Genomic DNA, 267,662 nt, shown 5'->3' with positions numbered 1-267,662 from the left:
GTCTGTGGGCAGTGCTGAGTCTATGGGGCAGTGGTGAATCTATGGGCAGTGATGAGTCTATGGGGCAGTGTTGAGTCTATGGTGCAGTGATGAGTCTATGGGCAGTGATGAGTCTATGGTGCAGTGTTGAGTCTATGGGGCAGTGGTGAGTCTATGGGCAGTGATGAGTCTATGGGCAGTGGTGAGTCTATGGGCAGTAATGAGTCTATGGGCAATAATGAGTCTATGGTGCAGTGATGAGTCTATGGTGCAGTGTAGAGTATATGGTGCAGTGATGAGTCTATGGTGCAGTGATGAGTCTATGGTGCAGTGTTGAGTCTATGGTGCAGTGATGAATCTATGGTGCAGTGCTGAGTCTATGGGCAGTGTTGAGTCTATGGGCAGTGTTGAGTCTATAGGCAGTGTTGAGTATATGGGCAGTGTAGAGTCTATGGTGCAGTGATGAGTCTATGGTGCAGTGCTGAGTCTATGGGCAGTGTTGAGTCTATGGGCAGTGTTGAGTCTATGGTGCAGTGATAAGTCTATGGGCAGTGGTGAGTCTTTGGGCAGTGGTGAGTCTATGGTGCAGTGTTGAGTCTATGGTGCAGTGATGAGTCTATGGTGCAGTGATGAGTCTATGGTGCAGTGATGAGACTATGGTGCAGTGATGAGACTATGGTGCAGTGATGAGTCTATGGTGCAGTGGTGATTCTATGGTGCAGTGATGAGTCTATAGGCAGTGTTGAGTCTATGGGCAGTGATGAGTCTATGGGCAGTGTTGAGTCTATGGGCAGTGATGAGTCTATGGTTCTGTGATGAGTCTATGGTGCAGTGATGAGTCTATGGTGCAGTGATGAGTCTATGGTGCAGTGATGAGTCTATGGTGCAGTGGTGAGTCTATGGTGCAGTGATGAGTCTATAGGCAGTGTTGAGTTTATGGGCAGTGATGAGTCTATGGTTCAGTGATGAGTCTATGGTGCAGTGTAGAGTCTATGGGTAGTGCTGAGTCTATGGTGCAGTGATGAGTCTATGGGGCAGTGTTGAATCTATTGTCCAGTGTTGAGTCTATGGGGCAGTGTTGAGTCTATGGGTAGTGCTGAATCTATGGTGCAGTGATGAGTCTATGGGCAGTGATGAGTCTATGGTGCAGTGGTAAGTTTATAGGGAAGTGATGATGAGTCTATGGGTGCAGTGATGAGTCTGTGGTGCAGTAATGAGTCTGTGGTGCAGTGCTGAGTCTATGGGCAGTGTTGAGTCTATGGTGCAGTGATGAGTCTGTGGTGCAGTAATGAGTCTGTGGTGCAGTGTTGAGTCTATGGTGCAGTGGTGAGTCTATGGTGCAGTGGTGAGTCTATGGTGCAGTGGTGAGTCTATGGTGCAGTGGTGAGTCTATGGTGCAGTGGTGAGTCTATGGTGCAGTGATGAGTCTATGGTGCAGTGTAGAGTCTATGGGCAGTGGTGAGTCTATGGTGCAGTGATGAGTCTATGGTGCAGTGTAGAGTCTATGGGCAGTGGTGAGTCTATGGTGCAGTGTTGAGTCTATGGTGCAGTGATGAGTCTATGGTGCAGTGCTGAGTCTATGGGTAGTGTTGAGTCTATGGGCAGTGTTGAGTCGATGGTGCAGTGATAAGTCTATGGGCAGTGGTGAGTCTTTGGGCAGTGGTGAGTCTATGGTGCAGTGTTGAGTCTATGGTGCAGTGATGAGTCTATAGTGCAGTGATGAGTCTATGGTGCAGTGATGAGACTATGGTGCAGTGATGAGACTATGGTGCAATGATGAGTCTATGGTGCAGTGGTGAGTCTATGGTGCAGTGATGAGTCTATAGGCAGTGTTGAGTCTATGGGCAGTGATGAGTCTATGGGCAGTGTTGAGTCTATGGGCAGTGATGAGTCTATGGTTCTGTGATGAGTCTATGGTGCAGTGATGAGTCTATGGTGCAGTGATGAGTCTATGGTGCAGTGATGAGTCTATGGTGCAGTGGTGAGTCTATGGTGCAGTGATGAGTCTATAGGCAGTGTTGAGTTTATGGGCAGTGATGAGTCTATGGTTCAGTGATGAGTCTATGGTGCAGTGTAGAGTCTATGGGTAGTGCTGAGTCTATGGTGCAGTGATGAGTCTATGGGGCAGTGTTGAATCTATTGTCCAGTGTTGAGTCTATGGGGCAGTGTTGAGTCTATGGGTAGTGCTGAATCTATGGTGCAGTGATGAGTCTATGGGCAGTGATGAGTCTATGGTGCAGTGGTAAGTTTATAGGGAAGTGATGATGAGTCTATGGGTGCAGTGATGAGTCTGTGGTGCAGTAATGAGTCTGTGGTGCAGTGCTGAGTCTATGGGCAGTGTTGAGTCTATGGTGCAGTGATGAGTCTGTGGTGCAGTAATGAGTCTGTGGTGCAGTGTTGAGTCTATGGTGCAGTGGTGAGTCTATGGTGCAGTGGTGAGTCTATGGTGCAGTGGTGAGTCTATGGTGCAGTGGTGAGTCTATGGTGCAGTGGTGAGTCTATGGTGCAGTGTTGAGTCTATGGTGCAGTGTTGAGTCTATGGTGCAGTGCTGAGTCTATGGGGCAGTGGTGAGTCTATGGTGCAGTGATGAATCTATGGTGCAGTGCTGAGTCTATGGTGCAGTGGTGAGTCTATGGTGCAGTGATGAGTCTATGGTGCAGTGTTGAGTCTATGGTGCAGTGATGAATCTATGGTGCAGTGCTGAGTCTATGGTGCAGTGATGAGTCTATGGTGCAGTGTTGAGTCTATGGTGCAGTGTTGAGTCTATGGTGCAGTGGTGAGTCTATGGTGCAGTGATGAGTCTATGGTGCAGTGGTGAGTCTATGGTGCAGTGATGAATCTATGGTGCAGTGGTGAGTCTATGGTGCAGTGTTGAGTCTATGGTGCAGTGTTGAGTCTATGGTGCAGTGTTGAGTCTATGGTGCAGTGTTGAGTCTATGGTGCAGTGGTGAGTCTATGGTGCAGTGATGAATCTATGGTGCAGTGATGAATCTATGGTGCAGTGTTGAGTCTATGGTGCAGTGTTGAGTCTATGGTGCAGTGGTGAGTCTATGGTGCAGTGGTGAGTCTATGGGCAGTGTTGAGTCTATGGGCAGTGTTGAGTCTATGGTGCAGTGGTGAGTCTATCGTGCAGTGGTGAGTCTATGGGCAGTGTTGAGTCTATGGTGCAGTGTTGAGTCTATGGTGCAGTGTTGAGTCTATGGTGCAGTGGTGAGTCTATGGGCAGTGTTGAGTCTATGGTGCAGTGGTGAGTCTATGGTGCAGTGGTGAGTCTATGGTGCAGTGTTGAGTCTATGGTGCAGTGGTGAGTCTATGGTGCAGTGGTGAGTCTATGGTGCAGTGGTGAGTCTATGGGCAGTGGTGAGTCTATGGTGCAGTGGTGAGTCTATGGTGCAGTGTTGAGTCTATGGTGCAGTGGTGAGTCTATGGTGCAGTGGTGAGTCTATGGTGCAGTGGTGAGTCTATGGTGCAGTGGTGAGTCTATGGTGCAATGGTGAGTCTGTGGGTAGTGTTGAGTCTATGGTGCAGTGGTGAGTCTATGGTGCAGTGGTGAGTCTATGGGTAGTGATGAGTCTATGGTGCAGTGGTGAGTCTATGGGGCAGTGGTGAGTCTGTGGGTAGTGATGCGTCTATGGGGCAGTGGTGGGTAGTGTGGGTGGGGAATGGCTACTTGGGGCGCCTATACTTTTGCTTCGCCACCACCACCACACAAGATTCTATCTTACGCACACAACCTGTAACCTGTTCAACAAAGTATTGTTATCTTCTTGGTTCTTTCGGTAAAGTCACGTAGAATGGAAATAATAAAATAATAAAAATAAAACATAATAAAATAATTCTCACGACGTTTCGGCCACAACGCAAGTAGCCGTCCTCAGGTGGAGAGCAGGTCTGTCGAGTAGACAGAGTCTGACTGTTGTGGCCGAAACGTCGTGAGAATTATTTTTTTATGTTTTTATTTTTAATTTATTTTTATTATTTCCATTCTACGTGACTTTACCGAAAGAACCAAGAAGATGAATCCCTGCAGTCACGAAAGCTTTAAATCGAAAAGTATTGTTATTTTAATTATTTATTTCACATAAACGTGTTTACCCCCCTGTCCCATTCTGTCCCCCTCTGCCCCCCCCCCCCCGCCCTTCCCGCTGCCCCCAAACACCAAAAAAAGGCGGCTCGCTGCGGCGATGTGGCCGGTGATGATGATAATCGATGTGGGGTGGAAGGCGCTGGTCACGGTGAGATGTCGCGTGTGAGACGCAGAGAGAGAGATGCAGAGAGGCGCTGAGGAATGTTATGAAACGCTGTCCGCTTCAGACACTTGGCAGTTCATTGTCAAGAAGTGGGAAATCTTTTTTCGGCTCCGTCTCATTTGTTACGGGAAAGGAAAGTTGCGCAACGGGCACCCTCACCTGGCACCGAATAGATGAACGTCACTGACTCGTTACCCCACAACCAGCACAACCACCACCACTACCGCCACAACCATCACTACCACAACCACTACTACCACTACTACTACCACCACTACTACCACTACTACCACCACAACCACTACTACCACCACTACCATCACTACCCCCACAACTACCACTACCACCACAACCACCACTACGACCACCACAACCACCACTACCACAACTACGACCACCACCAACAAAATAAAGGACAAAGACCCCCCGTATAGCCTGTAACAGGCTGTAGGGGCAAGTGCTGTTAGCGAGCTGCACCTATGAAGGCCGGCACGGCACACGAGGGGGTGGGTGGTCAGCACCACGCCCGGCCGCCTTTGTCTCCCCAGTGGCGATGTTTACTAGACTAACATTGCCCATCGACTAACATTGCCCATCGACTAACATTGCCCATAGACCAACACTGGCCATAAACTAACACTGCCCATAGACTAACGCTGCCCATCGACTAACATTGCCCATAGACTAACACTGCCCATAGACTCACATTGCCCATAGACTAACACTGCCCATAGACTAACGCTGCCCATAGACTAACATTGCCCATAGACTAACATTGCCCTAGACCATGGGTCTGCAACCTTTAAGACATAAAGAGCCACTTGGACCCGTTTCCGAAGGAAAAAATAAACTGGGAGCCGCAAAACCATTGCAACATTTAAAACAAATATAACACTGCATATATTGTTTCTTACCTTATTGCTATATACAGGATCGTGCAGTCAGCTGTCAATCTGAATAAAAAAGGACTTTTTCACTTAACAATGTAAAATATATTTTTGCAAATTAATAGCTAAATTACCTGGTTAATGGGATTTTTGCTCCTGAACCTCAGTGCACAGTGTCTGCACATCAGGGCTGTAAGACGTCACCTTAATTTTCACACAGGCTTGCAAGCTGTCATCTGTGAGGCGTGATCGATGTTTGTTTTTAATATAGTTCATGTTGGAGAAGACCTGCTCACATACATATGTGGAGCCGAAGATCGACAGGACTCCAAATGCATACTTTTTCATGTTTATATAAGTGTTGGGGATGGCATTCCATGTTTCGAATACAAGTTTGTCCTGTTTGGGAAGGTTTTCAATATCACTCCATTTATGATTCTGAGCCAGAATGGCCTTCTGACGGGCAACATCCTCAAGAGTAGCGGTCAAGCATTTGAACTTGGATACCCATATATCTTTGTCGGCTATATCGGCCAGTTCCATCTCAAGATCAGGTTGACTTACACCTGCAAATGCAGTCATATTCAATAGGGATGGATCGATCGCCAGGGGAGTGACAGGGAAGGATAATGTCGTTTTTTCCTCTCTGAACTCACAGAATCGTTTCCCAAACGAACTTTGCATTGTGGTGATTGCAGACTTGAAATATTCCAAATTTATCGTATCATGACTTTGTTTGAACTCTCTCAAAGAGGGAAAGTGAGACAGTGTACCTCTCTGTAAATCTTTGACAAACACTGTCAACTTGCGCTCGAATGCCAAAACCTCCTCCAGCATGTGCAGGGCTGTGCCTCCTTTCCCCTGAAGGGTTGTATTTAGCGTGTTTAGATGTGCTGTCATGTCTACCATAAAATGTAATTTTTCCAGCCACTCTGGCTGTTCCAGCTCAGCAAAGGTGAGCTCTTTGCTGCCCAGGAAGGTTTTTACTTCTTCCAAACATGTGACAAAGCAACGGCAACGTTATTGCCTGTCACCGGGCGGGCAGTGTGGAGCGGAGCGGCGACCTGTCAGCAGCGGCAACGCCAGAGCAGGTGTCACAGTGCGCCTCCTCCCCTCGCTAGCATCCGCCCCGGAGCCGCGGTCAAGGTTCAAAAGAGCCGCATGCGGCTCCGGAGCCGCAGGTTGCCGACCCCTGCCCTAGACTAACATGGCCCATAGACTCACATGGCCCATAGACTAACACTGCCCATAGACTAGCATTGCCCATAGACTAACACTGCCCATAGACTAACACTGCCCATAGACTCACATTGCCCATAGACTCACATTGCCCAATAGACCAGCCCATTGACTCAGGAAGATATTTTTCAAGGCCGGCAGACAACGTCAAAGCATTCCACAATTACAGATTTACCAAACACAAACCGACAATAGAAACACGCAGCAATAACGTTGTCGTGTTCACAACGGTGATGCCAAGGGGCGAAAAGGAGCTTGGGTCAGTCCGAACCGTTTGGGGCACCACGGTGGCTATGAGATGTCAACTACCTCGCCTGGTGTACAGGAGGTCGTGGGTTCCATCCCGACCCTGACGCCTGCTGCTGTATATTTGGAGTTTGCGTGTCTCTCTCCACAAGGTGAGATGTCAACTACCTCGCCCGGTGTACAGGAGGTCGTGGGTTCCTTTCCGACCGTGACGCCTGCTGCTGTATATTTGGAGTTTGCGTGTCTCTCTCCCCATGGTGAGATGTTAACTACCTCGTCTGGTGTACATGAGGCCGTGGGTTCCTTCCCGACCCTGACGCCTGCTGCTGTATATTTGGAGTTTGCGTGTCTCTCTTCCCAAGGTGAGATGTTAACTACCTCGCCTGTTGTACAGGAGGTCGTGGGTTCCTTCCCGACCCTGACGCCTGCTGCTGTATATTTGGAGTTTGCGTGTCTCTCTCTCCCCGTGGTCGCGTGGATTTGTCTCCGGGTTTTCCTTCCATATTCAGAATCAACGTCACGCGTTTAGAGCATTTGGCTGCTATAAATGTCCCCTTGATGATGATGTTGATGATGCTGAGCCACTTTCGTTGAGCTATCATTTGCGATGATAAAACGAGCGATGTCGCATCTCAGTGGGGCCTTACCTGATAAAATAACGTGTTAAACAAACAAAAATGAGTTTAACACTTCGGCTTTCGCGACAAATATCATCCCTAATACAGTTTTTTTGTGATTGATCGAGTAAGTATAAATGTGTCGTTAAACCCGCCACCACCCGACACAGCCAATTCGTAAGGGCTTAAATTCCGATTTAAAGCTTTCGTGACTGCAGGGATTCATCTTCTCGGTTCTTTCGGTAAAGTCACGTAGAATGGAAATAATAAAATAATAAAAATAAAACATCAAACAATTCTCACGACGTTTCGGCCACAACGCAAGCAGGGCTTGTCACTTAGACAAAAGACACCAATTCGTTACTAGTACAGCACACCGGTGTGTTGGAGAGCAAATCCACAACATTCAACAACAGAAACTGCAGTTTAGTTTTAAATTAAATGCTTTTGATCCAAACTGTGTGTGAAACCTGAGGATTGTTAACCGTAACAACAACCACAACAACAACACGAGGTCACACAAGTAACGAGCATAATTGTTTACGGACAAGATCCTTGTAAATAAAGATATCCCTGCGGCGATAAGTTGAAAGTTTAACCCCCAAACTCCTTCCGCCTCCCACCAACAACATTCTCCGTGGCTGATGCTGATGGGAAACCCTTCTACTCAGTTAACCCTCGAAAGGCGATGGACTAGGGCTGAACGATTGATCGATTTCAAATCGAAATTTGAAACAATGCGATTAGCAAATCGCAAAGGCTGCGATTGTTTTGCGATTTGAAAAGTCCAATAACTTTCTTATTGGAATTGTTTGATTTCGTATTATTCTAACTGTATTTATTCAACTTAACGATTGTTATATGTCTTCTTGGTTCTTTCGGTAAAGTCACGTAGAAGGGAAATAATAAAATAATAAAAATAAAACATCAAATAATTCTCACGACGTTTCGGCCACAACGCAAGCAGCCGTCCTCAGGTGAAGAACATTCAGACGCTGTCTTTCCGACAGAACCTGTTCTTCACCTGAGGACGGCTGCTTGCGTTGGGGCCGAAACGTCGTGAGAATTGTTTTATTATGTTTTTTTTATTTTATTTTATAATTTCCCTTCTACGTGACTTTACCGAAAGAACCAAGAAGATGAATCCCTGCAGTCACGAAATCTTTAAATCAAAATTTAATTGTTCTATGTTTCATTGTTCTATTTCCATTAAACATTTGAATAAATACACGTTGGAAGCAATGGATATATTTAAAGTTATCATCCTTGCATTAGCATAGAAAGAGCAGTTCATATCTTGATGGTATCACGTGGTAATGCCCCATCACATATTTTAAAATCTATTACACAGTGAGTATTGAACTGAAGCTTGACTTTAAAAAGATTTAATCGCAAATCAAATCGCAACATCTGTCAGAAAAAAATCCCAATTAGATCAATCCCCCAAATCGTTCAGCCCGACTTTCTCACCTGCACGTGACGTCACGCACCACCCGCCCAGGTGCAACGGAGAAGGAAACAACACGGTTGACGTCATCGTCTCCAGTGGAACAATTTACATTCCACCGTGATGACGTCACCTTCCCCGAAATCTTTATTTAGACCGCAGCAGCAGCAGCAGCAGCAGAAATCCGATTAACTATAAAGCTCTTTTTACAACAGACGTCCAGTTATGGGCACGGGGTCACAGTAAAGTTACAACAGCAAAACAGAATGCAAACGTAGAGAACGTCAACCAATACAAATACGTAATCCAACCATCAATTACATACAAGTCTGATTCACCAACATTGAGGCAAGCCAGCAGAAACAACAACAGCAACAACAGACCACAGCAAGACAACAACAACAGCAGCAGCAGTCTCGCAATAGAATGGAGACGTTGACACTGAATTATCGATAACCGCAGAGCAGGTAAATAAAGTTACAAACCACATTTGTAACAAACAAACAAGAAGTGACGGCTGTATCCCAGCAGGAATCTTCAGCAGATATTCCCTCTTCATCGGCAAGGACGATTTACGATGATAATTGTTTTGTTACCCTTTTATCTGGCAACAAAACTGACACCTTTTTTTTTACAAGGAGTCATGTTTGCATAGACCACAATACCTGCGGTCATAATGCAAACAAAAAACGCAACTCTGATAATGTACGTGCACTGTCCTTGAAGTTGATTGGTCCACACCCGAGACAGCTTTCCTTAGAGCCTAGTCTCACATGGTGTTGGACCAGATGACGCCAAAAGGACAGTGCATACATCAGAGTTGTGTTTTTTGTTTGCATTATGACTGCAGGTATTGTGGTCTATGCAAACATGATTCCTTGTAAAAAAGGTGTCAGTTTTGTTGCCAGATAAAAGGGTAAAAAAACAATTATCATATGTTTTACTGGCAAATGAGGTTCCAATGGTGTAAACGATTTACACAACAAACTAACGACAGAATCTCCGTTTACTTCCGGTGGGGAGAAATCCGATGAGTTGTAAAGCTCTTCACTCAGAAGATGTCCAGTTCGGGGCGCTGCGGCCGTGGGCTGGAGGTGGAGTTGTGTGGTTCAAGTTCATTTATTAGGTGTAGCCCTGTGAGCCATTCGGCTCTTGAATCGGGTGCAACCGCAACAAACAAAAAACTAAAACATGAACAAGAAAACATCTTAAAGTGCAAACAGAAAATCCAAGAAAAGACAGCAAAATATTGCAGAAAAAGCACCGTACACCAACGCTGTGTGCAAAAATCCCAGTGGGATGCAAGTCAAACAACAACAACAACCACTTAGATTAAGGCCATCAGTCTAACTCCGTACTACAACAAACAAACATGGCCAAACCCAAAAAACGTTTTCGAAATCACCAAAATAAAGCCATAAAAGCAATGAAACAGTGATCATAGGAGCTGTGACGGAATTGTCACAATAAACGACATAAACAACATGTACTACCAAAACCCTGCAGCCATAGCTGGCTGCATGAGTCCCTCCACAACAGCAGCAGGAGCATCAGTCGGAGTGTCATAATACTCTGGGCCACGTCTTCGTAAACTTTCCTCTGGAGTGGAACTCGTGACAAGAATAGCCTCATACTCTTTGCTTCCTTCGGTGAAGTCACGTAAGTATAAACAAATCAGGTGGGACAACCCCAGTAAGAAACAAGTGCCGAAGAGGGCGATTTTACCGAAAGAAGAGTATATGGATCACTGCAGTCGCGAAAACTCCAAATCTAAGAATAGCCTCCTGGCCTGCCGAATGCGTCCAAATGTGTAACATTCCGTGCACAGAGGCACGTGCTGCAAGTTGGTGTCGTTGTTGTGTCGTTGTTGGGTCGTTGAACCCGGACCCCCCACCCGTATCCGACGGAGAGGAAAGGGCCCCATCATTGGTCAACATCATTGGAACCTCATTTGCCAGTAAAAAAATATGAGAATTGTTTTTTTACCCTTCTATCTGGCAACAAAACTGACACCTTTTTTTTTACAAGGAGTCATGTTTGCATAGACCACAATACCTGCAGCCATAATGCAAACAAAAACACAACTCTGAAGTTGATTGATCCACACCCGAGTCAACATGTTGCTTAACAATAAGGCGTCTTGCCCTGTCCAGCAATGCAACAGGCGTTCAGATGTTGAAACGAAACGAAAACTAAACAAATTATTTTTGGGTTTCCCAGGTAATGCCCCCACTGGGCTACCTGCACGGCTGCTGTGTGGGGGTTCCAGTGGTCAGGGGCCTGCTCAAGGCGCGGCTCCGGCTGGAGCAACCACCGCCATTCGCCACTAAGTGGCGGTGACGTCACCACGACGCTTGTGCCAGGCCAAGTGCACGTTGAGGCCACGTGAAGTGTCGAACGCCCGCTGGCAGGAGGTCACGGGGCAGACCCAGCAGGTGCCACGGGTCGACTGACTGAGATGACCGAGATGACTGGCTGATGCACCGCCTGTGCCCCCCTACTGTGCCAACTTGCTGTGCTTTATCCACCCGGCGCTCCGCTCGTTGTTGTGAGCGTCGCTCCGGCTGGAGCACGCCATGTACCACACACATGATTTGTCTAAATACAGATTTCCATTCTGATTTGTCTAAATATAGATTTTCATTCTGATTTGTCTAAATACAGATTTCCATTCTGATTTGTCTAAATACAGATTTTCATTCTGATTTGTCTAAATACAGATTTCCATTCTGATTTGTCTAAATACAGATTTTCATTCTGATTTGTCTAAATACAGATTTTCATTCTGATTTGTCTAAATACAGATTTCCATTCTGATTTGTCTAAATACAGATTTCCATTCTGATTTGTCTAAATACAGATTTTCATTCTGATTTGTCTAAATACAGATTTCCATTCTGATTTGTCTAAATATAGATTTTCATTCTGATTTGTCTAAATACAGATTTCCATTCTGATTTGTCTAAATACAGATTTCCATTCTGATTTGTCTAAATACAGATTTCCATTCTGATTTGTCTAAATACAGATTTCCATTCTGATTTGTCTAAATATAGATTTTCATTCTGATTCGTCTAAATATAGATTTTCATTCTGATTTATCTAAATATAGATTTTCATTCTGATTTATCTAAATATAGATTTTCATTCTGATTCGTCTAAATATAGATTTTCATTCTGATTCGTCTAAATATAGATTTTCATTCTGATTTGTCTAAATATAGATTTTCATTCTGATTCGTCTAAATATAGATTTTCATTCTGATTCGTCTAAATATAGATTTTCATTCTGATTCGTCTAAATATAGATTCCGATTTCTTGTTTTCCTACGAATCGATTCCATCCCGCTCAAATAATTTTGTTGAGATAGCGAATCGCGACTAAATGAATCGATAACCCATTAATGTTAAAGTTTCGATTCCGTCAACAGTTTCCCCTCATCTAAATTAATCGATTACATGCCCCCCCCCCTCAATCAACTGGCGTTGCAAAATCGATTCCCGCCTACGACAGCCGAACCGTTCCCAAATCGATTCCGCCGCGCGCGCTCCAACAACCGGCGGATCGAGCCAAGGTTTCGATTCCCTCGCTAAGAAATCCCTTGAATCGATTCGCCGCTTGTGATTTGTCATGGACCGCGACTTCTGTGTGCGCGCGCGGCCGCCGCCGTCCCTCGGTTGCTTCTGTCTGACAGGCCCCGGGCCCTCTCCAATTGTTTCGCAACAACAACAACAACAGCAGCAGCAGCAGTCACGCCGCGGGTAAACAACAACAACAACAATGAAGGCGAGCCCCACGTAACAGCACGTGGCACGGCGCCTTTTGACGAGGTAAGCGGCCTCGCTGTGCGCGTTTCCGGGACGACGTTTCGGCTCGAACCTCACGCAGTCTCGAAACTGTTGACCGGTTTCGATGTTAAAGTGTCTCATCAGCAGTGGAGCCAGACTTTAGTTGAGCCATTGGTACCCACACGGTCACCACTGTGCACCGGTTTCGATGTTAAAGTGTCTCATCAGCGGTGGAGCCAGACTTTAGTTGAGCCATTGGTACCCACACGGTCACCACTGTGCACTGGTTTCGATGTTCAAGTGTCTCATCAGCAGTGGAGCCAGGCTTTAGTTGAGCCATTGGTACCCACACGGTCAACACAGTGAACCTATTTTGACGTTCAGTGCCAATTCGTGTTATTGACTTAATTTTTTAAAGTAATAATCACACATTTTAGTGTAGTGTATAGTGTAGTGTACAGTGTAGTTTACTAGTACAGTACACACCGGTGGTGTATTGGAGAGTGAAACTGTAGGGGTGTCAGGGGAAGGATTCCCACCAATAGATGGGTTAGGGGGAGGGGTGATCGAGGTGATATAAGGGGAGAACGGGCGGGAAAGGGGGCCTTTGGCGGGAACGGGATTGGGACGGCTGGCGACAGGTGTGAATGGAAGGAAAGGAATAAAGGACGAGACCCCTGCAATCTCGTGTCGGCTCCTCTTTACATTTGGTGGCAGCGGTGGGATCCTAATGGCTACAAAGAAGAATCCTCGCGGGAGGGAGCCGAGGGAGGAGGAAGCAGGGGCCGGGGATCCTTCACATCCTGGGCAACAAGGGGGCCTGCTGTCAGAAGCAGCAGAAGGGGGCCCGGATCGCCTGGAGGATCGCATGGAGGACCGCATGGCCCGCGTGGAGAGGGCGCTCCAGGAGCTCTTGCAGAGGCTCCCTATGGGGGGCCCGCCGGCACCGGGACCCCCACCCCCACGCGTACTACGGGAGGAGAGGCCACGGGAACCGGACGCCGACCAGCCGGCCGGGCAGGAGCCGCAACCAACCTCGTCACGCCAGCCGCCGCCGCTCCCGCCAAAACCCCCAGGGCTAAACACCCAACACGGAGAGCAGGTGGCCGGACGGCCGCGTCGGCTGGGGCCCGTCGACAAGTTTGTGGCTGAGGAAGAAGATTGGGAGGAGTTTGTCCGCCGATTCGAGGCTGCCTTCCACGCTCTCGAGTGGACAGACGAAGAGGCCCTACGAGCGCTGCCATCTGTTCTGGGCAAAGAAGCACTCTCCTCTTACACCTCCCTTCCCTCGCACAGCAAGTCCACGCTACAGGCGGCCTACGAGGCTTTGGGGGAGATCTATTGCCCGGCGGAAGGAGCCTTTAAACGGTTCCAGGATCGCCAGCGAGGGGCTAAAGAATCCCCTTTAGCCTACAGGGGGGCGCTGCTCGTGTTGGCGAGGAGAGCTTTCCCTCGCCTGGCTGAAGAAGCGCTCGAGGACCTCGTGGTCGAGCACCTCATCGCCTACGCTTGCCGCGCCGGCGTTGTAATGCCCGTAGTGACGCCGGAAGAACGCACCTCGCTGTGGGCTGCCCGGACCATCCAAGCCCACGAGCAGGTCATGGGCCGGGCGCCACCCGTGGGCCCGGTGGCTGGCGCGGCGGGGGGGAACAGCCCAGCCGTTGCCGCGGCGCTACTTGGTCCAGCGACACTAACCGCCGAACCTGCACCGTCACCACAGGCTGCCGGTGGGGCATCTGGGGACGGACCGCCGACGTCTGAGACGGAGCCATCGCTGCGGGAGGTGTACGCGGCGATCCGGGGACTGGCGGAGCAGAGGGACCAACCGCCGCGTCGCTGGCAGCCGCCTCTACAACATCGCGCCGAGCCCCCCCGACGCAACGCCCCGTGGGTCTGCCACCGTTGTGGTCGCGAGGGGCATGTGGCGAGGGGGTGCCGCACGGAGCCGGAGGCCGCCAACGTCACCTGGAACCTGCCGGGGCCGAACGCCGACAGGAGCCAGGCGAGTGACGCCGTCCCACCCGGCCTCTCGGGCGGGCCGGGTAATTACACTTCCGACGCCGCGAACTCACCGGGAGTCTCCTCGGGGTGGGCGCCGGTGGTGTCGTTTCCCGGTCCCCGCTGTTCTGGTCGGGGGAAGGGGATAGCGCCGGGGCCTGTGGTCGCATCGCGACCCGGAGTGGCGTCGCGAACGGACGTGACGTTGCGTCCGGAAGTGACGTCGCGGTCGGAAGTGGTGTCGCGGATCGCGCCGGGAATTGCGCCGGGGCCGTGGACCGCGCCTGGAATCGCGCCGGGGCCAGGGACCGCGTCGGGGATCGCGCCGAGGCCGGGGACCGCGCCGGGAGTCGCGCCGACGCCGGGAGGGACGTCGCGGACGGAGGTGACGTCGCGGGCGGAGGTGACGTCGCGGGCGGAAGTGACGTCGCGGCCGGCAGCGACGTCGATGCCGGGCGTGACGTCGCGCGCGGGCGGGGTTTCGCGGGCGGGCGTGGGTTCGCGGGCGGGCGTGACGTCGCGGGTGGGCGTGGTTTCGCGGGCGGGCGGGGTTGCGCGGGCGGGCGTGACGTCGCGGGTGGGCGTGGTTTCGCGGGCGGGCGGGGTTGCGCGGGCGGGCGTGACGTCACCAGTTACCTGCAACGCCGGCGAGTTGCCAGGGGCAACGGCCCGGGGGCGGAGGCAGCCCACACGATTGACATTGCGCCCTGGAGCAATTCCACGACCCGCCTCACCACCGCTTTGCGACAGAGCGAGACGGAACCAGGGGGACCACGCCCCCGTGACAAAGGAAAGAGAGGGGCTCACGGGAAGGCCCACCCCCCAGTCCCCACCGCCCCCTGCAATGGGGGGGCCCCCCCACACCACAAGGGGGGCCCATCCTACGTCACCTAGGGGGGGCAATTTGCACTACATAGAGAGCCCAGCCCGCAACCCAGGGGTAAGCCCACACTATGTAACAAGGGCGCGTTCACCCTGCTGGGACGCACTCCAAAGGGAGGAACCCCATCTTCAGTCCATCCACACCCATCCCCCATCATTTCACCATGCACCACAGGATAACGAGACGCCGCCTGGTCAGTGGCCGGACTCAGCCACACAATGGAGGAAGCTGGCAAGGCGGGTGGTAGCGGCCACGTCAGGAACCTCGGTCCTGGTCGGTGAAATCGCGGGAGTGTCGGCACGTATCTTGGTCGATACGGGGGCATCAGCCACGATCATCTCGAGCACCATGCATGAGATGCTGCCGGATAAAATCCGACCTTTAGTCCCCGTCAAGACAACGTTCATTGCAGCAAATGGAGGCAGCATGGGCTTCCTGGGCCAGGTTGAAGCCCCGATACAGATTGGGCAGCTTTCGGTAGCAGGACCCATCCTTGTCTCCGCAACAATGCCCGTACCCTGCCTGTTGGGGACGGACTTTCTGAGGCGGATGCCAATGAAAATCGATCTGGCCAATGGGCGGGTGGAAGTCCAGGGAACGCATCTCCATTTCCTAAAGGCGGAGGGGGCCAGCCGGGGTGTACCCTACGTGCAGGCTCTGGTCAGTAAGTCTGTCTCCATTCCCCCGGCAGCCCAGATGCTGGTTCCGCTGCAATATCGGTCCCCCCTCGTGACAGCCCGACCAGACTCACCCATCCTGGTGTCTCCGGCGTCAGCGGCCATGGATCGTCATGCGCTGGTGGGGGCCGAAACTATTGTACAGAGGAACCAGCATCTGTTCATTCAGGTGCTGAACACCTCCGATAGAACAGCGACGGTGCAGGAGGGAACAGTTCTGGCCCACGTTAGTCCCTTGTCACTAGGAGCCCCAGGGACAGAGCCCGAGCTTGTAGGCAGCATCGGCCAGTCCGAGGACAGAGGGGCCAAATCGTGGATGGACCAGCTGGCGGGGCCTGAGCCGGGATTGCCGCCCGACCAGAAACAGCAGCTGCACTCGTTATTGCAGGAGTTCTCGGACGTGTTCAGCCGGGGACCGTTCGACCTAGGGCGCACAAATCTGTCACAGCACCACATCAACACGGGAGATGCCGCACCCCTGCGCCAAAACACATATAGAATGAGCCCAATGGAAAAAGGGCACATTCAACAAGCGGTGCAGGAGATGCTGCGGGCCGACATAATTTCTCCATCCTCGAGTCCCTGGGGGGCACCGGTGGTCCTAGTCAAGAAGTCAGATGGGTCACTGAGATTCTGTGTGGACTTCCGACGCCTCAATGCCGTCACGCTGGCCGACGCATATCCCCTACCACGTATCGACGACTCATTGGATGCACTGGCGGGAGCAAAATTTTTCAGTACGCTGGATTTGTTGTCCGGGTTCTGGCAGGTCCCACTAGACGCGGACTCCCGGCCTAAAACAGCATTCCGGACACCACAGGGCCTGTTCGAGTTCAACTGCCTGCCTATGGGCCTCCAGACGGCGCCGGCAACGTTCCAACGCATAATGGAGTTGGCCTTGGCAGGCCTCCAATGGGAAACGTGCCTCATCTACCTGGACGACGTCATTGTTTTCAGCCGATCATTCGAGGAACACATTGACCGATTGCGTCAGGTGTTCCTGCGGTTCCGGAACGCGAACTTGAAGCTCAAGCCGTCGAAGTGCCACCTTATGCAGTCGTCGGTACGCTACTTGGGCCACGTCGTCAGTGAGTCGGGAGTGGCTACAGACCCGGAAAAGACGGCCTGCGTGAGGGCCTGGGCTGTTCCCACAACGGTTCCGGAGGTACGCCGGTTTGTGGGTTTCGTTTCTTACTACCGCCGGTTTGTGCCCAACTTCGCAACCATTGCCAAGCCCTTGCACGTGTTGACGGCGAAGAACCAGAGGTTTTATTGGGGCCCTCTGGAGGAAGAGGCATTCCAGCAGCTGCGCTCACGTCTGACAGATGCACCACCATTGGCCTTTCCGGATTTTGGCCTCCCCTTTATCCTGGACACGGACGCCAGCGATGTGGGCATCGGCAGTGTTTTGTCGCAAGTCCAGCAGGGTCGGGAGGTGGTTATCGCCTATGGTAGTCGCGTGCTTTCATCAGCGGAGCAGCGCTACTGCGTCACACGTAGGGAACTCCTGGCAGTCGTTCACTTTGTGCAGCAATTCCGACCCTACCTGTATGGTCGCAAATTTACGGTCCGCACTGACCACGCGGCCTTGCAGTATTCGCTCCGCATCGACCAGCCTTCGGGCCAGCTGGCCAGATGGATAGAACGCCTGCAGGAGTACAGGTACCAAGTAGTGCATCGCAAAGGGACCAGACATGCCAACGCAGACGCATTGTCCCGACTGGTGCCCCAGGGCCCTTGTGCATGCACCACAGGCGGGGCACGCTGCAAGGAGGCGAGGCCGGAGGGGACGGTCATCGCTCCTGTACGCACGGCGGAGGGCGCACAGGGTGAGGTCCAGCTGACCGACCACGACCTGGGGCTGACCTTGGACGATTGGAGACGGCTACAGCTGGAGGAAGCCCCACTGCGAACACTACGCGCCTCAGCAGAGGCAGGGGGGGAGGAGTACATCGTATGGGAGGATCTCCTCATGCGATGGGACCCGACAGGGCGCCGGCGATGCCTGGTAGTTCCGGAGTCGCTGCGTCAACAATTGGTTATGGACGTACACGGCCGCCAGCTGCTGCACCTGGCAGGGCGGAAGACACTGCACACATTACAGGGTCGGTACTTTTGGCCAGGTATGACCGCTGACGTGCATCGATGGGTCGCTACCTGCGTCGAATGTGCGCGGCGAAAGCCGCCACCCCGGGTAAGCCGGGCGCCCCTACAGCCCATCACGGTGACCAGGGTCAACGAATTGGTTGCGTTGGACATCTTGGGACCGCTGCCGGTCACGCCACGGGGAAATAAATACCTGTTGGTCGGAGTCGAGTACTGCACGAGGTGGCCGATGGCGTGGGCCCTCCCGGACCAAACGGCACAGACCATCGCCGATGCCTTCGTGGGAGGCTATGTCCTTGATAAGGGGGCACCGGAGCGGTTGCTCACGGATCAGGGCAGGAATTTCTCCTCACAGCTATTGAAGGACGTCTGCTCTATCCTGGGCACTAAAAAGGTCCGAACATCTCCATATCATCCCCAGACCGATGGGATGGTAGAGCGGCTTAACCGCACCATAGCGGCCATGCTGTCCCAAGTGGTGGACGAAAACCATTCCGACTGGGACCTCCACATTCCATCGGTCTTAGCGGCGTACAGGGTGGCCCCACACGCGGCGACGGGGTTCTCGCCGTTTTTCCTGATGTACGGACGGGATCCCGTTCCGCCTATTGAGGTGCAGCTGACGGACATTCCGGCAAGAGCCGACGCATGGCCGAAGGCACTAAAGACCTCCCTCATTTATTTGAGAGAGGCCCGCCAAGCAGCCGAGGCCGCATCGGCCGCGAGCCAAGAGAGTAATGTACGGATACGGGAGAGGACAGTGACAGCCAAGCCCTTTAAAGTTGGGGACCAGGCATGGCTACACTGTCCTCAGGTGCCGGTTGGCCTCTCACCAAAGCTGCACCGACCCTGGAAAGGGCCGGTCGAGGTCATCAAAGCACTCCGACCGCAGTGCGTCCAGGTCCAACTGGGTAAGCGACGATGGTTTGTACACCCCACCCGCCTTAAGCCATACATCTCTCCACCGTCATCTTCACCAACATCACCACCAACATCACTGCCAACATCATCATCATCCCTACCCAGGCCAAGGTCGCCGACCACCACGCGCCGACCGGCAGGGGGTTCGGTGCCCTGTGTTCCCTTGTCACCTACAGCACCCCATGTGAGGCCTGACGGAGCGGCGGCACGAGCGGGGGCCGGAGAGACAGCGGCGCCAGGCAAGGCGACACCGGCACCACCGAACCAGGGACCGCGACGAGAGGGCCTTCGAAGGAGGGGGCCGCCACGGTCATCTGCTGCCTGTGGATGTCCGGGCTGTTACGGGATGCTGGCTGGAGACCTGGGCAGGCCGCGCAATTGATTTGTTGTGTTATATTGCATTGTAGGGTTGTGGGGGGGGGTAAGGGCTGTCGTCACTGTCAGTGGTGGGAGGCATGGGGAGACTTAAATGGTCCATGGGGGAGGCAGAACCGAGGACGGTTATTTTTTCTCCGGGGGGGGGGGGGTGATGTAGGGGTGTCAGGGGAAGGATTCCCACCAATAGATGGGTTAGGGGGAGGGGTGATCGAGGTGATATAAGGGGAGAACGGGCGGGAAAGGGGGCCTTTGGCGGGAACGGGATTGGGACGGCTGGCGACAGGTGTGAATGGAAGGAAAGGAATAAAGGACGAGACCCCTGCAATCTCGTGTCGGCTCCTCTTTACAAAACCACTGCAACATTTACAATCTGACTGCTGCTTAACACGGAAGCTTTTGGGATTATGGCTGAATACAATGTACACGTTTTTATTTATTGCATAGACGGGGGTTGGCATAGGCAGAGCCATCATTACAAAAATTAGGTAATAAAAAATTACCAAGGTTTTCAATACACGCAATTTAATTTGCACTCTAAAGTACAAAACCAATTATACTGGTAGGAACCTCCTGGTTACACCAGCCCACAGGGGATTATTGTGTCCGTCGTGCAGGGAGGGGCTGGGTGGGGCGGGAGGAAGGGGCTGGGTGGGGAGGGGAGGGTGGTGAGGGGCTGGGTGGGGAGGGTGGGGAGGGGCTGGGGGTGGAGGGTGGGGAGGGGCTGGGTGGGGAGGGGATGGGTGGGGAGGGTGGGGAGGGGCTGGGTGGGGAGGGGCTGGGTGGGGAGGGTGGGGAGGGGCTGGGTGGGGAGGGTGGGGAGGGGCTGGGTGGGGAGGGTGGGGACGGGCTGGGTGGGGAGGGTGGGGAGGGGCTGGGTGGGGAGGGTGGGGAGGGGCTGGGTGGGGAGGGTGGGGAGGGGCTGGGTGAGGAGGGTGGGGATGGGCTGGGTGGGGAGGGTGGGGAGGGGCTGGGTGGGAGGGGTGGGCTGGGTGGGGAGGGGCTGGTCACCCCGTGGTGCCCTTATAAAACGCAACGTTTCACCTACTCACGCCGGCTTGTGCCCGCCCTCACAGTCGGCCATATTTGCGGAATACACCACGCCGCCGTTGACCCTGCAGGCCATTGACCGAGCAACCCAACGTTCCTACCAGCTCCCTCCGCAGCAGGAATGTGTTTTTGACTCCATAATTAATCGCATTTCACGTCCTGAATAAAAGTGGGTTGCTTGCATAAAGAGAAACATTTGGCGAAAGGATGCCACCCACTTTTAATCGGCACATCCAATGCGATTAATTCTGTTGTCAAAATAATAGATGAAAGTGTGTGTGCATTGAAAAACTTTGTTTGACCAACTTTTTTATTTTATTTCTCACCTGAAGACGGTCGCTTGTGTTGCGACGTCGTGTTTTATTTAATTTAATAATTTTTTCTACCCACGTGACTTCCCCGAAAGAACCACAGAGCATGAATTCCTGTAGTCACGAAAGCTTAAAATCAAGTTTTTTTTTAAATTTCTTTAAACCAAAGAGACATATCTTGTCAGGTTTTGTGTGTGTTTTTTTTCTACCCCCCCCCCCCCCCAAATGATCCGAAGTTCGCGCATGTCGATGGGTTTCGGGTCCCTCTCTCGCTCTCTCGCTCCCTGGATTTTTCTCCGGGTCCTCCGGTTTTTCCCCCTCCACATTTAGAATCGGCATCATCACCACGCGTGGAGTTTTAAGAGTATTTTGACAGCTGCTGCTATTCATTTCTACGTGATGATGATGGTGATGATAAGCCGTTTCGTTGAGCCATAATTTTTGGCAGGAAGGTCGCTTCTAAAAAAACTGAGCTTTACAGCTCAGCGAGGCCGTACCTCGTAAAATAAATATAGTTTAGAGTTTAGTTTGCTGCTGTGTAGTTGACACTACCACTCCCCCCACACCCACAGGGATCTTGAGGCATTATCGTTCGGAGTGACATGCGAACTGGAGTGTGACATCGTTCTCGGAGATGGATTATTATTTGAAAAAGACGTTTGTTTTTCTTAGCTGGCACTTGTAATACTGGTTCAGTGGGGTGTGAGTTCTGTGCGCGCGCGTGCGACTGAGTGATTTGCCGGTTCACCAGGCGTACGCGTGTGCATGTGCGTGCCAGTGTGTTCCACTCGCACTCACTCGCTCGTGCAGGGTTCTGTGTAGGCTACGCGGGGGACCTTTGTCTTCGTGCGTGACTCTGCCGCAGGGATGAATGCCCTCCCGATGCGTCTGCTCCGCGGATGGTCCTCGCTTCTCGCCACGGCCGCCGTACTCATCTGGATCACGGTGCGGGTACCGTCCCTCCGTCCGTGTCCGCGTGTCCTTCTGAGTGAGTGTGTGTCCGTGTGGGAGTGTGTGAGAGCAAGTTGGTACAGTAGGGGGCACAGGTGGTGCATCAGCCAGTCATCTCGGTCATCTCGGTCAGTCGACCCGTGGCACCTGCTGGGTCTGCCCCGTGACCTCCTGCCAGCGGGCGTTCGACACTTCACGTGGCCTCAAGGTGCACTTGGCCTGGCACAAGCGTCGTGGTGACGTCACCGCCACTTAGTGGCGAATGGCGGTTGTTGAGTGTGTGTGTGTTTATCCGTCTGTGTGTGTATGTTTGGCCATCTGTGTCCGTCCATGTGGAGAGTGCCACTAAGAGGTGGGGCCTTACCATCAGCCCCACCAAAACTAGGCACCTGCCTGGGTATTTTGTACCATCGGACACTCCACCCCCACAACTTCCAATCGGTGATAGGGCAGTAGTGGAGAGAGTGGAGAGTTTCCCATACCTGGGCAGTGTGCTCATGCCTGGCTCCGGTTTAACAGCAGAGGTCTCACTCCGAATCAGTCGAGCGGCAATATCTTTTCATCGGTTGCGTAACGCTGTGTGGAAGCTACCTGGTCTGTTGCTCCGCACGAAGCTTCAAGTCTTCTCGGCCACAGTCATTCCCTCCCTTCTCTACGCTTGCGAAACGTGGACCCCCGTAATGGAACATCTTCGCCGGTTGGAAACATTTAGGCTGGCTTGCCTACGATCCATCCTGGGTTTAAGCAGGCTGGATTGTGTGAGGAGCTCACAAATCCTTGAAAGATCTGGGCAAAGTCCCATCGGTGAGCTGCTCCGGCAGGCAAGGCTGCGTTGGCTGGGTCATGTAGCACGCATGCCCAGCCACCGCATGCCGAAACAGCTTTTGTTCGGCCGGATCGAGGGGGCTAAACGGGCGCGGCACGGGCTAGAGAAGAGATGGAGTGATGTGGTACAGGAGGACGTGGAGCTGAGTGGACTTGCCGATGACTGGTACCAGCGGTGTCAAGATCGGCCTCTGTGGAGGAGGCTCGTGAAGGACGCTACTGGGCAGTTGGAGGCAGTCGCCCTCCAACAACAACGGGGGGCAGAGGAGCGACGCTCGCAAGAGTGCTGGGCAATTAAAACGCAGCAAGTTGGCACAGTAGGGGGTACAGCTGGTGGTGCATCTACCAGTCATCTCAGTCAGCCAACCCACGGCACCTGCCAGGTCTGTCCCAAGACCTGATGTCAGCGAGCCTTCGACACTTCACGTGACGGCCTCAAAGTGCACATAGCCTGGCACAGGCGCCGTGTTGACGTCACCGCCACTTAGTGGCGAATGGCGCGGCTGTTGGTAATGGTGGGGAGTGGTCGTGTAGCGGTTAGCGCGCTGCGCTACGAACCCGCCAGTGAGCCGAGTTCGATCGCCACTCGCACGGCCACCGCCCACCAGGTCGTGGGCCTACGCTAGGTCGCCTCGGCCTCATGACGAGTACCTGGTGCGACGTGTGGTGGTGCCGGCCACCCACCCATCCTCACGTGTGCCACTTCACGAACAGCACTTGCCCCGACAGCTTCCTACGCGGCGGGGGTGACCTTTGTCTTTGCCTGCGTGCTTGTGTGTGCAGGTGCATTGGAAGCTTCCAGACGAGGCCTGGCGCCGCGCGCAGCCTGGGACTCGCCCGGCGGGTCCCCCGACCCCGAGCCCCCGGGAGCAGGCCGAGGATGAGGCCCTGATGCGGGAGCTACGCTGGCCCTCTCCGCCACGGTGGCCCGTGGCCTACGAGGTTTGGGCTGCCGGGTTAACACCCTCGCCTCTACGCATTCAGAATCAACGTTTGTATCAGAGGTCGCAAACGGGTTTTGATTCCTTACCCGTACCCGGCTGCACCAGGGTCGCAAACGGGTACCCGTACCCTACCCGTATCCGGCCGGGTATTGGGTAGGGTACGGGTATCGGGTACCCGATTGCGACCTCTGGGATGAAGCCATGTTGCAGGCGCGGGTGGGTTGATTCTAGGAACTTGAATTGTGAGAAGAGACAAGACGTTGGGAAATGAGTGACAAACGGTGACTCACCAGTGACTCACGGCCTACCCGTACCCGGCCGCACCAGGGTCGCTAACGGCTAGCCGGGTATCGCAAACGGTAGCCGGGTATCGGGTAGGGTACGGGTATCGGGTACCCGGTTGCGACCTCTGCGGCAGAAGCAGGAGAGGAAGCTGCTTTTACTCGGTTTGGGAAAAGCAAGACCGCCCCCTGCTGGCAGGCTCATGCCCAGTTCTCATCAGAGGGAAAAAACCGGAGGACCCGGAGAAAAGTCCACGTGACCACGGAGAGAGACACGCAAACTCCAAGTATACAGCAGCAGGCATCTTCAGGGTCGCGATCGAACCCACGGCCTCCTGTAGACCAGGCGAGGTAGTCAACATCTCCTAGCCACCGTGATGATGAGAGACAGAGACATGCAGACTCCAAATATACAGCAGCAAGCAGCAGTCGGTATCGAACCCACGACCTCCAGTAGACCGGGCGAAGTAGTTAACATCTCCTAGTCACCGTGATGATGTTGATGAGAGAGAGACACGAAAACTCCAAATATACAGCAGCAGGCGTCAGGGTCGGGATCGAACCCACGACCTCCTGCAAACCAGGCGAGGTAGATGACATCTCCTAGCCACCGTGATGATGATGAGAGAGAGACTTGCAGACTCGAAATATACAGCAGCAACCAGCAGGCATCAGTCGGGATCGAACCCACGACCTCCTGTAGACCAGGCGAGGTAGTTGAGATCTCCTAGCCACCGTGATGATGATGAGAGAGAGAGACACGCAAACTCCAAATATACAGCAGGCAACGTCAGGGTCGCGATCGACCCCACCACCTCCTGTATACCAGGTGAGGTAGTCAACATCTCCGGGCCACCGTGGAAAGAAACCCGAGACAAACCCTTGCATGCAAAGGGGATGGGGGGGGGGTTAACCTTCAAATCCCCAGTGATTGCCCAAGCTCTGCGGTTCTATAATGTGGCGTAAGGCACCCTGGGGGTGCCAAGGCATTTAAGTTAATGTTGACAATCATGTTTGGTGAAATACTACAGGTGTCTTGACACGTAGCAGAACGGTAGCCGACCTGGTAGTCAAAATACGTTTGGATGGTGGGAAACATGCAAACGTGTAAGCAAATGTATGAATGTTTCAGTTTGACCTCGGTTTATGTAGGGTGGGTGGTTGCGTGGGTGGTTGAGTGGGTGGTTGAGTGGGTGGTTGAGTGGGTGGTTGAGTGGGTGGTTGAGTGGGTGGTTGAGTGGGTGGTTGAGTGGGTGGTTGAGTGGGTGATTGAGAGTGTGGGTGGGTGTGTGGTGGCTGTGTGGGAGGGTGCTTGAGTGAGTGGGTGAGTGGATAAGTGAGTGGGTGTGGGTGCGTGTGTGGGTGTTTGGGTGAGTAGGTGGATGTGTGGGTGTGTGGGTGAGTGTGTGAGTGGGTGGTTGAATGAGTGGGATTGTGAGTGAATGATTGGCTTAGTGAGTGAATGAGTGGGTTTACTGAGTGAATGGGTGCATGAGAGGATGTATGGGTGTGTGAGGGGGTGCATGAAAAATTGCGTAAGTGAGTGTGTAAGTGGGCGAGTGCATGAGTGAGGGGGGCGACTGGGTGGGTGAATGGGTGAGTTTGTAAATGAGTGGGTGAGTGGCTGCGTGAGTGAGTGTGTAAGTGGGCGAGTGCATGAATGAATGAGTGGGTGAGTGGATATGTGGGTGAGTGAGTGAGTGGGTGAGTGGACATGTGGGTGAATGGGTGAGTTTGTAAATGAGTGGGTGAGTGGCTGCGTGAGTGAGTGTGTAAGTGGGCGAGTGCATGAATGAGTGAGTGGGTGAGTGGATATGTGGGTGAGTGAGTGAGTGAGTGGGTGAGTGGACATGTGGGTGAATGGGTGAGTTGGTAAATGAGTGGGTGAGTGGCTGCGTGAGTGAGTGTGTAAGTGGGCGAGTGCATGAATGAGTGAGTGGGTGAGTGGATATGTGGGTGAGTGAGTGAGTGAGTGGGTGAGTGAGTGAGTGAGTGGGTGAGTGAGTGAGTGAGTGGGTGAGTGAGTGAGTGAGTGGGTGAGTGGACATGTGGGTGAGTGAGTGAGTGAGTGTGTAAGTGGGCGAGTGCATGAATGAGTGAGTGGGTGAGTGGACATGTGGGTGAGTGAGTGAGTGGGTGAGTGGACATGTGGGTGAGTGAGTGAGTGGGTGAGTGGATATATGGGGGAGTGAGTGAGTGGGTGAGTGGATATATGGGGGAGTGAGTGAGTGGGTGAGTGGATATGTGGGTGAGTGAGTGGGTGAGTGGATATGTGGGTGAGTGAGTGAGTGGGTGAGTGGATATGTGGGTGAGTGGGTGAGTGGACATGTGGGTGAGTGAGTGAGTGGGTGAGTGGATATGTGGGTGAGTGAGTGAGTGGGTGAGTGGACATGTGGGTGAGTGAGTGAGTGAGTGGGTGAGTGGACATGTGGGTGAGTGAGTGGGTGAGTGGACATGTGGGTGAGTGAGTGGGTGAGTGGATATGTGGGTGGGTGAGTGAGTGGGTGAGTGGACATGTGGGTGAGCGAGTGAGTGGGTGAGTGGGCATGTGGGCGAGTGGGTGAAAGTGTGGACCGGAGCGGTGCAAGCGGGACGAAATTAGTTTTCAATATTTATTTTATTTTTAAACGACAGCAGATTTCGAGCCGATGTTTGTTGTGAGCAGGTTAAGAATAAAAAAAAACCTCACGAGATCGGGGGTGGCGGCGTTTGACCCCCCAACGCGTCACCGAATGGATGAAAGAAAGCGACGACGATGATGACGACCGTGGCCACGTACCGTACAACGGGGTCTGTCTGGTAGTGCAGCGAGACGGGAGGAGAGCCAAGGGAGAGTGGGAGGAGACGATCCGTGGGGATGATTGCGGGAAGAGAATTTCCGCTGCACAATACCCAACCAGACCTCCCCCCTCCACCCCCCCCCTCCACCCCCCCCCCCCCCCAGGCCACCACATCCGCAGCGCGCAGCTGGGTGGAGGTGACGTCCCCGGCGGGGCGGCTGGCGGTGGGCGGCACGCTGGAGGTAACGGTGCGGGCGCACGACCACCTGGGCCGCCCCAAGGGCTACGGCGGAGACTTTCTCGAGGTGGGTGCAGACACGCAGCCCCTCCCCCCGTCCCCCCCGTGTCGTCTCCCGCCGAGGTGATGATCGGGCACCAAGCTGCTCATGCGGAAGCAGCAGATTCCGTGGGGAGCCACGGTAACGACGGGGCTTGAGAGCCGTTGTTGGGGTCTCTCATCGTCATCGTCGTCATCATCATCGTCGTCACCATTATTGTCATCATCATCAACGTCACCGTGTCTCCCCCCGTGTCTCCCCCCGCGTGTCTCACCCCGTGTCTCCCCCCGTGTCTCCCCCCATGGCTCCCCGTGTCTCCCCCCACGTCTCCCCCCGTGTTTCCTCCCGCATCTCCCCCCGCGTCTCCCCGCGTGTCTCCCTGCGTCTCCCCACGTCTCTCCCCGCATCTCCCCGCGTGTTTCTCCACATCTCCTCACGTCTCCCGTGTCTTCTCCCGTGTCTCCCCCCATGTCTCCCCGCGTGTGTGTCCACATCCCCCGTGTCTCCCCCCGTGTCTCCCCCCGTGTCTCCCCCCGTGTCTCCCCCCGTGTCTCCCCCCGCGTGTCTCCCCCCGCGTGTCTCCCCCCGCGTCTCCCCCCGCGTCTTCCCCCGCGTCTCCCCCCACGTCTCCCCCCGTGTCTCCCCCCGTGTCTCCCCCCGTGTCTCCCCCCGTGTCTCCCCCCGTGTCTCCCCCCGTGTCTCCCCCCGTGTCTCCCCGTCTCTCCCCCCGTGTCTCCCCCCGTGTCTCCCTCCGTGTCTCCGCCCGTGTCTCCCCCCGTGTCTCCCCCCGTGTCTCCCCCCGTGTCTCCCCGCGTGTGTGTCCACGTCTCCCCCCGTGTCTCCCCCCGTGTCTCCCCCCGTGTCTCCCCCCGTGTCTCCCCCCGTGTCTCCCCCCGTGTCTCCCCCCGTGTCTCCCCCCGTGTCTCCCCCCGTGTCTCCCCCCGTGTCTCCCCCCGTGTCTCCACGCGTCCCCCCCGTTGTCTCCCCCTGTGTCTCCCTGTGTGTGTGTCCACATCTCCCCACGTGTCTCCCCGTGTCTCCACGCGTCCCCCCCAGGCCCGTCTGCTCTCGGTCCCCGTGGGCCGTGCGGCGGTCCCCGCCGTGCGGTACGCGGACCGAGGGGACGGCACCTACGGCGTGGCCTTCCCGCTGGCGTGGGCCGGCGCCGCCACGGTGGCCGTGAGCCTCGTGCACCCCGCCGAGGCCGTGCAGCTGCTGGCGCGCCTGCGGGAGGAGCGGCCCGACAAGGTCTACTTCAGGTCGAGTGCGGGGCCACCACGACGACGACGATGATGATGATGATGACGATGAAGATGATGATGATGACGACGATGATGATGTTGATGACGACGATGATGACAATGACGGCAGTGGTGGTGATGGTGACGGCGACGATGACGACGGCGACGATGATGATGATGATGACGATGATGATGATGACGATGATGACGACGATGATGACGACGACGACAATGACGACGATGATGATGATGACGATGATGATGACGACGACGATGGTGATGATGATGATGATGACGATGATGACGATGATGATGACGACGACGATGATGATGACGACGACGATGGTGATGATGACGACGATGGTGATGATGACGACGATGGTGATGATGACAACAATGATGATGACGACGATGATGATGATGACGACGACGATGATGATGATGACGATGACGACGACGATGATGATGACGACGACGATGATGATGATGACGTTGATGACGACGACGACGATGATGATGACGACGACGACGATGATGATGATGATGATGACGGCGATGATGATGATGATGACGGCGGTGGTGGTGATGGTGATGGTGGTGGTGATGGTGACGATGATGATGATGACGACAACAATGGTGACAACGATGACAACGATGATGATGGCGATGACGGTGGTGATGTTGGTGGTGGTGATGACGTTAGTGGTGATGATGATGATGGTGGTGGCGATGACAACGGTAGTGGTGGTGATGATGATGGTGGTGGTGGTGGTGATGATGATGGTGGTGCCGGTGACTGATCCTGCCTGGACCTATTGGTCAATCTCGTAGTGCAGATGAATGGGTGAGTGTGAGGGTGAGCGAACAAATGAATGGGTGAGTGTGGGGGTGAGTGTGGGGATGAGCGAGCGAATGAATGTGTGTGGGGGGGTGAGTGTGGGGGTGAGTGTGAGGGTGAGCGAGCGAATTAATGGGTGAGTGTGTGGGCGAGCGGGCGAGAAAAAATAACAATGAATCCAACAACAATAACAACGGGCAATATACAATTGTTGTGACAATTGCTCCAATCACTATAACAATTGCCATCGTCATCCCCTCTCCTGGCAGGAGTCTCTTCCGCCTGGGCACCCTCTCCGAAACCACCGAGTGCAACATCCTCCCAGAATACCTCTCCTCGCCCCCATCGCCGCCCCCATCGCCCTCCCCGTGGTGGTGGCGGTGGTGGTGGCGGTGGTGGTGGCGGCGGCCGGTCCGGCCCTCCGGGGGCCGCCGGCCGCTGTGCGACTTGTCGGGCCGGAGGGAGGCGAGCGAGCGCTGGGTGTGCGTGCGCCCGCGGGCGCCGGCGCTGCCCTGCTCCTCGCGCCGCGACCACTCGAAGGGCGGATACCGCAGCGGGTTGCTCACGGCGGGGGACGAGCGGCTCCTGCAGACGTGAGTGGGTGGGGTGGTGGGCGGGTGGGTGGGTGTGGTGTGGGTGGGTTGGTATGGGTGGGTGGTGGGTGAGTGTGGGTTGGTGGGTGAGTGTGGGTGAGTGTGGGTGGGTGGGTTGGTGAGTGTGGGTGGGTTGGGTGGGTGAGTGTGGGTGGGTTGGTGAGTGTGGGTGGGTTGGGTGGGTGGTGGGTGAGTGTGGGTTGGTGGGTGAGTGTGGGTGGGTGAGTGTGGGTGAGTGTGGGTGGGTGGGTTGGTGAGTGTGGGTGGGGTGGTGGGTGAGTGTTTGAGTGTGGGTTTGTGAGTGTGTGGGTGGGTTGGTGGGTGAGTGTGGGTGGGTTGGTGGGTGTGGGTGGGTGGGTTGGTGGGTGAGTGTGGGTGGGTTGGTGGGTGAGTGTGGGTGGGTTGGTGGGTGAGTGTGGGTGGGTTGGTGGGTGAGTGTGGGTGGGTTGGTGAGTGTGGGTGGGTTGGGTGGGTGGTGGGTGAGTGTGGGTGGGTTGGTGGGTGAGTGTGGGTGGGTTGGTGGGTGAGTGTGGGTGGGTTGGTGAGTGTGGGTGGGTTGGGTGGGTGGTGGGTGAGTGTGGGTTGGTGGGTGAGTGTGGGTGGGTGAGTGTGGGTGAGTGTGGGTGGGTGGGTTGGTGAGTGTGGGTGGGTTGGGCGAGTGTGGGTGGGTTGGGTGGGTGAGTGTGGGTGGGTTGGGTGGGTGAGTGTGGGTGGGTTGGTGAGTGTGGGTGGGTTGGTGGGTGGGTGTGGGTGGGTGGTGGGTGAGTGTGGGTTGGTGGGTGAGTGTGGGTGGGTGAGTGTGGGTGAGTGTGGGTGGGTGGGTTGGTGAGTGTGGGTGGGGTGGTGGGTGAGTGTTTGAGTGTGGGTTTGTGAGTGTGTGGGTGGGTTGGTGGGTGAGTGTGGGTGGGTTGGTGGGTGTGGGTGGGTGGGTTGGTGGGTGAGTGTGGGTGGATTGGTGGGTGAGTGTGGGTGGGTTGGTGGGTGAGTGTGGGTGGGTTGGTGGGTGAGTGTGGGTGGGTTGGTGGGTGTGGGTGGGTGGGTTGGTGGGTGTGGGTGGGTTGGTGGGTGAGTGTGGGTGGGTTGGTGGGTGAGTGTGGGTGGGTTGGTGGGTGAGTGTGGGTGGGTGGGTTGGTGGGTGAGTGTGGGTGGGTTGGTGGGTGAGTGTGGGTGGGTGAGTGTGGGTGAGTGTGGGTGGGTGGGTTGGTGGGTGAGTGTGGGTGGGTTGGTGGGTGAGTGTGGGTGGGTTGGTGGGTGAGTGTTGGTGGGTGAGTGTGGGTCGGTTGGTGGGTTGGTGGGTGAGTGTGGGTGGGTTGGTGGGTTGGTGGGTGAGTGTGGGTGGGTTGGTGGGTGAGTGTGGGTGGGTTGGTGGGTGAGTGTTGGTGGGTGAGTGTGGGTCGGTTGGTGGGTTGGTGGGTGAGTGTGGGTGGGTTGGTGGGTGAGTGTGGGTGGGTTGGTGGGTGAGTGTTGGTGGGTGAGTGTGGGTGGGTTGGTGGGTGGGTGAGTGTGGGTGGGTTGGTGGGTGGGTTGGGTGGGTGAGTGTGGGTGGGTTGGTGAGTGTGGGTGGGTTGGTGTGGGTGGGTGGGTGTGGGTGGGTGGTGGGTGAGTGTGGGTTGGTGGGTGAGTGTGGGTGGGTGAGTGTGGGTGAGTGTGGGTGGGTGGGTTGGTGAGTGTGGGTGGGGTGGTGGGTGAGTGTGGGTGGGTGGGTGAGTGTGGGTTGGTGGGTGGATGAGTGTGGGTTGGTAGGTGAGTGTGGGTGGGTTGGTGGGTTAGTGTGGGTGGGTTGGTGGGTGAGTGTGGGTGGGTTGGTGAGTGTGGGTGGGTTGGTAGGTGAGTGTGGGTGGGTTGGTGGGTTAGTGTGGGTGGGTTGGTGGGTGAGTGTGGGTGGGTTGGTGAGTGTGGGTGGGTTGGTGGGTGAGTGTGGGTGGGTTGGTGGGTGAGTGTGGGTGGGTTGGTGGGTGAGTGTGGGTGGGTTGGTGAGTGTGGGTGGGTTGGTGGGTGAGTGTGGGTGGGTTGGTGGATGAGTGTGGGTGGGTTGGTGGGTGAGTGTGGGTGGGTTGGTGGGTGAGTGTGGGTGGGTTGGTGGGTGAGTGTGGGTGGGTTGGTGGGTGAGTGTGGGTGGGTTGGTGAGTGTGGGTGGGTTGGTGAGTGTGGGTGGGTTGGTGGGTGTGGGTGGGTTGGTGGGTGAGTGTGGGTGGGTTGGTGAGTGTGGGTGGGTTGGTGGGTGGGTGTGGTGAGGGGCTGGTCACCCTGTGGTGCCCTTATAAAACTCAACGTTTAACCTACTCACGCCGGCTTGTGCCCGCCCTCACAGTCGGCCATATTTGCGGAATACACCACGCCGCCGTTGACCCTGGCCATTGACCGAGCAACCCGACGTTCCTACCAGCCACGTTCGATGGCCCATCACTCGTGATGGGCCAGGGTCGCTTCTGAAAAATAGCTACGCAGCAGACCCGTAGGGGGCCTTGCAACCTGGTAGAATAAACAAAATAGTTTAAAGTTTGCCCCAACAGTGTGCTAAGGCTACGCGGGGGATCTTTGTCTTTGTGTGCGTGTTAGTGGCGTGAACTTGAGAACTCCAATTCCTGTGCTGGGCTCGGACCGGATCACCGTTCATCTTCGCGCGCCGCACCCTGGTGAGCACACAGGCAAAGGTCCCCCAGGTAGCCTTTCGTGGGTCTGCGTCTCTCGCTCCCTGGTTTTTCCCCCTCGGCATTCGGAATGAAAGCCGCGCTCCTGCAAGTTTGCACGCGACAAAGCCACTCGGTTGAGCCGAATGGCTCACAGGGTGAGACTAGGCTCTTAAGAAAAGCTGTCTCGGGTGTGGACCAATCAACTTCAAGGACAGTGCATATCATTATCATCATCAGAGTTGTTTCTTTTTGTTTGCATTTTGACTGCTTGTGTTGTGGTTATTGCAAACATGATCCCTTGTACAAAGGTGTCAGTTTTTGTACCAGTAGAAAGGCTAAAAACCCATCACTACATTTTGCCGCTGCTAAAGGAGACGTCTCGTAGTGTAAGTGTTACGGCTACACGGGGCGTGGTGTTGGTCTGTGCGTGTGTCCTTGACAGTCACTGACGAACCTCATCACCATCCACCTCCTCCTCCACCTCGTCGTCACCGACTCCCCGTGTGCTCCCCGGGTCCCCCACCTGAGTACGGCTACTTCCTGCGTGGCGATTGGCTGCAGCCGTCGTGCCGCTCCCTGCGGTTCAGGCGCCCGGAGCGGGCGGCCCGCTGCCTGGCGGGGAAACGGGTTCACCTCGTCGGGGACTCGAACGTGCGCCAGTGGTTCGAGCATCTCGTGGACTTTGTGCCCAGTGAGTGGAAACCTCGGCGGGGCCTGGGTTCGAGTCCAGACTGTGGTGTCCTTTCTCTGTCTGAGTGGGGTTGGTGCCTTGTACCCCATAGGCCCCCCTTGTATGTAGAGTGAGTGTGTGAGAGTGTGTGTGAGTGTGTGTGAAAGTGTGTGTGAGTGTGTGTGAGTGAAAGTGAGTGTGTGAGAGTCGGTGCGTGAGCGTGTGTGTGTGTGAGAGTGTGTGTGTGAGAGTGTGTGTGTGAGTGTGTGTGAGTGTGTGAGAGTGAGTGAGAGTGTGTGAGAGTGAGTGTGTGAGAGTGTGTGAGTCGGTGTGTGAGCGTGAGTGTGTGTGAAAGTGTGTGTGTGAGAGTGTGTGAGTGAGAGTGTGTGTGAGAGTGTGTGAGCGTGTGTGTGTGTGTGAGAGTGTGTGTGAGTTAGTGCGTGGGGAGCGGTAGTGTAGCGGTTAGCGAGCTGCGCTATGAACCTGGCGACACGAGTTCGATTCCCGCTCACGGCCAACACCAGTGACGATTATCTGAACCGGTCCCGGGCCTCCCCTAGGTCGACTCAGCCTCAAATGAGTACCTGGTGCGGTGTGTAAACATTGCCACTAGGGAGACAAAGGCGGTCGGGCGTGGTGCTGGCCACCCACCCCCTCGTGTACCGTTCTGGCCTTCATAGGTGCTCGCTAACAGCACTTGCCCCTACAGTCTGTTAAGGCTATACGGGGGATCTTTGAGTTAGTGAGTGTGTGAGAGTGTGTGTGTGAGTGTGTGAGAGTGTGTGTGTGAGTGTGAGTGAAAGTGTGAGAGTGTGTGTGTGAGTGTGTGAGAGTGTGTGTGTGGGTGTGTGTGTGAGTGTGTGAGAGTGTGAGTGAGTGTGTGAGTGAGAGTGACTGTGTGTGTGAGAGTGAGTGACTGTGTGTGCGAGTGAGTGACTGTGTGTGTGAGTGAGTGACTGTGTGTGTGAGTGAGTGAGTGTGTGTGTGAGAGTGAGTGACTGTGTGTGTGAGAGTGAGTGACTGTGTGAGTGAGTGAGTGTGTGTGAGAGTGAGTGACTGTGTGTGTGAGAGTGAGTGAGTGTGTGTGTGTGTGAGTGAGTGAGTGTGTGTGTGAGTGAGTGACTGTGTGTGTGTGAGTGAGTGACTGTGTGTGAGAGTGAGTGACTGTGTGTGTGAGAGTGAGTGACTGTGTGTGTGAGTGAGTGAGTGAGTGAGTGTGTGTGTGAGTGAGTGAGTGTGTGAGAGTGAGTGACTGTGTGTGTGAGTGAGTGACTGTGTGTGTGAGTGAGTGAGTGACTGTGTGTGAGAGTGAGTGACTGTGTGTGTGAGAGTGAGTGAGTGTGTGTGTGAGTGAGTGACTGTGTGTGAGAGTGAGTGACTGTGTGTGTGAGTGAGTGACTGTGTGTGAGAGTGAGTGACTGTGTGTGTGAGAGTGAGTGACTGTGTGTGTGAGAGTGAGTGACTGTGTGTGAGTGAGTGAGTGAGTGTGTGTGAGAGTGAGTGAGTGTGTGAGAGTCGGTGTGAGTGTGTGAGAGTCGGTCTGAGTGTGTGAGTGTGTGCGTGTGTGTGAGAGTGTGTGTGAGAGTGAGTGACTGTGTGTGTGAGAGTGGATGTGTGAGAGTCGGTGTGTGAGAGTCGGTGTGAGTGTGTGAGTGTGTGTGTGAGAGTGAGTGAGTGTGAGTGAGTGCAAGTGTGTGAGTGTGAGTGAGTGTGTGAGAGTGTGTGCGTGTGTGTGAGAGTGTGTGTGAGTGTGTGTGTGAGTGAGTGTGAGTGAGTGCAAGTGTGTGAGTGTGTGAGAGTGTGTGCGTGTGTGTGAGAGTGTGTGAGTGAGTGTGTGAGAGTGTGTGTGAGTGTGAGTGAGTGCAAGTGTGTGAGTGTGTGTGTGAGTGTGTGTGAGTGTGTGTGAGAGTGAGTGAGTGTGAGTGCAAGTGTGTGAGTGTGTGTGAGAGTGTGTGCGTGCAACTGAGTGTGTATGAGAGTGAGTACAGTTTGTAATCTCCCCCTGCTCTGCATGAGCGAACGTCGTCCCATCGTCGCGGCGACGATGCCGAGGTTGCTCCACTGCAGCCGGGACGACGAGGCGGAGAAGAAAGAGTCGGCAAAGGAGAAGGCGTCATGGAGTTCTAGATTTGAAGCTTTCGTGACTGCAAGGATTCATATTCTTAGGTTTTTTCGGTAAAGTCACGTAGGTAAAAATTTTTTATCAACAAAAGTAAAATAAAAATAAAATTAAAAAATTAAAAATCACGACGTTTCGGAGGCAACACAAGCTTCTGTCTTCAGGTGGAACCGCCACAGCACAATAGCTGCATCAAGTAAGAGAAATGCCAAGAAAACAGTCGTTGTATATATATGGAGTCTTAACAACTCCCCCCTCCCGCCCATCACACAGCTCTCCGCCAGGTCCCGACCGGTGCCCCCCCTCAGCACGGGCCCCCTGCTAGCGGTGGACGCGGCGCGCTCCACGTCGCTGCGCTACCACTGCCACGGCCCCCCAATCCGCTTCACTGGGGTGCCCGCCGACACGCTGCGATGGGAGGCGCCGCGGTTAGCGCGCCTGGAGGGCGGCCGCGGCTGCGTGGTGGCGCTGTCGCTGGGCGCGCACTTCACCAGCTTCCCGCTGGGGGTGTTCGTGCGCAGGGCGCGGGCGCTCAGGCGGGCGCTGGGCTCGCTGCTGGCGCGTGAGCCGGGCACCGTCGTGGTGGTGCGCACCGCCAACACGCAGGTGCGTGTACGCGTGCGTGTGTGTGCACGTGTGTGCGTGTGTGTACACGTGTGTGCGTGTGTGTACACGTGTGTGCGTGTGTGTACACGTGTGTGCGTGCGTGTACACGTGTGTGTGTGTTTACACGTGTGCGTGTACTCTCGCGTGCGTGCGTGCGTGCGGGAACTGCCAACACCCAGGGTGTCTCGTCTAAACTCCCCCCCCCCCCCCACCCCCAGGCGCAGTCGTTGCAGCTGGCGCCCTACGGCAGCGACTGGCTGGCGCGGCAGCAGAACGTGGCCCTGCGGCGGCTGCTGTCGGGCCTGCCGCTGGGCTGGGTGGACGCCTGGGCCATGAACGTGGCCCACTCGGGGCCGCCCCGACTCCACCCGGAGGCCGCCATCGTGCACCTGCAGGTGGAGGCGATGCTCTCGTACGCGTGTCCAGACATGGACGACGAGGAGGACGACGAGGAGGAGATGTGGGAGGAGATGTGGGAGGAGGAGGTGGAAGAGGAGGAGGTGGAAGATGGAGAGGGCCGATTGGGAAGGGAATGAAGGGGAGGAGGAGGAGGCGGGTGGGGAGGATGGTGGAGGAGGAGGAGGTGTGCACGTTTAGGCCACGTGAAGTGTCGAACGCCCGCTGACAGGAGGTCACGGGGCAGACCCAGGTACTACTGTGCCAACTTGCTGCGTTTTAGCCGCCCGGTGCTCCGCTCGTTGTTGTGAGCGTCGCTCCTCTGTTTTCCGTTGTTGTTGGAGGGCGACTGCCTCCAACTGCCCAGTAGCAGCGTCCTTCACGAGCCTCCTCCACAGAGGCCGATCTTGACACCGCTGGTACCGGTCATCGGCAAGTCCACTCAGCTCCACGTCCTCCTGTACCACATCACTCCATCTCTTCTCTAGCCCGTGCCGCGCCCGTTTAGCCCCCTCGATCCGGCCGAACAAAAGCTGTTTCGGCATGCGGTGGCTCGGCATGCGGGCTACATGACCCAGCTAACGCAGCCTTTGCACCCCTTTGATTCTCAATTGTTCAAAAAAATGTTCAATGTTAATAAACACATCGCGTTTGATGAAACAAAGTAAGTTGTACTGATAAGAATTGGTTTCACCCCTTCTGGCAATGAAACAGTTTTGTTGGCTCTTTCGGTAAAGTCACGTAGAAGGGAAATAAAAATAAAAAATAACAAAATAATTTTATAATGTTTTATTTTTTTGTTTCGGTAAAGTCACGTAGAAGGGAAATAAAAAAATATAACATAATAAAATAAATGTTTTATGTTTTAAAAATAAAATAAAAAAATAAAACATAATAATATAAATGTTTTATGTTTTATTTTTATTATTTTTCATTTCCCTTCTACATTACTTTACCGAAAGAACCAAGAAGATGAATCCCTGCAGTCACGAAAGCTTTAAATCGAAATTTAATGAAACAGTTGTGTTAAGATGTTCAAACACCAAACAGACACCTCTTTCAAGGAATCCTGTCACTGCATCAACCGCACACACACTTGTGTGCGGTTGATGCTCTGGTCAAATATACATTCTTTATTTCGACACTGGCAAGAAACGTCCTATTATAAGTTGTACTTGCGTGCCCGTTGCTTCATTTGATGATTTACCTTCCAAAAAAAATCTCGCCACGTCTCGCTACCTCCCAGAAAGGGCATTTGGGTTGGTGCGTGATGCAACTCAGGTTAAGAATCACTGTTCTAGAATCATCCAGCAGCATCCCAATGCCTCGTGTGATGACGATGCTGCACCGAGGCAGCCATTACAACCGTTCGCTCGATCGCCTTCTACCTCCAATCGGCATCCACAAAGAAACGCGTTCCCTTAATGCGTTCATCATCGCGTTGTGAAGACAACACGCGGCGTTAGACGGGAGAACAGCCTGTAACCCTGTAGCGTTCGTGTCGGACATCCGATGAGCTCCGTTAGTCTCCGGTCACCTGCCGTGACCACCGTCACGGTCCCTGTTATTGCGAAGGGCTGCCGTTGGTTCGATAAAACGATTAAAAAAGGTTCTGAAGCCTGTGTTGACATCAAGTTTCTCGTCAGCAGTCAGGACGGCTTGAACATTTGGTTCAGTACAAGTGTAGGGCTGTTACGGGAGGGCTGTAAGTGCATACGATCCAATGGGTAACAAACACAGTGGGCGGAGTTACGGGAGTACACGGGGGGGGTGCCCGCAGCGACGTCCGCATCAGGCAGCCTGGGGGGTTGTGATCCTGTTGGGGGGTATAAAGGGGGAGGACAAAGAGAGCTCGGGGCTCAGTCTGGGAACGAAGGAGGAAGAGTGAAGATCCTCTAGCTAGAGCCCTGGACTCCCCTCGACGCCGCCCTTGTCAGGGCTGCAGAGGAGCGAGCCAGAGGCGTGGTTCCGTGAACCAGGGTTAGACCCTGGGACTCCGGAGACCGTAGCCCGACTCACCAGTGTCGGGCCAGTTAGCCTCCCCTAGCTCGTTAGAGGAGGACTTGGGGATAGGTGAGATTAGCTAGGGGGTATCCCCAGTTATCCGGGTGAGGGGGCCGCTACCCCCTCTAGTGTTGTCCTGTACCGATAAGCTGAAATAAATATACGTGTGCCTCAACTTGGGTGTCCAGCGTCTTCACCGGTACTTCATCTGGTGTCAGAAGTACTACGGACATGGAAACACGTCAGACAGCTCGAGCCAGAGTACCGGAGGAGGACACTGCTGAAGTCGTTGAGCCCGAGGCGGCTCACCAAGACATGGCGCAGCCGGGGGCCGACGCGTTCCTACCGGGGCATCGGCATGAAGAGGGGCCGCAGCCAGACGCGCTACGGCTGGCTCACGAGAGACTGGCGGAGCTACTGTACGCCGCTGCCGCCACGCTGGAAAACATCACGCGGCTGGGGGCTGGTGGTCCACCACGGGGCGAGGGGAGTCGTCAACCTGAGCGCCTTCCCGCCATTTCTGAAAACTCAAACTTTGAATTTCCCGCCATCGTCACGGCAGCTGCGGAGGGCGTGGCCGGGCTCAACCTTGGGTCCGACACCGCTCTCGCTGGGACAGCTGCGTCATCTCCAGCGGAGGGAGCGTCATCACATCCGCGACAGGCGATTCCATCTGCCATTCGCGCCGACGCACAGCCGAGTCCCGGGGATAGCAGCCTACAGACGTCCAAGGCGAACGCTGCGCTACAACAACGGCTGCCTCCGCTGAAAGAATTTGTTGGTGCAGAGGGCGACTGGGGCGGCTTCCAGCGACGCTTCATCGCCCACCAAGAAATGGCAAGGTGGTCCGACGATGAAGCCCTCTGCGCGCTGCCGGCGCTCCTCGACGCAGACGCGCTCGCCGCCCTCACATCGGCGCCGAAAGAGAAGCGGTCTACTCTGCCGAAGGCACTACAGCTGCTGGCCGGGGTCTATGGACCTTCAGCGGAATGCAGAGAGCGGTTCTACGAGCGCAAGCGGGGTGAGAAGGAGTCGCCCCTGGCATACAGGACGAGCCTCCTAGCGCTGGCTAAGACGGCTTTTCCCCGTATGGACGACGATGGCGTGGACGCGATGGTCACGGAGAAAATACTCCTCCTGGCAGACGACCTGGACATCGCTGTCGTCGCACAGGAGGACGCCGAGATGACCTCTCTTCAGGCGGCGCGCCTCCTTCACGCCAACCTTCTGTCCCTGCGGCGGAAAGCCAGCAGGGCATCGGCAGGGCGTGCGGTGGCTGCAGCCACCCTTCCGACGGAGGAGCTCTTCGCCGTCGACCATCGACGGCAACAGGCGCAAGAAGTACGGTCGGCCCGGGACGGGTCAAGCCGTTTCAACCGCCCGTCGTCTCCACCGGGGCTCCCGCGGTGTTTCAACTGCGGCGTCCGGGGCCACGTCGCCTCGGGGTGCCGCTCTCCTCGACAGCGCGGGACGACGGCTCGACGGGACGCCGGGCCTCCTCCTCCCAAGCTCCAGCAACATGACCCGGCGAGTCGCGGCACCACACATGTTTGGCCAAAGCACCTACCCGTTGCACGCTCTCGCACCACAACAAACGGGGGGCCGATGTCGCGTTGCGAGGGGCCAGCGCGGATCACTGCGGGGACTCAAATCGAGCCCAAACAGTGGTCCGTGTTGGCCCATCGCGTGGTAGCCGCGTCGTCAGGGTCGTCGGCCGTAGTCGGACACATTGACGGGGTAGAAGTACGCATCTTGGTCGATACGGGGGCATCGGCGACAATCATTTCGGAATTAATTTACAATATTCTGCCCGTACAAAGCCGGCCTTTACTGCCGGTTAACGTCCCATTCTATGCCGCTAACGGGGGCTCTCTCGGCATCATGGGACAGATTCGAGCGCAAATTTCTATTGGGGACATCAAATTGTCGGGGCCGATTTTCGTTTCCTCCTCGCTGGCGGTTCCGTGCCTGCTGGGGACGGATTTCTTAGGTAAAATGCCCATTCGTATTTTGATCGACCAAGGATGCATTGAGCTTCCATCGGGGCGGCGCATGGCGTTCCTGCCATCCCCTGCGGCGGCTCGGTCGGCGTTCGCGACGGTACCGGCGTTCGTCGTTGAAACTGTTCGTGTGCCGCCGGGAGCTCAAATGCTAGTGCCTCTGAAACTTCGTAAGCCCTTCGCTAAGGGCATAGGGGATCAGGGTGTTTTGCTGGGACCGTCTAGGGCCGGGGTTAATGGGCCTCATTTGATTCCGGCCCAGACCGTCGTAAGAGGGGACGGGGACCCTTTCATCGCGGTCCTAAATGTGGGATCGCAGACGGTGGTGGTTCCTCAAGGGACGGTGCTCGCTCACGCGACGCCAGTGCCCTGCGAGGAACCTGTCGCGAACCACGTTGGCACTGCTTCCCGGATGCTCCCACATTCGGACAGCGACGAAGGGTGGATCGACGCGCTTTGTGCGGGATCGACGGACCTGACAAATTCAGAGCGCCAACAGCTTAGAACGCTACTGAGGGAATTTTCCGACGTTTTCAGTCGTGATAAATATGATTTGGGTTGCACTCACCTGCTGCGTCACCATATTGACACGGGTGACAGCGCGCCAATTCGCCAAAATCCGTTTCGGTTAAGTCCCGCCGAAAAGGACCATGTCAAATCGGCTGTTGATGACATGTTAGCCGCCGACATCATTTCTCCCTCCACCAGCCCGTGGGGAGCGCCGATCGTCCTGGTTAAAAAGCAGGACGGCTCGTTGCGGTTTTGCGTGGATTTTCGGCGCCTTAATAAAATTTCGGTTGCCGACGCATACCCGCTCCCACGGATGGACGAATCGCTGGACGCTTTGGCGGGAGCGCGATTCTTCTCCACACTAGATTTACTTTCGGGATTCTGGCAGCTTCCTCTGGACGATGATTCTAAGCCTAAAACTGCTTTCCGTACACCGCACGGCCTGTTCCAATTCAACCGGTTGCCGATGGGCTTACACTCAGCGCCGGCAACTTTCCAGCGATTGATGGAATTGGTTTTGGCTGGATTGCAATGGGAATCGTGCCTGATTTATTTGGATGACGTTATTGTCTTTGGTAAAACTTTTGATGAACATCTCCAGAGGTTGCGGGCGGTTTTCCTAAAGATGCGGGCTGCTAATTTGAAATTTAAGCCCCAAAAATGCCATTTGTTACGCGAGTCGGTGCGTTATTTGGGGCACATCGTAGGGCGCTCGGGTATTGCTACCGATCCCGCCAAAACGCAGTGTGTCAGCTCCTGGCCGACTCCCACCTCGGTGGGAGAGGTCAGGAGTTTTATTGGCTTCGCATCATATTACCGACGCTTCGTCGCTAATTTTGCAACAATTGCCAAACCCCTACACGCGTTAACATCTAAAGGGGTTCGGTTCCACTGGGGTCAGGATGAGGAAGCTGCTTTCTGCTCCCTTCGGGACGCGCTGGTGAAGGCTCCTCCCTTGATTTACCCAGATTTTTCGAGGCCGTTTTTGCTCGACACCGACGCGAGCAACACGGGTATTGGAGGCGTGCTTTCCCAGGTGGTTGACGGCGTGGAACGGGTGGTCGCGTACGGCAGTCGGGTGTTGTCTCCAACGGAGCAAAGATATTGTGTCACCCGTAGGGAACTGTTGGCAATTGTCTATTTCATCCAACAGTATCGCCCATATCTGTACGGTCGGCATTTCACCGTCCGCACAGATCATGCGGCACTGCAGTACGCCCTGAAGGTTCAACAGCCATCGGGACAATTGTCCCGATGGCTGGAGGTCCTCCAGGATTTCAGTTTTGAAACCACTTATCGTAAGGGCGTTCGCCACACCAACGCTGACGCTCTGTCACGGATGCCAACCGCCTCCGAATGCGCATGTCTCCTGGGGTCGGGGCGTTGCAAGCCAGTGGGGGACGTGATGGTTCCGGTCCTGGCGGCGGCCGCCGACGATGAAACGGTAGTCCCCATTGATATCGCCGAACAGGGGAGAGATTCCCTGCTTGGATTGCCCGTTGATGAATGGGGGCGCCTCCAGTTGGAGGATGCCTCCCTCCTCGCGTTGCGTCGTCGCGCCGGGGAGAGGGGGCGTGTGACGGGTCATGCCGACGCATGGGAAACCCATGCGGGCTTGCTTATGCATTGGGACGGGAAATCCCAGCGTCACCGGCTGGTGGTCCCTTCTGGCCTACGAGGTAAGGTGGTGTGGGCTGCTCATGAGCGCCTCCTCCACCTAGGTACCCAGAAAACACTCGCCTTGCTTCAGCTGAATTTTTTTTGGCCGGGTATGACAAGGGATGTCGCTGATCTGTTGGCGGCATGCCCTCAGTGTGCGCAGCGCAAACCACCGGCACGGGAGTCGAACCCGCCCTTACAATCCATCCAGGTCTCCAGAATAAATGAACTGGTCGCACTGGATATTCTGGGGCCATTCCCCGCCACCTCCAGGGGAAATAAATATTTGCTTACTGGGGTCGAATATTTTACGCGCTGGCCTATGGCCTGGCCCCTGGCGAATCAGTCGGCAGCAGCCATCGTCGACGCCTTTGTCCAAGGTTATGTCATGGACAAAGGTGCCCCGGAGCGGTTGTTGACCGACCAGGGTAGAAATTTTTCGGGGAAACTCCTAAAACAAGTCTGTGATCTCCTGGGAACGAAGAAAATTCGAACCTCCCCCTATCACCCGCAAACGGACGGGATGGTCGAGCGTCTGCATCGCACCATCACGTCTATGTTGTCGCAGCAAGTTTCGGACTCACAGGCTGATTGGGACTTACAAATTCAAGGGGTTCTAGCGGCATACAGATTGGCTCCCCATGCTGCGACGGGGTTTTCACCTTTCTTTCTTATGTATGGCCGCGAACCCGACCCACCTGTTCGGGCACAGTTGCAGATCCCCGTGCCGCTGGGCAAATCTAAATTGGACGATCACGTTAAATTTAACCTTGACAAACTGACTGAGGCGCGGGATGCGGCGAGGCTAAATTCTGACAGGCGTCAGAAGGCGAACGAGCGCCTCAGACTGGCTCGCGCGCACGTGCTGCAGTGGAAGCCGGGGGACAGGGCATGGCTGCACTGTCCCCAGGTACCACTCGCGACCTCCTCTAAACTCGTACGCCCGTGGCGGGGCCCCGTCGAGGTTATTGAGGTTTTGAGGCCTCAGTGCGTTCGAATCCAATGGGGGAGGCGCCGGTGGTTTGTACACCCCTCTAGGCTGAAGCCGTTTGTTGCGGTGCGGGGGCCCACGCCACGCACGCGAGGCCAAGCATGTGGGGGGTCGACCGACTCGGAGGGTCCGTCGCTGCTCTCGCCTGATGTGTTGCCGGCTGTCCCACCCACAGGTGCACCGGGAATGACGGGCTCACGCCCTGGAACCCCCACAGGTGATGCCGACAGTCGCGCGACTTCAATCGCGACCTCACCTCGCATGGGACAGCCGCCACCGGATGGTCCGCCGTCCGGGGTTGCCCCGTGTGACGGGCCTGCGGCAAGGACGCGCGCTAAAATGCGCAGACTCTTATAATATACAGCAGGAAGAAAAAGAAAAAAAAAAACTTTTCTTATTTATTTTCCTTCACGTGTCATGGTTACTGTATGCTGCGTCGGTGGTGTGCTCCTTGCACACTGAGTGGGTTGTGTTGTGTGGGCGCGGTGTGTGTGTTGTGGGTGCGTTGTGTGTCGTGGGTGTGCTGTGTGTGATGGGGGAGTTCCTGGCTAGTTGTACATACGTGCTTACGGATTTCGTATTTATGCGGGGGGGGGGTGCGTCGGACATTCCCTTCGGGGGTATGGTTGTTGTTCTTGTTGTTGTTCTTCTATTTGCATTTTGTTGAAAAAATGAGGCACACACGGGGTCGAGGGGTAATTGTTCCTTTATTTGGAATTGTTGCAGCCGGGACGGCTGCGAGCTGTAATGGGGGGGGTGATGTAGGGCTGTTACGGGAGGGCTGTAAGTGCATACGATCCAATGGGTAACAAACACAGTGGGCGGAGTTACGGGAGTACACGGGGGGGGGTGCCCGCAGCGACGTCCGCATCAGGCAGCCTGGGGGGTTGTGATCCTGTTGGGGGGTATAAAGGGGGAGGACAAAGAGAGCTCGGGGCTCAGTCTGGGAACGAAGGAGGAAGAGTGAAGATCCTCTAGCTAGAGCCCTGGACTCCCCTCGACGCCGCCCTTGTCAGGGCTGCAGAGGAGCGAGCCAGAGGCGTGGTTCCGTGAACCAGGGTTAGACCCTGGGACTCCGGAGACCGTAGCCCGACTCACCAGTGTCGGGCCAGTTAGCCTCCCCTAGCTCGTTAGAGGAGGACTTGGGGATAGGTGAGATTAGCTAGGGGGTATCCCCAGTTATCCGGGTGAGGGGGCCGCTACCCCCTCTAGTGTTGTCCTGTACCGATAAGCTGAAATAAATATACGTGTGCCTCAACTTGGGTGTCCAGCGTCTTCACCGGTACTTCACAAGAAAAGTTTGGGCTGGTTTCCACATCCAGTGTCTCGTCAACAGTCAGGACAGCTGGAACATTTGGTTCAGTACAAAAAAAAGTGTGGACTGGTTTCCACATTCAGTGTCTCGTCAGCAGTCAGGACAGCTTGAACATTTGGTTCAGTACAAGAAAAGTGTGGACTGGTTTCCACATTCAGTGTCTCTTCAGCAGTCAGGACGGCTTGAACATTTGGTTCAGTACAATAAAAAGTGCGTGGGCTGGTTTCTAAATTCAGCATCTCATCAGAAGGATCAGGGTTGCTGGCGAACTGCCCAGATGGTCATTGGCAAGGGACACGAGGTTGGCTCTCCGTGAGCTGTGGGTTCCTGCCGGAGTTGGATGTAAAGATCGTCTACCCCCCTCTCCTGGCCACGCCAGGGAAGGCAGAGTTTAGGATCTCACCGACAAAGACAAAGATCCCCCGTATAGCCTGAACAGACCGTAGGGGCAAGTGTTGTTAGCGAGCACCTATGAAGGCCGGCACGGCACACGAAGGGGTCGGTGGCCGGCACCACGCCCGGCCGCCTTTGTCTCCCCAGTGGCGATGTTTACACATCGCACCAGGTACTCATTTGAGGCTGAGTCGACCTAGGGGAGGCCCAGGACCGGTTAAGATCATTGTCACTGATGTTGGCCGTGAGCGGGAATCGCTCACGGCCAACATCGCTACACTAGCACACACACATTAACACACACGCTCACAAAGTTCGCCACGCGACACTCAAGACTAAACCTCGCAATCAATGGGTTTCCAGTTCACCGTTTTATTCGAGTAAGTGCCGTTCATTTTGATAGTTTTTTAGAATAGTTTTATCAACACGATGGTTAAAAATGTACACGTCCTTCCCCCCCCCCAAAAAAAAAAAACGACAACGCATCATCCGCTCGCCAACAACATCGACGGTGTGTGCCATTCAGATTGTTTAGAACAAAAGGCATTTGGTTTAGGAAGCGGCGAATTCGATTCTGTCCAATCGCAGCGATAACCAGAAAGTTACGAGTAAATTGAGCCCCATGTGATCGATTCCGTCCAATCACGGTGACAGCCGGGAAGTTACGAATGAATTGGGCGCCATGTGACTTATTCCGTCCAATCACAGCGATAATTGGGAAGTCACGCATGAACTGAGCGCCATATGACCGATTCGGTCCAATCGCAGCGATAATCGGGAAGCTTCGAATGAATTGAGCACCACGTGACCGACTCCGCCCAATCACAGCAGCAACCTGCAATCGTCGTCACCTTCGTCGTCGTCATCATCATTGCCTGCCACTCGGGCTTCCAAAAAAATCCGAGACGTAACTCCTCGACGGTTAGAAAACAAAAGCTCACGGCCCCCTTTGTTGATCCACGGCGTTTCGGTCCCGAGCGATGTTTGACCATGACGTCACCGTGACGTCACCATGACATCACCGCATTCACACCATTGGAACCTCATTTGCCAGAAGAAAAAATATGATAATTGTTTTTTTACCCTTTTATCTGGCAACAAAACTGGCAACAAAACTGCTTACCCCGAGCTCTCATACTCTGATGGTGCATTGCCTTTGAGTTGTGCGCCTTTTGGCGTCATCTGGTCCAACACCATATGAGACTAGGCTCTAAGGAAAGCTGTCTCGGGTGTGGACCAATCAACTTCAAGGACAGTGCATATCATTATCAGAGTTATGTTTTTTGTTTGCATTACGACTGCAGGTATTGTGGTCTATGTAAACAAACATGACTCCTTGTAAAAAAGGTGTCAGTTTTGTTGCCAGATATAAAGGTTAAAAAACAACTATCACCGCATTCATCGAAGGAAACCATTCTCCAAAACGCGCAAACTCCTGCAGCGGCAAATTGCAGCCCACTTCAATCGGCTGGTGATCGACGTTCAAAGCGGAGGGACCGCAACCCTCAAAAGGGATGCCCCCCCCCACCCTCCTCAACGTGGATCCACGAATGTTATTCGTCGCCAAAGGTTTTGGCATAACGCTTTTTTGGCGACGAACGAATACGTGAAAAATTAAAATGGGTTAGCTGTCCATCGCTGCCACGGCTGGTTTCCCCACGTAACGGTTTGCCATAGCTATTTCGTGATTGTTTTGGAATGACATCGCATTGTGGCTCATTTCGAATTGCGGAGAAAGTTTAAAGTCGCGTGATGAAATCTCAACGTCAACGGCGACGACGCTTAACAAATATAAATGTGGTGTCGCTAAACCCGCCACCACCACCACCACCTCCCGACACGGCCCAATTAGTAAGATTTGGCACGTAAACAAGACGTGCCAATTCACAACTCTGTCTGTCGCCTGATGATGCTGGTGGTGGTTGTTGTTGTAATTACCGGTGAAACGTCACGGCTGCCCGAATGGGTTTTACTCGCCAACACCACAACCGGTTAGTGCTGAACTAGTAACGAATTGACGAGGTTTTGTTTACGTGGCAAACCCTTGCTGATCGGCTGTGTTGGGTGGTGGTGGCGGGTTTAACAACACATTTATATATTTACGCGATCTAAACCAACACAACTTCTTATGGATGATATCGGTCGCGAAAGCTGACTGCTGCTGCTGCTGCTGCGTGTTAATCGACGTGGACAGCTTTGTAGGGGGTTTTAAGGACGCGTAAAAACATTTTTCTGATCCGTCCGCTCGAATTTTCCCCAAAGGTTGTAGTCCCGAATGGAGTGAATGAGCCTTTTTATTTTTGTTTGAATTGGCAATGAAAAGGTGTGAATTGTGAAGAAGACAGAAAGACAGCCCCCAGCGACGTCACCGCGTTTTGCTGTTGCCGCTATAACCACGACGATGTTCGACACCTTGTTCCCCTTATAGTTGAGGCGGTAGGGGAGAGGGGCAGGGCAGGGGCCCCCCAACTGAGATAGACTTAAGATTTAGACTGGAGATCTGGGGGGGTCCGTTACATCATCCACTTCTACCTCCACCCCCCCCCCCCCCCCCCACTGCGGTCACTTATAACAGGGGTTGAGTTGCGAGAACCTGATAGCGTCGTCGAGAAAGGAAAGGGACAATGATGATGGTACCGCGATGGAGCTCTCACGCCGTACGTTGTCGCGACCGCCTGTCCGTGCGAGCGACGGTGTTTTTGTGCGGTCGGGCAACTGCGTTCAATCAACTGAGCGGGTCGGACTGCAAAGGCGCTTCTTATATATATAGAGAGTACAGCACGGTGAGCCCCCTGTTTGATGACGCACCGGTAGTGGTGGTGGTGGTGGAGGTCAGTCAACCCATGGCACTTGCTGGGTCTATCCAGTGACCTCCTGCCAGCGGGCGTTCGACACTTCACGTAGCCTTAACGTGCACATAGCTTGGCACAGGCGTCGTGGTGACATCACCGCCACTGGCGGTTGTTGTTGGTGCTGCTGGTGATGCTGGTGCTGGTGGATGCGTTCCTGAAAAGTGTCACGGCCAACGTGCGAAAAAACGTGCTAAGCGGAGACATCCCCCCGCCACTGTGACTACTACTACACGTGCCATTCGGTGAGACAGCGGGGACAGGTTACTGAGGGTACGCCGCCGCCACCGCGTTACCGTACCACTCTGCGTTACGCAACCCAAGAAAGTAGTCTGCTTGCACAGAATCTGCGTTATAACGGGGGGGGGGGGGGTGGGGGGTGCTCGTTCCACGTTACAACGACGCTCGTTAAGCGAGGACTTTTCCTAACGCACATATCATCTGTCGTCACGGTTGTGACGGATTTTACTTTTTGTTGTTAAACTCTTCGTCCCTTTTTACAGGAAGCGTTGCATCCGAAGCGCCGGGCCTGTGGCGCACATTTCTTTGTCGTGCGTCCAAAACGTTTCGCGAATCCACCGCTCGGCTTTTAAACTAAACGCATGAACTTTATTGGGCAAAGCGGGAATACCAGTTTTTTAGTTTTTAAGAGTTATTTTTAAAATAAATAACCGTTTTAACTTACGCAGTTCATCGCGTTAAAAAGGGTCAAAGTTTCGTGTGCTCGCGGTCCATTTTTTTTAAAGTGAAATGTTGTTGAGATTTAAAAAGAGAAGATACTTCTAAGAAGCGCTCTTCGTTAAAAATGTAAGTTTGCTTTCAGTGCAAACAAAAATAAAAAGCAGAAAAAAACATCGTTTAAAAAACAACTCTCCACCTGAGGTGGAAGATTTCTATGAATATCTATTCTGCATTTGCATAATACAACCCAACAGCCAATCATAAGCTATTTGCATAGTACAACCCAACAGCCAATCACAAGTGCGCAGGTCTGATCACGTTTCCCTCTTTACACCAATCAAACATCTTTGTTTTTGTCCCACTGGCACAAGCGAGCCACGCCGTGGCGCGAGGCCTCAGGATGAACCAGGAAGGTTTTTTTCCACTGCACAAGCCGAGCTGTGCTGAGCCGTGCCGTAGTTGGTGATACTAAAATATAAAAAAAATATTTCACCAGGTAAGGCGCCCACTGAGCTATGTTGCTCTTTTTCAGAAGCGACTTGGCTATCACAAATTACATCTCAACGAAGTGGGCTTCTCATCACGTGGAAATTTATAGCAGCCAAATATACTAAGTGGATGTTTCTAAATGTGGAGGGGAAAAAACCGGAGAGAAAATGCAAACTCCAAATATACAGCAGCAGGCGTCAGGGTCAGGATCGAACCCACGACCCTCCTGTATACCAGGCAAGATAGTTAACATCTCATAACATAGGTTTTTGGGTCAGATCGCGTTATTTATAAATGCGATCTGACCCAAAAACCTATATTATGAATAATATTGGTCGCGAAAGCCTACGGGTTAAATTGATAGTTAACATCTAGCCACCGCTGCTGTTACGTTGGCAGTTGGTGCACGAGCACAGTTAACGACTGAACAGATCTGTCAATGACAACACTGTGTATGAGTGGCCTTAAAAAGTAAAAAAGAATATACATGACAGGTGACATTTCGGCAGTGGCCCTTACATCCCGTGAAGAATGGCCAATGCCAAAATGTCGGCCGTTACGTATTTTTTTTTTGATGGCCACACACACACGCACGTGCGTGCGTGGTGTTGTTCTTGACGGACGTACAGAGCCAGATACCAGACGTCTTGTGAAGCCAGGGTACCACGGATCTGTTTCGCCTCGGCATGACAATTAGCCAGTGGGGAAAAGAAAAGAAACACCCGTGCCGTGGACTGCCCCCCATGTTCGCACGGCGTCGGATGTGCGAGTGGAAAAGGAGGAATCTTCGGAAGACCCCCCCCCCCTCGATATTGAAATTGACAGCAGACATTTTGTTTTCGCTGGGAGACGTCACGTAATCGACAAAAGCCCTCGTTCAAATTGGCCACCCTTACCCCTTACGGCGCGGTTGAAGAAATTTGCCGCAGTTTAGTTTTGCTAAGAAAACATATTCGCGTGGAAGCTAGCTAGTTGTTTTTTACTTACTAAGGTGGCTTACGAAAGTGGAACATGACCCACAAACCCAGGTCTTTGGCATAGTCATGCTATTAAAACAAAGCATCTTTGGCTTACCAGTTGTCCTTTTGGCAGCGAGCATGCACCGATGGCTTAACAACACTAAATGGCTTGCTGAAGTGGACAACACTCTTAACCGACTTACCAATGATGAGCAAATGATTCACCGATATAGATGATACTTGGTTTTGGTTGACACGTTCTTGGCGAGTGCTTGGCAATCTCAACAAACGCTTGGCCATGGCTAACGCCTGCCAATCCCCGAACAGCACGCCGTTTTACTTGATAACGGTCTCTCCGTTGCTTACCAACAAGTTTTGGCTTGCCAATACTAACGTTGAACATTGGCTCAATAGGAAATGGCAACAGCATGACTCACGTGCAGCTGCAGCTCACCAAAGCTTTCCCCGGTGTACGACAATACTTAAAATACATTCCAAAAGCGTTAAGCACTAAATGCTTACTAATGCTCGCTAATGCCTTACAAACATGCACCTTTGGCTCACCGATACCTAAAACCTTTTATGCTTTCTTTTTAAGAAGCTCAAGTAACTTACTGATGCACTAATAGTTTTACTGACATGGTAAACGTCGCCAGTACAAATCGGACTCTGAGGATGTTTTTGTTGATTGGACCATTTTTGCCATTTTGTTCGCTATCAGGCACCGATACGGCAGCAGGTCTGGCATAGCACGTGTGGCTTACCCAACTTTGAGGCCTGGTACAGCATGTTGTGGCCTGCTGCACTGAGGCTTCTTCTAATAGGATGTGATCTACTACTAATGTGAGACAAAGTCTTCTAGGGTTGTGGCCTACTACAATGTGAGGCCTAGTCTAATAGGCCGTTATCCACTGCACTTTGAGGCCCGGTCTAACAGACTGTGGCCTACTGCATTGTGAGGTCTATTCTAACAGGTTTAGATTTACGTGTAGGCCGTAGAGGTCTCCTGTCTAATACGCAGCAGCTGTGGGATGTGGCAGAGGGTAGTTGGCAATGTCTGGTGGTGGCATCAACGGATTTGGCCACGACGACTTCCCGACCTAGCTGTAATAATTGTACAATGGGTGGCAAACCTAACGCGAATGCGTATACACATCACGTATTGACGGACATGGTACTCCACCCTTCATGACACTAGCACGCACAAATACACAACACTCTCATATCCACTCCAGATCGCATACATGCAAGCACCTACAATACTCACACTTTAACCTGCATCTAATACACCTCGCAAAACTCCAAACCTGATATAGCCGCAACGGCTGGTGTGAATTGTGTTAAAAGTGTCACGAGTAGCCCTTTCGAACATCCATTGAGGTTGTAAGTGTGAGGATAGGGTAGGGTCTCAGGCTATTGTTCTTTGCCGGTTTAGAATTTTAGCCATTTGATCGTAAATCTTATTGTTGCGTTGGGATGATGCGATGAAGTTACGGGAAAAAGTTGGCCAGTTAGTCGAATTTGTCTCACAGAGGGTTGCCACGTCTGACGTGTACAACATAATTGGGGCATAGCAAGGGAAGAGGAATAATATCTCACATTATGGGCAGATGGGAGAAGGACAGGTGGTGTATTATTATAAAACTGACAAAAAAACCCCGTGACTTGATGGCACGGGATGACTTAACAGATTTCCCAGCGCCGCTACCTTCTCAACGAAGGGGGATGATCCTGCAAAAACCAGCACCACTGGCAACCCTAGTCTAAGGTCAAATGATCTTTACTGCTTTAGAGTTTACGTATTGGAATCGTAAACCTTAATGGCTTGCCATTACGACGATGCCAAAGTTGTGGGAAAGGCCTGAGCAGGATAACGGAAGCTCGCCTACAGTTGAACAAGTGTGATTGGCGGTTGCGGGAATGTGCAAGCCCGCTCTACCCCTTCCCCCGTGAGCTCTCCGACATTCGTTGCGATCTCGCGGGAAGTTTTCGAGGGAAGTTTTCGAGGGACACATCAACAACATCTCAGAATTAGAACCTCATTTGCCAGTAAAAAATATGATAATTGGTTTTTTACCCTTTTATCTGGCAACAAAACCTGACACCTTTTTTTTTTACGAGGAGTCATGTTTGCATAGACCACAATACCTGCAGTCATAATGCAAACAAAAAACATAACTCTGATAATGTATGCACTGTCTTTGAAGTTGATTGGTCCACACCCGAGACAGCTTTCCCTAGAGCCTAGTCTCATATGGTGTTGGACCAGATGACGGCAAACGGCGCACAACTCAAAGAGAATGCACCATCAGAGTATGAGAGCTCGGGGTAAGCATTTACACCATTAGTACCTCATTGGCCATCTGGTCCAACCCATATGAGACTAGGCTCTAAGGAAAACTGTCTCGGGTGTGGACCAATCAACTTCAAGGACAGTGCATACATTATCAGAGTTATGTTTTTTGTTTGCATCATGACTGCAGGTATTGTGGTCTATGCAAACATGACTCCTCGTAAAAAAAGGTGTCAGTTTTGTTGCCAGATAAAAGGGTATAAAACCAATTATAACATCCCAGAAGGCAAAGAGGTCTTTTGGGGCCCGAAAATCCACTCGAGGTTTGACACACACCCGGTAGGACCTCGTCAAAGGCCCTGCGAGCACAAATACGGGCGGAGAGCTCGCGGGAAAGCTGAGTGGACTTGCGCTTGCAAATTACAACCTACAGGAAGATGAAGAGGTCCGGTAGCAGGTAGGATTTCAGAAGAGTACACTGGCACCGTGAGAATCAGGTTTGTCAGACTAAGAGAACACAGAGCCACTTGAGTTGATAAGATTTTAGCGTCAGGACGGCCGAGTTTCATGATCAGAGTCTACATTGACCGGATTTGAGGAATGAGGCGTCAATTGAGATTGGGTTCCAGCAGAATATATAATTAAGGATTCGTGTCTGGACTATTTACTCAGTTCCTCATTCATCTCGGAGACTGGATATTGGGATTTGGAGTCTCGATTAAGACTGGATTCTGGAAGACTGGGATTCAGATGAGGACACTCGACAGGAGAAAAATCGAATGTCATGATCGCAGATTTGCTCCAGATCCCGGGTTTATGGATTGGCACCTTTAACTGAGACTTGGCTCGAGGAGATTGTGTTTCATGATCAGAGTGCCGAGTGAGCTTTGGTTGCAGGAGACTTTGTTTATCGATCGGCGTTTCAAGTCGCCATTTTGGTGTCTGACAAAAAAAGAAAGTAGCCCTGTGCTCTCTTAACTCTTAGACGTTGAGGTCATCAGACCGCGCTCGAGAGCTCGTTCTGCTCGGAGATCTCCGATCCGAGATGTCCGCCCCCTCGATCTCCTTGGGAGAACTGCTTAAGCTTCTGCTGCCACCACCACCTCCGCTCCCTCCTCCTCCGCTCCCTCCTCCTCCGCTCCCTCCTCCTCCCCCGAAATGTCTCCCGGAATTGCCTCCGGCGTCTGCCGCGAGGCTCGGCTTCTCAGCGGCCTCCTTGCTCGTGTGCGAGCCGTAGACGGTCAGGTGGCTCACGGAGAGCGGGCAGAAGGAGGGCAGCGTGTTCTCATTCGCCTTCGCAAATGCTCCCCTGAACGGGGCCGATGGCCTGTGGGGCGCGAAGGCGGCCGCTCCCGGCACGCAGCCGCCCTCAGTCAGCCGCGCCACGGCATCTTCCGCCACCTCCTCGCCCCCCAAGACCACGACTCCTCCTCCGCCGCCTCCGCCGGCTCCTCCTCCTCCGACATAGCGCCGTCGCCGGGCCTTGCCGCTGCTGCCGAGCCTGCTGGTCCGCCAGGCGAGGTGGATGAGCTCGAGGGCGTTGAGCAGCAGCGAGAGGACGGCGACGGCGAGCATGAAGACGACGAAGACCGTCTTCTCGGTGGGGCGCGACACAAAGCAGTCGACCACGTTGGGGCAGGGCCAGCGGCTGCAGCGGTACAGCGTCCGCAGGGAGAAGCCATAGAGGTAGTACTGGAGCAGCACGAAGCCCACCTCGAAGGTGGCCTTGAAGAAGATGTGCACGACGTAGGTGTGCAGGAGCTTACCCTCGAGGCGCACCTTCATCCACCCGGGAACAAAACATCGGGCGCCGTTAGCGGCGTGTCATTAGCGGCGCGTTGGTCTGCGTTCCGCAGGTGGGTGTACCCATCTGCGTCCCACAGATGTCTGTGGGACGCAGATGGTAGGCCCTTGCATGCCGGTGTGGCGGTCCAAATTTGCCGAATTTATAAAAATTACATTGCAAAAAGATAAAAATTATCACTCAATTGGCGGAAAACCACGTGGCGGCCTTGCCGTCTCCGACAAAACCCCTACTTGCAGGTTAGTGTGCTGAGTACCACACGGTCCTCACGGGGTCCCCTCCCCTTGGCTAGACCGCGGGCGTAGGGCGTCTGCCTCTCACACGCGACCATCCGACCTCTCACCTTTCCGCCCTCGGCGTTGATCGCATTCTCGTCGTCGACGTCCTTCTCCACGAGCGGGGCGCCGTCATCGGCCGGCCCCAGGTAGTCCGAGCAGTAGCCACCGCCGCCGGCAACCTTGAGCGGCAGCGGGCCGCCCGATCGCGTTGCCGCGGCCGCCGCCGCCGCGGCCTTTGCGCTGGCGGCGGCGGCCGTGGCGAGCGCGGCCCTCTTGGCGCGACCCCGCAGGTGGTGGACGGCGTGGGCGGCGTAGACGAGCGACGGCGTGGACACGAAGACGATCTGGAGCACCCAGAGGCGCACGTGGGAGATGGGGAAGGCCTCGTCGTAGCAGACGTTCTCGCAGCCCGGCTGCTGAGTGTTGCACACGAAGTCCGACTGCTCGTCCCCCCACACGTACTCGGCGGCCGTGCCCAGCACGAGCATACGGAAGATGAAGAGCACCGTGAGCCACACCTTGCCCAGCACCGTCGAGTGCTCGTTGACCTTCTCGAGGACGTTGCCCAGGAAGCTCCAGTCGCCCATGGCTCAGCGTCGACGCCGCGGAGGGGTCAGCGGGGCCTTGTCGGGGGGTGGGGGGAACGACGGCGTCGGTGTGCGGTGAGGTAGTTGGGAGCGATTGATGCGTTTGGCTGGTTGGACGGACCGATGGAGTGATGGACAGATGGATGGAGCAATGGATGGATGGTTGGATGGAGTGATGGATTAAGGGAAAGATGGATTGTTGTCTGGATAGATGAAGTGATGGATGGAGTGGTGGATGGATGGACGGATAGATGGTTTGTTGAATGGATGGAGTGATGGATGGATTAATCGATGGATGAATGAACGGATGAATAGATAGTTGGATGGTGAGATGGAGATACCGGTTGGATGGAAAGATGCAAATACGCATACGGACACCCATATAGACTCGGGGTCCAAATTTGAAAATGAATCGCGGCAGCAATCACCCCCCTCCCACTACTGGCAGATGAACGCCCGCCCGCAGGCCCAGGTGCTGAGTCACCTTGTGTCACATAGGGACAGATGCCACTGCCCTAATCACCGCTTCCTACTCTCACTACCGCTATGACCTAGATAAGAGGGCGCAGCGGTGGCCGAGATGTTAACTCCCGGCCAGGTACGGGTAGCCGGGTATCGGGTTGGGTACGGGTACGATTACCCGTTTGCGACCCTGGTGCGGCCGAGTACGGGTACGGGTAAGGAATCAAAACCCGTTTGCGACCTCTGGGGGAGGGACAAAGGAAGCGGTTCAAGGATACCCTCGAGTCCTCCCTGAAGCGCCGACAAATCAACCTTCGAGACTGAGAAACGCAGCAGGCTTGCCGATCGGCTCGGGGTAGCGATGCTGGATCCACCAGGCCGCGGCTCCACTTCGAGACCCGACGTCTCGATGCCGAAGCGGATCGCCGCCAATAAGGGAAAGGAAGCCGACCCGGCACTGCAGATTTACACTTCCACCTGGGACCGCGTGGTGCCCTCAATGCCCACAGATCTGCGGATTCAGAATTGGGCTCCTCAGCAACCTCAAGAGCCACCACTTAACCTGATGGGCGTCATCTTTGAATCCCGAGGGACTTCCGATGTGTGGATTGATGAGTGAGTGTAGGGATGGGTGGGTGCGTGAGTGTGTGAGTGAGAGTGTGGATGGATGAGTGAGTGTAAGGGTGAGTGTGTTGGTGGGTGACTGTATGGATCGGTGGGTGAGTGAGTGTGTGGATGGATGAGTGAGTGTAAGGGTGAGTGTGTAGGTGAGTGAGTGTGTGGGAGGGCAAGTAGGTGTGTGGATGGGCGAGTGAGTAGGTGCGTGAGTGTGTCAGTGGGTGAGTGAGTGTGTGGATGGATGAGTGAGTGAGTGATGGTGGATGTGGGCACCTGGGTTTCTCTCTCTAACATCGACACAACTTCACAACCACAGCACTCTCACTCCATCATCATCATCATCAGATCAACTCTTGCGAGACGGAAAAGCCCAGACCAGCGTGCACTGATCCCCACCACGTCACAGACAGACGGACTGCGCTCGACGGGACTAAAAGCTAAAGCCGAGTCGCGACACGCAGGGCAAGTTGCGAGCGGTGGCGGCTGGCACTCGGTGGGTTCATTCAAACGGAATCAATCGCGGGAGGCTGGGGGGGGGTGGGTGTCCCGTAGCCGCGAATCGCTGAGCGTGCGGTTGTTTTAGGAGCGGCGGAGATTACCGGAGTCGGGAGTCGCGGGGTTTAGGCGCCGCGTTCAACCGAGGGCCCCCATTCATCGGCGCGTTCGCTAATCCACTGGCATCCCCCCTCCCCAGACTGCGAGCGGCGTGACCTCAGCCATGCCCTGGCCCGGAGTGTTGATCTCGTCTGTGTGTCTGTGCGTGTGTCTGTGTGTATGTCTGTGTGTGTGTTTGTGTGTGTTTGTGTGTGTGTGTCTGTGTGTGTGTCTGTGTGTGTGTTTGTGTTTGTGTGTGTATGTGTGTGTGTGTCTGTGTCTGTGTGTATGTCTGTGTGTGTCTGTGCGTGTGTCTGTGTGTATGTCTGTGTGTATGTCTGTGCGTGTGTCTGTGCGTGTGTGTCTGTGTGTGTGTCTGTGTGTGTGTCTGTCTGTGTGTCTGTGTGTATGTCTAGGTGGGAGCGGTGGTGTAGCGGTTAGCGCGCTGCGCTATGAACCCGGCGACCCGGGTTCGATTCCCGTTCACGGCCAACATCGGTGACGATTATCTGAACCGGTCCCAGGCCTCCCCTAGGTCGACTCAGCCTCAAATGAGTAGCTGGTGCGGTGTGTAAACATCGTCACTGGGGAGACAAAGTCGGCCGGGCGTGGTGTTGGCCACCCACCCCCTCGTGTACCGTTCCGGCCTTCATAGGTGCTCGCTAACAGCACTTGCCCCTACAGTCTGTTGAGGCTATAGGGGGATCTTTGTCTTTGTTGTTGTGTGTGATTGTATGTATGTGTGTATGTATGTGTGTCTGTGTGTATGTGTGTGTGTGTCTGGCCAGCCTAAATGTTTCTAACCGGCAAATATGTTCCATTATAGGGGTCCACGTTTCCAAAGTGTAGAGAAGGGAGGGCATGACCATGCCCAAAAAGACCTGAAGCTTCGTGTGGAGTGACAGACCAGGTAGCTTCCACACAGCGTTACTTAGCTGATGAAAAGATAATGCCACTCGACTGATTCGGAGTGAGGCCTCTCCTACCAAATCGGAACTGGTTTTAATCACACTTGCCCAGGTAAGCAACCTCTCCACTCTCTCCACAACTGCCCCATCACTCATGGGGAGTTGAGGGGGTGGAGTGTCTGATGGCACAACATACTCAGGCAGGTGCTTAGTTTGGTGGCGCTGATGGTAAGACCCCACCTCTTAGTAGCGCGCTCCAGGTTCAGCAGCAGTGTCTCCAACTCCTCCTCTGAGTGAGCAGCAATCACCAGATCATCAGCATACATAGAAATCCTCTCTCATCAGGATGATCATACATCGGGCTAAGAAAGTGTCAGATGCTGATAGTCTGAGAAGTGAAATTAAACATGTTAAAGAAACGCTGCAATTGAACAGTTACAATGATGCACAAATCAAACCAAATGACCGTTGAAACTGTCCAGGTAATTTAAACTATTAAAATACCGTAGTACATTGCTGGAGTAACTTAGAAGCTACGTCACTGGGGATTACCTGTGAAGAGACAATAGTAGGTACGTGAACAATGTGCATGCATAACGTACGTTCATTACCATATAAATAACCAAATGGGTAATGGCTTTGTAATTTAGATGCATTCATTAATCCTCCCCCCACGTCATAACATCTATCCCTCTATTTGTTGAACGAAACAGGAGGATTTTTCCACGAATCTGGCTGCCGCCTGATGAAGATGGTTGTAATTACTGGGGAAACGTCGTACTCAGGTTGTAAATGTTGTGGATTTGCTCTCCGATACACAACCGGTTAGTGCTGTACTAGTAACGAATTGTCACGTTCTGTTTACGCGACAAACATTACTAATTGGCTGTGTCGGGTGGTGTCGGGTTTAACTACATATCTATATTTACATGATTTTACTAAAAAAAAAAATCTGTATTATAGACACGCAACATGGTTGACCAATAGAGAGCCATCGCTTGACCACACCCGGGCATCGCTCAGCCTCCCATGTTATCTGATGTACAAGATGGAAATTTCTCCAGCACAGCCATGGAAAGCTTTCATCGAACTACGTGGTCAAAACATGTTCAATAATGTGGGAGCCAGAGGACATCCTTGTCACACCCCAAGGTGAACAGGGAATGGCTCTGACTCCCAGCCACGTAGTTTTACCCGGGCCTGTCGACCATCCTGAAGGCCCTTAATGATCGTGAACAGAGTCGGTGACTTCGAAAGGACAAAGAACAACCCAGAGTCTTGGGCTATTAATGGGATCATAGGCCTTGGCCAGGTCAATAAAGCAAAGTTGTAGGTCCTGTTGAAATTCCCTACACCTCTGCTGTAGCAGACGGACAGAGAATATGGCATCTGTGCAGGACCGCCCTTTCCTGAAACCAGATTGGGGCTCCGCAAGCCTCTCCTCAGTGTGCCTGGCAGGAGGGCGTTATCAAAACTATAAACGATTTAAAAAAAACGTTTGAACTATTCCTTTTTTACTTGACCAGGTAAGACCCACTGACCTATTTAGTTCCTTTCCAGAAGCAACCTGGCTATCAAAAATGATAGCTCAACGAAGTGGCTGATCACGTGGAAATTTATAGCAGCCAAATTATAAATGTGGAGGGAAAACCCGGAGGACACGGAGAAAAATCCACGCGACCACGGGGAGAACACGCAAACTTTAAATGTACAGCAGGCGTGACGGCCCGGATCGAAGCCACGACCTCCTGTATACCAGGCGAGGGAGTTAACATCTCCTGGCCACCGTGATGATGATGAGAGAGAGAGAGCCGCAAACTCCAAATATACAGCAGCAGGCGCCAAGGTCGGGATCGAACCCACGACCTCCTGTATATCAGGCGAGGTAGTTAACATCTCCTAGTCAGTGTGATGATGATGAGAGAGAGACCCAAACTCCAAATATACAGCAGCAGGCGCCAAGGTCGGGATCGAACCCACGACCTCCTGTATACCGGGCGAGGGAGTTAACATCTCCTGGCCACCGTGTCCAATAATATCATTCATTGGCAGGACTTTTCTCGGCTTCACCCTGAGGAGGAGGAGGGAGATGCCCCGGTAGTTGTTGCAATCAGAAACAAAAGACAAAGATTCCCCGTATATCATTAACAGATTGCTGGGGCAAGTTTTGTTAGTGAGTAGCACCTATGAAGGCCGGCACCGCTCATGATGGGGTGGGTGGCCAGCACCACGCCCGGCCGCCTTTATCTCACCAGTGGCGATGTTTACACACCGCACCAGGTACTCATTTGAGCCTGAATCGACCTAGGGGAGGGCCAGGACTGGTTCAGATAATCTGTCACACATTGACACACACACTTATGTTGATTATGATCTTGGCAATGGTGATGATATTGGTAATTATGGAATCGATGATAATGATGTTGGTAATGATATTGGTGGTGATTATGCTGATGGTATTGGTGATGGTAATGATGATGATGATTGTGATGATGATACTGTTGGTAGTGATGATGATGATGCTGCTGCTGACGATATGAGTGGAGGTGATGGTGTTGGTGGCCATGGTTGATGGTGGTGATGATGATCATCTCGGTGATGGTGATGATGGTATTGGTGCGTTAGTGCTGGTGGTATTGATGACACTGTTGGTAGTGATGATGATGATGGTGGTATTATTGAAAATAATGCTGATGATGGTGCTGATGGTATTGGTGATGGTGATGTTGATGATGATGATTTTGATGATGATACTCTTGTTAATGATGATGGTGCCGATGGTAATAGTGATGGTGATGTTGTTGATGATGATACTGTAAGTAATGCTGATATTGATGGGGCTGAAAGTGTTGCTGGTGCTGATGATGATCTTACGAATTATGCTGCTGATGGTGGCGATGCTATTGGTTGTGTTGCTGATGATATCCACGTGAACGGTGATACTGATGCTGATGACACTACTGCAGCTGATCATGCTGCTGTTGATGTTACTGCTGCTGATGGCACTTATGCTACCACTGACGATACTGATATTGATAATGCTGCTGGTGATACTGATGTTGCTGATCCTAATGTTGCTGAACATGATCATGTTATAGGTACTGATGGCGACGATACAGATGCTGCTGATGATGATGATGCTGATGATGCTGATCATGAGTTTCCTGGTGATGTTGCTGCTGATGATGTTGATGCTGCTGATGATGATGTTGATGATGCTGATGATGATGTTGCTGATGATGATGTTGATGATGCTGATGATGATGTTGATGATGAGTTTCCTGATGATGTTGCTGATGATGATGTTGATGATGCTGATGATGTTGCTGATGATGATGTTGATGATGCTGCTGCTGATGATGTTGATGATGCTGCTGATGATGATGCTGCTGCTGATGATGATGTTACTGCTTATGATGAGTTTCCTGATAATGTTGCTGCTGATGATGTTGATGATGCTGATGTTGATCATGCTGATGATGTTGATGATTCTGATGATGAGTTTCTTAATGATGTTGCTGCTGATGATGTTGATGGTGTTACTGCTTATGATGAGTTTCCTGATGATGATGTTGCTGCTGATGATGTTGATGCTGCTGATGATGCTGATGGTGATCCCGGTGTCCCTACCTCGAGAAGGGAAGAGCAGAGTGAGCCCCTGTGATGGACAGCGTGATCTCATAGCAGCATCGGACTCGACCACTTGCCCAGGTGGGCAGGGGTGGCGGGCTAAACCAAGAGGGGACACGGGGACGAAATTGGGGTGGGGGGGGGGTGGAGTCAAAACACCTCTGGCGATGAGTTCCCAAGTGTTGAGGTTGACGTTTGTGTAACGGTGATGAGAAGTCGAGAGACCGCGATAGGAGTGGCGTGTCCACGAGTGAGTGAGACGGTGAGTGAGTGGGTGAGTGAGTGGGTCAATGAGTGAGACGGTGAGTGAGTGGGTGAGTGAGTGAATGAGTGAGATGGTGAGTGAGTGAATGAGTGAGATGGTGAGTGAGATGGTGAGTGAGTGGGTGGATGAGTGAGATGACGAGTGAGTGGGTGAGTGAGTGAGTGGGTGAATGAGTGAGATGGTGAGCGAGTGAATGAGTGAGATGGTGAGTGAGTGGGTGAGTGAGTGGGTGAATGGGTGAGTGAATGAGTGAGTGGGTGAATGAGTGAGAGAATGAGTGAGATGGTGAGTGAGTGAGCGAATGAGTGGGAGAGTGAGTGGGAGAGTGAATGAGTGAGAGAATGAGTGAGTGAGCGAATGAGTGGGTGAATGAGTGAGTGGGTGAATGAGTGGGCGAGTGAGTGAGTGAATGAGTGAGATGGTGAGTGAGATGGTGAGTGAGTGGGTGAATGAGTGAGATGGTGAGTGAGTGGGTGAATGAGTGGGCGAGTGAGTGAGTGAATGAGTGAGATGGTGAGTGAGATGGTGAGTGAGTGGATGAGTGAGTGAGTGAGTGGATGAGTGAGTGAGTGAATGAGTGAGATGGTGAGTGAGTGGGTGAATGAGTGGGTGAGTGAGTGAATGAGTGAGATGGTGAGTGAGTGGATGAGTGAGTGAGTGAATGAGTGAGATGGTGAGTGGGTGAATGAGTGAGACGGTCAGTGAGTAATGTAAGCCTCTTGGCAATGTTAGTCTATGGGCAATGTTAGTCTATGGGCAGTGTTAGTCTATGGGTAGTGTTAGTCTATGGGCAATGTTAGTCTATGGGCAATGTTAGTCTATGGGCAGTGTTAGTCTATGGGCAGTGTTAGTCTATGGGAAGTGTTAGTCTATGGGCATTGTTAGTCTATGGGAAGTGTTAGTTAGGGGCAGTGTTAGTCTATGGGCAGTGTTAGTCTATGGGCAATGTGAGTCTATGGGCAATGTTAGTCTAGGGAAATGTTAGTTTATGGGCAATGTTAGTCTATGGGCAATGTTAGTCTATGGGTAGTGTTAGTCTATGGGCATTGTGAGTCTATGGGCAATGTTAGTCAATGGGCAATGTTAGTCTATGGGTAGTGTTAGTCTATGGGTAATGTTAGTCTATGGGCAATGTTAGTATACGGGCAGTGTTAGTCTATGGCAATGTAAGTCTATGGGCAATGTTAGTCTATAGGCAGTGTTAGTCTATGGGCAATGTTAGTCTATGGGCAATGTTAGTCTATGGGCAATGCTAGTCTATGGGCAATGTGAGTCTATGGCAATGTTAGTCTATGGGCAATGTTAGTCTATGGGCAGTGTGAGTCTATGGGCAATGTTAGTCTATGGGCAATGTTAGTCTATGGGCAGTGTTAGTCTATGGGCAATGTTAGACTATGGGCAATGTTAGTCTATGGGCAATGTTAGTCTATGGGCAATGCTAGTCTATGGGCAATGTTAGTCTATGGGCAGTGTTAGTCTATGGGCAATGTTAGTCTATGGGCAATGTTAGTCTATGGGCAATGTTAGTCTATGGGCAATGCTAGTCTATGGGCAATGTTAGTCGACCTGGTGACTATTGCACTAACACAGGGTGTCCGAAAATGAATACACCAAAACGAACGCTCATCACATTGCCCATCCACGCAATCGTTTCCATGTGTAGTAGGGTAGTGATAGGGGTAGTGACAGGGGTAGTGACAGGGGTAGTGGTAGGGGTAGTTATAGGGGTAGTGACAGGGGTAGTGATAGGGGTAGTGATAGGGGTAGTGATAGGGGTAGTGACAGGGGTAGTGACAGGGGTAGTGGTAGGGGTAGTTATAGGGGTAGTGACAGGGGTAGTGATAGTGGTAGGGGTAGTGATAGGGGTAGTGGTAGTGGTAGGGGTAGTGATAGGGGTAGTGGTAGGGGTAGTGATAGGGGTAGTGGTAGGGGTAGTGATAGGGGTAGTGATAGGGTTAGTTATAGCAGTAGTTGTAGAGGTAGTGAGACCCATAGACACCCATAGAATCACAGAAACCCATAGACTTACAGAGACACCTATAGACTTACAGAGACACCTATACAACCACAGATACCCATAGACTTACACCTATATAACGACCTAGACAGTATTCAAGTATAAAATAGGTGATTATTAAGCAGGGTCATTGCCCAAAATGTGACCCATTATATAAATCTTATTTCTAGACACCGCACTTGTACTCACTTTATGGCTGAGTCGACCTAGGGGAGGACGCCCATGGAACGGTTCAAACATTCGCTGACACTGCTGTTAGCCGTGAGCGGGAATCGAACTCGGGTGGAGCGGTGCGCTAACCGCTGCGCCACCGCTCCCCGTGACATCGTCACCCAATATGAAACAAAGAACAAAGATCCCCCGTGTAGCCTTAACAGACTGTAGGGGCAAGTGCTGTTAGCGAGTAGCACCTATGAAGGCCGGCACGGCACACGAGGGGGTGGTTGACCAGCACCACGCCCGGCCGCCTTTGTCTCCCCAGTGACGATGTTTACACATCTCACCAGGTACTCATTTGAGACTGAGTCGACCTAGGGGAGGCCCAGGACCGGTTCTGATAATCGCAATTGGTGTCTGGCCGTGAGCGGGAATCGAACCCGGGTGGCCAGGTTAATAGCGCAGCGTAGCGCTAACCACTACCCCACCGCTCCCCACAGGGGTAGTAGTAGGGGTAGCACACACACACACATACACACACACCTGTGCACACACACACCTGTGCACACACATACATACACACAACAACAACCGCTATTCGCCACTAAGTGGCGGTGACGTCACCACGACGCTTGTGCCAGGCCAAGTGCACCTTGAGGCCACGTGAAGTGTCGAACGCCCGCTGGCAGGAGGTCACGGGGCAGACCCAGCAGGTGCCACGGGTCGACTGACCGAGATGACCGAGATGACTGGCTGATGCACCACCTGTGCCCCCTACTGTACCAACTTGCTGTGCTTTAGCCACCCGGCGCTCCGCTCGTTGTTGTGAGCGTCGCTCCTCCGCCCTCCGTTGTTGTTGGAGGGCGACTGCCTCCAACTGCCCAGTAGCGTCCTTCACGAGCCTCCTCCACAGAGGCCGATCTTGACACCGCTGGTACCAGTCATCGGCAAGTCCACTCGGCAAGCACATACACACACACACCTGTGCACACCTATACACACCTATACACACCGCCGCACACACCTCTATAACAACAACAACGACCGCCATTCAGCCAATCAGTGGCGGTGACGTGCCAGGCTAGGTGCACTTTGAGGCTGTGGCGTGAAGTGTGGAAGCTGCTCACTCGCTGCTTATGCTGCTGCTGATGATGTTGGCAGGAGGAGGTCACGGGACAGACCCCAGGTGGTGCCATGGGTTGACGGAGATTAGACGCAGACGAAAGACAAAGATCCCCCATGTAGCATTGACGGACCGTTGGGGCAAGTGCTGTTAGCGAGTAGCAGCAGCAGCTATGGAAGACCTCCACGGCCGATGGCTGGCACCGTGCTCATCCGTCTTTGTCTCCCCCCGTACTGAATATTATCATATTTAAACACCGCTCCGGGCCACTTGACATGCTGAGGCTGAACCGACCTGGGGGAGTCGTCGTATTTCAACCTCGCCCCGAGACGGAATCGAACTCGGGCGGAGATAGAGCGCGCTAACCGCAGCACCACCGCTCCCCCTCCCTGCCACGCATTATAACCCCACAGCAAACGACACCACACACCTACTAAGAGGCACCACCATCATCACCACCACCACCACAGCTGTGTGCCAGGATAGGTGCACACGCACGCACGCGCACGCGCGCGTACCCTTACCATCCCTGCCGCGCCCGGTAGAATCCCGGAACGTCGCGTCGTCGTCTCCCCATGCCCCCCGAAAGAAATCGGCGCAGCCGTGCGCCACTGCGGGGCTGATTGAGATAAGGCGTTTTAATTTTAACCGCGCTGAGAATAGCCTCAGCAATGTGGGCCCAGAGTGAGCACATTAATGACAGAGTGCGAGCGTGTGTGTGTGTCTCTGTGTGTGTCTCTGTCTGTGTGTGTGTCTGTGTGTGTGTCTGTGTGTGTGTGTCTGTGTGTGTCTCTGTGTGTGTGTCTGTCTGTGTGTGTCTGTGTGTCTCTGTGTGTGTCTCTGTGTGTCTCTGTGTGTGTGTGTCTCTGTGTGTGTGTCTCTGTGTGTGTCTCTGTGTGTGTCTCTCTGTGTGTGTCTCTGTGTGTGTCTGTGTGTGTGTCTCTCTGTGTGTGTCTCTCTCTGTGTGTGTGTCTCTGTGTGTCTCTGTGTGTGTCTGTGTCTCTGTGTGTGTCTCTCTGTGTGTGTCTGTGTGTGTGTCTCTGTGTGTGTGTCTGTGTGTGTGTCTCTGTGTGTGTCTCTGTGTGTGTGTGTGTGTCTCTGTGTGTGTGTCTCTGTGTGTGTCTCTGTGTGTCTCTCTGTGTGTGTCTGTGTGTGTGTGTCTCTGTGTGTGTGTCTGTGTGTGTGTGTCTCTGTGTGTGTCTCTGTGTGTCTCTCTGTGTGTGTCTGTGTGTGTGTGTCTCTCTGTGTGTGTCTGTGTGTGTGTATCTCTGTGTGTGTGTGTCTCTGTGTGTGTCTCTGTGTGTCTCTGTGTGTGTGTCTGTGTGTCTCTGTGCATGTCTCTGTGTGTGTGTCTCTGTGTGTGTGTCTCTGTGTGTGTCTGTGTGTGTCTCTGTGTGTGTGTCTGTGTGTGTCTCTCTGTGTGTGTGTCTGTGTGTGTGGCTGTGTGTGTGTCTGTGTGTGTGTCTCTGTGTGTGTCTCTGTGTGTGTGTGTCTGTGTGTGTGTCTGTGTGTGTGCCTGTGTGTGTGTCTGTGTGTGTGTCTCTGTGTGTGTGTCTGTGTGTCTCTGTGTGTGTGTCTCTGTGTGTGTGTCTCTGTGTGTGTGTCTCTGTGCGTGTGTGTGGGGAGCGGTGGTGTAGCGGTCAGCGCTACGCTACGAACCTGGCGACCCGAGTTCGATTCCCGCTCACGGCCAACACCGGTGACGATAATCTGAGCCGGTTCTGGGCCTCCCCTAGGTTGACTCGGCCTCAAATGACTACCTGGTGCGGCGTGTAGTAAACATCGCCACTGGGGAGACAAAGGCGGTCGGGCTTGGTGCTGGCCACCCACCCCCTCGTGTGCCGTGCCGGCCTTCATAGGCGCTGCCACTCGCCAACAGCGACTTGCCCCAAATCTGCGTCAGGTGTTCCATGTTTGGTTCACGTCACGTCATGATGGAGAGGGTCCACGGTTGCCAAGAATATCGGGAGGGCAAAACGGTGGCCGCGAAGCCCGAGAGATGCACGGAAGGCCCGACATAGACTCACACAGAGACCAATAGACTCACAGAGATCCATAGACTCACACAGAGACTCATAGACTCACACAGAGACCCATCGACTCACATAGAGACCCATAGACTCACACAGAGACCAATAGACTCACAGAGATCCATAGACTCACACAGAGACTCATAGACTCACACAGAGACTCATAGACTCACATAGAGACCCATAGACTCACATTGAGACCCATAGACTCACAAGAGACTAATAGACTCACACAGAGACCAATAGACTCACAGAGATCCATAGACTCACACAGAGACCCATAGACTCACACAGAGACCCATAGACTCACACAGAGACCCATAGACTCACACAGAGACCCAGAGACTCACACACAGACCCATAGCCTCACATAGAGACCACAAAGCCTGACACAGCTGACCTAGTACAGGGCGAGTTGCCAGACATCATCCGCTCGGTAACGAGGCCCCCTGGTTGGACACAGAACATCTGGAAACAATGCAGGGGGCGTGAACAATGAAGGTCACGTGTGGTGGGTGGGTAGGTGGGTGGGGGCTGGGTGAGCGGGGAGGGGAGCTTCGATTGGCTCTGTAAGGGACCCAGGGCACGTGACTCACGGAGCGATAACGCGTCGTGACACCTCGAGGTGTCTGCCCGTCAAACATCCGCGGAAGTTCCACCACACCGATTTAAAGCTTTCGTGACTGCAGGGATTCATCTTCTTGGTTCTTTCGGTAAAGTCACGTAGAAGGGAAGTAATAAAATAATAAAAATAAAACATAATAAAATAATAAAAATAAAACTTTATAAAGTAATAAAAATAAAACATAATAAAATAATAAAAATAAAACAATAAAATAATAAAAATAAAACTTCATAAAATAATAAACATAAAACTTTATAAAATAATAAAAATTTTACTTTATAAAATAATAAAAATAAAACTTAATAAAATTTCGATTTCAAGCTTTCGTGACTGCAGGGATTAATCTTCTTGGTTCTTTTGGTAAAGTCACGTAGAAGGGAAGTAATACAATAATAAAAATAAAACATAATAAAATAATTCTCACGACGTTTCGGCCACAACGCAAGCAGCCGTCCTCAGGTGAAGAACAGGTCTGTCGGGAAGACAGTGTCTGAATGAACACCACCAAGCTTGGCAGCGTATATTTAAGCTGGGTTGGAGGGGGAATTATTTTGTCAAGGCGCTCTTCCCCCTCGAACCCAGCTTAAATATACGCTGCCAAGCCTGGTGGTGTTTCATTCAGACGCTGTCTTTCCGACAGCCCTGTTCTTCACCTGAGGACGGCTGCTTGCGTTGTGGCCGAAACGTCGTGAGAATTATTTAATACTGTTTAATTTTTATTATTTTATTATTTCCCTTCTACGTGACTTTACCGAAAGAACCAAGAAGATTCCTCCTCACTGCAATGTGTTGGTGGTAGGTGGTGGGGTAGGGGGTAGGGGCGTGTGCCTTGCCTGGCTCTGTATGGACCCAGGGCACGCGACTCACGGGGACGTCGAGTGATAACTTCAAACATCCGCGGAAGTTCCTCCACCCTCCCCAATGTGGCGTGTGGCAAGGGGAGGAAGGGAGGGAGGTGGTGGAGGCAGCTTTGCTTGGCTCTGTGAGTCCAGGGGCACGCGGAGCTGTCGAAAGATAACGAGTCGAGACACCCAGAGGTGTGGGTTCTTTAAACATCCGCGGAAGTGACTGCATCTCTCTCTCCCCCCCTCTCTCCACTCTTCCATGTCCACACTCCCCCCCCCTCACTCCCACGTCCCGATGACATTAAAATCCTGAAGCCAGAACTTAATTTCTCACTCACTCGATTATTACCGGCACGCCGCTGCTGGTATAGAGCCGGCTGGGGGAGACATGGGATTTTCGGCGTAAGGCACTACCACTAGATTACCAGGTATGCCAATGTCTAATAATCCTCTTGTTATTGCACCGTTTTTTCCCCTCTTTTTTTGGAGTTCAAATTCTGGTTTGGGAGGCGTGGGGTTGACTCAGCCCATCATCATCATCATCATCCCTTCGGGGTTGATAAAATAGGTACCACTAGGAGGGGAGGTCAACAACAACGGTCAACAATTCCACGGGGCGCAAGTCTCTCCAAAAGGACAGGACATTTTGACTCTTGCCACAAAGTGGTATCATTTTAACGACGCTAGATTACTGATGATGATGATGGGCTGAGCCAACCTCCATCTACCCCAACCAGGATTTGAACTCAGTGCTCTACAGCTGAGGGGCTCCTGGTCCGCGTGATGCTGATGTTGATGGTTACGATGCAGTGTTTTGATTAGTGATACACATCGTGTGTTTATAAATACAGAGTGTACCGATAATTAAAGGTAGATATGGTTATTATACAGCGTGGCCTAAAAGTCAGGAATAGGGTTATTGTACAGAGTGATTCAAAAGTCACTGGACGTTTAACTGGACGGCTCAGGATCGGTGGCTCAGAGGCAGATGAGCTGGGTTCCACAGAGAACCACAGACTCACACAGAGAGCCACAGACTCACACAGAGAATCACACACACACACAAAGAGCCAGAGACTCACACAGAGAGCCATAGACTCACACAGAGAGCCACAGACTCACACAGAAAGCCACAGACTCACACAGAGAGCCACAGGCTTGTACAGAGAGCCATAGACTCACACAGAGAGCCACAGACTCACACAGAGAGCCACAGGCTTGTACAAGAGCCACAGACTCACACAGAGAGCCACAGACTCACACAGAGAGCCACAGACTCACACAGAGAGACACAGACTCACACAGAGAATCACACACACACACAAAGAGCCAGAGACTCACACAGAGAGCCATAGACTCACACAGAGAGCCACAGACTCACACAGAGAGCCACAGACTCACACAGAGAGCCACAGGCTTGTACAGAGAGCCATAGACTCACACAGAGAGCCACAGACTCACACAGAGAGCCACAGGCTTGTACAAGAGCCACAGACTCACACAGAGAGCCACAGACTCACACAGAGAGCCACAGACTCACACAGAGAGACACATAGTCAGACAGAGAGCCATAGACTCACACAGAGGGCCACAGACTCACACAGAGAGCCACAGACTCACACAGAGAGCCATATATTCACACAGAGAGCCACAGACTCACACAGAGGGCCACAGACTCACATATAGACCCACAGACTCATACAGAGAGCCACAGACTCACACAGAGACCCATACTCATAGAGACACACAGACTCACACAGAGAGCCATAGACTTACACAGAGAGCCACAGACTCACACAGAGAGCCATAGACTCACACAGAGAGCCACAGACTTAAACAGAGAGCCACAGACTCACACAGAGAGCGAGAGACTCACACAGAGAGCCACAGACTCACATATAGACCCACAGACTCACACAGAGAGCCATAGACTCACACAGAGAGCGAGAGACTCACACAGAGACACCCATAGGCTCCCATAGAGAGCGGTAGAGAGACACGGGGAGAGAGTGGGACACCCACAGAGGTTTCATATTCTTGACGCGTGCGTGCACGCGTGGAATGTGCTGCTAATCCAGGCGAGATTCAAATATAACGCGTTTACAGACACACACACACACAAGACAAAGTTCTCCCGTATAGCCTGTAACAGCCTTTTGGGGCAAGTGCTGATAGCGAGCACCTATGAAGGCCGGAACAGCACACGAGGGGGTGGGTGGCCGGAACCACGCCCGGCCGCCTTTGTCTCCCCAGTGGCGGAGGCCAAGGACCGGTTCAGACGATCATCGCCGATGTTGGCGGCTTTGAGCCGGGAATCGAACTCGGGTTGCCGGGTTCGTAGCGCGGTAGCGCTAACCGCTAGTCAACCGCTCCCCACCAAACAAAAATCACTCAATGACATACACACACAGAAATACACATACAGACACACAGACACACACAGACACACACACAGACATACACACACACACAGACACACACATGCACACACACAGACACGCAGAGACATACACACACACAAAGACATACACAGAGACATACACACACAGACATACACACAGACATACACACACAGACACACACAGAAACATACACACACAGACATACACACACACAAACACACACACACAGACACACACACAGACACACACACAGACACACACACACAGACACACACAGAGAGACATACATACACACACAGACATACACACAGACATACACACAGACATACACACACAGACACACACAGACACACACACAGACACACACACATACATACACACACAGACATACACACACAATGACATACACACACACAGACATACACACAGACATACACACACACAGACACACACACGCAGACATACACACACACAGACATACACACACACACCCACTCGCCTGGACACCCACCAACTCATCCACTCCGAATCACGCACACACGCGCGGACCTCTGACGTTAGCGTGCGGCTCGGCGTGGAAGAGTAGGCCAATGTAGCCCCCCCCCCCACCCCTTCATTTCTCTCGAGCTCTCCCCGAGTGGAGGAGGAGGCGGCGTGGTGCTGTCCGCCAGCAGGGGGCTGTAGCGAGCGCTTGCAGTTGCTGCGCCTTTAGCGTCACTGCCTTCTCTACACCCACGCATACAGACACACACAGAGACACACACACAGACACAATCAGACACACACAGACACACACACAGACACACACACAGACACACACATACACAGACACACACACAGACACACAGACACACACAGGCACACAGACACACAAAGAGACATACACAGACACACACACACAGACACACGCATACACAGACACACGCATACACAGACACATACACAGACACACGCATACACAGACACACATACAAGCAGACACACACATACACAGACACACACACAGACACACGCATACACAGACACACATACAAGCAGACACACACATACACAGACACACACACAGACACACACAGACACACACACATACAAGCAGACACACACACAAACACACAGACACACATACACACACCGACATACACACACAGACACACAGACACACACACATAAAGACAAGGACCATCCACCACGCCCGGTCGCCTTTGTCTCCCCAGCGGCTCACACGCGGTGCTGTTATCGAGGAACGTTCGATCGGCCCTCGACGTCAGCGTCATTAAGAAGAAGTTCCCCTCCTGGTGCTGGCCAACCACCCCCTCGTGTGCCTGCATGGCTGCTAACACTGGTCAACAACAAAAAAAACATTTTTTTCTGGCCTGGACTTTTGCAGCTGTTCTAGACTAATTTCAGGTGCCGATTCCAAATCTGATCTCAGATTTGCTCCATCACATCTCATTTTTATGCTATCGGCATACCCCATTTCCATTGATTTTACCCGAAATTAACTCTGTCACTTATGATTGCAAGTTGTTGCGAGTCAGTGACTGCTTTAGTGTTAAAATATGGTGCTGTATTTTTAGGATGGTGTGTTTATAATATAATTTCATGTAGATATCCGCATTTATTTAATATTTTTCTTCTGCAGTTTTTATTGGAAATGGAATATTTGATATCTCAAAAACCTAATGTGATAGACAAAAACTGATGCCAGATTTGGAATCAGCACCCCAAAATTACCTAAAAACCGTTGTTATACCTCATGCCAGGAAAAGTGTGTTGACCAGTGTAATACTCGCTAGCAGCACTTGCCCCAAAACGTCGGCGAAGGCTATACGGGGGACCTTTGTCTGTATCTCTATGCCCAAAAAGTCGGCGAAGGCTATACGGGGGGGCTTTGTCTGTATCTCTATGCGTGTGTGTATGGTGTGCCTCCCCTAGGTCGACTCAGCCTAAAATGAGCACGTGGTGCGGCGTGTAAACATTATCCACTCGTTCATAGTCAACGTTTTTGTGGGTGAGATCGCGTTATTATTTATAAATGTGTCGTAACCCTCCACCACCCGACACGGCCAATCGGCAAAAAAAAGTGTCACGTTGACAAAAGACAAAATACTCTGTCTTCTCGACAGACCTGTTCTTCACCTGAGGACGGCTGCTTGCGTTGTGGCCGAAACGTCGTGAGAATTGTATTTTATTTTGTTTAATTTGTATTATTTTATTATTTCCCTTCTACGTGACTTTACCGAAAAACCAATGAGATGAATCCCTGCAGTCACGAAAGCTTTAAATCGAAAATTAAAAGACAAAATAGTTAACTGCTTTAGCTCCCACCGGTGTGTTGAAGCGTGAAACCACAACGTTTGCAATGTTATCCACTCGGTCGGGAAGACAAAGGCGGCCGGGCGTGGTGCTGACCGCCCACTCCCCTTCCGTGTGCCCCTCCGGCCTTCATCGGTGCCGCTCGCTGACGGCACTTGCCCCCGAGGCTACACGGGGGACCTTTGTCTGTGTGCTGCATATTTTTAACGCAGACCAAACATTGGCACTTCGGGGATTGAGCGACATCCGCGTTTGGATTCCTCGCGCGCCTCGCTCCGTCTCCTCGAGCCGCGGGAATTCACTCGGAACTCTGAAATTCCTCCCGTGCGTCTTAATTTGGCTCAATGAGGCTGATGCCCCCCACCCCCCAAACTCGCCCCCCACCCCCCCAACTCACCGCGCCCCCCCCCCCCATCTACGTCACGTTTCCAAACATTTTGCGTTTGATGATTTATGGGTCTCCGTATCATTCTATTTTTGTCTCTGTAAGTCTATGGGTCTCTGTGATTTTATAGGTGTCTATGTAAGTCTATGGGTCTCTGTGAGTCTGTAGGTGTCTGTATGTCTATGGGTCTCTGTGATTCTATAGGTGTGATCCTATAGGTTTCTCTGAAGGTCTATGGGTCTCTGTGAGTCTATAGGTGTTTCTGTAAGTCTATGGGTCTCTGTGTTTCTATATGTTTCTCTGTAAGTCTATGGGTCTCTATGATTCTATAGGTGTCTCTGAAGGTCTATGGGTCTTTGTGATTCTATAGGTGTGATCCTATAGGTGTCTCTGAAGGTCTATGGGTCTCTGCCATTCTGTAGGTGTCTCGCCGGGTTCGTAGTGCAGTGCGCTAACCACTGCGCCACCGCTCCCACTGTTGTTGTTGTGTTCCGATTGTCGTTCTGCCTCTTCGATTAGCACGGTTCGCTACGTACGGTGCGAAGGAGATTCCACGTACACACACACGTACACGTACGTGCCGTGCCAGGCTAGGTGCACTTTGAGGCCACGCATATAAAAAAAAAAATATTTCCAAAGACAAAGATCCCCCGTGTAGCCTCAACATGCTGTTGGGGCAAGTGCTGTTAGCGAGCAGCACCTACGAAGGCCGGAACGGCACACGAGGGAGTGGGTGGCCAGCACCACGCCCGGCCGCCTTTGTCTCCCCAGTGGCGATGTTTACTACACAAAGGTACCAGTGCCGGATTATCCTAGTAGCACAAGTAGCTGCATGTGTAGTAGCTACATGTGTAGTAGCTACATATGTAGTAGTAGCTACACATGTGTAGTAGCTACATGTGTAGTAGTAGCTACTTATGTAGAAGTAGCTACACGTGTAGTAGTAGCTACTTATGTAGTAGTAGCTACACGTGTAGTAGTAGCTACTACGTACATATGAAGTAGCTACGGGCCCCGCACTTTCAAGGGCCCCGCGCTAAATGCTTTCAAGCGATCAATTCCGGTTCAGTGATTCTGCACTTGCTCTATTACTATAGTACTACACCGCCTTCAACTTTTACGAACGACCGTCTGTTTAAGGTTATCGATTTGTCGTATTATCTGGCCGTATAGCAAATGCAAAAATACAATTACTTTACTGTGCAAGTTAAGCAAGTGTGTTTTAATATTTACGTGTTTTATTTTTTATTTAGGGCCCATTTATAACACCATATTCTACAGGCACCGCACTCATTTGAAGTCGAGTCTAACTCGGGGTGGCTCAGGACCGGTTCAGATAATCGTCACTGGTGTTGGTCGCCGTGAGCGGGAATCGAACTCGGGTCCCCTACGGCCTGAAGAGACTGTTGGGGCAAGTGCTGTTAGCGAGGACCTATCGTAACCACTCACACACACGCAGCACACACACACACACCACACTAATACACACACAACACTAATACACACCCCACACACACCGCTCACACCACTCACACCACACCACACACACCACATACACACACCACTCACACACCACTCACACCACTCACACACCACACACCCACACACACACCACTCACACACACCACTCACACACAGCACACACACACCACACACACATCACACACACACACCACTCACACACCACATACACACACCACTCACACACCACTCACACACCACTCACACACACACTCCACACACACACCACTCACACACACCACTCACAAACCACACACCACTCACTCACACACCCCACACACACCACTCACACCACTCACACCACTCACACACCACTCACACACACCACTCACACACCACTCACACACACCACTCACACACCACTCACACACCACTCACCACTCACTCACACACCCCACACACACCACTCACACACACCACCCACACACCACTCACACACCACTCACACACCACTCACACACACACACACCACTCACTCACACACCCCCCCCACACACACACACACACCACTCACTCACCACTCACACACCACACTACACATCCCACACACACCACTCACACACACAACACTCACTCACACCCACACCACTCACACACCACTCACACACCCCACACACACCACACTACACACCCCACACACACACCACTCACACACACACGCCCCCCACACACACACACACCACTCACTCACCACTCACACACCACCCTACACATCCCACACACACCACTGACACACACAACACTCACTCACACACCCCCCCCCACACACACACACCACTCACTCACCACTCACACACCACACTACACATCCCACACACACCACTCACACACACAACACTCACTCACACCCACACCATACACACACCACTCACTCACCACGCACACACCCCCCACACACACAACACTCACACCACTCACACCATACACACACCACTCACACACCACACACCACACTACACACCACACTCACACCACACACTCACTCACACCACACACACACACCACTCACACACACACCACTCACACACCACACACACCACACACTCACTCACACCACACACACCACACACACCACACACACAAACCACACACACACCACGCCCACACCACTCACACACCACACACACCACACTACACACCACTCACACACCAACACCACTCACACCACACTACACACCCCACTCACACACACACAACACTCACTCACACACCACACGCACCACTCACACACCACTCACACACCCCACTCACACACACAACACTCACTCACACACCACACTACACACCACTCACACACCACTCACCCACACCACCTAAAAAACACACAACACTCACTCACACACCACACACCCCACACACCACACTACACACGCCACACACGTGCACCGTTCTAATGTTAGCCAGTTCAACCCCCCCCCCCCGCTCCCAACCACGCACCGACACCACGCTACGGCAGGCCACGTTACCGCAGGTCACGCTCTTTTTAAAGGCACGGCAGAGACCCAGCGAAGCGAGCGAGAAGAGGTGACAGCGCAGAGGCGACGCGAGTTGGGGGGATGGGGACATCATTGTCTTCCACCCCCTCCCATCACCTCCCACAAATACACAGAGGCAGCAGCAGCAGCAGCGGCATCTATTTAAGAAGAAGTCGCACCTGCTGTTCGCAACAGAGGAATCAGCACGGACACTTTTTTGTGTGTGTGTGTCTGTGGGCGTGGTGGTGGAGGGGTGGTGGTGGTGGTGGAGGGGTGGGGTGGAAGCCACGGGTTTGTCACGGCCAAAAACCGAGCAGAACCACAACCAACCACCAACCACAACCACCACCACCAACCACCACCAACCAAACCACAATATGTGGGACTCTCCTATAGGATAACAACGCCTTCCCCACCCCGCCCGCCCGCCATCCTCACTTAAATAAGTGCGTTGTCAATTTGTATTTGTATCTCTCTCTCTGTGTGTGTGTCAAACGTCTCTCTGTGTGGTTTGTGAACAAAAATACTTTTTATTTTTTCAAAACAAAACCAACAAAAATGTCCCAGGATTCGTGACCGGACGCGATTGGCAATGGGAGGAAGATTTGTGGCGTTGGCAGAGAGTAGATCCGTGGTGGTGGTGGTGGTCCTGCTAAGAGATTTACGTGCCCTGAAGCTGGCGTAGTTACCAGTGAAGGGGGGCTACGATTTTGGGAGTCGAGGAGACGGACGAGCGGACAGGTAAGTCGGGAGAGGCTCCCACACACCGCCAAGTGAGTTGGTAGTTTGTCGAGAAAGACCGTGGCCTGTTCGTCGTGTTGGATGAGTTTCTCTCTTTTCTATCTCTCCCCTCTCTCCCATCTCCTCTGTCTGTTTTATCATCAGAGGAATCAAGAAGATGCTCCGTTTAGTCGGCACTTTGCTTCGTTCATCATTTCGTTTTTTTGGTTTTTTTCCCGATGCTTTGCTTTATGTTTAAACGAAAGAGTTTACGTGTTTTCCCGTTGTTCAACAAAATCAATCTGTGCTACTTTCTTCGTAGACACAAAACTCATCTCTCTCTCTCCTCTCTCTCGATGTGTCGATTCCGACGAGGGGTTTCAAAACGTGTGGAGGTTTCGCTGCGAGGATTTCCCGCAGCCTCCCTCCACTCCACTCACCCCACTCACTCACTCACTCACCCACTCCACTCACTCACTCACTCACCCCACTCACTCACTCACTCACTCACCCACTCCACTCACTCACTCACCCACTCCACTCACTCACTCACTCCACTCACTCATCTCACTCACTCATCCCACTCACTCATCCCACTCACTCATCCCACTCACTCATCCCACTCACTCATCCCACTCACTCATCCCACTCACTCATCCCACTCACTCATCCCACTCACTCATCCCACTCACTCATCCCACTCACTCATCCCACTCACTCATCCCACTAACTCATCCCACTCACTCATCCCACTCACTCATCCCACTCACTCATCCCACTCACTCATCCCACTCACTCATCCCACTCACTCATCCCACTCACTCCACTCACTCACTCCACTCACTCACTCCACTCACCCCACTCACTCACTCCACTCACTCACTCACTCACTCCACTCACTCACTCACTCACTCCACTCACTCACTCACTCATCCCACTTACTCACCCCACTCACCCCACTCACTCACTCCACTCACTCACTCACTCACCCCACTTACTCACCCCACTCACCCCACTCACTCACTCCACTCCACTCACTCACCCCACTCCACTCAATCACCCCACTCACTCCACTCACTCACTCACTCACTCACTCACCAACTCACTCACCCCACTCCACTCACTCACCCCACTCACTCCACTCACTAACCCCACTCACTCCACTCACTCACTCCACTCACCTCAACTCACTCACCCCACTCACTCCACTCACCCCACTCACTCCACTCACCCCACTCACTCACTCCACTCACTCCACTCACTCACTCACTCACCCCACTCACTCACCCCACTCACTCCACTCCACTCACTCCACTCACTCACTCACTCACCCCACTCACTGACCCAACTCACTCACCCCACTCACTCACCCAACTCACTCACCCCACTCCACTCACTCACCCCACTCACTCCACTCACTCCACTCACTCACTCCACTCACCTCAACTCACTCACCCCACTCACTCCACTCACCCCACTCACTCCACTCACCCCACCCACTCACCCCACTCACTCACTCACTCACCCCACTCCACTCACCCCACTCACTCACTCCACTCACTCCACTCACTCCACTCACTCCACTCACTCACCCCACTCACTCACTCACTCACTCACCCCACTCCACTCACTCCACTCACTCACTCACTCACTCCACTCCACTCACTCCACTCACTCACTCACTCACTCACTCACCCCACTCATTCATTCCACTCACTCACCCCACTCACTCACTCCACTCACTCACCCCACTCACTCACCCCACTCACTCACTCCACTCACTACACTCACTCACTCCACTCACTACACTCACTCACCCCACTCACTCACCACACTCACTCCACTCACTCCACTCACTCACTCACTCCACTCACTCACTCCACTCACTCACTCACTCCACTCACCCCACTCACTAACTCCACTCACTCACTCACCCCACTCTACTCCCTCCACTCACCCCACTCACTCACTCACTCACCCCACTCACTCACCCCACTCACCCACCCCACTCACTCCACTCACCCACCCCACTCACTCCACTCACTCACCCCACTCACTCACCCCACTCACTCCACCCCACTCACTCCACTCACTCACCCCACTCACTCACCCCACTCACTCATTCCACTCACTCACCCCACTCACTCACCCCACTCACTCACTCACTCACTCACTCACCCCACTCTACTCCCTCCACTCACCCCACTCACTCACTCACCCCACTCACTCACCCCACTCACCCACCCCACTCACTCCACTCACCCACCCCACTCACTCACCCCACTCACCCACCCCACTCACTCCACTCACTCACCCCACTCACTCACCCCACTCACTCCACTCCACTCACTCCACTCACTCACTCACTCACCCCACTCACTCATTCCACTCACTCACCCCACTCACTCACCCCACTCACTCACTCACTCACCCCACTCTACTCCCTCCACTCACTCACCCCACTCACTAACCCCACTCACTCCACTCACTCACTCCACTCACCCCACTCACTCACTCCAATCACTCCACTCACCCCACTCACTCCACTCACTCACTCCACCCACTCACTCCACTCAAGAGATGACTTCTCAGTTACATTTGTTGAGTCGGCTGGCCGGGGCCTCGGGGCGAACTTAGCCCGCAGGTCGCTGTTGTCAAAGAAGCCAGTTGGCTCAGTCGGCATCACCCTCGTAACATACAAAAGTAAATCTAGAGTTTAGTTTTATATGTGTTTTTAAAGTGATGTCTTTACCTTGCCTATAATTTATCGTGTCTGGTTTTTGTACTGTTTGATTTTGTGACGTTCTGATCTGCCGTCTGTGACAGAGATTTATAGCTCATCGGATTCCTCCAGTATAAATATTCGGAATCTGATCTATATTAGTCCCGATGAGTCTCTATGTATCTTTATGTATCTCTATGTATGTCTATATCTCAGATGTAGATGCCACTGGTTTTTCATGTTCTGCAGATGTAGATGCCACTGGCTCTTCACGTTCTGCAGATGTAGATGCCACTGGCTCTTCACGTTCTGCAGATGTAGATGCCACTGGTTCTTCACGTTCTGCAGATGTAGATGCCACTGGTTCTTCACGTTCTGCAGATGTAGATGCCACTGGCTCTTCACGTTCTGCAGATGTAGATGCCACTGGTTTTTCATGTTCTGCAGATGTAGATGCCACTGGTTTTTCATGTTCTGCAGATGTAGATGCCACTGGTTTTTCATGCTCTGCAGATGTAGATGCCACTGGTTTTTCACGTTCTGCAGATGTAGATGCCATTGGTTCTTCACGTTCTGCAGATGTAGATGCCACTGGTTTTTCATGCTCTGCAGATGTAGATGCCACTGGTTCTTCACGTTCTGCAGATGTAGATGCCATTGGTTCTTCACGTTCTGCAGATGTAGATGCCACTGGTTTTTCACGTTCTGCAGATGTAGATCCCATTGGTTCTTCACGTTCTGCAGATGTAGATGCCACTGGTTTTTCATGTTCTGCAGATGTAGATGCCACTGGTTCTTCACGTTCTGCAGATGTAGATGCCACTGGTTCTTCATGTTCTGCAGATGTAGATGCCACTGGTTCTTCACGTTCTGCAGATGTAGATGCCACTGGTTTTTCACGTTCTGCAGATGTAGATGCCATTGGTTCTTCACGTTCTGCAGATGTAGATGCCACTGGTTTTTCATGTTCTGCAGATGTAGATGCCACTGGTTCTTCACGTTCTGCAGATGTAGATGCCATTGGTTCTTCACGTTCTGCAGATGTAGATGCCACTGGTTTTTCATGTTCTGCAGATGTAGATGCCACTGGTTCTTCACGTTCTGCAGATGTAGATGCCACTGGTTTTTCACGTTCTGCAGATGTAGATGCCACTGGTTCTTCACGTTCTGCAGATGTAGATGCCATTGGTTCTTCACGTTCTGCAGATGTAGATGCCACTGGTTCTTCACGTTCTGCAGATGTAGATGCCACTGGTTTTTCACGTTCTGCAGATGTAGATGCCATTGGTTCTTCACGTTCTGCAGATGTAGATGCCACTGGTTCTTCATGTTCTGCAGATGTAGATGCCACTGGTTCTTCACGTTCTGCAGATGTAGATGCCACTGGTTTTTCACGTTCTGCAGATGTAGATGCCATTGGTTCTTCACGTTCTGTAGATGTAGATGCCACTGGTTCTTCACGTTCTGCAGATGTAGATGCCACTGGCTCTTCACGTTCTGCAGATGTAGATGCCACTGGTTCTTCACGTTCTGTAGATGTAGATGCCACTGGCTCTTCACGTTCTGCAGATGTAGATGCCACTGGTTCTTCACGTTCTGTAGATGTAGATGCCACTGGCTCTTCATGTTCTGCAGATGTAGATGGCACTGGCTCTTCATGTTCTGCAGATGTAGATGCCACTGGTTCTTCATGTTCTGCAGATGTAGATGGCACTGGCTCTTCATGTTCTGCAGATGTAGATGCCACTGGTTCTTCACGTTCTGCAGATGTAGATGCCACTGGTTCTTCATGTTCTGCAGATGTAGATGCCACTGGTTCTTCATGTTCTGCAGATGTAGATGGCACTGGCTCTTCATGTTCTGCAGATGTAGATGCCACTGGTTCTTCATGTTCTGCAGATGTAGATGCCACTGGTTCTTCATGTTCTGCAGATGTAGATGCCACTGGTTCTTCATGTTCTGCAGATGTAGATGCCACTGGTTCTTCACGTTCTGCAGATGTAGATGGCACTGGCTCTTCATGTTCTGCAGATGTAGATGCCACTGGTTCTTCATGTTCTGCAGATGTAGATGCCACTGGCTCTTCATGTTCTGCAGATGTAGATGCCACTGGTTCTTCACGTTCTGCAGATGTAGATGCCACTGGTTCTTCACGTTCTGCAGATGTAGATGCCACCACCGCCATCTATTGCGCGGTGGTTGAACTTACGACTCTTGTTCCGAACAGACAACTGGACATACGGGGACAGGTTTGTTCGAATCTCTGTAAGTTCGTAAGTCGAATGTTCTTAAGTAGAAGAGTCCCTGTAACAACAACAACGACGCTGTGTGTATAGCCTTAGCATACAAAAGCGACGTATCGGGCAATAGCCCAATGCACGATACAAGTAGATAATCGTGAGTGGTGTCTACAATGCAGCATTCAAAGTTGTTGTTTTACTACGGAGCTCACACGCTGATTGCAAGTCATTCAAGAATCCCACTCATTCACCCGTCCACTCATTCATTCTCGTGTAGAGGAGCGCACTCAATCATTCACATTCTCAGCCACTCATTCTGTGAAGGGCAGCACTCAATTCAAGTTACTCACTCAACTCGTGGATAGCCTCGCAACTACCCTATACAATCGCTCGCACACTCACTCATCCACTCATCCACTCACCCACTCACTCATCCACTCATCTACTCACCCACCGAATCACGTGCCCACTCACTCACCCACTCACTCATCCACCCACCCACTCACCCACCCACCCACCCACTCACCCACACACTCACCCACTCACCCACACACTCACCCACACACTCATCTACACACTCATCCACCCACTCACTCACCCACTCACTCACCCACCCACCCACCCACTCGCCCACCCACCCACTCACCCATACACTCACCCACCCACACACTCATCCACCCACCCACACACCCACTCACCTACCCACCCACCCACTCACCCCACCACTTGCTTACCAATTCACTCTGTAATTACTATGGAATTCACATACTCACTGGCTCGCGTACTCACACATACACTCGCCCACACACTCGATCTCGACGTGTAGCGTTCACAGATTGTTGGGGCAAGTGCTGTTAGGGAAACGTAGGAGCACCTATGAATGCCGGCACGGCACACGAGGGGGTGGGTGGCCAGCAACACGCCCGACCGCCTTTGTATCCCCAGTGGCGATGTTTATGCACCGCAGCAGGTACTCATTTCAGGCTCAGTCGACCTAGAGGAGGACCAGGACCGGTTCAGATAATCGTCATTGGTGTTGGCCGTAAGTGGGAATCGAACCCGCGCCACTGGGTTCGTAACGCAGCGTAGCGCTAACTGTTGCACCACCACTCCCCAAACATCCACACACGCAATCTGACATCCATCCACTCACTCAACCACCCACCGACCCACCCAATCATCCCTCCACCCAATCGTCCACCCATCTAACCACCCACCCAATCGTCCACTCACCCAGCTACTCATCCACTCATCCACCCAACCACCCACCGACCCACCCAATCATCCATCCACCCAATCGTCAACCCATCTAGCCACCCACCCAATCGTCCACTCACCCAGCCACTCATCCACTCATCCACCCAACCACCCACCGACCCACCCCATCATCCACCCATCTAACCACCCACCCAATCGTCCATTCACCCACCCACTCATCCACCCACCCACCCACCCAACCACCCACCGACCCACCCAATCATCCACCCACCCCATCGTCCACCCATCTAACCACCTACCCAATCGTCCACTCACCCAGCCACTCATACACCCACCCACCCAACCACCCACCGACCCACCCAATCATCCACCCACCCCATCGTCCACCCATCTAACCACCCACCCAATCGTCCACTCACCCAGCCACTCATCCACTCATCCACCCAACCACCCACCGACCCACCCAATCATCCACCCACCCAATCGTCCACCCATCTAACCACTCACCCAATCGTCCACTCACCCAGCCACTCATCCACCCACCCAACCACCCACCGACCCACCCAATCATCCACCCACCCCATCGTCCACCCATCTAACCACCCACCCAATCGTCCACTCACCCAGCCACTCATCCTCCCAACCACCCACCGAACCACCCAATCATCCACCCACCTAATCGTCCACCCATCTAACCACCCACCCAATCGTCCACTCACCCAGCCACTCATCCACCCACCCAACCACCCACCGACCCATCTGCTTCATCTGAACTCTCTCTCCTCTCTCCCTCCCGTGGTCTCCACGTCCCCCTCCTCCCTCTCTCCTGCTGCTACTGCCCTTCCCCTTACAAATCCCCTCGAATCCTCACCACCTCCCATTATCATCTCTCCCATGAACATTCTTCCCATTATCATCTATTTCATCTTCTCATTACCATCTCTCTATATCATCTTCCCATTAACATCTATTCAATCTTCACATTATCATCTATTTCATCTTCTCATTACCATCTATTCAATCTTCCCATTATCATCTGTCTATTTCATCTTCCCATTGTGGTGCTCATTCAGACGCTGTCTTTCCGACATACCTGTTCTTCACCTGAGGACGGCTGCTTGCGTTGTGGCCGAAACTTCGTGAGAATTGTATAGAATTAATGTATTATTTTATTATTTCCCTTCTACGTGACTTTACCGAAAGAACCAAGAAGATCATCTCTTTGTTTATCATTTCCCCATTACCATCTCCCCATTACCATTTCCCCCATGAACATCTCCCCATCTCTCCACGCCCATCTCCCACCCGCTACCTCCCCATCCGTCTACCCCAGTCCCCTTTAGCCCGCCCCTGCCCCTGCCTCTGACGTCACAATGGGCGACTGGAGCATGCTGGGAGGCGTGCTGGAGCAGGCGCACGAGCACTCGACGGCGCTGGGCAAGGTGTGGCTCACGGTGCTGTTCGTCTTCCGCATGCTCGTGCTGGGCACGGCCGCCGAGAGCGTGTGGGGCGACGAGCAGTCCGACTTCCACTGCAACACGCTGCAGCCGGGCTGCGAGAACGTCTGCTACGACGCCGCCTTCCCCGTGTCCCACGTGCGCCTCTGGGTGCTCCAGATCGTCTTCGTGTCGACGCCGTCGCTCGCATACCTCGGCCACGTGCTGCACGGCGCGCGGGCGGTCGCGCGCAGGAGGGAGAAGCGAGCGAGGGCCGCCGCCGCCGCCGCCGCCGAGGGGAGGACGAGAGGGGCCGCCGAGGGGAGGGCCGCGGACTCGGCAGGGGCGGCGGTCGAAGGCGGAGAGGACGGCAAGGACGAGGGAAGGGGAGAGGAGGTGGGGGTGGTGATGGTGGTGGTGGTGATGATGTTATTATGTTGCGTGTGTTGAACTTCTATGGCACCATCGTACGTAGCCAACCGTGCTCATCGGAGGTGTGGGGGAAGGACAGCAACAAACAGTCTATGGTGCAGTGTTGAGTCTTCACAATAGACTCATCACTGCACCATAGACTCAACACTGCACCATAGACTCAACACTGCACCATAGACTCATCACTGCACCATAGACTCAACACTGCACCATAGACTCATCACTGCACCATAGACTCATCACTGCACCATAGACTCAACACTGCACAATAGACTCATCACTGCACCATAGACTCAACACTGCACCATAGACTCAACACTGCACCATAGACTCATCACTGCACCATAGACTCAACACTGCACCATAGACTCATCACTGCACCATAGATTCATCACTGCACCATAGACTCAACACTGCACCATAGACTCAACACTGCACCATAGACTCAACACTGCACCATAGACTCATCACTGCACCATAGATTCATCACTGCACCATAGACTCAACACTGCACCATAGACTCAACACTGCACCATAGACTCAACACTGCACCATAGACTCATCACTGTACCATAGACTCATCACTGCACCATAGACTCATCACTGCACCATAGACTCATCACTGCACCATAGACTCAACACTGTACCATAGACTCATCACTGCACCATAGACTCATCACTGCACCATAGACTCAACACTGTACCATAGACTCATCACTGCACCATAGACTCATCACTGCACCATAGACTCATCACTGCACCATAGACTCAACACTGCACCATAGACTCAACACTGCACCATAGACTCATCACTGCACCATAGACTCATCACTGCACCATAGACTCATCACTGCACCATAGACTCAACACTGTACCATAGACTCATCACTGCACCATAGACTCAACACTGCACCATAGACTCAACACTGCACCATAGACTCATCACCGCACCATAGACTCAACACTGCACCATGGACTCATCACTGCACCATAGACTCAACACTGCACCATAGACTCATCACTGCACCATAGACTCATCACTGCACCATAGACTCAACACTGCACCATAGACTCATCACTGCACCATAGACTCATCACTGCACCATAGACTCATCACTGCACCATAGACTCAACACTGCACCATAGACTCAACACTGCACCATAGACTCAACACTGCACCATAGACTCATCACTGTACCATAGACTCATCACTGCACCATAGACTCATCACTGCACCATAGACTCATCACTGCACCATAGACTCAACACTGTACCATAGACTCATCACTGCACCATAGACTCATCACTGCACCATAGACTCAACACTGTACCATAGACTCATCACTGCACCATAGACTCATCACTGCACCATAGACTCATCACTGCACCATAGACTCAACACTGCACCATAGACTCAACACTGCACCATAGACTCATCACTGCACCATAGACTCATCACTGCACCATAGACTCATCACTGCACCATAGACTCAACACTGTACCATAGACTCATCACTGCACCATAGACTCAACACTGCACCATAGACTCAACACTGCACCATAGACTCATCACCGCACCATAGACTCAACACTGCACCATAGACTCAACACTGCACCATAGATTCAACACTGCACCATAGACTCATCACTGCACCATAGACTCAACACTGCACCATAGACTCAACACTGCACCATAGACTCATCACTGCACCATAGACTCAACACTGTACCATAGACTCATCACTGCACCATAGACTCATCACTGCACCATAGACTCATCACTGCACCATAGACTCATCACTGCACCATAGACTCATCACTGCACCATAGACTCATCACTGCACCATAGACTCATCACTGCACCATAGACTCATCACTGCACCATAGACTCAACACTGCACCATAGACTCATCACTGCACCATAGACTCAACACTGTACCATAGACTCATCACTGCACCATAGACTCAACACTGCACCATAGACTCAACACTGCACCATAGACTCATCACCGCACCATAGACTCAACACTGCACCATAGACTCAACACTGCACCATAGATTCAACACTGCACCATAGACTCATCAATGCACCATAGACTCATCACTGCACCATAGACTCATCACTGCACAGGGGAGGGGAGAGGAGGTGGGGGAAAACCTATTCTCCGTAGGCTAAACTAAAATTTGACTCTTTTTGGTTCTTTCGGTAAAGTCACGTAGAATGGAAATAATAAAATAATAAAAATAAAACATAATAAATTACAATTCTCACGACGTTTCGGCCACACCCCAGACTTCATTCAGACGCTGTCTTCTCGACAGACCTGTTATTCACCTGAGGACGGCTGTTTGCGTTGTGGCCGAAACGTCGTGAGAATTATTGTATTATGTTTTATTTTTATTATTTGATTATTTCCCTTCTACGTGACTTTACCGAAAGAACCAAGAAGATGAATCCCTGCAGTCACAAAAGCTTTAAATCGAAATCGTTAACACCTGTTGTGTTGCCATAAAAAGGGGAAACCTATTCTCCGTAGGCTAAACTAAAATGTTACTATTTTATTTACTAGGTAAGGCCCCACAGAACTGTATAGCTCGTTTTCAAAAGCGACCTGACTATGCCAAATGATAGCTCAACGAAGTGGCTTACCGTCGCCACGTGGTACTGTATAGCAGCCAACTACTCACACCGCGAGATGTCTCCTCTAAATGTGGAGGGGAAAAACGGGGGATCCGGAGAAAAATCCACGCGACCACGGGGAGAGAGACACGCAAACTCCAACAATACAGCAGGCGTCAGGGTCGGGATCGAACCCACGACCTCCTGTATACCATGCGAGGTAGTTAACATCTCCTAGCCACCGTGATGATGATGGGAGAGAGAGAGAGACACACAGATTCCAACAATACCGCAGGCGTCAGGGTCGGGATCGAACCCACGACCTCCTATATACCAGGCGAGGTAGTTAACATCTCATAGCCACCGTGATAATAATGGGAGAGAGAGACACGCAAACTCCAAATATACAACAGGCGTCAAGGTCGGGATCGATCCCACGACCTCCTGTATACCAGGCGAGGTAGTTAACATCTCCTAGCCACCGTGATGATGGGAGAGAGAGAGAGACACGCAAACTCCAAATATATAGCAGCAGGTGTCAGGGTCGGGATCGATCCCACGACCTCTTGTACACCAGGCGAGGTAGTTAACATCTCATAGCCACAATGGCGGCCAAAAACACTTGCCGTGGTAGCGTGGGGAGTACATCTCTCGTCCATTCTCTTCCCTCCCCTCGCCCCTCCAATCCTTCCCGTCCCTTCCCTAGAGCACCCCCTGGGTGGCTGCGGCGACTCACTCCTCAATACCGCCCCAGTCGACTGCATCGTTCCATTCTGTCATCATTGAGTCGGCAATGTCAAGCGCCTTGCGCGAAGGCGATCTCTATAAATATACAATTAGATTAGATTATGTGCAACATCCATTGACTTGCGCGGCGTGCTGTTGCGATTATTGAGATCGTTACGCAGCGGACAATAACCAGAGCTCATAAAGTTCCTCGAAAGATGATTCACAGATTTACCAGGACAGCGGATGCCTCGTGACAGAGGGAAGACCACGATAAGTGGTCACCCGCGGTGCAAATCGATAATTCAGAGGTCACTGATGTTGGCGTAGCTGATCCATCTCCGTCTCTCTCTCTCCTGGCGAAGACAAAGATTGCCCCGTTTAGCATTAGCAGACTGCTGGGGCATGTGACGATATTTTACACACCGCATCAGGTACTCATTTGAGGCTTAGTCGACCTAGGGGGGGAGGCCCAGGACCGGTTCAGATAATCGTCACCGGCGTTGGTGGCCGTGAGCGGGAATCGAACCCGGGTTCGCAGTGCGGCGTAGCGCTAACCGCTGCGCCACCGCTCCCCAGTCCAGATGGCCCTCCGCTATCCTCATCTTCATTACCGCCACACTCTCGTCGTTTAAAAATACACGACGCGAATTTGTGCTGTTGTACGCTGAACTTCTTTGACACCTCGCGTAGCGTAACCGTGCTAATCGGAGATGCGGTGGGACACGTAGCAGCAGCAGGACTGTCGCCACCAATCTGATCCACAGTAGAGGTTCTTTGGGTTAGATCGCGTAAAATGTACAAATGTGTCTGTCGGTGAAGCCGCCAACACCGGGCACAGCCAATTAGTGAAAGGTTCGTCTTCTTGGTTCTTTCGGTAAAGTCACGTAGAAGGGAAATAAAAATAAATAAATAAATAAAATAAAACATTAAAAAATAATTCTCACGACGTTTCGGCCACAACGCAAGCAGCCGTCCTCAGGTGAAGAACAGGTCTGTCGGAAAGACAGCGTCTGAATGAAACACCACTAGGCTTGGAGCGTATATTTAAGCTGGGTTGGAGGGGGAAGAGCGCCTTGACAAAAGAATTTGCATATCAAGAGGAATTTAGCATATTTATGGGAAATGCAGATATGGGATTAGTCACTACTTGTGGAATGCGTAGGAGGTGGGCGGGGGGGTTTCAAAGTCATAATATGGCCGTGCATTATGCAGGATTAGCAGCATCAAAGGGAGGGAGTAGGGTTAGCATGCGTTGTGGCAGAAACGTCGTGATAATTATTTTATTATGTTTTATTTTTATTATTTTATTATTTCCCTTCTACGTGACTTTTCCGAAAGAACCAAGAAGATGAATCCCTGCAGTCACGAAAGCTTTAAATCGATAGTGAAAGGTTGTCACGTCAAGAAAATGTGACAATTCGCTATGAGTACAGCACTAACCGGTGGTGTGTTGGAGGGTAAACCCACTACAACATTTACAATTCACATCATTGAAACCTCATTTGCCAGTAGAACAATATGATAATTGTTTTTTTTTTAAAACATAACTCAAGGACAGTGCATACATGATCAGAGTCATGTTTTTTTTGTTTGCATTATGACTGCAGGTATTGTGGTCTATGCAAACATGATTCCTCGTAAAAAAAGGTGTCAGTTTTGTTGCCAGATAAAAGGGTAAAAAACCAATTATCAACATTTACAATTGTTATGGGATTGTAAATGTTGTGGGTTTGACTCTCCGACACATCGGTGTGCTGCATTAGCAGCGAATTAGCGCTGTTCTGTTTCCGTGACACATCTCACTAATTGGTTGTGTCGGGTGGTGGCGGGTTTAGCGACACATTTATATATTTACACGATCTAACCTATTAAAAAACCCTGTTATGGATAAGCACAAGAAGCAGTTCTAATGACATTAGTTTTCAGTCGGCTGACAGGTCTGTAGACTATGTCCGTCACTCTGTACTTGCCTTAACAACCAACAACAACCAACAACAACAAACAACAACAACAACAAACAACAACAAACAACAACAACAACAACAGTGGAATCTCTGCTCCCCCCCCTCATGAGTGATGCACTGTGAGAGCGCACAGGACGAGAGGAGGAAGACCACCCACGCACCACCCCTTCACCACCCACGCACCACCCCTTCACCACTCACGCACCACCCCTTCACCACCCACGCACCACCCCTTCACCACTCACGCACCACCCCTTCACCACCCACGCACCACCCCTTCACCACCCACGCACCACCCCTTCACCACCCACGCACCACCCCTTCACCACTCACGCACCACCCCTTCACCACTCACGCACCACCCCTTCACCACCCACACACCACCCCTTCACCACCCACGCACCACCCACGCACCACCCCTTCACCACCCACGCACCACGCACCCCCCACGCACCCCCACGCACCACCCACGCACCACTCACCACCCCTTCACCACCCACGCACCACCCACGCACCACCCACCCACGCACCACCCACGCACCCCTTCACCACCCACGCACCCCCTTCACCACCCACGCACCCCCCTTCACCACCCACGCACCACCCTTCACCACCAACGCACCCCCCTTCACCACCCACGCACCACCCATTCACCACTCACGCACCACCCCTTCACCACCCACGCACCACCCCTTCACCACCCACGCACCACCCACGCACCACCCCTTCACCACCCACGCACCACGCACCCCCACGCACCACCCACGCACCACTCACCACCCCTTCACCACCCACGCACCACCCACGCACCACCCACCCACGCACCACCCACGAACCCCTTCACCACCCACGCACCCCCTTCACCACCCACGCACCCCCCTTCACCACCCACGTACCACCCTTCACCACCAACGCACCCCCCTTCACCACCCACGCACCCCCTTCACCACCCACGCACCCCCCTTCACCACCCACGCACCATCCTTCACCACCCACGCACCCCCCTTCACCACCCACGCACCACCCACCCATCTCCCCCCCACTCTGCCCCCGCCGTCCCCCCTCGCACGCAGGAGGCTCCTCCCGTCCGCCTCCGCGGAGCGCTGCTCAGGACCTACGTGATGTGCGTGTCTCTGCGCTGCGCCCTGGAGCTGTGCTTCTCGCTGGGCCAGTACGGCCTCTACGGCCTCCTGCTGCGGCCCCTCTACCGCTGCGAGCGCTGGCCCTGCCCCAACGCCGTCGACTGCTTCCTGTCGCGTCCCACCGAGAAGAACATCTTCATCGTCTTCATGATGGCCGTGTCGGCGATCTCGCTGGCGCTCAACTTGGCCGAGGCGAGGAGCGGTGATGGGTGGTGGTGGTGGTGGCGGTGGTGGTGGTGGCGGTGGCGGCGGTGGTGGCGGCGGTGGTGGTGGTGGCGGTGGTGGCAGTGGTGGTGGTGGTGGTGGCGGTGGTGGATAGGAGATGTTAACTACCTCGCCTGGTCTGCAGGAGGTCGTGGGTTCGATCCCGACCCTGACGCCTGCTGCTGTATATTTGGAGTTTGCGTCTCTCTCTCATCATCACGGTAGCTAGGAGATGTTAACTACCTCGCCTGGTGTGCAGGAGGTCGTGGGTTCGATCCCGACCCTGATGCCTGCTGCTGTGTTGCCTCCGAAACGTCGTGATTTTGATTTAACTTTTATTATTTTTATTTTTTACCTACGTGACTTTACCGAAAAAAACTAAAATTATAATAAAATAAAAATTCGCTGCTAAAGTCACGTAGGGAAAACAAATGAAAACAACTTCTTGGTTCTTTCGGTAAAGTCACGTAGAAGGGAAGTAATAAAATAAGAAAAATAAAACATAATAAAATAATTATTTTATTATATTTTATTATGTTTTATTTTTATTATTTTATTACTTCCCTTCTACGTGACTTTACCGAAAGAAACAAGAAGATTAATCCCTGCAGTCACGAAAGCTTTAAATCGAAAACTCAATTAAATCACGACGTTTCAGAAGCCACACAAGCCTCCGTCTTCAGGTGGAACAGCCACAGCACAATTGCTGGAGTGAATAAATGACGGGATTTGTAAATAACTTTTTACACCTGATGAGGGAGGCTTGTGTTGCCTCCGAAACGTTGTGATTCAATTTAGTTGTTTTCATTTATTTATTTTATTGTTTTCACCCACGTGACTTTACCGAAAAAACCCAAAGAGTTTGAATCCTTGCAGTCACGAAAGCTTCAAATCTAGAATTAATAACGGAGACTTGTGTTGCCTCCGAAACGTCGTGATTTATTATTTTATTTCTATTATTATTTCTATAATTTTTATTTTCACCCACGTGACTTTACCGAAAAAACACAACAAGTATGGATCCTTGCAGTCACGAAAACTTCAAATCTCGAATCGCTGCTAAACTTCAGCGCCTTGTTATCAAGGTGGCCGAGCGTGGGGCACTGGCCACTCGCCTTCACGTGTTGACATGACCGAGACAGCATCTTGCCCCAGCAGTCTGTTGAAGGCTACACACGGATAGTGGTGGTGGGTGGGGGACACCTTTTCTCTCGTGTGTCGACTTGCACAGGTGTACCACCTCGGCTGGAAAGCGTTCACGCGCAGCATCAACTACCGAGAACCCACCTATGAGGTCCCCGATTATTCCGAGCAGCACAAGACTCCTCCGCCACCTCCGCCCGCAAAGAACCACCGCTCCCAGCAACCGGGAGTCGAACCCAGGCCCCCGCAGGCTCCGGGCCTTCCGTGGGCGAGCGCTCGCGAAGGAGACGAGACGGCTGAACGAGGAGGAGGAGGTGGACAAGATGAGGCCTACCTCACCGCGGCGGCTCCACCGTACCGCCGGCAGGACTGGCCAACAATGTTTGCGTCCGAATTCGGTGAGACGAACGACGGCTCACACGCGTCACAGGCGTTACCCACGCGGAGTCGCCGCCTCCTATAGCGCCGTTGACTCGTTATAACGCTCTTCGTCCTCGGGAGAGAACATTGGTAACAGTTAGCGTGGAGGTGGCGGGGTAGGCGTGGCCTTGCACGTAGGGGTCGCGTCTTTGGCGACGTCACAATGGCCTCCTGCGGACATTGTTCACACTTAATTTGGAGCTTTCGTGACTGCAGGAATTACTCTTTGGTTCTTTCGGTAAAGTGACGTATAAAGAGAAAATAATAAATTAAATATTAGCATACGACGTACCACTCACCATGCTACTCATTGACATGCTAATTTCTCTAACCCCTCCCTCTCTCTCCGCCCCCGCCCTCTATTTAAGGCCTCGACACAGAGGCGTGGTTTCTCTGTGTGCCTATGTTTGTTCTCTCTCTATGTATCTCTGTGATATATGTCTGCTTATATGTCTGTCTATATGTCTCTGGTTCTGTGTTTTATCTCTCTCTCAAATTTAGCATTCTCAGGAAGAACGTAATCAACCAGGTAGGGTGTTGACTGTTATGTTACCCGACTCTCTGTTGTATTGCATTACATTTCTAAGTATACTAGATTTGTGTTTCTATTCCATTCATACCTGATGATGATTGCTTGTGTTGCAATCGAAACGTCGTATGCTAGTATTTAATTTATTATTTTATCTTTATACGTCACTTTACCGAAAGAACCAAAGAGACATTGTTCACGTACAGTGCTCCCTTTACTACCCAGAATGCATCTGGAGCGCCGTCGTATAGGAGGTTTGGCTGTCACATGATGAGCTGTTGCTGCTCGTTCACAGCTCTTCTTGGTTCTTTCGGTAAAGTCACGTAGAAGGGAAATAATAAAATAATAAAAATAAAACATAATAAAATATTCTCACGACGGCTGCTTGCGTTGTGGCCGAAACGTCGTGAGAATTGTATTTTATTATGTTTTATTTTTATTATTTTATTATTTCCCTTCTACGTGACTTTACCGAAAGAACCAAGAAGATGAATCCCTGCAGTCGCAAAAGCTTTAAATCGAAACATAATAAAATAATTATCACGACGTTTCTGCCACAACGCAAGCAGCCGTCCTCAGGCGAAGAACAGGTCTGTCGGAAAGACAGCGTCTGAGGTGTTTGTCCTACCGTGTTTCAGGTCTGCCTTATGTTCAAGATGAATCCCTGCAGTCACGAAAGCTTTAAATCGAAATTTCGTTCACAGCTCGTCGCGTTATTTGCGAGTGCTCGACGTTTCAGGCGATCCGTGTACACCCTATGGCAGAGCCAGGATTTTCTCGGTAGTGGGGGGCAACCCCTCCAGCAATGAAACATGATAGAGGAGTTGTTGCTAAGTAAGCAGTTGTTGCTAAGTAAGGACTTGTCCCTTGCTTTTTATTCGACGCATGTGCGGCGATGGCGCAGCCATCGATCGAGGGTCGAATTCGAACCGCGTTGTGCGATCGGCATCGCGCTCGCTGGAGGTGTTGATGCCTTCAGGGAAGTCGTGTTCTGGAAATGCAACTGCGCACAATTCTGTGAGTCACCTATAACCGCTTTGCCGTTACTTATTGCCAATTATGGACTCAGACTATTGTCCTATCATCTCATAGAGTCCTTGGCAGGTAATAATATGCTACACAGTGGCAATGGGGGTCGCAAAATGCCCAATTATTACTAATAAACCCCAATGATCCGATCGAAAATAGGGATTTCGATCGGATCATTGGGGGGGGGGGCACGTGCCACCCCCCCCCCCCCACTGGCTCCACCAGTGTAGACACCGCCTGGTGTATTCTGTTCAGTTAAAATGTGCCCAGCGGTGAAACTATCGGCACGCTGAACTGGGAAGCCAGAGAGAGCCACTCCGATTCCATCTCTCCTGGGCGCCTCCGTCCATCGAGCAGCGTCGATGGGCCCACCTCGCTCACTCGATCGGCAGGTCCGCGTGCGGCGGGATAAAGTGCGGGTCCTGACACCTCATCCAAGACGTGTGGCCCGGTGTGGATGAGTAGGCCAACGCGCCCTCTAGCGCACCACGTATCACCCTCGCACCACCCACGCACCACCCCTTCACCACCCACGCACCCACGCACCACCCACGCACCACCCCTTCACCACCCACGCACCCACGCACCACCCACGCACCACCCCTTCACCACCCACCCACGCACCACCCATGCACCACCCACGCACCACCCACGCACCATCCACCACCCCCCTTCACCACCCACGCACCACCCACGCACCACCCCTTCACCACCCACGCACCCCCCTTCACCACCCACGCACCACTCACGCACCACCCACGCACCACCCACGCACCACTCACGCACCACCCACGCACCACTCACGCACCACCCCTTCACCACCCACGCACCCCCCTTCACCACCCACGCACCACCCACGCACCACTCACGCACCACCCCTTCACCACCCACGCACCCCCCTTCACCACCCACGCACCACCCACGCACCACTCACGCACCACCCACGCACCACCCACGCACCACTCACGCACCACCCCTTCACCACCCACCACCCCCCTTCACCACCCACGCACCACCCACGCACCACCCCTTCACCACCCACGCACCCCCCTTCACCACCCACGCACCACTCACGCACCACCCACGCACCACCCACGCACCACTCACGCACCACCCACGCACCACCCACGCACCACTCACGCACCACCCCTTCACCACCCACGCCCCCCCTTCACCACCCACGCACCACCCACGCACCACCCACGCACCACTCACGCACCACCCACGCACCACCCACACACCACTCACGCACCACCCCTTCACCACCCACGCACCACCCCTTCACCACCCACGCACCATGCACCACCCACACACCACCCACGCACCACCCACGCACCACTCACGCACCACCCCTTCACTACCCACGCACCACCCCTTCACAACCCACGCTCCACCCACGCACCACTCACGCACCACCCCTTCACCACCCACGCACCATCCACCCACGCACCACCCACCCACGCACCACCCACCCACGCACCACCCACGCACCACCCACGCACAACCCACGCACCCACGCACCACCCACGGGCGCTGAGTAGGCCAGCGCGCCCTCTAGCGGTGACTCGAGTGGAGCCCATTCTGCCGGCAGCGGCGTGGGCGGATACAATTCGCAGGGAAAAGCATTTAGCGGAGCGGCCCCAAACTGTTTGGAACCGCCTCGATTTTGTCTCTTGGCATCTCCATTCTGGGTCCGTTCGCGAGTCTGTGGGGCTATGTGCGTTCTGTGGGGCGCTGCGTGGGTCTGTGGGTCTGTGTGCGTCTGTGGGTCTCTGTGCGGGTCTGTGGATCTTTGTGTCTGTGGGTCTCTGCGCGGGTCTGTGTGTCTGTCTGTGGGTCTGTGTGTGTCTGTGTGTGTCTGTGGGTCTGTGTGGGTCTGTGTGTGTCTGTGGGTCTCTGCGTGGGTCTGTGTGTGTCTGTGGGTCTGTGTGGGTCTGTGTGTGTCTGTGGGTCTGTGTGGGTCTGTGTGTGTCTGTGGGTCTCTGTGGGTCTGTGTGTGTCTGTGGGTCTCTGCGTGGGTCTGTGTGTGTCTGTGGGTCTGTGTGTGTCTGTGTGTGTCTGTGGGTCTGTGTGGGTCTGTGTGTGTCTGTGGGTCTCTGCGTGGGTCTGTGTGTGTCTGTGGGTCTGTGCGAGTGTGAGTTTTTTGTGTCTGTGGGTCTCTGCGCGGGTCTGTGGGTCTTTGTGGGTCTGTGTGTGTCTGTGGGTGTGTGTCTGTGGGTCTCTGCGTGGGTCTGTGTGTTTGTGAGTCTTTGTGTCTGTGGGTCTCTGCGCGGGTCTGTGGGTCTTTGTGTGTCTGTGGGTCTGTGTCTGTGGGCCTTTGTGTGTCTGTGGGTCTGTGTGCGTCTGTGGGTCTCTGCGTGGGTCTGTGGGTCTCTGCGCGTCTGTGGGTCTTTGTGCGTCTGTGGGTCTTTGCGTAGGTCTGTGTGGTTCTCTGCGTGGGTCTGTGTGTGTCTGTGCGAGTCTGTGGGTCTGTGGATCTCTGGTAAACCAGAGGTCGCTAACGGGTTTTGATTCCTTACCCGTACCCGGTACGGGTAGCCGGGTATTGGGTAGGGTACGGGTATCGGATACCTGATTGCGACCTCTGGGATGAAGCTATGTTGCAGGCGCGGGTGGGTTGATTCTAGGAACTTGAATTGTGAGAAGAGACAAGACGTTGGGAAATGAGTGACAAACGGTTACTCACCAGTGACTCACGGCCCACCCGTACCCGGACCCGGCCGGGTACGGGTAGCCGGGTATCGGGTAGGGTATGGGTATCGGGTACCCGGTTGCGACCTCTGTGGTAAACTCAATTAGCTTGGTTCAGTGTAGCTCCTACTGATGACCTGCCGACCCCTGACCCCCTCCCAACAGACACTGGCCGCTCCACGTTCGACACCCTGTGGGACGAGCCCTCCGCTTCCACGGGGATGACGATGTCTCAGCAAGCGACGAGGAGCTCCCCCGCCGGGCAGCTGCCCCCAGCCACGGCGCCTGGCTTCCCCCGGCTGCCCTTGCCCCCCACGATGCCCCTGCCCCTGCCCCCCTTCCCCCTGCACATGCACATTCAGGAGCCCCCCCACAGCCGCAGCAGCGGCGGTGGCAGCAGCAACGGCAGGAGCCGCTTGGATGACCTCGCCGTTTGAAGGACCGGCGCAAGTTTCACGATGGCCCCGTGTCGCCGAGATGCCTAGGTTCGAGACCCGGGTGTGGGTTTTTGTTGTTGTCTCGTCGAGTGGGACTGAGTTGAGTTGAATCGGCACCGGCCTGAGACATCGGTTTGAGCCCTGGGTATCTGTGTGCCTGTGTTTCTCTCTCTCTCTGTCTCAGGTGGTCCATAATGGCTGGGGTTGGACAGCCTGCGATTGAGCAATCGGCTTTCAAGAAGGGGTCCCCCCGTCCAGTGGCCGTGTCGGAGACACAGCCAGCACCGCTGAGCTTCTGGCTTAGAGACCTCTGAGGCTGGCTGCCTGTTTGTTTCTCAGTGGGTTCACAATGGCCGCGTCGAGCACTGCCCAGACGCCGGGTTTGAATCCTGGGCGTGGGGCAGAGGTCGCAAACGGGTTTTGATTCCTTACCCGTACTCGTACCCGGCCGCACCAGGGTCGCAAACGGGTACCCGTTCCCTACCTGTACCCTACCCGAAATGAGTGACAAACGGTTACTCACCAATGACTCACGGCCTACCCACCAGTGACTCACGGCCTACCCGTACTCGGCCGCACCAGGGTCGCAAACGGGTACCCGTACCCGGCCGGGTACGGGTAGCCGTGTATCGCGTAGGGTACGGGTATCGGGTACCCGGTTGCGACCTCTGGCGTGGGGGCCCGCCGCCCCTCCCCCCCCTCTCTCGGGAGGTTCATAATGTCTGGTTTAGAGCTAATTAAGTGCTTGGGTTTCAAGTTCCGGTACTGGGTGCGTCTCTCTCTCTCTGTCCGGAGGTTCACAGTGGCCATGTCGGAGGTTGCAAAAAAACCCCCAAGTTCAATTCGCACGCGTTTGTCCAAGCAACTCCAGGAGAGGAGATTTGCCCCGTGACTCGATTCGATGGCTGTCCCTCAAGGGCCACTCGGCCGGTCGGTATCCTCAGGCACGAGCTCACGTCCTTGGCACCTGCGGAGTCATCCTCCTGTCGAGACGTTGGCGAAAAGAAGCTTCGTAGCGCATCGGATTCCTCCAGGACGAAGAATCCGATTCCGGGTGGCAGCTGCTCCGGTCCAACGTTTGACGTTTCCCCAACTAGGCCTCTGTTTTTTGGGTCCTTCCATTGCTTTCTTTTCTCCTTCGCTTTGTCGTTTTCCTTCGTGTACTCCCCGAAATGGAGTGAGGCAAGTCCTCGCTTCACGCGTGGCTGGTGTTCACTCTGCAACGCGCCGTTTCTTGTGAACGTGGTTCACTCTGATGCATCGATCGTTATGAGTGCAGTTCAATCTGTAACGCGTCGTTCCTTGTGAACGTGGTTCACTCTAATGCATCGATCACGATGAGTGCAGTTCAATCTGTAACGCGTCGTTCTAACCACGACACGTCCTGCCGAAGCTCTGCTTACTTTTTTGCTGTAAAACGTTATCTGCCATTAAAATGTTGGTGTGGTTACTTGTGCAAAAAAAAATCAGTTTGATAGCTCCAATTCGTCAATAAATCCACGAGGTTTTTTTGAGTTAGATTTCGTCGCGGAAACGGAAGGTGCCAATTTGTTACTAGTACAGCACCACCGGGTGTGTTGGAGAGTAAACCCACGACATTTACAATCCGGGTACGATGTTTCGCAAGTAATTATAACGTAAATGCCAATCTCAACAAAGCAAATATCAACGACACATTCTGCGTTCTGTCTGTCGTCAAGTAAAACAATAAAATCATTGCAACTTGTAACACGCCACGATATTCTCCCACGCTTCAAGAGAGAGAACGACCGAGGAGTGGATGAACCAGACGACCTGGAAAGGAGCCAGGCAGCGGGCGAGCCTGCACCAATTGCCCACGCTCTGCGATCCTCTATTCATTAAGATGTTTTCAGCAAGTAATGGGGGCGTTTGTATATGCGTGGAAGGAAAAATGGTCAAGGGGGATTGTGGTGGCGCAAACAGCCGTTTGCGTCGCCATTTCGTTTCATTGTCGCGTTGTCAAACGTTTCTCCATCGGCTTGGCGAAACGTTTAAATCCATATCGTTAGAATAAATCAACCCACAATTGTGAAGTGTTATTCCCTAAAAGCACACAAAAGCACGCTGAACAGGCTCATCAGGCATGAGGCTCTGTGAATGGCACATCTTTAAATATCGTGCACTCCCAAAAAAAAAGACAATCCGACTTTTTCGATGTTTAAAGCCATTTACTAGCAATACATGATGATAGTTTGAGTGCTTTGAAAATGTTTTTTTCGCAACTTGTCACACGTGTGCATTCAGAAAACTTGCCCTCGACACACCGGTTCACTACTGGTGTATCCATTTTCTTAAGCGTAGCCTGCAACCTGACCGAGTGATCCATCAATTCCATCCTTGATTAATACCCAACTCTTCAACTTCAAAACTTTTTCGTCATGGGACCTCCTTTGCCAGTACTAAAATATACTAATAGGGGGTTTCCCCTTTTTCTGGCAACAAAACTGATACCTTTTGCAAGGAATCATGCTTACATTAACCACAATACTTGTAGTGAAATGCAAACAAAAAATAAAAAAACAATACTCTGATAGTAAAGTCACGTAGAAGGGAAGTAATAAAATAATAAAAATAAAACATAATAAAACAATTCTCACGACGTTTCGGCCACAACGCAAGCAGCCATCCTCAGGCGAAGAATGAGGATGGCTGCTTGCGTTGTGGCCGAAACGTCGTGAGAATTGTTTTATTATGTTTTATTTTTATTATTTTATTACTTCCCTTCTACGTGACTTTACCGAAAGAACCAAGAAGATGAATCCCTGCAGTCACGAAAGCTTTAAATCGAAATTTAATACTCTGATAATTGTATTGTTTGCATTTGACTGGTTAATGTAAGCATGATTCCTTGCAAAAGGTATCAGTTTTGCTGCCAGAAAAAAGGGGAAAACCCCTATTAGTTCAAAACTTTTGGTTCATATTTTCATAAGTACCCCCCTCCCCCCACCTAATTTTATCCATCAGCGGTTACATCGTCACGAGACGGAAACATTTTTTTCTCTCGCTCTCGAAAACTCTCACCAAACGGTACGACCCATTCGCGTTTGAAGAAGGACATGCTGAAGCGGATATTACAGAGCTACTCTCTAGAGGTTCCCCTTCCCTCCTTCAGGTGACGCACCGGTCCACGCCACACAGTAGCGGGCGGCGCCGTCTCGCTCAATCGACCGCGTGAAATGTTCATCGCAAGACGGCCGTGCAAATCTTTTTTTGGGGATTTTCGTAAGCCTGACATATGATATCAGCTCCAATTGACCGTCTCTCTGCGATCACCAGAGTAAAGCCTCACGAAAACAGTCTTGGGAAGGCATGAATATGGGGTATAAAAGCCAGAATGCAATCGGGAGTTGGGGGGGGGGGGATTTTTTATTTTATTTTAAATCAAAACCACAAGGGAGATTGTGTGCACCGACACATTCTCAAGCGACTTATCAAATAAAAAGCGAACCCTTTCATTTGGACTACACAAGTTGTCATTGTATTTTTTTTTACATGTGTAATGACCAAGGCCACAGACCGCTTGCCAAACACAAGCGTACAATGCGAACTGACAGCCGGGAAGTCAAGCAAGGCCTCCGATTGGCGCAGGAAAGTCTAAAGGGCGATTTGGTCAGGAGGCGAGATTTCAACGTAAAAGATGGGAAGCGAGGGTTGACAATCGTCGGAGGATGAGGATTGGCCGAAGGGAGTGGGGGGGGTGAGCGAAGCTTACAGAAAGGGGGCTTTGGAGGATATTGCTGAGAGCCAAAGCCAGGGCCTTGAAAGAGTGCCGTGTCCGAATCAAGTACGAACGTTTACACCATTGGAACCTCATTTGGCAGTAAAACACATGATAATTGTTTTTTTACCCTTCTATCTATTGCCAGATAGAAGGGTAAAAAAACAATTATCATATTTTTTACTGGCAAATCAGGTTCCAATGGTGTAAATGCTTACCCCGAGCTCTCATACTCTGATGGTGCATTGTCTTTGAGTTGTGCGCCTTTTGGCGTCATCTGGTCCAACCCATGTGAGACTAGGCTCTAAGGAAAGCTGTCTCGGGTGTGGACCAATCAACTTCAAGGACAATGCATATACAGTGATACCTCGGTTCACGAACGCTTCGGTTCACGAACAACTCGGTTCACGAACAGAAAATTTCATAAAAATCTGCTCCGGTTCACGAACTCCGCTTCGGTTCACGCACAGGAGCCACGCCCATTTTTATGCTAATTCCAGGCCGTCACGTGGTCGTGACTTCCTGTAGGAAGATCGTGGAGAGAAGCAGAGACACAGAAAGTACTGTGAGTACTGTGAAGACACTTTCAGTGACTTTTTGATTTTTGGTGTGCTTTTTAGCACATACAGTACTGTACTACTGTACTGTACAATACTGTACTTACTGTATTGTACAGTTCACCCGTTTGAGTGCTTACTGTCTCCCACCCGCCTCCCACCTGCCTTCCTCCATGCCAGAAGTCATCTCAAGCAAGGTTAGTGTTCTCTCTTTGTACATTACTATACTGTACAGTACTACAGTAATGTGTATTGTCATTTGTTTCATATTTTTGTGCTTCAAAAACCAAAAAAAAGGGTCAGAACGGATTAACCGGATTTACATTGAACCCTATGGGAAAATGTGCCTCGGTTCACGACCAATTCGGTTCACGACCAGAGTCAGTTCACGAATTAAGTTCGTGAACCGAGGTATCACTGTATTATCAGCGTTATGTTTTTTGTTTGCATTATGGCTGCAGGTATTGTGGTCTATGCAAACATGACTCCTTGTAAAAAGGTGTCAGTTTTGTTGCCAGATAAAAGGGTAAAAAAACAATTATCAAGTACGAACGTGTTGTTGGCGTCACTACACATGGCAAAGAAAATCTGAGCAACTCTTCAGCGTTCCACATGAATCGCAGCCATTTGAAAATGAATTGCAGCCATTGAGAGAAAAAGTTAAATGTTAAATTATGAATACTTGATTAATTGTTAGTAAGCGGTAATTAAATGTATTTTCTTTAAGGTAAAAGTATCCCTGAAAGTATATATATGTTTTAAAGTAAGTATCATCCATTTCATACGCATTTGCAATTATCATATTGAGGCATGCCAGAACCATTTCACGGCAGAAGGGTTCCCACCCCCAAAAAAAAATTCAGAATCCAGAGATTTCACAGCATCACTAATTGCGACTGACATCAAATGGACTATGTATTTATGCTTATTTTGACGTATAGCATCTCTAACGATCGCCGAGGAACGAGATGAAGAGCTGAAGGGAGCAGCCAGGCGGCTGAGCTGCTTCTACGAACGATAGCCCAAGCTCTGCAGTTCCTCTGTATATTAAGGCATTTCCAGCCAATTGATGAGTGTTCATACGTGGGAGCTCGGAGAAAAGCCAACGCGTGCCAAGGAAGGCAACACTTTCCCACACAGAAGGGTCAGATGCAGAGGTTGCAACCGGGTACCCGATACCCGTACCCTACCCGATACCCGGCTACCCGTACCCAGCCGGGTACGGGTAGCCGTGCGACCCGGGTGCGGCTGGGTACGGGTAGGCCGTGAGTCACTGGTGAGTCACCGTTTGTCACTCATTTCGGGTAGGGTACGGATCGGGTACCCGTACCCGGCCCATTTGCGACCCTGGTGCGGCCGGGTACGGGTAAGGAATCAAAACCCGTTTGCGACCTCTGGTCAGATGATAAGAGTCCACAGTTTTCTGCACCATCTGGCCCTGGGAAGGCAGAGTTATGGCTTTTCATCGACGCGCACGGGAAGGGCGTTTCGCAACGTTTGTGCGTGCGATTCACCAACCCCTCGCACACACCTTCAGTGCTGGCTTACAACCCCACGTGCCAGAGCCACTAGCACTAAGCTGTGTCCTGAATTAATCGTGTTAAAAAGTTCCGTTATCTAATTGACGAGTACATATCGAATAAAACGCTCTACTGCACCGTACGCAGAAGCGGAGACTGACGGTAGCTATACTGCATTAAAATCTTACATTGTTAAGCGACGCTAACAGCAATGCTGTGCAGGAGTTTACGATAACTGCACTGCTGCTGCTGCTACTACGCAAGCTTTCGCGACTATGTTCTACACAGCTCTCCGACGCGAGCCAATGAAGCTGCCAGCACGGGTAGAGAAACGTCCAAACGACATGCTGAACCACACGCGCTAACAAAGACACATCGATAGAGCACGCCGATTTAAATAATGATCCAGCGACATGCGAACACCACGCCGCCGTCTTTCTATGCGTAGCCCAAAGCAGGCTTTGCGTTTGCCCCGATGGAACCGGCTCATGACGCAAGTGCACATCACGTGCGCCCGTTGCAATTTCCCATCGGCGCGCAAGCACCGATAGCAAAACTCGCATTGGCCGCCAGCAACGCCTAGGCGGTGTCAATTTTCGTTCGTGAAGTTGGTGAGGGAAATATTGGTCCATTGTTTTAGTTGATTGAACGATGACAATGAATGGGGGAAAAAAACCCCATCAAATGTGACTTAGATACTTACAAGTGCCGGCATTAGAAACTGCAGTGCACTGAGGAAGACCTAAAGTTGTCACCACGTGATCATATTTGCACAGAGTTTTAACTATATGTAGCAGTTTAACACGGAGGCTTTCGTGACCAATATAATCCATGATACAGGTTTTATGGGTTCGGTCGCGTAAATAAAAGTGTCGTTAAACCCGCCATCACCCGACACAGCCAATTAGTAAGATTTGTCACGTAAACAGAACTTGCCAATTCGTCACTAGTACAGCACACCGCTTGTGTGTTGGAGATCAAAGTCACAACATTTACAATCTGGGTACGATGTTTCACCAGTAACACAACTAGCATCATCAGGTGACAACCAAACTTGCGGAGAAATCAGATACCATATATATACTCAGCATTATTTTACTCAGTGGGGTCATCATCGTCATCGGTTGGAAATTTCTAGCGGCAAAATACTTTATAAACCACGTGAGGCCATCAGAGGACACTGCCCATTGAACACACCCCGTAACCTCTGCCTTACAATAGCGCCTTACAATAGCGCCATATTTGGGGGGGGGGGGGAGGTGGCGAGTGGGAATTTTAGGGCTCCCTTCACGCCAATTTTGAATACAAGCGCTTGAAAAAAAATTGTCCAGGCTCCGTTAGCCGACTAATGGAACGACTACAAAAATCCAGGCTTAGCGACTTCACTAATATTCCACAGGCTGTCGTCAAAAGAGATACGATATAAAAAAAATAACGGCAAATACATTAATAACACGGCTGCCGAACAGCAAAGGTAATAACATCAGGCAACCCGTTTCAAAGACGCTTCTTCACAGCGCTGGACAGAGATTGACCGACTGCAGAGTCTGAGATAGCAATTTACGCTGTGGCATTCTGGACGAAAGTGTGAAATGTTGAGAACTCACCGACAAGACAAAGACATTCTAGAGTTGACACACCTACCTCTTAGGTTTTTTCGGTAAAGTCACGTAGATAAAAAATAAAATTAATAAAAGTAATAATAGAAATAAAAGAAAAAATCACGACGTTTCGGAGGCAACACTAGTCTCCGTCATCAGGTGGGACCGTCACGGCTAGATTTACTGTATCAATGATGTATCAATGATACTGATTTACAGATTAACTGTATCAATGATGTATCAATGATACAGTGAATCTGTGATACAGTAAATCTAGCTGTGACGGTCCCACCTGATGACGGAGACTTGTGTTGCCTCCGAAACGTCGTGAGAATTATTTTATTATGTTTTATTTTTATTATTTTATTATATCCCTTCTACGTGACTTTACCGAAAGAACCAAGAAGATATTTTATTTCTATTATTACTTTTATTAATTTTTATTTTATTTTTTACCTACGTGACTTTACCAAAAAAACCTAAGAGTATGAATCTTGCAGCCACGAAAGCTTCACATCTAGAATTGACACACCTGCCTGCACAGTTGCCATTAACAACGGTCTACTGCACAGTCTGCGAACATTTTCAGTTTGGACATTCATAGTAGCCAAAAGATTTCGAAACGCGCGATGCCGATTCTAAATGTGTTAGGGAAACACCGAAAGACCCGGAGAAAAATCGACGTGACCACAACTTACTGCGGCGGAGGCGTTCTAAGAAGCTGGCAGTGTATTATGATCATCATCGAATTGAATCTGCAAGCCGAGACCGAGACTTTAATAAAAAAGACACACCACCCACAGATTTGAACGAACACGGATCCCCTGTAGCGGCACAACATGGCTCGATGGGCAACCTTGACACAAGAGTAACAAAAAAACTATGAAATATGTTAAAGCGCGTTAAGTTTTTAGGCTATTGTAAAGTAATCAACGAAGAACGTATGAAAATTTGAAAAAAGTGGAGTTTTTTTCTTCTTCAAATTTTCTTGCCGTGGATTTCACACCTGATGATTGCTTGTGTTCCAGTCGAAACGTCGTGTGAATTTTTATTGTTTTATATTTATATTATTTCATTATTTCCCTTCTACGTGACTTTACCGAAAGAACCAAGAATATGAATCCCTGCAGTCACGAAAGCTTTAAATCAAAACGTATGAAGTAACAACTTGAATATTGTAATCACAAGCGAAAGGCAATTTTGTATCCTCATGACAACACAGTCCCCGGGTTGCGGAAGAACCGACGTACGGAAATCCGACCTTACCTAAAAGCTCGCCATGAAACACGTGAAAAAAATGTCAACATGCGGAAATGTTTTGCGTTAGTTGCGTACGTGAAAGTAGTGTGGCGCGGTGAGGTTGCGGATGAATACCGCGGAGAGGAGGCGTAAAAAGGCAGAGCTGTGGCTCCCTCTGCAGCCCTGCCTTTATAGAGCTTATGACCACTGTTGTTGACCCCGATGATTCAATTCCCATCTCTCCTTCTTCCTCATGTAGCAAGCAAGTCCTTCGTCATTCACAACTATTTCCGGCTACGGGATTTTATCTTGATTTTATCTTGATTTTATCTTGTTTTTATCTTGATTTTATCATGATTTGGGGGGAAAATTGTTCAGTTTCGGACGTGCAGAAAACTTGGTGTTGCGAATAGTTCTCGGGAGCCTAACCCCCCCTCCGTAACCCGGGGACTGTCTGTATAAAACATGTAAAGATGACACAAATAAATTAGCTTTCTCATGATAAGAGCCGATTGAGCTTTGGACACGATCACAATTATGATTCGAGAACTCGGGGGGGGGTCTCTTGACGGAACGGCTGAAGCAAGACTGATTCTGAAAACCAGTCTCGCAAAATCTAAAGTATTAAAAGACCACAAGTGGCATGGAGGCTCACAGGTTTACCGGTAGGGCAGAGTTTGTTGGAAACAAGACATATACACACGTAGACCACGACATGCGTATTTGTCCATGGCCTGGTTGCGACAAACGAAGATTCAGCCAAAAGCAGCAACGACCCAGGTTTCAGCGGGGTGGTTTATGCAGTCTGGTGGCCACGCTGGGAAAAAATAAAACACAAGAGGAACACAGAGTTACACTCCATCATACATTTGACATTTCCTTGGTCACTCAGAAAAGCCGGATGCTCACAAATCTTTTTCAGGAGGATCCCGACAGGTTTTCGCAACGGTTGGTGGTGGGGGTGACGATGGCCGTGTAAAGTCCAATCGCTACGCAATTTGACGGTAAATTTTACCAAACGCGGCACATTTGCACCGCCGCCACCACCACGCAATGGCCTCAACCTCCTCCTCTTGCGAACGACATCACGGGATCTTTAACGTCCGCCGTGAACCAAAGCAAGACAAGGTCAAGTTCAAGTATTAGGTATAGCCCTGTGAGCCATTCGGCTCTTGAATCGGGTGCAACCGCAACAAACAAAAAACAAAAACATGAACAAGAAAACATCTTAAAGTGAATATGTCACTAAGTGCAAACAGAAAATCCAAGAAAAGACTGCAAAATATTGCAGAAAAAGCACCGTACACCAACGCTGTGTGCAAAAATCCCAGTGGGATGCAAGTCAAACAACAACAACCACAAGACAACTTAGATTAAGGCCATCAGTCTTACTCCGTACTACAACAAACAAACATGGCTAAACCAATAAACTTTTCGAAATCACCAAAATAAAGCCATGAAAGCAATTAAACAGTGATCATAGGAACTGTGACGACATTTTCACAATAAACAACATAAACAACATGTACTACCAAAACCCTGCAGCCATAGCTGGCTGCACGAGTCACTCCACAACAGCAGCAGGAGCATCAAGACGACGCACAGTAGATTTTTTTTGTTCCACTGCAATGCACCCGCGGTATTGATCGGCGCGGCCACTGGGTTAGAGGCACGAGCCTTTTGAAACGGGCGGCGAGGGCGCCACCGCCAACAGCAAACGTCGCCGCTATTATCTGCGCCACCACTTGATATTCGTTCAGCGCCTCTCACGCAGTACAACAAGGCGCGCTGTGGTAGTCCAGCCTAGGGGGGTAGCGTACAGCGGGTTCCGCGGATGAAAATCCGGTCACCATCTTCCCTCCAGAGCGTCACTCGTGTGGTCTCACTCCACACGATAAAGCGGCGTCCCGTGCATTGATAACACTGGTCAACACACTTTTTCTGCCCTAAGGCATTCCAACGGTCTTAAGGTAATTTTGGGGTGCTGATTCCAAATCTGGCATCCGTTTTTGTCTATCACATCAGGTTTTAAAGATATCAAATTTTACATTTTCAATAAAAACTGCAGAAGAAAAATATTAAATAACTGTGGATATCTACGTAAAATTATATCATAAACACACTATCCTAAAAATACAGCACCGTATTTTAACACTAAAGCAGTCACTGACTCGCAACAACTTACAATCATAAGTGACAGAGTTAATTTCGGGTAAAATCAATGAAAATGGGGTATGCCGATAGCATAAAAATGAGATGTGATAGAGAAAATCTGAGATCAGATTTGGAATTAGCACTCTGAAATAAGTCTAAAACAGCTGCAAAAGTCCAGGCCAGAAATTTTTTTTTTTGTTGACCAGTGTAATCTTGTGACTGTGATTTGTTCTCAGTGCCCTTGAGACAATTTATTTACCGAAAAGTTTTTATTTTTGTTTCACCAGCTAAGGCCTCACTGAGCAATGTAGCTCTTTTTGAGAAACGAACGGACTATAAATTATCGCTCCACCAAAGTGACTTATCACGTGGAAATTCATAGCAGCCAAATACCCTAAAGGCACGTTCAGAAATGTGGAGGGAAAAACCGGAGGACCCGGAGAAAAATCCACACGACCACGGGGAGACATTCAAACTGTAAATATACAGCAGGCATCAGGGTAGGGATCGAATCCACACCCTCCTGCATACCAGGCGAGGGAACTAACATCCCCGCACACCATGGAGCCCAACCACCGTCTTTCAGCTCCTGCAGAGGTGCCGCATGACCTATGCGGGGGCCAGCAGAGTACGGCCCTGGCATGGCTTGGATGTTGCAGTGGGAAAAAATAGTGATATTAGTGTCGTGGGAGAGGAGAGGGAGGTTAGAAAGAGTTTACTTACAAGAGGTTGATTATTGTCTTCCGCCCTTCTCCCACTGGCAGTTGGGAAACACAAAACGTGACGTTAATAACACTGGTCAACAAAAAACCTTTTTTGCTGGCCTGGACTTTTGCAGCTGTTTTAGACTAATTTCAGATTTGCTCTATCACATCTCATTTTTATGCTATCGGCATACCCCATTTTCATTGATTTTACCCTAAATTAATTCTGTCACTTTTGATTGCAAGTTGTTGCGAGTCAGTGACTGCTTTAGTGTTAAAATACGGTGCTGTATTTTTAGGATAGTGTGTTTATAATATCATTTTATGTAGATATCCACATTTATTTAATATTTTTCTTCTGCAGTTTTTATTGAAAATGCAATATTTGATAGCTCAAAAACCTGATGTGATATACAAAAACTGATGCCAGATTTGGAATCAGCACCGCAAAATTACCTTGAAACCGTTGGAATACCTTATGCCAGAAAAAGTGTATTGACCAGTGAAATCAGTCAAGCCCTGGTGTTTGCTGCCAAGATTATAAGAATAAAACTGCTATTTACAGGAAATTTTATCCTTCTCTTGCGATTGCCCCCCCCCCGCCCCCCCGTATCTACGAAGGTAAAAAAACTCATCCCTGCGATCGCTTGCTCGAGATAATTCGTGGCAAAGGCGCCTTACCCTGGTAAAATAAAAAAAAGTTTTAGTTTAGTCTTGGAAGTGGGGGGAAATATCCACGCTTTACCCCGCCACACGCAACCTGCCCATCAACGGAACTATTAAGTACGGTAATGCCTCGTTTATTGCGGTTAATGGGGACCGGAACCCCTCGCGATAGGTGAAAATCCGCGAAGTAGGATTGGCCCCCCTAGGAATTTCGTGCTCTCATTCGTCGATCTCACGCCGGGAACCAATCACGTGCCTTGTCCGAGTGCCCGTGGGTATGTACAAAGCATCCTGGGAAACCGTTTCTCTCGCACATCACGATGAAACAACGCTGCTTTCCGCAATACGGCTGCCGATATGGCGGTATTTTTGAATTTTTATTTTTCGATGAATATTTTTGAAAAATCAGCGATGCACTGAGGCTGCGAAACTTGAACCGCGAAGTGGCGAGGGATTACTGTATTTCTATTTTACCAGGTAAGGAACACTGAGCTATGAGATTTTTTTTCAGAAGTAACCTAGCCAGAAATGATTGCCCAATGAAGTGGCTCATCACATGGCAATGCATTGGAGCAAAATGCTCTTAACGCATGTTTCTAAATCTGGAGGTAATAAAATATTTCAAAATACTTAAAAAAAAAAACACGATTTAATGAATCTCCCCCTGCATCGTCAGGGTCGGGATCGAACCCACGACCCTCCTGCATACCAATGCAAGGTAGTTAACATCTCCTAGCCACCTTGATGATGATGAGAAACACGCAAACTCTAAATATGCAGCAGCAGGCATCGTCAGGATCGGGATCGAACCCACAACCTCCTGCAGACCAGGCGAGGTAGTTAACATCTCCCAGCCACCACGGCGCGCCCTAATCCGTCCGTGCCAGCGCACACGACACAAGACGTGCACTGAAAGTTCTCTACTTACTTTTTTCCTTTCTGTATCCAAAGGTAGGCAAACACTACTGCGGCGATTGCCGCAAATACAAAAAGAACCCCCAAAATGATGCTGCTCCAATTTGGTGTCGGCGGCGGCGGCGGCGGCGGCGGCGGTTGAGGAGCTGTGAGAAAAGGCGGAGGAATATTGAGCTTGACAACAATTTCCGCCGTGATTCTCTTACTATGTTGTCCCAAAATATAAGTGTATCAAATGCTAAGGTTGAGTACAGAAGAACTCCTCTCAGCGACGGTAATTGGTTCGACGAAACCGGTCGTAGATTTGGTCGCCAAGCGAGGAGAGGAAATAAAGGAAATAAACGTTAAAGGTTTAATTAGTTCCGATAGTATTGAAAGTTAAACATTCTCACCCAAAAAAGGTACTTTATAATATGTAAACAATGGATGTTAATAGGTAAAGATACTAACAACACCATAAACATATCATATTAAAATAAACACAGTTAATCAATGCATTAATTAATATCTACTGTACCTACAACAGCCCGTTGTTAACAGGGGAATGGTCAGTAACAAAACACATTGGGTTCTATGGAGGCACTACACTACTATACACTACACTATACACTATAACACCACTATACACTACACATTGGGCTCTATGGAGGCACTACACTACTATACACTACACTATACACTACACTATACACTATAACACCACTATACACTACACATTGGGCTCTATGGAGGCACTACACTACTATACACTACACTATACACTACACTATAACACTACACTACTATACACTACACGAGACACTACTATACACTACACTACTATACACTACACTATACACTATAACACCACTATACACTACACATTGGGCTCTATGGAGGCACTACACTACTATACACTACACTATAACACTACACTACTATACACTACACGAGACACTACTATACACTACACTACTATACACTACACTATACACTACTAAACACTACTATACACTGCACTACTATACACTACAATATACACTACTATACACTACACTATAACACTACTATACACTACACATTGGGCTCTATGGAGGCACTACACTACTATACACTACACTACTATACACTACACTATAACACTACTATACACTACACAATGGTCTCTATGGAGGCACATCGTTAAGCGATTAGTCGTTAAAGAGCGGTTCTACTGTACGTGTTGTAATCCGGAGAATATGTCGCAGGTCTTCCAGAAGATGCGTTGTTTTTTAAATCCCGCTGTTGAGGGTTCACCTTCAAGAAGACGCCTCCAACCAACCCATTATAAAACACATTCCTGCTGCGGAGGGAGCTAGCTGGTAGGAACGTTGGGTTGCTCGGTCAATGGCCAGGGTCAACGGCGGCGTGGCGTATTCCGCAAATATGCCCGACTGTGAGGGCGGGCACAAGCCGGCGTGAGTAGGTTAAACGTTGAGTTTTATAAGGGCACCACGGGGTGACCAGCCACTCCCCACCCAGCCCCACCCCCCACCCAGCCCCTCTCCACCCTTCCCACCCAGCCCCTCTCCACCCTCCCCACCCAGCCCCTCTCCACCCTCCCCAACCAGCCCCTCTCCACCCTCCCCACCCAGCCCCTCCCTATCCTCCCCACCCAGCCCCTCCCTATCCTCCCCACCCAGCCCCACTCACCATTGACCTTGAGAGTGAAATGTATTTCTCTGGCTGCGGGCGGGAAGGTAGTCACCGAACACTTGTAATCGCCCTCGTCCGCTGGGGTGACGTTGCTGATTACAATTTCAGAAGCCTCGTCGTGCAGAACGCCCATGGTCACACGACCCAAGTAGTCATCCTGGGCAAAACAAGGGGCGACGGGGGGGTGGGGTATTGAGAGGTGGCCGGGAGACTCAGGAAGGTCCAAATACGCCGGGGCCGGCACCGTTGAGTGAATGATTGTGGAATGGTTGAAAAGGGAATTGTTGTATTCTAGCCTTCTTCCATCATTGATATATAATGAATGAAAACACACCAAAGCGCAGCAAACTGCAAAACACCAGGTGTTGTAGTAATGAACGGGAGGAGGGCTAGGATGGCAGAATTACAACCTTGCTTCGAGGAGAGATAAGGGCAGTGTCGACTCGAAGCAGAGGCGCCTTTGTCTGGATCACGGCCACAGAAGGCCGGGGGGGTCATCACTGATTGTGTGTCAGGGATTTCGAGCTAATTGGAACACGTGCACACAGAGAGGAGAAACACGCCTTGTTCTCTGCAGCTGAAAGAGCCAAGATAAACTCAGCTCAAGGTTGTGTACACAGGAGAGGGGGCTGATTAACAACCACTGCACGTCTGAACGTGAGGGGGCCTTGTCCTGGAATTAATCACCCTCCCAGGACAGAAGGTTGGATGACCACAGTGAGACGAGAATAAGGGTGTTGCGTCACTCTCAAGGTTGCAGGCTCAGCTGAACAGCGAGGCTGCGGGGGCCGCCGGGAGTTCATGTTTGCCTAGTTAAGTCAAAAAGCTCAATTATTCTGTATTGCTATTAAAGTCACGTTAAAGTCGGAATTTCACAACAGGGTAGGCTAAAGTTATTGATACAACTCGACCCGAAGCATAACGGGATAAATCACCACCAGGTCGAAATAAAATACATAATAAAAGAGCGATGTTAAATCCAGGGTCGGAGAGAAAGGGAGATCCCGGCCGTCTTTGTATCCCCGCAGCGCGGGATGGGAGTGTGTATGTGCTCGGGGAGGCACCGCCACTTGAGTCAAGCACCACGATGGGAAATGACAGACCTTAGGCTACATACAGAATCATAACTGGAAATGGTAAGGGACAAATGTTAAAACTTTTAATCATTTCTTCATGCGTCAGCGAGGGTCGGGGGGAGTGTGCCCCTCCCTCCAGGTCGTGCAACACGGACAGAGGCGCCTGTGAGACGATTTGTAACGTCTGTGTTTTGGTTCATGAAGAAGGCCAGACAAGAGATAATATTGCACCCAGACAGAGAGACGACTTCGAGGCAATTTGTAACATCTGATTGTTTGCTCATGGATTTTATGGAGGGAGTATGACAACGGAAAATACCGTGGGTGATGCACACAAGGACACACGGACGTACGGACACACACATGAACACACCTACACACGGACAGATCCTGACACAGTAAATCAAAAGAAAACCCCGCCTTGTGGGCAGGGTCCAAAGGGATTTTTCGGCATAAAAGAAAGGACTCTGAGCATTGGAAACCAGTTCGACCAGGAGAGTCAACTCATCACGAGTGCGACCAACGGGTCGACTCAGGAGCGAGCTCGACCGGGAGGGTCGGCTCGACTCATCTTGAGTTCGACCAGAAGGGTCAACTCACCAGCCGAGCTCGACCAGTGGGTCGGCTCAGGAGTTGACCGAGCGGGTCGACTCAAGGGCGAGCTGCGACTAACGGGTCGGCTCGACTCTTCAGCTTCTGGGACTCAGCCGAGTTCAGCCGGCTCTCGGGGCTCGACTCAAGCGGCTCCCCATCTCCTCTGCAGGCGGGCAAGACCCGCTTGACAGCTCAACCTCTGCCGAGTCGGAGGTTCCTCTGCTGGCCGCCAGCGTCGCGGTTTGGCGACGAGGTGACGACCCAACACTGCACGCCAGGAGCGAGCTGTGGGCGCCACCTACCGACCGAGCATCCAAACCAAATTCCCCACGGCGACAGAGGAGCGACTAATACGTATGACGCGCACCGCCCCCTCACCACACGACCACCAGGCGTCTGTTTGACATAAAGAACCGACTCCGAACACTGACTATTGAAGACCACTCTTACCACTCAAACCCACTCGAACCCATAAGCCGCCCGTGGCTGTGAAGAAACACTCGAGACCGAGTGATGGTCATCCGTCGTTTATAAGAGTATTCGTAATTTTTATCTTTAATATTTAGTGGGCTGTACTCTTAATCGCATAAATTCCCAACAGATCCATCAATACGAATTGATTATTGGCACCTCCTTCCGCCGAGCCACGCTCACGTGGGGAGTGGTGGCCCACCAGATCCTTATCAGGTGATCTGGTCCCCAATTAGTAAACTTGATAAGATAACGATCTTCGGAAAAGGAGAGCCGTCGCAGGCCTTTACTCCGAGCCATTCTGCTGTCAGATAACCTGCCGATGTATCTGTTGAGATTGGTGCCTTTAAGAATAATAACTGTTTTGATTGTGTTTTTTTTATCGCCGTATAATCTTTCAAGTATCTTTCAGTCATAATCGCCGCACGTACTAACTGTCCCGTGACCCAAGGGGTTAACAACGTGATAAGGGTTGCGTATGATCGATAAGGAGTGCGGTACTGCGTGAACAATATTGATTATAATCATTCATTAACGTTAAGGTTTTCTTAGCATAGTATTTGCATGTTTCAACGACTCTCTCTCACTAACAACCATCGCGTTATGCGGGATCCATGTGCCGTTGTCAAAGTGAAATCAGACAATCGTTGATGATACTGTATTGATGCCGTATTGACGTTCCGGGATTGAGAGTTCGCATACTATATCATAGTTGAGGTTGAATTAGTAATAAATTGATTAATACAGAAGTGGTTGTGTGATTCTTTCCTGAAGTCTATGCATAAGATCTGCTTCTGCGTTGAGATCTGAACTTGGTGACCTTAATAAACACACTAAACATACTCAATAAATGTTAAAGCGATAACGGGGTGAACCGGGGACCTAAAGATAAGCGAGAATGAGACGAACCTAGACAACGATGCCGAGTTAATCTAAGTTAATCTTGCATACTTACACCACACCTGCATAACTGCATACGATTAATTGCCTTATTCCGATCGATAACCCACCCTCGTCACCGAGGCGGGGTCTGGTTATCATAACGACTTGCATCATCATAATTACACCCACTCGCATAATTACTACAATTACCTCTCGAATTGGCATAATTAAATGTGCATAATTACATCAATTAACATATTTCCGGATAATTACACATTTGGCCAAATTTCATTTGATTATTATTATTTTCACTGAATATTCATAACCCACATATACAACATAATAATTTCACCCACGCACGCATACAACACATCAAAATTTTCCTACCCAACATATACAACAGAATAATATAAAATTTCGTTTTTTTCTTTCAGGAGATGTAATGTGAGGTTATATCCGGGTCGTTGACGGATTAGAACTCGTCACGATGATTGGCTCTGCCGGTCCTGGTCCATAGCCAATGGGGGGAAGCCTAGGGGCGTGGCCCTGACGTAATGGGAAGGTGACAGCTGTAAGTAGGGGATTGGTTCTGCTGGCTTTAGCCACAGCCAATGGGGAGATGAGTCAGGGGCGTGGTCCCGGGAGCCTACGATGGAGTCTGGAATATTCCATAGAGGCTAACCGGGATTGGTGGAAACGTACCACGTGACCCGGATATTAAATAGGGGTGGAGACGAACGACATGTGGTCAGAACGGGAATGAACGGAGGAGGAGGCCACGCGAGAGCGGGGCTCCAAGTTGCCACGTGGCTGCGCGTCTCTCTCTCTCTATCCCTCTCACGCTGTCGGTCAGCAGCGTGAAGGAAAGCTGTAATGAAAAGTGAATAAAAGACCGGATTCCAGAAGTCGCCTCAACGACCTTTATTACAGATGTGCAATCTTGTAAATCTGTAACAGTGGTGGTTACAGATTTACAAGAGGGGTAGAGTAGCTGGAATGTTATTTAAACTTCTGATGAGCTGAGATCTCAGGGACAAACCCGGGAGGTTGCAGCTGGCACCGGCCCAGTAACGAATAACTGCACAATAAATCGATACTCGGGTATACATTTGCTTGAGCAAATAATTTGATCAAATTCCATCTCTGAGAATGATTGGCCCACACCCGAGACAGCTTTCCTTAGAGCCTAGTCTCACATGGGTTGGACCAGATGACGCCAAAAGGCGCACAACTCAAAGACAATGCACCATCAGAGTATGAGAGCTCGGGGTAAGCATTTACACCATTGGTACCTCATTTGCCAGTAAAAAATATGATAATTGTTTTTTTTACCCCGAGCTCTCATACTCTGATGGTGCATTGTCTTTGAGTTGTGCGCCTTGTGGCGTCATCTGGTCCATCCCATGTGAGACGAGGCTCTAAGGAAAGCTGTCTCGGGTGTGGACCAATAAACTTCAAGGACAGTGCATACATTATCAGAGTTATGTTTTTTGTTTGCATTGTGGCTGCAGGTATTGTGGTCTATGCAAACATGACTCCTCGTAAAAAAAGGTGTTAGTTTTGTTGCCAGATAAAAAGGGTAAAAAAACAATTATCATTTTAAATCTTATCGTGACCAATTACATCGCGGCAATAACTTGGAACAGTCACTACTTACCGGGATGTATATCATGTTGTTCGGGTTGAGAATCGCCACTGTATTGTCTTTAGTCTTTGTCCACTCCATCTGCGTGAAAGTAACGTTTGCCGCTGCTGCAAAGAGCATGCCACAGACAACCACGGCAAGTTATGGACTTGTCGCTCACAAGAAGATATCAATATCTGCCGCATGTTTTCTATGGATCACTGTGAGAGTATATGGGTCACTGTGCATGAGTGACTCATGCAGCCAGCTATGGCTGCAGGGTTTTGGTAGTACATGTTGTTTATGTCATTTATTGTGAAAACTCCGTCACAGTCCCTATGATCACTGTTACATTGCTTTCATGGCTTTATTTTGGCGATTTCGAAAAGTGTATTCGTTTTGCCATGTTTGTTTGTTGTAGTACGGAGTAAGACTGATGGCCTTAATCTAAGTTGTCTTGTGGTTGTTGTTGTTGTTTGACTTGCATCCCACTGGGATTTTTGCACACAGCGTTGGTGTACGGTGTTTTTTCAGCAATATTTTGCTGTCTTTTCTTGGATTTTCTGTTTGCACTTAGTCACATAGTCACTTTAAGATGTTTTCTTGTTCATGTTTTTGTTTGTTGCGGTTGCACCCGATTCAAGAGCCGAATGGCTCACAGGGCTACACCTAATACATTAACTTGGACTTGTGTGTGAACCCATGGGTCTCTGTGCGAGTCCAAGGGTCAATTGTGCGAGTCTATGAGCCTCCAACCCATGGGTCACTTTGCGAGCTCGTGGATTTCCTGGCGAGACTCTGGGTCCCCGTGTGAGGCTATGGATCTCTACTGCGAGTCCATAGTTGTCCAAGTTGATGGATAACTTTGCAAGTCTGAGTGTGTACATTATGGGTGTCTGTGAGTCGACGGGTCACAAACGTTAATAAAGTTACATGAATCTGGGCTCGCACACAATCATTAAAATGTGCCAAATTCCAATTTTTTTTTTAATTGGTAAACGAATAATACTTGTGGTCCAGAATGTGACAGAAAACTTAGCAAAGATTCTCCTGAAACAGTATTGTGAGACCCGGTGAGGCTTTTCCATGTAAACAAATGTATTAATAATACTGGATTACAAGACACACTTCCAACTTTTGATTTAAACGCACACAAATGAAAACATATTATCGGGAGAAAATCGAGCGATTACGCACACGTACCAACATAGCTGCACACCATCTTTGCGGAATCTCCACTGGTGACGTTGATCATTGTCTTCGCATTGGCTGTTGAAAAACAGAAAATGTAATCGGTTTTATAAAGAGGCGTTGAATTCAAACCCTATCACCAATCCCACTGTCACCACTCGCACTAGAAGAGGTCTCCCCGGGGAATTCCGCGAATGCCCTTGGCACCTCATCATTGCTGGCCTGCTTCTGCTACATCACCACCACCAACTCCAGCTTTGGTCTTCTCATTTGTCTCGGTTGACCCCTCCTTCAAGGAAAGCTCTTACAGTCTCACCACCACCACCACTTGGCATGATTACACTGGTCAACAAAAAAACTAATTTTTTTCTGGCCTGGACTTTTGCAGCTGTTTTAGACTAATTTCATGGTGCTAATTCCAAATCTGATCTCAGATTTGCTCTATCACATCTCATTTTTATGCTATCGGCATACCCCATTTTCATTGATTTTACCCGAAATAACTCTGTCACTTATGATTGCAAGTTGTTGCGAGTCAGTGACTGTTTTAGTGTTAAAATATGGTGCTGTATTCTTAAGATAGTGTGTTTATAATATCATTTTATGTAGATATCCACATTTAATTAATATTTTTCTTCTGCAGTTTTTATTGAAAATGCAATATTTGATGCCAGATTTGGAATCAGTACCCCAAAATTACCTTAAAACCGTTCGAATACCTTATGCCAGAAAAAGTGTGTTGACCAGTGTCATTTTTGTATTGTTGGTTGTTGTTACTTTCTGACCCGTCCCTTCGGGACATCTGTGATAAAGAGCTTCATTAGCTCATCGGATGTCTCCAGAACAAATACAGATTCCGATTCTTAACCAGCTGATGGCGACACCAAGAGCAGATTTTAAACACAGAATCTCCGCAGTGCTGCCATGATGAACCCTTTTGAGAGACAAGAGACACGCACTGCGTGGTGTTCCTGCATAGCCAATACAAACCTCCAGGGTCCATTCAAACATGCCTCCACACAACACATTTGACAAGGATTAAAGCCACTTTTTCAGTCTGTAATAAAAAAAAGGGAAATCTCTACGAGCCAGACATCCGGTCACTGGTCTACGCCCCCCCACCCCCCCGATGTGTGCCAGAAGAATTAGTCCATCACACATTTACAGGAAGCTCCTGCCAAGGCAACCATTGTCAACTCGGCGCTATCTTCACGGGAAAAAGAAGTCGCAGATGCCGAGCAGGACGGTTTGGAAACAATTCTCTCGGCCCTCCCAAGGGTGCCACGGCACACCAACGTGCCGACATGGCATATCGAACTCCTAGTGAAATGGCCAATTTGAGTTTTACAGAAGTCAGATCGCAACATGAGTAAAATGGTAATCTTCTTGGTTCTTTCGGTAAAGTCACGTAGAAGGGAAATAATAAAATAATAAAAATAAAACATAATAAAATAATTCTCACGACGTTTCGGCCACAACGCAAGCAGCCGTCCTCAGGTGAAGAACAGGTCTGTCGGAAAGACAGCGTCTGAATGAAACACCACCAGGCTTGGCAGCGTATATTTAAGCTGGGTTGGAGGGGGAAGAGCGCCTTGACAAAATAATTTGCATATCAAGAGGAATTGTGCATATTTATGGAAAATGCAGATATGGGATTAGTCACTACTTGTGGAATGCGTAGGAGGTGGGCGGGGGGTTTCAAAGTCATATTATGCCCGTGCATTATGCAGGATTAGCAGCATCAAAGGGAGAGAGTAGGGTTAGCATGCATTGTGGCAGAAACGTCGTGAGAATTATTTATTATGTTTTATTTTTATTATTTTATTATTTCCCTTCTACGTGACTTTACCGAAAGAACCAAGAAGATGAATCCCTGCAGTCACAAACGCTTTAAATCGAATTAAAATGGTAATGTTGTGTCGTGCACCCTCCTTTACCCATTGGCAATGAAAATAAGGTAGTCACGCGAACAAAGCGCACGCATTTTGAATGCTTCGGCACACCCAGTTGGTTGGAGAGTAACCCGCACAGAATTAACAAGTAGGTGTCCACGTTTTATTGGGAGTTGCAACCAGCATCATCCAACCTGCATCATCAGGCGATGGCCAGAACAGTGAAAGATCACCCATCATCCTGGGGCCTTAAATAAGTGACGTAATTCGAGCAACTCCATCACCATAAAGTAACATTTCTTATCATTACCATCAGCACCTTTCGCCAAGAGGCTTGACAATACTTTCCGACCATGGTACAAAATGTAAAAATAAGGGAAGGATGGGTGGGGTAGTATGGCCGTTAGTAACCGTGTTTGTAAAAGGAATGAGATGTGGCAGCAGGGGAAGGATGCGATGGTGCCAGGGGGATTGAAGGAGGAATGGGTTGAGTGTGATAGTGGATGAGGCTGGTAGAAGGGGGTAGCGTATCAACACATCTGGATCAAAACAAATGACTTTCGTGGCCACCGGACGAGGTAACATGAAAACACAACACGTATGCCGTTAACACATCTCTCGTTCATAAGCGAACGAGAGATGGCCAGTTGCTGGCATGCAACCCAAACCGTGGGCTATATAGTAAACCAATGCAGCCCGCGCTAATGCAATGGAGGAAAAATAAAACTGCACGGACTCTCTCCTCCTGTGGCTCGCAGAGCTCGACAAAGGCATTTATAGCTCCTGAACATTTTACAACGCAGAAGAAGACCGAAAAATATTCATCAACACCACCCACGGCCGATAGACTCCGTGTCTGACAACGGACATTGCGAACCTCCTGATCAAGAGAACGGGGCAGACAGAAATCCTGCTGCTTGAACACAACACTTCAGCAGTTGGTGGCAGGCCTTTAGTGCGGCCCCTGACGTGTAGCCCCCGCCCCGACAATAAACAAATGTGATCACACCCCTTGTAGGCGGTGTTATTGAACTATTTTTACTTTACCAGGTGAGGCCCTTTTTGAGAAGCGACCTGGCCACAAATGGTAACTCAACGAATTTGCTTATCATGTGGAAAATTATAACAGCCAAATTTTGTTAATAAATGGGGAGGGAAAACCCGGAGGACCCGGAGAAAAATCCACGTGCCCACGGGGAGAACATGCACATTCCAAATATACAGCAGGCGTCAGGGTCGGGATTGAGCACACGACCTCCTGCATACTAGGCGAGGTAGTTAACATCTCTTAGCCACCGTGTGTTAAAACATTATGGCTATAAAAATAAACACTGCTCTAGGCCATCATGAACCCTTCCAATGAACCGCCCAGCTGGAAGTTGCCTTAATTTTACCATTCAATTTTCACCACCATCCCCAATTCTGAAAGGGAACTTTTGCAGTTATTTTTATACGCTAATTTTTATCTTACAACCGCAAGAATTGAGGAAGAAAGACTGCTAGGGTACGCTCACCTCAGAAAGAATGCCACCAAAAAGCAATAGAAATGGCATCGCAAGCAAAAGTTAATGGAGAAAGAGGTCGAAAAATACATTGACGCGTCTACAGTACACGTATGGCAGTGGGCGAGTGTGTGCAGCTGTGGCATTGTGAATAGCACGCTGCGCTACGAACCCCGAGTCCAATTCCCGCTCACGGCCAACATTAATCATGAATATCTGAGGTTCTGGGCTCCCCCTAGGTCGCCTCAGCCTTAACCGAGTAGCCTTGCGCAGTGTTAATACACTAGCATTGGGGAGGCAAAGTTGGCCGTGTGTGGCGCTGTTCAAATCACCTGCTCATGCATCATGCCGGCCTTCACTAGCTGCTCACTAAGAGCACATGCCCCTAACAGTATGTTAAAGGCTATCCGGAGAGGGGGGGGGCACAACAACAGTGGAAAGATTTGGAAATATCAACAAAATACGGTATACGGAGGAGCACAACAAACTCCAAGGACAGGAGGTTATTCTTTGGGTGTGTCCCTTCCTTTGGCTGACCACTGGAAATGGTTATGACCACTGGACATGGTCTCTTTAAGCCATGGCAGGTCCTGCCCAAGCTCGCTTATTTCTTCTCTCACTTGATACAGCTACCGTGCTGTGACGTTCCACCTGAAGACGGAAGCTTGTGTTGCCTCCAAAACGTCGTGATTTTTATTTTATTTTTATTTTACTTTTATTAATTAAAATTTTTTACCTACGTGACTTTACCGAAAAAAACCTAAGAATATTTAAGATTGCATTCAATCAGACCTGCTATTGTTTATTTTGGTGCTGCTGTAAATATCCATGTGGTGATGAGGCCACTTCGTTAAGCTATCGTTTGTGGCCAAGACGCTTCTGAAAAATAAGCTAATATCTCAGTGGGGCTTTACCTGCTAAGATAAAAAAAGGTTTAATTTTATATATAAAGTGATTTGTTTACCTTTCCTATAGTGTACTTTGCACTCATTGTGTGTTTGTATTGCTTGCTGTAACATTCTGACCTGCGCCTACAGCCCACCTGTGAAAAAGAGCTTTTTAGCTCGCCTTTGAATATCTTTGTCGCAAGATTTGTCGAACAAATGAACAAGTCCAGAGCTGAAGAGATGGTTGCCGCCCAATGACCAGATTCTGAGGACAGCGACTCGTACATTTTACACGGAAGCCTTCACGACAAATATTTTGATACGCGAGTTTATTTTGGGGTTAGATCGTAAAATGTGATGTTTTTTGTTAAAACTACGGTATCACCCTCAACCAATCCGACCAGAGCCAATCGAATCCATTCGTGCGGTAAATGACGCAATGCCCGTTGAGTTTGTTATCAGGGAAGTTGGAAAAGCAGGCCAACATTTTTAAATTACGCTTCTACAGGTTTCGCTGGAGATTACAAGCAGCATCATTGTGTGCTTATCACACGAAAAAAAAAACCCTCGGCTCTCACGCTAAGACACCATCCTTATGGTTTGGCTTGCTGGTGCGGCTTTACAGTCTCTCTCATTACATTGACGTGGCCTATAAATACTTAAATAACGACCGTAGCCCCCCAGAGTCATTGCTTAACAAGCTCTTGCGAAATCCGCAATCGTCGTCTGTGGCGGTTGCTTTTTTAAAAACGTGGAAATTCACGCAAATATCATTCCTACCCCCCCCCCCCAACGTGTAGCAGAGGTCGCAACTGGGTACCCGATACCCGTACCCTACCCGATGCCCGGCTACCCGTACCCGGCCGGGTACGGGTACTAGTACGTGAGTCACTGGTGAGTAACCGTTTGTCACTCATTTCCCAACGTCTTGTCTCTTCTCACAATTCAAGTTCCTAGAATCAACCCACCCGCGCCTGCAACATGGCTTCATCCCAGAGGTCGCAATCGGGTACCCGATACCCGTACGGGTACGGCCGGGTACAGGTACCCGTTTGCGACCCTGGTGCGGCCGGGTACGGGTACGGGTAAGGAATCAAAACCCGTTTGCGACCTCTGACGTGTAGTGCGCCAGTAACCCATCGGCAGGGTGATCAACACACCGTGGGTCGTGGAGTTGTGGTGGGAACGCTACGCTACGAACCCGGCGACCCTAGTTCAATTCTCCGCTCACGGCCAACAGCAGTGACGACTATCTGAACGGGTCCTGGGCCTCCCCTAGGTCGACTCGGCCTCAAATGAGTACCTAGTGTGGTGTGTAGTAAACATCGCCACTGGGGAGACAAAGGCGGTCGGGCGTGGTGCTGGCCACCCGCCCCCTCGTGTGCCGTTCCGGCCTTCATAGGTTCTCCTCGCTAACAGCACTTGCCCCGCCAGCCTGTTAAAGGCTACACGGGGGATCTTTGTCTTTGTTTAACACCAACAACAGGTCAACTGCCAGAGGACTTTGCGGTTACAGGAAACAAAGTTAGACGATAAACGTGAACTGGATTCAAGCGCTTTGTGTGTGTGGCCTGTGCGAATCTCGCTTGTGTTGCGATCGAAATGTCGTGTAATATTTTAATATTTTGTTTTATTTTTCTACCTAACGTGACTTTACCGAAAGAACCAAAGAGTATGGATTCCTGCAGTCACGAAAGCTTCAAATCAAGATCGAATCACAAGTGTTCAATTTGGAAGCTACGCAGTGGCTAAGAGATGTTAACTACCTCACCAGGTATACAGGAAATCGTGGCTTCGATCCTGACCAGACGCCTGCTATATATTTGAATTAATGCGTAGTAGGGTTTTCGCGACCAATATTATCCAAAAACTAGAGGTTTTTTTTGGAGTTAGATCGCGTAAATATATAAATGTGTCGTCATAAATGACGTCATGCGATTTCGGACGATTTTTGATCCCCCCCCTCGTCACAAAAAGTCAGACCTCCCCCTCAAATATGACGTCACAAAGCTCTGCCCCCCCCCAAATAAAAGATGCTTCAAATCGCTTTAAACTATTGTCATTTTAGTGCGTATTTAATATGGCGCTGCACTTTGATGTTGTAGGAGAAACATTTATTAAAAGGTCTATTTAATTAATATGTATTTAAAGTTGCGCATTTTGATGTGACGTCACATTTCTCAAACCCCCCCCCCCCGTTGTCACAAATGTCTGCCCCCCCCCCCTAAGTGCGTGACGTCATTTATGGACGGCCCCTTACTTTGTAAAATGTGTTATTCCTTTGTTACCAGTGTCAGAATAAGAATAATGTACAGGTAAATCCTAAATCCTTTGCTGGATGGAAGCCTTTCAACCCCCCCCCTCTGACACTGTAGAGGCAATTCGTGTGGCTGACTTGACCATAATTCTAGATTTTAATCTTTCGTGACTGCAAGGATTCATACTCTTTGAGGTTTTTTTCGGTAAAGTTACGTAGGTAAAAATAAAGATAAATAATCAAAATAATAGAAATAATAATAGAAATAAAATAATAAATCACGCCGTTTCGGAGGCAACACAAGTCTCCGTTATTAATTCTAGATTTGAAGCTTCCGTGACTGCAAGGATTCAAACTCTTTGGGGTTTTTTTCGGTAATGTCACGTAGGTAAAACAATAAAATAAATGAAAACAACTAAATTTAATCACGTTTCGGAGCCTCCTTCATCAGGTATAAAAAGTTATTTTTGTGACTTTTTACACCTGATGAGGGAGGCTTTGTTATGCCTCCGAAACGTCGTGATTTAATTGAGTTGTTTTCATTTATTTTATTTATTGTTTTAACTGCGTGACTTTATTGACCATACTTCAACCACGCTGGTCAAATGTGGGGTTGGGTTATTTTAGGACTGCCAACATTGCCATCGAGGGAAAAAACCCATCATAAATCAACGCTTAATGTAGGCGTTACACTCGTCGTAAAGGCGACAAATATGTTATACTAAAATACGTGATAGTTACAGCAATAAATACACAAATCTAGACTTTAAAAACATCTATTGTCGGTTTTAACTTCCTGTTCGGGGGTTTTCCATATTTTTATTCACGTACGCCGCGTCCGATTTTCGTTCATCCCATCTCATTCCACGCGGAACCCCTTCCTATTTTGTGTAAATTATAGTTACAGCCATAAATACACAAATATTAACTTTTAAAAATCTACTTTCGGTTTTAACTTCCTGTTCGGGGGTTTTCCATTTTTTCATTCACGTACGCCGCGTCCGATTTTCGTTCATCCCATCTCATTTCACGCGGAACCCCTTCCTATTTTGTGTAAATTAATGTCATATTTTTATCACAACGCGTTAAAACTTCATCATCGTCTACGGCTCACGGACGACGCCCAAAACACGCAGGCGAGCGCGCCGTCTCATACAGCACGCAATTCCTTCGCTTTAATAGCAAACAAACGACACCGCCCGTAACGACGACGACGCGAACACGTCACCTTTCGTGAGGACGACGATCGCCGCCACCACGGCGATGAATCTGACCGACATTGTCGCCTTCTTTGCCGCTTTTTGTTCAAGAGGCGAAACGCGCGCGGGACCCTCGGAGCTTGCGGCCTTGCATCTGAGAAGCCTCACTAGGCGCTTGGCCGCTTCATTGAGCCGCCCACCGATTCGTGATGACGCTCCAACAAAAAAGTTGTCGGATCGTTCGCACACCCACACCGCCATTGACCCCTCCCCCCCCCCTTTCAAGCCAAACCACGTCGAATCAGCAACGGGTGGAGCAATAATAATGATAATACTGGTAAGAACCTTCGATTTAAAGCTTTCGTGACTGCAGGGATTCATCTTCTTCGTTCTTTCGATTAAGTAACGTAGAAGGGAAATAATAAAATAATAAAAATATTAAATAATTCTCACGACGTTTCGGCCTCAGGTGAAAAACAGGTCTGTCGGAAAGACAGCGTCTGAAATAAAGATATTCAGGCTCGCTCGTCTCGTCATGACACTGCAATGAAAAAGCACCAGGTGAGGCAGCTGTCACATCTGCCTCACTGAGGGGGACGTGTCTAACACGCCCCCCTCAGTGAGGACACGCCCCCCTCAGTGTGTGAATCTGGCTCTGGCACTCGCCAGTGCCTCCCCAGCCATTGAACTCAAGTTTCAAGTTTAATTTATTAGGTTTTGCCCTGTGAGCCATTCGGCTCTTGAATCTGGTGCAACCGCAACAAACAAAAAAACAAAAACATGAACAAGAAAACATCTTAAAGTGACTATGTGCAAACAGAAAATCCAAGAAAAGACAGCAAAATATTGCAGAAAAAGCACCGTACACCAACACTGTGTGCAAAAATCCCAACTTACCGCACGTCACTGGACCAATGACACTTTCGCGGACCGTGCGATTGCATCGGGTTCACCAACCACCAGAGCAGAAGCCGTTGTATGCGGCACGGGCGGAGGGAGGTGCACTGCTCCACGTTGTGTTGTGTTTTGTAATGCTCATGGGTTCATCGCTGTGTTGGGTTATACACAAAGCAAGTCAGAAAAGCGCACACAAATCCACAGACACAACAATTGATCGGTCATCGCACGCCTTTATCGAGAATACGCTGTGGCCAGCTTCGAAATGTGAAGAGCAGGTATGGCTATGTTTTTGTGGAAGGGCGAGGGAGGTGAGGAAGTCAGACACATACTCTTAGTTCTTTCGGTAAAGTCACGTAGGTAAAAAATGTAATAAAAATTAATGAAAATAAAATAAAGACTTGTATTTAAGAGCTTGCATCTTGAATCCCTGCCTCACTTGATGCAGCACATCTGGCTGTGACGGTCCCACCTGATGACGGAGACTTGTGTTGCCTCCGAAACGTCGTGATTTTTATTTTATTTTATTAATTTTAATTTCATTTTTTACCTACATGGTGACTTTACCGAAAGAACTAAGAGCATGAATCCTTGCAGTCACGAAAGCTTCAAATCTAGAAGTGTTGAAGAGTAAAACCCACTACAACGTGAACAATTGGAGTACGACGTTTCGCGGGTAATTACAACAACCAGCATCATCAGCCGGAGTTGCAGAGAAATCATCCTGCTGATACAGTATCCGTCCCCCCCCGCCCACTTAAATATGTCAGGCACAAAGTGCACCTAGCCTGGCACGGGCGTTGTGGTGAATGTTGTTGGTAACAACATGGGGCATTTCTTGCCAGTGTCAAAGTATAAGAATAGGTTTTACCCTTTCTTGGCAATAAAACACATTCCTGTGGAGGGAGCTGGTAGGAACGTTGGGTTGCTAGGTCAATGGGCAGGGTCAACGGCGGCGTGGTGTATTCCGCAAATATGCCCGACTGTGAGGGCGGGCACAAGCCGGCGTGAGTAGGTGAAACGTTGAGTTTTATAAGGGCACCACGGGGTGACCAGCCCCTCCCCACCCAGCCCCATTCCACCCAGCCCCACCCTCCCCACCCAGCCCCTCGCTCCCCTCCCCACCCAGCTCCTCCCCACCCTCCCCACCCAGCCCCACCCAGCCCCACCTCCCTACCCAGCCCCTCCCTCCCCTCCCCACCCAGCCCATCCCCACCCTCTCAACCCAGCCCCTCCCCACCATCTCCACCCAGCCCCACCCCTCCCATTTTTGGATGCACGACGGACGAACACAATCATCCCCTGTGGGCTGGTGTAACCAGGAGGTTCCTACCAGTAACATTTGTGTTAAGATGTGAAAACACCAAACATAAACCTTTTGCAAGAAATCAAGTCTGCAGTAACCACCCTTACTTGTAGTGAGCATGCAAACAAACGCAATGCTCTGGTAAAAAGTGGCATTGTCTTCGTTCCTTGCATAAAAGGTGTCTGTTTGGTGTTTGAACAGCTTAACACAACGGTTTCATTGCCAGAATGGGTAAAACCTATTATTATTATACTGTTGTTGTTTGTTTGCTTTAAAAGTCGACAGTTTAAATATTGCACGGGTCTAGACTTTACGATGATATCACGATTTGTATTAAAGCGAGGTTTGACCACAAAATGCGAATTCATTTCCGGCCATAAATGGAGTGGCTGTTAAAACGGATTTATTATTTACCAGCAGGAAGTACCCGGCTTTACCCGGGGGGAAATATTAATTTTAAAACTTGTCTTCTCTTGAAAAACATGACATATCCATACACAAATACTAAGCTATTATGAAAGCCCGGCGTTCCGTTTGTCTGTCCATTTGTCCGTCAACAGAGTGATGAGAGCCTTTCATAAGACCTGAATCAAAAAGCTGTAGAAAGTGGGAGCAAAAAGTTGATCTAAAAGGTTTACAAATATTGTCGAGCCCCCCCCTCTCCCAATTTATTTTATTTTGTAGGCATATACACCTACACACCCTACATACAATAGAATAAGTAGTATCTACTGACTCTAAAGTATCTACTGATCCTACAGTAGTATCTACTGACTCTTCAGTAGTATCTACTGACTCTATAGTAGTATCTACTGACACTACAGTAGTATCTACTGACTACAGTAGTAACTACTAACACTATAGTAGTATCTACTGACACTACAGTAGTATCTGCTGACTACAGTAGTAACTACTAACACTATAGTAGTATCTACTGACTCTACAGTGATATCTACTGGCCCTACAGTAGTTTCTACTGACACTACAGTAGTATCTACTGCCTCTATAGTAGTATCTACTGACTCTACAGTAGTATCTACTCTACAGTAGTATCTACTGACTCTACAGTAGCATCTGCTGACTCTACAGTAGTATCTACTGACTCTACAGTAGTATCTACTGGCCCTACAAAGTGTGATTTTCTTAGTTTACATTGGACAAAGGGCAAAAACCCATAGCAAGTGTTCACCCGGGGGTTTAGTTTGTTGTATCTGTGTACTTTGTTATGGCGTAAACCCAATAGTTTGTCGGTGAAAAGCGTTACAAGGAAGGAATGAACACACAGACAGACAAAACATGACGTTTATAGGTAAGATATATTCATAATGCAGGTTTTTGGGTTATGTTTCGTTGTGTATAGTGTAGTATACTAGTACAGCACTAACCGGTTGTGTGTTGGAGAGCAAAGCCACAACATTTACAATTTGAGTACGACGTTCGGACAGTAATTACCAGAGGTGGGACAAAGTCATTGTTATGCAAGTCACAAGTAAGTCTCAAGTCTTTGCTCTCGAGTCCCGAGTCAAGTCGAGTCAAAGATGAGGCAAGTCCAAGTCGAGTCTGAAGTCATCAAAATCATGACTCGAGTCAGACTCGAGTCCAAGTCGCATGACTCGAGTCCACACCTCTGAGGTGGGACAAAGTCATTGTTGTGCAAGTCACAAGTAAGTATCAAGTCTTTGCTCTCGAGTCCCGAGTCAAGTCGAGTCAAAGATGAGGCAAGTCCAAGTCGAGTCTGAAGTCATCAAAATCATGACTCGAGTCTGACTCGAGTCCAAGTCGCATGACTCGAGTCCACACCTCTGGTACTAATTACAACCAGCTTCATCAGGCAACAGCCAGATATGTGGAGACATCATCTCCATATATAGACGCGGCATTATTTTATTCGGTGCAATATCGTGATTGTTGTTATTACTGCGACTTGAAATTTGATGTTTCTCAGGGAAACTATTTTACCATTTGCGTTATTCCTTTTTTTCCATAAATCATTCAATCATAATCATCACTTTACTTAAATATTTAAAAGATAATATTGTAATATACTCTACATTGTGTGATTTGTAGCCATTTTTTAAATCCTTTATACTAAGTTCGCTTGCTTGCTTAGGACCGTGCAAATTTTTCGGTCGTTTTTTAACCCACTTCTCGTGATCCAATCGAGCTGACATTTTGCACACATACTCGTTGTGCGTGACAATTAATGTTCGTGAAAATTTTGTTCCAAAATTTTACACTGTTAAGGGAATTTTTTAAAAATATTTATTTACCAATTGGTTAATGCTGGCACACAATCATCTGACCCATAGGTGGCAGCCATCTCAAGCCAGAGGACGAGAGGACTCTAGCCGCCCCGATGCCACGCATATAAAGGATTTATAGTGAAAAACTTTGTTTTTACGGGTTAATTTTTTTAAAATCCTTTATATTAAGTTCGCTTGCTTGCTTAGGACCGTGCAAATCTTTCGGTCGTTTTTTAACCCACTTCCCGTGATCCAATCGAGCTGACATTTTCCACACAGACTCGTTGTGCGGGACAATTAATGTTCGTGAAAAAAATTCCTAAATTTTACACTTTTTAGGACAAAAATATTATGTTTAATTACCAATTGCTTAATGGTGCAATGCAATCATCTGACCCATAGGTGGCAGCCATCTCAAGCCAGAGGACGAGAGGACTCTAGCCGCCACGCATATAAAGGATTTATAGTGAAAAACTTTGTTTTTACGGGTTATACTTATTTCCCTTCATTTTGCATTTCTTTCTATTCTTCTTGCGAGCTGTTTGTTGTGCACGCTACGTTTGCCCGGGAACCGACGATGCTTTTGTTGGTGATACCTCGATTCAAGAGCTTCTTATCTCACAGGGTACTTCAACATCAACTCAAATAAACTGAACCATACGCTCACGTGTACGTACACGCGTCGCTTTTTCTTCTACATGGCTGCTGATGCAACCAAGGGTGGCACAGTCGGGTTTTTTACAATCGGGTTTAATTGTCTTTTTATATTAAACCCGATCATCTGAGATTGGGAGAAATCCGGTTTAATTGGTTCTAATTGCAGAACCGCACTTCGCCAACTTCTCAACGATGAGCGTCATCCATTCCAAGCTAAGGAACTCACTGGCGCCCACGATTGTGGATGAAAAGCTCGTGTTCATCAAGACCAACCTGCCCGCCGCATTCTACGACTACCCCGTGCCCGACGCCCCCCCCCCCCCCCCCGAGTACGATAGCAGCACCGACGAGGAAGCATCCTAAGCCTTGGATCAGAGGTTCGTATTCATTAAACCAGGTTTTAATTCCCCGAAATCGGGTTTAATTGTATTACATGTTTTTGTTTTTTGTTTGTTGCGGTTGCACCCGATTCAAGAGCCGAATGGCTCACAGGGCTATACCTAATAAATGAACTTGAACTAAAGAAAAAACCCGATGTCTGCCGCTGGAAAAATCGGGTTTTTTTCACCTATGAGAGCAACGACTAAAATTTCACGTTCAAACCCGGACAACAACCGCGTCAGGCGGAGCGAATGTCAAAGAATGTTTACAAACTCGTTTTATTGACACAATGCACTTGACGTTGTTGTTTCGATACATACATAGATACATACTTAAAGTGGATACAATGCAAAGCTTTCTAAAGCGACATTCGGGAAAGGCTGTGACCCCCCTCCCCACACACACACAGTCAAATATAAATTGTACGAACAAAAATATTACACATCTTCCTTTCGTTGTTAATTTGAAATGAACGAAACCTCTAACCCCATATTGTTTAGAAAATTATACAATTTGGCGTTGGCTCATCACCGGGTGGCGAGATGGAGAATCGACTTGCAGGGCGGGAGCGCACGCCTCCGTGTTAAAGAAGTCGCCTCAAGGGGAAGTGGCTTATGCAGAACTACTTCTGAATTCCCTTTCCTCTTTTTATTTAAGTGATCGCACCCACCACCTCGCCTCGTCCACGCAATTGGAGGGGATGGACAAGACGTTTTTAAAACTCTCAAAAGCCGGCGTTCACCCACATCAGGTTAGTTCGCAATGAAGTTCAGAACACACTTAAAGTATCGCGCAATGGCGACCATTACAAACTTGACAAGTACACAGGCGATAAACTCATTGACAATAGTACTCTTTGTTTTTTTCGGTAGAATCATTGACAAGAGGTTAATAAAATGCAATTTATACATGTAAAAACAATTATACAAAAATATATGTTAGAACTGATAGCATATTATCTGGACAATGAGAGCCACGTTTGTTTTACTCTAGTACGTTCAAGCATCTTATATGGGAGGTGTCTGTGTGTGTGCGGGTGTCTGTGTGCCGTGCCAGCCTTTATAAGTGCTACTCGCTAACAGCATTTTCCCCAACAGTCTGTTAAGGCTCACCCTGAGCTATAAATGCTCTGATAGTGCATTGTCCTGTTGGCGTTGTTCTCTAGTTTGACACTTGTAGTGAGACTAGGCCCAAAAGAAGGCGTCTGTCTCTGGTGTAGGCCAATCAGTTTCAAAGACAATGGAGACATTATTATTACACTGGTCAACACACTTTTTCTGGCACAAGGTATTCCAACGAGTTTAAGGTAATTTTGGGGTGCTGATTCCAAATCTGGCATCAGTTTTTGTCTATCACATCAGATTTTTGAGATATCAAATATTGCATTTTCAATAAAAACTTCAGAGGAAAAATATTAAATAAATGTGAATATCTACATAAAATGATATTATAAACACACTATCCTAAAAATACAGCACCATATTTTAACACTAAAGCAGTCACTGACTCGCAACAACTTACAATCATAAGTGACAGAGTTAATTTCGGGTAAAATCAATGAAAATGGAGTATGCCGATAGCATAAAAATGAGATGTGATAGAGCAAATCTGAGATCAGATTTGGAATCAGCACCCTGAAATTAGTCTAGAACAGCAGCAAAAGTCCAGGCCAGAAAAAAATGCTTTTGTTGTTGTTGACCAGTGTTATCAGAGCATGTTTGTTTGCACGTTTACCACAGTACGTGTGGTTAGACTTGATTCCTTGCAAAAGGTATCCATTTTGTGTTTGAACGTCTTAACACAACTCCTGTTTTATTGCCAGAAAGGGGTAAAACCTGTCCTTATTGTTCGTCTGGGGATCTTTGTCTCGTCTTGCGTGAAACCAGATATTTTTTTTATATTTTGTGAACACGGGGAACACACACGTCTGGGATGCGTCTTACTTCCCGAAGTGTCTTATAACCCAGAGGAAATGGTAACATGCTCTCGTTGAGGTCGCACTTACGATACATCATACTTTTTTTAAAATAATTTTAGCTTTCTTAATTCTTACATATTTTTATGGGTAGCTACCAACAGCGGTGTAATCTCGAGCTGCAAGCTTTCAGAAATTGGTCCCGTGGAAGCTACCTCTGAGATCCCCTGTCCATTTAGTGACGCTAATGGTCAAACACAGAACAGCCCGCGGAAGTGGTTTTCACAGAGTTACCTTTGAGATCCCTTCTTCGTCTAATGATGCTAGTAGTCAAACAGAACGGCCCACGTAAATGGATATCACGGAGCTAAATCTGAGATCTCTTCTGAAAGTTGACAGCACTAACCAGTATGTTGGAGAGCAAATCCACAATATTTACAATCTGAGTACGACGTTTTGCTAGTAATTACAACTTGTGTGCTCTGCTAGTAACGAATCGGCATGTTTTGTTTACGCGACAAACCTTACTAATTGGCTGTGTCGAGTGGTGGCGGCTTTAATGACACGTTTATATTTACGCGATCTAACCCAAAAAACCTCTCTTATGAACTATAATGTCCGTCTAACACGTAGGCTTTCGCGAACAATATAATAACGTCAGCTTGTAACGCGCACGGTGCCCGTTCATCGCTCGCGTAGAGAGTCGGGGGGGGGGGGGGGTTCGACTCGGAGGAGCCAGGAGGAGGAGGAACCACAGGCAAGGAGCGGCGGAGGCAGCAGCAGCAGCCACGCGGTTGCGAGTAGCTGCCACTACTAACCATTGCCCAAGCTCTGCCATCCTCTGCATATTTACACGTGGCTAATGTGTTGCTCGAATTATGACCGATGACTTGCAAGATTTGCCGCGTTTACGCAGACATTGTTATTTGGTGTGTATGTACGAATGTTGAAATTCTCTCGCACCATACGCTAGCCGAGCGCGCCAAATCGGAGGTGGCCAATGTGCCGATCAGACTCTGACGGGTGAATCTCAAAACAGTTGGCCCGCACCTCCGATAGTTAGCAACCGCGCGAAAGAGGATCAACACACACGTACATATATATGAAATGTGTTATCAGACAATTACTGAGTCTTTAAAGTCGGGGTGTATTCCTCATTTTCAAACTTAATCCCAAAATCGAGCCATAACATGGAATTTTTGGACGATCTGTAAAATATTAAAACATACCAATAGGATTTACCCTTTCTGGCAATAAAACAGGAGTTGTGTTAAGATGTTCAAACACCAAATAGAAACCTTTTGCAAGGAATAATGTCTGCATTAACCACACGTACTTGTGGTGAACATGCAAACAAGCTCTGATAACACATTCATGCGGAGGGAGCTGGTAGGAACGTTGGGTTGCTCGGTCAATGGCCTGCAGGGTCAACGGCGGCGTGGTGTATTCCGCAAATATGCCCGACTGTGAGGGCGGGCACAAGCCGGCGTGAGTAGGTTAAACGTTGAGTTTTATAAGGGCACCACGGGGTGACCAGCCCCTCCCCACCCAGCCCCTCTCCACCCTTCCCACCCAGCCCCTCTCCACCCTCCCCACCCAGCCCCTCTCCACCCTCCCCAACCAGCACCTCTCCACCCTCCCCACCCAGCCCCACCCTCCCCTCCCCACCCAGCCCCTCCCTCCCCACCAAGCCCCCACCCAGCCCCACCCTCCCCACTTAGCCCCTCCCCACCCTCCTCAACCAGCCCCTCCTCACCCTCCCCTCCCCACCCAGCCCCACCCTCCCCACCCTCCCCTCCCCACCCTCCCCAACCAGCCCCTCCTCACCCTCCCCTCCCCACCCAGCCCCACCCTCCCCACCCTCCCCTCCCCACCCAGCCCCTCCCTCCCCACCCAGCCCCTCCCTGCACGACAGACGGACACAATCATCCCCTGTGGGCTGGTGTAACCAGGAGGTTCCTACCAGCATAATAATATTTGCATTGTCTTTTTACTGTTCGCCTTTTGGCATTCTCTGGTCTGACACTGGTGGTGAGACTCGGCCATGAAGAAAGCTGCCTCTGGTGTAGGCCAATCAGTTTCAAAGACAATGCATCATGTATTATCAGAACATTTTTGTTTGCATATTTACAAGTGCCGTGTGTGGTTAATGCGGTAACTGGATTCCTTGCAAAAAGGTTCCTATTTGGTGTTTGAACATCTTAACACAACTCCTGTTTTTAATTGGCTGAAGTGGTAAAACCTGTTCTTATTTTTCATACTCTAAAGTGGCATTCGGAAAACCTTGCCGTCGCAGGAAGTGACGTCACGCCCGTGACCTCACGTCCGCTGATTTATCACGGAGTGCAAACGATTCGAAAAAAAACGTGTGTCCCTTAAAAAAATGAAAAAATCAACAAGCGGAGAATTCGCCCGTCCCAAAACTCGTCGGTCGGCCCACTTCATCGCACCTCGACATCATCATAATCCTCTGGATCTGTCTTCGTCGAAGACTGCAAACAACAGACGGGGTACAAACGTGACGATTTGAAGCTTTCGTGACTGCAATGATTCATACTCTTAGGTTTTTTTCGGTAAAGTCATGTAGGTAAAAATAAATAATAATAAAAATATTATATAAATAATAATATAAATAAAATAATACATCCCGATGTTTCGGAGGCAACACAAGTCTTCGTCATCAGGTGGGACCGTCACACCCCCCTCTCCCTCCCCCCCTTAATTTGTATTTAAGGGCTTGCTTCTTGGATTTTTTCCTCACTTAATACAGTGAATTCAGCTGTGACGGTCCCACCTGATGACGGAGACTTGTGTTGCCTCCGAAACGTCGTTATTTCTTATTTTATTTCTATTATTATTTCTATAATATTTTTATTATTTATTTTTACCTACGTGACTTTACCGAAAAAACCCTAAGAGTATGGTTAACCAACTCGCCTGGTATGCAGGAGGTCGCGGGTTCGATCCCGATCCTCTGATGCCCATTGTGTATTTGGAGCTTGGGTTCGCCACAGTGGAGGAGGCCGTTACTACCAGCAGTGGCGTGAGCAAGCACTTTCAGGGCTGCTCCTTTATCTTGTTAGTAAATATTTTAACTGAACATTTATTTTATTTTACCAGGTAAGGCCCCACTGAGCTATTAGCTTCTTATTCTTGGTTCTTTCGGTAAAGTCAAGTAGAAGGGAAATAATAAAATAGTACAAATATAAAACAATAAAAATTATCACGACGTTTCGACTGCAACACAAGCAATCATCATCAGGTGTGAAATCCACGGCAAGAAAATTTTTAAGAAAAATAAAATAATAAAAATATTAAACAAAAATTCTCACGACGTTTCTACTGCAACACAAGCAATCATCATCAGGTGTGAAATCCACAGCAGAAAAAAATTCTTGCTGTGGAAGAAAATTTTCTTGCTGTGAATTTCACACGTGATTATGATTGCGTGTGTTGCAGTCGAAACGTCGTGAGCATTTTTTAAATATTATTTTATTATTTCCCTTCTACGTGACCTTACCGAAAGAACCAAGAATATGAATCCCTGCAGTCACGAAAGCTTTAAATCAATATTAGCTTCTTTTTTAGAAGCGACCTGGCCATCACGAATGATAGGTCAAGGGAGTGGTAGCTTTTCATCATCATCATCACGTGGACTTAAATGGGTACAGCAGCCAAATACTGTAAACGCGTGACGTTGATTCTCAATGTGAAAGGAAAAACCAGAGGACCCGGAGAAAAACAATCCACGCGACCACAGGGAGAGAGAGAGAGACCCGCAGACTCCAAAGACACAGCAGGCATCAGGGTCGGGATCGAACCCACGACCTCCCGCATACTAGGCGAGGGAGATAACATCTCCTAGCCACCGATGTGCCTCTTAATAAATCAAGTATCACCGTCGCAACATCACCGTCACAGGTTCGCGGACGCAGTGGCTAGCCAGGGCTCAAAGCAGGGTGTTGAGGGAGCGATGACTCACGATGTTGTCGGCATCTACGTTGTGAGCCTCCAGGTACGAGAAGGCGAGCGGATTTCTCAGCTGCGGCCTCTGCAAAAAGACCAACGGCGCGACCAGCTGTGACAACGCTGGAGAAAAGTCGTGCACCCACAATCCCAAAGATGACATCACACCCAACACTGCATGTCTCCGTACAACGTCCCTTCGATCGACTGTCATCCGATACAGAACCCCCATCTCTTCCGAAACAGAACCCTCGTCTCATCCGGTACAGAACCCTCCACTCATCCACTGAGCTATTAGCTTCTTTTTCAGAAATGAGCTGGCCACAAATGATAGCTGAACGGAGTGGCTTATCGTCACGTTGAAGTTCATCGCAGCCGAATATTTTAAAGCACGTGACGTTGATTCTAAATGTGGAGGGAAAAACTGGAGGATGCGGAGAAAAAAATCCACACGACCACGGGGAGAGAGATAGACAGAGACACGCAAACTCCAAATATACAGCAGCAGGCATCGTCAGGGTCCGGGATCGAACCCACGACCTCCTGTATACCAGACGAGGTAGTTAACATCTCATAGCCACCATAGTTCTGTGATATCCGCTTCTGCGGTGGGGGGGATCGTGGCTCCGCTCTGTTCCCAATGGATTCCTTGGTGGCGATCACGAATCAGGAATCAAAAATGACGAAAATAAACCGAACATTTTGTCTTTTTTGCCAAACTCACCGGCGATCTTCCATGCGGATGAGGTTGGGGCAACGGGCCGGAATAGAGCACCTTGCAACAAACACGTAAACAACACAACGGGAATCAACAGTCAACAAATCATGAAGTACATTGTTTTCGTTTGCATTTTATTTCTCATCCACTCACTCGTCCACTCACTCATTCACCCACCCACTCACTCGTCCATCCACGCACCCACTCACTCATCCATCCATCCACCCACCCACTCACTCATCCACCCATCCACTCGTCCACTCACTCATTCACCCACCCACTCACTCGTCTATCCACCCACCCACTCACTCATCCATCCACTCACCCACCCAATCACTCATCCACCCATCCACTCACTCGTCCACCGACTCATTCACCCACCCACTCACTCGTCCATCCACGCACCCACTCATCCATCCACCCACCCACCCACCCAATCACTCATCCACCCATCCAATCACTCGTCCACTGACTCATTCACCCACCCACTCACTCGTCCACCCACCCACTCACTCATCCATCCACCCACCCACCTACCCACCCACCCAATCACTCATCCACCCATCCACTCACTCATCCACCGACTCATTCACCCACCCACTCACTCGTCCACCCACTAATCCACCCACCCACTCACGTATCCGCTCACTCATCCACCCACCCACCCACTCACTCATCCACCCATCCACTCACTCGTCCACTCACTCATTCACCCACCCACTCATCCATCCATCCACCCACTCATCCACCCATCCACTCACTCGTCCACTCACTCATCCATCCACCCACTCACTCATCCATCCACCCACTCACTCGGGGGATGGGAGGTGGGGATGTGGCGGGGCAGGAGGAGGGGGGGGTGGTGACGCTCTCGAGTCCGCACGGATGGGTTCACGCACGAGACGTGGGTGACGCGTGCATGCCTCCTTCCTTACCCCCACCTCGAGGTTCTCGTCATCGCCAGCGTTGGGCAGTCTCCGGGGTGGTGCGGGCTTGTGGATCGGGGTGCTGTCTCTTCTGTTGGAACAACAACAACAACAAATCGTCGATAAGAGAGCACAGAGCAATCCGGGGGGTGGAATTCGCGTTCTAAACTTTGTGCCCACGAAGGAAGCCCCTGAATAGAATCGTGCGATGGAAAAAAAACAATAGGCATTTTACTAATTCCCAGCGATCATATAGTACGTTACTATTTTAATTTTAGCAGGTAAGGGGCCGTCCATAAATGACGTCACGCACCTGGGGGGGGGGGAGGGTCAGACATTTGTGACGATGTGTGACGAGGGGTGGGGGGGGTTTCAGAAATGTGACGTCACATCAAAATGCGCAACTTTTAATAAATATAGACAACACGTTCTACTTAATTAAATAGACTTTTTGATCAATATTTTCTCCTACAACATCAGAGTGCAGCGCCACATTAAATATGCGCAACAATGCCAATAGTTTAAAGCGATTTGAAGCATGTTTTATTTTCAAAATGGAAATATGGTTTTGGGGGGGAGGGGGGGGGGGCAGAGCTTTGTGACGTCATATGTGAGGGGGGGTCTGACTTATTGTGACGCCGTGTGACGAGGGGGTGGGGGGGTCAAAAATCATCCAAAATCGCGTGATGTCATTTATGGACGGCCCTTAAAGCCCCGCTGAGCTCTGAGCTTATTATTCAGAAGCGACGTGGCCATCGCAAATGATAGCTCAACGAAGTGGCGGCTTCATCATCGTCGTGACGTGGATAATTTTCTATAGCAGCAGCTTCCTGTATACCAGGCGAGGTAGTTAACATCTCCTAGCCACAGTGGCGCCCAACATAGATACGGCCAATGGACCGTATCTATACTGAACTTCTTTATTACGGTATGCTACGATACATTGGCTGCTGCTGTAGTACCACCTGGCACTCGTGTCAACGTACTCGTCCAGGTACGGGTTCGTGGGCCGCTTGTGCCGACACACGAACACCACCACCACGATCAGCAACATCAGCGCGCCGCCCGCCAGGCAGCCCAGGTAGATGATGAGTTCATCCCAGGACCCTGGCGTGCACGCAACACGGTCACACAAAGACCCCCCGTGGTAGCCTTTAACAAAGTGTAGGGGCAAGTGCTGTTAGCGAGCAACAACAACAACAACAACCGCCATTCGCCACTAAGTGGCGGTGACGTCACCACGACGCTTGTGCCAGGCTAGGTGCACCTTGAGGCCACGTGAAGTGTCGAACGCCCGCTGGCAAGAGGTCACGGGGCAGACCCAGCAGGTGCCACGGGTTGACTGACTGAGATGACTGAGATGACTGAGATGACTGGCTGATGCACCACCTGTGCCCCCTACTGTGCCAACTTGCTGTGCTTTAGCCACCCGGCGCTCCGCTCGTAGTTGTGAGCGTCGCTCCTCCCCCCTCCGTTGTTGTTGGAGGGCGACTGCTTCCAACTGTCCAGTAGTGTCTTTCACGAGCCTCCTCCACAGAGGCCGATCTTGACACCGTTGGTACCAGTAATCGGCAAGTCAACTCAGCTCCACGTCCTCCTGTACCACATCGCTCCATCTCTTCTCTAGCCCGTGCCGCGCCCGTTTAGCCCCCTCTGTCCAAACAAACAAAAGCTGTTTGGGCATGCGGTGACTGGGCATGCGGCCTACACTACCCAGCCAACACAGCCTTACTCACCGATGGGACTTTGTCCAGATTTTTCAAGGATTTGTGAGCTCCTCACACAATCCAGCCTGGTTAAACCCAGGATGGATCGTAGGCAGGCCAGCCTGAATGTTTCCAACCGGCCAAGATGCTCCATTAGGGGGGGTCCACGTTTCGCAAGCGTAGAGAAGGGAGGGAATGACCGTGGCCGAGAAGACCTGAAGCTTCGTGCGGAGCGACAGACCAGGTAGCTTCCACACAGCATTACGCAACCAATGAAAAGATAATGCCGCTCGACTGATTCGGAGTGAGACCTCTGTTGTAAAACCGGAGCCGGTCATGAGTACACTGCCCAGGTATGGGAAACTCTCCACTTTCTCCACAACTGCCCCATCACCAATTGGTAGTTGTGGGGGTGGAGTGTCCAATGGTACAAAATACCCAGGCAGGTGCTTAGTTTTGGTGGGGCTGATGGTAAGGCCCCACCTCTTAGTGGCTCGCTCCAGGTTCAGCAGCAGCGCCTCCAACTTCTCCTCTGAGTGAGCGGCAATTACCAGATCATTGGCATACATAACGTGGTTGAGCGCACCCGGGCATCGATCAGCCTCCCATTGTACCAGATGGAAATTCCTCCGGTACAGCCATCAAAGGCTTCACGAACTACGTGGTCGAAATATATGTTAAATAATGTGGGAGGCAGAGGACATCCCTGTCGCACCCCAAGGTGTACAGAGAATGGCTCCAACTCCCGGCCAAGTAGTTTTACCTGGGCCCGCTCACCATCATGAAGGTTCTTAATGTTTATGAGCAGTGGGTCAGGGACTCCAAAAGCACAAAGAACAACCCAGAGCCCAGGCCTACTGCTGGTATAATAGGCCTTGACCAGGTCAATAAAGCAGAGATATAGGTCTTGTTGAAATTCCCTATACCTCTGCTGTAGCAGACGGACAGAAAATATGGCATCTGTGCAGGACCACCCTTTTCTGAAACCACATTGCGGATCCGCAAGATTTTCCTCAGCGTGCCTGGCAAGGAGGGCAAGTGCTGTTAGCGAGCAGCACACACACACAATTACACCGCACACACACACACCGCACACAAACATCAACAAAGCCAAAGATCCCCCGTGTAGCCTTTAACAGACTGCTGGAGCGAGTGCTGTTTGCGAGTAGCGCCTAAGAAAGCTGGCACGGCACGCGAGGGAGTGGGTGGCCAGCACCACGCCCGACCGCCTTTGTCTCCCCAGTGACGATGTTTACACACTGCACCGAGGACTAATTTTGAGGCTGAGTCAACCTAGGGGCCCTCGTCCACACACCTTCATCGACGTCGGGCACGAGCACGAGGTGGTAGGGCGGCGACGAGGCGCTCACGAATCCGTTGGTGGCGCTACAGCGGTAGTGGCCTGTCTCGTTGCTCGAGATGGCGTCCTCGAACACGATGGTCATCCCGGCCTTCGTCTTCTCCCAGACCCTCGAGGAATTCGGCCTGAGATGACAACGACGACGATTAGAATGAATAATGATTTATTACAATGATTCATTGGGATCACCGCAGCTCAGTGTTGATATATGGTGTTTTTTCTGGAAGAATTTGCTGTTTTTTCCTGGATTTTTCTGTTGCACGTAGTCACTTTAAGATGTTTCTTTGTTCATGTTTTTGTTTGTTGCGGTTGCATCCAAGTCAAGAGCCACATGGCTCACGGGGCTATACCTAATAAATAAACTGAAAACTGAAAAGTGAATCAAGTCTCTCCCTACAATGATTATTGTTTGATTTCACAGCACGCCTTTTAAGGGCGACTGATTGTTTGAGCTGCAGTGAACCCCATGATGACCACGATGATGATGATTATAACGAATAATAAATGAATTCTCTAATAATAAAGGGGTTAATCTAAATCGGCATGTGATCATTGGAGATCACCCGCAGCTCAATTGACTCGGTCCCTCCTTGCAAGGCGCGTGCGGTGATGTTCGATGTCCCTTTCTTTAAAAGCTTTCTTTAAAAGCTGTCTCTGGTGTGGACCAATCGGTTTCAAGGACAATGCATAAATGATCAGAGTTGTGGTTTTTGTTTGCATTTGACTGCAAGTATTGTGGTTAACGTAAGCATGATTCCTTGCAAAAGGTATCAGTTTTGTTGCCAGAAAAAACAAGAGGAAAAAACCCTATTAGTATATTTTGGTACTGGCAAAGGAGGTCCCATGATAGGGCTGTGACTGTCTTTAATGCACGTGTGGTAGTGTTGTAAAGATGAAACTGCGTGTACTGTGCTAACCCGGTGAAATGTGTTGACTTGAGAATGAGGTTCGATCCACAAAGACTTCCTTTGATTCATTACGGGGAAAATTATGGGAAGCTTACGAGGTTTTGAGTGACGCGCAGTTTTTTCAAGAATACAACTCACACCGCACTTCCCCCCACCCGTGTAAAACGAGAGATAAACTGTACTCAATTGTAACGATGTTAGACATCCCTTGGGTATGTCTAACATATTTGAGAAGAAAACAGGAGGATTTCTCCACGAATCTGGCTGTCGCCTGATGATGCTGGTTGTAATTACTGGCAAAACGTCGTACTCAGATTGTAAATGTTGTAGTGGATTTGCTCTCCAACACACAACCGGTGGGTGGTTGTGTCAGTAACGAATTGGCACATTTGGTTTACGTGAAAAACCTTACTAATTTGCTGTTGGGTGGTGGCGGGTTTAACGGCCCATTTACAGTGATACCTCGGTTCACGAACGCTTCTGTTCACGAACAATTCGGTTCACGAACAGAAAAGTTCATAAAAATATGCTCCGGTTCACGAACTCCGCTTCGGTTCACGAGCAGGAGCCGCGGCCATTTTAATGCTATTTCCAGGCTGTCACATGGTCGTGACTTCCTGTAGGCAGATCGTGGAGAGAAGAAGAGACACAGAAATAAGTACTGTGACTACTGTGAAGACACTTTCAGTGACTTTTTGCTTTTTGGTGTGCTTTTTAGCACATACAGTACTGTACTGTACTACTGTACTGTACTGTACAATACTGTACTTACTGTATTGTACAGTTCACCCGTTTGAGTGCTTACTGAAGTCATCTCAAGCAAGGTTAGTGTTCTCTCTTTATACATTACTATACTGTACAGTACTAATGTGTATTGTAATTTGTTTCATATTTTTGTGCTTCAAAAACCAAAAAAAAAGGTCAGAACGGATTAACCGGATTTACATTGAACCCTATGGGAAAATGTGCCTCGGTTCCCGACCAATTCGGTTCGCGACCAGAGTCAGTTCACGAATTAAGTTCGTGAACCGAGGTATCACTGTATATTTACGCGCTCTAACCAATAAAACCCCTCTTATTATGGATGATATTGGTTGCGTTAGGCCTTCTACTACGTGTTAAATTAGTTACTAGTTCAACCCACAACATTTACAATCTATAGTACTGAGGACATTTACAATGAGTAAATGTTGTGGATTTGCTCTCCAACACACCGGTTAGTGCTGTACGAGTAACGAATTGGCCACGTTCCGTTTACGAAACAAACCATTACTAGTTGGCTGTGTCGGGTGGTGGCGGGTTTAACGACACATTTATATATTTACATGATCTAACCCCCCCCCGCCCCTCTTATTATGGCCTAGCTTTACTACCCGGCTTCGTCCGGGACTTAATTCACCACGCCCGGCCGCCTTTGTCTCCCCAGTGGCGATGTTCACACCACAGCAGTTAATTGTTTGAGGCTTAGTCGACCTAGGGGAGGCCCAGGACCGGTTCAAATTATCGTCACCGGTGGTGGCCGTGAGTGGGAATCGAACTCGGGTCGCCGGGTTCGTAGCGCAGCGCGCTAACCGCTACACTACAACGCGTTACGTTTCCACGTGCGCGGGTCACGTGACAGATGTGACGTCACAGCTCACTTGCCGTGCAAAAACTCTATGCATTATTAAGCCCCCCCCCAAAAAGTGTATTTTTATAATTTGTGCATGGTGTACAGTCTGGAAAGTACCCACATGGCAAATTTGCAGTTTGTTGCATGTCGGGAAGTACGCTAAACATTTTGAACTGGCACACATTCACAACTTTGCCTTTTATATATATGGAGATAAACACCTTGACCGCCACCAGGGGGCGCTGTGCCAACAAAGCGAACTGGACTTACATATCTTGATATTAGCCAATCAAATGAAGGGGTGGGGGTCGGGGTTCACGTCATTAGTCGATCCAAATATACAGCAGGCATCGTCAGGGTCGGGATCGAACCCACGACCTCCTGTATACCAGGCGAGGTAGTTAACATCTAACCATCGTGATGATGATGAGAGAGAGAGATCCAAACTCCAAATATACAGCAGGCATCGTCAGAGTCAGGATCGCGCCCACGACCTCCTGCATACCGGGCAAGGGAGTTAACATCTTAGTCTCTGTGTCTGCGTGGCTCACGTTGTCCAGGAGTAGCTCGTGGCCATGGGGTTGCCCTCGGCTTTGCAAGTGAGATTGACACTCTGTTGACCTTCGCGATGGGGGCCGCCACCGTCCACGATCGTCAAAGTCAGGTCTAAGCAAAAAAAAAGGGGGGGGAGGAAGAAAAATCATTCGTAAATAGAGAGTTTTTTTTTTTACATGAAGCAGTAGTAGTACGGTTTTCGCGACCAATATTATCCTTATTCTTAAGTTTTTTCGGTAAAGTCACGTAGGTAAAAAATGTTAATTAATAAAAGTTAAATAAAAATCAAATAAAATCACTTGATACAGCTATCGTGCTGTGACTGTTCCACCTGAAGACGGAAGCTTGTGTTGCCTCCGAAACGTCGCGATTTTATTTTATTTTTATTTTACTTTTATTAATTTTAATTTTTTACCTACGTGATTTTACCGAAAAAACCTACGAATATGAATCTTTGCAGTCACGAAAGCTTCAAATCTAGAAATATTATCCTTAATAGAGGTTTTTTTAGGGGTTAGATCGCGTAAATCTATATGTGGTGTGCGTTAAACCCGCCACCACCCGACACCAGAGGTGTGGACTCGAGTCATGTGACTTGGACTCGAGTCAGACTCGAGTCATGAATTTGATGACTTGCGACTCGACTTGGACTTGCATAACAATGACTTTGTCCCACCTATGAGATGTGGACTCGAGTCATGTGACTTGGACTCGAGTCAGACTCGAGTCATGAATTTGATGACTTGCGACTCGACTTGGACTTGCATAACAATGACTTTGTCCCACCTCTGCCCGACACAGCCAATCAGTAAAGGTTCGTCACGAAAAAAAATGTAGCCAATTGAGACAAATTTAGCTCTGGCCTGATGATGCTGGTTAGTGCGATTACTGGCGAAACGTCACGGTACTTGAATTGTAAATGTCGTAGTGGGTTAACTCTCCAACACACAACTGGCGAGTGCTCTACTAGTATATACACTATACACTGCACTATACATTACACTATATACTACACTTTACACTACACTTTACACTACACTACAATGGTAAATGTTGCAGTAGGTTTACTCTCCAACACACAACCGGTTAGTGTACTGGTATACTACACTATACACTACACTATACACTACTGTACACTACACTATATACTACTATACACTACACTATACACTACACTATACACTACTATACACTACACTATACACTACAATATGCACTTCTACACTATACACTACTATGCACTACATTATACACTACACTAATATACACTACACTATACACTACATTACTATACACTTCTATACTATACACTACACTATAAACTACTATACACTACATTCTAAGAAGAATAGGTTTTACCATTCCTGGTGTTAAGGTGTTAAAACACCAAACAGAAACCTTTTGCAAGGAATCATGTCACTGCATTGACCACACTTACTTGTGGTGAACAGCAGCTGTCTCCGGTATGGACCAATCAGTTTCAAAGACAATGCATCATAAACTGCCAACTCGCTTCATTTGTGCCACCCGGCGCTCCGCTCGTCGTTGTTGTTGCGAGCGTCGCACCGCTTCTCCGTTGTTGCCCGAGGATTGACGCATCTCCCGAACTGGCCAGCAGTAATGTGCACCCCCCCCCCCTGCCACCGACCCCCCTGCCCCCCACTTTCCCCAGTCTCAAAACTCACACTTGACGTTGAGCACGACCGACTGCTCCACTTTCCCCACGCCGTCGGAGAATTCGACGAAGCACGTCAAGGTCTGCCCGTGCATCTCCCGCGTCGGCTTGAGAAAGACCGTTTTGTTCGGGTAGTTTATCTGCTGCCTCATTGTTCCGTTGGACAGCTTCCACGACATGCTTGTTAAGCGGACGTCCTTCGGTGTCTGGCAGGCGACGGAGGCTTCATCGGAGCCGTCCAAGAGGGTGTTGGGTAGAATGATCTTGGGGGATGCTGGGTAAAGGGAGAAGAAGGAGAGAAGGGGGGATTCATCTTCTTGGTTCTTTCGGTAAAGTCACGTTCAAGTTCAAGTTCATGTATTAGGTATAGCCCTGTGAGCCATTCGGCTCTTGAATCGGGTGCAACCGCAACAAACAAAAAAACAAAAACATGAACAAGAACACATCTTATAGTGACTATGTGCAAACAGAAAATCCAAAAAAAGACAGAAAAATATTGCAGAAAAAGCACCGTACACCAACACTGTGTGCAAAAATCCCACGTAGAAGGGAAATAATGAAAGAATAAAAATTTAACAATAATTATTATTTCCCTTCTACGTGACTTTACCGAAAGAACCAAGAAGATGAATCCCTGCAGTCACGAAAGCTTTAAATCGAAATAGAAGGGGGGATGTTAAAAATTATTATCGTGGTGGGAGTAATCCCGTGAGCCGTGAAGCTCTTCATGCACACAGATGCTCCAGCTAAGGGGGAGCCCACGGGGTCAGGGGGTTGCAACGCCAACAAACGATACAGAAACACGATAGGAGTGAAAGGTATAGGAAAGGTAAACAAATCACTTTAAAAAAAGAATATACAAATAAAACTAAACTATTTTTTTTTAATTTTACTAGGTAAAGGCCCACTGAGATATACAGCACTTTTTCAGAAGTGCTTTGGGCACAAATTATAGCTCAACGAAGTGGCTTATCATCATCACGTGGACATTTACATAGCAGCCAAATAAGTATAAATGCGTGGTGACGTCCATTCTAAACGTAGAGGGAAAAAGCGGAGGAGCCGCAGGCATCGTAACGGTCGGGATTGAACCCACGACTTCCTGCCTACCAGGCGAGGGAGTTAACATCTCCTAGTCACCGTGATGAACAATGAGAGAGAGAGAGAGACACGCAAACTCCATATATATAATAGGCATCGTCAGGGTCGGGTTCGAACCCACGACCTCCTTGCATACCAAGCGAGGTAGTTAATATCTCATAGCCACCGTGATGATGATGAGAGAGAGAGACGCAAACTCCAAATATACAGCAGGCGTCAGGGTCGGGATCGAAGCCACGACCTCCTGCATACCAAGCGAGGTAGTCAACATCTCCTAGTCACAACCTCAGGGTGGCACTCACCATGCACAACCAGTTTGACGATTGCTATTTCTGGCTCCTTGTTGGTGTTGAGCTTGCATTCGTAAGTTCCACTATTGCTCATCGTCACGTTCTTCAGCCGGAGGGAGTTTAGCATCCCTCCGGAGGTACTGTTCATAAACTCCATATTCGTATCTTTGTTATCGATGCTTGTGCCCAATCTCGAGGCGATGATCTCTGTACAAAAGGAGAGGAAGAAAAAAAACATTTGCAAAGCGTGCGCCCCCTTTCGTAGCGCGCCCGACGGCGGAGCGTGCGATCCACGATTCGTCGGAATCGCAGACTTCTATTGACGCTGCGGGAGGAGAAATCCGATGAGCCGTGAAGCTCTTTTGTTTCACAGATGTCCAGTCGGGGAGGCACGCGGTCAGGACGATACAACAGCAACGAACATGACTTGCTCAATAAAGACTTTAGTTCTCTATATTTTCTATAAAAGATGTTTTTAATACACCCCTGTTAACGACTAATCACTTCTTCTTGGTTCTTTCGGTAAAGTCACGTAGAATGGAAATAATAAAATAAAATAAATAAAACATAATAAAATAATTCTCACGACGTTTCGGCCACAACGCAAGCAGCCGTCCTCAGGTGAAGAACAGGTCTGTCGATAAGACAGAGTCTGTCTTACAGAGTCTGTAAGACAAACCTGTTCTTCACCTGAGGATGGCTGCTTGCGTTGTGGCCGAAACGTCGTGAGAATTATTTTATTATGTTTTATTTTTATTATTTTATTATTTCCATTCTACGTGACTTTACCGAAAGAACCAAGAAGATGAATCCCTGCAGTCACGAAAGCTTTAAATCGAGACTAATCACTTATCGACGGGCCTCCATAGCGTCCAATGTGTAGTGTATAGTGTAGTGTATAGTAGCCTAGCGTATAGTAGCGTAGTCTATCGTAGTATACAGTGTAGTGTATAGTAGTGTAGTGTATAGTAGCGTAGTGTATAGTAGTATATAGTGAAGTGTATAGTAGTGTAGTGTATAGTAGCGTAGGGTATAGGGAAGTGTATAGTAGTGTAGTGTATAGGGAAGTGTATAGTAGTGTAGTGTATAGGGTAGTGTATAGTAGTGTATAAGGAAGTGTATAGTAGTGTAGTGTATAGGGTAGTGTATAGTAGTGTATAGGGAAGTGTATAGTAGTGTAGTGTATAGGGTAGTGTATAGTAGTGTATAGGGAAGTGTATAGCAGTGTAGTGTATAGGGTAGTGTATAGTAGTGTATAGGGAAGTGTATAGTAGTGTAGTGTATAGGGTAGTGTATAGTAGTGTATAGGGAAGTGTATAGTAGTGTAGTGTATAGGGTAGTGTATAGTAGTGTATAGGGAAGTGTATAGTAGTGTAGTGTATAGGGTAGTGTATAGTAGTGTATAGGGTAGTGTATAGTAGTGTATAGGGTAGTGTATAGTAGTGTATAGGGAAGTGTATAGTAGTGTAGTGTATAGGGTAGTGTATAGTAGTGTATAGGGTAGTGTATAGTAGTGTAGTGTATAGGGTAGTGTATAGTAGTGTAATGCCTCCATAGAGCCCAATGTGTCCGCTTACTGTTAACGACGGGCTGTAGTAAGTACAGTAAATACAATGAATGCATTGATTAACCACGTTTCTTTTAAAATTACATGTTTATAATTTCGTAAGTATTTTTTCGTATTAATATCCATCGTGCTCTTTAGTTCTTTCGGTAAAGTCAAACTCGAAACGTCGTGATCTATTGTTTTTTCTACCTACGTGACTTTACCGAAAGAACTAAAGAGTATGAATTCCTGCGGTGATGAAAGCTTCAACTCAAGAATATCCATCGTGTCAACATTATCAAGTTTTTTGGGAGCTGTAAAGGGGTTACCTTCGATGCTATCGGTACAAATTAAGGTGCATTTCCTCGACTCGCTTATCGATCCATTCTCTTTACGACCAGTTTCTAGGAACCAATAACCGTGGCTAAGAGGGTTTCTACTTGATAACGTGTCTACTACTCTATCACGTGTCGGTCTACTCTATCACGTGTCTGTCTACTCTATCACGTGACTGTCTACTCTATCACGTGTCTACTCCTTTATCAAGTGTCTACTACTCTATCACGTGTCTACTACTCTATCAAGTGTCTACTACTCTATCACGTGTCTACTACTCTATCAAGTGTCTACTACTCTATCACGTGTCCACTACTCTATCACGTGTCCACTACTCTATCACGTGTCCACTACTCTATCACGTGTCCACTACTCTATCACGTGTCTGTCTACTCTATCACGTGTCCACTACTTTATCACGTGTCTGTCTACTCTATCACGTGTCTGTCTACTCTATTACGTGTCTGTCTACTCGATCACGTGTCTACTACTCTATCACGTGTCTGTCTACTCTATCACGTGTCCACTACTCTATCACGTGTCTGTCTACTCTATCACGTGTCTACTACTCTATCACGTGTCTGTCTACTCTATCACGTGTCTGTCTACTCGATCACGTGTCTACTCCTTTACCACGTGTCTACTCTATAATGTATCTACTCTATAATGTGTCTACGACTGTGAGTCGCCCCTTTTTGCAGACGCTGCTCTGGAGTGCAAATCTCCCTCTCGCTCTTTACCGCCCCAAAAGTGTGCCAGGCAGAAATGAGAACCGTTATTTGGACTCCAGGAGGAGGAATCCGATGATCTATGAAGTTCTTTGTTTCACAGATGTCCAGCAGCTGGGCACGGAGTCATGGCGTTACATACAATAAAACAAGTACAAAATAATAAACAAGACAGGAGTGAAAATTTAAGGGAACGGCAAACAGATCACTTACAAAAATCTATAAATAAAACTAAACTATGTTATTTTTAATCTTACCAGGTAAAATCCACTGGCCGCAAATTATACTTTAGCACGGTTGGCAACTTACGGTGCGAAAGAAATCCAACACACACACACAACAGGCAGCCACTGGAAGATACGATGCACTTTGACATCTGCACAAAGATTCCGCGCGACTCTCACTTCTGTCTTTAGTCCACGTGATTTGCGTGCCCGTGTTGGATGAGTCACAGGGCAGCGTGATGCCGTGACCCACAAAGCCGTGCAGCGTGACGTCCTTGCTTGAGATACCTGCGCGTGCCAGTGTGCGTGTGTGTCAGTGTATCGGTGTGTGTGTGTGTCAGTGTATTGGTGTGTGTGTACGTGTGTGTTGGTGTGTGTGTGTGTCAGTGTATTGGGGTGTGTGTGTGTGTCAGTGTATTGGTGTGTGTGTGTGAGTGTATTGGTGTGTGGTGTGTCAGTGTTTTGGCGTGTGTGTCAGTGTATTGGTGTGTGTGTGTGTGAGTGTATTGGTGTGTGTGTGTGTGTCAGTGTATTGGTGTGTGTGTGTGTGTCAGTGTATTGGTGTGTGTGTGTATTGGTGAGTGTGTGTGAGTGTATTGGTGTGTGTGTGTCAGTGTATCGGTGTGTGTGTGTCAGTGTATTGGTGTGTGTGTGTCAGTGTATTGGTGTGTATGTGTCAGTGTATTGGTGTTTGTGTGTATTGGTGAGTGTGTGTGAGTGTATTGGTGTGTGTGTCAGTGTATCGGTGTGTGTGTGTCAGTGTATTGGTGTGTGTGTACGTGTGTGTTGGTAAACACGCACACATACACGTGTGTGTTGGTAAACACACACACATACACATAGGAGCACACATGAACACATGCCAACACACATTGACGTGCTCGTGTGGACCCTCCACATTTAAAATCAACATCACGCGTTTTGTGCAATTTTGGCTGCTGTAAAGTTTCACTTCGTTCAGCTGTCATTTGTGATAGCCAGAGTTAAATATTTTCAAATAGTTTAGTTTAATTAAGGCTGAGTTGACCTAAGCGGAGGTACAGAGGCGATGGGGGAACCAGTTCAGATAATCGCCACTCCGTGGGAGAGTAGATACAACTGGTGGCTAGGAGATGTTAACTCCATCGCCTGGTATACAGGAGGTCGTGGGTTCGATCTCGGACCCTGACGATGCCTGCTGCTGTATATTTGGAGTGTGTGTGTCTCTCTCTCATCATCATCATCACGGTTGCTAGGATATGTTAACTACCTCGCCTGGTATACAGGACGTCGTGGGTTCGATCGCGGACCCTGACGATGCCTGCTGCGGTATATTTGGAGTCTGTGTGTCTCTCTCTCATCATCATCACGGTGGCTAGGAGATGTTAACTACCTCACCTAGTCTGCAGGAGGTCGTGGGTTCGATCCCGGACCCTGACGCCTGCCTGCTGTTGTATATATGGAGTCTGCGTCTCTCTCCCCGTGGTCGCGTGGATTTTTCTCCGGGTCCTCTGGTTTTTTCCCCTCCAACATTTAGAATCGATATCACCACCACGCGTTTAGAGGCTTTTTGGCTGCTGCCGCACATTTCCACACGACGATATATGGCAATTCGTCGAGCTATAATTTGTGATGGGACAGGTCGCTTCTGAAATAAGAGCTACTAAGCTAAGTCGGGGCCCTTCACCTTATAAAATAAAAATCATACACTATGAGACCTCCTTTACCAGTGGCAAAACATAGTAATAGGTTTTTACCCTTTCAACTGGTACAAAAACTGACACCTTTATACAAGGCAAGCAGTCAAAATGCAAACAAAAAGAAACAACTCTGATAATGATAATGATATGCACTGTCCTTGAAGTTGATTGGTCCACACCCGAGACAGCTTTTCTTAGAGCCTAGTCTCCATTGGTGTCTGACTGCGTGTGTTGTGGTTATTGCAAACATGATGCCTTGTATAAAGGTGTCAGTTTTTGTACCAGTTGAAAGGGTAAAAACCTATTACTATAAAAATCATAGTTGTACTTTAATCTCCACGCGGCATCTCCCCCCACCTCCAACCCCCCCCCAGCACGCAAAAAAAACATCGATGGTAACGATCTTCCGTTGTTGAGTAGAGGGGAAACATTCGGTCAAACTCTCGAAGTTTTATCTGAAAAGTGCAGTGCCCCGGCCACAAAACCCACTCACGCCTCTCACAGCGCGTGAAGAGTGACCAACACGGCTCACATAAACTTCCCATCGACGTACAAACACAAAAACGGTGTTCTTCCTTTGTTTGTCGTTCTGTGTGTGTGTGCATTGTTGTACCGTACGTAGCCAACGGAGCCGAACGCACAACGATGCTTCATCGTGATCGTGAAGACAGAATCGTTCGTATCGTTGGGCAATAAATAGAAATAACAGGATCATAGAGTATTATTAGTCTTGGTTCTTTCGGTAAAGTCACGTAGAACTGAAATAAAAAAATAAAAAAAATAAAACATAATAAAATACAATCCTCACGACGTTTCGGCCACAACGCAAGCAGCCGTCCTCAGGTGAAGAACAGGGCTGTCGGAAAGACGGCGTCCGAAGGCGGACGCCGTCTTTCCGACAGAAGGGAAATAATAAAATAATACAAATATAAAACAATAAAATTCTCACGACGTTTCGAAAATTCTCACGACGTGAGAATTTTTCAGGTGTGATGATTGCGTGTGTTGCAGTCGAAACGTCGTAAGAATTTTATTGTTTGATATTTTTATTATTTTATTATTTCCCTTCTACGTGACTTTACCGAAAGAACCAAGAATATGAATCCCTGCAGTCACGAAAGCTTTAAATCAAAATGTAGGATCATAGCGCTTTTTTATAGTGTCAGATCGTGTAAATGTATTGAATGCGGTGTCGTTAAATCCGCCACCACCCGACAGCCAATGAGTAAGGGGTTGTCACGTTAACAAAACGTGGCCAATTCGTTACTGGTACAGCCACACACAACGGCTGTGTGTTGGAGAGTAAACCCACTACAACATTTACAATTGTAGTGTAGTGTATAGTGTAGTATATAGTAGTGTAGTGTATAGCAGAGGTGTGGACTCGAGTCATGTGACTTGGACTCGAGTCAGACTCGAGTCATGAATTTGATGACTTGCGACTCGACTTGGACTTGCATAACAATGACTTTGTCCCACCTCTGGTGTATAGTGTAGTGTATAGTAGTGTAGTGTATTGTAGTGTAGTGTATAGTAGTGTAGTGTATAGTGTAGTGTATAGTAGTGTAGTGTGTAGTGTATAGTAGTGTAGTGTGTAGTGTATAGTAGTGTATAGTGTAGTGTATAGTAGTGTAGTATATAGTGTAGTGTATAGTAGTGTAGTGTGTAGTGTATAGTAGTGTATAGTGTAGTGTATAGTAGTGTAGTGTATAGTGTAGTGTATAGTAGTGTATAGTGTAGTGTATAGTAGTGAATAGTGTAGTGTACGAGTACAGCTACACACCGGTTGTGTGTTGGAGAGTAATATGTGTGGCTGTCACCTGATGCTGATTGTAATTACTGTCGAACCATAACAAATTGCCATGTTCCGTTCACGTGACAAACCTCACTGATTGAACCTTATGGCGGTACCCCGGGGTTACATAGTACCCCTGCTCTCGCAGTTATTTTTACTCTGTTGATGGTCCGCGATGCGATTCATCTCGACACGAGCTGGACACGATGCACCACCACTACGGTGCGTGCGAGCGTTCAGGGTTTCGGCGCAATCGTCCCCGCTGCGTTTCGACAACGCGGAGTGGCACCGATGTCGGATTGATTGGTACCCCAGTCGCGGAGTGAAGTAACACCCCTGGAAAAAAAAGTGTCCCAGAAATAAAATATTGAATTGCCTCGGTAGTTTAGTATTATTTAGTACCCCGGGGTACCGCCAAAAGGATCAATTGGCCGTGTCGGGTGGTGGCGGGTTTAACGACACGTTTATATTTCGATTTAAAGCTTTCGTGACTGCAGGGATTCGTCTTCTTGGTTCTTTCGGTAAAGTCACGTAGAATGGAAATAATAATTATATTATTTTATTTTATTATGTTTTATTTGTATTATTTTATTAATTCCATTCTACGTGACTTTACCGAAAGAAACAAGAAGACACGTTTATAATTACGCGATCTAGCCCAAAAAATGTGTGGATCATATTGGTCGCGAAAGCCTGCTACTGCATTTCCCCTTCTCGTGTCCGTGTCGTGTGCCACGATGTAATGTTGCGTCTAGCGGACACGCACCCCCGCCATCGAGGGAGAGCGGAGAGTGAGCGGATACAGAGCGGGGCCATTCCATCATAGAGTCGTTTGCGGTGTCTCACTCTATCTCTCCCCGTGGTCGCGTGGATTTTACTCCGGGTCCTCCGGTTTTCCCCTCCACATTTAGAATCAACACCGCCACGCGTTTTAGAGAGTCATTTGCCTGCTGCTGTAAATTTCCCCGTGGTGAAAAGCCGCGGTGGCTATGAGATGTTAACTACCTCGCCTGGTGTACAGGAGGTCGTGGGTTCTATCGCGACCCTAACGCCTGCTGCTGTATATTTCGAGTCTGCGTGTCTCTCTCTCATTATCATCATCATCACGGTGGCTAGGAGATGTTAGCTACCTCGCCTGGTCTACAGGAGGTCGTGGGTTCGATCGCAACCCTAACGCCTGCTGCTGTATATTTCGAGTCTGCGTGTCTCTCTCCCATCATCATCATCATCACTGTGGCTAGGAGATGTTAACTACCTCGCCTGGTGTACAGGAGGTCGTGGGTTCGATCGCGACCCTAACGCCTGCTGCTGTGTATTTCGAGTCTGCGTGTGTGCCTCTCTCTCTTCGTGGTCGCGTGGATTTTTCCCCGGGTCCTCCGGATTTTCCCCTCCACATTTCGAATCAACATCATCACGCGTTCGTAGAGTATGTCTGCTGTTATAAATGTCTACGTGGTGATGATGAAGATGATGAGCGACCACTTTGTCGAGCTATCATTTGTGATTGCCAGGTCGATTTTGAAAAAGAGCTACAGAGCTCAATGGGCCCTTACCTGGCAATTTGTATTTTATTTAACCCGTGGACCAAATCTGCCGTTCTACACATCCATGTGTGACTGGAGTTATTTCGCAGCGATGATGATGGTGGCGATGGTGATACACGACTACTCCGCTACTGCTCCTGCTCACACGGTTGTTGTCTGGGCTTGACCACCTGAATGATGTGAGATTGTAGTCGTTGAAAAATAACATTTTTGTGACAATAAAACAGGAGGATAATAGGTTTATCCCCTTTTTTCTAGCAACAAAACAGGTGTTAAGATGTTAAAACACCAAACTGAAAACTTTTACAAGGAATCATGTGTGCATTAACCACAATGCTTGTGGTCAGATTGCAAACAAAAAACATGCTCTCATAAGATATGCATTGTTTCGATTTAAAGCTTTCGTGACTGCAGGGATTCATCTTCTTGGTTCTTTCGGTAAAGTCACGTAGAAGGGAAATAATAAAATAATAAAATAAAACATAATAAAATACAATTCTCACGACGATCATTCAGACGCTGTCTTTCCGACAGACCTGTTCTTCACCTGATGACGGCTGCTTGCGTTGTGGCCGAAACGTCGTGAGAATTGTATTTTATCATGTTTTATTTTAATTATGTTATTATTTCCCTTCTACGTGACTTTACCGAAAAAAACAAAAAGATTGTTCTTGAAACTGATTGGCCCACACTCGTGACAGCCTTCTTCACGGCCTCATCTCACGAGTGTCAGACCAGAGAACGTCAAAAGGCGAACTGCACGAAGACGATGGACGTAGCAGAGGTTTTATATCTCTGTTTGAGCAGCGATATCATGGGATGCCTTTGTGTGCCAGTATTAACGGATGAAAAATAAGAAGAATCAGTTGTACCCTTTCTGGCAATGAAGCAGGAGTTGTGTTAAGATTGGCTCACAAGTGACGACACCACATCCAACCCTCGATTTAAGACCGGAACACGAGGAATTATCCACAACTCTGGCTCTCGCCTGATGATGCTCGTTGTTGTAATTGCTGGCGAAGCGTCACGGCGCTTGAATTGTCGGAAAGACACCGTCTGAATTCAGACGCTGTCTTTCCGACAGACCTGTTCTTCACCTGAGGACGGCTGCTTGCGTTGTGGCCGAAACGTCGTGAGAATTATTTTATTATGTTTTATTTTTATTATTTCCCTTCTACGTGACTTTACCGAAAGAACCAAGAAGATGAAAAGTCAAGATCGTAATGAATTAATTTTTGGTGACTCCGTCCCACCGGGCACACGAACGCCGCGTGGCGCGGATCGTTCCGTTTTCGTGTCCAAGCGCAGCAGCAGCGCGGACGAATTCCGTCGTCATGAACAAAACTTTGAAACTTGGATGAGCGCGTCGTGTAGAGCTCGTCGAGAGGAACAAATCGCCGCGTCGTTCGCCTTCAACAGACATTCAACGACGTCGCAACGCAGTTAATGCGAGAGCCGGGGGCTTACGGGACCCTGCGAATCCCGCCATGAGCTTCACCTGCATGACCCTGCGGCATTGACAAAGCAAGCCCCCCAGAATAATGATAACAAGAAGAGACAACGTAGAAGCGCACTGACCGTGGAGATGACTTAGAACGAGGAAGAGAACCGTTCCGACGACACCCGTGGCCATGGCGAAACGACGAGCTTCCCGTGTCGCTGTCTGCCCGTGGTGGTGCTGTCGGCTGGCTCGCTCGCCTATTCTGAGAGGGGTCAGGCAGTTTCAACGTGGGGGTGGGGGGGTCCTCTTCCTACTCCTCCTCCTTCTGTGCTATTCCTCCTCCTTATTCTTCTAAATGCGTCATTACACCCTTGAACAAACCCACCACCACCACCCACACATCACGTGTACAGCAGAATGCAATCCGCACATTTATTCCTAAGCATCTCGACTCGAAGCTTTCGTGAATGCAGGGATTCGGTAAAAGTCAAGCGATCGCATTGCGTTGCGATCGAAACGTCGTCGTTTTTTGTGTGACTTTCTTTCGACCCATCTACGTGAAAGACTCAAAGAAATTACGTACGCACTTTGGCACGAAGACAAACATTCCCCCCCATAATGCGAACGTTTTTTTGTTTGGGTTTAATCGCGTAAAGATAAACGTGTATGTCGTGGAGAGTTTTTAACGTTCAATCCGCCACCACCAAGGTTTGTCACGGAAACCAAAACGTGGCAATTAGTTACGAGTTGAGCACTAACCGGTTGTGTGTTGAAGAGTAGACCCACACAACCAACGCATTTAAAATTCCAGTATTAGTCGCGAAAAGCCTATGTGTTAAACAAAGATCCCCCGTGTAGCCTCAATAGCCTGTTGGGGCAAGTGCTGTAAGCGAGTAGCAGCAGCACCTATTGAAGGCCGGCACGGCACACGAGGGTGTGGGTGGCCAGCCCCACGCCCGGCCGCCTTTGTCTCCCTCGTGGCGATGATCAGACACCGCAAACAGGGTGGTGTTATTGACACGGGATGTAGAGAGTTGATTTTGTTTTAATTAACAAAAATTCCTCTGAGAAGTGATAAAACGGTGGCTATGATATGTTAACTACCTCGCCTGGTCTACAGGAGGTCGTGGGTTTTGGGGCTGGGTGGGGAGGGTGGGGCTGGGTGGGGTGGGGAGGGTGGGGAGAGGCTGGGTGGGGAGGGTGGGGAGGGGCTGGGTGGGGAGGGGCTGGGTGGGGAGGGTGGGGGGTGGGAGGGGAGGGGCTGGTCACCCCGTGGTGTTCTTATAAAACTCAACGTTTAACCTACTCACGCCGGCTTGTGCCCGCCCTCACAGTCGGGCATATTTGTGGAATACACCACGCCGCCGTTGACCCTGGCCATTGACCGAGCAACCCAACGTTCCTACCAGCTCCCTCCGCAGGAATGTGTTTATAATAATGATATATGATGCATTGTCTTTGATGGTGTTTGAACATATTCCTGTTTTATTGCCAGAAAGGGTAAACAAAAAAACTGTTCTTATTTTTCATACTTGATTCTGACAAAAACGTCACGTAGATATCAGAGAGTCGCAGAACGTTTATCTTCTCCACACATATATACATGGAAAATGTGTGATTATGTTTGTCTGTTCAAAATGTTTAGCGTACTTCCCGACATGCAACAAACTTGAAATTTGCCATGTGGGTACTTTCCAGACTGTATACCATGCAAAAATTGTAAAAAATATGTTTTTGTATTTGGGGGGGTGGGGGGGCTCAATAATGCATTTTTCTTTGCACGGCGAGTGAGCTGTGACGTCACATCTGTCATGTGACCCGCGCGTGTAGAAGCGTAACGCATTGTAGTGTAGTGATTAGCGCTGCGCTGCGCTACGAACCCGGCGACTCGAGTTCGATTCCCGCTCACGGCCACCACCGGTGACGATTATTTGAACCGGTCCTGGGCCTCCCCTAGGTCGACTCAGCCTCAAACGAGTAATTGGTGTGGTGTGTGAACATCGCGTGGTGAATCCAAGTCCCGAGCGAAGCCGGGTAGCAAAGCTAGTATACGGTATATAAATAAGAAATAAAGTACAAAAGTACTAATTGCTCGGAGGGGCGAAGAACGCGCTCACAATGGCATCTCGCTGGTGTCAAGCGGCCGCGTACACACTCTGATGCAGGCTCGCGAACAAACCAAGACCGCAGAAACCTGGTTAAATAAAAAAACCCTAAAAGATAAAGATCCCCCGTTCAGCCTGGAACAGACTGTAGGGGCAAGTGCTGTTAGCGAGTAGCACCTATGAAGGCCGGCACGGCGCACGAGGGGGTGGGTGGCCAACACCACGCCCGGCCGCCTTTGTCTCCCCAGTGGTGATGTTGACACACCGCACCAGGTACTCATTTCAGGCTGAGTAGACTTATATAAAAACAACAAAGACAAAGAGCCCCCGTATAGCCTCAACAGGTTGGTGGGGGCAAGTGCTGGCACGGCACACGAGGGGGTGGGTAGCCAACACCACGCCCGGCCGCCTTTGTCTTCCTAAGTGGCGATGTTTACAATACACTGCACCAGGTACTGATTTGAGGCTAAGTCGACCTAGGGCAGGCCCTGGACCGGTTCAGATAATCGTCACCGGTGTTGGCCGTGAGCGGGAATCAGACTCGGGACGCCGGGTTCGTAGCGCAGCGTAGCGCTGACCACTACACTACCGCTCCCCACACAAAAACAAATACACACACACAAACCCGACTGAAAGTAGCGACAAACAGGGGGTGGTTGGGCTCGTGAGTTTCTCTGGTTTGGTCTCAGCAGTAGCAAAAAAAGAATTGGTAAAAAAAAAGTAGTTTTTCAATGCACACACTTTTTTGCACTCAAAAGTAGAAAATAAATTATTTTGACCCCAGAATTGATCAAACGTTATTGCTGAATACAAGCGGGTGGCTTGCTTTCGATGTTTACTTTTCTTTATGCAAGCCACCCACTGTTATTGAGCACGTAAATTTTGATTAATTCTGGGGTCAAAATAAATAATTTTCTACTTTTGCGTGCAAACAAAAGTGTGTGCATTGAAAAACGAGGTTTTTTTTAACCAAATTTTATTTTTCCGTGAAAACTATTGCAACAATTTTGCTGCTATTTTATTTCCCCAAGGTAAGGCCCACTAGAGCTATACATCACTTTTTTCAGAAGCGACGTGGCCAATGAAGTGGCTTATGATGTGGAATTTTGTAGTGCGCCAAATACTCGAAGCGCACGTTTGTAAATGTGGAGGGAAAAACCAGAGAGACTCAACAAAACATCCACACGAACACGGTGAGATCATGCAAACTCCAAATATACAACAGGCGTCAGGATGGAATCCACGACCCCCTGTACACCAGGCGAAATAGTTAGCGTCTATCAACATTTGAGAATCGATCGAAATTGAGAGAATTAAAAAATAATTGTTCACTTAGTGCTGCTTGGAAGGGAATCGTCAAATAATACGGCCATGATAGAGGGTTTATTTGGGTTAGATCGCATAAATATATAAATGTGTCGTTAAAACCTGCCAAGGGTTGTCACGTAAACAGAACGTGGCCAATTCGTCACTAGCGCAGCACTAATGTGTAGTGTAGTGTATAGTGTAGTGTATAGTAGTGTATAGTGTAGTGTATAGTGTAGTATACTAGTACAGCACACCGGTGTGTTGGAGAGCCAAGCCACAACATCACAAAATGCGCATGCATAATGTATGTTGGTCACCACATCCACGCCTCTATATAAGAAACGAATCAGGTCGTACTCAGATTGTAAATGTTGTGTCTTGGCTCTCCAACACACCGGTGTGCTGTACTAGTATACTACACTATGTACTACTATACACGACACTATACACTACACTATTATACACAATACACTACACTATACACTAGTGCTGTACTAGTATACTACACTATACACTACTATACACTATACTACTATACACTACACTACACACTAGTGCTGTACTAGTAACGAATTGGCCACGTTCTGTTTACCTGACAACCCTTACTAGTTGGCTGTGTCGGGTGGTGGCGGGTTTAACGACACCACATTGATATATTTACGCGATTTAACTCTAAATATTGGTCGCGAAAGTCTACATGTTAAAAATAATACGTTGTTTAAATGCATGCCTATACAATTGTAATGCGAGCATAAATGGGGTTGCTGCTGGGCTCTGGCCCAATCACACGGCCCGGTATGGGGGGCGTGTGGGAGGGGCCGCCGTTCACCTCGGCTCCAATGGGAAGCGAGGTGAATGGAGGTGGAGCCAGCAGGGCAGTGTGGGAAGGCCGGATCTGACGATCCGGAAGGGGAGGAGTCAGGGTCACGTGGGAGAGACGATATAGAGGGGAGCCCGGAAGAGATCAGGGCCAGTTGATGGAGTGAAGAAGCGGGACCACGCTTGGTGGCCGCCGCGCCATCAGCCACGTGGCTGATGGGGCTGTACGTACACAATGACAGGTACTGTTATTTTACTGGTAGGAACCACCTGGTTCCACTAGCCCACAGGGGATTATTGTGTCCGTCCGTCCGTCGTGCATCCAAAAATGGGAGGGGTGGGGTTGGGTGGAGAGGGGAGGGTGGGGAGGGGCTGGGTGGGGAGGGGAGGGTGGGGAGGGGCTGGGTGGGGAGGGTGAGGCTGGGTGGGAGGGGTGGGGCTGGATGGGGAGGGGCTGGTCACCCCGTGGTGCCCTTATAAAACTCAACGTTTAACCTACTCACGCCGGCTTGTGCCCGCCCTCAGTCGGGCATATTTGCGGAATACACTACGCCGCCGTTGACCCTGGCCATTGACCGAGCAACCCAACGTTCCTACCAGCTCCTTCCGCAGGAATGTGTTGGTGCATGCAAACGACAGGAGGTACAACATTACACGTGAACATTGTGCACCTATAATGTACGTTGATTACCACATGAATAACCCAACCGCTAATGGAAAAAAACAATTGTAATTTAAATGCATTCATGAGGAGGATTTCTCCACAAGCCTGCCTGCTGTCCGCCTGATGATGCCAGTTGTAATTGCTGACGAAACGTCACGGTGCTCAGGTTTCCTTTGGTTATTTCGGTAAAGTCACGTAGTTAGAAATAAAATAAAACAAATCAACACAAGCGGTCGTCAACACAAGCGGTCGTCATCAGGCCTGATCAGAATCTATCGATCAGAATCTATCGATCAGGCCTGATTGACGACCGCTTGTGTTGCGATCGAAACGTCGTGATTTGTTTTATTTGATTTGATTTCTACCTACGTGACTTTACCGAAAGAACCAAACAGTATGGATTCCTGCAGTCACGAAAGCTTCAAATCAAGATTGGTGCTCAGATTGTAAATAGTGGATTTGCTCGCCAACACAGCGGTTAGTACTGTACCAGTAACGAATTGGCACGTTCTGTTTACGTAACAAACCTTACTAGTTGGCTGTGTTGTGTGGTGACGGGTTTAACGACACATTTATATTTACGTTATCTAACCCCAACAAAACTCCCTATGAGCGTGTCATAATAATGCAAAATCCATAATACAGTTTTTTTTGGGTTAGATCGCGTCAATACATATTCATGCATATTATGGTTGTTTTATGGATATTGGTTGCGAAAGCCTACATGTTAATAGTGTGAAATCGTGTAATATAATGGTGTGTATTAATAATAATATAAAAGCGTATAATAATAAAATAGAGAGTGAAAAAAAACCCACGCACAGGAAATGGAACAAGAAACCAGAATTTAAACCCCACGAGGTGCAGCGGGGAGGCGTTGGGCAGATTTCACAGCCCAGCAAAAAAAATTTTGTTCACAGACTCAGCAGTTTGAAAAATAAAAATTATGAAAACCCCGCCGCCTCAAACTGCTCCAACAAAACAACAAAGCCGAGTTCCACAGATCGGCAAGAATTAAAAAACAACAAGACGCGTTCATTTGTTATTTTTTTAAAACAAATTTACGACAATACGCTCACAAGAATTGACAAAATGACACGCTAAACTAACAACACGATAAACTAACAACACTATACACTAACAACACGATAAATTAACAACACGATAAACTAATAACACCATAAACTAACAACACGCTAAACTAACAACACTATAAACTAACAACACGCTAAACAAATTTACAAAGCAACATGCTTTGATTATCCGTAACAGAGGTTGTTTTGCTGGTAATATCGCGAAAATATAAATGTGTCGTTAAACCCGCCACCACCCGACACAGAACGTGCTGACTAGTTACTAGTTCAGCACTAACCGAGTTGTGGGTTCGAGAGTAAACCCACGACAACTTTGAACATTGCAATACAACAACCAGCATCATCAGGCGACGGCTGGGTGGTGGCAGGTTTGACGATATTTATTTTAACGCGATCTAACCCCACAAAAAGACCTCGAGAATGGATAACATCGGTCGCAAAAGCCCCGATCACCACCACTACTGCTGCCCCGTGTTTAAGCGCTTTGATTAGCGCGATCACGCTGCAACGGCAGAATTGGATGAAGAAGTAGAAAATAGTCTTTTGTCGTTTCGGTTTCTCTGTCGTCTTTGGCCAAAAATAGTTCGTGGAGCAGTCTGGGTTGACAAACTCGTTTCTTGAGAACTGGTTTAATGGGCGTTAATTTTTTGCTGGGATTCCCCCGAACCCCGCACCTTCGATTGGCACGGTTGGCTACGAACGGCGCGAAAGAAGTTAATGTACACAGAGACCCACAAACTGACATAGAGACCCATAGACTCACATAGTGATGTGATACAATGTGCGACGGCGTGACGAGACGTGTATTTACGCAGCACGCACCCCACTACCCCGACCACCCCACTACCCCGCTCCACCTCACTACCCTATGCAACACCCCACTACCCTGCTCCACCCCGCTACCCCCATGCACCACCCCACTACCCCACACCACCCCACTACCCCGCACCACCCCACTACCCCGCACCACCACACTACCCCGTACCACCCCACTACCCCGCTCCACCCCACTACCCCATGCACCACCCCACTACCCCGCACCACCCCACTACCCCGCTCCACCCCACTACCCCATGCACCACCCCACACTACCCCACTACCCCCCACTACCCCACCCCACTACCCCACTACCCCACACCTCCCCACTACCCCACACCTCCCCACTATCCCACACCACTCCACTACCCCATGCGCCACACCACTACCCCACACCACCCCACTGCCCCGCATCCCATACCCAGACCCCACACCCCATTACCCACACCCCGTACTCCGCGTTTTTTTGCGTGTTGGACGGATTTTCGCTTCTCAAGCAGCCCTTTTCGACCGCGACCGTACGCGCTGGTCAGTCGGATGCCACTGGGAGCTTTGGCACCTTTAAATCATCATCGAGATTAAAAATGTGTTTCTTTAAAACTGCTTTTGTGTTTTAGTTTGTTGCCCTTAACCCCCCCCCCGCCCCCCCGCGTTTCCGATTAGCATGGTTGGCTGCGTATAGTGCGAAACAAGTTCAACATACATAGAGAGGCTCAGACTCACGTAGATCCACAAACTCACACTGAGACCCATAGACCCATATCGACCCACAGACTAACACAGAGACCCACAGACTCACACAGAGACCCACAGACTCACACAGAGACCCACAGACTCACACAGATGCCCATAGACTCACACAGACACTCACATACTCATAGAAGCCCTGACTCCCACAGAGACCCACAGACTCACACAGAGACCCATAGGCTCAGACAGACACTCACACCAAGACCCACAGACTCACATTGAGACTCATAGACTCACACACACCCACAGACTCATAGAAGCCCTGACTCACACAGAAGCCGACAGACTCACAAATAGACCCACAGACACTCACAGACTCACATATACCTACTGACTCACACATAGAGACGCACAGACTCACACAGAGATCCAGACTCACAAGGGCTGTGCCTTTACATGTTTTTGTCGTTTACTGTGACGGAAAGAGCGATGGAAGCGGCTGGGGGGGGGGGAAGTCGGGGACTGGGTTAGGGGGTGAATGGGCGTCTGGGTCCCGCGCCGTCTTAACTCACCGCAGCATCTGCGCCCAACTTTGTCCCCGGCGCAAGGTTCTAGATGAAGGATTAGACCGAAGGTTACGGAGATATGAAACACCTGGTCAGTTTCGTTTCTCGAATGGCCCAAACGACATTTTAGTTCGAGATGCATGAATTGTATCGTGCCCGTAATGTCCTCCTCGTGGCTTCGTATGGCGATTGAAAAAAAAGCAACGGGGCATAATTTGACGTGTAATTGTTGTGCAGAGACTCCTCTACTTACGCACATTCGACTTACGAACTTTCAGAGATACGAACAAACCTGTCCGTGAGTCCAGTTGCCCGTTCGGACTGAGAGTCAGAAGTTCAAACGCCGCGCAATAGATGGCGGTGGTGGCATCTGCATCTACCGGAGATTAAACAGCTTTTGAAGCCATTCCCTGTGTTTAGTGTACATGCCGTACAACGTTTGGAATCGACAGTACAGTTGGACTTATAAACAAATAGACTTACGAACAGACCTCTGGAACCTAACTCGTAAAGGAATCCCTGTATAAGCCATTCCACAGCATTCACGTTAGTAGCTTAAACGACCCCCATCTCTTCTCCCCATCCCATTATCCTGCTGCTGTTGGTATTCCCTGCCCCCACCTCCCAGCTACGACCAGGCCTAGTCCAACTCCTATCATTACCCTGATCACTACTGCAACTCCTATCACTACATCTATAAATAATGTAATAATATCACAATAAACTTGGTTTTATACAGCACTATAACTTAAGCTTCACACCGAAGCTAACGTTATAGCGAAAGCTTTTTGGAAATACAGGTTGAGTTTTAATACGTGATTAAAAAAAAGTGTAACAAACTCAATATTCCATCATGGACCGAGGAGGAAGGGAATTCCACAATCGCGGAGCCTGGCTGGAAAAAATAGCCTCCGTTTCCCATCGAACGTCTAGTATTTGTAATTATAATGAGTTGAGCAGAATTAGCATCTCTAAGTTTTCGCAGTGGAAGACAAAACTTAAGCAGATCGGTGAGATGTTTAGGGAGAAAGTGAGCCACTCCATTCAATTCCTGAGCAAGCTCCCACGGACGTGGGAGTGAAACATCAGACATCGTTCCAAAGCAACATGCGGTACAACTCAACGACATGTTAGAGTTAATGTTTAAACAACACAAAAAAACACTTGATACATAAGACGCATACAAAAATACGTTTAAAAAATATTTTATTTGTAGTTTCTCCAACATCAATACAATTGTTCTGCGGCGTAAAATTATTATTAATAATATAAAACAGAAATGAAATTCCATTTTCAGTAACTTGTCAAACTCATAAAAAACAAAATGGCGGCCCTTGGTTGGGATCAAACAAAAATGGTGGCTATTTCAGAGGTGAGCGAATGAAGAAAATGGCGGCTGACCAATTTTACATACCAATTATTGAGGAGTTTGGTTTCATGGGAGGCAAAAATAGTACAAAAAAATCAAGGCAATAATTGTTTTTAAAAGGCCACTTTTTCTTTTAAACAACTTGTTAATAGTACTGGGCAGTATGTTTTGTTACAAACGATACCCAAGTTAAATTATCGGCCGCGGCTAACGTCATGCAAATACATGGCGGTTTGTTCAGGATGCCTATCCTACTGGACTGACCAACAACTGAGCAGTGCAGTGAAGTATGACAAAGCAAACACCGCACGACTGACGTGGCAAAGGGGGAGGGGTCCTCATCCAGCAGTGGAGTAACAACGGGTGTCAAATAATCGATGTAACCGTATAGAAACACCATCATCGTAATGTTCCCACACCCCAAAGACGTGTAGTTTGTTAATTTCTGTTGTGAGTCGTGTGCCATTGGTGAAAGTGGGGGTTACCCACACTTTACACCTCCGCACATGGTGGAGATATGTTAACTACCTCACCTGGTTTGCAGGAGGATGTGGGTTCGATCCACAACCCTGACTTCTGTATATTTGAAGTTTGCATATTCTCCCCATGGTCGTGTTCATTTTTCTCCGGAGTTTCCCTCCACATTTTGAATCAACGTGTGTTTAGAGTATTTTGCTGAAATGCATTTCCACGTGAGTTGAGGTATCATTTGTGATAGCCAGGTCGCTTCTGAAAAAGAGCTGTATAGGAGCTCAGTGGGCCTTACCTGGTTAAAGTGAAGTAATTGTTTACAGTTTAACTGCTGTGCCAGGGGAAGATAGAATCGAACCCGAGGTGGTTACTCATTTGACCAACACCAGAAGGATATGGTGGTGTATGTTTGGATTTCAGCTCACCACTTTTGTGATCCACTCAAGTGTACTGCCAATGAAAAAAAAAACCTCGTCAGATGTTTTTCCCACTTCAAAAGGCAGAACAGCAAATAGGTTGACCTATGTATATTATTAGTGTTATCCCTTCCGCGCGCACGATTCTCCGCAGGTAACTAAAAAAAACGCTCATCGCAAAAGGAATTGTGCCAAACGTCACAATTGACCAGGACCTATTCTATCGAGACTCAGCAAGTCCCAGGACACAAGGAATCGGTGGGGCCAACGGTACCAACCACATACCAACGTTGGTCCAACGTTGCCGTTGACGGTGCAACTGGTAAACGTTGCCGACGTGGGTTGCGGCTTTCCCGACTTTCGGGACATTATTCTAAACGTTGGTAATTGTTGCAAAGCACTGCTTAATACTGTAACGTGGGCGTTTTTGTCGATACCAGCTCCAAGTCAACTCTCCGTTATCTCGAGGTGGGGAGGGTAATGCGGAAGCGATGACCCAGATAAAAATAAAACAGAGAAGATGAACAAAAAATGTTAGGCTATAATAACGCAATTAACCTGCGTTGGAACGGGATTAACGTGCATTAGAACATGAATAACCTGCGTTTGAACATGATTGACCTGTGTTTAAACATGATTAACCCGAGTCGGAACGGGACGTGGAGCCTGCATCTTTTTGCTCCGGGGTCACCGGCAGTGTCCCGCCGGGATCAGCGATCGATGCGCGATGGCCGAGGATGGAGGAGCAGCGACTGCTCGAAGCAAAGCGGTGGATGACTCCGTGCGATTCACACGCGCTTTGATGTCGATAAATAACAGCGCACAGGTGAAACGGGCACGGGGAAGCGGGTGGTGGTGGTGGGGGGTGTACGGTTGGAAAGGGGCGCTCACCCTCAGGGCGAGCTTCCAGTCGGTCACCGAAAGCTACCGCGGGGTGTTGGATGACAACGCGACAGAAGACGATTACTCTCTAGTTCTTTCGGTAAAGTCACGTCGAAAGAAATTAAATAATAATAATAAATATAATGCAATACAACACAGAGAGTCGGCCAACATAACAGTTGATTACGTTCTTCCAAAGATGTCTAAATTTGAGTGACAAAACACAGACACGGAGACACAGACAGACACAAACAGAGAGACAACACAGAGACAAACAGAGAGAGACAGACACATAGGCACACAGAAACTTCTGTGTGCCTATGTGTGTGTCTCTGTGTGAGCCTCTCTTTGCTTATGTGTCTGCCTGTGTGTCTCCGTGTCTGTGTTTTGTCACGTTCTCAAATTTAGCAATCTTTGGAAGAACGTAATTAACCAGGTGGGGTGTTGACTGTTGTGTTGGCCGACTCTCTGTGTTGTATTGCATTATATTTATTATTTAATTTCTGTCGCGTACCGAAAGAACCAAAGAGTAATTCCTGCAGTCACGAAAGCTTCGAATCTAAAAGACGCGTAGCCTGTTACGCCAGGATAGTCACCAGCCCTATTGCTCTCTTTTAGTGTTCCAGATAATCTGCGCGCAAACACAAGAATAAAACTTGTTCCGGTAAAAAAAAACATCGAGAAAATATGTAACGGAGGCATGTATACATATAATTCTACGTGTGTGCGTGCTTCCAACAGTAATAAAGTTTTTACATACCTCAAGCGCTAAAGTTTACTGCTAGCACGCGTGTGTTCTTTGTTGGGTCGTGTGTTCCGACTGTGAGGTAAGGTTAAAAGTTGCAGTCATTGCAATATTGACCACGGCTTTATGCCGCACCGGCTCTCTAAAACAACCACACCATCACCCACGTTTTCCCCCCAGAGTTGCAGTGGTGGGTGCCAGAAACTGCTGTTGGGCCAAAACGAGAACGAGGTCACGTCGTGGAGACAGAAGGGCCCCACGACTTAAGAGTATATTTTTTTGGGCGTATTCTTTCACACTCTCGCAAAAAAATTCCTTCGAATGAGGTGGGAGCGCCGCACACTTTAGCCCGCACCCATGCGACCCTTGCAATCGACGTAACTGTGCAGGACCCATTTACACTGCTCGATGGTGGACAGATGGAGTAAGGGAGGGGGGGGGGATTTAAACAAAATTCACCGTTGTTTTTCAGCTGTCGTGGCGGGAGGAATCGAACTGGCAGGTCCAGCGGTACTGCCGACCGTTACACCACCACCACCAAGGCGATGGCATCGCAAGAAAAAAACTAAAAATTAAGTTGGATTGCTTTAAATTTGTGGAAAAAAACCCAACACCCATCATGTATTTGAGTCAGTCTTTCCATGCATTTAAACTGACTGTGGTTTGTCAAACTTTAGTTCTACCTAACACTGTGTCCGATTTTCGGGTGCATTGATGGCGCGGAATTTTAGCGCTCTGCGCTACAAACCCACTTCCCGGGTTCGATTTGCGACAACGGCGAACAAAAGTGGCGGGCGATATGTGAATCTGCGTCTCAGACTCACACCCCGTTGGCCAAACTGCGCGGTGAAGTATGGTCAAACCCCCCCCCTCCCCATAACCAAAAGGGCATGGGGTGGACTTCATCCAACAGTGGATTGAGAGGTCTGTGAATGTATAATTATTTTGTCACCGATTTTGGTATATTCACAATTGCTGTGTCCTGCCTATTGTTGATCGCGGGTGAATGCCCAATATGGACGCACAATAAAATTCAAGATGGCCGCAGCAAAAATTCATAATTCCTACAAGTTTCTAAAAAGAAAACAAATATATAAACGTATTGTAGTGATATAAAATTCATGAACGTCGAGCTATAATTGTGTATATGATTGATAATATTGGAGCGTACGGGAATATAAAGTTTACGATATGAATTCCAATGTTTTCGTATATCGTGTCAAAGATGGCCGATACAGCAACGGACTGCGGAAGAGAGTTGAACAAATCCTTTGGCGGAGGAAATCCAGAGGTGTTGCTAAAAATATAAAAATGAGTTCAAGGTGGAGAATCAGTGGTTTCCAAGACATCAGGACTTCAAATTGGCAGTAGCGCAACGCAGGATGGTGAAAAAAGCAAACTGGAGCAGAAATGAGATTGTGGAGTTGCAAAATCCTTGACGAATCGATCAAGATGGCGGCTGTAGAAAACAAAGATGGTGGAAACGCCAAATTCAAAATTTCCTAGTACGGCGATCCGGTGTCGCGCCGTCGCAGGGCTGAAGATGGTGGCATCCAACAGCTTCCGGTGGCAGCGCTGGCGGGTACTGAAGAACCCAAAGTGGCGGCGCTGCAAAATCCACGATGGCGGCGTTGAGAGGGGGATGCGCAAATAAGATGGCGGAGAGGCGGGATGCGGCTAGTTGAGGAAGAGCGTGTAGCCCTCGGCACCCGTGATGATGACGTCCATCCAGATCCTCATGGCCTCCGGCGACTGGGCCACCATGTAGTAGACACGGTCATGGGTCTTCACGCAGAACGTCAGTGCCGGGTTGGGGCTCTGTTGGAGAAAGGGCAAGGGGAGAAAAAAGGAGCGCCGCGTGGTGGGGAGATGTTAACTTCTTCGCCTGGTAGGCAGGAGGTCGTGGATTCGATCCCGACCCTGACGCCTGCTGCTGTATATTTGGAGTTTGCGTCTCTCTCCCAGTGGTCACGTGCATTTTTCTCTGGGGTCCTGCAGTTTTACCTACCACATTTAGAATCAACGTGCATTTAAAGTATTTGGCTGCTGCTATACATTTCCACTTGTTAAGCTACTTTCGTTGAGCTATCATTTTTGATAGCCAGGTCGCCTCTGAAAAAGAGCCGTATAAGCACAGTGGGCCTTACCTGGTAAAATACAAAATAGTTTAGAAAGAGGGCAAGAGCGAGACATGGGCAATATAAGACGTAATGTATTACAAACATGCTCCTAGGCAGTGCTAATTTTAGCCCGTATTTGTTTCATTTATTTAGTCTCAGCCGAGGACAACCCGAAGGTGAATTTAGTCCAGCCGCAAGTCGGTGGTATTTCATTTCAAGTACGCTTCTCGGTCTGGCTAAAATCAGGTCGGCCAATCGGTGAGCTTGGTGACTCGTCAGCGATACGACGGCCATGTTGGCCTCCGGCGGGCGCCACTGCGTTCTCCGACGGCGTGACTCAACGACCGCGAGGTGAACTCCGTGTCGTCACAGTCGTCGTCACGCCTCAGTCTGGCAGTCGCCACAGTCGTCGTTCACGCTCGACAAATTTAATCGTCGATAAAAAAAACCCATTTAATTTCCCTCGCTAATTTCCTCGAGAGGATTAAGGATAACGTTGATCGATATCTCGCTTTTATTTATTGGTTGTCGCACGCAACCCCTCGCTATATCTTGCCGCTCTATCCCCGCAAAAGATGAACTCCACCAAACATCTCAACGGTATTGGGTTGTATGTATGGTGAACTTCTTTCGTATTGCGTATAGCCAACCATGCTCAATGTTATTGTTATCATGAGCCCACCGATTTGACTTCTCCTCAATACTGAGAAATGCTGGCGAAGATGTTAAATACTTTTTAATCCGTACTTATTTCCACAAGTTTATAAGCTAAACTATTTTTTTCAAAATTGGCAACACAGGTCATTTTCAAAAGCAATCAAGCCAAATGATAGCTCAACGAAGTGGCTCATCACGTGGAAATTTAAATCAGCCAAATACTCTAAACGCATGTTTATAAATGTGGGGGGAAAACTGAAAAATCCACGTGACCACAGGGAGAGAGACATGCAAACTCTAAATATACAGCAGCACGCGTCAGGGTCAAGATTGAACCCACGACCTCCTGTATACCAGGCGAGGTAGTTAACATCTCCTAGCCACCGTGATGATGATGAAAGAGAGAGACACCGCAAACTCCAAATATACAGCAGGCGTCAGGGTTGGGATCGAACCCACGACCTCCTGTATACCAGGTGAGGTAGTTAACATCTGATAGCCACCGTGATGATGAGAGACACACCGCAAACTCCATATATACAGCAGGCGTCAGGGTCGGGATCGAACCTACGACCTCCTGTATACCAGGCGAGGTAGTTAACATCCTAGCCACCAATGATGATGAGAGAGAGAGAGACGCAAACTCCAAATATACAGCAGGCGTCAGGGTCGGCATCGAACCCACGACCTCCTGTATACTAGGCGAGGTAGTTAACATCTCATAGCCACCGTGATGATGAGAGAGACACACCACAAACTCCAAATATACAGCAGCAGGCGTTAGGGTTGGGATCGAACCCACGACCTCCTGTAGACCAGGCGAGGTAGTTAACATCTCCTAGCCACTGTGTGCCATGGTCCACGTCACGGCGGGCGTGAGTCGCAGAATTGCCGCCACGCCGGATGAATGCCGCCCGCTCGTTAAAAAACAAATAAACACGTCAACAAACGTGCCTCTGACGAATACTCTCGTCGCTAATTTTCGCAAATCAACACGCACCAACTGCTGCAGGCATGCACACACGACGCAAACAACACAAAGGGGGGGGGGGTGCGAAACACAGGCGTTGATGAAACACGGAGAAGACGCTGCCAAAAAAAATCTATATATAAGCGCCACGTGATCGGTAGCGTGCCGAACCATCTTGCAGAAGACTGTTGAAAGCGATGATTTAAAACGATTATCATTCTTTGTTTTATTTCTATGCTCGTTTTGGCCAGGAAAGCCTCACTCGAGTCTGCTGCTGCTGCGTCTGATACCAATTGAGTGATTTGCATAAACACCGGTTTTGACATGTGTGATTGTGCTTTTGAGCCCTGGGATTTTACCAGTGAACCCACGGGAAATCCCCGAGTCAGGAGTCAAACCCAGGTCCTTCTAAGTGCAGTGAGGCCACAAGCGTACACCACTGCACCACCGCTCCTGTCGCCAAATTGACAGCGTATTTCGGAAGACAACATTCTCCGGATTTATAGGACACAACGCAAACACTTTTTATTTACAATGTATATACTGTGCGTTGAACTTTCTTTCGCACCGTACGTAGCCAACCGCGCTAATCGTAGGTGCGTGGGAAGGACAACAGACGTGAACACCAAGAGCACATCTCTAAAGAAATGAGTTTGTCAATCTATGTGATGATTTAAAGGTGCAGCAGCGCTCCAATGGCTTCCTAATATCGGAATAAAGAGCGTTCCAGACGGCCGCAAGAAGCGCGCCTGGTGCGGTGACCGCCGCCTTTGTTCGACGGCCAGCCAGAAGCCGCTGCCGCTACCGCCTGGAGTAAATAGGGCACAATGTGTGTGGCTGTGTGTGTGTGGCAGTGTGTGGCTGTGTATGTGTGGCAGTGTGTGTGTGTGTGGCTGTGTGTGTGGCTGTGTGTGTGTGTGGCTGTGTGTGTGTGGCTGTGTGTGTGTGGCTGTGTGTGGCTGTGTATGTGTGTAGCTGTGTGTGTGTGTGGCTGTGTGTGTGGCTGTGTGTGTGGCTGTGTGTGTGTGTGGCTGTGTGTGTGGCTGTGTGTGGCTGTGTATGTGTGTAGCTGTGTGTGTGTGTGTGTGGCTGTGTATGTGGCTGTGTGTGTGTGTGGCTGTGTGTGGCTGTGTGTGTGTATGTAGCCGTGGGGAGCGGTAGTGCAGCGGTGATCGCGCTGCGCTATGAACCTGGCATAGACCCGAGTTCGATTCCCGCTCACGGCCAACGCCAGTGACGATCATCTGAACCGGTCCTGGGCCTCCCCTACGTCTCAAATGAGCGCCTGATGCGGTGTGTGAACATCGCCACTGGGAAGACAAAGATCGGCCGGCCGGGCGCGGTGTTGACCACCCACCCCCTTGTGTGGCGCGCCGGCCTTCGTAGGCGCCGCTACTCGCTAAAGGCACTTGCCCCCAAACGGTTTGTTCGAGCTGTACGGGGAATCTTTGTGTCTGTGGGGGGAGCGACCAGGTGCGAGGGCGTTCCACAGCGAAGCAAAGTCGGCAGCCGCCCGCAAAGCTTCGGGGTCGGGTTAGTAGGAGTGCATTCCCGGGGGGAGAAAAAAAACCACAAACACGGGCGTTGCCACTCGGGGAACACGAAGAAGCCAACGTCCAAGCGTTTACATACTGTGATTTTGGCAAATCTCAATATCCCCCACGGCTGAAAGGAAAGACAACAACAATGGTGATCAGTTTAAACACGTAGCAGGGCTTTTGCAACGAATATGATTAATAATAAAGGTGTTTTTGGGTTAGGTCGCGCTTGAGCCCCCCGAAACTCTGTACTTGACGTGACGACGCTCGAGCTGTGACGAAGACATCATCCTCTCAGGTTTTTTCGGTAAAGTCACGTAGGTAAAAAATAAAATTAATGAAAGTAATAATAGAAATAAGATTAAATAATAAATCACGACGTTTCGGAGGCAACACAAGTCATCACTGATACAATAAATCGTGCTGTGACGGTCCCACCTGATGACGGAGACTTGTGTTGCCTCCGAAACGTCGTGATTTATTATTTTATTTCTATTATTACTTTTAAGAGTATGAATCCTTGCAGTCACGAAAGCTTCAAATCTAGAACGAAGACATCAGTTCGACTCGAGAGCGAAGAATCTCGCTCGTGCGGCAGAGCGAGGCGGGAGGGTGCTGCCCTCTACTGGGTCGCTTGAAGAAGGGGAAGGGATCTCAGCGGTAGCTCTGTGACAGCCACTTTCGCGGGCAGTTCTGTGTAGACCAGGGTGGTCACCTGGAGAAGGGGATCTTAGTGGTAGCTCTGTGACAGCAACTTCCGCGGGTTCTGTTCTGAGTGGAATGGAGCGTCACTTGAAGGAGAAGAAGAGTGGATCTCAGGTAGCGGTAGGAGCAGATCGTTTAATTCTGCAGTGCAGGTTTAAATGCTGCTGCAAATGTGCAGTGGGGACGATGATGATGGCGATGACGAGGATGATGACGATGAATACAATGATGATGATGACAATGATAACGATGATGACAATGATAACGATAATGGTGATGACGATGATGACAACGAACGACGATGATGATGATGATGACGACGATGACAATGATGATGACAATGACGATGATGACGATGACGAAGATGATAATGATGACGACGATGACGACAGTGATGGTGATGTTGTTGACGACGATGATGTCGATGATGATGATGTTGATGACGACGGCGAAGGCTACCACAGAGACACAACGCCCAGCAGTGAGCACCGTCCTTGGAGGGCAAGGAGTCGGGCGAGCGTGAGGAGGTGTGAGTGGCGCTGTGTTCCAGGTGAGTGGGTGAGCCGAGTGGCTCTGCATCACCTTGTTGGCGTTTTTCAGGTGATCGTAGTAAACCTCCTGGATGGCCTGGAAGTAAATGACTCCCTTCAGCTTGGCTTCGTGTTTGTCTGCGTGGACACGGGCGCACAGAGGGGACAGAGGCGGCACAATGAGAGAGATAAAGATCCCCCGTGTAGCCTGTAGCCGACTGTTGGGGCAAGTGCTGTTAGCGAGCGGCATCACCGATGGAGGGCGGCACGGCGCACGAGGAGGTGGTGTGGGAGGAGCCACCGCCTTTGTCAATGGCGACGATAACGACGACAATTTTGGTAATGACGACGATGACAACAACAACAACGGTGATGACAATGACAACGATAACAACAACGATAACGACGACAATAACAAAAACAATGACAACAACGACAACAACCGCGACGACAACAACAACAACCATAACGACAACTGTGATCACGACGATGGCAACAACGATGACAACCACAACGACAACGGTGATAACGACGATGACAACAACGATGACAACAACGATGACAACAACCACAATGACAACAACGATGACAACAACCACAATGACAACAGTGATCACGACGATGACAACAACGATGACAACAACCATAACGACAACGGTGATCATGACGATGACAACAACGGTGATCATGACGATGACAACAACGACGACGACGACAACCATAACGACGACGGTGATAACGACGACGACGACAACGTTTGCCGGCGGCGTCGCCGGCGTGCGCGCCGACCCACCGGCGTAGTAGGCCAGCGTGCGCTTGTTGCGGTCGAAGACGAACCAGCGCTTGCGCCACGTCTTGATCTTGCCGCCCATCTTGGTGAGGAGGCCGCGGCAGGTCTTGGCGGTGAGCGCCACGTGGCGGCAAGTCTCCACGCCGTGGCCCGCCGCTTCCACGTGGCCACGCAGGTCAAAGTCCTCCTTGCGCACCGGCAGGTAGCGAGTCAGCGGGCGGGACTGCTCACGGAGAGACGGGGGGAGGGGTGGGGGTGGGGGGATTGGGGTGGGGGGAGGGAGGGGGGTGGGTGCAGGGGGTGGGTGGGGGTGGTGGGGAGAAGGAGTGAGGTAGGGGGTGCGGAGGGTGGGAGGAGGGTGGGGGAGGTGGGGATGAGAGGGTGGGGGGAGAGGGGTTTGGGAGGAAGGTGGTGGGGAGGGAGTGGGGGCAGGGGGTGGGGGGAGGGGGGTGGGCGGATTGGGTGGGGAAGGGAGTGTGGCAGGGGGTACGGAGGGTGGGGGGATGGAGGGGGGAGGGGTTGGGGAGGGAGGTGGGGGGAAGGGAGGTGGTGGGGAGGGAATGGGGGGGGTGGTAGGGGAGGAGGGGGTGCAGGGAGGGAGGGGGTGAGGGGAGGGAGCACGATAGGGGGGATGGTGGGGGGAGGGAGGGGGATGGTGGGGGGAGGGAGGGAGGTGGGGGGAGGGAGGGGTGGGGGGAGGGAGGGAGGGAGGTGGGTGGTAGGGGGGAGAGAGGAAGGGGGTGGAGGGAATGGAGGGGGGGAGAGGGGTTGGGGAGGGAGGTGGTGGGGAGGGAGTGGGGGTGGTAGGGGAGGAGGGGGGGCAGGGAGTGGAGGGGGTGGGGGAGTGAGGGGTGGGGGGAGGGAGGGTGGTGGGGGGAGGGAGGGAGGAAGGAGTTGGGGGGAGCACGATGGGGGGGGGGTCACAATGGTTATTTAGACTACAGGAGGAGAAACCCGATGGCCTGTGAAGCTCTTTTGTCACCGGTGTCCAGTAGGGGCACGGGCTGCTGATGCTGCTGTTGCTCCAGCAGCAGCATCAGCATCAGCAGCAGCATCATCAGCAGCATCATCATCAGCAGCATCAGCAGCAGCATCAGCAGCAGCATCAGCAGCAGCATCAGCAGCAGCATCAGCAGCTTCTTGCGATTATCGTCGAAGGAGGTGCGGTAGCTGAGTAGCACAGTTTGGTACTGACACCCCATTCTTGTAGCACAGAGGCCACGTGTGTATGTTGATTGTGTATGTGTGTGTGTATGTGTATGTATGTGTGTATGTATGTGTGTGTATGTGTGTGTGTGTATGTGTATGTGTGTATGTATGTGTGTATGTATGTGTGTGTATGTGTGTGTGTGTATGTGTATGTGTGTATGTATGTGTGTATGTGTGTATGTTGATTGTGTACGTATGTGTGTGTGTATATATGTGTGTGTGTGTATGTATGTGTGTATGTGTGTATGTATGTGTGTATGTGTGTGTGTGTATATATGTGTGTGTGTATGTGTGTAGTGCATGATGAACTTCTTTCGCACCGTACGTTGCCAAACGCGCTAATCGGAGGTGCGGGCGGCAGGACAACAAACTTACAAAAACAACAACAACAAGCAGTTGGAAAGAATGTAGTTTGTCTATCCATGCGAGTCTGTGGCTCTCTGTGCGAGCCTGTGGGTCTCTGTGCGAGTCTGTGGGTCTCTGTGCGGGTCTGTGGCTCTCTGTGCGAGTCTGTGGCTCTCTGTGCGAGCCTGTGGGCCTCTGTGCGAGTCTGTGGGCCTCTGTGCGAGTCTGTTCAGGATCCACGCAGGGATCCCCGCACATCTCTCAGTCTCCTCCCGCGCGTCGCCGCGTCTCCCTGCATCTCCCCACGCATCTCCTCTTGTGTGTGTCTGCCTGTCTCCCTGCATCTCCTCTTGTGTGTGTCTGCCTGTGTCCCTGCATCTTCTCTTGTGTGTGCCTCCTGTTACGCCCCCCGAACCCCCCCCCCCACAGCTCCACTCACTCACCTGCTGCACGGCATGCGCGTCCCTGAGCCTCACGTCAGCCCCCCGCGACGACCCCCCACTCGGGCCCCCCCCCTCCCCCCCACGACGGGGGCCCCCCCGCGTCCCCCCCCACCCCGGGGGGGCGGCCCCCCCCCCGCCCCCCGCGCCGGCGAGGAGGCGCCGCTGCCGCTCCGTCTCGTCGCGGAGCTGCGCCTCCACTCGCTCGCGACGTCGCCGCTCGAGATCCAGTGCACGACGGCGCTCCTCCGCCTCGCGCTCCTGCTCGGGGCGGGGGGGGGGGGGCAGCGGCGGCATCAGCGTCGGCGGTGAGTGGTGGGTGGGTGAGTGGGTGGGTGGGTTGGTGGGTGAGTGGGTGGGTGAGTGAGTGAGTGAGTGGGTGAGTGGGTGGGTGGGTGATTGGGTGGGTGGGTGAGAGGGTGGGTGGGTGGGTGGGTGAGAGGGTGGGTGGGTGGGTGGGTGAGAGGGTGGGTGGGTGGGTGAGAGGGTGGGTGGGTGGGTGGGTGAGAGGGTGGGTGAGAGGGTGGGTGGGTGGGTGGGTGAGAGGGTGGGTGGGTGAGAGGGTGGGTGGGTGGGTGAGTGGGTGGGTGAGTGGGTGGGTGGGTGATTGGGTGGGTGGGTGAGAGGGTGGGTGGGTGAGTGAGTGGGTGGGTGAGTGGGTGAGTGGGTGGGTGGGTGAGTGAGTGAGTGAGTGGGTGGGTGGGTGAGTGGGTGGGTGAGTGAGTGGGTGAGTGAGTGGTTCGGTGAGTGGGTGAGAGGGTGGGTGAGTGAGTGAGTGGGTGAGTGGGTGGGTGAGTGGGTGGGTGAGTGGGTGGGTGGATGAGTGGGTGGGTGGGTGAGTGGATGAGTGGATGGGTGGGTGAGTGGGTGAGTGGGTGAGTGAGTGGGTGAGTGAGTGGGTGAGTGGGTGGGTGAGTGGATGGGTGAGTGGATGGGTGGGTGAGTGGATGGGTGGGTGAGTGAGTGGGTGAGTGAGTGGGTGAGTGGGTGAGTGAGTGGGTGGGTGAGTGGATGGGTGGGTGGGTGAGTGGATGGGTGGATGGGTGGGTGAGTGGGTGAGTGGGTGAGTGGGTGGGTGGGTGAGTGGGTGAGTGAGTGGATGAGTGACTTTGTAACTTTTGTGGCCAAACCGTATATATGTTTTGGTTATTTAAAGGCCACACACCACATACACGTACACCACACACACATACACCACACACACCACGCACACGTACATCACACACACCACACATACGTACACCACACGTGCACGCACGCACGCACGCACGCATACATAGCCAACTAATTAGCGCGGTTGAGTTCAGCATCCGACAAAGACAAAGTCACTCTCCGAGTGACTTTAAATTCACCTTCATCTCCAAGAGCCTCGCCTTCTCCACCTGGGCCTCCCTCAACATCCGCTCCATCTCCTCCAGACGCACCGTGTCCATGCCGCTCGCACTGACGCACGCGCACACAGACACAGAACCACCGGTGCAGCCTCAGCAGACTGTTGGGGCAAGCGCTGTTCGCAAGCAGCACTGATGAATGCCGGCACGGTGGCACACGAGGGGGTGGGTGGCCAGCACCACGCCCGGCTGCGTTTGTCTCCTCAGTGGTGATGGTTACACCCCGCAGATACAATGCACCCACCATTGCCACCACCACTCCCACCACCGCCACCACTCCCACCAGCAGCACCACCACCTCCGTTACCGCCACCACCTCTGCCACCACCGCCACTCCAACCTCTCACCGCCACCGCTGCCACCACCACCACCACTACCACCACCGCCGGCACCACCTCCATCATCACCACCACTACCACCACCGCCGGCACCACCACCACCACCACCACCACCACCGCTGGCACCACCACCACCTCTACTACCACCACCACCGCCTCCACCGCCGCCACCACCTCCACCACCACCACCGCTTCCACCACCACCACACCACCGCCACCACCTCCACCACCACCGCCACCGCCGCCACCACCACCGCCACCACCTCCACCACCACCACCACCACCGCCACCACCACCACCACCACCACCACCACCTCTACCACCACCACCGCCTCCACCGCCGCCACCACCTCCACCACCACCGCCACCACCACCACCGCCACCACCACCACCGCCACCACCACCACCGCCACCACCGCCGCCACCACCACCACCGCCACCCGCCACCACCGCCGCCGCCACCACCACCACCTCCACCACCACCACCACCACGGCCACCACCACCACCACCTCTACCACCACCACCGCCGCCTCCACCGCCGCCACCACCTCCACCACCACCGCCGCCAACACCACCGCCACCACCACCACCACCGCTACCTCCACCACCGCCAGCTTCAAACGCGAGGAGCGACCGAGCGTCTGTGCGGCGTTCAGAGTCAACGCCGTCGATCGTCTTCGCCAAGCCGCTGGACCGGTCGTGGCACGCGGAGAACCGCCCTGATGTCGATTGTGTCGTGGGATTGCGTCATCGGATTGTGTCGTCGGGTTGCGTTCGGTTGCGGGGTTATTCGATTGTTTAGACAATGACGACGGTTCTCCTGCTGTACGGGGTACAAAGACAAAGATCCCCCATGTAGTCCTCAACAAACTGCTGGGGCAAGTGCTGTCAGAGAGTCGCGAGCAGCACCAACGAAGGCCGGCACTGTCGCAGATGAGGGGGGGGGGGGGTGGGTGGCCGGCACCACGCCCGGCCGCCTTTGTCTCCCCAGGTGGCGACGTTTACTACACACCGCACCGGGTACTCATTTGAGGCGCTCGTCAGCGGGGTTGGCCGTGAGCGGGAATCGAACTCGGGTCCTCTGGCGGCTTCCCGAGCTATCCGCGGCGCCACCGATACACGAGCCAGTGGCCGGCCGTGCCAGGCTAGGTGCACCACACCTGGACATGGCATCGGGCGAGCACTGCGAGTTGGCGTTGGAGACGCTGGTGTCCATGCTGTCGGAGCTCTCTAGGCTCAGCGTGTCGTAGGCCCCTCCACCGCCGCCCACTCTTCCCCCCGCTCCGCCACCACCGTTCCCCAGAAGCTCCTCCACCACCATCGCGGCAGCCGCCGCCGCCTCCTCCTGGTCCACCTCCTCCTCCTCGGCGCATCCCCTGGACGACGACGAGGTGGGGGACGAGGGCAGCGCGTGGAGGGCTGCCCACTGCGTCTGGGCCTCGGCCGCGGCCCGTAGCCTCAGGTCGGCCAGGCGACGCCGCTGCTCTTCTATCACCTGGTGCCCTGTGGGGGGTGGGAGGGAGGGGGCCCCACGGTGGCGAGGTGTTAACTACCTCGCCTGGTCTACAGGAGGTCGTGGGTTCGATCGCGGAACCTGACGATGCCTGCTGCTGTATATTTGGAGTGTGCGTCTCTCTCTCCCTGTGGTCGCGTAGATTTTATCTCCAGGTCCTCCGGTTTTCTCCCTCCATATTTACAAAGATGATGATAAGCCCACTTCGTTGAGCTATAATTTGTGTTATCCAGGTCGTATTCTTTGGTTCTTTCGGTAAAGTCACGTAGATAGAACAAAAAGCACTACATTTCGATCACAACACAAGCGGTGTGTTGCGGTCACGACCGTTTGTGTTGCGATCGAAAAAAAATATGAATTCCTGCAGTCACGAAAGTTTTAAGTCAAAATATAGCCAGGTCGCTTCTGAAAAAGAGCTACATGGCCCAGTGGGGCCTTACCTGGTAAAATAGAAAATAGTTTGTAGTTTGTGTTGAAGCAATGTTGTTGTAATTATGCACTCCCAAAAGATAGGCCATGCTGTGGCTGAAGGAATGTGTAAAATACACTCTAATGTTTTTTTATGTTCAGGGACAACTGCCACTCGGCCTAGCACCCCAGAAAAGCCTTACCTTTTTCCTGGAAGGTCTGCTGCCGCTTGTTCTCTATCTCCTGCAGGGTGGCCTTCAGGTTACGGGGCAGGCTGTTGGTGCCCAGCTGGGCCAACACAGAGGACTGTTCAACAGAAATGTCCACAAAAAAATCAATTAAGATAATGAGCAGAGTGTTTGGGATTTGCAGATACAACTAAATAGCAAGGTAATACGTCTGATGTGAAGATTATATATGAAGAATTCTAAAAACATTTCAAGAACCTTGTTGTCAAGTTACGTATGTACACTGATCTTCTTCCGCACAGTACGTAGCCAACCGAGCCAATCTGCTCATATGATTTTTTTTATTAATGGGGGAGCGTTAGTTGTGTTATGAAGCACAGATTAATTATTGTGAATAACTATTTACTTCATGTTTTACACAGGAAAGCCTTCACTAGTTCTTTAAAAAAAGCCATTTCAATCCTCTAACCCTGAAAGCAGACACCTCTCGGTTCCAGAGTACAGAAACTTCTTTTAAGATTTGTCCCAAGTCCGATTGCAGTAAAATCACAAATGTCGTCGGAGAAAACGGATTGTAAGTCGAAGTACATACGAGAGTCATAGTGAGACCATCATTCTCGCTCTCCGAGCAGTTGTTGCTAGGGATTGCATCATCACTGCCACTGCACCAGCCAATCAGCTGCGCTGGAAAATAACCCCCCAGGCAACATGGCCGACATGGCGTCTCCCAGGCAACATAGCCGGCATTATTTCACGACTCCATGTGCTTTGGCTGAGGTAATATGATACTATTAAAGTTTGTTAACATTGATATCATAATTAATAATATTGCCATTTTATTATTATTAGCGCTTGAAATCCACTTACAATTTTTCCTGCCCAATCGTGAGATTTCTCATAGCTCAACCGTAACCGCCTTATCTTATCTCAAACTGATCTTACGACACTGCAACGATGTTGTTAATCATTCTGTACTCTGGCCCCTGGATTTAAATCCAGGTTTCTCACTGATGCTGGCTAAGTGTCTCTGGCCAGGTCATTAAGATTCCATGGACCAAGAGACGCCCAGAATGTCAGCGGTACTGGCCCAGCATGTCCCTGACACAGCCATTATGAACCTCCTGAGAGAGAGAGAGATACACACCCACACCCAGGGGTTGAACCCAGGATCTCAGCAGTGCTGGGTTCTAAGTCCCCACCCCCCATCCCCCACAGGGCAAATTTGGCATGACGACACTGGCATGATGCAAAGCTGAACCACTATGCGGACAACTCAGCAGCCTACTTGCTGTACTGCCGCCTCTTACGGTCACCGGCTCACAATCGGGCACTTTGGAAAGAGAAGTTCACGCATGATCTGGCTCACAAGTGACGACATCACATTTACGCCACTCTATTTAAGACCGAAACAGGAGGATGTGTCCACAATTCCGGCTGTCGCCTGATGAGGTTGGTTGTTGTTGCTGTTGTGATTACCGGCGAAACGTCACGGCTACTCGAATTGTAAATTGTGTGGTGGGAGGACCCGGAGAAAAATCCACCCAACCACGGGGAGAAAGAGAGACGCAAACTACAAATATATAGCAGGCGTCAGAGTCGGGATCGAATTCACGACCTCCTGAAAACCAGGCTAGGTGGTTAACATCTCCTAACCACCGTGATGATGATGAGAGAGCGAGACGCAAACTACAAATATACAGCAGCAGGCGTCAGGGTCTGGATCGAACCCACGACCTCCCGTATACCAGGCGAGGTAGTTAACATCTCCTAGCTACCGGGACGCCCACGAACATCTGCAACGAGGGGCGAGCGCGCTCCACCCCTGGCCACGTCAGACGGGCAGGACAGCGGTCGGAGATAGCCGACGCATGAAAAGGCTTTCGATCCCCCAGTTGGGAAAACCCGGGGGGGGGGAGTAGGGAACAGGAGTCGAACCTTGAGGCTGACGTTGCGGCCGAGTGTGGCGCTGCTGTAGGGGGTGCAGGGCGCGGAACTGGGGGCAGCGCGCCGGGATTTTTTCCCTTTTAGCCGGAGCGCTGATTCCCCGCTCACATCCAGCTGCTGGTCGGCGAAACACCAAGCGGACGTGGAGTTGGCAACCGCGGAATTTATTCGAAGAGTTACAAAAAAATATTCCGTTTAACGTCCCCCTCCGGCCGCCGGCGCGAAGGCCCGGCAAAGCGCGAGATAGGAGAGGCGGGATAAGCGGCCGTGAGCCGTGCTTGCTTGTACATTAGCCATGCGGCGTGCTCGTAAAAAGCCTTATACGGCGGCGGAGGGGGTGGGGGGGGAATGGGAAGGCAACGGTCGCAGATCGTTTTGAGACGATGGGGGCCCCCCTAAACCACAACGCGGTTGCATTTTTTCGAGAGTTGGTGGTGGTCTAGACAAGGCTGGCAAGCATCCTGTACGTTACAGTGGGGGGGGGGGGGGGGGGGGTGGTTAACATGGCGTGCACGCAAGGCATGATGGGAACGATGTCTCCCTCTTCCCTGCTGCAAAAGGTTTAGACTTTTTATTTGATATGTTTTCTATGTTTTCAACTGTTTATATTTTTTAAAAGCTGAATATTCTCCAGAGCAGATTTGGGGACCCGTTGCAACTGCAGAGCGATCGTTCCATTTAAGAATCGAGTTCTCGCGGAGGGGTTTAATTTGAAAGCGCCGGGTGCAAGCAAAGGAGGGGAGAGGTTCTTGCATTGGCCGACGTCACGAATTTCTACGCGCGTGAGCCTTTGAGGGTTTCACGGACGTACATTGAACTTATTTTGCACCACCGTACGTAGCCAACCGTAGCTAAGCGGAGGTGCGGGGGCCAATTCGTTTGTCTAGATGATGATTTACAAGTGCCATAGCTCCATGTGGCTTCCTAACACTGGAAGGAAGAACGTTCCAGACGGCCACAGAAGCGCATCCGAAAGCGCCACGTGATGATGCAGTGCGGCCCTCCGAATGCGGTTTTGTGGTTACGCCCCGTGCCGTTCGGCGCGATGTCCGACGTTTCGCTCCCCACGTGCCGGAAGCTGCTTCAGGAAGCTGACGAAAACGAAACTCTTCAGCTCCTGAAGAGGCTCCTCCGGCACGCGTGGCGCAAAACGTCGGACGCCGTGCAGAACGACGCGCGCACGCGCCGCCGGGTGCGTCTGACCATTTTAACGTTTAGACTTGAACAAAAAAAACCACTCAAAAACAAATAAAAGCGCGGTGCAGAACAAAAAATCATGCGCACAGGCAACCGTAAGGCCTTGCAGACTGTGGCTGCCGAACAAGGCCTCAATAGCCATTCGCGTGAAGGAGGCCTTGAAACCGAGACGATATTATCGTCCGTTTATCCTTTGCGAGGCAGCCCGACCCAAGCAATAGACAGGCAGGAAGATGGAAAAAACATTGGAGAATGCCCTTCATGCCAGTGTCGTACACCAAACTCAAAGCCTCTCCCGAGGCACAATTTCCCCACTTTCCAGTACTCGACAGGAAGTCGTGAAAGCCATGCGTTCGGGGGTGCATTCTGGGAAGGGAGAAGAGGTGGTGCATGGTGAGAGCTGGGCAGGCCGTGGTTGAAACTCCGGACGCGAAGTCAGCGACAAAGACGCTGCATGCGACAACTCAACGTCGACTCCACAACGTAGACACCACATCAGCATGTATGCAGTCTGTTCTCCTGCGTAACGCGGCGAATTGTTTTTACAACGTGAATTGGGATGTAACGCGACGAATGTTGCATTAGGAGGCACAATTTTTTTCATAACGCGGATGCCAATTGGATATATAACGTGATCTAGCGAAAGGAACTACGTCGCATGAGTAGTAATAAGCGGTTTTAATGGCTGCCTCGGCCTAGCATCATCATCACACGAGGCATTGCGATGCTGCTGGATGCTTCTAGACGCTACCCACGCACGCCTTGGTCCTTGCTCAGCCTGTGTTACGGATCTCACGCGTTATCGCGGACCGTGCTTTACCTCAATATTATTCATTATAACGTGATTGTTCCACATGACGCGATTGTTCCATAGGAACTTAACGACTACTACCGCCACATTAGAGGAGAACAGGCTGTACTCCGCTCGATTGCCACCACTCACAGCCTAGTCACCATTGTCCTAGCGACGGCTGGGCTCCATGGCGTTGTTGCGTCGTGTTCGTTGTGGCAATGTTCACACTCCGGTGCCCCTTACTGGACATCTGTGCCAAAAGAGCTTCATAGCTCATCGGATTCCTCCTCCAGATTCTGATTCTGACACCCAGGGCTCATTACCGGCTCAAGTTAAGCACGGTGTTGGGCTGGCTCGGTTGAGCAAAAGCCGTGAACAAGAAAAAATCAAGCTAAACCGAACCCATTAGCCGGAGACTCGTGTTCCAAGACGTCTGGAAGTTGCAGGGTGGTGGTTGGGTCGTCCCGTTTACCGCCGAATCTCTCGCGGAACGTGCGAGCAGGTTCAGCCTAGTCGCGCTGTTGTTTTTAAAGACATTGTACTGTACTCACCGCGCAGAACCATAGCGACACGACCACCGCCGCCACTCTACGATAGCCGGCGACAAACTGGGGCCGCACTCCTCCCCTCCCGCCGCATGGCCTTGTGGGGGAACGTCGGTACGTCTACCGACCTGAAGACGTGCCGATGAAGTTATTTTATTGTAGTTGTTATTCCGATTCCATTCCGATCATGTACACGTACGTCATCGGAGCGGATTGTACACATGTGTAGTGACATCGCTGGATGTCACCATGCTGTGGGTGCAGTACCGGCCCTAGAGGGGCAGGGCGTGCAGTGAATAACTGCGCTGGATGGCACCAGGCCTTAAGTGCAGTGCCGACCCTTCAGGACAGGGTGTGTGGGTGCCGACCAAAGGATGAAGTTGCGTGAGGCCATGGCACTCTGGTTGACCCGGGAAGACACGTGACTGGTTAAGTTGACAGAGGGGGCTAGGGGGGGTCACGTGATTAGGACCCAGATCCTTCCCGAGGATTCTGGAAGGTGGGCGTGGCAAAGGGCGGGGACTGGCCACGCCAGAGAGAAGAGAAGCCGGGTCCCGAGAGGGACCAGGGTTGTTGTTCATCCTGGAAGAAACCTTCATCTACGAGTCTCCTACACATAGACCTGGGCCGAAGTCGTTGGTCCCGGTCCGTAGTAGCGGTTACGTTGTGACTAGTGTAGTTAGCCTGGTGGTCACCACCAGGCTAACTAGACCAGTTACGTTGTGAATAGTGTAGTTAGCTGTGTGGTCACCACCTTAGGTTGTTATTCTGTTAAGGGGAAGTTACCCCGTGTGTTGGAACTGAATAAATGTGTTGCCTCCAAAGTTGACGTCTGTGACTCAGTTGAACCCATTACACATGTATACATACATACAGTGTATCCATACACACAAGAGAAAGTGATGATGTACGCGTACGCACACGTATGTATCATCGGAACGGGAAAGATTTAATAAGCGTTTACTTTTTCGCTCGAGTACCTCCGTGATAGGTGGGCCTGACTGCCCGGTCGCAAACGACACCTTGGATGAGACTAAAGTCTTCCCTTCTTGTGGCCTGATGCTGAATTGACGCTCAGTTCGGAATGTCCGTACGTGGCTGAACCGAGCCGATGTCAGGGGCAGCCAATAAGTGCGATGGGCAAGTACGGGGCCACTTTGAGTTTACAGCTGAGAGCCGAGGAGTCGGGCAACCAGGTAAGGCCCATTGAAGGATGATAGACTAAGTTGACCCCCTGGGAGGGATGTTGGACTGAGCCGACCTTCTGGTTCAGACCGCCAATGCGGCCTCCGGACGAGACTGATGCTCTCCCTTGCCCTGCCCCCCCCACCCCTCCTCAGCCCTCCCCCGCCCCCCCCCGAATTGAGTCACCTGATCAGCCGCCCCCCTCGATCCCCCGCGCTGCTTAGCGGGGAGCGGGGGCGGCGGGGGGATGGTTCTGGGGGGTCCAAACCCAGCGACGCAATCGCTGTACCACCGCTCGGAGCCCAGCGGGGGGCACAGGGCCAGCGCACAGTCACGTGGCTGTGTGTGGGTGTTTGAGGGGTGTGTGGCGTGTGAGTGTGTGTCGTGGGGTGTGTGTGTGTGTGAGGGTGTGGGGGGTGTGTGTGTCGTGGGGTGTGTGTGGGGTGGGGTGTGTGAGGTGTGTGTGGGGTGTGTGGTGTGTCATGTGTGCGTGTGTATAGGGTGTGTGTGTGTCGTGTGGGGTGTGTAGTGCAGTGTGTGTGTATAGTGAATGTGTATAGGTTATGTTTGAATGGTGTGTGAGTGTGTGTATAGCGCGGTGTGTATGTGTAGATACAATGTGTATGTGGTGCAGCGTGCGTGGTGCAGCGTGTGCGTTCACAGGGATTTGGCAAGCAAAGTGCCGTGCTCAGTGTTGTTTTGTCGTGGGTGCATAAGGGACACAAAAGGAGAGGAAACAAGAGAAGAACACGTAAGCAGGCAGAATAAACAACACGTAAGCAGGCAGAATAAAGAGAGTTTAGGCGCGGAAGATAAAGTCGCGTTCTGGCGGTGAGAATGCTAAAGGTGCTGCCCTGCAATTATTATGATTATTATTCGCTCACGCCACGAACTACTCTTCCACGCGGGCAGATGTTTTTTTTTTTAAGAGGAAAGAGCACCCACACTTTGCCCCCCACCGCACGAGACTCAGTGAGGCTTATCTTCGTAAACGAGAGGAATCATTGTAATGCTAAGGTTGAATAACTAGGCCTCGAAAAGTCTGCCTTTGCCCGCCCTCCCCTCTTGCCTAGACATCTGAGCCCAGAGAAGTGACTCAAACAGGGCAGGGGGCCTAGGAAATACTTGTGGCCTCCCACGAACTCTACGCATTCGTGAAGAGCACAGGCCCCAAAGGGGAATGCATAGAAGACGTTTCAGAGTTTGAGTGAATAATAGTTGGAGAATGCACAATACATCAACCAAACTAAAATGATAAACTATTTTATTTGTTACCAGGTCAGGGCCCACTAAGCTGCTATGTATTTTTCAGAAGTGACCTGATCACAGGTCAGGTCAATATTGCTTATCATGTGTAAATTTATCGCAGCCAAATAATCTAAACGCACGTTTCTAAACGGGGCCTTCAAGGAATATGAAGATCAAATAGCATAATTTATTAGAGTGCGTCGCCATCATAGTAAGTCGATTTTTTCGTAAGTCCAACTTTACTGCTGATGATTTCAAACACTTTCTACGGCATGTACACTAAATGGGGAATGGCTTTAAAAGTTGTATAATCTCCCTGTAGATGTAGATGCCACCGCCGCGATCTATTGCACAGCGGTTGAATTTACGACTCTCGGTCGGAACAGGCAACTGGACATACGGACAGGTTCGTTCGTATGGCTGAAAGTTTGTAAGTCGAATGTTTGTAAGTAGAGGGGTCTCTGTAGTGTTAAAATTAAGCAGGAAATTATTGAAAAACACGAAAGAGGTGTCAAAGCAACTGCTCTGGTTAATATGGCCTGCCCCAATATGTTCTTAAATCGTGTATTTATTAAATTGCGTGTTTAAACTATATAAACTACCGATCTCCAACTGCTCAGCACTCCCAGGTCTAGGTTGTGCCCTTTTGGCGATCGTGCTTTTGTTAGCGTGGCACCCAAGCTATGGAACGCCGTGCCACTTGAAATCAGGGAGTCGCAGTCGGTAGATATATTTAAGTCCGCTTTGAAATCGCATCTCTTTAAACTGACCTTCACTCTTTAGTTTGTTTCCTGCTTTTCATGCTTTTCAAACATTGATCGCTAGATGGATGCGTATGAGTGTCTTGTACACACAAAGAAAGGGAGCAGAGGACAAACCTCTTCAGCGAGAGGGATGTCAGGAGGGGAAGCCTGGGAGAGATTGACAGCAGAGCGGGCGGTTTCCATGACGGCCGAAGAATGAGTGGGAGGGGCTTGGGTGGGGTGGGCGTGGCCTGACCCAGGCTCCGTTCCCACGTACAGCTGATTGATTTGGCTGAGGGTGAAGTACTCCTGAAGAGAGAGGGCACGTGGGAGGGGTTAACCAAGCGCCTCCACCCCCCAACGTTAGCGACGTGCTCGCTAAAGCCGGAAAGGTCAGGTTAATAATGGGAGCCGGGTTGAGCACGTGAGCGATCGATCGTTAGCGCAACCAAAGTGGTATGGCACAATAGGAATGAGGTGGAGAGTACGAATGATTTACACTGCAGGTGAGATGGCACAAAGGGTCAAAGTGTAGACAAATGAGGCTACTAACCAAATTGTACCAAACAAGACAGAAAACTTCATGTAAAAGAGAGACTAGGAATGAAGACAGACCGAACGAGACTGACGGTCCAAACAAGACAATTTTTGTTAACATATGTAAAGTTCTTTGTATTGAATCGTGACTCCAAATCATAAAGATTAGTCAAACAATTAGGGGTAGGGGGCAGGGGTGGAAGGTTAATAATTCCATGCCAAATTTAAACACATGCACGTTGTCAGTCATGTTTACAAGGTCAAAGGCATGGGGCGGTTTCGCTATTTCATTCATGCAATTCGGTCGCGTTGAGGCGCGGGTAACCGTTCATTTTAATCAGGAAGTTTGGATGAGTTCCCGATTTTTGGTTTAATCCGAAAACATCTGAAAACGTGGCCTAGATACGAAGTTTCGGACGATCGGAAGTCATGCTTTATTTCGGACCGAATTTAGAAGCTACGACGCCACACAGGATGTGAAGCCATTCCCAATGGCGCCGCAGGAAGTGATGTCACTGCCACGATGCCACAGTAAGTAATGCCACTCTTGCAATGCCACAGGAAGTGATGTAATTTCCTTGACAACGCTGTCCGCAAGCAGCTTGTCAACGAAATTAGGACTACGATTCAAATAAAATTCGTCCACTCTCCTTGATAAGGGGAGGCATGCTCATTAATTACAGCGGTGTCGGACTTTGTCATAACCCTAGGCACTACTTTCTCAGACAGCAATAGTGGTCATCTTACAGATGAACTGACCACTGCCATAGGAATGTGGATTTTCCACCCATTTGAACAGGCAGAAGCTGTGACTGTGAATTATCATATTAGCAGCAAACCATACCTGGCGTAGGTTACGGGCGGTTTGAGCAGATGATGATGATGACGAAGACGATAATGACGACGATGATGACGATGATGTTAGTGTGAGTGTGGAGGGGAAGTCAGATGGAGTGTTAATGATGTTGAGTGAGGGTTCGGGTAGAGTTAGGGGTTCCTGTAAATGAAGGGCGGGGAGGAAGGAAGGAAGGAAGGGAGAAAGGAAGAGAGACACACACGGGGCAGGGAGAGAAAGTTGCAAAGAGGTAGAGGTGAGGGGGCAAAGTGACAACAGCGCATCCTCAAAATACCGGGGGCAAAAGGGAAAAGGTGTAGCACCTGCAATTACCCGCTCACGCCACCGCCAGAGGAAGGACCAGCAGCTCTCGCGGGGGGAGGGGACTGTTATAACGTGGAACGCGGCCCCTGTTATAACGTGGCACGAGCGCCGATATAACGCGGAACGCAGCGTTATAACGCGGAACATGCACCTTGTACGTTGATCAGTTTCTCTTATTTCTATCTATGTACACATACGTACAATCCGCTCCGATGACATACCTGTACGTGTACGTCATCGGAACGGAATCGGAAGAAAAAGAATAAAACAACTTCATCGGCACGTCTAGAGCTCGGCAGACGTACCGAGGCTCTCCCACAAGGCCATGCGGCGGGAGGGGAGCGTGCGGCCTCAGTTTGGCTCCGGCTATCGCAGGGCGGTGGCGGTGGTCGTGTCTCTACGGTTCTCCGCGGTGGGCACAGTACAACGTCTTTAAACACAACGGCGCTGCTGCTGCTACGCCCATCTCTCTTCAACAACAACACGAACGCCGAGCAGCTTTGCGCGTTGCTCCCAAGAGATGCGGCGGTCAACGGAACGAGCCACCGCACCACACGACCCCGCGACTTGCAGGCACGTCCGGAAACACGGGAGAGGGGTCGAACAATCGCCCCTAACCCCCCCCCCCCCCAGACAGATCCAGGGTGCCTCACATCATCTAATCTCAGTCGTTCTCTGCAATCTTAGCCCTAGGGAACCACCCCCTCCCCCCCCCACCAGTGGTTGGTCCCTATAAAGCCCAGGAACCGTTAAGACTCTGAAAAGTAGCGGTGGGTTGGGGAATACAGTGTGCTTCAAAAAAATGTTAACACTTCGGAGAATTTGCAACAACGCCACAAGAAAAGTGCTGCCTTCGTGCTCTGGAGACCACCTGGAAAACATTCCAGGCGTGCGTTGACAACGATGGTGAACAAGTGGGAGACTCATTACATTTGTCATCATGTCACAGTGTATTAGCCACTCTTTTCCCATTAAAAAACGACAAGCCCCATGTAAGTGTTAACATTGTTCTGAAGCACCTTGTATTTACGGCTAAGTTTTTGTTGGTGTTTTTCGTTCCTTCCTCCGCCCCGCCGCCCCCCGAATCTGACAGAGCGCGGTTAACGGAACGGTGGTTTGGGGCACGGGGGGGGGGGGGGTGGGTAGGGGGGGGTAGGGGGGGAGAGAAAGTCAACACGGGGGCACCACTGCGGTCACCTCTCTGAGGGTAGGAGACAGGGCGGCTCCGACGTCGACATTCCCCATCATCTCCGCCAGCTCCACCTCCACCAGCGACAGCTCCTCCCTCTCCTACGGGCGGCACAAAGACAAAGATCCCCCCCGGCCGTGTAGCCTTAACAGACTGTGGCGGCAAGTGCTGTTAGCGAGCGGCAGCACTGGTGAAGGGCGGCACTGTGGCACACGAGGGGGTGGGTGGCCAGCACCACGCCCGGCCGCCTTTGTCTCCCCGGCGGTGATGTTTACACACCGTGCCAAGTACTCATTTGAGGCTGAGTCGACCTAGGGGAGATCCAGTGAACCGGTTCAGATAATCGTCACTGGTGTTGGCCGTGAGCGGGAATCGTACTTGGGCCACCGGGTTTTTAGATCAGTGAGCTAACTGCTGCACTACCGCTCCCCACCACACAGACACACACAGACACACATACACAGTCAAAGGTTGATGTTGGTGATGATGTTGGTGATGATGTTGGTGATGATGTTGGTGATGATGTTGGTGATGATGTTGGTGATGATGTTGATGATGACGTTGATGTTGATGATGATGTTGGTGTTGTTGATGACAACGATATTAATGGCGATGATGTTGGTGACAATATTGGTGATGATGACGTTGGTGATGATGTTGGTGATGTTGATGGTGATGTTGATGATGTTGTTGATGATGTCGGTGATGTCTCACCCTTTCGTAGAGGCGCACGAGCGTGCCCCTCTCCCGCTGGAGTCTCTGCCTCTCCACCTCCGACGCCCGCAGCGTCTGGTTGGCCTGACGCTCCAGCGCACACAGACGCTCCTACACAGACAAAGGTCCCCCGTGTAGCCTCAAACAGCGCCTATCAAGGCCGGCATGTTGTCCCCCTCCTCTGGTCCCCGTGGTCCCCGCGTCTCTCCACTTGTCCCTACTTCTCTATCCACGCATCTCTCCGTGTGCCTCTCCCCGTGTGCCTCTCCTTACATGTCCCCGCGCGTCTCTCCCGGCGTGTCGTCTCTCTCCCCACGTGTCTCCCCATTTGCCTCTCCCCCCGCGTCTCTCCCCGTGTGTCTCTCCCCGCGTGTCTCTCCCCGCGTGTCTCTCCCCGCGTGTCTCTCCCCGCGCGTCTCTCCTCCCGCGTGTCTCCCCCCGCGTGTCTCCTCCCGCGTGTCTCCCCCCGCGTGTCTCTCCCCACGTCTCCATGTGTGCCTCTCCCCCCGCGTCTCTCCCCCCGCGTGTCTCTCCCCGCGTGTCTCTCTCTGCGCGCGAGCCACCTTGCGAGACACGATGGTGCGTCTCAGATCCGTCATGTCCTTGAGCACGCTGTGCAGTCCGGCCTCCCTCTCCTCCTCCAGCCGCGACTCCGTCTCCAGCTGCTGGAACTCCAGGTCCTCGAAGCGGCGAGCGCCGCACTCCAGCTGGTCGCTCACCTGGGACATCATCATCATCGTCATCATCATCACCGTCGTCGTCAACATCATCGCCGTCGTCGTCATCATCACCATCATCATCATCATCATCACCACCGTCGTCATCATCACCATCATCATCACCGTCGTCGTCAACATCACCGTCGTCATCATCACCACCATCACCATCATCATCACCACCGTCGTCATCATCATCACCACCACCGTCGTCATCATCATCGTCGTCGTCGTCATTACCATCATCATCACCACCGTCGTCATCATCACCATCATCATCATTATCACTGTCGTCGTCAACATCACCGTCATCACCACCACCATCGTCATCATCACCACCACCATCATCACCACCATCGTCATCATCATCACCACCATCGTCATCATCACCACCATCGTCATCATCACCACCATCGTCATCATCATCACCACCACCACCATCATCATCACCATCGTCATCATCATCACCACCATCGTCATCACCACCGCCATCGTCGTCAACATTTAAGAAAGCCCAAAGTTTCTTCAACTTACAGTTTTCCGCGGCGCCAGGAGATGGAACCTGCGTACCGTGCACCCCCCCCCCCCCGGCAGCGTGAGCGGCGCTGGCGCGGTCTGCGTGGCGTGTGGGGGGTGCGGGGGGGGGGGGGCACGGGGTGGCGTGTGGAGGGTGCGGGGGGGCACGGGGTGTCGACGGGGGGGGTGACGAACCATGCGTAGCTCCTCATCCATCTGCTCCCTGAGAGCCTCAGGGCAGCTATGGAGCTGCGTTTCAACGTCTGCCTTCTTGGCGCGAAGATCGTCCAGATGCTGCCTCTCCTCCACCAGCCGGGCCTTACCCTGGGGTCCACGGCGCGGTGAGGCACGGTCGTTCAAACGGCGGCGGCGGCGGCAGCGGTGGTGTTAGTAGTGGTGGGAGTTATGGTGGTCGTCGTGGTGGTGATGGTGGTAGTAGGGGTGGTGGTGGTGGTGGTGGTAGAGTGGTGGTGAGGTTGTGATACAGGTGGTAGTGATGGTGATGTTGGTGATGGTGGTGTAGGTGGTGATGGCGGTGACGATGATGGTGTTGTAGGTGGTGGTGATGATGATGATGGTGATGATGATGGTGGTGGTGTAGGTGGTGGTGATGATGATGGTGGTGGTGATGATGATGATGGTGGTGTAGGTGGTGGTGGTGGTGGCGATGATGGTTGTGTTGGTGGTGATGATGATGGTGGTGGTGATGATGATGATGATGGTGGTGTAGGTGGTGGTGATGATGATGATGGTGGTGTAGGTGGTGGTGATGATGATGATGGTGGTGATGATGATGGTGGTGTAGGTGGTGGCGATGATGGTGGTGGCGATGATGATGGTGATGATGGTGGTGGTGGCGGCGATGATTTTGGTGGAGCGAGCGAGGTAGAGGGTGCACGTGTGCCCATGCACGCACACAGCGGCGCGTGGATTACACGCACGCACGCGCATGCAGGTAAACACACACACACACACACAAACACACACACACGCAAACACATACAAACACACGCGCGCAAACACACAAACAAACGCACACAAACACACAAATGCACACGCGCAAACACACACACACAATGAAATGTGTTAGCAGGCCATGCAATAGACAGCACAATCCGGGCTTAACTTTGCAAACGGCACGTGCGTTTACCCGCCCGACGCTGCACGGACAACCGGCGATGATGGCAGTGGTGGAGCGATGGGGGGGGGGGGGCGTTAATGCAGCCAGGCCGTTAGCGCGTCTGCTGGCAAGCGGCGTCGTGCCGAGTGGGGGGGGGGGGTTGGTGGATCACGCACGGAGAGATGTTGGGGAAATTCCCTTCCACTCGTGAACTAATCCCCATCCCCATCTGTTCCACCTCACTCCCTTCTACCCGCGTGGGTATCGACTAGGAGCCGTACCTCCTGGTTCTGCCAGGTTAGAAGGCGGCACACAGCAGCAAAGCGCCGACTAATCCACATCTGTTCCATCTGCCCCACAAGATTGCACGCGCGTACACGTGGGTTTCCTCTGGGTGCTCCGGTTTCGGGGGCGGGGTGGGGGGTGGGGGGGTAGGGGAGGGGCGTGCGGCGGTGGCGTCATCATCGTCACCTTGTCTCTTTGGCAGGCGACGCGCGCCTCCAACTCCGACATCTTCCTCTGCAGCGCGGCGATCACCTCCTGGTCCTTGCCGAGGTTCGACTTCTCTGCTGCCTTCTCCCCCTCCAGCAGCGCCCGCTCCATCTCCGCCTGCGGCGTCGTCGCCGTCGTCATCAGCATCGTCGTCATCAGCGACATCATCGGTGGCAGCACCATCATTATCAGCATCATCATTATCATCAGCAGCATCATCGTCATCAGACAACATCGTCATTATCAGCAGCATCATCATTGTTGTCATCATCATCATCAGCGGCATCATCAGCGGCATCAGCAGCAGCAGCATCATCATCATTGTAATCAGCAGCATCGTCATCAGCGGCATCATCATTATCAGCAGCAGCAATGTCACCATCATCACCACCAGCAGCAGCATCAGCAACGTTAGAAGCACTGCTGAAGCCATCATCGTCACCATCATCATCATAAGCAGCGTTCAGTTCTTTTGAGCTGGTGGTCTGGACAAGGCTGAGAGCTTTTACACATGCAACGCTGCCACACCTGTGTGCGTGTGTGCCATCTACATCTGCAGAACATGAACCACGGGGGGAATGGCTGAACCAGCCATTCCCCCTGTGTTTAGTGTACATGGCCGGACAATATATTTGGAATGGACAGGAGTAAAGTTGGACTTACGAACAAATCGACGTACGAACGGACCTCTGGAGCCTAATACGATCGTAAGTAGACGAGTCCCCGTAGTTTAACCGTTTTTAGTTTAGCTTTCTGAAAATGAGCTACATACCTCGCGCGCGCAGTCCTCCAACTGGCTCTGCACATCGTGGATCCGTCGTTTCAGCTCCTCCACCACCGCCACCAGCTGGGCCCTCCTCACGTCCAAGCGCATCACTTCCTGCCGGTGCTCCGCCCCTCGCCGCATCACTTCCTGCTCGAGCCCCACCTCCCGGCGCATCACCTCCTGCTTCCGTTCCGCCAACTTCAACCTCGCCTCCTGTCTGGGCGCCCTGCGGGATTGTTCGGGCGGGCTCGGTGCTCTGTCGTACGACGACATGGTCTGGATGTAGCCCTGAAAAATACGAGAGGAAAAAACGGGGGGTGGAGGGAAATAATAATAATATGCTAAATTCTTCTTGATATGCAAATTCCTTTGTAAAGGCGCTCTTCCCCCTCCCACCCAGCAGCTTAAATATACGCTGCCAAGCCTGGTGGTGTTCATTCAGACGCTGTCTTTCCGACAGACCTGGTTCTTCACCTGAGGACGGCTGCTTGCGTTGTGACCGAAACGTCGTGAGAATTATTTTATTATGTTTTATATTTATTATTTTATTATTTCCCTTCTATGTGACTTTACCGAAAGAACCAATAAGAATAATAAACAACATTAAGATTTGTTTAACATGTAGGCTTTCGCAAGCAATATCATCCACAATAGAGGTTTTTTGGGTTAGATCGCGTAAATATATAAATGTTGTGTCATTAAGCCCACCACCACCCGACACAGCCTACTAGTAAAGGGTTTGTCACGTAAACAGATCTGGCTGTCGCCTGATGATGCCGGTTGTAATTACTGGCGAAACGTTGTACTCAGTTTGTAAATGTTGTGGCTTTGCTCTCCAACACACCGGCTAGTGCTGTACTAGTATACTACACTATACACTACACTTATACACTGCACTATACACTACACTATACACTAGTGTTGTACTGGTAACGAATTGGCACGTTCTGTTTACGGGACAAACCTTACTAGTTGGCTGTGTCGGCCGGTGGTGGGTTTAATGACACATTAGCGCGCTGTGCCAGGAGCCCGCCGGCCTGAGTTCGATTCCCGCTCGCGGCCAACACCATTGGTGATTATCTGAACCGGTCCTTGGCCTCCGCGACGTGGGCTCAACCGCAAATGAGTAGCTGGTGCGGTGTGTGGTCAATGTGATGCCGCAGCCGCGAAGCCACTCTGCGGGCGCCCCACCGACGACCCCACCACCTCCAAGCGACGGGGCCGACGCTGCTTCCCCCTCACCAACCCCCCACAACGAACACACACACACCCACATAGAGCCTCGCCGGGAAGTCACCTGGCCCACAGGTTTTCACCCAGGAGCCCCCCTTGTAGGGGGGGGAACATTCTCCACGGTTTTCCCTGAGGCCAGGGAATTGACCGAGGCTTTCCCCCAGGCTGAATTACACTGCGGCGCCGTGTAATTCAGCCGGTTGCGAGCGAGGGCGTATTTACCCACGTGTTTGCGCGCGCCCATGTGTGTTCACTCAGGGCTTAACACGCATGCCTTATCATCGGTAGCGTACTGTTGCCCTGGGAATTAACGAGCAGGCCCTCTGGTCGCTGATTCCCTATCGCACGTGATGTGCGGGGGGCGGCAGCGCAGCGTCGACGGTACACGCGGCGCGGGTGTCACGCAGTGATACATCGACGAGCGTGTATCCCGCGCCTGCAGCTTGATTAATGAGTTGCGAGCCGGAGCGGTGATGTAATCAGTGTTGATGCAACGGGTTGAAGCCCTGCCAGCAACAAGCGCCGATTAATTAATCGCTCCCGAACGGCTGCGACGGCCAATAAAACAATATTACGTAAAAGGGAAATAATAAAATAATAAAAATAAAACGTAATAAAATACAATTCTCACGACGTTTTGGCCACAACGCAAGCAGCCGTCCTCAGGTGAAGAACAGGTCTGTCTTTCCGACAGACCTGTTCTTCACCTGAGGACGGCTGCAGGGATTCATATTCTTGGTTCTTTCGGTAAAGTCGCGTAGAAGGGAAATAATAAAATAATAAAAAAATAATAAAAGTCCAGGCCAGAATTTTTTTTTGTTGACCAGTGTTATTAATACTGGAGCAGGAATCTGATTACAATAACAAATAACGTAAAAACCATCAGAGGAGTGCAAAGTGTAAGAAGGTTAAACAAATCACTCAAACTAAAATCCATAAATGAAACCAAACTAATTTTTATCTTACCACGCAAAGCCCACTGAGCCATTAGCTTCTTTTTCAGAAGCGACCTGGCCACAAATGAAAGCTGAACAAGAGGTAGGCAGAAGCAGAGGTGGGCTACGGTGGCCCAAAGAGCGGAAAAAGAGAGATGGCGCAAGACGGGGCAGCGTGGAGCAGAGGTCGCAAACGGGTTTTGATTCCTTACCCGTACCCGGCCGCACCAGGGTCGCAAACGGGTACCCGTACCCGGCTGGGGACGGGTAGTCGGGTATCGGGTAGGGTACGGGTATCGGGTACCCGGTTGCGACCTCTGGCGTGGAGAAGGTTGCCAATGGCTGCGGAAGGTCCCCGCATGAGTGGGTCAGACGCGTGGAAGAAGGAGGAGGAGAAATACAGTAAAACCTCGCAATCTGATCATTCGTAATCGGGGATGATTCGCCACGGCTGCGCTCTCGCCATATACGCGGCGCATCAGTAATTCGCCACGAGCCGAATCGTCCAATCTGGGCATGGCGCGTGGAGCGATGTCGCGCGCCACGACCTAAACGACGACCCGGTCTGGTGACGGCGAGCGTGGTGAGCGTGGTAAGCGTGGTGAGCGTGGTGAGCGTGGTGAGCGTGGTGAGCGTGGTGAAGTGTGGTGAAGCGTGGTGAAGTGTGGTGAGCGTGGTGAAGTGTGGTGAGCGTGGTGAGCGTAGTGAGCGTGGTGAGCGTGGTGAAGCGTGGTGAGCGTGGTGAGCGTGGTGAGCGTGGTGAGCGTGGTGAAGTGTGGTGAAGTGTGGTGAGCGTGGTGAAGTGTGGTGAGCGTGGTGAAGTGTGGTGAAGCGTGGTGAAGTGTGGTGAGCGTGGTGAGCGTGGTGAGCGTGGTGAGCGTGGTGAAGCGTGGTGAGCGTAGTAAGCGTGGTGAGCGTGGTGAGCGTGGTGAAGTGTGGTGAAGTGTGGTGAGCGTGGTGAGCGTGGTGAGCGTGGTGAAGTGTGGTGAGCGTGGTGAGCGTGGTGAGCGTGGTGAGCGTGGTGAAGCGTGGTGAGCGTGGTAAGCGTGGTGAGCGTGGTGAGCGTGGTGAAGTGTGGTGAAGCGTGGTGAGCGTGGTGAAGTGTGGTGAAGCGTGGTGAAGTGTGGTGGAGCGTGGTGAGCGTGGTGAGCGTGGTGAGCGTGGTGAAGTGTGGTGAAGCGTGGTGAAGTGTGGTGAAGCGTGGTGAAGCGTGGTGAGCGTGGTGAAGTGTGGTGAACGTGGTGAAGCGTGGTGAAGTGTGGTGAACGTGGTGAAGCGTGGTGAAGCGTGGTGAGCGTGGTGAAGTGTGGTGAAGCGTGGTGAAGCGTGGTGAGCGTGGTGAAGTGTGGTGAAGCGTGGTGAAGCGTGGTGAGCGTGGTGAAGTGTGGTGAACGTGGTGAAGCGTGGTGAGCGTGGTGAGCGTGGTGAGCGTGGTGAAGTGTGGTGAAGTGTGGTGAGCGTGGTGAAGTGTGGTGAGCGTGGTGAAGTGTGGTGAAGCGTGGTGAAGTGTGGTGAGCGTGGTGAGCGTGGTGAGTGTGGTGAAGCGTGGTGAGCGTGGTAAGCGTGGTGAGCGTGGTGAGCGTGGTGAAGTGTGGTGAGCGTGGTGAGCGTGGTGAGCGTGGTGAAGTGTGGTGAGCGTGGTGAGCGTGGTGAGCGTGGTGAGCGTGGTGAAGCGTGGTGAGCGTGGTGAGCGTGGTAAGCGTGGTGAGCGTGGTGAGCGTGGTGAAGTGTGGTGAAGCGTGGTGAGCGTGGTGAAGTGTGGTGAAGCGTGGTGAAGTGTGGTGGAGCGTGGTGAGCGTGGTGAGCGTGGTGAGCGTGGTGAAGTGTGGTGAAGCGTGGTGAAGTGTGGTGAAGCGTGGTGAAGCGTGGTGAGCGTGGTGAAGTGTGGTGAACGTGGTGAAGCGTGGTGAAGTGTGGTGAACGTGGTGAAGCGTGGTGAAGCGTGGTGAGCGTGGTGAAGTGTGGTGAAGCGTGGTGAAGCGTGGTGAGCGTGGTGAAGTGTGGTGAAGCGTGGTGAAGCGTGGTGAGCGTGGTGAAGTGTGGTGAACGTGGTGAAGCGTGGTGAAGCGTGGTGAGCGTGGTGAAGTGTGGTGAAGCGTGGTGAGCGTGGTGAAGTGTGGTGAAGCGTGGTGAAGTGTGGTGAAGCGTGGTAAAGCGTGGTGAGCGTGGTGAAGTGTGGTGAAGCGTGGTGAAGTGTGGTGAAGCGTGGTGAAGCGTGGTGAAGCGTGGTGAAGTGTGGTGAAGCGTGGTGAAGCGTGGTGAGCGTGGTGAAGTGTGGTGAAGTGTGGTGAGCGTGGTGAGCGTGGTGAAGTGTGGTGAACGTGGTGAGCGTGGTGAAGTGTGGTGAAGTGTGGTGAGCGTGGTGAGCGTCAGTGCGGACCCGTCGCTTTTGACTTTACCCTGTTGGTGCACTCGGTGCAAGCCCAACCCTCTCAAGAAATGTCGTCTACACCGAGTTCAAGAAGGGACCAAAGTATAAAATACCTTAATCTGCGAGACAAATCCAAAGTTTTGGATAGAATTGATGCAGGGAGTGTGTGTCGATGGGTACGGTGTGTGAAGAACTTGGAAAACAAATGTGGATTTTATTTTTGTATTGGGTCAGGAGAATCATTGTATATAATTCGGAATATTTGAGAATTCGGCAAGGCCAGACCCCCCCCCATATCTGTCGAATTAACAAGGGTTTAACTATACTCGAAACGTGTGACATTGATTCTAAATTTGGAGAGAAAAGCCGGAGGACCCAGAAAAAAATAGCCACCGTTATGATGATGAGAGAGACAAAGACACCCCAAACTCCAGATACACAGCAGGTATTAGGGTCAGGATCGAATGCACAATCTCCTGTATACCAGGCGAGGTGGTTAACATCTCCTAGCCACCGTGATGATGTTGATAAGAGAGAAAGAGACACCACAAACTCCAGATATACAGCAGGCATCAGGGTCAGGATCCAATGCACGATCTCCTGTATACCAGGCGAGGTAGTTAACATATCATAGCCACCGTGGGATCGGACCCACGACCTCCTGTACACCAGGCGAGGTAGTTAACATATCATAGCCACCGTGGGATCGGACCCACGACCTCCTGTACACCAGGCGAGGTAGTTAACATCTCATAGCCACCGTGGGATCAGACCCACGACCTCCTGTACACCAGGCGAGGTAGTTAACATATCATAGCCACCGTGGGATCGGACCCACGACCTCCTGTACACCAGGCGAGGTAGTTAACATATCATAGCCACCGTGGGATCGGACCCACGACCTCCTGTACACCAGGCGAGGTAGTTAACATCTCATAGCCACCACAGTGCCCCATTTACCTGACTGTCGGGGCAAGTGGCATTAGCGAGCACCTGTTAGGGCTGGCAATACGCACCAGCGAGTGCTGTGGCTCATGCATGTGCACACAGCACCAGGTAGTCGTTTGTGGCCGAGTCGACCTAGGGGAGACCCAGAATCGCTTCAGATAATTGTCGTCACCGGCGTTGGTGGCCATGAGCGGGAATCGAACTTGGGCTCACGGGGGTTGGTGGAGCGGCTGTAACCACTGCGGCACCGCTCCCCACACACACACACGCACGCATCCAGCCACTTTGTAAAACAAACACGCTTCATTAAATAATAAAGTTACATATATATATAAATAACGGTGAGCAGCTGTTGACAAACTGGTCCGGTGACTCGGCAGGTCCCCCACTGTATTCGGAGTCACAGGCCACAGTCCACATCACCTCCCCGCAGCGTTTTCCCTTCGCAGGGGGGCGAGCCGTCGCACCACAGGTAGCACAACAACAACAACCGCCATTCGCCACTAAGTGGCGGTGACGTCACCACGACGCTTGTGCCAGGCCACGTGCACCTTGAGGCTACCACGTGAAGTGTCGAACGCCCGCCGGCAGGAGGTCACGGGGCAGACCCAGGTGCCACGGGTCGACTGACCGAGATGACCGAGACGAGTGGCTGATGCACCACCTGTGCCCCCTACTGTGCCAACTTGCTGTGCTTTAGCCACCCGGCGCTCCGCTCGTTGTTGTGAGCCTGATCAACGGCCCTCACCTCGTCCTGCGCGCTCTCCGTGCTGCTGCTGCATTCATCACGGCACCCTGTCGGTCCCTCTCCGCCTCCGCCTCCTCCTCCCCTCGTCGCCATCGTCACCGCGGTCCCTCCCATCTCCTCGCTGGCGTCGTCATGACGACTGTCATCTCCAGGGCTCTGAGCTGGGTGGGAGTGGAGACACGGCGACACGAAACGTCACGGGGACACGAATCGTCACGTTGACAATCGTCACGGGGACATGAAACGTCACGGCGACAATTGCCATGGCGACAATCGCCACGGCGACACGAATCGTCATGGCGACAATCGTCACGGGGACACGAATTGTCACGGCAACACCACCACTACCACCGCCACCATAAAACAAAGATCCCCGTAAAGCCTGTAACAGACTGTAGGGGCAAGTGCTGTTAGCGAGCAGCAGCAGCAGCACCTACGAAGGCCGGCACGGCACACGAGGGGGTGGGTGGCCAGCACCACGCCAGACCGCCTTTGTCTCCCCGGTGGCGATGTTCGCTACGCACCGCACAAGCTACTCATTTGAGGCTGAGCCCAACTTGCGGAGGCCCAGGACCGGTCCAGATAATCGCCAATGGTGTTTGGCCGCGAGCGGGAATCGAACTCCGGCCGGCGGGCTCCTGGCGCAGCGCGCTAACCGCAGCGCCACCGCTCCCCACAAGCCCTGGGAATGGTTGCTCCTCTCTCACGCTCACGAGGTCCATAACGGCCGCGTCGGTACCTGAGTCCACGGTTGCCATGGAGACCGGCGCCGGTGTAGCCATGGCGACGGGACGGGCCTCCTCACCGCTGCCGCCCCCCTCCGTCTTACCCATAATGCCGCGCAGGTCCGAGATGCTGCCCTTCTCGTGATACTCGGCGCAGAGGCTGAGGATCGTTTCCAGCCGCTGGCGCTCCTGCAGGGGCACAAGCAAGTCGCGAGCCGTGGTCAGTCCACTGCTGGATGACGGACGGATATGACCGATGCCCCTACCGGGAGGCAGAGGTCGCAAACGGGTTTTGATTCCTTACCCCATACCCGTACCCGGCCGCACCAGGGTCGCAAACAAGTACCCGTACCCATACCCGGCCGTACCCGTACTCTACCCGTACTCGGCCGGGTACGGGTAAGGTACGGGTATCGGGTACCTGATTGCGACCTCTGGGATGAAGCCATGTTGCAGGCGCGGGTGGGTTGATTCTAGGAACTTGAATTGTGAGAAGAGACAAGACGTTGAGAAATGAGTGACATACAGTTACTCACCAGTGAGTGAGTGGGTGGGTGAGTGAGAGGATGGGTGGATGAGTGAGTGGGTTCGTGGATGAGTGGGTGGGTGGATGGGTGAGTGAGTGGGTGTGCGAGTGAGTAGGTGGGTGGGTGGATGGGTGAGTGAGTGGGTGGGTGAGTGAGAGGGTGGGTGAGTGAGTGGGTGGCCGACTGGGTGGGTGAGTGGGTGAGTGAATGGGTGGATGAGTGAGTGATTGGCTGCGTGAGTGAGAGGGTGGGTGAGTGAGTGGGTGGGTGAGTGAGTGAATGGGTGGGTGAGTTGGTAACTGTGTGAGTTGGTGACTTGGTGAGTGACTGGGTGAGTAAGTAGGTGGGTGGGTGAGCGAGCGAGCGAGTGGGTGAGTAGGTGGGTGGGTGAGTGAGAAAGCGAGTGGGTGAGTAGGTGGGTGGGTGAGTGAGTGAGCGAGTGGGTGAGTAGGTGGGTGGGTGAGTGAGTGAGCGAGTGGGTGGGTGAGTGAGCGGGTGTGTGGGTGGCTGGGTAAGTGAGTAGGTGGGTGAGCGAGTGAGTGGGTGGGTGAGCGAGTGGGTGGGTGGGTGAGCGAGTGGGTGGGTGAGCGAGCGGGTGAGTGAGCGAGCGAGCGAGCAAGCGAGCGCGCTTGGCAACCGCGATATGCAAAACAACACAAGCACACGGTGATTCTTCGCAGTGGGGTGGTGGTGGCGGCGGTGGTGGTGGCGGTGAAACTATCCAGGAACGGCCGTGTAAACTTTACACAGAGGCCTTTAAAAGGTGGTTTACGCGTCCCCAGCTGGGTAACGTAAACCTTGCCGGAGAGTTCGTCGCATTGCGACCCAGCGGCGTCGTTTCAGCAGGACTCGCTCGGCCCACACCACGAAGGGGCTTGGGTTCGATTCCCGATCTCGGGCGCCTCTGAGTGGAGTTTTCTGTGCGTCTCTACCCCTGTTCTGCAGGAGAGTACGAGTGAGTGGCGTTCGTATGATCCCCCCCCCCCCTGTTCTACAGAGTGAGTGGAGTTTGAATGATCTTCCCCTGTTCTACAGAGTGAGTGGAGTTTGTATGATCTCCCCCTGTTCTACAGAGAGTCAGTAGAGTTTATGTGATATCCCCCTGTTCTACAGAGTGAGTGGAGTTTGTACGATCTTTTCCTGTTCTACAGAGTGAGTGAGTGGCGTTCATATGTTCTCCCCCCTGTTCTACAGATAGTCAGTGGAGGTTGTATGAGTGATTGAGTGAGTGTGGGTGAGTGAGTGAGTGAGTGGAGTTTGTATGATCTCCTCCTGTTCTACAGAGTGAGTGAGTGGTGTTTGTATTATCCCCCCCTGTATGAGTGAGTGTGAATGAGTGAGTGGAGTTTGTATGAGTGAGTGTGGGTGAGTGTGGGTGAGTGGAGTTTGTATGAGTGAGTGAGTGTGGGTGAGTGAGTGGAGTTTGTATAAGTGAATCCGAGTGAGTGTGAATATTATAGGATTAACGACACTACATTTATTTTATGCGACCTCACCCAAAAAAAAACCCCCATTATGGATATTGGTCGCGAGAGCCCTACTTAAGGCGACGCGTCAATATGAGTATGTGCGTCGAACTTCTTTCACACCCTACGTCGCCCACAGCATCAAGCGGTGGCCGTGGCGTGGCGAGCAGCACGCTGCCTTAGCGGTTTCGGCCTGGCGACGATGGCGGGCAGGCGTGCGTACGGTTACGCTGGTTGTGGCTGTACCATGGTGTGGGTTGGGCAGAGATGGAGACCAAAGGTCGCAAACGGGTTTTGATTCCTTACCCGTACCCGGCCGCACCAAGGTCGCAAACGGGTACCCGTACCCGGCCGTACCCGTACCCTACCCGTACCCGGCCGGTACCCTACCCGTACCCGGCCGGGTACGGGTAGGGTACGGGTATCGGGTACCTGATTGCGACCTCTGGGATGAAGCCATGTTGCAGGCGCGGGTGGGTTGATTCTAGGAACTTGAATTGTGAGAAGAGACAAAGACGTTGGGAAACGAGTGACAAACCGTGACTCACCAGTGACTCACGGCCTACCCGTACCCGTACCCGGCCGCACCAGGGTCGCAAACGGGTACCCGTACCCGGCCGCACCAGGGTCGCAAACGGGTACCCGTACCCGGCCGGGTACGGGTAGCCGGCCGGGTACGGGTACGATCACACAGACGTTACTGTCACAACGCAACTGGAAAGTCAACTATTTATCTTTTTCAATGGTACAGGATTTTTGGGTTATATCAGGTAAATATATCAATGTGTCGTTCGACCCGCCGCCACCAATTTAGTGAGGTTTGTCACATAAACAGAACGTGGCAATCTCGATTTGAAGCTTTCGTGACTGCAGGAAACCATACTCTTTGTTTATTTTCGGTAGAGTCACTTAGGTAGAAAATAAAATCAAACAGAACGTGACAATTCGTCGCTAGTTCAGCACTAACTGGCTGTGTGTTGGAGAGCCAAGCCACAACATTTACAATCTGAGTACGACGTTTCGCCAACAATTACCACCACGCGACCACGGGGAGGGAGAGACGCAAACTCAAAATATACAGCAGCAGGCGTCAGTTGGGATCGAACCCACGACCTCCTGTAGATCAGGCGAGGTAGTTAACATCTCCTAGCCACCGTGATGATGATGATGAGAGAGACACGCAAACTGCAAATATACAGCAGCAGCAGGCGTCAGGGTCGGGATCGAACCCACGACCTCCTGTAGACCAGGCGAGGTAGTTAACATCTCCTAGCCACCGTGATGATGATGAGAAAGAGACATGCAAACTCCAAATATACAGCAGCAGCAGGCGTCAAGGTCGGGATCGAACCCACGACCTCCTGTAGACCAGGCGAGGTAGTTAACATCTCCTAGCCACCGTGATGATGACGAGAGAGACGCGAACTCCAAATATACAGCAGCAGGCGTCAGGGTCGGGATCGAACCCACGACCTCCTGTAGACCAGGCGAGGTAGTTAACATCTCATAGCCACCGTGATGATGATGAGAAAGAGACACGCAAACTCCAAATATACAGCAGCAGCAGGCGTCAGAGTTGGGATCGAACCCACGACCTCCTGTAGACCAGGCGAGGTGGTCAACATCTCATAGCCACTGTGGGATGGAACCCACGACCTCCTGTAGACCAGGCGAGGTAGTTAACATCTCATAGCCACTGCAGCTCTCCCGTGTAAACAAAGGTCCCCAGTATAGCCTTAACAAACTGTCAGGGCAAGTGCTGTAAGCGAGCACCTATGAAGACCGGCACGGCACACGAGGGAGTGGGTGGTGAGCAACGCGCCCTGCCGCCTTTGTCTCCCCAGTGGCGATGTTTACTACACACTGCACCAGGCACTAATTTGAGGCCGAGCAGACCTAGGGGAGGCCCACCAGGACCAGTTCAGATTATCGTCACCGGTGTTTGATGGTGGTGGTGGTTCCGTGAGAGGGAATTGAACTCAGCGTGCTAACCACTGCGCCACCGCTCCCAACGTACACACACACCACACATACAATATAGTACACACACACACACCACACATACAATATAGTACACACACACCACACATACAATATAATACACACACACCACACATACTACCATATAGTACACACACACACCACATACAATATAGTACACACACACACCACATACAATATAGCACACACACACCAGACTGCCTTCAAAGGTTTACACAGTACACGTTGGTGAGTGGCGTGGTGAGTAGCGTGGTGAGTGGCATGGTGAGTGGCGTGGTGAGTGAGTGGCGTGGTGAGTGAGGGGTGAGTGGCGTGGTGAGCGGCGTGGTGAGCGGCGTGGTGAGTTCCTTATCTTAGGCATTCCCACCCATTGAGCGTGCCTTGCCCACGTGTGTGTGAATGTGTGTGTGAATGTGTGTGAGTCAGTGTGTGTGTGTGAATGTGTGTGTGTCAGTGTGTGTGTGTCAGTGTGTGTGTGTCGGTGTGTGTGTGTCGGTGTGTGTGTGCCAGTGTGTGTGTGTCGGTGTGAGTGTGTGTCAGACGTGTGTGTGTGTGGTTGACGTGTAATCACCTTTGTGCCAAGAATGAATTCAACATTTTCCCCGTGAGTCACTGTCTGTAGAGTAATGTGTGTGTCTGTCGGTATGTGTGTGTCGGTATGTGTGTATGTCAGTGTGTGTTGGTGTGTGTGTGTCAGTGTGTGTGTCAGTCTATGTGTTCGCGTGTGTGTGTGTCAGTGTGTGTATGTCGGTGTGGGTGGGGAGCGGTGGTGCAGTGGTTAGCGCTACGCTGCGCTACGAACCCGGCGACCCGAGTTCGATTCCCGCTCGCGGCCAACACCGGTGACGATTATCTTAACCGGTCCTGGGCCTCCCCTAGGTCGACTCAGCCTCAACATGAGTACCCGGTGCGGTGTGTAAACATCGCCACTGGGGAGACAAAGGCGGCCGGGCGTGGTGCTGGCCACCCACCCCCTCGTGTGCCGTGCCGGCCTTCATAGGTGCTGCTCGCTTACAGCACTTGCCCCTACAGCCTGTTGAGGCTATAAGGGGACTCTTTATCTTTGTCTTGTGAGTGTAAACGTGTGTATTGTTAATGTACAGAGTGTATTGTCTGTGAGCAATGTGTCTGGTGAGCATCGTGTGTGTATGTATGTGTGTGTGATGTGTGTGTGTATGTGTTTGTGTCTTGGGTGCATGTGTGTGCGTGTGGCTGGTGTCTTTGAAATGTTGTGTGTATGTGTGTGTGTGTCTGATGTGTGTGTCTTTGTATGTATGCATATGGGTGTCTGGTGTATGTCGTCAGTATTTCAAGTATTTGCGTGTTGTGATTGTACAGAGTGTGTTCGTGTGTGTGTGTGCCATGTGTGTATCATGTGTGTCATGTGTGTGTGTGTGCGTGCCATGTGTGTGTGATGTGTGTGATGTGTGTGTGATGTGTGTGTGTGATGTGTGTGATGTGTGTGTGTGTGGTGTGTGTGGTGTGTGTGCTGTGTGGTGTACGTGCGTGCGTGTGTGGTGTGTGTGTGTGATGTGTGTGTATGTGGTGTGAGTGTGTGAGTGTGTGAGTGTGTAGTATGAGTGTGTGTATGTGTGGTATGAGTGTGTGAGTGTGTGTGTGTAAGACCCCTTCAGCAAGACCCCATGATACAGTGCATACCTGTAAGCCCGCAAAGTCTGTAAGGATGGCTATTGCCTTTGTGTGTGTCACACGTGTGTGTGTGTATAACCACAAGCGTGTCACACGTGTGTGTGTGTGTCACACGTGTGTGTGTGTAAAAACACAAGTGTGTCACACGTGTGTGTGTGTATGAGTCTGTGTTCGTGTGTGTGAGTGTGTTAGTGTGTGTGTTAGTGAGTGTGTGTTAGTGTGGGTGTGTGTTAGTGTGTGTTAGTGTGAGTGTGTGTGTATGAGTCGGTGTTCGTGTGTGTGTGTTAGTGTGTGTGTGTTAGTGAGTGTGTATTAGTGAGTGTGTTAGTGAGTGTGTGAGTGTGTTAATGAGTGTGTTAATGAGTGTGTCTGCTAGTGAGTGAGTGTGTGTGTGCTAGTGAGTGTGTGCTAGTGAGTGTGTGTTAGTGTGTGTGTGTTAGTGAGTGTGTTTTAGTGTGTGGGTGTTAGTGAGTGTGTGTTAGTGTGTGTGTGTTAGTGTGTGTGTGCTAGTGAGTGTGTGTTAGTGTGTGTGTGGTAGTGAGTGAGTTAGTGTGTGTGTGCTAGTGAGTGAGTGTGTGTGTTATTGAGTGAGTGTGTGTTAGTGTGTGTGTTAGTGTGTGTGTTAGTGAGTGTGTGTGTGCTAGTGTGTGTGAGTGTGTGTGCTAGTGAGTGTGTTAGTGAGTGTGTGTGTGTGCTAGTTAGTGAGTGTGTGTGTGTTAGTGTGTGTTAGTGTCTGTGTGTTAGTGTGTGTGCTAGTGTGTGTGTGTTAATGTGTGTGTTAGTGTGTGTGTTAGTGAATGTGTGTGCTAGTGAGTGAGTGTGCTAGTGTGTGTTAGTGTGTGTTAGTTAGTGTGTGTGTTAGTATGTGTTAGTGTGTGTGATAGTGTGTGTGTGCTAGTGAGTGTTAGTGTGTGCTAATGTGTGAGTGTGTTAGTTAGTGTGTGTGTGTTAGTTAGTGTGTGTGTTAGTGCTAGTGTGTGAGTGTGTGACTCACCCGGAAGAGCGAGATGCGAGTGTGAAGCGAAGTGGTGGGAGCGGAGATACTTTGAGCAGTGGGCGGGGCCACGCAGACCCATTCACACACTCACACACTCACATTCACACACTCACACACACATTCACACTCTTACACACTCACTAACACACACTTACACACTCACACACTCTTACATACTCACACTAACACACTTACATACACATTAACACACACTCACTCTTACACTAACACACACTCTCACACACACACACTAACACACACATTAACACATTCACACACACACTCACTAACACACACTAACACACACACACACTAACACACACTCACTCACTACCACACACACAGACTAACCCATATACACACTAACACACACTAACACACACACTCAAACACACACACACACTAACACACACACGCACGCACACACACATACACACACACGCACGCACACACGCGTACACGCACGCACACGCACACACAAGCACACTAACACACACGCACACACGCACATACACACACCCTCACACTAACACACACTAACACACACACACTAACACACACACACATTCCACCTCTGAACGCAGCGCTTCTTCACCTTCACTGCAGCCTCGCGGGCTCGATGAGACGAAGTGGAGCTGTCAGTGGAGACAAATAAAATCTGCACCCCCCCCAGAAAGTGCATCTCGCTCCCCCAGGGCATGCGAGATACACCGCAGGTGAAGAATAAGACGAAGACGAACTCACTGCTACAGATTGACGCAACCATTTCGTTTGTGTGCGGAGTGCTGTTGTATTGTCCTTCCACAGCACCTCCCCGATCAGCACGGTTGGCTAAGTACGGTGCGAAAGAAGTTCCACACACTCACACACACACGACAGGAAGCCGCTGGGAGCGACGCTGCACTTTGACATCTGTACACAAATTCCGTCTTTAGTCCACGTGAGCTGCGTGCACTCCAGGTGAAGAAGCACCGACACATCGACGGGATGCGAACTAAGATCACCCCCCACCACCTCCACCCCCCCCAACATCACCCAGATAACACCCCCCCACCATCCCCCCCCCACCACCCCCCCACCATCCCCCCCCCCACCATCCTCCCCCCCCACCATCCTCCCCCCCCACCACCCCCAACATCACCCCGAAACCCACCCCCCCCACCCCCAACATCACCCCGACACTGACCACCCCCCCCCCCACGACCCCCCAGAGAGAGAGGGGGGGTGAGAGAGATAGGGAGGGGGTGAGAGAGTGGAGGGGATGAGAGAGAGGGGTAGGGGGTGAGAGAGAGGGGTGGGGGGTGAGAGAGAGGGTGGGGGGTGAGAGAGAGGGGGGGGGTGAGAGAGGGGGGGGGATGACAGAGAGGGGGATGAGAAAGAAAGGGGGGGTGAGAGATGGGGAGTGAGAGAAAGGGGGGGGGGTGAGAGAGAGAGGGGGGGTGAGAGAGAGGGGGGGTGAGAGAGAGAAAAGGGGGGATGAGGGGGGGTGAGAGAGAGGGGGGGTGATAGAGATGATGACACAGCCGCGCCTCTGCTACGGGCAATTAAAATTGTCCTGAGCTCACCGCCTTGGGCGTCTGTGGTGTCGCTGTCATCATTCATAATTGAGGGGAGGGGGGGCAACTTAACTCACCACGGAAGCAAAGCTTCCACTCAATTAACTCGAGCCACGGGAGGTTGGAGGGTGGGGGGGGGGTCCAGCAACCTGCCCCTGCGAGATAAAAATGTGATACAGGTGTCTTGATGTTATGGGGTGGGAGGGCTACCGTTGGTTAATACTGGTTGGAACCTCCTGGTTACACCAGCCCACAGGGGATTATTGTGTCTGTCCGTCCGTCCGTCGTGTAGGGAGGGGCTGGGTTGGGAGGGGAGGATGGGGAGGGGCTGGGTGTGGAGGGTGGAGCTGGGTGGGGTTGGGCTGGGTGGGGAGGGTGGGGAGGGTAGGGCTGGGTGGGGCTGGGTGGGGGGTGGGAGGGGTGGAGGTGGGGCTGGGTGGGGGGTGGGGAGGGTGGGGCTGGGTGGGGAGTGGGAGGGGTGGGGTTGGGTGTGGAGGGGCTGGTCACCCCGTGGGGCCCTCATAAAACTCAACGTTTCACCTACTCACGCCGGCTTGTGCCCGCCCTCACAGTCGGGCATATTTGCGGAATACACCACGCCGCCGTTGACCCTGCAGGCCATTGACTGAGCAACCCAACGTTCCTACCAGCTCCCTCCGCAGGACAATGTGTTTATACCGCGAAGTATTGCGATGCCCTCTTCCGTGGGGGGCGAGTTTTACAAAAAAAAAAAGCGAATTAAGGAAGACGGAGAGCCATTTGTTGTTGTTCTCTCGTCTCGTTGTTGTTTTTGTTACCAAAATAGATCGCAGAGAGGGCCCGCATCACGCACGCGGAACTACACTTGTACACAGGCTACAGAAATGTCCTCTACTTAAGAACCTTCGACGTATGAACTTCCAGAGATACGGACAAACCTGTGTATCCCGTTGCCTGTTTGGACCGAGAGTCGTAAGTTCAACCGCCACGCAAAAGATGGCGATGGTGGTGGCATCTACATCTACAGAACATGAAGAACCAGTGGCATCTACATCTGCAGAACGTGAAGAACCAGTGGCTAAAACATCTGCAGAACATGACGAACCAATGGCATCTACATCTGCAGAAAGTGAAAAACCAGTGGCATCTACATCTGCAGAACATGAAGAACCAGTGGCATCTACATCTGCAGGAGATTACACAACTTTAAAGCCATTCCCCCCTGAGTGTGCACGCCGTACAACATGTTTTGGAATTGACAGACGCAAAGTTGTACTTACGAACAAATCGACTTAAGAAAATAACTGTAGAACCTGACTAAGTATAGGAGTCCCTGTATACAGCAAGCCGACAACACACACAGAATTTCTGACTTCCATAAAACTAAACATGCCATGGAATAAATCGCGTCAACAGTCGGACTCTCGATTGTGAAAGTTGATCTGATTTGCGAATAAACCCACGGGCACCTGTGAGATTTTGACGCTTTAATAACTCGTGGGGATTTTTTACCCCTTCAGCCCAAATGAATAAACTAACAACAACAAAAGCAGTTATGCATTGTTATTCTTGGAAATGTGTTATTACCAGTCACATGGTGCTTAAACCGAACAAATATGTTGCTCCGGTTAATCCCAAATCCACGCCATCGCCTCTACAGTACAGTAGTTGCAATATCATAACAGTGGGTGGCAGAGTTTAATTGATGTTGATTGGCTGTGGCTCTGCTGTCATCCCAATCAGTGAGCTGAGTTTGATTGATGTTGATTGGCTGTAGCTCTGCCGTCATCCAATCGGTGAGCTGAGTTTGATTGATGTTTATTGGCTGTGGCTCTGCTGCCATCCAATCAGTGAGCTGAGTTTGATTGATGTTGATTGGCTGTAGCTCTGCCGTCATTCAATCGGTGAGCTGAGTTTGATTGATGTTGATTGGCTGTGGCTTCTGCTGTCAGCGAGTGCTGAATTTTTGTTCAGTGATTCATCCAATCGTTTATTTTGTGAGGTTATTTTACGAAACGGTGCCATGGCATCGAAACTGAAACGTAATCTATGCCTCTATGTTGAGCGGTTGTTGGTCTAACGCTGTTCGTGAGACTAGGCTCTAAAGCAGGGGTGGGGAACGTCCAGCCCGCGGGTCGTATGAGGCCCGTGAAATCATTTGGTCTGTTCCTGCCAAAATTCAATAAATCTAGGAGCAAACCTGGAAAAGCAGTTGCGAGTAGCAACTTGAAAAATTCTAGATTTGAAGTTTTCATGACTGCAAGGATCCATACTCTTTGGTTTTTTCGGTAAAGTCACGTAGGTAAAAAAAAAATGAAAACAACTAAATTAAATCACAAATTAAATAAAAAAAAATGAAAACAACTAAATTAAATCACAAATTAAATTAAAAAAAATGAAAACAACTCAATTAAATCACAAATTAAATATAAAAAAATGAAAACAACTAAATTAAATCACAAATTAAAAAAAATGAAAACAACTCAATTAAATCACGACGTTTTGGAAGCAACACAAGCATCCGTCTGTTGTTTTCATTTTTTTTTGTGATTTAACATCATCAACACCAGCTCACATCACACGCCTCGCCAAAGAGAAGCAGTTCCAACCATCGCATTAGGGGCGAGTTAATGAAATGTCTGACCAAATATAACAGGCACATTTTTTTTAGCTCATAATTTTGCATGGCCCCGCGAATGATGTTATAAATATCCAAATGTCCCTTGGCCTAAAAAAAGCTTCTACACCCTGCTCTAAAGAAAGCAGTCTCTGTGGTGTGACCCAATCAGCTTCAAACACAATGCATCTGTAGGGGGCTGTCAGGGGAAGGATTCCCACCAAAAGGAAGGCGAAGTGGGATGGTAACAGTGGAAGGGGGGAGGAGCAGGCGAGGAGATACAAGAGAGAGAACGGGCGTGAAAGAGGTCAATCTAGCACGTGTCGTCATTGCCCACACTCATCCCCGTCTCGACTCACTAGCTCGTCTCCGTGCTCTCAACTGGCTCCCCATCGCCAGTAGGGTCACATACAAGACCGCCTGCCTCTGCCACAACGCCTTCATATCCGCCTGCCCGCCATACCTTTCTTCATTATTGACAACTTGCAGCTCAGCACACGGCAGATGCCTGCGCAGCGCGACTCACGACCTCCTCTTGATACCAAAATCCAGGATGGTCGTCGTGTCTATACGCCGCTTCTCGGTGGCAGCCCCAACAGTCTGGAACGCCATCACCCCTCTGCACATTCGCAGCATCACCTCAATCGCCTCCTTCAAGACACACTTAAAAACTCACCTCTACAACCACGTGCTTTCGAGCGACTCTGAGCTTGGCTCCGCGCCTCTGAGTTGCGGCCACTACGTCTGCAAATTTGCGCGTGTTACAAATATAACTATTATTATTATAATTGGCGGATCGAGAAGGCTGGGGACGAGTGTGGACTGGGGGAAGCAATAAAAGACGACGACCTTGTGTCGGCTCTCCTTTACACATCATATACTAACCAGAGCACGTTTGTGTTTTCATCGCAAGCACGTGTGGTTAACGCAATGACACGATCCCTTGCAAAAAAGGTTTCTGTTTGGGGTTTTATCATCCGAACGCAACTGTTTTATCACGGTCAGCAAGGGTAAAAACTCTTCTTATTTTTCACATCCTAAACTGGAACACACACACACACAAGACAAAGATCCCCCGTGAAGCCTTCACAGACTGTTGGGGCAAGTGCTGTTTGTTTTGCGAGTGGAAGACAGCACCCATGGAAGAGGGGGGGTGGTGGTGGGTGGATAGTACCACGCCCGGCCGCCTTTTTCTTCCCCCCCCCCACCCCAGCACCTCCGATTAGCACGTTTGAACTACGTACGGTGCAAAGGAAGTTCAACAAACTGGACATACAGAGTGGTAAAGGGTTACCACACACACCAGGTACTCATTTGACGCTGAGTCGACCTAGGGGAGGCCCAGGTAATCGTCGCCGGTGTTGTGTGGCCGTGAGCAGGAATCGACAAAGACAAAGGTCCCCCGTGTAGCCTGTAACAGACTGCTTGGGGCAAGTGCTGTTCGCGAGTAGCAGCAACTGTGAAGGGTGTGGGGTGGATAACACTGGTCAACACACTTTTTCTGGCATAAGGTATTCCAACGGCGTTAAGGTAATTTTGGGGTGCTGATTCTAAATCTGGCATCAGTTTTTTTCTATCACATCAGGTTTTTGAGATATAAAATATTGCATTTTCAATAAAAACTGCAGAAGACAAATATTAAATAAATGTGGATATCTACATAAAATGATATTATAAACACACTATCCTAAAAATACAGCACCATATTTAACACTAAAGCAGTCACTGACTCGCAACAACTTGCAATCATAAGTGACGGAGTTAATTTCGGGTAAAATCAATGAAAATGGGGTATGCCGATAGCATAAAAATGAGATGTGATAGAGCAAATCTGAGACCAGATTTGGAATCGGCACCCTGAAATTAGTCTAGAACAGCTGCAAAAGTCCAGGCCAGAAAAAAAAGTTTTTTGTTGTTGACCAGTGTAATATATTAAATTTCGATTTAAAGCTTTCGTGACTGCAGGGATTCATCTTCTTGGTTCTTTCGGTAAAGTCACGTAGAAGGGAAGTAATAAAATAATATGTTTTATTTTTATTATTTTATTACTTCCCTTCTACGTGACTTTACCGAAAGAACCAAGAAGTGTAATATATTATTTGACAATAAAAATCTATCAAATAATCGAAAATTTCAAGAAATTATTGTAATGTAATCATGACTGCGATTCGTTAATAATCATGATACTCCTCACTCCAAAGCGCTTCGTAGATTTTTTTATTTCCTTATATTTTATCTTTGTGTAAGTGAAAAAAAACTAATCCTGGACGACAGAGTGATGTGACGGATCAGATTTGGAATCGGCACCCTTAAATTAATCTAGAACAGCTGCAAAAGTCCAGGCCAGAATTTTTTTTTTTTTGACCAGTGTAATCGTCACCGGTGCTGTTGACCGTGAGCGGGAGTCGAACTCGCGCGCACACGCCAACTCTCAAGCCCTCTCGACGTTGCGGCCCCCACTGTGGGTTGTGGCCGCTCCCGTGGGTTGTGGTCACCCCTGTGAATTGTGGCCGTGAGTTGGCACATCACGGGGTGGTGTGTGGGGCAGAGGTCGCAAACGGGTTTTGATTCCTTACCCGTACCCGTTCCCTACCCGTACCCTACCCGAAATGAGTGACAAACGGCTACTCACCAATGACTCACGGCCTACCCGTACCCGTACCCGACCGCACCAGGGTCGCAAACGGGTACCCGTACCTGGCCGGGTACGGGTAGCCGGGTATCGGGTAGGGTACGGGTATCGGGTACCCGGTTGCGACCTCTGGTGTGGGGTGAGCAAAGGCGGTGGCATCGGGTCAGGAGCCATCTCAGTCGGTCAAGCCCGTGGGCGCCTGCCGGGCGTTCGGATACTTCACGTGGTGGCCTTAACGTGCACCTAGCCTGGCACAGGTTGCTGTTGGTGGTGGTGATGGTGCGCTGCATCCACTCTGCTCCCTGCCCTGCGTTGGGGCCGCACGCGAGTCACAGGGACAGGTGGCCAAACAATGGACAAAGGCAAACACGGCCTCAATTGATACGAGCAGATGTTTGTGTGTGTGTCTTGTGCGTGCGTGTCGATGTGTGTGTGTCCGTGTGTGTGTGCAAGTGTGGGTGTGTCCGCGTGTGCATGTCTGTGTGTCTGTGTGTGTGTATTGTGGGGAGCGGTGGTGTCGTGGTTAGCGCTACGAACCCGGTGACCCGAGTTCGATTCCCGCTCACGGTCAACACCGGTGACGATTATCTGAATCAGTCGTGGGCCTCCCCTAGGTCGACTCAGCCTCAAATAAGTAGCTCGTGCGGTGTGTAAACATCGCCACTGTGGAGACAAAGGCGGTCGGGCGTGGTGCTGGCCACCCACCCCCTCGTGTACCGTGCCGGCCTTCATAGGTGCTCGCTAACAGCACTTGCCCCAGCAGTCTGTTAAGGATACACGGGAGATATTTGCGTACGCGTTGGAGAGTAGTGGTGCAGTGGTTAGCACCCTTGCACCACGATCGTGGCAACCCGAGTTTGATTCCCAGACACGGCCAACATCACATCGGTGGTGAGTGGCAATCTGCCAACCTGTCAACATTCGTACTCTGGATACAAAGGCGGTCGGGCGTGGTTTTCCGACTACACCACCCCGCCGTGTGATGTGCCAACCTTGGCAACACCATAGTTGTCAACTCCTTATCAGCAGTGCCCCCTACCTTATTACGACCCAATTAAGACCGTATTGGTCACCCCGTGCCTCTTATACATCTCAAAGTTCATCCTGTAAAGTCCCATCGCAAGGGAGGAACCCAAACAAATAGACAACAATCTAAAAAAAATGTGCCTGTATGGAAGCGGTTGGATGCCGTATGGACCTGAAAACTAAATTTCCCTGTACAAAAATACATCTAAACCGTATGGGTTTGTCTGCTAGCCATGTGTATATTAGTTTGTAGCATTGTAGTATGTAGTAGTGTAGTGTATAGTGGTGTAGTAGTGTAGTGTATAGTGGTGTAGTGTATAGTAGTAGGACCAATTCAGACCTTACTGGTCATCCCGTGCCCTTATAAATCTCAACGTTCATCCTCACCACTACACTATACACTACTATACACTACACTATATACTACACTATATACTACACTACTACATACCTGTGAACCCCTTATCAGTGCCCTAGTTTATTAGAGACCAATTCTGACCTTATTGGTCACCCCGTGCCCCTATAAATCTCAACGTTCATTCTCACCACTACACTATACACTACTATACACTACACTATATACTACACTACTACATACCTGTGAACCCCTTATCAGTGCCCTAGCTTATTAGAGACCAATTCTGACCTTATTGGTCACCCCGTGCCCCTATAAATCTCAACGTTCATTCTACAAAGTCCCATCGCAAGGGAGAAACACAAACAAATAGACACATTTTTTTGCCCGCATTGAAACCGCTGTACACCATATGGACCTGAAAACTCAATTTCCCTGCACAAGAACACGGGGTAAACCGTGTGGGTTGACAGGTTTGCGACACCGGGTAGCTGACGAGAAATATGCCGTCCGTTAGACCTGTGGTTCTTCTTAGGGGCCGTCCATAAATGACGTCACGCGATTTTTGACGATATTTGACCCCCCCCCCTCGTCACACGGCGTCACAAAAAGTCAGACCCCCCCTCAAATATGACGTCACAAAGTTCTGCCCCCCCCCCCCAAAATAAAACATGCTTCAAATCGCTTTAAACTATTGTCATTGTAGCGCGTATTTAATGTAGCGCTGCACTCTGATGTTGTAGAAGAAAACATTTATTAAAAAGTATATTTAATTAAGTAGAACGTGTTGTCTATATTTATTTAAAGTTGCGCATTTTGATGTGACGTCACATTTCTCAAACCCACACCCCCTTCGTCACACATCGTCACAAATGTCTGACCCCCCCCCCCTAAGGTGTGTGACGTCATTTATGGACGGCCCCTAAACAGAACGTGCCAATTCGTGACTAGGTACAGCACTAACCGGCGCGTTGGATTTGTGGGGGAAATAACTTCACAAATCTGTCTGTCGCCTGATGATGCCGGCTGTAATCACTCTGCAGCACTAACCGGCGGGCACTGTACAAGTTACGAAATTCTCACGCTCCGTTTGACGTGACAAACATCGCCGATTGGCTGCGTCGGGTGGTGGCGGGTTTAACGACACAACGTATTTATATTTACGTGGTGTCGTTAACGATTGCAATCCAAAGGGGCTTCCAAGGAAGAACTACAACTGCGTCCGAGGGTACACGTGTGTGAGACGAATTCAACGTAGAAATGGTGAAAGAAAATATTGTGTAATGGGAGGGGGTGAGATGACAGAGACCTCAGGATTGCTCTGAGGTCTGCCAAAACGTCTCCAGAAAAGAAAAAATTGCAAAGGAAAACGTCCCCACATCTGTAGGGCGATTCCGTAATTCCGCTCACTCAATACTCGCGCACACAGACACAACACAGACACAAAAAGATCAAAGATCCCCCGTATAGCCTCAACAGACTGTAGGGGAAAGTGCTGTTAGCGAGCACCTATGAAGGCCGCAACGGTACACGAGGGGGTGGGTGGCCAGCACCATGCCCGACCGCCTTTGTCAGACACACACACAGACACATAGACACACACACAGACACACAGACACACACACAGACACAGACACCCACACCCACACACAGACACACACACACAGACACCCACACACAGACACACACAGACACACACACACAGACATACACACACAGACTGACACACACACAGACACACACACAGACACAACACACACACTGGCACACACACAGCCACACAGACACAACACATACATACACACTGACACACACACTGACACACACTGACACAACACAGACATAAATACTGACACACACACAGACACACACAGACACAACACAGACATAAATACTGACACACACACAGACACACACAGACATAAATACTGACACAAACACAACACACACACACAGACACAACACACACATAAATAAATACTGACACACACACACAACACATACATAAAAACAAGACAAAAACCCTATATCCCCCTATATCCTGAACAGACTGTAGGGGCAAGTGCTGTTAGCGAGCACCTATGAAGGCCGGCACGGCATACGAGGGGGTGGGTGGCCAGCACCACGCCCGGCCGTTTTTGTTCCCCCAGTTGCGATGTTTACACGATCACACCAGGTTCTCATTTGAGGCGGAGTCGACCTAGGGGAGGCCCAGGACCGGTTCAGATAATCGTCACTGGTGTTGGTCGTGAGCAGGAATTGAACTCGGGTCGCCAGGCTCTTAGCGCAGCGTTCTAACCGCTACACTACCACGCGAGCACACACGCGCACACGCACGCACACACGCGCACGCACACACGCGCACGCACACACGCACACACGCGCACACACGCGCACGCACGCACAGACGCACACGCACGCACGCACACACGCGCACGCACGCGCCACGCTCTCCCCTCCTGCCACTGATCACATCTGGCCACACATCTGCGAGTGAGCGTGCGAGAGAGAGGAAGATGTGAGACCCCACAGCTTTACCAGCCAGCGGATTCATATCCGCTGGAGGGGTTTTCGGTTGGCCCAACCGCAACCATCCGAGAGCCAAACACCAAGGCACCATAAAAGAACCATCACGGATCATCAAAGGCCATCACGGCCCATCACGGAACCATCACAGAACTTCCAAAGACCATCACGGAACCATCACAGAACCATCACAAAACTTCCAAAGACCATGACGGCCCATCACGGAACCATCAAATAATCATCAAGGACCATAATAGATTAATTATCAAAGACCATCACGGAGCCATCACGGAACCATCACGGACCCATCACGGACCCATCACGGACCCATCACGGAACAATCACATAATCATCAAGGACCTTCACGGACCATCACCGAACCATGACGGGACCATCACATAATCATCAAAGACCATCATGGATTATCAAAGACCATCACGGACCACCACAGACCCATCACGGGACCATCACGAAACCATCACAGACCCACCAACACAATCACAGAACCGGCCCCACCAAAGATCATCACGGAACCGGTTGAGGCATCGCTCACCGCGACCGACGTTGGCCGCGGCCAGACAAATCGAACTCGGTGTGCTGGGCTTTGGCGGCACGCCGCGCCAACTGCCGTGCCACCGTTGCGCGCGTTGTCATGAACACAACAAACACAAAAGGTGGCTCTCGAGTGCAGCGACGGTGCGGCGACTCTCACCAGGCGCTCCGTCTCCTGCTCGCGGAGCCGCTCGTCGCGGTGCCTGCGGTGGTACTGGCGCAGCTCCGACTCGTCCCCGCCGCGGATCTCCGAGATGCTGCCCTTGCGCTCCCGCAAGCGCGGCGGAGATTCCGGCACCGCCGTCGCCGCCGCCTTCCCCCCGTCATCCACCTCCTCCTCCTCCGGCGGGAGATCCCGTTCGGAATCCGAACCGGCGGAACGATCGAGGGCCGTCGGTCGTCCCCCGTCCGGCTTTGCCGCGGTTGCGATTGCGGCGGTTGCGGCGGTTGCGGAGGTTGCGGCGGTTGCGGTGGGCGACCTCATCGTCATCGTCAGACTCGACGACAGATTCGGCGAGAGCGGCGCCGGCGGTCGCCTGCGCTGCAGCGCGGGGCTCCGACAGGGAGACCTTGGCACGGGTGGCGTCGTCGTCATTGTTGTTGTTGACGCCGCCGCCGCCGTTGTTGTTGTTGACGCCGGGATCTTCACCTTGGTCGCGACGCTGAAGGAGCCGCCCGGCGTGCCCGAGGGCGACGGCGACGCCGCGGCAGCTTCGTGATCGAAAATAACGAAGCCTTCTCGTGCACCGCCGCCACTATCACCACCACCACCGCCGGACCGCCGTATGAACGCCGGACTGGTGAAGACGCCTCCGAGGCGTTTGCCAACCGAGGGGCACGACTCTGGCCCGGCCAGCGCCGGCGAAGCCGCGGCCTTGCGGCTCGACTTCGGGCTCAGAGGAGGCAGCGTGTCCAGAGGGCGCGGCGGTTGCTGCTGCTGCTGGTGACCGTAATCAGGGCTGAGCGGGGAGCGAGGGGACCCGTCGGGGCCTACGCCCGCAGGCTTCGCCTGAGGCTGACCCCAACGCTGGCTGCTCTGGACGCCCAAAGTCGGAGAGCGGCCTTCCAAGGCTCCGCCACCACCGCCGCCGCGCGCCACGAGTCTTCTTGCCGACGACGGCGAGTGCGGCGGCTGCTGCTGCTGCCACCTCGAGGGACCCTGCGGGGAGGCGAGGGAGATGGGGAAGCAGCCGCGGCGCGAGGCCTCCGGGCTGGCAGGCGGGGTGGTGGCCGATCTCCTCGCCGCCCGTGGGGAGAGCGGCACGGGCCCGGCCGCCGTGGCCGCCCCCCCGCCCCACTCCAGAGAAGCCCTGGGGAGCCTCGGGCTCGGAGGGCTCTCCGGCGAGAAGCCTGGGAAGCAGGCCGCAGCGGCGTTGGCATTGGCGCCGCCGCCACTCTCCGGCGGCACTCCGGCGCCGCCGCCGCCGCCGCCACCGCCCTGGCCGGGTTTGGCGTGCGCCAGGTGAGGCCGCTCCGTGGGCGCATCCCGGATCCGTCGCCTCGGCGCGCGGGGGCTTTCGGCCCTGGCGGCCGTCGCCGCCGGCGTAGCCGTCACCACGGGGGGGGCGGCCGCGGTGGCACGGAAGCCGTTGGCAGAGCGCTGTGAAGTGAAGTTGTAGCTGGAGGAGCGGGCGGGCACGGGCGGCGTGCCGTGGTTGTCGTTGGAACTTGACGACGACGACGGCGACGAGGGCGACGATGAGGCGGACGCCAGGTTGTCGTAGCACGAGCCGGAGAGGGAGACGCGTTCCGGGCTCGAGGGAGGGGAGCACGGCACGCCGCGGGGCGGCTGCTGCTGCTGCTGGTGGTTGTTGTTGCCGTTGTCCGGAGCGGAGGCGACGCTGGTGAAGGAGGCCGGCGTGAGCGGGGCGCCGGAGGCTGTGTTGCTCTCCAGCGTCAGCGAGTCGATGATGTCCTGGGGGTGTGGGAGGGGTGGGTGGTGGCCGGTGGAGGGGGGCGGTGGTGGTGGTGCCAGATTTCGAGTGAGCGGGTACCATGCCAGCAAATGACGGGGCCGCGTGTGCACTCTGCTTCAGCCGGAGTTTAAATAATAACAATGATGATTATGAATTAATAATCGTCAACAACATAATGATCACCACCATCACCGTCAAGTCAACTCGTATCGAATAAAGGTGACTTCCACAATGCTAATTTCGATTTAAAGCTTTCGTGACTGCAGGGATTCATCTTCTTGGTTCTTTCGGTAAAGTCACGTAGAAGGGATAAAACAAAACAAAAAAAACAAAAAACATAATAAAATAATTTTTAAGACGCTGTCTTCCCGACAGACCTTTTCTTCACCTGAGGACGGCTGCTTGCGTTGTGGCCGAAACGTCCTGAGAATTGTATTTTATTATGTTTCTTTTTATTATTTTATTATTTCCCTTCTACGTGACTTTACCGAAATAACCAAGAAGGCAAATTTCTCGTCAGCGACCAGGCGAAAACCTCCTACGGGTTTCACCTGCAGGTCCTGCTCGATGGAGCAGGCGTTGAGGAGTTTGTCTCGAGCGCCGGCCCGTCCTGCCAGCGCACCGTCCCTGCGCCGGGCGTCGTTGCCGTTCACCGAGCTCATGGTGGCGTCTGCTCGCACGCGGCAAAGGTAAAGGTTCCCCCAAAGCCTCAACAGACTGTTGGGACAAGTGCCGCTGGCCAGTAGGAGCTGTGAAGGCCGGCACGGCGCACGAGGGGGGGGTGGCCAGCGCCGCGCCCCGGCCGCCTTTGTCTCCCCCAGTAGCGACGTTTGCTACAAACCGCACTGGGTATTCATTTGAGGCTGAGTCGACCTAGGGGAGGGCCCAGGACCGGTTCAGATAATCGTCACCGGTGTTGGCCGTGAGTGGGAATCGAACTCGGGTCGCAAGGTTCGTAGCACAGCGGGCTAACTGCTACACTACCGCTCCCCACTACACACGCACACACACGCGCGCATGCACAGACACACATAGGCACGCACGCACACACACACGCGAATAGGCACGCACACACGCGAACAGGCATGCACACGCGCACACGCACGCGCATGCACCAACAAACGCACGCGCCCGCACACACACACGCGCGCACGTATGTGCATGCACACACAGACATGCACACTCAACACATGGTGATGATGATGATGACAATGATAGCAATGACGTGAATGGTATTGACTTTGATGATGTTGTTATTGACGTTGTCGTTATTGTTGGTGTTGTTGTTGTTGACGTTGTTGGTGTTATTGTTATTATTGTTGTTTGTGTTATTGTTGCTGTTGACGTTGTTGGTGTCATTGTTGTTGTTGTGATTGGTCTTATTGTTGTTGGTGTGATTGGTGTTATTGTTGCTGTTGTTATTGTTCATGTTATTGTTGTTGTTGACGTACGTGACGGGGCTGCGGGCGGGTTCGCCGACGGGGCCAGCATGCTGCGGATTCTCACCGCCTCGTCCGGATGATTGAAACGGAAGAAGTTCCACTGTCCGAGACAAAGCATGCAGCCTGTGTACACACACACACAGACACACACAGACACAGACACGCAGACACACACACAGACACACACACAAACACACACACACAGACACCCACACACACACAGACACACACACAGACACACACACACATACACACACACAGCCACCCACACACGCAGACACACACAGACACACAGGGGAACAGGGGAAGCAGTTAACGCACAACCAAAGACAAAGATCCCCCGTGTAGCCTTAACAGACTGTTGGGGCAAGTGCTGTTAGCGAGTAGCAGCACGAATGAAGGCCGGCACTCTGGCACACAGGGGGGAGGGGGGTGGCCAACACCACGCCCGGCCGCCTTTGTCTCCCCAATGGCGATGTTGTTTACTACACACCGCACCAGGTACCCATTTGAGGCCGAATTGAACCTAGTCTCAAACAAAGACAAAAATCCCCCGTGTAGCCTTAACAGGCTGTTGGGGCAAGTGCCGTTAGTAGCGAGTAGTGGCACCTACGAAGGCCGGGGGGTTGGGTGGCCAGCACCACGCCCGTCTGGCAGTGATGACGGGCTGTATCAACCCCCCCACTCCCCACCCCCCCACCTCACGCGATCAGGAGGTGAACTCTTGACCCTTCCGACCGCTGCGATCCACTCGATGGCCCGGCCGCACGAACGGCTTCAACACGACCGCTGCACTGACTTCACTCTAACCTCGGCGTCTCTCCCTAACCCTCTTCCTCACCCTCTCCATGACCAACCCAACTGGGAGTTGAACTCTCGACCTCCCGAGCGCCACGAGCCGCTGGCCGTGCCGCCACCGGCGCCGCGGTGGAGATGAAGCCAACAAAGAGTCGGAGGGAAGGGCCGGGAGACCGAATCAGAATAATCGGAATATGTATTCGTGCTGGAGGTTTCAGTTTCAGTGTCATGTATTAGGTATAGCGCTGTGAGCCATGCGGCTCTTGACTCGGGTGCAACCGCAACAAACAAAAACATGAACAAGAAGCATCTTAAAGTGACTACGCGCAACAGAAACATCCGGGGAAAAAAACAGCAAAATCTTCAAGAAAAAAGCACCGTATATCAACGCTGTGTGCAAAAATACCAGGAATCCCTAGCGCTACAAAGCTCTGTGTCAGATGTGCGATAGATGTGGCGCCGCCACCGCCGTTGTCACCGTCACTGGCGTGCGCCTTTTGGCATCATCTGGTCCAACCCATGTGAGACTAGGCTCTAAGGAAAGCTGTCTCGGGTGTGGACCAATCAACTTCAAGGACAGTGCACATTATCAGAGTTATGTTTTTTGTTTGCATTATGACTGCAGGTATTGCGGTCTATGCAAACATGACTCCTTGTAAAAAGGTGTCAGTTTTGTTGCCAGATAGAAGGGTAAAAAAACAATTATCATATTTTTACTGGCAAATGAGGTTCCAATGGTGGCGTGCCGTTGTTTGTGGCCGTCGCGTGGCCCGCTGGAGGCCGCCGGTGGCCGCCATCAGAGGTGTGGACTCGAGTCATGTGACTTGGACTCGAGTCAGACTCGAGTCATGAATTTGATGACTTGCGACTCGACTTGGACTTGCATAACAATGACTTTGTCCCACCTATGAGATGTGGACTCGAGTCATGTGACTTGGACTCGAGTCAGACTCGAGTCATGAATTTGATGACTTGCGACTCGACTTGGACTTGCATAACAATGACTTTGTCCCACCTCTGGCCGCCATGCCTGGCCCGGTTTAAATATAAATGAGAACTCCGTTGGCAGCCAGGGCGGGAGTCGGCCGCTCTGGCGGAGTGCAGGAATGCCGGGGCGTGTGCCGTCATGCCGACAACGGGTATATTTATAATACTCCGCCGCCCTTGGACACTGACTTTTAATTTTATTTTCAGACTTTTTTTTTTATTTTGGCCGCCTGGGTCACCCCCTCCTCCCTTGGAGGTGGTCACGCTCGGCGCTTTGAAGCCATGGCGACGTGAGACCCAATGATGATGATGATGATGATTGTCCTTGTTCTCCTCCTCCTCCTTCCAAGAATGATGTCTTGAGACTTGGACTGGAGAGGAGACTGGGCCTCAGGATCAGAGTCCTGATTGAGACTCAGGGAGACCGGGTCTCAGGGTCAGAGTCTGGGGTGAGACTGGGGGAGACCGGGTCTCAGGATTGGAGTCCAATTACCAGGTCTCACGGTTAGAGTCTGGGTTGAAACTAGGGAGACCGGGTCTCAGGATTGGAGTCCAATTGAGACTTACGGATACAGGGTCTCAGTGTCAGAGTCTGGTTTGAGACTCATGGAGAACGGGTCTCAGGATTGGAGTCCATTTCAGACTTAGGGAGACCGGGTCTCAGGGTCAGAGTCTGGGGTGAGCCTCGGGGAGACCTAACTCAAAATTGGAGTCCAATTGAAACTAAGTGAGACCGGGTCTCAGGGTCAGAGTCTGGGTTGAGTTTCGGGGAGACCGGGTCTCAGGATTGGAGTCCATTTGAGACTCGGGGAGACCGGGTCTCAGGCTCACAGTCTTGAATGAGAGTCAGGGAGACCGGGTCTCATGGTCAGAGTCTGAGTTGAAGACCGGGTTGGGTTCAGAGTCTGTATCTCGTTTGAGTGGCGAGATGTTAACTACCTCGCCTGGTATACAGGAGGTCGTCAGTTCGATCCCAACCCTCACGCCTGCTCTATATTTGGAGTTTGCGGTGTCTCTCTCCCTCCTCGTGGCCGTGTGGATTTTTCTCCGGGTCCTCCGGTTTTTCCTTCCACAGTTAGAACCCACACCACGTGGTTTTTTTTTGGCCGCTACTATAGATGTCCACGTAACGATGATGATGATGATCAGCCCACTTCATTGGGCTATCATATATGACAAGCAGGTCGCTTCTGGAAAAATAACGAGCTACTGCATAGCTCAGCGTGGGGCCTTACCTGGGCAAAATAAATAAATAAAAATAGTTAAATAAGTTTTAGTTTAGAGCGAATGGCGACGTCCATCGACTCAAAACACAGACCCCCCCCCCCAAGCGGTGCAGGGGTCGAGGTGGCATCATCCGTAGCGCAGGAAGAGTGGCTGGCTCCCAGCGGCAGCAGCGGAGGTGGTAGCAGCGGAGGCAGCGGCAGCAGCAGAGGCAGCTGAAGCAGCAGAGGGAGAGGTCCGTGCGGGGTGGATGGCGTGGATGGCACGGATGGCATCGCGCAAATTCCGCGACGGGAGACAAAATAGATCGGAACCACGGAGCGAGCGCCCTGCCACTCTCTCCACTGGCACCGCACGCACACACAAAGACAAAGATCCCCCGTATAGCCTAAACAGACTGTTGGGGCAAGTGCTGTTAGCGAGCACCTATGAACGCTGGCACGGCACACGACGGGGTAGGTGGCCAGCATCACGCCCGGCCGCCTTTGTCTCTCCAGTGGCGATGGTCACACACTGCACCGGGTACTCATTTGAGGCTGAGTCGACCTAGGGGAGGCCCAGGAGCGAACTCGGGTCGCCGGGTTTTGTCGCACAGCGCGCTAACCGCTACACTACTGCTCCCCACACGCATCGCGACTGCGTGTGTGTGTGTGGGTTCGTTCGGTGAACTGGTCGGCATGGATACGCGACGGTCGGATATGCGACGTTGCAAACTGCTGTGATAATACTGCTAACAATTGTTATTGTCCGTTTCATAACCGGTTTGAGATTGCGAGGGTTGTGCGTGTTTGTGAAATTGCTCTGAGATCCACGACCAAAAAGAAAATACGCACACACGCACACACACACACGCACACGCGCGCTTATAGCAACACATAAACACAGCAATCTATATAAACACACGTGCACACACACACACACAAAGATCAGCACCTATGAAGGCCGGCACGGCACACAATGGGGTGGGTGGCCAGCACCACGCCCGGCCGCCTTTGTCTCCCCGGTGGCGATGTTTACTACACACCGCACCGGGGACTCATTTGAGGCTGAGTCGACCTAGGGGAGGCCCATCAGGACCGGTTGAGATCATCGGCACCGGTTGTTGGCGGTGACCGTGAGCGGGGATTGAACCCTGGGCCGCCGGGTTTGCAGCGCCGCGCCGCCCTAACCGCTGCACCACCACTCCCCACTGAATATAAACGCGCACATACGCACACAAGGATACCCCGTGTAGCCTTGAACAGGCTGTTGGGGCAAGGGTGAAGTGGAGTAGAATTTGACAACTATTAAATTCACACGGAAACTATACAAAAAAAACTATAAAACGAAACTATTTTTTGTTACTTGACCAGGTGCAAGGCCCCACTGAGATCGTGTGCAGCTCAGAAGCGACGTGACCCATCACTAATGACAACTCAACGAAGAGGCGGCTTCTCAACATCATCATCATCACGTGGACATTTATAGCAGCCACATACTCCGAACGCGTGATTCTAAAGGTGGAGGGAAAAACCAAAAGACCCGGGGAAAAATCCACGCGACCATGGAGAGAGAGAGACACGCAAACTCCAAATATACAGCAGCAGGCGTCAGGGTCGGGATCGAATACACGACCTCCTGTATACCAGGCGAGGTAGTTAACATCTCCTAGCCACCGTGATGATGATGAGAGAGACACACAAACTCCAAATGTACAGCAGGCGCCAGGGTTGGGATAGAACCCACAACCCTCCTGAATACACGGCGAGGTAGTTAATATCTCCGAGCCACCGTGATGATGATGATGAGAAAGACACCGCAAACTCCAAATATACAGCAGCAGGCATCAGGGTCGGGATCGAACCCACGACCTCCTGCATACCAGGCGAGGTAGTTAACATCTCTCCACAGAGTAACACACACAGACACACAGAGTGACACACACAGAGTAACACACAGTGACACACAGAGTGACACAGAGTGACACACACAGTGACACACAGTAACACACAGACACACAGAGTGACACACAGACACACAGAGTGACACACAGAGTGACACACACAGTGACACACACAGACACACAGAGTGACACACACAGAGTGACACACACAGAGTGACACACAGAGTGACACACACAGTGTCCCACAGAGTGACACACACAGAGTGACACAGAGTGACACACGCACACACAGAGTGACACAGAGTGACACACAGAGTGACACACACAGAGTGACACACACAGTGACACACAGAGTGACACACACGGAGTGACACACGCACCCTCACACTCGCTGTCTGGAGTCCCCCTGTGCTGCTGCTGCTGCTGAGTAACGCCGGCAAAGGTGACAGAGAGATGCTAATTGAAGAGGGATTATAATTAAACACCCGCAGGGCGTTATGGGTACCTGGGTTGCTCCCACAGCGAACTAAATATAAATGCACCAACAGCAAAGACAAAGATCCCCCGTATAGCCTTAACAGTCTTTAGGGGCAAGTGCTGTTAGCGAGCACCTATGAAGGCCGGAACGATACATGAGGGGGTGGGTGGCCAGCACCACGCCCGGCCGCCTTTGTCTTCCCAGTGGCGATGTTTACTACACACCGCACCAGGTACAGTACTCATTTGAGGCTAAGTCGACCTCGGGGAGGCCCAGGACCGCTTCAGATGATCGTCACCGGTGTTGGCCCATGAGCGGGAATCGAACTCGGGTCGCCGGGTTCATAGCGCAGCGTAGCGCTAACCACTACACTGCCGCTCCTCATACACACCCACAGACACACGCATATCCACACAACAACAACAACCGTCATTCGCCACTAAGTGGCGGTGACGTCACCACGACGCTTGTGCCAGGCCACGTGCACCTTGAGGCCACGTGAAGTGTCGAACGCCCGCTGGCAAGAGGTCACGGGGTAGACCCAGATGCCACGGGTCGACTGACTGAGATGACCGAGATGACTGGCTGATGCACCACCTGTGCCCCCTACTGTGCCAACTTGCTCTGCTTTAGCCACCCGACGCTCCGCTCGTTGTTGTGAGCGTCGCTCCTCTGCCCACCGTTGTTGCTGGAGGGCGACTGCCTCCAACTGCCCAGTAGCGTCCTTCACGAGCCTCCTCCACAGAGGCCGATCTTGACACCGCTGGTGCCAGTCATCGGCAAGTCCACTCAGCTCCACGTCCTCCTGTACCACATCACTCTATCTCTTCTCTAGCCCGTGCCGTGCCCGTTAAGCCCCCTCGATCCGGCCGAACAAAAGCTGTTTAGGCATGCGGTGGCTGGGCAAGCGGGCTACACGACCCAGCCAACGCAGCCTTGCCTGCCGGAGGAGCTCACCGATAGGACTTTGCCCAGATCTTTCAAGGATTTGTGAGCTCCTCACACAATCCAGCCTGGTTAAACCCAGGATGGATCGTAGGCAGGCCAGCCTAAATGTTTCTAACTGGCGAAGATGTTCCATTAGGGAACAACAACAACAACAACCGCCATTCGCCACTAAGTGGCGGTGACGTCACCACGACTCTTGTGCCAGGCCATGTGCACCTTGAGGCCACGTGAAATGTCGAACGCCCGCTGGCAGGAGGTCACGGAGCAGAACCAGCAGGTGCCACGGGTCGACTGACCGAGATGACCGAGATTAGGGAACACACACATATACACACACACGTACATACATACACACATATTCACACCCACACGCATATCCACAAACACAAACATACCCACACACACACATACCCACACATCCGCACACATACCCACACAACAACAACAACAACAACCGCCATTCGCCACTAAGTGGCGGTGACGTCACCACGACGCTTGTGCCAGGCCATGTGCACCCTGAGGCCACGTGAAGTGTCGAACGCCCGCTGGCAGGAGGTCACGGGGCAGACCCATGTGCCACGGGTCGACTGACCGAGATGACCGAGATGACTGGCTGATGCACCACCTGTGCCCCCTACTGTGCCAACTTGCTGTGCTTTAGCCACCCGGCGCTCCGCTCGTTGTTGTGAGCGTCGCTCCTCCGCCCTCCGTTGTTGTTGGAGGGCGACTGCCTCCAACTGCCCAGTAGCGTCCTTCACGAGCCTCCTCCACTGAGGCCGATCTTGACACCGCTGGTACCAGTCATCGGCAAGTCCACTCAGCTCCACGTCCTCCTGTACCACATCACTCCATCTCTTCTCTAGCCCGTGCCGCGCCCGTTTAGCCCCCTCGATCCGGTCGAACAAAAGCTGTTTAGGCATGCGGTGGCTGGGCATGCGGGCTACATGACCCAGCCAACGCAGCCTTGCCTGCCGGAGGAGCTCACTGATGGGACTTTGCCCAGATCTTTCAAGGACTTGTGAGCTCCTCACACAATCCAGCCTGGTTAAACCCAGGATGGATCGTAGGCAGGCCAGCCTAAATGTTTCCAACCGGCGAAGATGCTCCACTAGGGGGGTCCACGTTTCGCAAGCGTAGAGAAGGGAGGGAATGACCGTGGCCGAGAAGACCTGAAGCTTCGTGCGGAGCGACAGACCAGGTAGCTTCCACACAGCGTTACGCAACCGATGAAAAGATATTGCCGCTCGACTGATTCGGAGTGAGACCTCTGCTGATAAACTGGAGCCGGTCATAAGCACACTGCCCAGGTATGGGAAACTCTCCACTCTCTCCACAACTGCCCCATCACCGATTGGGAGTTGTGGGGGTGGAGTGCCCGATGGTACAAAATACCCAGGCAGGTGCTTAGTTTTGGTGGGGCTGATGGTAAGGCCCCACCTCTTAGTGGCACGCTCCAGTCTCAGCAGCAGCGTCTCCAACTCCTCTTCCGAATGAGCAGCTATTACCAAATCATCGGCATACATAACGTGGTTGACCAATAGGGAGCCATCCCTTGATCGCACCCGGGCGTCAATCAGCCTCCCATTGTATCTGTACCAAATGGTAATTCCCCCGTTACAGCTATTGAAGGCTTCACGAACTACGCAGTCGAAATAGATGTTAAATAATGTGGGAGCCAGAGGACATCCCTGTCGCACCCCAAGGTGTACAGGGAAAGGCTCCGACTCCCGGCCACGTAGTTTTACCCGGGCCCGCTCACCATCATGAAGGTCCTTAATGATCGTGAGCAGAGGGTCAGGGACTCCGAAAGCACGAAGAACAACCCAGAGCCCAGGCCTACTGATGGTATCATAGGCCTTGACCAGGTCAATAAAGCAGAGATGTAGGTCTTGTTGGAATTCCCTACACCTCTGCTGTAGCAGACGGACAGAAAATATGGCATCTGTGCAGGACCGCCCTTTCCTGAAACCGCATTGGGGCTCCGCAAGCCTCTCCTCAGCGTGCCTAGCAAGGCGATGTTGAATAATCCTTGCCAGGACCTTACCCGGCACACTGAGGAGTGAGATGCCCCTGTAGTTGTTACAGTCGGTACGGTCCCCCTTCTTAAAGAGGGGGACCACCAGGGCATCCTTCCAGTCCTGCGGAACCCGTCCAGTGGTCCAGACTGTTGTTATGATGTCATATAGGGCAGTCTGTGCACAAACTCCACCCTCCCTCAGCATTTCGCTTGGGAGATCATCTCTGCCCGGTGCCTTCCCTGATCTCAGACTCCGGATCGCCCTCAGTACTTCCTCAACAGCTGGTACCTCAGCCAGCCACTCACAGGGGGTGACCTCTTCCAATATTTGAAGCACCGCAGCCTCAGCAGGGTTATCCCCACTTTGTGCCATGATGTTTTCCTGGCTGAGAGATTTTCCCTCCCCCAGGACCTCACAGAAATGCTCAGCAAATCTGCAAACCTGTCCCTGGGGGTCGGAGATTGGATCACCGTTTTTTCCTCTAATGATGGTAATAGGTGTGGCGCTGCAGGTTACTTTTTTGATGGAGTTAAATAGTGATTTGTGATCGCGGGCCACTGAGGCAGACTCCATCTCCTCAGCAACCCGCGACCACCACCCATCCTTACAGCGCCTTACGGCTCTCCGAACCTCCGAGCGAAGGCTGCGGTAAACCTCCTCATTCTCTGACGTGGGATGCTGTAGGCGATGAGAGTGGGCCTGTCGCTTTGTCTCAATTAACCTGAACACCTCCTCCGTCAGCCAGGGTTTCTGGGGAGGTCTGGACCGCGTACCCAAAGCAGCCATTGCAGCTGCATGAGTCACAGTCTTAAACCTCGCCCATTTACCCTCGACATCAGGTGGAGTGGGGGACGATGCCAACCCCAGCTGCAAGCAATGATGAAATTCTCGCTTGCAACTTTCATCAGCTAGCTGAGACCAGGCCACTTTTGGTTGGAATGGGGTCCTGGGTGTACACCCACCACCGGAGTGGAAGAATGGCAGGCGCATCTTACAGATGACTAGTCGATGGTCAGAGGTCAGATCAGCTCCACGGTAGGTCCTGGTGTCAAGGACATGGGCTCGCATCCGCTGGTCCGTCACTATGTAGTCCAGCAGATGTTCTTGCTTGGACCCGGCATGTATCCATGATGTTGTGTGGATGCGCCGATGCCGGAAGAGCGTGTTGGTAATTACAAGCCCATGGGCTGCACAAAAATCTAGCAGCCTCCTACCGTTATTATTGAGCTGATCTGGCCCATGCCTTCCAATCACTCCAGACCAGGTGCCAGCATCATGACCAACTCGGGCATTGAAGTCACCCAACAAGATGACTCTGTCCCGAGTGGCCACTTTAGCCAGCACCTGTGACAGCAGGTCATAGAAAGCGTCTGACTCATCGGCTTTGCCTGCATCCCTCCACGGATGTTCGTCTTCGGTGGGGGCATAAGTAACCACGACCACCACTCCTCGCCTCTGGTTGATGGGAAGGCGAGCCCAAAGTATCCTGGGGCTTACAGCTTCCCACACCTCACCGCCACGCTCCCACGCCCCCTTCATTCTTTTGTTCAGAAGAAGAGCCACACCCTGTTGTTTGGCAGTCTCCTGCCCCGAGTAGAGGACTGTCCACCCCTCATGGTGGCAGGATCCAGAACCGGTCCACCGGACCTCCTGAATGCCACAAAGATCCAGGCGGTACCGGTCCAGCTCCCGACAGAGGAGTGGCAGCCTCTCCTCCGCAGTGAGCGTTCGAACATTCCACGTGGCCATCCGCAATGGTTTTTCGTTGTTTCTGGAGGAGCCCCGAGGGTGAAAATTCAATCTACCCACACACACACACATCCACACACATATCCACACACACACATCCACACACACACATATATCCACACACACACATATACACACACTTATCCACACACATATCCACACACACACATATACACACACACACACACTTATCCACACACAATATCCACACACACACACATATCCACACACACACATATCCACACACACACACATCCACACACCCACACACACATATCCACACACAGACACAGACTCGCACACTCAACCCTCGCGCTATTCATCTGCAGGACACCGACGCAGCTGAGCGCCTCTCCCGCCCCCCCATCCGCTCATTCAGGAGCAGCACCGCCGCACAAAGGGGCGGGCGAGGAGGGCTCGTAAATTGGATCAAGGAACACTGCGCTTCATTCATCCATTCATTCATCCATTCATTCGTTCATTCGCCAGTCCACTCATTCCCCCCACCGCGTTAAGCGCCGCCTGTGTATTTACCGCTTGCGATTGATTTGCGTCCGCTGGGAAGAGACCAGGCAGAGGCAGCGGCGGTGCCATCTGTTGCCATCCGCGCCGACAGATGGACGGGAAAGTTTTGCTCTCTGTACGGACGCCGTCGCTCACTGGGCTTAAGGCGCGGGGGGGGGGGGGGGTAGAGGGGGGACCCCCTCTGCAATTGCCTACTCGGGGGTTAGGTAGGTGGGTGGATAGGTAGGTGGGTGGGTAGGTGGGTAGGTAGGTACGTGGGTGGGTGGGTAGGTGGGTGGGTAGATGGGTAGGTGGGTGGGTTGGTGGGTTGGTGGGTGGGTTGGTGGGTGGGTGGGTTGGTGGGTAGGTTGGTGGGTGGGTTGGTGGGTGGGTTGGTGGGTGGGTAGATGGGTGGGTAGGTGGGTAGATGGGTGGGTGGATAGGTGGGTAGATGGGTGGGTGGGTAGGTGGGTAGATGGGTGGGTGGGTAGGTGGGTGGGTAGGTGGGTAGGTGGGTAGATGGGTGGGTGGATAGGTGGGTAGATGGGTGGGTGGGTAGGTGGGTAGGTGGGTGGGTGGGTAGGTGGGTGGGTAGGTGAGTGGATTTTATCCCTAGTCTTTCGTGCGGGGCCAGTGCATTCTGGGAAAAGGGTGCCACGAACTGCAGCACTTGCCTCGACGATCTCTTAAGGCTACACGGGGCGTCTTTGTCTTTGTGCCATGCCAGCCACGATACTTCTCAGCACAAACAACAGAGTGTGGTCGTGGTGGTGGTGGTCTCTGTGGCTATAATGGGAGGAGGGAGGCTGCGTTAAGATCTTGACAGCTAAACTTAGCTTGGTTTGAAACCACGGGGTCCTGTTACTGCGCATACGCATGCAGTCTCACTCACTCACACTCACTCACTATACAGAGAACACTCACACACTCACTCACTCTCACTCACTCACATTCACTCACTATATACAGAGCACTCACACACGCTCACACACTCTTACTCACACACTCATGCAGTCTCACTCACTATACAGAGAACACTCACACATTCACACTCGCTCACACACTCACACTCACTCACACACTCTTACTCACACACTCATTCAGTCTCACTCACTCACACTCACTCACTATATACAGAGCACTCACACACTCACTCACTCACACACTCACACTCGCTCACACACTCACACTCGCTCACTCACTCACTTTTCTACTATCTAATTTATTTTCTACCTACGTGACTTTACCAGAAAGAACCAAAGAGCATGGATTCCCGCAGTCACCAAATCTCCAAATCAAGTTTAATCTGCACTTCTTACGTGCCCCCTTGCTTCAATTGTGTTGGCGATGGCTGACCTTCGAAAGAATAGATCTGGCCACGTCTCGCACCCCCCCCCCCCCAGAAAAGGCATCTCGCGTCCCCAGGAAGGTGCGCGTGTAGAGTGAACTTCCAGACTAACAACAATAACAACAACAACCTTCGTTTGATCCCCATTGCGCTTTGTGCGCTGCTATCAAACGCCCGCGTTTGCCGGCGCGCCTCCGATGCCAAACCAAAAAAAAACCCAGAGGTGGGCAAATGACCGCACTGCCCAGGTATGGCAACTCCCTCCTCCTGCTCCTCCTCCTCCTGCTGCACCATCCAACCTCTCCTCCAACTCCGCACCGTCACTCGCGACGAGCCGAGAGGATTTCGTGTTCACTGGCGGAGGAGCGTGTCCAGGCAGGTGCTTGCTGGGGCTGTTCCACGCACCTGGCCCATCCACTCACCTACCCACCGACCTAACCATACAGACATCTACTGTCCTATTAATTTACTTACTCACCTGCCCATCCACTCACCTACCCACTCACCTACCCACTCACCTACCGACCGACCTAACCATACATATACCTACTGCCATATAAATTTACTTACTCACCTGCCCATCCACTCATCTACTCACCTACCCACCTACCTAAACATACAGACATCTACTGTCCTATTTATTTACTTACTCACCTGCCCATCCACTCACCTACCCACCTACCTAAACATACAGGCACCTACTGTCCTATTAATTCACTTACTCACCTGCCCATCCACTCACCTACCTACTCACCTACCAACCGACCTAACCATACATATACCTAATGTCCTATTCATTTACTTACTCACCTGCCCATCCACTCACCTACCCACCTACCTAAACATACAGACACCTACTGTCCTATTAATTTACTTACTCACCTGCCCGTCCACTCACCTACCCACCGACCTAACCATACATACACCTACTGTCCTATTAATGTATTTACTCTTCTGCCTACCCACTCACCTACCCACCTACCTAACCATACATCTACCTACCAATCTACTATTAATTAACTTACACACCTGCCCATCCACTCACCTACCCATCTACCCACTCTCCTCTGCACCTACCCATCCACTTAGCTCCTCACTCACCTACTCACCCATGCATGCATACACTGTACCTACCCACCCACCTACCCACACATCTACCTAATCGCCTATGAAGCTACCCACTTTGCGTGTACGTTGAACTTCTTTTGCACCGTACGTAGCCAACCGTGCTAATTAGGAGATGCGGGGGAAAGACAACAAAATAAACACGAAAATCGGTGCCAAAGAAATGAGTTTTCAATCACTTACCTTCCCATCCACTACCCTACCCACCTACATCATCACAGTTCCTATGATCACTGTTACGTTGTTTTTATCGCTTTATTTTGGTGATTTCGAAAACGTTTTGGTCTAGCCATATTTTATTTGTTGTAGTGCAGAGTTAGACTGGTAACTTCAATCTAAATTGTCTTATGGTTGTTATTGCTTGACTTGCATCCCACTGGGGTTTCTGCACACAGCGTTGATATGCGGTGCTTTTTCTGGAAGACTTTGTTGTTTTTTTCCTGCATTTTTCTGAAGATGTTTCTTGTTCATGTTTTTGTTTGTTGCGATTGCACCCGACTCAAGAACCGCATGGCTCACAGGGCTATACCTAATAAATGAAACTGAACTGAACCTAACCATGCACGCACCGACTCTATTACTCTTCTCTTTACCTACTCTATTGTTGTACTTAAATACCTACCCATCGACTCATCTCAACCATACACCTACCCACCCCTGACCTATGCAAACGATGCCCTTAGTGGCACGCTCTAGGTTCAGCAGCAAAGTCTCCATCTCGTTCTCAACATAACTACCAGACCATCAGCGCACATCGCATGGGGTCTGTATAAATCCGCCTGCCGTTGTTATTCTGAATCAGAGGGGGGTATTCCTCTGGTTCTCCAGTCATGGAAAGCTTCTTGAACTACGTGGTTCAAAGAAATGTCCAGTAGTGTAGCGGCCCAGAGGACATGCCGTCGCACCCCAAAGTACGACAGGTGCCATGGGTTGACTGACTGAGATGACCGAGATGACTGGCTGATGCACCACCTGTGCCCCCTACTGTGCCAACTTGCTGTGCTTTAGCCACCCGGCGCTCCGCTCGTTGTTGTGAGCATCGCTCCTCTGCCCTCCGTTGTTGTTGGAGGGCGACTGCCTCCAACTGCCCAGTAGCGTCCTTCACGAGCCTCCTCCACAGAGGCTGATCTTGACACCGCTGGTACGAGTCATCGGCAAGTCCACTCAGCTCCACGTCCTCCTGTACCACATCACTCTATCTCTTCTCTAGCCCGTTTAGCCCCCCTCTATCCAGCCAAAGAGAAGCTGCTTGGGCATGCGGTGGCTGGACATGTGGGCTACATGGCCCAGCCAACGCAGCCTTGCCTGCCTGAAGAGCTCACCGATGGGACTGTGTCCATATCTTTCCAGGATTTGTGAGCTCCTCACACAATCCAGCCTGCAGGTTAAACCCAGGATGGATCGTAGGCAGGCCAGCCTAAATGTTTCTAACCGGCGAAGATGCTCCATTAGGGGGGGGGGCACGTTTCGCAAGCGTAGAGACGTTGACGACATGACCGTGGCCGAGAAGACCAGAAGTTTCGTGCGGAGCGACAGACCAGGTAGCTTCCACACAGCAGCGTTACGCAGCCGATGAAAAGATAATGCCGCTCGACTGATTCGGAGTTGAGACCTCTGCCGTCAAACCGGAGCCGGTCATGAGCGCACTGACCCAGGTATGGGGAAACTCTCCACTCTCTCCACAACCTCCCCATCACACCGGATGGATCGTTTGAGGCAGGCCAGCCTACATGCTTCAAACCGGCGCAGATGTTCCTTCACAGAGGGCTGTTACACATCTCACACGCGCTTGACAATACACCATCGCACGCGGTACACACTCATAACCAGACGGTACGTACCAACACGTTCGATATCAGTTGCGCGCACTCCAACACACTTAGAAGGAACACTTAAAAGACACGCATGAGCGAGTGTGTGTGTGTGCGTGTGTCTGCGCGGAGCGGTGGTGCAGCGGTTAGCGCGCTGCGCTGACCGACCCAGCAGCAACTTGAGCTCACACACGTGACACGCACACACATGACACACGCACACACGGAGATATCGATAACAATAAACATCACCGTGACGCACACGCTGAGAGTACAGCGTGTGAATGCATGTGTATATAATATAATACATATAATACAAAGACAAAGATCCCCCGTATAGCCTTAACAAACTGTTGGGCAAGTGCTGCTAGCGAGTAGCATCTCTGAACGCCTGCACAGTCCACAATATTCGTACGCACACACACACAGTGCGCTAACCGCGGCGCCACCGCTCCCCACATACAGCAGAAAGACGAAAAGCTACACACAAACACCAACACATACTCTCACACACGCCACACACTCACACGTACATACACACACACTCACACACACTCACACACACCACACACTCACTCACACATACATACATACGCACACTCACATACACTCACACTCACATACACACTCTCACACTCACACATCACACACACACTCACACACCACACACTCACACACATCCACACACGATCACACCACGCACACACACACCACACACACATCACACACATCACACACACCATCACACACACACCACATACACACTCACACACATACAGACAACATCACACACCACACGCACACACATCACACACACTCACACATACAGACAACATCACACACCACACGCACACACATTACACACACTCACACACAGACAGACACCACCACACGCCACTCTCACTCACCAAGTCGCTTTCTTAGCACTTGCAGAGTCGGTGCACAGTTTGAGACAAAACCACACACACAACACACACACACCACACACACTACATACACACCACACACTACATACACACACCACACACACACTCACACGGTACACACACACACCACACATACGGTACATACACACTACATACACACACGACACACACTACACACACACACTATACACACACACACACGACATACACACACACACACACGACACACACACGAAACACACACACACAACACACACACACACGACACACACTACATACACACACACTACACTCACTACACACACTACACACACACACACTACACACACACACTTCATACACCATACACACACTACACACACACACTACACACACACTACACACTCACACTCACACACACACACACCACACTACACACACTACACACTCACACTACACACACACACTACACACACACTACACACACACCACACTACACAACACACTACACACACTACACACACACTACACACACTATACACACACTACACACACACACTACACACACACTACACACACACTACACACACTATACACATACACACACACTACACACACACACTACACACACACACCACACACACTCACACGGTACGTACAGAGAATCCTGCCGCGTGGTTTCGTCCAGACGAACGTTGCTCGGACGTTCAGGGGCCTTTCAGCCGCGATCCGCGGGGTGGAAGATCAAACCTCGCCAGGTCTCCACTCACCACTCACCCCTCACCACTCACCACCCACCACTCACCCCTCACCACTCTCTACTCACACCTTCACCACTCTCTCGCTGCCAGACACTGCCCTCAGCCTCCCTCACTCAGCATCCCCCTCATCACTCCTCCTCCTCCTGCTGCCTGCCGCTCTCCCTCCCCACCACTCCTCACGCGCCCCCACTCTCCCTCCCCCCACTAACCCCCCACCACTCTCCCTCCCCCCACTCACTCACCCCCCCACACTCACTCCTCACCCCCCCCCCCCCCCACTTACTCCTCACCCCCCCCCCCACTCCTCACCCCCCCCACACTCACTCCTCACCCCCCCCACACTCACTCCTCACCCCCACCACACTCACTCCTCACCCCCCCCCACTCCTCACCCCCCCCACTCCTCACCCCCCCCACTCCTCACCCCCCCCACTCCTCACCCCCCCCCCCACTCACTCCTCACCCCCCCCCACTCACTCTTCACCCCCCCCCCACTCACTCTTCACCCCCCCCCCTTACTCCTCACCCCCCCCCACTCATTCCTCACCCCCCCCCCCCACTCCTCACCCCCCCCCCCCACTCACTCCTCACCCCCCCCCCACTCACTCCTCACCCCCCCCCACTCCTCACCCCCCCCCCCCACTCACTCCTCACACCCCCCCCCCCCACTCACCACCCCACTTACTGGGGGTGAGTGTGTGGGTGGGTGAGTGTGTGAGTGGGTGGGTGTGTGAGTGGGTGGGTGGGTGTGTGAGTGGGTGGGTGGGTGTGTGAGTGGGTGGGTGGGTGTGTGAGTGGGTGGGTGGGTGTGTGAGTGGGTGGGTGGGTGTGTGTGGGTGGGTGAGTGTGAGGGTGAGTGTGTGGGTGAGTGGGTGTGTGAGTGGGTGGGTGTGTGAGTGGGTGGGTGGGTGTGTGAGTGGGTGGGTGAGTGTGTGAGTGGGTAGGTGAGTGTGTGAGTGTGTGGGTGGGTGGGTGAGTGTGTGGGTGGGTGGGTGAGTGTGTGGGTGGGTGTGATTGGGTGGTGGGTGAGTGGTTGGTGGGTGAGTGGTTGGTGGGTGTGTGTGTGGGTGAGTGTGTGAGTGGGTGGGTGAATATGTGAGTGGGTGGGTGAGTGTGTGGGTTGGTGAGTGTGTGTGGGTGAGTGTGTGTGGGTGAGTGTGTGTGTGGGTTGGTGAGCGTGTGAGTGTGTGTGGGTTGGTGAGTGTGTGGTCGATTCAGCCTCAACATGAGTAGCTGGTGCGATGTGTAAAACATCGCCACTAGGGAGCCAAAGGCCGCTGGGCGTGGTGTTGGCCACCCACCCCCTCGTGTGCCGTTCCGGCCTTCAAAGGTGCTGCTCGCTCACAACACTTGCCCCTACAGCCTGTTAAGGATACACGGGGGATCTTTGTCTTTGTGAGTGTGTGCATGAGTTGGTGAGGGTGTGAGAGAGGAGGGTGAATGAGAGGGTGAGTGAATGGGTGAGTGATTGAAATGGTTGCGTGAATGGGTGAGCTATTACGTCGTTTTAGTAAACATTGTGAGTGAATGGGTGGGTTGGCAAGAGAGTGAATGGATAAGTGAATGAGTGAAAGGATGAGTGGGCGGGTTGGATGAATGAGTTTAGAGGCGAGTGGGTGAACATGGGAGTGGATCCTGCGATTGGATGAACGTGTGAGTGGGTGAACGTGTGTGTAGGTGAACGTGTGTGTGAACGTGTGAGTGGGTGAACGTGTGATTGGATGAACGTGTGATTGGGTGAACGTGTGAGTGGGTGAACGTGTGTGTGGGTGAACATGTGAGTGAACGTGTGTGTGGGTGAACGTGTGATTGGATGAACGTGTGATTGGGTGAACGTGTGATTGGATGGGTGTGTGAGTGGGTGAACGTGTGTGTAGGTGAACGTGTGTATGAACGTGTGAGTGGGTGAACGTGTGATTGGATGGGTGTGTGAGTGGGTGAACGTGTGTGTGAACGTGTGAGTGAACGTGTGTGTGAACGTGTGAGTGGGTGAACATGTGAGTGAACGTGTGAGTGGGTGAACATGTGAGTGAACGTGTGTGTGGGTGAACGTGTGTGTGAACGTGTGAGTGAACGTGTGTGGGTGAACGTGCGAGTGGGTGAACGTGCGTGTGGGTGTGCGTGTGGGTGTGCGTGTGGGTGTGCGTGTGGGTGAACGTGTGAGTGAACGTGTGTGGGTGAACGTGTTAGTGGGTGAACGTGCGTGTGGGTGAACGTGCGTCGTCGTCGTCGTCATCATCATCGTCGTCACCGTCATCATCATCTCCGTCGTCATCATCTCCGTCATCATCATCTCCGTCATCATCATCATCGTCAACGTTGTGATGAGGTCTCCTTCCTAGTAGTTCTGGGTCGGGGCGTTGCGTCGCTACGAGTTGCACGACGGTACCTGTTCTGGGTGGTGGCACTGACGAAGAGGGCAACAAAACGTGGCCCTGGAGTTGGCCCGCTAGGAGGGAGCCGGGATGGATGGCTGAGTGGGTGGATGGAGGGAAGGAGGGAGGGATGGAGGAAAGGAGGGAGGGGTGGAGGGATGACTGAGTGGGTGGAGGGATGGCTGAGTGGGTGGAGGGAGGGAGGGGTGGAGGGATGACTGAGTGGGTGGATGGAGGGGTGGAGGGGTGGAGTGGGGGATGACTGAGTGGGTGGAGGGGTGGAGGGATGGCTGAGTGGGTGGATGGAGGGGTGGAGGGAGTGAGGGGTGGAGGGAGTGATGACTGAGTGGGTGGAGGGAGGGGTGGAGGGATGACTGAGTGGGTGGATGGAGGGAGGGAGGGGTGGAGGGGGGGATGACTGAGTGGGTGGATTAAGGGATGGCTGATTGAGGGATGGGGAGTGGGTGGAGGGATGGAGGGGTGGAGGGAGGGATGGAGGGATGGAGGGAGGGAGGGATGAGTGGGTGGAAGGAGGGGTGGAGGGAGGGATGACTGAGTGGGTGGATTAAGGGATGGCTGATTGAGGGATGGGGAGTGGGTGGAGGGATGGAGGGGTGGAGGGAGGGATGGAGGGATGGAGGGAGGGAGGGATGAGTGGGTGGAAGGAGGGGTGGAGGGAGGGATGACTGAGTGGGTGGAGGGAGGGAGGGGTGGAGGGATGACTGAGTGGGTGGATGGAGGGAGGGAGGGGTGGAGGGGGGGATGACTGAGTGGGTGGATTAAGGGATGGCTGATTGAGGGATGGGGAGTGGGTGGAGGGATGGAGGGGTGGAGGGAGGGATGGAGGGATGGATGGAGGGAGGGAGGGATGAGTGGGTGGGTGGAAGGAGGGGTGGAGGGGGGGATGACTGAGTGGGTGGATTAAGGGATGGCTGATTGAGGGATGGGGAGTGGGTGGAGGGATGGAGGGGTGGAGGGAGGGATGGAGGGAGGGAGGGATGAGTGGGTGGAAGGAGGGGTGGAGGGAGGGATGACTGAGTGAGTGGATTAAGGGATGGCTGATTGAGGGATGGGGAGTGCTGGGAGCCCCCCAAGAAGGAATTCCAAAGCTGGATGGCGACCACGGATCTCCCTCCGTGAGGAATGCCACGCGCATTCCTCCCTTTATCAGATGCACCCCTTCAGCACGGAGGTCGCGCGCGTGTACACAGTGCGTGTGTGTGTACACCGTGTGTGTGTACACCGTGTGTGTGTACACGGTTCGTGTGTGTGTACACGGTGTGTGTGTACACTGTGTGTGTGTGTACACTGTGTGTGTGTGTACACGGTGTGTGTGTGTACACGGTGTGTGTGTGTACACTGTGTGTGTGTACACGGTGTGTGTGTACACGGTGTGTGTGTACACGGTGTGTGTGTACACGGTGTGTGTGTGTGTGTACACGGTGTGTGTGTGTGTGTGTATGTACACAGTGTGTGTATGTACACTGTGTGTGTGTGTACACAGTGTGTGTGTACACGGTGTGTGTGTGTATGTACATAGTGTGTGTGTACACAGTGTGTGTGTACACAGTGTGTGTACACGGTGTGTGTACACGGTGTGTGTGTACACGGTGTGTGTGTGTGTGTACACGGTGTGTGTGTACACAGTGTGTGTGTACACAGTGTGTGTACACGGTGTGTGTACACGGTGTGTGTGTGTACACGGTGTGTGTGTGTGTGTACACGGTGTGTGTGTGTATGTACACAGTGTGTGTATGTACATAGTGTGTGTACACAGTGTGTGTGTACACAGTGTGTGTGTGTACACGGTGTGTGTGTGTGTGTATGTACATAGTGTGTGTGTACACAGTGTGTGTGTACACAGTGTGTGTATGTACATAGTGTGTGTGTACACAGTGTGTGTGTGTACACGGTGTGTGTGTATGTACATAGTGTGTGTGTACACAGTGTGTGTGTACACAGTGTGTGTACACGGTGTGTGTGTACACACGGTGTGTGTGTGTATGTACATAGTGTGTGTGTACACGGTGTGTGTGTGTACACGGTGTGTGTATGTACATGGTGTGTGTGTGTGTGCATGGTGTGTGTGCATGGTGTGTGTGTGTACATGGTGTGTGTGCATGGTGTGTGTGTGTACATGGTGTGTGTGTGTGCATGGTGTGTGTGCATGGTGTGTGTGTGTGCATGGTGTGTGTGCATGGTGTGTGTGTTACGCAGTATTCTTGTTATGTGTCTGGGATGTGTCCGTGTGTATGGAGATGCCAGCAGCTTCTGTTTGGCCGGATAGAATAGCGGGCTTAACGGGCACGGCACGGGCTGGAGATGAGATGGAGCCGATGCAGTACTGGAGGACGTGGAGCTGAGTGGGACCTGCCGATGATTGGCACCAGCGGTGTCAAAATTGGCTGGAGTCATGTAGCCCGCATGCCCAAGCCACCGCGTGCCCAAAGAGCTTTTGGTTTGGCTGGAGAATAGATGGAGCTGATGCAGTACGGGAGGACGTGGATCTGAGTAGACTTGCTGATGACTGATACTAGCGGTGTCAGGATCGACCACTTTGGAGGAGGAGGCTCGTGAAGGACGCTACTGCTGCTGTTACTGGGCAGTTGGAGGCAGTCGCCCTCCAGCAACAGCGGAGAGCAGAGGAGCGACGCTCACAACAACGAGCGAAGCGCCGGGCGGATAAAACGTAGCAGGTTGGCACAGCAGGGGTTAATGCTGGTGTGCATCTACCGGTAATCTTAGCCGGTCAACCCATGGCACCTGCTGGGATCTCTCCCGTGACCTCCTGCCAGCGAACCTTCGACACTTCACGTGGCAGCCTCAAAGTGCACGTGGCCTGGCACAGGCGGATATTGGCATTGGTGTAGGTGCTTGCAAAACAGCACCTGCCCCTATAGTCTTGTAAAGGCTATACGGGGCATCTTTGTATTTGTGCGTACGCGTGGTATGTGGCTGTGTGTATATTTATGAACACAGAGAGAGTGTGTGTGTGGTATGTGCTTGTGCGTGTGTGTGCACATGGTGTATGTGTGGTATGTGTGTACGCGTGTGTGTGTGTAGGGGAGCGGTGGTGTAGCGGTTAGCGGTATGCTGCGCTACGAACCCGGCGACCCGAGTTCGATTCCCGGTGACGATTATCTGAACCGGTCCTGAGCATCACCTAGGTCGAATCGGCCTCAACATGAGTACCCGGTGCGGTGTGTGGTAAACACATCGAGGTGTGTGTGTGGCGTGTGTGGTGTGTGTGTGGTGTGTGTGTGTGGTGTGTGTGTAGTGTGTGTGGTGTGTGTGGGGTGTGTGTGGCATGTGTGTGTGTGTGGTGTGTGTGGGGTGTGTGTGTGGTGAATGCCGTGCATTGAGATGATTCACGATCATGCGACTGCGTATACATTCCCACGGTGATGTTGATAAGTCACTTTGTTGAGTTATACATTTGTGATAGCCAAATCGCTTCTGAAAAATAAGTTGGTAAGATAAATAAAAGTTTCATTTGTATATTTGTAAGCGATTTGTTTACCTTCTCGATACGTTTCACTCCTATCGGATTCCTCCTGCAGTACAAGTTGCAATATTCTGATTCTTAATATCTTTCATTTGGCAGTGGCCAAATTTGGTGAAGTATGGTCAAACAACTCCGATGACCGACGCGGCCTTCATCCAGCAGTGGATCGATTAGAGTGGGATATAATTACATAAACACTATAGTGACTCGTTGATTATAAAAGAGCCTTAGTTTAAGCCGATGTTAAACAATTTAATTTCAGCAATGCAGTGCACATCCAGCGTTTAGCGTAATTTGGTTTAATTAGACCCCCAAGACAAACTGTGTCTAATGAATGGCACTCAGCTAATGTTTAGAACGTCCGATAATTTCTTTGAGGCATAAACATTGGTCGCGCACACACACACACACGTGCGCTGGAATGCACAAATACAAAGATCCCCCGTATACCCTTAACAGACTGTTGGGGCAAGTGCTATCAGCACGTGGCACCTCTGAAGGTGCCGGTTCAGATACAATCGTCAATGGTGTTGACCGTGAGCGGGAATCGAACCCGGGTCGCTGGGTTCGTAGCGCAGCGCGCTAACCACTACACTACCGCTTCTCACTCAGGCATGTACACACAGACACACACGCATACCTATGCACATACCGTTAAATACACTCACACACAGAGCCACTCTCATATATATCCACATTCACTCTTACATACAAAAGACAAAGATCCCCCGTGTAGCCTTAACAGACTGTAGGGGTAAGTGCTGTTAGCGAGCACCTATGCAGGCCGGCACGGCACACGAGGGGGTGGGTGGCCGGCACCACGCCCGGCCGCCTTTGTCTCACCAGTGGCGATGTTTACTACACTGCACCAGGTACTCATTTGAGGCTGAGTCGACCACTCACACAGGCACCATTATCACCCTATCACCAACTCATCCACACACACACCTACCCACCACCTGCTCACACAAAAGCAAAGATCCCCCGTGTACCCTTAACAGACTGTTGGGGCAAGTGCTGTTAGCGAGCACCTATGCAGGCCGGCACGGCACACGAGGGGGTGGGTGGCCAGCACCACGCCCGGCCGCCTTTGTCTCCCCAGTGCTGACAGCTACACACCGCACCGGGAGCCGACCTTGGTTCGATGGTAAGACTCAGAACCAGTCAAGGTTATATTCGCCACTGATGTTATCCGTGAGCGGGAATTAAACTCGGGGGTCTCCGGGTTTGTAACACAGCCTGTGACGATCCACCCCCGTACCCCCTCTCTGTGATTTGCTGGTCGATTGGCTATTCACGGATCGATTATTTACGTGTCGACTATTCATGGATCGATTATTCGCGATTTTTACCATTCACGTTTTTGACTGTTCACGCATCGACTATTGACGGATCGATTATTCCCGGATCGATTATTCCCGGATCGATTATTCACGGATCGAGTATTCCCAGATCGATTTTTCACGGATCGATTAATCACGTTTTTGACTATTGACGCATCGGTTATTCACGGATCAATTATTCACGGTTTTGACTATTCACGTATCGACTATTCACGGCACAGAGCCTGCAGGTGTGGGGTGACCGACGGTGCCAGGCTAGGTGCAGGAGGTCACGGCACAATATGTATGATAGTCTAAGTGTAGGGGTCTTACGGAGGGAATATGTGTCGAGCTGATATGTATGGGATCCAACGGGAAACTAGCACAGTGGGCGGGGCTACGTCAGTGCACGGGCAGGTGCCCTCTACGACGTCCGCGCTTCGGACGTTACGATCCCCCGGGGCCCCACCCCTCAGGTATAAAAGGGAAATGTATCGGGGGGCGAGGGAGAGTTTGGTTAGCTAAGAAGAGAAGACGGAAGACGTCCCAGATAGAGCCCTGGTCTCCCCCTGCTACGCCGTCCTTGTCAGGACCGCGCAGGCTCGAGTCAGTGGCGTGGTGCCAGAGCCAGAGCCAGGGTTGGTCTGGACTCTGAGTACCGGGCCCGACTGACCAGTGTCGGGCCAAGATAGCCTCCCCTAGTCCACGAGAGGAGGACTCTGAGGCAGGCTAGGTTTAGCCTAGAGGTGTGTCCTCAGATAGACGGGTGAGGGGGCCGATACCCCCTCAGTGTGTATGTCACAACGTGTGGTGTTAAATAAACAAGTGTGCCTCCAACTCCGGTGTGAACGAGTCATAAGAGTACTACATCTGGCGTCAGAAGTAAACAACGAACATGGACACGCGCCGAACAGCTCGGGCCGGGGTACAGGAGGCGGAGGACACCGCGGGAAGTGCGGTACCAGAGACGGCTGAGGGGGCCAACGAGCAGCCGGGACCGAATGAGTCTTTACCGGGCCATCGGGAGGAAGGGGAGTCGCTGTCCGACGGGCTGCGGCTGGCGCACGCGAGGTTGGCGGAGCTGCTATACGCTGCTGCCGCCACACTCGAGACCATCACTCGGCTGGGGGCTGCTGGACCACCGCGAGGCGAGGACAGCCGACGGCCGTTGCACCTTCCCGCCATTTCTAACGTCGGCACTTTTGAAAGTCCCGCCATCGCCGCAGCAGCTGCCGAGGGCGTGGCCAACCTCAACTTGGGGTCCGACATCGACTCCGCTGGAGCTGCCGCGTCACCGCCTTCGGACGGAGCGTCACTATCTGCGCGACAGGCGATTACAGCTGCCGTTCGTGCTGACGCTCGGCCGAGTCGCGGGGACATCAAAGTGCGGTCCTCCACGGCGGTCGCGGCACTACACCAAAGACTACCCCCGCTGAAGGAGTTCGTGGCTGAGGAGGGCGACTGGGGGGGATTTCAGCGGCGCTTTCTCGCGCATCAAGAGATGGCGGGGTGGTCAGACGACGAAGCCCTTTGCGCACTACCGGCGCTCCTGGACGGCGACGCCCTCGCCGCTCTTACGTCCGCATCGAGGGACAAGCGCTCTACTCTTCAGATGGCGCTGCAATTGCTGGCTGGGGTTTACGGACCATCGGCCGAGTGTAGGCAGCGATTCTACGACCGCCAGCGGGGTGCGAAGGAGTCGCCCCTCGCCTACCGTACCAGCCTTCTGGCGCTCGCAAAGACGGCCTTCCCTCGTATGGATGACCAAGGCGTCGACGCCATGGTCACCGAGAAGATCCTTCTGCTGGCGGACGACCTGGACGTCGCCATCGTCGCGCAGGAGGACGTGGAGATGGGTTCCCTCCAAGCGGCGCGCCTCCTCCACGCCAACCTCCTGTCGCAGCGAAGGAAGGCCAGCAGGGCAGCTGCCGGCCGTACGGTGGCTGCCGTCACCTCACCGACGGAGGAGGTCTACGCCGCCGACTTCCGACAGCAGCAACGGATGGGAGCGCGGGCGGACCGGGATGGCCCGACCCGCCCCGACCGCCCGTCTTCACCACCTGCGCTCCCGCGCTGCTATAACTGCGGCGTCCGGGGCCACGTCGCCTTGGGGTGCCGTTCTCCTCGACAGCGGGGGACAACGCCTCGCCGGGACGCCGGCCCTCCTCCTCCTCCTCCCAAGCTCCACCGACATGACCCGGCGAGTCGCGGCACCCCACATGTTTGGCCAAAGCACACACCCGTTACACATGTACACACCGCAACAAACGGGGGGGCCAACATTGCACGCCATGGGGCCAACACGAACCACTATGGGGACCAAATTCGAACCAGCCCAGTGGTCCGTGTTGGCCCATCGCGTTCTAGCTGCGCCGTCGGGCTCGTCGGCCGTAGTAGGGTATATTGACGGGATCGAAGTGCGTATCCTCGTCGATACAGGTGCGTCGGCAACCATCATTTCGGAACTAATATACAACATTCTCCCTGTCCAAAGTCGTCCCTTGCTACCGGTTAATGTGCCATTCTACGCTGCTAACGGGGGCTCACTGGGTATCATGGGGCAGATTCGCGCGCAAATTTCGATCGGTGATATTAAATTGTCCGGCCCTATTTTTGTGTCCTCCTCGCTGGCGGTTCCGTGCCTGCTGGGGACGGATTTCTTGGGCAAAATGCCGATTCGGATCATGATTAATCAGGGTTGCATTGAACTCCCGTCGGGACGGCGGATGGCGTTTTTGCCTTCCCCTACTACGGATCGTTCGGCGCTCGCGACGGTACCCGCGTTTGTAGTTCAGACGGTTCGCGTGCCGCCAGGGGCACAAATGTTGGTACCCCTGAAGCTTCGTAGGCCCTTCGCTAAGGGTCTTGGGGACCAGGGTGTCCTGCTCGGCCCATCTAGGGCTGGGGTTAGCGGGCCGCATTTGATTCCCGCTCAGACCATTGTGAGGGGGGACGGGGACCCCTTCATCGCGGTCCTCAATGTGGGGTCGCAGGCCGTGGTAATTCCCCAGGGGACCGTGCTTGCTCACGCAACGCCGGTGCCCTGTGAGGAGTCTGTCGCAAATCACGTGCATGCTGCCACTCTGCCGACTCCACATTCGGACACCGATGAAGGGTGGCTTGAGGCGTTTGTGCGGGATCGACGGACCTGTCGGATGTAGAGCGTCAAAAACTTAGGACACTGTTGCGCGAATTCGCCGATGTGTTTAGTCAAAACAAATTCGATCTGGGCTGCACCCAATTGCTGCGTCACCATATTGATACTGGTGACAGCGCGCCCATACGCCAAAATCCCTTCCGGCTGAGTCCCGCCGAGAAGGAACATGTCAAATCGGCTGTTGATGACATGTTAGCCGCCGATATCATTTCTCCCTCTACCAGCCCGTGGGGAGCACCGATCGTTCTGGTAAAGAAACAGGATGGATCGTTGCGGTTTTGCGTCGATTTTCGCCGCCTCAACAAAATTTCCGTTGCTGACGCATACCCGCTTCCCCGTATTGATGAATCACTCGACGCCTTGGCGGGGGCGCGATTCTTCTCCACATTGGATTTGCTTTCGGGATTCTGGCAGCTTCCTCTGGATGATGAATCTAAGCCTAAAACCGCTTTCCGTACGCCACATGGTCTCTTCCAATTTAACCGGTTGCCGATGGGATTACACTCGGCGCCGGCGACTTTCCAGCGATTGATGGAATTGGTTTTGGCTGGATTGCAGTGGGATTCGTGTTTAATCTATTTGGACGACGTTATCGTCTTTAGCAGAACATTCGACGAGCATCTCCAGAGGTTGCGGGCCGTTTTCCTCAAAATGCGGGCTGCTAATTTGAAATTTAAACCCCAAAAGTGTCATTTGTTGCGCGAATCGGTACGTTATTTGGGGCACATCGTAGGGCGCTCGGGTATTGCTACCGATCCCGCCAAAACGCAGTGCGTCAGCTCCTGGCCGACTCCCACCTCGGTGGGAGAGGTCAGGAGCTTTGTGGGTTTCGCGTCATACTACCGACGTTTTGTCGCGGACTTTGCCACCATTGCTAAACCCCTGCACGCTTTGACGTCAAAGGGGGTCCGTTTCCATTGGGGACAGGAGGAGGAGGCTGCGTTTCGCTCACTTCGGGACGCTCTGGTTAATGCCCCTCCCCTGGTTTATCCTGATTTCTCAAAACCCTTTGTGCTCGATACTGACGCGAGCAACACAGGTATTGGGGGCGTGCTGTCCCAGGTGGTCGAGGGCGTCGAACGGGTGGTCGCGTACGGTAGCCGAGTGTTGTCTCCGGCGGAGCAACGATATTGTGTCACGCGTCGGGAACTGCTGGCAATTGTCTACTTCATCCAGCAGTACCGGCCGTATCTGTACGGACAGTGTTTCACCGTCCGTACAGACCATGCAGCGCTACAGTACGCCCTGCGAGTCCAACAACCATCGGGACAATTGTCTCGATGGCTGGAGGTTCTCCAGGATTTTGATTTTCAGACCACGTACCGTAAGGGCGTTCGCCACACCAACGCGGACGCCCTGTCACGCATGCCGACCACCCCCGAATGCGCATGCCTCCTGGGGTCGGGTCGGTGCAGGCATCCTGCTGAATTGCCTGTCCCGGTCTTGGCGGCTGCTGATGACGCAGCATCAATGACTAATTCTATCGCACAACAGGGTTCTGATTCCCTGTTGGGGTTGCCTGCTACGGAATGGGGCCGGTTGCAAATGGAAGATACTTCCCTCCTTGCGTTGCGCCGCCGCGTCGGGGACCGGGGGCGGGGGAGGGGTGATGCCGACGCATGGGAAATGCTCGGTGGGTTGTTAATGCATTGGGACGGGAAATCCCATCGCCACCGGCTAGTGGTCCCTTCGGGGTTACGGGGTAGGGTGGTGTGGGCCGCTCACGAGCGCCTCCTCCACCTGGGTACCCAAAAGCCTGTCCCGTGTGACGGGCCGGCGGCGAGAACGCGCGCAAAAATGCGCAGACTCTTGTGAAAAAAAAAGAGAGAAGAAAATTTTTTTTTTTTTTGGGTCTTTTGTGCTTTCTCTTCCGGTGTACATTCGCATGTTGTGCTCACGGTGTGGGGCGTCCGTGCTGTGTTCCCGGCATGTGCCGCGCTGCGTTGTACGATTATTGTGTTGTGTGTGTTGTGTGTGTTGTGTGTGTTGTGTGTGTTGTGCGTCGTCTGTGGGGGGGCTGGAGGGGGACTCCAGGTAAAGATACACGTGTATATACGCTCGTCCTACGGTTTTCGTATTTATTCGCGGGGGGGGGTTCGTCGGATTATTTTTTTTTCTTTCTTCCTGGTGTTATGCTCGTTGCGTTATTGTTCAAAAAAAATAAAAATAAAAAATGAGGCACACGCTGGGGTATCGAGGGCTGAATAAACTTTTATTGTCGATGTTGCAGCCGGGACGGCTGCGAGCTGTACAGGGGGGGGTGATGTAGGGGTCTTACGGAGGGAATATGTGTCGAGCTGATATGTATGGGATCCAACGGGAAACTAGCACAGTGGGCGGGGCTACGTCAGTGCACGGGCAGGTGCCCTCTACGACGTCCGCGCTTCGGACGTTACGATCCCCCGGGGCCCCACCCCTCAGGTATAAAAGGGAAATGTATCGGGGGGCGAGGGAGAGTTTGGTTAGCTAAGAAGAGAAGACGGAAGACGTCCCAGATAGAGCCCTGGTCTCCCCCTGCTACGCCGTCCTTGTCAGGACCGCGCAGGCTCGAGTCAGTGGCGTGGTGCCAGAGCCAGAGCCAGGGTTGGTCTGGACTCTGAGTACCGGGCCCGACTGACCAGTGTCGGGCCAAGATAGCCTCCCCTAGTCCACGAGAGGAGGACTCTGAGGCAGGCTAGGTTTAGCCTAGAGGTGTGTCCTCAGATAGACGGGTGAGGGGGCCGATACCCCCTCAGTGTGTATGTCACAACGTGTGGTGTTAAATAAACAAGTGTGCCTCCAACTCCGGTGTGAACGAGTCATAAGAGTACTACATAAGTATTATGTGATAAGTACTATATACGTATTATATGATAAGTACTATATAAGTGTTATGTGATAAGTACTATATAAGTATTCTATGATAAGTACTATATAAGTATATGATAAGTACTATATAAGTATATGATAAGTACTATGTAAGTATTATATGATAAGTACTATATAAGTATATGAAAAGTACTATGTAAGTATTATATGATAATTACTATATAAGTATATGATAAGTACTATATAAGTATGATGTGATAAGTACTATATAAGTATATGATAAGTACTATATAAGTATTATATGATAAGTATGCATAATTTGCTCCGCCCGAATGTGTTCTCACTTTGTGACGTTCGTGGAGTGATCGAGACGACGCGGAGCTCCAAGCGGGGGGGGGGGGTGCTGAGCAGTGAGTGGCAGCCGCGATGGGGGGGGGGGGTATTTAGGGGGATCAGGGGGGGGCTGCAGGGGGGGGGGGCGAGGGCGGTGGAGGAGGCAGCGAGGATTTAAGAGAGGGACGGAAGGAGGTTGGGGACTGCCCAGCGTGCAGGGGAAGTTGATGGCACTGAACACTCCTCCTGCTGCCTCGCTCCCTCCACCTCCTCCCTCTCCACCACCACCACCCCCCACCACCACCACCCCCACCACCACCACCCCCACCACCACCACCCCCACCACCACCACCCCCACCACCCCCACCACCACCACCACCACCCCCTCCACACCACCACAACCTCCACCCCCACTTCCACACCACCACCTCCACCACCTCCACCACCACCCCCACCACCTCCACCACCTCCACCTCCCTCCCCTCCACCACCTCCCCCACCACCACCTCCACCACTTCCACACCCCCACCACCTCCACCCCCACCACCTCCCTCCTCCTCCCTCATTCTCATCCCTCTCCACCACCTTCTCCACCTCCATCACCTCCATGACCTCCATGACCTCCACCACCTCCCCCACCTCCCCACCACCTCCACCCCCTCCACCCCCTCCACACCCCCTCCACACCACCACCTCCACCACCTCCTCCACCACCTCCTCCTCCTCCACCTCCAGCACGCACCTTGAGTGAGCCGCGTTGGCTCCCGCACGGCGGTGCCATCGATGGTGCAGGGGTGTCCGTGCGGCACGAGGGTGATGGCGCCTCCCCGCGCCTCGATCACGCAGTGGTCGCGCTGCGCTCCGGGACCGCGGATCTCGATGTCGGGAGGAGGAATCGAATCCGCCGTGCCCAGTCTGGTTTGGCCTGCGGGTGTTGGTGGGTGGGGAGGGAGGGTAGGGGAGGGTGGGTGTGGAGGGAGGGAGCGTGGGGAGGGAGGGAGGATGGAGAGGTGGGATGGGAGGGAGGGTGGAAGAGAGGAGGGGAGGGAGGGGAGGGTGGAAGGGAGGAAGGGGGAGGGAGAGAGGAGGGGAGCGTGGGGAGGGAGGGGAGCGTGGGGAGGGAGGGGAGCGTGGGGAGGGAGGGGAGCGTGGGGAGGGGGGAGGGAGAGAGGATGGGGAGGGTTGGGAGGGAGGGGAGGGAAAGGGGGGTGGGGAGGGAAGGGGGGGTGGAGAGGGAGAGGTGGGATGGGAGGGAGGGTGGAAGAGAGGAGGGGAGGGAGGGAGGGAGGGGAAGAGAGGAGGGGAGGGGAGAAGGGGAGGGGGTAGGGTGGAACAGAGGGGAGGGAGAGAAGGGAGGGGATGGAGAGGGGAGAATAAATAAATCGAAGAATAAAAACCAGGCACACGCATGGACTCTGTGGCGAATGCTTCCCAAACACACACGACGCGATTTGTAGTGGCGGTTGTGGTGGCTGTTATTGTTGTGGTGGTCGTGGTGGTTGTTGTGATAGTGGTTGTTGTGGTGGTGGTTGTTGTTATGGTGGTTGTTGTAATGGTTGTTGTGGTGGTTGTTGTGATAGTGGTTGTTGTGGTGATTGTTATTGTTGTGGTTGTTGTGGTGATTGTTAGTGTTGTGGTTGTTGTGGTTGTGGTGGTTGTTGTTGTGGTAGTTGTTGTGGTGGTCGTGGTTGTTGTGGTGGTTGTGGTTGTTGTGGTGGTGGTCGTGGTGGTTGTGGTGATAGTGGTTGTTGTTGTTGTGGTGGTTGTTGTGGTGGTTGTGGTGGTTGTTGTTGTGGTGGTTGTTGTTGTTGTGGTGGTTGTTGTGGTTGTTGTTGTGGTTGTTGTTGTGGTGGTCGTGGTTGTTGTGGTGGTTGTGGTTGTTGTGGTTGTTGTGGTGGTGGTCGTGGTGGTTGTGGTGATAGTGGTTGTTGTTGTTGTGGTGGTTGTTGTGGTTGTTGTAATGGTTGTTGTTGTGGTGGTTGTTGTGGTAGTTGTTGTGGTGATTGTTAGTGTTGTGGTTGTGGTGGTTGTTGTTGTGGTAGTTGTTGTGGTGGTTGGTGTAGTTGTTGTGGTGGTTGGTGTAGTTGTTGTTGTGGTAGTTGTTGTTGTGGTGGTTGTTGTGGTGGTTGTTGTGGTGGCGGTTGTTGTTGTGGTGGTTGTTGTGGTGGTTGTGGTGGTTGTGGTTGTTGTGGTGGTTGTGGTTGTTGTTGTTGTGGTTGTTGTGGTTGTTGTGGTGGTGGTCGTGGTGGTTGCGGTGATAGTGGTTGTTGTGGTTGTTGTTGTGGTTGTTGTGGTTGTTGTTGTGGTGGTCGTGGTTGTAGTGGTTGTTGTGGTTGTTGTTGTGGTTGTTGTGCTCCTCACCCTCGTGCAGGGGCAGCAGCGTCACGGCGGTGGAGAGTCGCCCCCCGCCCACACTCACCAGGTGCGGGGTGGGCGCCTCCACACGCAGGCCGCGTCCACTCGCAGTGAAGTCCAGAGACGTGTTCTGGTACCAAAACACACCACCACCAACATCATCACCAACACCAACAACACCAACATCAAAACCAACATCACCAACATCATCACCAACACCAACATCATCACCAACACCAACATCACCAACATCATCACCAACATCACCAACATCATCACCAACATCATCACCAACACCAACATCACCAACTTCATCACCAACACCAACATCACCAACATCACCAACATCATCACCATCATCATTACCATCACTATCACCATCATCATCACCATCACCACCATCATCATCACCATCATCATCATTACCACCATCATCCTTACAATCACCACCATCATCATCATATCCATCATCATCACCAACATCATCACCATCACCACCATCATTACCACCATCATCTTTACAATCACCACCATCATCATCATCTCCATCATCATCACCACCATCATCACCATCACCACCATCATCATCATCCTCACCACCATCATCATCACCATCACCACCATCATCATCACCATCATCATCATTACCACCATCATCCTTACAATCACCACCATCATCATCATATCCATCATCATCACCAACATCATCACCATCACCACCATCATTACCACCATCATCTTTACAATCACCACCATCATTATCATCTCCATCATCATCACCACCATCATCACCATCACCACCATCATCATCATCCTCACCACCATCATCATCACCATCACCACCATCATCATCACCATCATCATCATTACCACCATCATCCTTACAATCACCACCATCATCATCATATCCATCATCATCACCAACATCATCACCATCACCACCATCATTACTACCATCATCTTTACAATCACCACCATCATCATCATCTCCATCATCATCACCACCATCATCACCATCACCACCATCATCATCATCCTCACCACCATCATCATCACCATCACCAACATCATCCTCACCATTACCATCATCATCACCAACATCATCATCACCACCATCATCACCACCGTCATCATCACCATCATCACCATCATCATCGCCATGATCACCACCAACACCACTTCCACAACCATCACCGGCACCGCAAGCACCAGACTCACGTGGAAAATCCTCTGAGACTTTTTGAGAGGCTCGCAAATCCCTCGCGTGGCCATGGAGACCTGGCTCACGACCACCGTCTCACGATCTCGCAGCTCCTGTGAGGGCGACAGAGCGAGAGCGTGCCGGCCTTCAAGGAGCAGTGGGCGATGGAGGAGGCCGTGTGCTCGGTGGCAGATGACGGGGAGCTCTGCATGCTGATATGAGCTACCCGTCGGAGGCCGTCGGACTGCGAGAAGGGCTGCGTGCAGAACGAAAGTGAGCGAGAGAGCGAGAGAGTGAGCGAGGGAGTGAGCGAGAGAGTGAGCGAGGGAGTGAGCGAGAGAGTGAGCGAGGGAGTGAGCGAGAAAGTGAGCGAGGGAGTGAGCGAGGGAGTGAGCGAGAGAGTGAGCGAGGGAGTGAGCGAGAGAGTGAGCGAGGGAGTGAGCGAGAGAGTGAGCGAGAGATTGAGCGAGGGAGTGAGCGAGGGAGTGAGCGAGGGAGTGACCGAGAGATTGAGCGAGAGAGTGAGCGAGAGATTGAGCGAGGGAGTGAGCGAGAGATTGAGCGAGGGAGTGAGCGAGAGAGTGAGCGAGGGAGTGAGCGAGAGAGTGAGCGAGGGAGTGAGCGAGGGAGTGAGCGAGGGAGTGAGCGAGAGAGTGAGCGAGGGAGTGAGCGAGAAAGTGAGCGAGGGAGTGAGCGAGGGAGTGAGCGAGAGAGTGAGCGAGGGAGTGAGCGAGAGAGTGAGCGAGGGAGTGAGCGAGAGAGTGAGCGAGAGATTGAGCGAGGGAGTGAGCGAGGGAGTGAGCGAGGGAGTGAGCGAGAGATTGAGCGAGAGAGTGAGCGAGAGATTGAGCGAGGGAGTGAGCGAGAGATTGAGCGAGGGAGTGAGCGAGAGAGTGAGCGAGGGAGTGAGCGAGAGAGTGAGCGAGGGAGTGAGCGAGGGAGTGAGCGAGAGATTGAGCGAGAGAGTGAGCGAGAGATTGAGCGAGGGAGTGAGCGAGAGATTGAGCGAGGGAGTGAGCGAGAGAGTGAGCGAGGGAGTGAGCGAGAGAGTGAGCGAGGGAGTGAGCGAGGGAGTGAGCGAGGGAGTGAGCGAGAGAGTGAGCGAGGGAGTGAGCGAGAGAGTGAGCGAGAGAGTGAGCGAGAGAGTGAGCGAGAGGTGGGGGTTTACATAAAGCAAAATTATTATTTAAAAAAATACTAAATGATGAACGAAGCAAAGTGCCGACTACACCGAGCATCTTCTTGTTTCCACTGATCGTAAAAAAAAGAGAGAGATCAATACAGAGAGCGAGATCGAGAGAGAGAGTTTGCGAGAAAGACAGACATTGAGAGAGCGCTTCACGAATTTGCGTGTCATCCTTTCGCAGGGACCATGCTCATCTTCTCTGTGTCGTTCCAATTTTAGCATTCGTACTGCCAGAGCAAGAGAGAGAGAGATAGATCGAGAGATAGATCGAGGAGAGTTGTAAATCAACTTAATTTCTGCCAGCAGCAAACAGCACTGCAGCCCAGTTCGATACACGTCACGTCGAGTACAGCGTCACGTGCGCACGTCACAAAGACGGCCCGCGGTCACGTGGCGCTGCACGTGCCACGCGCGACCAATAAGCTCGTTCGGAAGTCCAATTCAGAGTGCCGTCGGCGCTGGTGCTGAGGGCTTGACTGCCCCTAACACAGAGGTCGCAAACGGGTTTTGATTCCTTACCCGTACCCGGCCGCACCAGGTCGCAAATGGGTACCCGTACCCATACCATACCCGAAATGAGTGAGAAACGGTTACTCACCAGTGACTCACGGCTTACCCGTACCCGTACCCGGCCGCACCAGGGTCGCAAACGGGTACCCGTGCCCGTACCTGGCCGGGTACGGGTAGCCGGGTATCGGGTAGGGTACGGGTATCGGGTACCCGGTTGCGACCTCTGCCCTGACACTGTTCAAGAAACACGCGCGGCACGTCACCGGCATTAGAGTGGTTCGCGTGCTCCAGGCTCATCAACATCAGTAGCGCAAGAGCAGCCGTCAGTGTCGCCTTGCGGCATCTTTTTTTTCCCTGTCTTGTAAACGGTGCCGTCTTTGCTTTAGGCACAGACGAAGGTTTCGAGACCTTTGGCGCTTATTTGCCAGGCAAGGATCCCTCCATAAATGAAGGTGCTTTATCCGTCTTCGGAAAAACGCAGCCCACGACAAAGCTCCAGAGGAGATGGTCGTAGTCAAATTTCGATTTAAAGCTTTCGTGACTGCAGGGATTCATCTTCTTGGTTCTTTCGGTAAAGTCACATGTTTTATTTTTATTATTTTATTATTTCCCTTCTACGTGACTTTACCGAAAGAACCAAGAAGGTTAGTCGTAGTCGTTACCCTCTTTGCGATTTAATTGACGCGTTATCTATTGAAATTAATATAACAGAAACGGCGCATTTGCATTAAAAAAAATAATTAAACCCGCATTTTAAAGAAGTGTTGTTGTTCTTATTTAAATAACTGTTGTTGAAAACAAATCACACGGTGGATGTGAAGGAGACACCCACCAACTCGTAGCTTTGGCCACCACTAAAAACTAAAGACTATATATTTAAAATATATAAATTTCACAAGGTAAGGCCCCACTGGGCTATGTAGCTATTTTTTAGAAAGCTAAATTAACGACTATTAAACAATATTCTTGGTTTTTTCGGTAAAGTCACGTAGAAGGGAAATAATAAAATAATAAAAATAAAACGATACAATTAAATCACGACGTTTCGATTGCAACACAAGCAATCATCATCAGGTGTGAAAACCACGGCAAGAAAATAAAAAAAGCGGTGGTTAAGAAAAAAAATGGAAACGTCGTGATAATTTAATTGCTTTCTTTTTATTATTTTATTATTTCCCTTCTACGTGACTTCACCGAAAGAACAAAGAATATGAATCCCTGCAGTCACGAAAGCTTTAAATAGAGACTGTTAAATTAATTTATTTCACCAGGTAAGGGCCCCACTGCGCTATGTAAGTATTTTTAAGAAAGATAAATTAAAGACTATTAAACTATTTTTTATTCCACCAGGTAAAGCCCAACTTAGCTGCGATATCGCTCATTTTTAAATCCTTTATATTAAGTTCGCTTGCTTGCTTGCGTGCTTGCTTGCTTGCGTGCTTGCTTGCTTGCGTGCTTGCTTACGACCGTGCAAATCTTTCGGTCATTTTTTAACCCACTTCCCGTGATCCAATCGAGCTGACATTTTCCACACAGACTCGTTGTGCGAGACAATTAATGTTCGTGAATTTTTTTTGCTAAATTTTACACTTTTTAGGACAAAAATATTATATTTAATTACCAATTGCTTAATGGTGGCAAGCAATCATCTGACCCATAGGTGGCAGCCATCTCAAGCCAGAGGACGAGATGACTCTAGCCGCCACGCATATAAAGGATGTATAGTGAAAAACTTTGTTTTTACGGGTTATACTTGTTCAGAAGCGACCTGATCATCACAAATGATCGCAGCTGAACGAAGTGGCGGCTTCTCGTCATCATCATTACGTTTATAGGAGCACAAACACTCTAAACGCGTGTTTGTTGATTCTAAATGTGGAGGGAAAAAAGCGGAGGACCCGAAGAAAAATCCACGCGACCACGGGGAGAGAGAGAGACGCAAAATCCAAATACACAGCAGTATGCGTCAGGATCGGAATCGAACCCACGACCTCCTGTACACCAGGCGAGGTAGTTAACATCTCCTAGCCACCGTGATGATGATGAGAGAGAGACACGCAAACTACAAATATACAGCAGCAGGCATCAAGGTCGGGACAGAACCCACGGCCTCCTGTACACCAGGCGAGGTAGTTAACGTCTCCTAGCCACCGTGATGATGATGGGGAGAGACACGCAAACTCCAAATATACAGCAGCAAGCGTCAGGGGTCGGGATGGAACCCACGACCTCCTGTATACCAGGCGAGGTAGTTAACATCTCCTAGCCACCGTGATGATGATGAGAGAGAGACACGCAAACTCCAAATATACAGCAGCAAGCGGCAGATGTCGGGATGGAACCCACGACCTCCTGTAGACCAGACGAGGTAGTTAACATCTCGCCAACATAACAGGGTCTCCAACCTCGCCTTCTGGCCCTCGGAACGATTCCATCGTGAGCGGGAACGGAAGATGATGGTGGTGGGGGGGGCTGCGAGGGAGAGAAGAATCTACGGGAGCCTCGGTTGTCAAATGTGTTCGTGTTGGTTTCAGTGGAGATGATACAAATTAATAAAAGCAATGTTTACACACCGCACCAGGTACTCATTTGAGGCTGAGTCGACCTAAGGGGAGGCCCAGGACCGGTTCATGATATTCCTCACCGGTGTTGACCGTGAGCGGGAATCGAACTCGGGTCGCCGGGTTCATTGCGCAGTGTGGCGCTAACCACTACACCCACCGCTCCCCAGCCACACACACGCACACACCACACGCACACGTGATATCTTCACTCTTAACGCTGTAATTCCACGGTGAAACACAAACATTTACGTTTGACCGGGGATAATTTCCGCTTAATGGGGCTAATTTGAGAGGGGGCCCCGTATCTCACGCATCGGCCCTCAATTAAACCCCAATTACATCAACGGCTCCGAGACATCTTTTAAACATCTCCCTTCAAACTGACGCCACCAGTTCGCTCATCATCGTCGTCAACTGCAGCAGCATCACCAGCAACAGCTGCACCATCAGCAGTATCAGCTGCAGAAGCATCATCAGCTGCTGCAGCATCATCACCATCTGCAGCAGCTGCACCATCAGCAGTATCGGCTGCAGAAGCAACATCAGCAGCTGCTGCAGCATCAGCATCAGCTGCAGCTGCTGCAGCTGCTGCAGCATTAGCATCATCAGCAGCAGCTGCAGTAGCATAAGCAGCAGCAGCTGCAGTAGCATCATCATCAGTATCAGCAGCAGCAGCTGTAGTAGCATCAGCATCAGCAGCTGCATCATCGATTCTATCTCCCGGCGCGGCACCAGAAACAACAGCGGGGGGCTACATCACCCCCCTCCCCCCCCACTGCCGCCTCTGTCCACTCAGCAGCAGCAGCGGCGATGATGATGGTGGTGGTGGTGGGGTAAAGCGTGGGGCTGTGAACATCTCCCGCGTCTACTTCCAAGACGTTCTAGCTCAGCGAGGAGGAGGTCTTGCCTGTCACTCACTGGCGCGCGCGTCTTCAAGACGATCTCACTCGCGCCCCCCCACCCCCACCCCCCTGTCCTCGGCGTCTGTGCCTCGAAATCTCTTCAACGCTTCATCCGTCTTGGCGATGTCTCTCTTTCTTGTTCTTTTACGATCAGAGGAAACAAGAAGATGCTCGGTGTAGTCGGCACTTTGCGTCGTTCATCATTTCGATTTTTTTTGTTCAATGCTTTGTTTTATGTAACCCCCCCCCCCCCCGTCTTTTTAAATGAAATATTTCACGATAGATTTCACGCTCTGCTCTCCCTACCCCCTCTCTCTACCCCCTCTCTCTACCCCCTCTCTCTCTACCCCCCTCTCTCTCAACCCCCTCACTCTCTACCCCCTCTCTCTACCCCCTCTCTCTCTACTCCCTCTCTCTCTACCCCCTCTCTCTCTACCCCCCTCTCTCTCTACCCCCTCTCTCTCTACCCCTCTCTCTCTACCACCTCTCTCTCTACCCCTCTCTCTACCCCTCTCTCTCTACCCCCTCTCTCTACCCCCCCCCACCTCTCTCTCTACCCCTCCTCTCTCTACCCCCTCTCTCTACCCCCCTCTCTCTCTACCCCCTCTCTCTCTCTACCCCCTCTCTCTCTACCCCCTCTATCCCTACCCCATGTCTATGTCCCCCCTATGTTTTCTATGTAATTTTATGTAATATTACTATAATTATTATTTTGTTTACGACAAGTGCTGCATCTGCACGCAGCCCTTCTCGCAGTCCTACGGCCTCCGACGGGTCGCTCAGATCTGCATGCAGAGCTCCCCGTCTTCTGCCATCGACAATCTCTTTCTGTCTGAGTATCGTCTCTGTGTCTCTCTCGCCCTGGTGGTGATACCAACCGAAATGATGTCGATGCTACTGTTGCCGCTGAGCATCGGGCAAAAGGCGGCGGTCACCGCTTTCAGACGCGCCTCTGCGGTCGTCTGGAACGTTCTTCCTTCCGATAACAGGAGGCCACTCGGAGCTATGATGCACTTTTACAACATCATCCAGATTGACGAATTCAATTCTTTAGAGCCGCGTGTCGTGCGTTTAGTTTGTTCTCCTTCCCCGCCCAACCGGTCGCACCTCCGATTAGCGCGGTTGGCTACGTACGGTGCGAAAGAAATTCAACACACACGCACACACAAACAACAAAGATTCTCCGTGTAGCCTCAACAGACTGTAGGGGCAAGTGCTGTTAGCGAGCAGCACCTATGAAGGCCGGCACGGTACACGAGGGGGTGGTTGGCCAGCACCACGCCCGACCGCCTTTGTCTCCCCAGTGGCGAGGTTTACACACCGCACCAGGTACTCATTTGAGGCTGAGTCGACCTAGGGGAGGCCCAGGATCGGTTCAGATAATCGTCACTGGTGTTGGCCGTGAGCGGGTTCATAGCGCAGTGCGCTACCTGCTACACTACCGCTCCCCACGCATACAACACACGGACAGACACACACACAAAGATCCCCCGTATAACCTTAACAGACTGTAGGGGCAAGTGCTGTTAGCGGGCACCTATGAAGGCCGGCACGGTACACGAGGGGGTGGGTGGCCAGCACCACGCCCGACCGCCTTTGTCTCCCCAGTGGCGATGTTTACTACACACCGCACCAGGTACTCATCTGAGGCTGAGTCGACCTAAGGGAGCCCCAGGATCGGTTCAAATAATCGTCATTGGTGTTGGCCGTGAGCGGGAATCGAACCCGGGTCGCCAGGTTCGTAGCGCAGCGCGCTACCTGCTACACTACCGCTCTCCACGCATACACACACGGACAAACACACACACACGGACAGACACACACACACGGACAGACACACACACACGGACAGACACACACACGGACAGACACACACACGGACGTACAAGGCAAAAATCTCCGTGACTCACGATCTCACCTGGATCGCTCGCTCCGCATCCAACACCGTAGCGAGCCGCAGAGACGTGAGTGTGCTGAGTGAGTGTGCTGTGTGTGCTGTGTGTGCGTGTCTCCGCGACTCTAGAAATGCCCACACACATTCCAAGACTCTGCCAGTCCACAGTTCCTTCACTGTGCTCCGACTATAAAGGGAAATTGTGCTCCATTCATTATTTCATTTTTATTCGAGTTTTTTTTTGCTTCGGCCGGGAGAATCTCAGTGACATAATAAATAAGGCACGAGCCTTGTGTACGTATGTTGAACTTCGTTCGCACCGTACGTAGCCAAGCGTGTTCATCGGAGGTGCAGAGGAAGGACAACAAACTTAACAAAAAACAACAAACAGTCCATGGTCCAGTGCTGAGTCCATGGTGCAGTGTTGAGTCTATGGTACAGTATTTAGTCTATGGTGCAGTGTTGAGTCTATGGTGCAGTGTTGAGTCTATGGGCAGTGTTGAGTCTATGGGCAGTGTTGAGTCTATGGTGCAGTGTTGAGTCTATGAGCAGTGTTGAGTCTATGGTGCAGTGTTGAGTCTATGGTGCAGTGTTGAGTCTATGAGCAGTGTTGAGTCTATGGTGCAGTGTTGAGTTTATGGGCAGTGATGAGTCTATGGGCAGTGTTGAGTGTATGGGCAGTGGTGAGTCTATGGACAGTGTTGAGTCTATGGTGCAGTGTTGAGTCTATGGGCAGTGTTGAGTCTATGGGCAGTGTTGTATGTATGTTGAACTTCTTTCGCACCGTACGTAGCCAACCGTGCTAATCGGAGTTGCGGGGGGAAGGGGACACACCAAACTAGACACACACAAAGCAGTTCGCCCGACAGCGGAGTCGAGGATGATGAAGTATAAATAGACAGTAGGAGCAGCAGCAGCGCCACCTAATTCGTTTCAACTTCACACGGACAAAGACAGCCCAGGTCTGGAATTAAACCGACGTTTCTCTGGCTGCGAGGGGTAACGAGTGTTACCCACCCTGCCATCCATAATGATAATAAAAGTGCGTAATAACATCGCCACTGGGGAGACAAAGGCGGCCGTGGTTGGTGCTGGCCATCCATCCACCTCGTGTGCCATAGGTGCTGCTTCTCGCTAACAGCACTTGCCCCAACAGTCTGGTAAGGCTACGCGGGAGATCTTTGTCTTTATGTGGGAGTGTGCTGCTACTCGCT

At 51.4% G+C, this 267,662-nt stretch overlaps 7 protein-coding genes, 2 long non-coding RNA genes and 1 other non-coding gene across 21 annotated transcripts; 5 read left to right on the top strand and 5 right to left on the bottom strand.

Moving 5' to 3' along the window:
- Positions 1–12,274: 12,274 nt before the first annotated feature.
- LOC144737152 (NXPE family member 3-like) lies at positions 12,275–37,548 on the top strand. The gene is given in 11 exon segments (XM_078619868.1): positions 12,275–12,497; positions 21,587–21,721; positions 23,336–23,494; positions 26,722–26,862; positions 27,892–28,094; positions 29,184–29,507; positions 32,067–32,143; positions 32,583–32,831; positions 35,203–35,228; positions 35,230–35,535; positions 35,754–37,548. Coding segments are annotated over 10 exon segments (1,881 nt in total). The 5' UTR covers positions 12,275–12,497; positions 21,587–21,643; the 3' UTR covers positions 36,072–37,548.
- LOC144737153 (uncharacterized) lies at positions 13,144–19,549 on the top strand. Its single transcript, XM_078619869.1, has 2 exons — positions 13,144–14,457; positions 19,217–19,549. Exons 1-2 carry the CDS (start codon positions 13,186–13,188, stop codon positions 19,226–19,228), a joined length of 1,284 nt encoding a protein of 427 aa, XP_078475995.1. The 5' UTR covers positions 13,144–13,185; the 3' UTR covers positions 19,229–19,549.
- Positions 37,549–47,916: 10,368 nt separating the features above from the next.
- LOC144737190 (gap junction alpha-8 protein-like) lies at positions 47,917–54,743 on the bottom strand. The gene is made up of 4 exons (XM_078619911.1): positions 54,336–54,743; positions 54,222–54,230; positions 53,250–53,853; positions 47,917–47,999 (listed from the first exon to the last, which is right to left on the bottom strand). Exons 1-4 carry the CDS (start codon positions 54,741–54,743, stop codon positions 47,917–47,919), a joined length of 1,104 nt encoding a protein of 367 aa, XP_078476037.1.
- Positions 54,744–76,460: 21,717 nt separating this feature from the next.
- On the top strand, positions 76,461–92,985 carry LOC144737189 (gap junction alpha-3 protein-like). The gene is made up of 4 exons (XM_078619910.1): positions 76,461–76,856; positions 84,349–84,847; positions 91,270–91,540; positions 92,858–92,985. Exons 2-4 carry the CDS (start codon positions 84,389–84,391, stop codon positions 92,983–92,985), a joined length of 858 nt encoding a protein of 285 aa, XP_078476036.1. The 5' UTR covers positions 76,461–76,856; positions 84,349–84,388.
- On the top strand, positions 92,667–99,520 carry LOC144737151 (uncharacterized). The gene is made up of 2 exons (XR_013588893.1): positions 92,667–93,083; positions 97,520–99,520. It is a non-coding gene; the product is annotated as an uncharacterized LOC144737151 (long non-coding RNA).
- A 1,644-nt stretch (positions 99,521–101,164) lies between these two features.
- On the bottom strand, positions 101,165–126,341 carry LOC144737149 (nectin-3-like protein). Of its 2 annotated transcripts, XM_078619866.1 has the most exons (7): positions 126,165–126,338; positions 118,411–118,476; positions 117,241–117,335; positions 112,558–112,717; positions 110,900–111,032; positions 109,325–109,358; positions 101,165–107,264 (listed from the first exon to the last, which is right to left on the bottom strand). In XM_078619866.1, the coding sequence occupies exons 1-7, from the start codon at positions 126,214–126,216 to the stop codon at positions 107,244–107,246; spliced, it is 561 nt and encodes a 186-aa protein (XP_078475992.1). In that variant the 5' UTR covers positions 126,217–126,338; the 3' UTR covers positions 101,165–107,243. The 2 variants fall into 2 exon arrangements, with proteins under 2 accessions (XP_078475992.1, XP_078475993.1); XM_078619867.1 differs by lacking the exon at positions 109,325–109,358 and having other exon boundaries at positions 126,165–126,341.
- Positions 126,342–132,146: 5,805 nt separating this feature from the next.
- LOC144737150 (uncharacterized) lies at positions 132,147–138,219 on the top strand. The gene is made up of 2 exons (XR_013588892.1): positions 132,147–132,370; positions 137,550–138,219. It is a non-coding gene; the product is annotated as an uncharacterized LOC144737150 (long non-coding RNA).
- LOC144737148 (nectin-4-like) lies at positions 135,426–157,960 on the bottom strand. 6 transcript variants are annotated; one of them, XM_078619863.1, is made up of 11 exons: positions 157,782–157,960; positions 151,366–151,473; positions 148,364–148,558; positions 146,971–147,234; positions 145,282–145,396; positions 142,166–142,335; positions 140,110–140,251; positions 139,160–139,235; positions 138,225–138,275; positions 137,517–137,585; positions 135,426–136,026 (listed from the first exon to the last, which is right to left on the bottom strand). In XM_078619863.1, the coding sequence occupies exons 1-11, from the start codon at positions 157,834–157,836 to the stop codon at positions 135,976–135,978; spliced, it is 1,296 nt and encodes a 431-aa protein (XP_078475989.1). In that variant the 5' UTR covers positions 157,837–157,960; the 3' UTR covers positions 135,426–135,975. The 6 variants fall into 6 exon arrangements, 4 of the variants coding, with proteins under 4 accessions (XP_078475989.1, XP_078475988.1, XP_078475991.1 ...); XM_078619862.1 differs by having other exon boundaries at positions 139,154–139,235; positions 157,782–157,958; XM_078619865.1 differs by having other exon boundaries at positions 140,131–140,251; positions 157,782–157,955.
- Positions 157,961–166,895: 8,935 nt separating this feature from the next.
- On the bottom strand, positions 166,896–258,311 carry LOC144737147 (pleckstrin homology-like domain family B member 1). Of its 6 annotated transcripts, XM_078619861.1 has the most exons (22): positions 258,198–258,311; positions 256,579–256,761; positions 225,808–225,921; positions 224,908–225,026; positions 222,601–224,355; positions 204,571–204,745; positions 203,832–203,992; positions 197,603–197,884; positions 196,810–196,947; positions 195,414–195,542; positions 194,550–194,705; positions 193,987–194,097; positions 193,281–193,373; positions 184,668–184,793; positions 182,748–182,850; positions 181,784–182,126; positions 180,246–180,336; positions 178,897–179,154; positions 176,903–177,122; positions 176,162–176,247; positions 174,969–175,001; positions 166,896–171,407 (listed from the first exon to the last, which is right to left on the bottom strand). In XM_078619861.1, the coding sequence occupies exons 3-22, from the start codon at positions 225,914–225,916 to the stop codon at positions 171,267–171,269; spliced, it is 4,629 nt and encodes a 1,542-aa protein (XP_078475987.1). In that variant the 5' UTR covers positions 225,917–225,921; positions 256,579–256,761; positions 258,198–258,311; the 3' UTR covers positions 166,896–171,266. The 6 variants fall into 6 exon arrangements, with proteins under 6 accessions (XP_078475987.1, XP_078475982.1, XP_078475983.1 ...); XM_078619856.1 differs by lacking the exons at positions 256,579–256,761; positions 258,198–258,311 and adding an exon at positions 242,235–242,439; XM_078619857.1 differs by lacking the exons at positions 256,579–256,761; positions 258,198–258,311 and adding an exon at positions 242,235–242,439 and having other exon boundaries at positions 184,668–184,790.
- Positions 258,312–260,714: 2,403 nt separating this feature from the next.
- On the bottom strand, positions 260,715–260,817 carry LOC144737212 (U6 spliceosomal RNA). Its single transcript, XR_013588913.1, has one exon. It is a non-coding gene; the product is annotated as a U6 spliceosomal RNA (small nuclear RNA).
- Positions 260,818–267,662: the final 6,845 nt, after the last annotated feature.

This window comes from Lampetra planeri, chromosome 65, assembly GCF_965212315.1.
Source record: "Lampetra planeri chromosome 65, kcLamPlan1.2.h2, whole genome shotgun sequence".
Lineage (NCBI taxonomy): Eukaryota > Metazoa > Chordata > Hyperoartia > Petromyzontiformes > Petromyzontidae > Lampetra > Lampetra planeri.
Note: the sequence above shows the minus strand (reverse complement) of the source record. Positions and strands in the feature narration are given on the sequence as shown.

Bases quoted from the DNA above. Each gene is read 5' to 3' on its own strand.
- LOC144737147 (XM_078619861.1), bottom strand. From the start codon at position 225,916: ATGCTTTGTCTCGGACAGTGGAACTTCTTCCGTTTCAATCATCCGGAC. The intron at 197,885-203,831 runs GTGAGGGCCGTT...CGTATTTTTCAG, and splicing joins CGGAGAGCGCGCAGGACGAG to GGCTACATCCAGACCATGTC. The intron at 180,337-181,783 runs GTGTGGTGCACC...CGCGTGCGTCAG, and splicing joins TCGCCCGATGCCATGTCCAG to TGCGAGCGGCATGGACACGG.
- LOC144737148 (XM_078619862.1), bottom strand. From the start codon at position 157,836: ATGGCCACGGGTGTCGTCGGAACGGTTCTCTTCCTCGTTCTAAGTCAT. The intron at 151,474-157,781 runs GTCAGTGCGCTT...TGGCACGCGCAG, and splicing joins CGTTCTAAGTCATCTCCACG to GTATCTCAAGCAAGGACGTC. The intron at 140,252-142,165 runs GTGTGTGGACGA...CGTGCACGCCAG, and splicing joins CGTGCCCGACGTCGATGAAG to GGTCCTGGGATGAACTCATC.
- LOC144737153 (XM_078619869.1), top strand. From the start codon at position 13,186: ATGGCTACAAAGAAGAATCCTCGCGGGAGGGAGCCGAGGGAGGAGGAA.
- LOC144737190 (XM_078619911.1), bottom strand. From the start codon at position 54,743: ATGGGCGACTGGAGCTTCCTGGGCAACGTCCTCGAGAAGGTCAACGAG. The intron at 48,000-53,249 runs GCAATTCCGGGA...GTTATAACGCAG, and splicing joins CCTCGCGGCAGACGCCGGAG to ATTCTGTGCAAGCAGACTAC.
- LOC144737189 (XM_078619910.1), top strand. From the start codon at position 84,389: ATGGGCGACTGGAGCATGCTGGGAGGCGTGCTGGAGCAGGCGCACGAG. The intron at 84,848-91,269 runs GTGGGGGTGGTG...CCTCGCACGCAG, and splicing joins ACGAGGGAAGGGGAGAGGAG to GAGGCTCCTCCCGTCCGCCT. The intron at 91,541-92,857 runs GTGATGGGTGGT...TATTCCGAGCAG, and splicing joins CTTGGCCGAGGCGAGGAGCG to CACAAGACTCCTCCGCCACC.
- LOC144737149 (XM_078619866.1), bottom strand. From the start codon at position 126,216: ATGTCGGTCAGATTCATCGCCGTGGTGGCGGCGATCGTCGTCCTCACG. The intron at 118,477-126,164 runs GTGACGTGTTCG...GTTTTTCAACAG, and splicing joins GATCGTCGTCCTCACGAAAG to CCAATGCGAAGACAATGATC. The intron at 117,336-118,410 runs GTACGTGTGCGT...TGCTCTTTGCAG, and splicing joins GATGGTGTGCAGCTATGTTG to CAGCGGCAAACGTTACTTTC.